Below are 271,173 nucleotides of genomic sequence, written 5' to 3'. Positions count from 1 at the left end.
AATTAACTTGATTTACCAAGTTTATTTCGTCTTCAAACTTTTTTTATTCTAGGTCATGAAATGTGAATATTTTAAAGTTATAAGTCTGGTACCTTTCATGATAATCTCTAGTCACTTTATCATAAGCATTATATTATATTGCTCAGTCTTTTGTTTTCTATAATGTTTTTTGTGTACTATTGTTTGTCTGTTGGTCTTTTTCTTTTTTATCCATGGCGTTGTCAGTTCATTTTCGACTTATGAGTTTGACTGTCATCTGGTATCTTTCGCCTCTCTTTTATAATGTCACAGTACCCAAATTGCACTCATTTAGTAAAAATAGCAGTGGAAATCCTGCATGTTTTCTTAGAGACTAAACAATTTATACTTTCATGATTTGACATTATGCACGTCTTCCGACAGATGTAAATATATTTGAATATACACAAAACGTTTACAGTATGTATCAACAGATGAAGTGTTCACTGAAAAAGTAAAATCCACGGAAACGTCGCCATGCGACGTCTACAAAGTAAATCTAAGCATAGATGTAATTTGGGTACTCCATATTACAGAATCATGGATCGTTTGGAGGTCGGTTCAAACCCATTTTTCGATGATTTAATATGGATTCAAATTAAATTGATGGAACTATATAGTAAATAAGGATACATGTACAAAACAAACACAGAAATGGAAATTTTGTCTGGGTCATAAATAAACGTAGGTAAGAAAACTGTCAAAATAGGTGCAATTTGGGTACCTTCGCGTTAACTGTGTATAATAACTGATGTGTGCCTTCTTATCTGGGTATGACCAATCTTGAATAGATTATGATCTCTCGGCTGTTTATTTAAGTCAAACACATTTTAAACGAAGAATATTTTTAGATTGGTAGTATATTATAAGTTATCTACTTTCATATCCGTCTATATGGATATTTTAACACCCTGAAGTATTCAAGTACACCCTGAGGCGCAGCCAAAGGGTGTACAGGGTACTTAAGGGTGTTAAATTATCCATATCTACGGATATGAACGTAGATAACGAATTTATCCCCGGTCTTAGTCTAAATCTGGCGATATTTAGAGAAATTCGACCACAAAGTTTAACGTGAAAGCAACGTTTTTTTTTCATTTTTTAAATATCTTTTATTGAAATTTGGGAATTTGACATATTTTTAACGGGGTGTAGGGTACTATCTTTGGTAGAACCCTGCAGGTAGACAAATATAAGACGTGTTTAAACTAGAGACAGAGAAACTGAAATGGGTCGAATTTGGCGCGCAATGTTGTGCGAGTTACATCATAAACGGTGTGACGTCAACGTGGGTCATTTGCATAGCTAGGTCAGTAGTACCATTCATTGACAATGTGGCTGCATAGTGATGCATTTACTAAAATGAGTGCAAATAATCGATATAATAAGATAAAATCGTTACTGGATTAAGTATTTAATTATACAGACATCATGGAAAATCTATAGAATTCGATATTTCATAAGGAAAACCATGGAACTAAGGAAAACGCGCGTGAAATTCCCCGATGTAATGGGTAGCAACGTCCGGGGATATGGGTTAGCAACACCCATGGGCTATGGTTTTTGTAACAACGTGCGTTAACCAATCAAACTCCTAGAAATATACTAAACCAAGGATAATAATTTATATACTTCAATGCTTAATTGACAATTTCTCTGTTTTAAAATCTGAATACGATTCTATAAATATGTAATAATCTGCATGTTTGTATACATTTTAGAGTAAACGTATAGAAAGCGTTTTGTGTAAATTTTTTGTTGATGTTAGGGATTCAGTGAGGAACAAAAATACTTTTATCACACCATTCGTCAAGAGACACCATTAAATTTGCAATTTACTGATGATATATGTTTTTGTTTGAGTCAAATGTATAATAACATAAATACCGAACTCCAAGGGAAAATCAAAACGGAAAGTCCATTATGAAATGGCAAAATCAAAAGCTCAAACACATCTAACGAATGGAAAGCAACTGTCATATTCCTGACTTGGTACAGGCATTTCCTTATGTAGAAAATGGTGGATTAAACCATGTTTTGTAGCTAGCAAAACCTCTCACTTGTATGACAGTCGCATTGAATTCCATTATATTGACAACAATGTGTGAGCAAAACAAACAGACATAATATGTAAAAACGTCAAAAATTGGGGTACAACAGTCAACATTGTAATCTTAATCACTTTAAAAACAAATCACTGTTTCAACAAAGAAACCAAAAATGGTATATAGACAAAGTACATAAGCAAAAATGAAAGACAAGAATTATTGTCTCTTAATTTCACAGCAATGGTAAAAGTTCGAATTTAAATGAGGGTGTCACGAAAGTAAAACTATTTTCTTGAGCAAAATAAAATCTATATTTGATACAGTTAAATAACCAAACGAATATAGCACATAATTACTATTTTTTTCTCAGTACTCGCAATAAAAATGAGTAATAGAATAGCAGTTTCATAGTAACTAAATGTATATAAAATCCATACAGACAGAAACCTATTGATGATCGTCATGTTTGCTTTTTTATTCCGTAAGGACATATGTATTATTCGATATCTTTCATTGAAATGAAAAAAGGTCATCTTATCATTTTTACAATTTATAAGACAAAAAGAAAAAAACATACACGAGACTTTTAATGATTATTTTTTTTTCAAATCTGCAGACGGTGTACTAGTTAAAGTTGAAGGCAGTGCTCAGTTGATGAAATCTTTTCTCTATTTTCCCATTCCCATATTTGCTAATGTACGAAATTCTGAAATAAAAATTAATCTGTTTGAAAAAAAGTTTGATTTTAATTCATTTGCCTATTAAAAAACTAAACAAAACAACTAAAAGCTGTACATATATATTTCGAATTAGTAGATTGTAAACTCCTTTGCCATGATGCCGTTCTCTTTTCCCGATTATAATATTCCCGATAAGATTTATCAAGTTTTACTTGCCATGAGCAGCATGAAGAATGCAGGAACAGCTTACCCTTCAAGACTAGAAAGGTTCTTCAATAGTTTTGAATGGGTGTTCATTGTTATTGTTATGTCATGAGTATTTCTTTTGGCCATGATGTTGTCTTTTTTTTACTTTGATTGCCCCCTTGGTATCATTTTCTCTCTTCTTTCAATATGCCAACGCAATATGCCGTTCAGATATATACAAATCTACTGAATGATGGTACAGTACATACTAGATATTTAGTTCACTGCAATACACAAAACAATTATCGTCTTTAATAACACGGTTTTCTTTAAGCTGCATTTTTTTGTCTTCATTTCTTTTTGTTAACAAAGTTTGTTAATTATCCAAGCTATAACTGTAATATTGTAATTTGGCTACACTTTTATCGGATTTGTAGTCATTAGGTATTTGTCAAACTTGGCTTTCAAAGATTTGGGTTTAAGCTTCCTGTGTAAATCCAGAAAAGCGCTTCGGAGTCACGAAAGTTATAAAGTGTAATCCAAACGACAAATATGACCACAAAGACAAGCGAATAGACTTCACAAAAGGCGATTACATTTTTTTTGTATTCGTTTTTATTTTAAAAGAATAATGCTTTCTGAAGTAAAGATTTTGACTCCTGAATCAAGATACCCCCTTTTATAGTCTGAGATAAACAAGGCAATACACATACCTCCAATTTCCAATTGATTATTTCCATTTGTGTCAATGAGAGTCATTGCTTGGTTGAACATAGTTGACCACTCGGATTTGCTGTATATGAGACCAGGAATATTAGCATTAGCATAAAAAGTAGAAAATTCGTTGTTACTGATGTGACCATTGCGGTTAGCGTCTATCCACCGAAAAGCCAGTTGCACGGAATCAGTTCTTTTTTCAGTTGTTCTCTTATTCACCATCTGGAATGCAAAATTTGAATTAAGAAAAACTCCGTATATTTATATATTTTAGTCTGCATAGCATTGTGTTTTGAATAACCATCATCAGTTCAAGAGCAAACGTCCGCAAAACCAAAGAAAAACAAATAAGGCATGAAAAGAAAAACGCGATCAACTATAAGGCATTTTGAAATAGTATTTGTCCATTGATCTCCAATATAGTTTTACCGTAAAAGCTCATATTTAGAATATATGCCGTGGGTGAATTCGACTTATCTTTCAATTTTATTAATATTAATTGATACTTTTGACTAAAACGAAAATGATATCTGCATTACAACAAGATATTTTTAAAAAGCACTTCATGACTGGTTGTTGCGTTTACTAAATTAATTGTTTTTTTGAAATTAAGTAATTTTGACACTATTGCCATAGTTTTCTTAACTGCAATTGTATTTGACTTGTACGTACAGAAGTAGTTTTTTTAATGGCTTCGGCAACACTTGGTGTGGTTTCTCTTCTTTTGACATCTGGAAACATCCCTGGGAAGGCCAAGCTTACACTCACAACGCAGCACAGAACGATCAATGACTTCATTTTTTTTTTAAATATCTTACTTAATTTCTGTAAAAAGATAAGACTAGTTAACCATTTCCATAAATTACAGCATGACAGATATTTAATAGTTAGAACTAATTTTATTTGAATAAAACTGGCAAAATTTAATAAAACAATGAATAAAACCATATTATCGAATGTTGGTAGTTGTTTATAGCGTGTTCAAAGTTTGGAAATAAATTACTTTCATATCATTAGAATACAGTTCAGCCTTGGGGAAACGATAAACAATAAATAACGATAAGGAGGCAATCAAAAAACCTGTTTCGAAGTTTTGACAACGACGAGATATTCCTCTGTTCGCTTCATATCTTTTCTGAAACTCGCCGGTGTAATCATGGAATCGACCCACCTGCCACGTATCATGTGTTCAAGTTACAGATCCATCGTGAGCGATTGAAATGGGATAGAAAGGTTACTTTTGAGTTCGACTTATCGACAGCTTATTTTCTAGATGTATGAATAAATAAGCTAAGCGTCAAGGTAGAAAGTCATTTTACTAGGAAAACTAAAATAAGGTTAATGTTATAAATTTAAAACATTTACTTGTGATACAGAACCGCTTCATTCTCAAGTGTCATCATCTAAAAGAGAGACGAAAGATACCAGACGGACAGTCAAACTCATAGATCGAAAACAAACTAACAACGCCATTGCCAAAAATTAAAAGAGAAACAGACAAATAATAGTACAGATGACACAACATAGAAAACTAAAGACGAAGCAATACGAACCCCACCAAAAACTGGGGCGATCTCAGTAAACAATTGTGTCATGTAAAAACCGATAAGTTAAAATTCCTTCCAACAAGTTCATGAAGTAAAACGTTACTTATATTTAGGAATGTGATAGGGTAAATACATTAAATGTTAATAAGCAAACTTTGAATTAATAGGAATTACACAGTTCTAAAATTGTGCCCCGAATCTTGTGATAACGATAAGCTGTCTATTTCCTTCCCAAGAAGAATAATCTAATCCCTGTTATAATCCCTGTTATAATCCCTGTTCGACTCAGGGGTAATATCATAATGTATATAGAGACAACCACACTTAGGAATATTGCAATATTCACTAGATTAGTGTGAATATATTCTTATAGTTTGACAATAAAACGATTGCTTTATGCTTATCGCTATAACCTAACGACTACAAATGAATTAGTAAAGAATTGCTAAGGTTATCTCATGTTCAAATAAACGGATTCGATTAGGTAATTGTGTTTCTTTCTCCGCTTGCAGAACGCAAAAGTAAAAATACTGTAAACTTCGAAATATCACAAATATAACAGCCGTTCTTGTGAAATGTTACATTGTAACCCATCAGACTAGTTACGAGGCTATAAGTCAGAGGTGTAGCACACATTTCCTACGATTGACGTGAATTACATAAAATGTAGTAGATTTGTTGTGGACATTTGCAAGCCACTAGACCAGACTGAATCATAGACGGATGTTGAACGCACAGTGGAAATTCAGGTTCATTACCTGTCAATGTCAAATGAATTAACCATGTTTGGTATTTCACCCTTTAAGTCGACTGCATTGTCCATGTTGTCATACAATGTTGTTTGCCTAAGGTTATTTATAGCAATGAACAAATGTTACCGAATTATTTGAAAGAATGTCAAAAATAGTGTTTATTTCTCTTTTAAAAAAATAATAATAAAAAGTCAAGCTTGTGTTGAAGCTACAGATAGTTCAATATATTGAAAACATTATGAAGTTAAAACACATGATTATCTTAACTTAATGGGAACTAAATCAATACATTTAAAAATAAAGTCTTAGGAGAATGTAAACATTTAAAATTGAGAATGGAAATGGGGAATGTGTCAAAGAGACAACAACCCGACCATAGAGCAGACAACAGCCGAAGGCCACCAATGGGTCCCCAACGCAGCGAGAAACTCCCGCACCCGGAGGCGTCCCTCAGCCGGCCCCCCAACAAATATGTACACCAGCCCAGCGACAACGGACGCCACACCAAAATCCAAACTATACACAAGAAACTAAAATTAAAAATGACACAAGACCAACAAAGGCCAGAGGCCCCCGACCCGGGACAGGCGCCAAAATGCGGCGGGGCCAAACATGCCTCCTGAGACCCTAACCCTCCCCCCACACCCCCAGCCAATGTAGAAAAAACAAACGCACAACAGTACGCACAGCAAACCTCCGTCTAAGAGAAGTCCGAGTCCGATGCCAGAATAGGAAACAAAAGAAAATAAACAAAATGACAACAACACATAAATAACAACAGACTATCTTTTATGAGTTATCACATTAAAAACTTCAATAAAAGAAAAGAAAAGTTGGAGTACGGAACTTATTTTTCTTGAAAATGGAAATAAATTGCATTTCTGTATTGCAACTTGCGAATTATAGTATGAATTTATACCTATTTGAGATCCTAAACTGTCCCCATGATTTATAATCCTGCAAACTACTGAAATGGCAAATGAGAAGTATGTCATGCATTTGTTCGACGAAACCAAAAAATAAACGGAAAACCATATTCTTAGGAGGGGTAAATATTGACAACCGAAATGAATGGAATTTTGGCCTAGTTTAGGAAAAAGAGAGCACATAAAAAAAAAAAACCCCGATTTCATGTCATGGGATATTTCATTACATTATTTGGTAATTGTGCTTCTTCCCTCACGCACATAATTCAGGAACAAGACATATGACTTGTTGAAAAAGATAGAGTAATGTATTTTGGTAGGGAGTCAAAATTTCCTATGGAGAGTTACCTGCAAAGCTGGTGTGCTTGTCATCTAGGTAGTGGCATAGCGTTGATATGATTTAGCAAACAGTTTCATCTCTTGGCTCGAATAAAATATAATGTTGCAAGACCCGATTGGTTATTCGGCAAATGCTTAGCCTCCATGCGCAATTATGTTCGTGTTAAAGACAGAAGAATATACAAGTGTCATATACACCATATTAAACCAAACCTATTGTATTTATTTAACATCAAATTAAAAACGTAAGAAATATAAAGAGGATTGATCTGGATAAAGGGCAAAAATTATATGAGTGGCGCTGGAAAAAAGAGGATTTAAAATGAAGGGTCAGAATTTTACCTTTCGAAAGACATTTACGGATCCCTAAAAAGTTGTTCCATCAACCAATGGTAACAGTTTAAAACCATTCCAAATTTGATGTGATAGAACTGATATTCTCGGTTAACGATACTACCCAAGTTTGAACAATATGCTTAAATTCTGATCAGTATGAAATAAGCATTTAAGTCAGTAAGAATGTTTGATACATGTTTATTTTTGACTTAATCTTACAGGTAGTTTGGTCTCCCCTTTTATTTTACTTTATCTGACAAGTAGCTAGATCCGTTTTGGTCATATAGCTCTTCACTTGTATGCTCTCATACATTTTGGCTTTCAAATGTTTAGGTTTGAGTATTTTTGGTGAAGGTTATTTCAGAAAATCGCTTCCAACGCACGGAATTAATCAATTTTGTTTGCATTTACTAGCACTGGGTCGTTGTCTATGCTGATGGAGTGCAAGTCCGATAGAGTACCCTTAGCTCACTTTAGTTTTCTATGTTGTGTTTTGTGTACTATTATTTGTCTGTTGGTCTTTTTCTTGTTTAGCCATGGCGTTATCAGTTTATTTTCGACTCATGAGTTTGAATGTCCCTCTGGTATCTTTCGCTTCTCTTTTCTCAATCAAGCAATGTCAAAATTTTTGATAATACTTGGTCATGTATAAATGTTGAAAAAATAATATGATATCATGAAAAAAAGAAACAAAACATAGCATTATAGAAAAACAAAGGATATGGGTATTCATCCATGACACATTTGCTGTGCATTAGTACAGCAAAAAACACACAAACAACGAAGGAACAGCGCTTTTATTGCTGTTCTTACTCTCAAAGTCACAAAGCCTTCAACACGGTGCAAAAATAAATAATAAAAGTCTCTTACCTCACTGCAAGTTTATGACGGCTCCTAACATGCCTAACACCGGCTTGAGCGGAATTCTTTGCAAAATTATTTGGATAGACTTTGTAAGATGTTACACCACCAAATTGGGCCTGGTCCCCTTTCATAAATTAAGTTGATAATATAAATTACTTACACAGAAACTTGTATTTTTCATACACAGTAATAATTCATTTGTGTCTTGTTTCATGCAGTTACAGTTATATTTTTATTGTAACTGGATAATGATTTCTAAAGTTTAAATTTAGATTAATTAGTGAGTTTGTTTATTTTTACTTTATACCTGAACCGTAGGGCGTATTAAAACCTGAACGCATCAGAAAAGAATATCTCACTTTAATGGGGTCGCTAAAGTAGGATGCAAATCCTGAAAATCTTAGCAGAAAATGATATTTTTTGACGGTTTATAAGTCAGATAATGCATATTATTAGGTTTTTTCTAGTCGTATACAGACCTTCTAAAATTCAAACTGACCATTATTCCGTGCGTTCATCGTGTATCGTGCGTGTTGCGTGCGTGTATCGGGCGTGTACCAATCGTGCGCTCATCATTCATCGTTCCGTGTATTTTCCGTGTAACGTGCGTGCATCGTGTATTCTTAATCGTGTATGGTGCGTGTATCGTGCGTGTTTCGTGCGTTCATCAATCATTCATTCTTAACCGTGTATCGTGCGTTCGTCAATCGTGTATAACTGTGTACATCAGATAACGTGCATTTGTCAAACGTTCATCTCTAATCGGGTAACGTTCATTCATTGCGGTTTTTATATGATAGTCGGTTATAGAGCTCATCAAAGCTTATATTTTATCTCACGGTTAAAGTGTATATATATGTTCCGACTTTAGATAAAATTTACATTCATACTTACTTTCTTGTGAACACTTAATTAACTTCATCGTACATAACGTTCATACAGATTCATGAATTTTTGTATAAAATTTATTTATCATCTGTAAACATTTCGTGGTTATTCAGTGAATCTTGGCTGGGACTGACACATTTTAATATAATGATACATGTTCTACGTACAAACAATAACATGATGACATTTCTACGACAGAACAGTTAAAATTGGAATTTCTATTCAACTGAGCGAAATGGGCTTAAACATATACTGTTGGCCAACTGTTATTTGTTAAAAAATATTCCGCCAATTAAAAACAACAGTGCTTTTGCAAAATTTAGATGTGGGGTAGCTCCACTAAAAATAGAAACTGGAAAGTATGAAAGAAAAGAAGTCCACGAGATGACATGTGTTGTAGCTCTACTATTGAAGATGAACTTCTTGTCATTTTAAAATGCCCATTATATGTAGATTAAGACAAATTATGATACATTAAGCTAAACATTTCAATGAACATTTTAACCTTTAATTATCAGATAGCGACAAATTTATATTTTTATTTAATAACGGCAATGTTGCTGCTTTAGTTGCCAAAAACATCAACAATATTTCATTGAAAAGAAACGGCATTTTATTTCCTAGTTCTCAAAGAAAAAATGTTTTATTTTCATATAGTACAGGTGGACACTGTAAATTTAAAATGTAAATGAGTAAATATATTGTGTCTTAAAAGTCTCTCGTTACTCTTTTTAAGATTGGTATATACAATGCAAATGTTTTAATGTTTTATGTTTATTTCTGTGATTCTCATTTTATGTTTGTATGTGGTGAGACTATAATAAAATATTGAATCAGTATTAACATGATTAATGCTCAACTTGAGTCATTAATTTTCTCCAATGTTGAACAATGCAAGATTATAATTCTTCGCTTATTTGGCAAATTCATATTCTACTAAATATTAAAACATTTAAGTTTTGATAAATACCATTACAAATATAATTTTTGTCTTCGTTTCTGATGGTCACGTGCACGTAAGGTTATTCCATTGAGAAAATACAATATACAAGATTGTCGGGTAAATGTGGATTACGGATTAAGATTTTAGATGTCAAACTTGAATTAACAAATTAAACTGAGGCGAATTTAACACGAATATGTATTTTCTCTTCAACAGTGTTTTTATTCTCTGTTCTTTATTTTCATTTAGAATAAGCTAAATATGTTTTGTGGAAAATTGAATACAAATAAACATATGTATTTGAAGGCATTTTTTAATTAAACAAGTATAAGATCACGCAAATATATCCCGTATTCCTTAAGAAGGATTTTAAATTGAGGAACTTTTTAAACTTGAAATTGTGTTTATGAGTTTAAGATATTCTTTTTTATTTAAATTTTTGATAAAATAGTTAAATATATTGTATTATCATAACAAGTCTTTATTTAAATGGAATAAACATGGAACACTTTCACAGATTCACTTTTCATTGTGTTCATGGTTACACCGTTTTTAATGTATGTCTAAAAGATTAATATTCGAAAAAATAATTCACAATAGTACTTTGTATTAAAGAATGACGGATTATTTTACCATAGGTGTATTTTTTGTTCCGTTACTGAGGACATTTTTTTGTCCTTTATGAATCCATATGACAAATTTGACTCCAATAAGGATAAATTTTATCTTATAGAAAAATCGGTAGTTTTTATCCGATAGATTTTGTGTTCATCTTTATCGGAAATAAAAGATTGAAAAATACAAACAATTAATTGAAGTTTCGTATGCATCTATCACGATCCAGCAACTTTTGACTAGTATAAAGGGTTGCCTTGGTTTTATAGCTCAAAACGGTATTATTTGTTTTGCTTTACATTGGGTTAAATAATGAAATGTATGTTTCAGAAATTTACACAAGTTTGATTTCGGCTTTGACTCCCGGGGACACTGTCGTTTACAGTAAAAGACGAAAATCTACACATGTACGTTCTTATAAAAAAGAAGTTGTGGTATGATTGCCAATGTTCATCATTATATCATAATTATTGTACTCCCCCTAATAATGAATCTATAATATATGCCACTGGACGTTAAACGATCAACTATTAATTCATCCATCTTATCCTTTTAGTTTTGTGATTAATGCATATCAAATACATGAAACAACAGGGGCGGATCCAGCCATTTTAAAAAGGGGGGTTCCCAACCCAGGGCAAAAGGAAGGGGGGGGGGGGGTATATGTCCCCATTCAAATGCATTGATCGTCCAAAAAAAGGGGGGTTCCAACCCCCTGAACCCTCCCCCTGGATCCGTCACTGAACAACTGCAGAGTTTCACTAAAGTTAGAAGATTATGATTGTTTAATCAGTTGTTATGTAAGTTCGCTCGTGTCAGTCGGATCACTGATTTTCGGCAATATCAAGGAAAAACCGGCACGTTCCAAATATTGTTCAACTACTCATTTAATGGTGATTCTTTTTCTTTAAAAAATGGAATTTATGTAATAAAAATCTATCTATCTCTACCATAGTATGAAAACAGAGTACAAGTAACACGTCCTTTCTAGTCCTTAGTGGCATATTATAAGTCCTTAGCAGTGTTTAGACGTACAGGCAGAAAACAGTCGAAGGCCACCAATGGGTAGAAAATCCCGCACCGAAGGCGTTTTTCAGCTGGTCCCTAAACAAAAATGAATTTTAGTTCAGTGATAATGGACATCATACTAAACTTCGAAACATACAAATATTTCCTAAATTTCGGAACGTAAACATATGATAATTAATTAGTTAAGGTTACAAATTTAGGCAGATAAAAAGAAAGGGGGGGGGGGGGAGTCAGTGCATTTGAATGGGGACATATGGTTAAAACCACCCCTTTTATCCTGGGTTGAGAACCCTCTTTTTAAAAATGGCTGGAAGCGCGACTCTTTAAAACGTAGCAATTTATAAATTATTTATATTAAGTAGAATTATAAAATCGATGAGTTTTATAATTTGACAACACTCATTGATATTGGAAATACTATACTACAATTAATTTATTTAATACATGGAGTGTTTAGTAAAACTGTCGACCAATCAACACAGAAAGCGAGATATCTAAAATTTGTATACCCTTATAGATTTTCATTATCATACATCAATTTTAAATGCAATTCCAAATAAAATGGCTTTGAGAACCGTGTATTAAGCGCTTATCGTTCATTCGTAAATGAATCATTCACCGTGCGTGTATCGTGCGTGCATCGTGCGTGTATCGTGCGTTCATCATTCATCATTCATCGTGCATCGTTAATCCTCCGTGTAACGCTCATCGCTCATCGTGCGTGTATCGTGTATCGTGCATTCACCGTGCGTGTATCGTGTATCGTGCATTCACCGTGCGTGTATCGTACGTGTGGTCAGTTTGAATTTTAGAAGGTCTGTAACACACCTCGGGGCGTCAATATTTCCCAAAGATTTTTTCATCAATCTTGACACTCCTCGGTGTGTTATACGACAAGAAAAATCTTTAAATATGCATTATCTAAATACAATGTCAAGTATATTAATCGCTAAATTTATGAGACGGTCAATAATATGATTGTCTTTTTGTTTCGTTTCAGAATACTGTAAAATTTTTTATCTTCTGGAACGAAGAAATGAGGAAAGGACATCTTTCTTTTTAGTACTGCCTTGAACGTTTAACATTGGCTATATTTTTATTGTCATTTTTGGTTGTATCAGCGATTTCTGAAAAAGAATTTTAAATATTTAGACTTGGAGCATCACTGAAGAGACATTAGTTGTCGGAATGCGCATTTGGTAACATTGGTACCGTTCATTTGATTAACAAAGACAATTTGCTAACAATGTGTGTAGATATTTATTATTAAATAAATTTCAGGTTTAAATAGTGTAAATGAAAATAACTCTTTAGTGATTTGTGTTTCCGAAGCGCGTTTATTGATTTATCTTCATCGGGAACGCTCAAACCCAAGTGTTTGAAAGCCAAGTATGTATAAGACTTAAACACATAAAGAACTATACCATTAAAAGGGACAAAAAAAATTGCCAAATTTATGTAAAGTCAACTTTGTTTTAATGAGTTGGAACCTTAGTTTCTTAATAATTTCTTAATTTATTAATGGAAATTTGCGAAAAGTTTGTTATAAATCATATCAGTACCTAGGCACTGACTGGTGAGCTAAGGGTACTCTATGGGACTAGCACTCCATCAGCATAGACAACGACCCAGTGCCAGTAAATGAAAACAAAATTGATTAATTCCGTGCGTTGGAAGCGATTTTCTGAAATAACCTTCACCAAAAATACTCAAACCTAAACATTTGAAAGCCAAAATGTATGAGAGCATACACGTGAAGAGCTATATGACCAAAACGGATCTAGCTACTTGTCAGATAAAGTAAAATAAAAGGGGAGACCAAACTACCTGTAAGATTAAGTCAAAAATAAACATGTATCAAACATTCTTACTGACTTAAATGCTTATTTCATACTGATCAGAATTTAAGCATATTGTTCAAACTTGGGTAGTATCGTTAACCGAGAATATCAGTTCTATCACATCAAATTTAGAATGGTTTTAAACTGTTACCATTGGTTGATGGAACAACTTTTTAGGGATCCGTAAATGTCTTTCGAAAGGTAAAATTATGACCCTTCATTTTAAATCCTCTTTTTTCCAGCGCCACTCATATAATTTTTGCCCTTTATCCAGATCAATCCTCTTTATATTTCTTACGTTTTTGATTTGATGTTAAATAAATACAATAGGTTTGGTTTATTATGGTTAATATGACACTTGTATATTCTTCTGTCATTAACACGAACATAATTGCGCATGGAGGCTAAGCATTTGCCGAATAACCAATCGGGTCTTATTACATTATATTTTATTCGAGCCAAGAGATGAAACTGTTTGCTAAATCATATCAACGCTATGCCACTACCTAGGTGACAAGCACACCAGCTTCGCAGGTAACTCTCCATAGGAAATTTTGACTCCCTACCAAAATACATTACTCTAACTCCTTTTCAACAAGTCATATGTCTTGTTCCTGAATTATGTGCGTGAGGGAAGAAGCACAATTACCAAATAATGTAATGAAATATCCCATGACATGAAATCGGGTTTTTTTTAAGGAAAAACCTGATACGCGGGTTGTATCACAGTAACCTTAAACAAAGTTTTGGTGCGACATTGTAAACAAATAGAAACCAATTTCGTCATAAACCACAGATGGTATTATAAGTCATTATCTCGATCTAATTGAAATTACCTGTTTAAATTTGAAAACATAATATAAATTATTATTTATTATTGGAATTTATCTTGTAATTTTGATTATTTCCGCAGTTTAAGAACTATTATTGTCCGTTTTTTACATTCATAATTCTAGTTATTAACATTTAACTAAAAGGTTTAATGAACTTGATAATCATGTCACTTTGTATAAAACCTAGATAGTCTCACCTCTGTCACTCATAACGGATTCAGAAATCAAAGGTAAGCATTACTTAACAAATTATTTGATACACTTTCTTTTTGTTGCTGCTTAGTTTGTATGTTCTTTTGTCACCATGTGAAAAATTAAGATTCTTTACCCTTTTATGTGCTCTCTTTTCCTCAAACTAGGCCGAAATTCCATTCATTTCGGTTGTCAATATTTACCCCTCCTAAGAATATGGTTTTCCGTTTATTTTTTTGTTTCGTCGAACAAATGCATGACATAATTTTCATTTGCCGTTTCAGTAGTTTGCAGGATTATAAATCATGGGGACAGTTTAGGATCTCAAATAGGTATAAATTCATACTATAATTCGCAAGTTGCAATATAGAAATGCAATTCATTTCCGTTTTCAAGAAAAATAAGTTCCGTACTTCAACTTTTCTTTTCTTTTATTGAAGTTTTTAATGTGATAACTCATAAAAGATAGTCTGTTGTTATTTATGTGTTGTTGTCATTTTGTTTATTTTCTTTTGTTTCCTATTCTGGCATCGGACTCGGACTTCTCTTAGATTGAGTTTTGCTGTGCGTACTTTTGTGCGTTTGTTTTTTCTACATTGGCTGGGGTGTGGGGGAGGGTTAGGGTCTCAGGAGGCATGTTTGGCCCCGCCGCATATTTGCGCCTGTCCGGGTCGGGGGCCTCTGGCCTTTGTTGGTCTTGTGTCATTTTTAATTTTAGTTTCTTGTGTATAGTTTGGAGTTTGGTGTGGCGTCCGTTGTCGCTGGGCTGGTGTACATATTTGTTGGGGGCCGGCTGAGGGACGCCTTCGGGTGCGGGTGTTTCTCGCTGCGTTGGGGACCCATTGGTGGCTTTCGGCTGTTGTCTGCTCTATGGTCGGGTTGTTGTCTCTTTGACACATTCCCCATTTCCATTCTCAATTTTAAATGTTTACATTCTCCTAAGACTTTATTTTTAAATTTATTGATTTAGTCCCCATTAAGTTAAGATAATCATGTGTTTTAACTTCATAATGTTTTCAATATATTGTACTATCTCACTACAAACCAGTAAAGTCTGAAATGGCCTATATCTGTACTCGACTGTACTGATTTTTACTCGACCAGTCTGAATTGGTCTGAATTTTACTCGACATTACTCGACCCCAGTCTTAACCATACTCGACCGTACTGATTTGTACTTGACCCTTATCTTTGCCATTGAAAATAGTCTGAACTATTACTCGACCAGTCTGAAACAGTCTTAACCCATTCTCGACCTGTACTCCACCAATTTTTTCAGTCTAAACCATACTCGACCAAAGGTCTGAACAATACTCGACCAGTCTGAACCATACTTGACCAAAAAACCTATATTTTTTTTAAATGTTAGCTGTTAAAATTAATTTCTTTTTTTCTGACAATGAAAACAGCCACAATAAAATAAAGATATATATAAAAATATATTTTTACATCCTTACATGATTCTCAGATTTATCAAATAGAGATAGTTAAATTAAATTATCTTATATAATAATTTAATTATATTAATTTTAAAGTTTTAGAGTTTTGTTAAAAAAAAAATTTTCTTTTAACTAAAAACCACACCTTTACTGAGAGTAATAAAACCTTAATAAGGTGCTTCTTGTTTGGCATGTGTGTTTTTTTTTTTAAACTTAATTTTCCTAAATTCCTTAAGAAAAACTATATAGGTTTCATGGTTATATACAATAGTTATATAATTATCTTTTTAATGAGGTAACAACAGCCAAAAAATCACTGAAATTGTTTAACCTTATATTAGAAATATATCCATTTTTGTTATAATTTGGGATATATTATATATAATATATATCAAAAGGGGATAAAAAAATTAAAGAAATAGATAAATTTTTTCTTCTGATTTATAAAGTAATACCTCCTGCTTGGGGCAAACTCATTAAAAGATCACACCTGGTCAGAGAGTATTAATTTCTAATTAACATTCATTAAAAATTGCAACATCCTGTTAAACTTAAATTGCAAGGCCTTTCACTAGATAAGTAATACACGAGTTTAAGAAAAAAAGGGCTTTCTTTTTACCTGTAAAACACACATGTACTGAGATAAATAAACCTTATTAAAGTGCTTCTTGTATGCCATGTCTTTAATTTTGACAAAAGTTATTTAAATTTAATTGAAATAAATTTTTTCTGCAGCTTTGGAACACATTTCCTTTTTTAAATGGTTATCAAGGATTGCTATGGAAGTTCTATTATCATGATTATCTTAAATTCTTGGTTTTACAAAACAAAGGTGTTATTTTTTAAATTTATTAAGTTGCTTTATATACTATTTTAAATATATTTTAATAAAAAAAATGTTCACTGCATTATTAACTAAACTCAACTGACACCATAAATCTATACAAGGCTTAAGTAAATGGTGAAAATTGTCCAGTAACCATAAAATATATCTGAAACATTCAAAAAAATTTGAATAACATTGAAAATGTTAGTCCCAATTCGGTTTGAGATTATTTGATCAGTTTGTTTTATTTTTATTTTAAAGGTGATATATATATGTAAGTGTTGATAAATATGGTGTTGAATTTATATTATGTTTATTGTGAAATTTTGGTTTCAATATGCCATATGAACATGTTGAATACATTTTGAATTTCAAATTGTTGTTCAAATTTCTAGCCAGGGGAAATAGCTGTTAAAAACAGTTCCTAAATTGATGAAATACAATAGATAGATACAAAAATTAGGTCTAGGTTGGTTAAGACTTAGTCGAGTATGGTTCAGACTAGGTCGAGAATGGTTCAGACTAGGTCGAGTATGGTTCAGACTAGGTCGAGCATGGTTCAGACGAAAATAAAATGGTTAAGTACTGGTCGAGTACAAGTTCAGACTGTTAAGTATGGTTCAGACTACAGTCGAGTTTTATCAAGTAAATTTCAGACCAATTCAGACTGGTCGAGTAAAAATCAGTACAGTCGAGTACAAATATAGGCCATTTCAGACTTTTACTGGTTTGTAGTGTCTGTAGCTTCAACACAAGCTTGACTTTTTATTTTTATTTTTTTAAAAGAGAAATAAACACTTTTTTTGACATTCTTTCACATAATTCGGTAACATTTGTTCATTGCCATAAAAAACCTTAGGCAAACAACATTGTATGACAACATGGACAATGAAGTCGACTTAAAGGGTGAAATACCAAACATGGTTAATTCATTTGACATTGACAGGTAATGAACCTGAATTTCCACTGTGCGTTCAACATCCGTCTATGATTCAGTCTGATCTAATGACTTTCAAATGTCCAGAACAAATCTACTACATTTTATGTAATTCACGTCAATCGTAGGAAATGTGTGCTACACCTCTGACTTATAGCCTCGTAACTAGTCTGATGGGTTACAAGGTAACATTTCACAAGAACGGCTGTCATATTTGTGATATTTCGAAGTTTTACAGTATTTTTACTTTTGCGTTCTGCATGCAGAGAAAGAAACACAATTACCTAATCGAATCCGTTTATTTGAACATGAGATAACCTTAGCAATTCTTTACTAATTCATTTGTAGTCGTTAGGTTATAGCGATAAGCATGAAGCAATCGTTTTATTGTCAAACTATAAAAATATATTCACACTAATCTAGTGAATATTGCGATATTCCTAAGTGTGGTTGTCTCTATATACATTATAATATTACCCCTGAGTCAAACAGGGATTATAACAGGGATTAGATTATTCTTCTTGAGAATGAAATAGACAGCTTATCGTTATCACAAGATTCGGGGCACAATTTTAGAACTATGTAATTCCTATTAATTCAAAATTTGCTTATTTACATTTAATGTATTTACCCTATCACATTCTTAAATATAAGTAACGTTTTACTTCATGAACTTGTTGGAAGGAATTTTAACTTATCGGTCTTTACATGACCCCATTGTTTACTGAGATCGACCCCAGTTTTTGGTGGGGTTCGTGTTGCTTCGTCTTTAGATTTCTATGTTGTGTCATCTGTACTATTATTTGTCTGTTTGTCTTTTAATTTTTGGCCATGGCGTTGTCAGTTTGTTTTCGATCTATGAGTTTGACTGTCCGTCTGGTATCTTTCGTCCCTCTTTTAGATGATGACACTTGAGAATGAAGCGGTTCTGTATCACAAGTAAATGTTTTAAATTTATAACATTAACCTTATTTTAGTTTTCCTAGTAAAATGACTTTCTACCTTGACGCTTAGCTTATTTATACATACATCTAGAAAATAAGCTGTCGATAAGTCGAACTCAAAAGTAACCTTTCTATCCCATTTCAATCGCTGACGATGGATTTGTAACTTGAACACATGGTACGTGGCAGGTGGGTCGATTCCATGATTAAAATATATAAATATACGGAGTTTTTCTTAATTCAAATTTTGCATTCCAGATGGTGAATAAGAGAACAACTGAAAAAAGAACTGATTCCGTGCAACTGGCTTTTCGGTGGATAGACGCAAACCGCAATGGTCACATCAGTAACAACGAATTTTCTACTTTTTATGCTAATGCTAATATTCCTGGTCTCATATACAGCAAATCCGAGTGGTCAACTATGTTCAACCAAGCAATGACTCTCATTGACACAAATGGAAATAATCAATTGGAAATTGGAGGTATGTGTATTGCCTTGTTTATCTCAGGCTATAAAAGGGGGTATCTTGATTCAGGAGTCAAAATCTTTACTTCAGAAAGCATTATTCTTTTAAAATAAAAACGAATACAAAAAAAATGTAATCGCCTTTTCTGCAGTCTATTCGCTTGTCTTTGTGGTCATATTTGTCGTTTGGATTACACTTTATAACTTTCGTGACTCCGAAGCGCTTTTCTGGATTTACACAGGAACGCTTAAACCCAAATCTTTGAAAGCCAAGTTTGACAAATACCTAAAAACTACAAATCCAATAAAAGTGTAGCCAAACTACAATATTACAGTTATAGCTTGGATAAATAACAAACTTTGTTAACAAAAAGAAATGAAGACAAAAAAAATGCAGCTTAAAGAAAACCGTGTTATTAAAGACGATAATTGTTTTGTGTATTGCAGTGAACTAAATATCTAGTATGTACTGTACCATCATTCAGTAGATTTGTATATATCTAAACGGCATATTGCGTTGGCATATTGAAACAAAAGAAATACTCATGACATAACAATTACAATGAACACCCATTCAAAACTATTGAAGAACCGTTCTAGTCTTGAAGGGTAAGCTGTTCCTGCATTCGTCATGCTGCTCATGGCAAGTAAAACTTGATAAATCTTATCGGGAATATTATAATCGGGAAAAGAGAACGGCATCATGTCAAAGGAGTTTACAATCTACTAATTCGAAATATATATGTACACCTTTTAGTTGTTTTGTTTAGTTTTTTAATAGGCAAATGAATTAAAACCAACTTTTTTTCAAACAGATTAATTTTTATTTCAGAATTTCGTACATTAGCAAATATGGGAATGGGAAAATAGAGCAAAGGTTTCATCAACTGAGCACTGCCTTCAACTTTAACTAGTACACCGTCTGCAGATTTGAAAAAAATAAATAATCATTTAAAGTCTCGTGTATGTTTTTTTCTTTTTGTCTTATAAATTGTAAAAATGATAAGATGACCTTTTTTTCATTTCAATGAAAGATATCGAATAATACATATGTCCTTACGGAATAATAAAGCAAACATGACGATCATCAATAGGTTTCTGTCTGTATGGATTTTATATACATTTAGTTACTATGAAACTGCTATTCTATTACTCATTTTTATTGCGAATACTGAGAACAAAATGGTAATTATGTGCTATATTCGTTTGGTTATTTAACTGTATCAAATATAGATTTTATTTTGCTCAAGAAAATAGTTTTACTTTCGTGACACCCTCATTTAAATTCGAACTTTTACCATTGCTGTGAAATTAAGAGACAATAATTCTTGTCTTTCATTTTTGCTTATGTACTTTGTCTATATACCATTTTTGGTTTCTTTGTTGAAAGAGTGATTTGTTTTTAAAGTGATTAAGATTACAATGTTGACTGTTGTATCCCAATTTTTGACGTTTTTACATATTATGTCTGTTTGTTTTGCTCACACATTGTTGTCAATATAATGGAATTCAATGCGACTGTCATACAAGTGAGAGGTTTTGCTAGCTACAAAACATGGTTTAATCCACCATTTTCTACATAAGGAAATGCCTGTACCAAGTCAGGAATATGACAGTTGCTTTCCATTCGTTAGATGTATTTGAGCTTTTGATTTTGCCATTTTATAATGGACTTTCCGTTTTGATTTTCCCTTGGAGTTCGGTATTTATGTTATTATACTTTTGACTCAAACAAAAACATATATCATCAGTAAATTGCAAATTTAATGGTGTCTCTTGACGAATGGTGTGATAAAAGTATTTTTGTTCCTCACTGAATCCCTAACATCAACAAAAAATTACACAAAACGCTTTTCATACGTTTACTCTAAAATGTATACAAACATGCAGATTATTACATATTTATAGAATCGTATTCAGATTTTAAAACAGAGAAATTGTCAATTAAGCATTGAAGTATATAAATTATTATCCTCGGCTTAGTATATTTCTAGGAGTTTGATTGCTTAGCGCACGTTGTTACAAAACCCATAGCCCCTGGGTGTTGCTAACCCATATCCCCGGACGTTGCTACCCATTACATCGGGGAATTTCACGCGCGTTTTCCTTAGTTCCATGGTTGTTCCTTATGAAATATCGAATTCTGTAGATTTTCCATGATGTCTGTATAATTAAATACTTAATCCAGTAACGATTTTATCTTATTATATCGATTATTTGCACTCATTTAAGTAAATGCATCACTATGCAGCCACATTGTCAATGAATGGTACTACTGACCTAGCTATGCAAATGACCCACGTTGACGTCACACCGTTTATGATGTAACTCGCACAACATTGCGCGCCAAATTCGACCAATTTCAGTTTCTCTGTCTCTAGTTTAAACACGTCTTATATTTGTCTACCTGCAGGGTTCTACCAAAGGTAGTACCCTACACCCCGTTAAAAATATGTCATATTCCCAAATTTCAATAAAAGATATTTAAAAAATGAAAAAAAACGTTGCTTTCACGTTAAACTTTGTGGTCGAATTTCTCTAAATATCGCCAGATTTAGACTAAGACCGGGGATAAATTCGTTATCTACGTTCATATCCGTAGATATGGATAATTTAACACCCTTCAGTACCCTGTACACCCTTCGGCTGCGCCTCAGGGTGTACTTGAATACTTCAGGGTGTTAAAACATCCATATAGACGAATATGAAAGTAGATAACTTATAATATACTACCAATCAGGTTTCTAAAAATATTCTTCGTTTAAAATGTGTTTGACTTAAATGAACAGCCGAGCGGTCATAATATATTCAAGATTGATCAGACCCAGATAAGAAGGCACACATCAGTTATTATACACAGTTAACGCGAGGGTACCCAAATTGCACCTATTTTGACAGTTTTCTTACCTACGTTTATTTATGACCCAGACAAAATTTCCCATTCTGTGTTTGTTTTGTACATGTATCCTTATTTACTATATAGTTCCACCAATTTAATTTGAATCCATATTAAATCATCGAAAAATGGGTTTGAACCGACCTCCAAACAATCCATGATTCTGTAATATGGAGTACCCAAATTGCATCTATGCTTAGATTTACTTTGTAGACGTCGCATGGCGACGTTTCCGTGGATTTTACTTTTTCAGTGAACACTTCATCTGTTGATACATACTGTGAACGTTTTGTGTATATTCAAATATATTTACATCTGTCGGAAGACGTGCATAATGTCAAATCATGAAAGTATAAATTGTTTAGTCTCTAAGAAAACATGCAGGATTTCCACTGCTATTTTTACTAAATGAGTGCAATTTGGGTACTGTGACATTATAAAAGAGAGGCGAAAGATACCAGATGACAGTCAAACTCATAAGTCGAAAATAAACTGACAACGCCATGGATAAAAAAGAAAAAGACCAACAGACAAACAATAGTACACAAAAAACATTATAGAAAACAAAAGACTGAGCAATATAATATAATGCTTATGATAAAGTGACTAGAGATTATCATGAAAGGTACCAGACTTATAACTTCAAAATATTCACATTTCAAGACCTAGAATAAAAAAAGTTTGAAGACGAAATAAACTTGGTAAATCAAGTTAATTAAAAAAAAACGATCATTGAATATTCAAAAACCATATGTATCTAAATGATATATATCAACACAGTGGGAGAACAAATAAGAAGGAAAACAAGGACAAAGAACAGAATACACACTTGCTAGCCTGATATAGACTCAGCTTCGAGTTATGGAGTGCAGTGTTGGGGGTGATAATAGTTTATCGCTTACTCCTTGTACCTTGTGATGTTTTAGTCCTTCATTCATATGACCTCTTTGCATTAACTTTTATATCGGATAGTAAAGGCACTAGGTCAACTAAATTTGTGGGGTCTTCATGTCCATCTGATAGGGCCAATCTCACATTGACAACATTTCCATGTTTTATTGGTCAACGTTACGTTCTATGCATTTTGTCTGGGTCATAAATAAACGTAGGTAAGAAAACTGTCAAAATAGGTGCAATTTGGGTACCCTCGCGTTAACTGTGTATAATAACTGATGTGTGCCTTCTTATCTGGGTCTGATCAATCTTGAATAGATTATGACCGCTCGGCTGTTTATTTAAGTCAAACACATTTTAAACGAAGAATATTTTTAGAAACCTGATTGGTAGTATATTATAAGTTATCTACTTTCATATCCGTCTATATGGATGTTTTAACACCCTGAAGTATTCAAGTACACCCTGAGGCGCAGCCGAAGGGTGTACAGGGTACTGAAGGGTGTTAAATTATCCATATCTACGGATATGAACGTAGATAACGAATTTATCCCCGGTCTTAGTCTAAATCTGGCGATATTTAGAGAAATTCGACCACAAAGTTTAACGTGAAAGCAACGTTTTTTTTTCATTTTTTAAATATCTTTTATTGAAATTTGGGAATTTGACATATTTTTAACGGGGTGTAGGGTACTACCTTTGGTAGAACCCTGCAGGTAGACAAATATAAGACGTGTTTAAACTAGAGACAGAGAAACTGAAATGGGTCGAATTTGGCGCGCAATGTTGTGCGAGTTACATCATAAACGGTGTGACGTCAACGTGGGTCATTTGCATAGCTAGGTCAGTAGTACCATTCATTGACAATGTGGCTGCATAGTGATGCATTTACTTAAATGAGTGCAAATAATCGATATAATAAGATAAAATCGTTACTGGATTAAGTATTTAATTATACAGACATCATGGAAAATCTACAGAATTCGATATTTCATAAGGAACAACCATGGAACTAAGGAAAACGCGCGTGAAATTCCCCGATGTAATGGGTAGCAACGTCCGGGGATATGGGTTAGCAACACCCAGGGGCTATGGGTTTTGTAACAACGTGCGCTAAGCAATCAAACTCCTAGAAATATACTAAGCCGAGGATAATAATTTATATACTTCAATGCTTAATTGACAATTTCTCTGTTTTAAAATCTGAATACGATTCTATAAATATGTAATAATCTGCATGTTTGTATACATTTTAGAGTAAACGTATGAAAAGCGTTTTGTGTAATTTTTTGTTGATGTTAGGGATTCAGTGAGGAACAAAAATACTTTTATCACACCATTCGTCAAGAGACACCATTAAATTTGCAATTTACTGATGATATATGTTTTTGTTTGAGTCAAAAGTATAATAACATAAATACCGAACTCCAAGGGAAAATCAAAACGGAAAGTCCATTATAAAATGGCAAAATCAAAAGCTCAAATACATCTAACGAATGGAAAGCAACTGTCATATTCCTGACTTGGTACAGGCATTTCCTTATGTAGAAAATGGTGGATTAAACCATGTTTTGTAGCTAGCAAAACCTCTCACTTGTATGACAGTCGCATTGAATTCCATTATATTGACAACAATGTGTGAGCAAAACAAACAGACATAATATGTAAAAACGTCAAAAATTGGGATACAACAGTCAACATTGTAATCTTAATCACTTTAAAAACAAATCACTCTTTCAACAAAGAAACCAAAAATGGTATATAGACAAAGTACATAAGCAAAAATGAAAGACAAGAATTATTGTCTCTTAATTTCACAGCAATGGTAAAAGTTCGAATTTAAATGAGGGTGTCACGAAAGTAAAACTATTTTCTTGAGCAAAATAAAATCTATATTTGATACAGTTAAATAACCAAACGAATATAGCACATAATTACCATTTTGTTCTCAGTATTCGCAATAAAAATGAGTAACAGAATAGCAGTTTCATAGTAACTAAATGTATATAAAATCCATACAGACAGAAACCTATTGATGATCGTCATGTTTGCTTTATTATTCCGTAAGGACATATGTATTATTCGATATCTTTCATTGAAATGAAAAAAAGGTCATCTTATCATTTTTACAATTTATAAGACAAAAAGAAAAAAACATACACGAGACTTTAAATGATTATTTATTTTTTTCAAATCTGCAGACGGTGTACTAGTTAAAGTTGAAGGCAGTGCTCAGTTGATGAAACCTTTTCTCTATTTTCCCATTCCCATATTTGCTAATGTACGAAATTCTGAAATAAAAATTAATCTGTTTGAAAAGTTTGGTTTTAATTCATTTGCCTATTAAAAAACTAAACAAAACAACTAAAAGCTGTACATATATATTTCGAATTAGTAGATTGTAAACGCCTTTGCCATGATGCCGTTCTCTTTTCCCGATTATAATATTCCCGATAAGATTTATCAAGTTTTACTTGCCATGAGCAGCATGACGAATGCAGGAACAGCTTACCCTTCAAGACTAGAAAGGTTCTTCAATAGTTTTGAATGGGTGTTCATTGTAATTGTTATGTCATGAGTATTTCTTTTGGCCATGATGTTGTCTTTTTTTTACTTTGATTGCCCCCTTGGTATCATTTTCTCTCTTCTTTCAATATGCCAACGCAATATGCCGTTTAGATATATACAAATCTACTGAATGATGGTACAGTACATACTAGATATTTAGTTCACTGCAATACACAAAACAATTATCGTCTTTAATAACACGGTTTTCTTTAAGCTGCATTTTTTTGTCTTCATTTCTTTTTGTTAACAAAGTTTGTTAATTATCCAAGCTATAACTGTAATATTGTAATTTGACTACACTTTTATTGGATTTGTAGTTTTTAGGTATTTGTCAAACTTGGCTTTCAAAGATTTGGGTTTAAGCGTTCCTGTGTAAATCCAGAAAAGCGCTTCGGAGTCACGAAAGTTATAAAGTGTAATCCAAACGACAAATATGACCACAAAGACAAGCGAATAGACTGCAGAAAAGGCGATTACATTTTTTTTGTATTCGTTTTTATTTTAAAAGAATAATGCTTTCTGAAGTAAAGATTTTGACTCCTGAATCAAGATACCCCCTTTTATAGCCTGAGATAAACAAGGCAATACACATACCTCCAATTTCCAATTGATTATTTCCATTTGTGTCAATGAGAGTCATTGCTTGGTTGAACATAGTTGACCACTCGGATTTGCTGTATATGAGACCAGGAATATTAGCATTAGCATAAAAAGTAGAAAATTCGTTGTTACTGATGTGACCATTGCGGTTAGCGTCTATCCACCGAAAAGCCAGTTGCACGGATTCAGTTCTTTTTTCAGTTGTTCTCTTATTCACCATCTGGAATGCAAAATTTGAATTAAGAAAAACTCCGTATATTTATATATTTTAGTCTGCATAGCATTGTGTTTTGAATAACCATCATCGGTTCAAGAGCAAACGTCCGCAAAACCAAAGAAAAACAAATAAGGCATGAAAAGAAAAACGCGATCAACTATATGGCATTTTGAAATAGTATTTGTCCTTTGATCTCCAATATAGTTTTACCGTTAAAGCTCATATTCAGAATAAATGCCGTGGGTGAATTCGACTTATCTTTCAATTTTATTAATATTAATTGATACTTTTGACTAAAACGAAAATGATATCCGCATTACAACAAGATATTGTTAAAAAGCACTTCATGACTGGTTGCTGCGTTTACTAAATTAATTGTTTTTTTTTTTTAAATTAAGTAATTTTGACACTATTGCCATACTTTTCGTAACTGCAAGTACCTACCTACCCCTAGAAAAGAATGTCATTGTATTTGACTTGTACGTACAGAAGTAGTTTTTTTAATGGCTTAAGCAACACTTGGTGTGGTTTCTCTTCTTTTGACATCTGGAAACATCCCTGGGAAGGCCAAGCTTACACTCACAACGCAGCACAGAACGATCAATGACTTCATTTTTTTTTAAATATCTTAGTTAATTTCTGTAAAAAGATAAGACTAGTTAACCATTTCCATAAATTACAGCATGACAGACATTTAATAGTTAAAACTAATTTTATTTGAATAAAACTGGCAAAAGTTAATAAAACAATGAATAAAACCATATTATCGAATGTTGGTAGTTGTTTATAGCTTGTTCAAAGTTTGGAAATAAATTACTTTCATATCATTAGAATACAGTTTAGCCTTGGGGAAACGATAAACAATAAATAACGACAAGGAGGCAATCAAAAAACCTGTTTCGAAGTTTTGACAACGACGAGATATTCCTCTGTTCGCTTCATATCTTTTCTGAAACTCGCCGGTGTAATCATGGAATCGACCCACCTGCCACGTATCATGTGTTCAAGTTACAAATCCATCGTCAGCGATTGAAATGGGATAGAAAGGTTACTTTTGAGTTCGACTTATCGACAGCTTATTTTCTAGATGTATGTATAAATAAGCCAAGCGTCAAGGTAGAAAGTCATTTTACTAGGAAAACTAAAATAAGGTTAATGTTATAAATTTAAAACATTTACTTGTGATACAGAACCGCTTCATTCTCAAGTGTCATCATCTAAAAGAGGGACGAAAGATACCAGACGGACAGTCAAACTCATAGATCGAAAACAAACTGACAACGCCATGGCCAAAAATTAAAAAAACAAACAGACAAATAATAGTACAGATGACACAACATAGAAATCTAAAGACGAAGCAACACGAACCCCACCAAAAACTCGGGGCGATCTCAGTAAACAATGGGGTCATGTAAAGACCGATAAGTTAAAATTCCTTCCACCAAGTTCATGAAGTAAAACGTTACTTATATTTAGGAATGTGATAGGGTAAATACATTAAATGTAAATAAGCAAACTTTGAATTAATAGGAATTACACAGTTCTAAAATTGTGCCCCGAATCTTGTGATAACGATAAGCTGTCTATTTCCTTCTCAAGAAGAATAATCGAATCCCTGTTATAATCCCTGTTTGACTCAGGGGTAATATCATAATGTATATAGAGACAACCACACTTAGGAATATCGCAATATTCACTAGATTAGTGTGAATATATTTTTATAGTTTGACAATAAAACGATTGCTTCATGCTTATCGCTATAACCTAACGACTACAAATGAATTAGTAAAGAATTGCTAAGGTTATCTCATGTTCAAATAAACGGATTCGATTAGGTAATTGTGTTTCTTTCTCTGCATGCAGAACGCAAAAGTAAAAATACTGTAAACTTCGAAATATCACAAATATAACAGCCGTTCTTGTGAAATGTTACCTTGTAACCCATCAGACTAGTTACGAGGCTATAAGTCAGAGGTGTAGCACACATTTCCTACGATTGACGTGAATTACATAAAATGTAGTAGATTTGTTCTGGACATTTGAAAGTCACTAGACCAGACTGAATCATAGACGGATGTTGAACGCACAGGGAAATTCAGGTTCATTACCTGTCAATGTCAAATGAATTAACCATGTTTGGTATTTCACCCTTTAAGTCGACTTCATTGTCCATGTTGTCATACAATGTTGTTTGCCTAAGGTTTTTTATGGCAATGAACAAATGTTACCGAATTATTTGAAAGAATGTCAAAAATAGTGTTTATTTCTCTTTTAAAAAAATAATAATAAAAAGTCAAGCTTGTGTTGAAGCTACAGATAGTACAATATATTGAAAACATTATGAAGTTAAAACACATGATTATCTTAACTTAATGGGAACTAAATCAATAAATTTAAAAATAAAGTCTTAGGAGAATGTAAACATTTAAAATTGAGAATGGAAATGGGGAATGTGTCAAAGAGACAACAACCCGACCATAGAGCAGACAACAGCCGAAAGCCACCAATGGGTCCCCAACGCAGCGAGAAACTCCCGCACCCGGAGGCGTCCCTCAGCCGGCCCCCCAACAAATATGTACACCAGCCCAGCGACAACGGACGCCACACCAAACTCAAAACTATACACAAGAAACTAAAATTAAAAATGACACAAGACCAACAAAGGCCAGAGGCCCCCGACCCGGGACAGGCGCAAAAATGCGGCGGGGCCAAACATGCCTCCTGAGACCCTAACCCTCCCCCCACACCCCCAGCCAATGTAGAAAAAACAAACGCACAACAGTACGCACAGCAAAACTCAGTCTAAGAGAAGTCCGAGTCCGATGCCAGAATAGGAAACAAAAGAAAATAAACAAAATGACAACAACACATAAATAACAACAGACTATCTTTTATGAGTTATCACATTAAAAACTTCAATAAAAGAAAAGAAAAGTTGAAGTACGGAACTTATTTTTCTTGAAAACGGAAATGAATTGCATTTCTGTATTGCAACTTGCGAATTATAGTATGAATTTATACCTATTTGAGATCCTAAACTGTCCCCATGATTTATAATCCTGCAAACTACTGAAACGGCAAATGAAAAATATGTCATGCATTTGTTCGACGAAACAAAAAAATAAACGGAAAACCATATTCTTAGGAGGGATAAATATTGACAACCGAAATGAATGGAATTTTGGACTAGTTTAGGGAAAAGAGAGCACATAAAAGGGTAAAGAATCTTAATTTTTCACATGGTGACAAAAGAACATACAAACTAAGCAGCAACAAAAAGAAAGTGTATCAAATAATTTGTTAAGTAATGCTTACCTTTGGTTTCTGAATCCGTTATGAGTGACAGAGGTGAGACTATCTAGGTTTTATACAAAGTGACATGATTATCAAGTTCATCAAACCTTTTAGTTAAAGGTTAATTACTAGAATTATGAATGTAAAAAATGGACAATAATAGTTCTTAAACTGCGGAAATAATCAAAATTACAAGATAAATTCCAATAATAAATAATAATTTATATTATGTTTTCAAATTTAAACAGGTAATTTCGATTAGATAAAGATAATGACTTATAATACCATCTGTGGTTTATGACGAAATTGGTTTCTATTTGTTTACAATGTCGCACCAAAACTTTGTTTAAGGTTACTGTGATACAACCCGCGTATCAGGTTTTTCCTTAAAAAAAACCCGATTTCATGTCATGGGATATTTCATTACATTATTTGGTAATTGTGCTTCTTCCCTCACGCACATGATTCAGGAACAAGACATATGACTTGTTGAAAAGGAGTTAGAGTAATGTATTTTGAAAGGGAGTCAAAATTTCCTATGGAGAGTTACCTGCGAAGCTGGTGTGCTTGTCACCTATGTAGTGGCATAGCGTTGATATGATTTAGCAAACAGTTTCATCTCTTGGCTCGAATAAAATATAATGTAATAAGACCCGATTGGTTATTCGGCAAATGCTTAGCCTCCATGCGCAATTATGTTCGTGTTAATGACAGAAGAATATACAAGTGTCATATTAACCATAATAAACCAAACCTATTGTATTTATTTAACATCAAATCAAAAACGTAAGAAATATAAAGAGGATAGATCTGGATAAAGGGCAAAAATTATATGAGTGGCGCTGGGAAAAAGAGGATTTAAAATGAAGGGTCAGATTTTACCTTTCGAAAGACATTTACGGATCCCTAAAAAGTTGTTCCATCAACCAATGGTAACAGTTTAAAACCATTCTAAATTTGATGTGATAGAACTGATATTCTCGGTTAATGATACTACCAAGTTTGAACAATATGCTTTAATTCTGATCAGTATGAAATAAGCATTTAAGTCAGTAAGAATGTTTGATACATGTTTATTTTTGACTTAATCTTACAGGTAGTTTGGTCTCCCCTTTTATTTTACTTTATCTGACAAGTAGCTAGATCCGTTTTGGTCATATAGCTCTTCACTTGTATGCTCTCATACATTTTGGCTTTCAAATGTTTAGGTTTGAGTATTTTTGGTGAAGGTTATTTCAGAAAATCGCTTCCGACGCACGGAATTAATCAATTTTGTTTTCATTTACTAGCACTGGGTCGTTGTCTATGCTGATGGAGTGCTAGTCCCATAGAGTACCCTTAGCTCACCAGTCAGTGCCTAGGTACTGATATGATTTATAACAAACTTTTCGCAAATTTCCATTAATAAATTAAGAAATTATTAAGAAACTAAGGTTCCAACTCATTCAGACAAAGTTGACTTTACATAAATTTGGCAATTTTTTTTGTCCCTTTTAATGGTATAGTTCTTTATGTGTTTAAGTTTTATACATACCTGGCTTTCAAATGCTTGGGTTTGAGCGTTCCCGATGAAGATAAATCAATAAACGCGCTTCGGAAACACAAATCACTAAAGAGTTATTTTCATTTACACTATTGAAACCTGAAATTTATTTAATAATAAATATCTACACACATTGTTAGCAAATTGTCTTTGTTAATCAAATGAACGGTACCAATGTTACCAAATGCGCATTCCGACAACTAATGTCTCTTCAGTGATGTTCCAAGTCTAAATATTTAAAATTCTTTTTCAGAAATCGCTGATACAACCAAAAATGACAATAAAAATATAGCCAATGTTAAACGTTCAAGGCAGTACTAAAAAGAAAGATGTCCTTTCCTCATTTCTTCGTTCCAGAAGATAAAAAATTTTACAGTATTCCAAAACGAAACAAAAAGACAATCATATTATTGACCGTCTCATAAATTTAGCGATTAATATACTTGACATTGTATTTAGATAATGCATATTTAAAGATTTTTCTTGTGGTATAACACACCGAGGAGTGTCAAGATTGATCAAAAAATCTTTGGGAAATATTGACGCCCCGAGGTGTGTTACAGACCTTCTAAAATTCAAACTGACGGATCCAGGGGGAGGGTTCCGGGGGTTGGAACCCCCCTTTTTTTGGACGATCAATACATTTGAATGGGGACATATAGTTGGACCCCCCCCCCCCTTCCTTTTGCCCTGGGTTGGGAACCCCCCTTTTTAAAATGGCTGGATCCGCCCCTGTTGTTTCATGTATTTGATATGCATTAATCACAAAACTAAAAGGATAAGATGGATGAATTAATAGTTGATCGTTTAACGTCCAGTGGCATATATTATAGATTCATTATTAGGGGGAGTACAATAATTATGATATAATGATGAACATTGGCAATCATACCACAACTTCCTTTTTATAAGAACGTACATGTGTAGATTTTCGTCTTTTACTGTAAAACGACAGTGTCCCCTGGAGTCAAAGCCGAAATCAAACTTGTGTAAATTTCTGAAACATACATTTCATTATTTAACCCAATGTAAAGCAAAACAAATAATACCGTTTTGAGCTATAAAACCAAGGCAACCCTTTATACTAGTCAAAAGTTTCTGGATCGTGAGAGATGCATACGAAACTTCAATTAATTGTTTGTATTTTTCAATCTTTTATTTCCGATAAAGATGAACACAAAATCTATCGGATAAAAACTACCGATTTTTCTATAAGATAAAATTTATCCTTATTGGAGTCAAATTTGTCATATGGATTCATAAAGGACAAAAAAATGTCCTCAGTAACGGAACAAAAAATACACCTATGGTAAAATAATCCGTCATTCTTTTATACAAAGTACTATTGTGAATTATTTTTTCGGATATTAATCTTTTAGACATACATCAAAAACGGTGTCTTTGATATGTAACCATGAACACAATGAAAAGTGAATCTGTGAAAGTGTTCCATGTTTATTCCATTTAAATAAAGACTTGTTATGATAATACAATATATTTAACTATTTTATCAAAAATTTAAATAAAAAAGAATATCTTAAACTCATAAACACAATTTCAAGTTTAAAAAGTTCTTCAATTTAAAATCCTTCTTAAGGAATACGGGATATATTTGCTTGATCTTATACTTGTTTAATTAAAAAAATGCCTTCAAATACATATGTTTATTTGTATTCAATTTTCAACAAAACATGTTTAGCTTATTTTAAATGAAAATAAAGAACAGAGAATAAAAACACTGTTGAAGAGAAAATACATATTCGTGTTAAATTCGCCTCAGTTTAATTTGTTAATTCAAGTTTGACATCTAAAATCTTAATCCGCAATCCACATTTACCCGACAATCTTGTATATTGTATTTTCTCAATTGAATAACCTTACGTGCACGTGACCATCAGAAACGAAGACAAAAACTATATTTGTAATGGTATTTATCAAAACTTAAATGTTTGAATATTTAGTAGAATATGAATTTGCCAAATAAGCGAAGAATTATAATCTTGCATTGTTCAACATTGGAGAAAATTAATGACTCAAGTTGAGCATTAATCATGTTAATACTGATTCAATATTTTATTATAGTCTCACCACATACAAACATAAAATGAGAATCACAGAAATAAACATAAAACAATAAAACATTTGCATTGTATGTACCAATCTTAAAAAGAATAACGAGAGACTTTTAAGACACAATATATTTACTCATTTACATTTAAAATTTTCAGTGTCCACCTGTACTATATGAAAATAAAACATTTTTTCTTTGAGAACTAGGAAATAAAATGCCGTTTCTTTTCAATGAAATATTGTTGATGCTTTTGGCAACTATAGCAGCAAAATTGCCGTTATTAAATAAAAATATAAATTTTTCGCTATCTGATAATTAAAGGTTAAAATGTTCATTAAAATGTTTAGCTTAATGAATCATAATTTGTCTTAATCTACATATAATGGGCATTTTAAAATGACAAGAAGTTCATCTTCAATAGTAGAGCTACAACACATGTCATCTCGTGGACTTCTTTTCTTTCATACTTTCCAGTTTCTATTTTTAGTGGAGCTACCCCACATCTAAATTTTGCAAAAGCACTGTTGTTTTTAATTGGCGGAATATTTTTTAACAAATAACAGTTGGCCAACAGTATATTTTTAAGCCCATTTCGCTCAGTTGAATAGAAATTCCAATTTTAACTGTTCTGTCGTAGAAATGTCATCATGTTATTGTTTGTACGTAGAACATGTATCATTATATTAAAATGTGTCAGTCCCAGCCAAGATTCACTGAATAACCACGAAATGTTTACAGATGATAAATAAATTTTACACAAAAATTCATGAATCTGTATGAACGTTATGTACAATGAAGTTAATTAAGTGTTCACAAGAAAGTAATTATGAATGTAAATTTTATCTAAAGTCGGAACATATATATACACTTTAACCGTGAGATAAAATATAAGCTTTGATGAGCTCTATAACCGACTATCATATAAAAACCGCAATGAATGAACGTTACCCGATTAGAGATGAACGTTTGACAAATGCACGTTATCTGATGTACACAGTTATACACGATTGACGAACGCACGATACACGGTTAAGAATGAATGATTGATGAACGCACGATACACGCACGATACACGCACCATACACGATTAAGAATACACGATGCACGCACGTTACACGGAAAATACACAGAACGATGAATGATGAGCGCACGATTGGTACACGCACGATACACGCACGATACACGCACGCAACACGCACGATACACGATGAACGCACGGAATAATGGTCAGTTTGAATTTTAGAAGGTCTGTATACGACTAGAAAAAACCTAATAATATGCATTATCTGACTTATAAACCGTCAAAAAATATCATTTTCTGCTAGGATTTTCAGGATTTGCATCCTACTTTAGCGACCCCATTAAAGTGAGATATTCTTTTCTGATGCGTTCAGGTTTTAATACGCCCTACGGCTCAGGTATAAAGTAAAAATAAACAAACTCACTAATTAATCTAAATTTGAACTTTAGAAATCATTATCCAGTTACAATAAAAATATAACTGTAACTGCATGAAACAAGACACAAATGAATTATTACTGTGTATGAAAAATACAAGTTTCTGTGTAAGTAATTTATATTATCAACTTAATTTATGAAAGGGGACCAGGCCCGATTTGGTGGTGTAACATCTTACAAAGTCTATCCAAATAATTTTGCAAAGAATTCCGCTCAAGCCGGTGTTAGGCATGTTAGGGGCCGTTATAAACTTGCAGTGAGGTAAGAGACTTTTATTATTTATTTTTGCACCGTGTTGAAGGCTTTGTGACTTTGAGAGTAAGAACAGTAATAAAAGCGTTGTTCCTTCGTTGTTTATGTGTTTTTCGCTATACTAATGCACAGCAAATGTGTCATGGATGAATACCCATATCCTTTGTTTTTCTATAATGCTGTTTTTTTTTTCTTTTTTTCATGATATCATATTATTTTTTCAACATTTATACATGACCAAGTATTATCAAAAATTTTGACATTGCTTGATTGAGAAAAGAGAAGCGAAAGATACCAGAGGGACATTCAAACTCATGAGTCGAAAATAAACTGATAACGCCATGGCTAAACAAGAAAAAGACCAACAGACAAATAATAGTACACAAAACACAACATAGAAAACTAAAGACTGAGCAACACGAACCCAACCAAAAACAGGGGGTGATCTCAGGTGCTCCGGAAGGGTAAGCAGATCCTTCCCCACATGTGGCACCCGTCGTGTTGCTCATGTTAGTACAAACCCGGTAATAAGTCTAATTCGGTAGGTCACATTCGGGAAAAAGGGGACGGGATTGTAGTAACGACATTAGGAACATATCCGGTATCATCTGTGAAACGGATATTCTATTTTCGTGTGTTTTGTGTCATTATTCGGTCTTTTTTTGTAATGATTCAGGAAACCATGACAAACTAATTAATGTACATGTTTGAACACTTAATTAAATCCAAACTTTACTCAAATTGTAATTCATTTAGTAGTGCCTCTATTGTGGCTTTATCTTAAGGTCAAAGAGACTACTTGTATTACTTGTCGCATCGAATAGTATTTTGTGTCATATCATTGGGCTTTGGTTTCATTTTCTTTTTTTTTTCTTCATATGTTTGTTCGTTGTTATATTGTTATCATAAAAATAAAGAAAAAATCGTAAGATTGCCATTAAAACAACTATCCATAACAATTTAAATTACATGGAAGTAAGGAATTATAGGTCACCGTACGGCCTACAATAATGAGAAAAAAACCCATACCGTATAGTCAGCTATAAAAGACACCGAGAAGAAAATTTGAAAAAAAATAAACCAGAAAACTAACGGCCTAGTTTATAACAATTCAATTTATGGAATACTAATATCACAAACAGAAAGCAACGACAGCCTTACAGGCTACCGACTTGGGACAGACAGATAAAGAATGTGGCGGAGTTAAACATGTTCGTGATCACTCAACCCTCCTCTAACATGGAACAATAGTGTAACAGCACTACATAAGAAAACTGTAAAAATCAGTTGTAAATGGCTCAACTCTTTAGATCTGTACGCAGCACACACAAAAAATATCAAAGGTGAGGGTTGGGTTTTCTTCAATTCAAAAAATATAAAATCACCAATTAACAAGGAGATCAACCAATTGAGATACTTCAGAGAATATTCCTGTTAGTTAAGTTACGAATTGTATCAATTAACCTTACTGTATAAGGTATCATTTAATTAAAAAATTCAGAAGACAGATAAATACTTACAAATTTGTTTTGCAATTTTGCAATAATATCAAAGCTTTTGATTTTCCGCACTCTACACTACTAATTTCCTTGCTCAATTGATAGATCAACTTATCTGTTCATCGAACAGGTCCTTTTTGCTAGGTCTTGGTGAATCTTACTTTTGATTCCAACCGCAAATCATCCAAAAACAATATCATCAAAATGCAAGACCTAGCGATATTTGTTGAGTTTGGTTGATTGGAATTCAACCTACCGTCGGTATTCCAATGGGTGCTAACTGTGCTACCCTGCTGTCCAAATTGTCTCTGCATTTTCTGAAGCAAAATTCATACAAACTTATAACGAACAAAAAAATATGAAGTATATTGCAAAGTTCTACTATTTCACATTCAGATAAATTGATGATGTCCTGTCACCTTATAATCAAATTTCAGTGAGAGCTGGAATCTGAAACTCTGAAACGATTCCTTAATATTGGCACAAATGGACAAATTCAATCTCCCATTTTAGCAGTAATGAAATTAACGGTACCAATTTTACTGCAGCCGATGCGCAGTTATACAATTTATGTCACTTCAGTGATGCTTGATATTTGAAAGTCCAAAATCTTAAACAGTGTTAAACATAAGTCGAATAACTGACCAAACCAAATTTTAGCAAGAGTAAAACCAAACAAGAAATCAAAGCTAAGCACGAGTAACATACCCTTTTCCCCATCGTATTGCTCATTTATGTTCACTCTATACGGAATTTATCAACATCTGTTTGCTTCTTACACCAAAAATGCGCCGACAGATTAATGACACAAGTGTTTGCTTTGTTACATCTTCAAATACTAGAATAGTCGTGTGATCTGCAATTGTACCGATTGTTTCCTATTCCAGACTATGACATATTGACTTATTGTGGATTCGCCTGGGGGGTGATGCATCCATAGAAGGAGACGTTCATCCTGTCAACGAATTAGGTTTCATTGATTTTGGAGTTTATGCTGTTCTCTGAGTTTTTGTTTTATACCTTGATTTTTATCTGTGTAATCGATTTATGATTTTTGAACATCGGTAAATAACTGGTGCCTAAATCTATTTACAAAATATAGTTGACCTATTAGCTATACTATAGGACAAACGGACCTAATAATGTTAACGTAATGATGACCAATAAAAAATGGAAATTTGTCAAAGTGAGATTGATCCTATCAGATGGGCATGTACATCTTAGAATATCAAGAATACCCAATAGACTTGATCCAATACGTATATTATCTGACAAACGGATCGATTCAGGAAAATTTAACGTTGACCAATAAACTATGAAAATGTCAGATGAACCCTTCCAGACGGAATATATACACCTTACAATTGTTCAATACACAAAATATAGTTGACCAATTGCTTATTGTATCTTATAAACGGACGTAATCACGAAAACTTAACATTGACAAGTGATCATAAGAATGAATTAAAGGAAAAAGAACCCTATCAGCACACATTCATACCTAAATATTATTATATATACCTTAGAATAGTTAAGCTATGGCTTATATTATTAAATAAACGGAACTCCTCACGAAAGGGTTGATCAATGAACCACAAAAACGAGGTTAAAGTCAAATCAGATGGACATGAAGAACCTACAAATTTGGTTGACCTAATGCCTATAGTATCCGATAATTCGACATAAAAACGAAAGCAAAGAGGTCAGTTAATCCTGGTATCTATGATGAGTTTATTTGCAACCACTGGGTCGATGCCACTGCTGGTGGAGATTTATTTCCCCGAGGGTATCACCAGCCCAGTAGTCAGCACTTCTGTGTTGACTTGAGTTACCATTGATATGTTCATAATTATAAATTAACTGTTAACAAAATTTTAAATTTTTGAAATACTAAGGCTTTTTTAACTCAAAAAATTGATTACCGTAGCTGTATTTGGCAAAACTTTTAGGACTTTTCGGTCTTCAATGCTCTTCAACTTCGTTCTTTATTTGGCCTTTTTAACATTTTTTTATTCGAGCGTCACTGATGAGTCTTTTGTAGACGAAACGCGCGTCTGGCGTATATATAAAATTTTAATCCTGGTATCTATGATGAGTTTATTTGCAACCACTGGGTCGATGCCACTGCTGGTGGAGATTTATTTCCCCGAGGGTATCACCAGCCCAGTAGTCAGCACTTCTGTGTTGACTTGAGTTACCATTGATATGTTCATAATTATAAATTAACTGTTAACAAAATTTTAAATTTTTGAAATACTAAGGCTTTTTTACCTCAAAAAATTGATTACCTTAGCTGTATTTGGCAAAACTTTTAGGACTTTTCGGTCTTCAATGCTCTTCAACTTCGTTCTTTATTTGGCCTTTTTAACATTTTTTTATTCGAGCGTCACTGATGAGTCTTTTGTAGACGAAACGCGCGTCTGGCGTATATATAAAATTTTAATCCTGGTATCTATGATGAGTTATTTGAATGAAGGATTAATAAATCGCAAGGTACAAGGAGTTAGCGATAAACTATTATCACCCCAACAATGTTCCCCATAACTTGAAGCTGAGTCTATATCAGGCTGAAAAGTGTGTATTTTGTTCTTTGTCTTTGTGTTTCTTCTTCTTTGTTCTTGCACTTGGTTGATATATATTATTTAGATTGTTATCTGATCTTTTCGATATGGTTTTTCAATATTCAATGACCGTTTTTTTTATTATAGATACAAGAAGATGTCGTATGAGTGCCAATGAGACAACTCTCCATCCAAGTCACAATTTGTAAAAGTAAACCATTATAGGTCAAAGTACGGCCTTCAACACGGAGCCTTGGCTCACACCAAACAGCAAGCTTTACCAAGTTCATTAACTTTGATTTACCAAGTTTATTTCGTCTTCAAACTTTTTTAATTCTAGGTCATGAACTGTGAATATTTTGAAGATGCACTAAGTTATAAGTCTGGTACCTTTCATGATTACCTCTAGTCATTTTATCATGACCATTATAATGTCACAGTACCCAAATTGCACCGAGTACCCGAATTGCACCCATTTATCAAAAATAGCAGTGAAAAAATCAATTTATATTTTTATGATTTGACATTATGCACGTCTTTCAACATAGGTAAATATATTTGAGTATACACAAAACGTTCACAGTATGTATCAACAGATGAAGTGTTTACTGAAAAAAGTAACATCCACGGAAACGTCGCCATGCCACGTCTACAAAAAGTAAACTTTTAAATATGAGCAGGTAGAATATGTTACCGGCATTCATTTCTTTGAAAATGAATAGTAGGCATGGACTATTGTCAAATTGTTTTAAATATTTGAAAAAATAAAACAAAACATCAGTTATTCGATTGTTACGGATGTGAGTCTAAGCATGGATGCAATTTGAGTATTTCTTATTACTGAATCATGGATCGTTTGGAGGTCAGTTCAAAGCCATTTTTCGATGATTAAATATGGATTCAAATTAAATTGGTGGAACTATATAGGAAATAAGGATATATCTAAAAAATAAACAAGGAATGGAAAATTTTGTCTGGGTCATAAATAACGTAGGTAAAAAAAAAACTGTCAAAATAGGTGCAATTTGGGTACTCTCACGTTAACTGTGTATAATAACTGATTTATGTCTTCTTATTTGGATGTGTTCAATCTTGAATAGATTATGATCGCTCGGTTGTTTTTTTTTTTTTTTTAAGTCAAACAAATTTGATACGAACAACATTTTTAGAAACCTGACTGGTAGTATACTAATTTGTATACTTAAATGCTTAATTGACAATTTCTCTGTTTCAAAATCTTAATATGATGCTATAAAAATATAATAATCTGCATGTTTGTATACTAAATGCAATGTTACATGGTTTGCGATACATTCAAGAGTAAACGTCTAAAAGGCATTTTGTGTTCATGTGTTTTCTTGTTGATGTTTGGGATTCAATGAGAAAAGAAAATACTTTAATCACACCATTCGCCAAGAGACACTATTAAATTTACAGTTTACTGATGATATATGTTTTTGTTTGAATCAAAAGTATTGTCTCTTAATTTCACTGTAATTGTCAAAGTTCGAACTCAAATGAGGATGTCATAAAAGTAAAACTATTTTCTTGATCGTGAGCAAAAGAAAATCTATATATGATACAGGTAAATAACCAAACGAATAGAGCGCAGACTTGCTGTTTTTCTCAGTATTTGTAATAAAAATGACTGAAGTAAAAGAATAGCAGTTTCATAGTAACTAAGTGTTTATAAATTCATACAGACATAAATCTATTGATGATCGTCATTTTTGCTTTATAATTCTTTAAGGACAAAAGTGTTATTCGATATTTTTCATTGAAATGAAAAATGTCATCTTATCATTTTTACAATCTATAAAGTAAACAGAAAAAATGTACATGAGACTTTTAATGATTATTTATTTTTTTTCAAATCTGAAAATGATGTATTGGTTAAAGTTGAAGGCAGTGCTCAATCGATGAAAACTTTTCTCTATTTTCCCATTCCCATATTTGCTTATCTACGGAATTCTGAAATAAAAACAACTGATGTTAATTATCTGTTTGATTTTCATTTATTTACAATTAAAAAACTAAACAAAACACCTAAACGCTAGAGTTGTCACTTGTTTAGACGTACTTATCAAATAATTATTTCTGTGACTGCATCTAACGATCCTTTACGACAGATAATTCAGTTAATCTGCAATTAATTCCATCTTCATGCCTAATATATCATGTACTGTGTTACAACTCTAGATTCTACTGACGAGGAAAGGTAACACTGGGCCACCGAAAGCTGAATTTTTAGTTCAGTCTAGGTGGCCGAATTGTCTAGAGCGCTGGACACAGTGCAGGCGGTGTTGTCACGATATCCTAATAGCATGAGTTCGAATCCCGGCGAGGGAAGAACAAAAATTTGATTCCGCAAATTTGCAGATTTAACATTGTTGTGCTGATATTTAGAGTAATCATATATATATATATATATATATATATATATATAAAAGTCTAAATTGAAAACAATGTTCAAACCTATGATTGCGTTGGATAAAAACCGCAATTTTTATACGTGTGCATGTAAAACAAATTTCTTGGTAGAGGGGTCTAAATACAGCACAAACAACAATTTCCAAAAGACCGAAAAAAGTGAAAAAGTCTATTTTAACAAAACGCATTTGACTAACAGGTCGAACAACTGATGTTCTTAAACCCTGCTGACTGCCATTGGCGATTGCCAAATAAATTGATCACCAAATCTAACAAAATTGATCTTAATATTAATCTAATACCAAACAGAAAACAATAAACTTGTGGAAAAGATGGTATACCAAAAACATGAGGTGCAAAAATTTGTACACCATATCCGGATTTCGACAATTAATGTCTCTTCAGTGATGTTAGGGATCGAAACGGTATTTGGAAGGCCATATAATTTACCTCAATTTAGGAAAGACTCTTGAATTTTAAAGAGTCGAAATAGGATGAACGGATCATATAAACCCGAAGGAAAATATAATACAAGCCCAAACGAAAAAATATATAAAAGTCTCAATTGAAAACAACGTTCAAACCTATGATTGCGTTGGATAAAAACCGCAATTTTTATACATGTGCATGTAAAACAAATTTCTTGGTAGAGGGGTCTGAATACAGCACAAACAACAATTTCCAAAAGACCGAAAAAAGTGAAAAAGTCTATTTTAACAAAACGCATTTGACTAACAGGTCGAACAACTGATGTTCTTAAACCCTGCAAAAGTACTGTCTCTTAATTTCACTGTAATTGTAAAAGTTCGAACTCAAATGAGGATGTCATAAAAGTAAAACTATTTTCTTGATCGTGAGCAAAAGAAAATCTATATATGATACAGGTAAATAACCAAACGAATAGAGCGCAGACTTGCTGTTTTTCTCAGTATTTGTAATAAAAATGACTGAAGTAAAAGAATAGCAGTTTCATAGTAACTAAGTGTTTATAAATTCATACAGACATAAATCTATTGATGATCGTCATTTTTGCTTTATAATTCTTTAAGGACAAAAGTGTTATTCGATATTTTTCATTGAAATGAAAAATGTCATCTTATCATTTTTACAATCTATAAAGTAAACAGAAAAAATGTACATGAGACTTTTAATGATTATTTATTTTTTTTCAAATCTGAAAATGATGTATTGGTTAAAGTTGAAGGCAGTGCTCAATCGATGAAAACTTTTCTCTATTTTCCCATTCCCATATTTGCTTATCTACGGAATTCTGAAATAAAAACAACTGATGTTAATTATCTGTTTGATTTTCATTTATTTACAATTAAAAAACTAAACAAAACACCTAAACGCTAGAGTTGTCACTTGTTTAGACGTACTTATCAAATAATTATTTCTGTGACTGCATCTAACGATCCTTTACGACAGATAATTCAGTTAATCTGCAATTAATTCCATCTTCATGCCTAATATATCATGTACTGTGTTACAACTCTAGATTCTACTGACGAGGAAAGGTAACACTGGGCCACCGAAAGCTGAATTTTTAGTTCAGTCTAGGTGGCCGAATTGTCTAGAGCGCTGGACACAGTGCAGGCGGTGTTGTCACGATATCCCAATAGCATGAGTTCGAATCCCGGCGAGGGAAGAACAAAAATTTGATTCCGCAAATTTGCAGATTTAACATTGTTGTGCTGATATTTAGAGTAATCATATATATATATATATATATATATATATATAAAAGTCTAAATTGAAAACAATGTTCAAACCTATGATTGCGTTGGATAAAAACCGCAATTTTTATACGTGTGCATGTAAAACAAATTTCTTGGTAGAGGGGTCTAAATACAGCACAAACAACAATTTCCAAAAGACCGAAAAAAGTGAAAAAGTCTATTTGAACAAAACGCATTTGACTAACAGGTCGAACAACTGATGTTCTTAAACCCTGCTGACTGCCATTGGCGATTGCCAAATAAATTGATCACCAAATCTAACAAAATTGATCTTAATATTAATCTAATACCAAACAGAAAACAATAAACTTGTGGAAAAGATGGTATACCAAAAACATGAGGTGCAAAAATTTGTACACCATATCCGGATTTCGACAATTAATGTCTCTTCAGTGATGTTAGGGATCGAAACGGTATTTGGAAGGCCATATAATTTACCTCAATTTAGGAAAGATTCTTGAATTTTAAAGTGTCGAAATAGGATGAACGGATCATATAAACCCGAAGGAAAATATAATACAAGCCCAAACGAAAAAAATATATAAAAGTCTCAATTGAAAACAACGTTCAAACCTATGATTGCGTTGGATAAAAACCGCAATTTTTATACATGTGCATGTAAAACAAATTTCTTGGTAGAGGGGTCTAAATACAGCACAAAAAACAATTTCCAAAAGACCGAAAAAAGTGAAAAAGTCTATTTTAACAAAACGCATTTGACTAACAGGTCGAACAACTGATGTTCTTAAACCCTGCAAAAGTACTGTCTCTTAATTTCACTGTAATTGTAAAAGTTCGAACTCAAATGAGGATGTCATAAAAGTAAAACTATTTTCTTGATCGTGAGCAAAAGAAAATCTATATATGATACAGGTAAATTACCAAACGAATAGAGCGCAGACTTGCTGTTTTTCTCAGTATTTGTAATAAAAATGACTGAAGTAAAAGAATAGCAGTTTCATAGTAACTAAGTGTTTATAAATTCATACAGACATAAATCTATTGATGATCGTCATTTTTGCTTTATAATTCTTTAAGGACAAAAGTGTTATTCGATATTTTTCATTGAAATGAAAAATGTCATCTTATCATTTTTACAATCTATAAAGTAAACAGAAAAAATGTACATGAGACTTTTAATGATTATTTATTTTTTTTCAAATCTGAAAATGATGTATTGGTTAAAGTTGAAGGCAGTGCTCAATCGATGAAAACTTTTCTCTATTTTCCCATTCCCATATTTGCTTATCTACGGAATTCTGAAATAAAAGCAACTGATGTTAATTATCTGTTTGATTTTCATTTATTTACAATTAAAAAACTAAACAAAACACCTAAACGCTAGAGTTGTCACTTGTTTAGACGTACTTATCAAATAATTATTTCTGTGACTGCATCTAACGATCCTTTACGACAGATAATTCAGTTAATCTGCAATTAATTCCATCTTCATGCCTAATATATCATGTACTGTGTTACAACTCTAGATTCTACTGACGAGGAAAGGTAACACTGGGCCACCGAAAGCTGAATTTTTAGTTCAGTCTAGGTGGCCGAATTGTCTAGAGCGCTGGACACAGTGCAGGCGGTGTTGTCACGATATCCCAATAGCATGAGTTCGAATCCCGGCGAGGGAAGAACAAAAATTTGATTCCGCAAATTTGCAGATTTAACATTGTTGTGCTGATATTTAGAGTAATCATATATATATATATATATATATATATATAAAAGTCTAAATTGAAAACAATGTTCAAACCTATGATTGCGTTGGATAAAAACCGCAATTTTTATACGTGTGCATGTAAAACAAATTTCTTGGTAGAGGGGTCTAAATACAGCACGAACAACAATTTCCAAAAGACCGAAAAAAGTGAAAAAGTCTATTTGAACAAAACGCATTTGACTAACAGGTCGAACAACTGATGTTCTTACACCCTGCTGACTGCCATTGGCGATTGCCAAATAAATTGATCACCAAATCTAACAAAATTGATCTTAATATTAATCTAATACCAAACAGAAAACAATAAACTTGTGGAAAAGATGGTATACCAAAAACATGAGGTGCAAAAATTTGTACACCATATCCGGATTTCGACAATTAATGTCTCTTCAGTGATGTTAGGGATCGAAACGGTATTTGGAAGGCCATATAATTTACCTCAATTTAGGAAAGACTCTTGAATTTTAAAGAGTCGAAATAGGATGAACGGATCATATAAACCCGAAGGAAAATATAATACAAGCCCAAACGAAAAAATATATAAAAGTCTCAATTGAAAACAACGTTCAAACCTATGATTGCGTTGGATAAAAACCGCAATTTTTATACATGTGCATGTAAAACAAATTTCTTGGTAGAGGGGTCTAAATACAGCACAAACAACAATTTCCAAAAGACCGAAAAAAGTGAAAAAGTCTATTTTAACAAAACGCATTTGACTAACAGGTCGAACAACTGATGTTCTTAAACCCTGCTGACTGCCATTGGCGATTGCCAAATAAATTGATCACCAAATCTAACAAAATGGATCTTAATATTAATCTAATACCAAACAGAAAACAATAAACTTGTGGAAAAGATGGTATACCACAAACATGAGGTACAAAAATTTGTACACCATATCCGGATTTCGACAATTAATGTCTCTTCAGTGATGTTAGGGATCGAAACGGTATTTGGAAGGCCATATAATTTACCTCAATTTAGGAAAGACTCTTGAATTTTAAAGAGTCGAAATAGGATGAACGGATCATATAAACCCGAAGGAAAATATAATACAAGCCCAAACGAAAAAATATATAAAAGTCTAAATTGAAAACAACGTTCAAACCTATGATTGCGTTGGATGAAAACCGCAATTTTTATACGTGTGCGTGCAAAACTAATTTCTTGGTAGAGGGGTCATAATACAGCACAAACAACATTTTCCAAAAGACCCAAAAAGTGAAAAAGTATATTTTAACAAAACGCATTTGACTAGCAGGTCGAACAACTGATGTTCTTAAACCCTGCTGACTGCCATGGCGATTGCCAAATAAACGGATCACCTGATGTAACAAAATGAATTTTAATTATTAATTTAATACCAAACAGAAAAACAATAAACTTGCGGAAAAGATGGTATACCGCAAACATCTGGTGCAAAAATTTGTACACCATATCCGGATTTCGACAATAAATGTCTCTTCAGTGATGTTAGGAATCGAAACGGTATTTTGAAGGCGATATAATTTACCTCAATTTAGGATAGACTCTTGAATATATATATAAATATATATATATATTTCTCTAATTCTATTGAAATTCATCCCTTTCCGAACCCATTGTATAAAAAAATTTAATCAACGTGTGGTTGCCAGTGATCTCAGAAGATGATTGGATGAGTTTAAGGGTCATAACCTTTCTCAGCTCACTGGATGCATCAAAATATGCTAACAGGTGTTAATGAAATTGACAACTTTATGGAAAGTGGAAGGCACTCGAAGGGGATTTTAGTCCAGCAAAAAAGGAAAATTTATTTTTAATCATTAGAGAAACAGATTCTTACATAGTTACTCGTGGATTATAGGATTTATCCAATCTCGATAGTTAAATTATAAATTTTAAAGTCCTAGCCGAGGCTCGGACTTTAAAATTGATAATTTAACTATCTCGATTGGATAAATCCGATAATCCACTGGTATCAATGTAAGAATCTATATATATTGAATTACTAAACATTTTACTCCTTAGCTATGATCCTGTAATATTTTCCTAATTATAATATACCGGGATACGATATATCAACGAAGTTTTACTTGCCGCGAGCAACATGACAAATGCAGGAACAGCTTACCCTTTAACAGTACAAAGGTTCCCGAATAGTTTTAAATGGGTGTTCATTGTTTATTATGTCAAGAGGATTTTTTTTGTTTTGGTCTTGATGTTGTCTTTTTTTTACTTCGATTGTCCCATAGGTATTATTACCTCTCTACAAAAAATAGAATGATGGTACAGTACATACTAGATGTTTAGTTCACTTCAATACACAAATAAAGGCACCAGTAGTTTACCGCTGTTCAATAGTCATAATTCGATTAAGCAAAAACAAATCCGGGTAACAAACTAAAACCGAGGGAAACACATCAACTATAAGAGGAAAACAACGGAACAACAGAAACACTGAACTACAACAAAAGCAAACCCCAACTTACATAGAAACGGACTGTCATATTCCTGACTTGGTACAGGACATTTTAAGAAAAAATGGTGGGTTGTGCCTGGATTTATGGCACAAAACATTTACCGTGACGTCATCAACGTCATGATTTACTCCTTAAAAAATTGAATTTATAATTTCATTATAAGGAATGACTGTAATATTTTTCTGTCTATTCGAAATAACCTCAAAATGTGATGCAGACTTTTGAATAACATACTCCGCGGGTTTTTTTTATCTTATTTCTTCATAGAAAGAAAAAATAGTACAGTCATTCCATAAATAGTTGTGTTTAACCCGATTGGTACAACATTTAAAATTTTCTCCATTTTGTAACTGATTGTGGTCTCCCAACTGTTTAATCGAGTGTCACTGATTTATCCTATGTCTTACCAAACGCTCATCTGGCGTATTTGGCGAACATTTTATCTACGTTAGACAAACGCTAGATATACGCTAACATACGTTACTTGAACGCCCGATAAACGCTTATGTACTCTTCTCGTACTCCCTAAGCACGCTTAAAGCTCGTTGTGCAAACGATACAATGGACGCATTCAACTTGTCAATCATATCTGTATCGTGTGCACAGCGAGCTTTAAGCGTGTTTAGGGCGTACGAGAAGCGTACATAAGCGTTTATCGGGCGTTCAAGTAACGTATATTGGTGTATGTCTGACGTTTGTCTAACGTAGATGAAATGCACGCCACGAAGGAAAAATGTCCCTTGAACGTATGTGAGACGCGTCCCGGTCGTACCTGGGACGATTATCCGTGCTTTCAGCGTGTCTGGGACGTGTAATTATGGGGTGTATGTACTATTTTCGGATACACATTGTCTTGTGTTCCCGCGTTTTTCATAACAATTCATTTCGAAATGCCACCAAAAAGAAGAGGCAGGGGTAAATCAGTTCGTGGACGTGGTCTGGGACGTGGGATGAAGAGAACGTCGGGAACAAAAAAGAGAGTGCAAGAAGAGAATACTGGGAACCAGATTCAAGAAGTCAGTCTACCAAGTCTTCCAAGTTCAACCTGGACTATCCATATTTCATCCATTTATGCCTTATGTTGCAAGCTTTCTGTCCGTCACATGTGAGATGTCCTTGACCTCAATTTCATGGTTGAATGACTTTGTTTACTCTGCGACCAGAGTTCGTGATTAGGTCAGTTTCTCAGTACATTGTACATAGAATACATAGAGTTATGATAATTGGTTTATAGACTCCTCAGTTGGTGCCCATGCCAGTCTAACATATGTCACTAAAGCTTGACCTTGTTTTCATGTCCAGTAATCAATTAAGAATTTAATATTCCGATATGCCAGTAAGCAGGCGAGACATTTTAGCGTGTCTACTCTTGTGTAGAATTTGCACTGTAGACTTTCTTTTTTTACCAAAAATCGCAATATTGATGTGTATGAAGTCATACTGTTCCTGTGTACATGGGTGAATTAAGAAGCACGAAAGAATGTTTTCAATTATAACCAAGATAAGTGAGTGTAAACATAACTTATTAAACCATTTTACAGATGTGATCAATTTATTTTTCAATTATTATTCATGTCTCATATCATTCTGTCCTGCCAGGCAACTGATCCAGCAGGCGTGTTTATACAGTGCTTGATAAGGTTCCTCTGCATTTTAACTCTTTTACTGTCAACATTAGCGTCTGTAACATTATGGGTATCCTGCAGATTCGGTCCCCGCTTCCAAGCTCCTGGAATTAAATTCCTGTTGATGGGGTGTTCACAATCTAGTTGTTGGTACTGAAGCCCAGGATAGCGAATTCTCATCAGATTGTGTAGAATAACACATGTCTTCACTATCAGACGAACTGTTGATGAGGAATGACCCATAGTTGAGAGGAGAATTCTAAATCTGTTGGCCAAAATACCAAACGCGTACTCCACAACACGCCTTGATCTCGATAGCCTATAACTGAATATACGTTCTTCTCTGTCCATTGTCCTATGAGAGTAGGTTTCATCACCGTCGTTCTTAGGGCAGATGCGTCATCTCCAATGAAATAGTAGGGAACGTCTTCGGTATGATTTGGAAGAAGCTCGGCATCGGGGAAGCCTATGCTTCCATCTTCTGCTGCTTCTCTTAATTCGGAATCATTATACATCTGAGCATCAGAACAGGCACCGTTTCCTATAATATAGGTATAATTTGAAATTATCTCAAAAAGTTTCATATATGAAGAAATATAAAATCTCATGATAACTTTTTACAAATGTATATATGTAAATTCTTGAGTGACTTAGATGTATGCTTAAATAAATGTCATCAAAGATACCGAGGTTGACTGTTTTTGACACGAATGACACATGTTTCGACTCTTGAGGTTTCGTCAGATTCGTTCACAATATATATATATATATATATATATACACGAGGATATGTTGCTTCGTTTGTGCTGCTATTTGATTTCCCTTTGTTTTATGAATTGGACGATTTGCTTATTCACGAAGTTGTTATATTAGAATCGGAAACAGTTTTACAAGCAATAAAATTTGTAATTTTTTTCTAACGTTTTAAAGGACTTTTACATAAAATTATATAAATATCTTACCTCCAACATCTGCCCATATAAACTTGTAATCGCCATCAACCAAAGCTAGCATGACTATGTAGAAGAATCCTTTATACTAGTAGTTGTTGTATAATGAACCTGAACGAGCCGGTTTCTTTACGGCAATATGCTTTTGATCCAATGCTCCACAGCAATGTGGAAATTGCCATCTGCACATAAATTGATCAGCAATTGCTTTCCATTCCTCTGGACCATTTGGAGGAGTCATGACCTCATCTGTTTATTCTTCAATAATTGCACTGCATACTTCCCTGACAACTACAGACAAGGTATTACCAGGAACTCTCCAGGAAAATTTCATATCGGCATATGTCGATCCAGCAGCAAGATGGCTAACAGTTGCAGCTAGTTTTAACCCAGGCTCTAGCGGTTCTCTTTGAATATACAAAACGGAACTGTTAAACTTAGAATTATAATTATTTACAATCAATGTGTAATACCATTTTATTGATTTTACTTTTCTAGATTCAATATTGTGTACTTGGTCACTTACAGATTGCAATTGCTTATTGATAGTTTAAGGACGTGACTCGAATATCAGACAGTCGGACGCTACTATTGCGTACTGATTATTTTACTGTATTCGTAATTACAGAAAACGGAAAGTTTTTAAGCCATAACAAAAAAACCTACCGAAACCATGTATATTGTTTAGAAACCCGTTGCTTGATCTTCTTAAGAATTTCGTACATTTCTGCGGGCATTCTCATAAAATTCATGAAACTGCTCTGATCTTGTTGTCTAAGTTCAATTAATAGTTGGTCATACAATCCGAACTGCTTTATCCTTCATACCCACGGCTGCTGCCATAGACGTCTTCGCTGAAGTCTTCGGCATGTTCTAATGCCTTGTAAGTATTGGTGCATGTTAAGGTGAATTCGGTCTACATGCTGTAGAGCCATGGCTAGAGGATATACCCTCCAGACTCTCTCCAGGCAATCCATTATAGCAAGTGCCATACTGAACACTGCCCAAGCTTTTATACCATTTTATACATGCACTTGAATATGCAAATTCACGGACATATGCCACTATAAATGTCAGAGCAAGTTTCGTTGAATGTCAGAATACGTTTTTGATACGCCACGGGTGCGTTTTGTACGATCACGGAGCGCTGTAACAACGCTACGCGTATGTGACAAACACGCCCCGCATACGTCCAAGTAAAAGTCGAACGATCTTGAGGCGTAAACAACGTGCCCTAAACGTATCTCAAACTTATATGTAGGGTTTTTTCAACGCGCTTGTAACGTGTGTATAACGTGTGTGTAGCGAACAGGTATACGCTTGACAAACGCTAGACCTAGATGAAAATGTTTTATGCTGCATAAAAATTTCCTGGAGTTGTAGCGTTTACCAAGCGTATACCTTTGAATTTCGACGTACTCGAAACTTATGCAACGCGTTTCTAACGATTGCTTAGCGTTCATCTTGCGTGCCCTTGCGTGCACCTAACGTATACGGGCAACTTTCTCTGGTGCACGTCGGTCTATACACCAATGTGTGACGCCGGCAAAGACTTATCAGTGACACTCGATTAAACAGTTGGAAGACCACAATCAGTTACAAAATGGAGGAAAATTTTAAATGTTGTACCAAATCGGACTAAGCACACCTATTTAAGGAATGACTGTAATATTTTTTCTGTCTGAAGAAATAAAATATAATTGTAGTGCACACTGAATAACTCGCGTAGCGGGTTATTCAAAAGTCTGCACCACATTTTGAGGTTATTTCGAATAGACAGAAAAATATTACAGTCATTCCTTATAATTTAATTCTAAATTAAATTTTTAAGGAGTAAATCATGACGTTGATGACGTCACGGTCAAATGATAAAACTATGTCTATGAGTTGATAAATAAAAAACTTTCAGCCAACCAGAAGACGTGTTACATCCAAAATTAAATTATATATAAATATATAAATCTTTTATTCCTAAACGTGTCACTCTAAGGTATAAATATGTTTTGAATTTGCATATCAGGTTCATTATAAAACTTATTTACCCGACTTTGTGTAGGGCTTTACAATGTTCGTGATACATAACCATATTATTACCAAACATCTTTACATTGCTGGTTTACTATTTGTATGTGTTTTGTTTCTTTATTCGCCTTGTCTCTCTTTTGTAAGTGGTTAAGGAATTTATGAAAATCACGCTAATATGCATGTTTCTGAACTTAATTGAATTATTCATTTCTTTACTTAATTTTAAATCCATATAGAGATGCCTTTATTGTAGGTTTACCTGTGTTATTTGTTGCATCGAATAGTATTAATGTGTCATATTTCTACTTTGTATGTTTTTTTATGATGTTATTGTAAAATAAGGAGATGAAGTATCCATCAGAGTTCAAATGACGTGGATGTAAGCAATTATTGGTCAGCACACGGCCTTCAACAATGAGAAAAACCTATACTGAATAGTCAGCTATAAAAGGCCCTGATAAGAAAATGTGAAACAATTCAAACGAGAAAACTAACGGCCTAATCTATAACAATTCAATTTACGAAAAACAAATATGACAGACATGAAACGACATGAAACGACAACCACTGACTCCAGGAATGGCACATACAGATTATTGCAGGGTTAAACATGTCTGTTAGCGCTCAATTCTCCCCTAACTTTGGTGTAATAAGACAACATAAAAAAAGACTGAATGATTGATTGAATGATGTTTACTTAACGTCTAGGGGCAAATATTTCATTCATGTTCAGGACGAGAACAAATTACCAATTAATACAATTGGCAGGTACTGTAATAGGGGTTGACAGGAATAAAGGATTGGAAACTTGTACTGCCACTAGAAAATTAGGGCATATTGGATATGGACAGAAATTTAATCTTGCAACAAGCAACCTACCTATCCCTAAAAGAGTTATTTCAATGGTTTTTAATGTGCAGGGAGGGTGACATTCTATCTACACATCGGATTTAACGTCCCCAATTCTGACCAGATATGGCTGCGTATAAATGCACCTAGCAAAAACAAACGAAAGCCCCACATTAGCAAGGGTTTAACCAGTCTGAAGAAAACCAAAAGTGACCATATTTCTATTCCCCAGTCACCCTTGGGTAGACAGAAAAATTATAAAATCAGTTGCAAATGGCTCAACGCAATAGATCGGAGCAAAAATAAAAGTAATTTTCTGACGCCAAGGAAAAAATTATATTTCATGCAATTCAGTTACCAAAAGAATTTTAGCGCAGGTTTACTTTTTTCAGTTTGTGTAATAACAATTGGTTTAACGATAGCAGTTTCATAGGACTTAAGTGTATATAAAATACATAAAGAACAAACAGAAACCTATTGATAATCGTCATGGTTGCTTAATCATTCCTTAAGCCCATACGTATTTCTCGATCTCTTTCATTGAAATGAAATAGGTCATCTTATCATTATTGTAATGAATAAAAAAGAAAAGATGTAATTGAAACATTTAATGAAGATTTATTTTTTTTCAAATCTGCAAAATTGAAGACAGTGCTCAATCGAGGAAACTTCTTCCTTATTTTCCCATTCCCATAGCTGCTAGTTTTCGAAATTCTGAAATAAAAACAATTGATGTTAATAATCTATTTGAAAAAAATATGTTTGATTTAATTGATTTACCTATTAAATAACTTTGAAAAAAAATGTTGTATATATATTTTGAATTAATATATGTTTTAGGTCCTATTTGGTAATATAGTTCTTCAACATTTTCTATTCTGACACATCCTTGGCTTTCAAACATTGGGCTTTGAGCGTTTCCTAATTGAAGTAAATCCAGAAAAGTCTTCGGACGCATGACATTTATAAAGTGTTGTTTTTATTTTATACTTCTTCGCCACGATCTCGTCCTCTTTTTTCGAATATGATAATCCCGAATACGATTTTATCAACGAATTTATACTTGCCACGAGCAACAAGACAAATGCAGGAACTGTTTACCCTGCCCGAGTACAAAGGTTCCCAAATAGTTTTTTATGAGGGTTCATTGCTTTTTTTATGTCATGAAAAGTTTTCTATCGTTGTATGTCTTTTCGACTAACAGTTTTCGTTTGTCCCCTCGGTATCATGTCCTCTCTTATTTCAATACGCCGTTTTTTTGATAAAGATGTGGACCCTTGAATTCAGATATCCCCTTACATAGCCTCAGGTTTACAGGGCAATAAACATACCTCCCATTTCCAATTGGTTATTTCCGTTTGTGTCAATAAGAGTCATGGCTTGGTTGAACATAGTTGACCACTCGGATTTGCTGTATGTGAGGCCAGGGATATTAGCATTAGCATAAAAAGTAGAAAATTCTTCGCCACTGATGTGACTATTGTCGTCAGTGTCAATCCAACGAAAAGCAAGTTGTACGTCATCAGTTCTCTTTTCAATTGTTCTCTTGTTCACCATCTAAAATAAAAAATTAAAATAAATATGATTGATCAAGATTCATTCAAGTATGTGTCGTTTTGGTATAAGCTGAATTTGAATTCAAAGACATCGATCCTCGTCATGTGTCTGGTAACCGTTGACACTTTTATCTACCAGGAAAAAGCTACATTAACAGCTATTTTTTACCCTTAACATTGCAACAAAGTGATAAAATTATTCAATCATTGATATATTTGACTTAAAATTACCATTTAAAAAATATCGTTTGGTAAGATATGTGGACCAGTGTTAAATGATGTTTTACTTACGAAAACATATTTGTAAAAGCAACTTCATCGCAAAGCTTTTTCAGGAAAGGTAACGCGTTAACTAGATTTAAATATAAATTATAAAAATTCCGCAATTTTGACATTTTTGCCATAGTTCCCTTAACTGCAAGTACCTACCTACCTCCTGGAAAAGAAACAAAATAAAAATCATTGTTTTTAACTTGTACGTACAGAAGTAGTTTTTTGAATAACTTCAGCCACGCTTGGTGTAGATTCTCTTCTGTTGAACATCCCTGAGAAGGCCAGGCTTACACTCACAACGCAACACAGAACGATCAATAATTTCATTCTTATTTAAATAGATATCTTGATTAATTTCTGTAAAAAGAAAAAAAACCATCTTCTTCATATGAATATTGTAAAGGAGTGTAAAAAACTTCAAGTGAAAAAGATCTAAATATCGAGACAGCGACAAAACTTAACAACTCTATTAATTACAGACAGACTAATCAAGAAAGGCATTTAATAGTTGAAACTTATTTTATTTTAATATAACTGGCAAAATTTAATAAATATGACTTCTGTATGAGAGAGAAATTTAATATCGTACCATGAAAAAACAATGTATAAAACCCTTTTATCAAGTTTTGGTATTGGTTTCATAGCTTGTTCAAAATAAATAACGTTGACATCACTAGATTATAAGATCAATACTGGTGAAAGTGCAACTTATAATAGCGAAAAGGAGAGAATGCAAAAGCCTGATTTCACCTCTTGCTTACGTGACGATATTCTTCAGGGCGCGATCAATATCGTAGCTGCTACGTAAGGCTACGTAGATTTTGATTACTGAACGTATAGCTAGCCTAGCCGCCACATAGATTAATAAAGCCCCAAAATTAATGCTAGCTAGAGAATCCATTATGACGTCAAAATGAAATGACGTCATATAAATCTAAATGAATAAAAACATATAATGAAGATAATCATATATGTTATTGAAAGGGCGCACAAGATTTGTACCAAGACTAGCACAATGTTATAGCAGAAATAGGTGTATTTCCATTCAAAAGAAAAAAATACAATCGATGACTTTGTTTTAAATGGAACTAGCTACGTAGCATGTCGCTCATTATAGATAGATATCTAGGGCATAGCGGATATGCTAGCTGCTATCATATGAGCGCAACCATGTTCGCGCTTCCTATCTTTTCTGACACTCACTGTTGGAATCATGGGATCCACCCACCTGCCACGTGTCATTTGTCGTTTAGTTTCCACCTCTCGACAGCTTATTCGCTTAGAAACTAGCATATATTTGATCTGTTAAATCTGAAACAGTTACTTGTGATTCAGAACCGCCTCATTCGAGTGTCATTTGCTAAACAATAATGTCTTATAAAGACTGATATGATTGCGCATGTGAAGTTAAAGTTCCTTCCATCAAATTCCTGACCTAAAAAGTAACTTAATTAAAGACTGTGGTAGGGTAAATGTATCAAATGTATATTATCAAACGTTTAATCAATGGGAAATAAACTCATCATAGATACCAGGCTTAAAATTTAAAAATTACAAAAGAATCATCAGTGACGCTCGAATAAAAAAAAAGATAAAAAGACCAAATAAAGTACGAAGTTGAAGGGCATTGAGGTCCCAACATTTCGAAAGGTTTTTTTAAATACAGATAACTTAAGTTTATCTATTCCTCTAAGTACACTGTTCTAAAATAGTGCCCCCGAATCTAGTGAAAACGATAAAAGAGGGACAAAAGATACCAGAGGGACAGTCAAACTCATAGATTGAAAATAAACTGAAAACGCCATGGCTAAAAATAAAAAGACAAACAGACAAATAATAGTACAGAAGACACAACATAGAAAACTAAAGACTAAGCAACACGAACCCCAGCAAAAACTGGGGATGACCTCAGGTGCTCCGGAAGGGTAAGTAGATCCTGATCCACATGTGGCACCCGTCGTGTTGCTAATGTTATTACAAACCGGTAAATAGTCTAATTCGGTGGGTCACATTCGTGAAAAGGGAAGGGTATTGTAGTTACGACATAAGGAACATATCCGATATCATCTGTGAAACGGTTATTCCATAACGGTCAACCAACTCGTGATGGCGTCCGTAAAATTTACGAAGGGATGATTTCAACTTCACCATTTGGAACTCTTGGTTTAATAGCTTCTTTGTGAGCAGCAATCCTCTATCAAGGAAATCATGATAGGGAATACAAGCCCGGGAATATCGTATCAATTGGGAGATATATACTCCGTATGCAGGCGCTGCTGGAATGTTGTTACATAGAAATGGAAAGTTCACAATTGAGAAGCTGAAATCATCAAGTTTTGTTTTTAACCGACCCTCATTGTCAATTTCTAGATGAAAGTCAAGATATGAGGCAGACTTATCTGTATCTGTAGTATCCTTTATCTCTAGTTCGATGGGATAGATTCGTTCAACATAGTCATCAAATTTTGTATTATTTAGTGAGAGAACATCATCTATATAGCGGAACGTAAAGTTAAAGGATATTGCTAACTTCTTATCTTTTTATGCTGTATATTTCTTTATTATACATTTATAATCCCTATTATACTTAGGGGTGATATCATACTTTTTATAGAGACGTCCACACTTACAAATACCGCTTTACTTAGAAGACTAGCGTGAATACATTCTTATAGTTTGACAATAAAATCATTGATTTATGCTTACCGCTATACTTTAACTACTGAAAATTGAACTAGGAAAGAATTGTTCTAGTTATTTCGTGTTCAAATAAACGACTTGGATTTGGTAATTGGGATTCTTCCTCTGCATGCAAAACGGAGAGGTAAAAATACTGTAGACGTAGAGATATATCGTAATGTGTTGCGGGGTAACAACCGTTCATGTATGAGAATTGTTACCTTGTTACCTTGTAAGTCAGATTGCCTGTCACCTTGCTATTAGTCAGAGGTGTAACACACATAGCACACAATTATTTGAATCGCATATAATGTAGATTTTTCTTGACAAGCTACTAAACCCGAATAAATCATCGATAGATGTTGTATGTACAGCAGAAATTCAGGTTCATAAAAAAAATATCAGAAATTCGATGGCACCAAGCTTGTTTTGAAGCTAAAGGAAGTCCATTTTTCACAAAGATTATGTAGTTGAAACACAATTATTTCAAATGAGATGATAAAAGGTTAAAGCCTGAGGAGAATGTTTACACATGTATCTATAATGAATTATCACACTAAATACTTCCTGAAAAAGAAAAGAGAAATGCTATAACGGAACTTGTTTTCATTCAACATAACAATGGGTGTTTATTCAAAATACAAGACAAAGAGGCCGTGAAATGTCTATCATCTCTTCATGATAAGTATGTTGTTGTTCCTGCGGACAAAGCTTCAAATAATATTGTCTTTGTATGTAAATCGTATTACTATGAATGTCTTGTAAAAGAATTAGGAATAAAAGAGCACTCAGGTAATCCCACATACAAAGACATATCATTTGACAAGGATGAGATTTTGGCAAATCATAAGTCCTTCATGGCTTCAATGAACATTACATTGAACAACAAATCGGAGGACTTACCTTGTTTGTATTGGATACCTTAGCTTCACAAAATTCCGTACAAACAACGGTACATTGCTGGCTCATCTGCATGTTCCACTAAAGAATTGTCCATTAGATTGACTAAAATTCTGTCCACAGTGAAAGAGGGTCTTCAGAAATACTGTGAAACTGTTTACTCGCGTAGTGGTATTAACCATATGTGGATTCTTAAAAATTCTAAAGAACTTCTCGATAATTTTAAATCTCGGTCTTTTTCTGAAATAAGTTCTATCAAAACTTTTGATTTTTCAACTCTGTATACCACCATTCCCCATGTGAAATTGAAAAATCGCCTAAAAGAAATAATCCACAATGCCTTTCAACATAAAAATGGTAACATACGCTATAAGTTTACTACTTTGGGATATCATAAGGCATATTTTGTTAATAGTGAACAAAAGGGTAAAACATGATACACAGAGGAACAAGTGATCAGTATGCTAGAGTTTCTTATCGACAACATATTTGTTGAATTTGGAAGTAGACTTTTTCAACAAATTGTCGGCATTCCTATGGGAACGAACTGTGCGCCTCTCCTTGCCGACCTCTTCTTATTTTCATATGAATCGGAGTTCCTTCAGACATATGTCAAAAACAAGAAGATCAAAGAAGCTAGATTATTTAATTTCACTTTCAGATATATTGATGATGTTCTTTCCATTAACAATCCGAATTTTTCTGATTGGGTTCCATTAATATATCCCCCAGAACTAGAAACTAAAGAAACAACAGACACGGCTTCCTCCGCCTCATTTTTAGACTTATACCTCGAATTTGACATACACAGTCATCTCAGTACCAGAATCTATGACAAACGAGACGATTTTAATTTTGAAATTATCAATTTCCCCCACCTTAGTAGCAATACCAACTTCACCTGCATATGGGATATACATTTCCCAACTTATTCGATATTCAAGAGCTTGCAGCTCCTACTCAGACTTTGTAAAACGTCACCAGTGTTTGAGCAGAAAATTGATGAACCAGGGGTATGTCAAAAAACGTCTCGTCCTTTTTCTAAAAAAAGTTCATCGGAAGGTACCAAGACCTTGTTGATAAATATTCCGTATCAACTTCACAAATAGTACATGATGGTCTTGATGTATAGATTCTGCGTACTGACGTTGTTTATCATCTTAATAACGTGTTATATTGTTCTTTTATTTGTCTTTGTTCTATTATTAATATTACTTTTACTGTTTGGTCTGTTTTCTGTGATATCCATTTGACGTGGCACGGTACTTATACATCCCGTTAATGTGTCTGTATTATCTTTCATTTTTGCTAGTGTGTTTTGTACGTGTGACTTTTTGTGTTTCTTTGGTACATATGACGTGGATCCGTACGTTTAAAGATCCCGCCATTGTGTTATTGTTCTATTATAATACCATTATGTTATTGTTCTATTATGATTTTGAAAATACTTTGAATTACAAAATTAGTTTACTCGCGTAGTGGTATTAACCATATGTGGATTCTTAAAAATTCTAAAGAACTTCTGGATAATTTTAAATCTCGGTCTTTTTCTGAAATAAGTTCTTACAAAAACTTTTGATTTTTCAACCCTGTATAACACCATTCCCCATGTGAAATTATAATTTTGAAAATACTTTGAACGACAAAATTATTTTATATTTCTTCCTGTGTGACGTTTACATTTTCTGGCGTCAAACACGCGACTCTACAATTAGAGTGTTAATGCAGTCACAGGACTTCAAATATTTCAATCCTTTATGGGTTGATTTAAAATACATATATAAGTAAGCAATGAATGTGGTTGTTAAATTTGATAGACGCTTTTTGTGCTTCTTTGTTAAATGTTTGTTTGTTTTGAGATTGTGACACAATGATGACTGTTGTTCCCATATTTTGACAATGTTACCTATTATGTCTGTTTTGTTCACGCATCGTTGTTAATATAATGGAATTTGATGCGACTGTCATACAAGTGAGAGGTTTAGCGCTATAAAACCAGGTTCAATCCACCATTTTCTACATTTGAAAATGCCTGTACCAAGTCAGGAATATGACAGTTGTTGTCCATTCGTTTGATGTGTTTTATCATTTGATTTTGCCATTTGATTAGGGAATTTCCTCGGAGTTCAGAATTATTGTGATTTTACTTTCTATAACTTTTTAGAATCAGGAATAAACAGCCTTTATATATCCATATTATGTTTTATATCTCATCAAATATCTTCCAATTTGATGATAATAATTTTACCATAAAACATGACAATAAATGTCTTCTTTTTTTGTAAATGAAAATAAATTGCATTGCTATATTGCAATTTACGATTGCAGTATAAATTTAGACCTAGTATTGGGGATCCAAAACTGTCCCCATGATTAACATTTCTAGAAACTACTTTAACATCAAATGAAAAGTTTTTCATGCATTTTCTTGAAGAAAAAAAATAAATGAAAAATCAAATTATCATGTGGAGCAAAGATGGGCGCCCCAAGTGAAGGGAATTTAGGAGTACATAGCATTATTGGAAGGGCCAGGAATTTTTACATTATGATAGGAAAATTACGAATTCATCAAAAAAATCTCTACAACCAGGTTGAAATAGTTCACAATAAAAGATGACAAATTCGAAGTGTCAAAAGTCCTAACTTGAATTTAAAACTAATCAAGCTTGAACCATTCTCTTGGTTACTAATCATTATGCCAGAATATTTCAGTAAATATGTAATGCATAAACAAAATTACTTAAATGAACTCTACAATTTACATTTTAATAACATTGGTAAAACATTCTGGTGTTTCTGTTACATATTGGAACGTACAAAACACAAACGAACTAAGCAACAACAAAAAAAGGAAACGAAAAAATAGCAAAGAATATAGAAAGAATTCTATGAAAGTGTAAAATAATAATATGTCAAGCAATGCTTACATTTAATCTCTGAATCCGTGATGAGTGCTACAGATGAGACTTTCCAGGTTTTATACAAAAATAATGATTGTCAAATTAATCAAACCTTGTAGTTAAATGTTTAATGACTAGAATTATTAAAGGTAAAGTATAATAAGTTCTAAAATTGCGGAGATATTCCAAATAATAAAAATAAATTCTCTCAATAGTTAATAATTGTATAATAACTATTGAAGAACTGGTCATTATCGTGATATAAGGACTGCCCACAGGACAGTGGTATTGACTAAGACAGCGATAATGAATGAGCCGTAGGCGAGGTCATTATTGCTGTCGCAGTCAATACCACTGTCCTACGCATGTGCTACGGGCAGTCCATGTATCACGATAATGACCAGTTCTTCAATAAATATTAAGTTTATTTCATTGAGGAACCATGTTTTTAAAAATTTTTATAAATTCAAATTGTTCAAATCACTCGAGTTATTGTACCATTTCTATAGGAAAGAGTGAAGACCAGTCATAGTGATAACTATAAGTCACTGCCATTCATTTAAGTGCAATTTTTCAGTATATGAGTACAAAATAAAGTTTTCTATAATTTTATAATTCTTGTTGCTGAGTAGTTTGTCTCTATCAGCATCGGAAAGTACGGCAAAACGATCATTTGAGTTGTCTGTAGCAGACGTGCCTTCCAGTTCAGACATGTTCCAAACGTCGGAATCACGATTGCGTTTTATTTAAGGGACATCAGTCTAAACAGAGAAACCACGCCCCAATGGTCATTAACATGTAAAAATCCAATAACGACCGGTTTTCTGGTCCGTTTTTTTTTCAGTTAAAGACCGATGGAATTTTTTACTAAAGAGTAAAGAATGTCATGTGGCCACTTGTTATCCAATAAGAGAAGCTAATTCTAAACCGTTATGAAATAATTTATATTTAGTTATCAAATTTTAACAGACAATTCTAACAATAAAAATAATGAATTATAGTGCCATCTGTGGTTTATGAAAAAATTAGTAAACATGGGTTGACTTTTTTCTTTAAGAAAACCTCATTTCATGTCATGGAATATTTCATTAAACTATTTCGTAGTTTTGCCTCCTTCCTCAGGCCACAAAGTTAAATAATAAGAAATAAGACTTGTTGACAAAGAGTTAGAATCATGGGTTTTTGATAGGGATTCAAACTTTCAATAGGACTGTTACCTTATAATTTCTCAAAACGATTCATTGATTTATTCGGCGGATGCTGAACATCCATTAGCAATTTATTTCATGTTAAAGAATATACAAGTTTGAACAATATGTTTTATTACTTATCAACATGCACAAAGCCTTAAGTCAGAAGTTTTAATATATTTTCTTTTTACTTAATCTGACAGGTAGGTAGGTCCCTTTTGGTCATTTCGGACGCACGAAATTAATCCAGTGTTGTTTTCATTTGCTAGCACTTGGTCGATGCCACTGCTTTGGGGACTGGTGGACTGCTAGTCCCCGAGGGTATCCTTAACTCAGTAGTCAGTGCTTAGGTACTGACATGATGTATAACAAACTTTTCGTAAATTCTTCGATGCTAAATCAAGAAATTATTAAGAAACTAAGGTTCCGACTCCTTCAGACAAAGTTGGCCTTAGATGAATTTGGCTACTTTTTTTTTGGTCATATAGTTCCTCATGTGTTAATGTCTTATTCGTACTTGGTTTTCAAATGCATGGGTTTGAGTGTTCCCGTTAAAGATATATCAACACGATTCGGACGTACGAAATAAATATAGTGATGATTTCATTTACACTACTTTAACCTGAAATTCATTTAAAAATAAAAATCTGCAAACATTTTATGCAAATTTGCTTTGTTATAACATTAACGGTACCAATGTTACTGCACCAGAAGCGCATTTCGACAATTAATGTCTCTTCAGTGAAGCTCCAGATCAAAAATTTGAAAATCCAAAACTTATTCAGAAATTGAGGAGGTGGTAAAATAAAAATAAGAACAAAAAATGTAGCCAATGTAAAATGTCCGTTTCTCTTTAACTCGTTCCAGAAGATAAAAATTTACGGTTTTCTTAACCAAAACAAAAAGACAATCATATTGACCATTTTATAAATTTGGTGATTTATACACTTGACATTTTGATTAATTTGATATAATTGTTAGACACTCTTTAAGAAGCTTATTTTTTAGACAATGAACAGGGTCGAAAATACTTTTAGACGAATTCTAAAAAAGTTTATAGAAGAAAGAATTCGCCCTCCCCTTTAAAAATGTTGGGTACCTAATGCTTTCTTTTATTTAAATTAAGGGAAATTCTAGAAAATGATCGAATCCATTGTTGAACTTCACAATGTTGGTCTTATTGTGCTACTAGAAAGATATTATCTAGTAAAATTTCAACCTTTTTTTCAAAATTGGTATTAAATAGCTCTTAACTTTTCGATGTGTCCTTTGTATACACTAAAATAAAAAAAAAAAAATCAAGTGATTAATGTTCGCTGTAATTTGGAACAGAATTGACATTTTCGATAATTGCATGAGAAAACAATTTTGATAAATTTTTATGTATATGAAAGCTTATTCAAAGCTAATTCAGATGCCGACGGTCATTTTACCCATTATTTCAAATAAGTGATATTATACAGAGATTATATCAAGGGCAGTGTAGATTTTCTCAATCACTTTTGTCAATGTTAACCTTGGAGTTCAATAAAATCTTAATGTCTACTTTGGTTACCTCCCTTTCCCCAAACAATAGAAACAAATATGTTCAATAGATAGAATTAAATCTGCATCATCCACAAATCTGACAGTAAAATCACTAACCTATTGCCGTTGTCTTTATGCTTATTGAACACATGCTTTACAACGGTTTCGACACCATTTAGGGCTTGGCATTTTGTAATCTGTCGATTGTTAAAGACTGTAGGTTGAACTCAGATGTCTTTTGTTTATTTGTATCATTGGATTACTGTCTCATTCATATACATGTATATTTCACATCTCTTTTTATAAACATTCAGATGGATGGATGATTGTTGAACGTTCAGATGTCAACCCACAAACCTTTAACACAAAGATTAAAGACGAGAAGTTCATGTTTGTGCGATTTGCATTGGATAGTAAACATACCTTTTTACAATAGGACGTTAGCCCGAAAGATAATAATCAATAAATCAAATCATCGTCGGTAATGTTATCCATTCAATTTTGTAGCTAGTCAGAGAGTTTTTCTTATCCCATTTTCAATATTTTACTCGCTTATTGTTTTTTTCCAAAATTTTACTTGAAAATATTTATTCTTTTTCCCAAATATTACGATTTTTTCAATATTGATGCAATTTCCTTTATATCTAAATTTTATCTATCTTCTTTAAATTACCTTTTTTAAGTTTCATGATTTTAACTTCAAAGGAGTAGCATATTTTTTTATATCAAAATTTGACTTTAATAATTACCAGAAAGAGGCATTGACATGCACTTTTTTCAACAATTAAAGATAAATAACTATTTTTCATTCAGATAGGTGTACACTCATCATGAAGAAAAACATACATTTTCTGTATTCAAATATACATATATTTGATAAATATACCCCATATCCTTTGTTTTTCTATTATGTACAAATAACTTATACTGTTGTTTGCAATATAATAGGGAATAAACAAATACATTTTATTGCAGAAAATGCCCAGGTAAACTTTCTGCTTTTTTTATTGTTTCAAGCAATTAACTGATAATTAATACTTAAATTAACCAAAATTATTGAGTAATATCAGATGATTGTGGCATTGATTTTTCAAGTGAAATATAATCTGCTTCCCATTGTTTTATACATATTTGTTTTTTATCTCATCTTTGAAAAACCACATCTTATTTATAATCATTCATCTTTCACAAATAATTTACAGATAAATTTTTATGTAGTATAGATCAAAAGTAATTATAGCTTTACTACTGAGGTCAACCATTGTATAAGATTAAGTTAACAGTATATTACAGTGTCTATTCAATTAAGTAACACAGGAAATATTAACAATTAAGATTGTATTGCAAGGAGGTAATTCCAATTAATACTTTCACCTTTGAGTGTAATTGTTTGTAAATAATGACAGTTGTCAATTAGACTATTGTATCAGTATACTTACTTTCCTTAGGAAAGAATCGTAAAAATTAGTATCTTAAAAAGGTGTGGGAATCCACTTTGATATCAATACACTTTTTGTATCAAATTTTATTCCATAACTTATAATTACACAAGCGTAAGATACTGATAAAATAATTTCATAATGCTTATCATCTGCTGAAATTTGACATATTGCATTTTCACTGTAGTTCATAAATAGCAAAATATTATAAATGTTGGTTTATAAAGGAACTATTTGCATGTGTATATCTAAAATTAAGCAGCCGTTTGACATGTCTTTTCTTGATTTACGGGCAAATAGCAAACGTCAAAAGTTGGCAGTAGATGATTGAAATGGTGAATAACTTTCTGCAAATCATGCAACACATCAGTAGATTCATGATCTGTATTCAGCTCAGAATTCTGCACCGTTTTCAAATCTGGAGTGATCACATACTAATAGATCCAGCATGGCTGGATTAAAAAGTGTGTTTCCTAACTCACATTATGGGGACAACGAGCTAACGAGGTATTGCGCTTACTATTAAATTGTGCATGTTTGGCGGATGAGCAGCAATTGTCAGTTTTAAAGGTTTTCACCTTGTCAAAGACTGGATTCCCGATCTCCTGCACTTGTGTCAAGCAAGTACCAACAGACAAAGGTTCCTGTTGAAAATATTTTCATATGTAATTGAATGATAAATAATTTCATCTAATATTTAGAATTGATTATTTTGATAGAATCTCCATTATTAAACAAGAATGTTGCTAAATAGGGATTACATATAAACAACGAAAAATTGAACTATTACATCAAACAAAAATGTTGATGATGGTCCATTATATGCTTTCCTCAGTTATACCAGGAAAGTCGTCTGGTCTGTTATTTTACCGAGTGTGTTCTATTCTCGATTGTGCCATTTTGACTGAGTGTGTATTCGCAGGGCGGGTGAGTCATGTATAGAAGAAGATGTTAACCCTGTTGACGCACCCGGTATTGCTCCTTTTGGAGTTCATGAGATACTTTCAATTTTTATTTGTTATTTTGATTTGTCTCTTCTTGATCCTCCAGATTTGAATATCGGTAAACTGCTGTCGCTTTAATATATGACCCTTGTTTTCTTTTTATGTAATGTTGACTAATTGCATTGGTGAATTATTTTGAATTAATTCTATCAGTTTTAGACATTTCCTCCGCCGAGAACAGACATTTTCTCTAAATATCTTGCCCTTAAAAACAAATTTTCATATAAGGATTGGTATATTTTAGCAACAAATGTTGCCTTGTGGGTTGCAATAAGGAGTCTTAAACCATAGTTCTTGTAAGGGATTCAAATCTGTTATCTTCCCAAAATTAATGTGATTTTGCCCGTAATTTGATTTTGTTTTTATTAATTTTTCTTTCGTTTATTTTTAAAACTTGTTGCCAATCATACTAGATGATAGTTAGGGTCATCAGAAATTTATCATTCATAGTATCTGTTTTGGAGTTAATGGTAATGGCAAAGTTTAAAAGTTTAGGGGTCCAATGGAGCTTTCGAAAGCTTGTTAGCTATATGACTTGTACATTAATCTTAAAATTGATTTTATTTTTAATGACGTAAGTTACTAGTATATTGGTGATATTTGTTATACTAGTTAAGCAATTGGAGTATTTAATGTTATTTTGAAACTAGATACTATTAAAAAAAACTGTTGCATACTGCAAGCGACATATACAACATGGGATTCGCAACTCGCCGAATTATAGTTAATTATCGCGGCCCCTAATGAACCCTTGCGACATCTCCTTTGGTCATTGAAAGTACTAAAGTTACTAGAAGAACTGATGAATGTTCTAACAAACACTGTTATGAAAATAGACTCGGCGAGGGAAATGTCTAGTACTGATATACATAGATGAGGACAGAAAGAAAAAGGACTAACATTATCATCATTGTTATTACGAAACTTCCGGCAGAATTAATTCAAAATATTTTGCCAATGCAATTACTGTAAACCAACTAATTTTCGCCGGCGATTTATTTTCGCGACGTTCGCGAGTAGAACAATGTAAATCGTCGCGAATATGTAAAACTTGGATCTTTCCTTGTTCAACTACATCAAGAAAATTAGAGAATCGCGAACTTTAATCGCCGCGAAGTGTGTTAGAAAGGGCGAAACGCGAAATAAAGTATCCGCGAAAATAAGTTGGTTTACAGTAGTCAACATTACGTGTATAAAGGTGTAATACCACCAAATCATAGTACGTCACATCCGGTTGCTTACGAAAATGTTATGTGAAATTTTTTCTATAGTACTGGACAGGATAAAAGTTTACTCATGCCAAGTATTTCTTTATTTGAAACAAAGATAAATTCTGCACAATTTTTTGAAAAGTGCAAATTTAACAAAGACTAATAGGGGAAAATCAATGGTGGTATTACACCTAAAGAAGCACAGGGTAATACATTAAGGCGGCGTTAGTTTACTGATGTTTAAATCTCGAAAATCGATCGAGAAGAGACAAATCAAAGTAACAAATAAAATCTGAGATAATTTTATGAACTCCAAAAGGAGCGAGACCGCGTGCGTCGACAGGGTAAACATCTCCTGCTAAACATAAAACACCCGCCATGCACATACACGCTCAGTCAAACTGAGGAAGACATATAATGGACTATCATCAACATTATTGTTTGACGTTATACTTGTATTTGTTGTTGTCATATATGTGATCACTGTTGAACAACAATCTTATATAATAATGGAGATTCTATCTACATAATGCATTCTAAAAATTAGATAAAAGCATTTATCATTCAATTATATATAAACATGATTAAATATGGAACCTCTGCAACTAGGTTTTTGAAGCGTGCTTTATACTAGTGTGAGAGGTGGAATGTCCATGTGAAACTGGCAGTTACTGTTTATCAACCAAACATGAATAATTGAAGAGTAAGCGCAAAAACTTGTTTGTTCGTAGTGCTTACAATGTGAGTAGGGTAACAAACATTTTTTTATTGATTGTTGTCTTGTGAGCTAACGTCCGATTGTAAATGTAGGTATGCTATCAAAATCACACAAACATGTTCTCGTCCTGAAACTGGTTTGTGGGTTCAATGCTGAACGTTTAACAATCATTCATCTGAATGTTCATGAACAAATATGTGAAATATACATGTGAATGAATGAGAAATCAATTCAACGATACAAATTTGGGGTTCAAACTATAGTGTTTAACATTAGACAAATGTCAAGCCATGCATGATGCAAAGTAGAAACGGCGATAGGTTAGTGATTTCATTGTCAGGTTTGTGGCGTTTGCAGACTTACTTCTATCTATTGAACATTTTTGTGGATTTTTTTCGAGGGAGGTGTTAATCAAAGCAGACATTAAGATTTTATTCAACACCAAGGTTAAAATTGACAAAAAAGATTGAGCAAATCTATATTGCCCTTGATTTAAACTCTGTAATATATTACTTAATTGAAATAATGTGTTCATGACACTCGACATCTGGATTAAATTTGAATAATTTTGATATACAATTTAAATTTTATCAAAATTGTTTTCTCATGCAATTATCGAAAATGTCAATTCTGTTCAAAATGACAGCAAACACTAATCATTAGATATTTTATTTTAGTACATGTATATACAAAGGACACACCGACAAATTGAGAGTTTGAAACATTAATTTAAGTTATTATAAACAAATTTAGAGGAAGGAAAATAACAGTTTAAATTTTACCAGAAAATATCTTTCTCGCAGCATAATAAGGCAACCACTGTGAAGTTCTATAATGGGTTCGATTATTGTATAGAATATGCGTAAATTTAAATCAAAAGGAACATTTGTTATCCAGCTTTTTAAAGGGAAAGGAAAATTTTTTCCTGCTATTATCGTTTTCATAATACGTTTAAGATTATGTTCGGCCCTGTCGATGTGCATTGTCATAAAAAAGCATCTAAAAGAGGTTCTAACAATTATATCAAATTATACACAATGTCAAGTGTATAAATCACCAAATTTATAAAACCGTCAATATGATTGTCTTTTTGTTTTGGTTAAGAAAACCGTTATTTTGTATCATCTGGAACGGGGAAATGAGAAAAGGACATCTTTTGGGTACGGCCTTGAATATTTAACAATGGCTATACTTTTTGTCCTTTTTTGGTTTTATCAGCTCTTTAATTTCTTTAATTTGACCTCGAGCACACTGATAATACATTATTTGTCAAAACGCATCTAGTGCAGTAAAATTGGTTCCGTTACTGATATTAAGAAAGCAAATTTGCTTACAATGCTTGTAGACATTTATTATCAAATGAATTTCAGGTTTAGATGGTGTATATGAAAATATCGCTTTATTTATTTCGTTCGTCCTTACCGCGTTTATTAATTTATTTTCATCGGGAACGCTCAAACCACTGCATTTGAAAACTGAGTATGAATGAGACATTGACACATATAAACAAAATGGACATAAAAAAGTATCCAAACTCATCTAAGGGCAACTTTGTCTGAAGGAGTTGGAACCTTAGTTTCTGAATAATTTCTTTATTTATCAACAAAGAATTAACGAAAAGTTTATTATAAATCATGTTGATGTACCTAAGCACATATTTTGCTGAGTTGAGGATACTCTCGGGGACTGGCACTCCATCAGCATTGACATCGACCCAGTACTGGCAAATGAAAACAACACTCGATTAATTTCGTGCGTCCGAAACGCTTTTCTGGAATTATCTTCATCAGAAACGCTCAAACCCGATATTTTAAAGCCAAAATGTATCAGACCATACACACGAAGAGTATATGACCAAAAGGAACTAACTACCTGTCAGAATAAGTGAAAAAAAGGAGACCGAACTACCTCTCAGATTAAGTAAAAAGTAAACGTGTATCAAAAAATCTTACTGACTTAAATGCTCATTGCATGTTGATCAGTAATTAAAAACATTTTTCATACTTGAGTAGTACCAATAACCACAAAAATCAGTTCTATAACATCAAAATAGAAATGTTTTTTTAACTATTACCAATGGTTGATGGATAGATTTTTAGGAATCCATAATTGTCTTTTGAAATGCAAAATTCTGACCCTTCGCCTAAAGTCCTCTTTTTATCACACGCCAGTCATAATTTCGGCCCCCTATCCTGGTGGATCTTCTTTACATTTCTTGTATTCATGTGTAGGCAAGGTCGTCAACACCCCCCCCCCCCCCCCCCGCCCGTTAGTAGTAGTTTTGTTTTGATTCGTTGCTTCAAATATATATTAGGAGTTATTTATTAGTTATGGTCAGATGCGAATGCTGTACATTCTTCGTGTCATTAACATGAAATGTATTGCCAATGGACGTTCAGCATCCGCAGAACAAATCAATCGCGGCTAAAGGCTCGTTTTGAGAATTTTTTACACTACATTGTATTCGAGCCAAGAGATAGCACTATTTGCTAAACCATATCAATGCGATATCACTCCCCGGGTGATAACAGTCCAATTGAAAGTTTGACTCCCTACCAAAAACCCATTATTATTATAAAGTCTTTGTCAACAAGTCACATTGCTTACTACTGAACTCTGTGGCTTGAGGGAGGAAGCAAATTACCAAATAATATAACGAAATATCCCATGAAATCAGTTTTTTAATGAATAATCGGATACGTGGGCTGTAACACTGCAATCCCAAAAAAAATTTGGTGTGACAATGTAGGCGAATCTCAAAAAAATATGTCATTAAATATAATCCACAAATGGTATTATAAGTCATTATTTTTATTTTGTTAGAATTGCCTGTATAAATTAAACTAAAACTAAATATGAATTATCAACTATTAAGTGAATTTATTTTATTCTTTTCAAAATAACCGCATTTAAGACCATATTATATTTCACCTTTATAATTCTAGTCATTAAACATTTAACTAAAAGGTTTGACCAATTTGACAATCATGCCATTTTGTATAAAACCTGGAAAGCCCAATCTCTGGCACTCATCACGGATTCAGAGATTAAAGGTAAGCATAGCTTGACAAATTATTTTATTTCTGGTACTAATGAAACCAGGACCTTCACTGATATAGATGTGTCAGTGGAGTAATTGTTAATAGCGCGTGCATATTGTTGTTGAATAAAAAGAAGGACAATCTAATTTTTTTTATCATTCTTGATAAATATATGCTGTTTTTTCTTTACGTTTATTTAATATGCTTTTTTGTGCAGCTAGTAATTTATTTGTATGTGTTTTTGCACCATGTCCTTTCCGTTCCAATATGTACCAATATGTACCAGCTATCAGAATCACCAGAGTGTTTAACCAATGATTATGAAATGTTAATTTAAGAGTAAATTTAAGTAATGTTGAAATAATCTTTGCATTGAATATTAATTGAAATATTTTGCATGTTAATTGGTAATCCAAATTGTTCAAACTTGATTAGTTTTGAGTCCAAGATAAGACTTTTGACACTTCAAATTCGTCATCTTTTATTTTGAACTATTTCAATCTGGTTGAAGAGAATTTTTTTATGGATTCGTAATTTTCTTCAAATTGTAAAAAAAAATCCTTGCCCTTCCGAATTTGCTCTTTCTTTTCCTAATGTAGTCCAAAAGGCCCTTCACTTGGGTCGCCCAACATTACCCACCTAAGAATTTGATTTTTGATTTTTTTTTTGTTTCTTCCCGAAAATGCATGAAATACTTCTCCTTTGATATTAAAGTAGTTAAGAGGACTGTAAATCGTGGGGACAGGTTTGGTTCAAAAACAGGTATATTTTTTTACTGCAATTTGTAAGTTGTAATATTGAAATGCAATTTATTATCATTTAAAAAAAACCATTAATTGTCATGTTTTATGGTAAATTATTGTTAACAATTTTAAAGATATTAGATGACAATAAAAAAAATTAGACAGGATATGTAAGGCTGTTTATTCCTGATTTTTAAAATTGATGATGAATTGTAGTTTGCTCAGTCTTTAGATTTCTATGTTGTGTTTTGTGAACTGTTGTTTGTCTTTTTTTTCCTTTATTTTCGACTTATGTGTTTGAATGTCCCTTTGGGATCGTCGTCTCTCTTTTTGAAAATACACCTATTGTTATGTTGCATGAAAACAAGCTCCGTGATCACATTTTTCTTTTCTTTTTCTTTTACGGGGGTATTTAGTGTGATAACTCATCCACACATTCTCCTTAGATTAAAAGAAAAATTATAATAAAGTTTTCAATAATTTCAAATAATTGTGTTTCAACTACATAATTTTTGTGAATATTGCTTTGTGTCATCGACTTTCTATTATTTTTTATGAACCTGAATTTCCGCATTACAATCAACATCTGTCAATGATTCCGTCGTTTCGAGTGGCTTGTTCAGAAAATAATATACTACATTATATATCATTTAAATCATTGTGTGCCATGTGTTTTACACCTCTGGCTCACAGCAAGGTGACTAGCATGCTTGTTAACAAGGTAAAAGGTCTACAGTATTTTGTGTGTTTTACACCTCTAACGCATAGCAAGGTGACTAGCTTGCTTGTTTACAAGGTAAAAATTCTACAGTATTTTGTGTGTTTACACCTCTGACGCATAGCAAGGTGACTAGCATGCTTGTTTACAATGTAAAAAGTCTACAGTATTTTGCTTCTCCGTTCTGCATACAGAAAAAGAAACACAATTACCAAATCCAACCTGTTTATTTGAAAACGAGACAACTAGAACAGTTCTTTCCTATTTCAATTTTAGTAGTTGGATTATAGCGGTAGGCATAAATCAGTGATTTTATTGTCAAACTATTAGAATTTATTCACACTAATCTACTAAGTATAGCGGTATTTGTAAGTGTGGACGTCTCTAAAAAAAAGTATGCTATTAACCTAAGTAGAATAGGAATTATAAATGTTCTTCCTGCGAAAGAAGTATACAGCTTATCGTGTTACAACATTAGGGGCATATTTTTTTTAACTATGTACTAACAGGAATAGATTACATTGTGAACCTTAAGCTGTATATAGAAAAAACTTTCGGAATTTTTGGTCCTCAATGCTCTTCAACTTCGAACATTATTTGGGCTTTTTGATTTTTTTTATTCGAGCGTCACTGATGAGTCTTTTGTAGATGAAACTCACGACTTTGAACAAAAGTTTAAGCCTGTTATATGAAGCGCAAACAAGGTTGCGTTCAACATCACACAAGGTAGCATAGCCGCTATCTCCTAGACATCTATCTATGTCAATGACATGCTACGTAGCTAGCTCGATTTAAAAAAAATTGCATCGATTGTTAAATTATTCTATGGAATAGAATTACTCCTATTTCTGCTATAACACGATGGTAGTCTTTGTACACTACAAGTACGCTTGAAATAACACATAGAAATATCTTAATTATATGTAGATATTTATTTAGATATATATGACGTCAATAAATTTTGAATTCCATGACGTCATAATGGATTTTCTACCTAGCACGATTTTTTGTGATATTTTAATCCATGTAGCGGCTAGGCTAGCTAAACGTCCAGTAGTCTGTCGTTGCAGCTACGATATTGAACGCGCACTGAGGAATATCGTCACGTTTGCAAGAGCTCGAATCAGGTTTTCTAATTGCCTCCTTTTTGTTATTTTAAGTTGCACTGTTACCAGTATTGAACTTTTAATCTAGTGATGTGAACTTTATTTATTTTCAAACTTTGAACAAGCTACAAAACAATCACCAAAACTTTATAAAAGGGTTTTATACATTGTTTTTTCATGGTACGATGATTAATTTCTCTCTCATACAGATGTCATAAACATATTTTTTTACATTGTTGCCAGTTATATCAAAATAAAATCAGTCCTAACAATTGAATGTCTTTCTTGATTACTAAGTCTGTAATCGATGGAATTGTTAATGTTATGATATTTAGATCATTTTCACTAGAATTGCTTTACACTCCTTTAAAATATCCATATGAAGAAGATGGGTTTTTTTTTCTTTTTGCAGAAACTAATCGAAATATTTACTTGAAAAAAATGAAGTCATTGATCGTTCTGTGCTGCGTTGTGAGTGTAAGCTTGGCCTTCCCAGGGATATTTTCAGCACTCAACAGAAGAGAATCTACACCAAGTGTTGCAGAAGCTATTAGAAAAACTACTTCTGTACGTACACGTTAAATGACATGTTGTTTAGTTTGTTTCTTTATCGGGAGGTCGGTATGTACTAGCCGGAAAGCATGACAAAAATGTCAGCATGGTTTTATTTTCGTGATTTCATTTTAACTGAAGTGAGCGTATTTAAACTTACATGAAGAGGCTTTGTGATGAAGTGGCTATCACAAATATTTTTGTACGTGAGGCATCATTCTAAAGTTACTGCACATATTGAGTCTTACGAAACGACATGTGTTAAATGGTAATTTTAAGTCAAATGTATATCAATGTTTACGATTGAATAGCTAGCTATAAAACCAGGTTTAATCCACCATTTCTACATAAGGAAATACCTGTACCAAGTCAGGAATATGGCAGTTGTTTTCCATTCGTTTGATGTGTTTGAATTTTTGATTTTACCATTTGATAAAGGACTTTCTGATGTGAATTTTCCGTGGAGTTCGGTATTTTTGTTATTTTACTTTTATCATTTGGTTGTAATTTTGAGAGGGAAAATGGCTCTTTACATAGCGGTTTCATTGCTTATTCATGATAGATAAAAGTCTCAACGGTTGTTAAACACATGTCTATATCTATTGATGTATTTGAATTCAAATTTAGCTTATACCAAAACGACAATTACTTAGTATGAATCTTGATCAATCACAGATTCATTATATGCTCTATTTACTTTCACAAACGAAAAAGACTTGAACGTCCTTCCCTCCACTGTTATATAGCTGTTTGTTTGGTCTTCTTGAACTGATGATGATAATTCAAATTACTCGTGTTATGCACACTAAAATATTATACACAAAAGTTTTTTTTTCTTATTTTTTTTTGGATTGTGTATTATAGATGGTAAACAAGAGAACAATTGAAAAGAGAATGGATTCCGTACAAATGGCTTTTCAGTGGATTGACACTGACAACAATAATCACATCAGTGGTGAAGAATTTTCTACTTTTTATGCTAATGCTGATATACCTGGTCTTTCATACAGCAAATCCGAGTGGTTAACTATGTTCAACCAAGCCATGACTCTTATTGATACAAACGGAAATAACCAATTGGAAATTGGAGGTAAGTGTACTGTCCTGTAAACTAAAGGCTATTAAAGGGAATGTCTGGTTTCAGAGGTCGACATCTTTTTTTAGAAAGATGAATTCTTTTGAAATAAGCATAAATCCGAAAACGAATTTAATCGCCTTTTCTACGGCCTGTGTGCTTGTCATATTTGTCGTTTGAATGCCGAGATGTTTACATATATCCAAAATGCATTTTTATTCATATCAATCTAGCTTTAACAATTATAAAAAAAAGGACACTTTATGAATGTCGTGCGTGCGAAGCGCTTTTCTGGATTTATCCAGGAACGCTTAAACTCAAATCTTTGAATCCCAAGGATGTCGGATACCTAAAAACATGAGGAACAAAACCGAAAACTTTAAGTCGAAAAAACGACAACATTATGACAAAAAGACATACGACGAAAGGACAACACTACTGCTTATCCTTCCGGAGCACCTGAGATCACAACCAGTTTTTGGTGGGGTTCGTGTTGCTCAGTCTTTGATTTTCTATGTTGTGTTTTGTGTACTGTTGTTTGTCTTTTCGTTGTTTTCTTTTTTAGCCATGGCGTTGTCAGTTTTTTTCGACTTATGAGTTTGAATGTCCTTTTGGTATCCTTCGCCTCTTTTTTCATTACAAAAAAAAAACAAAAAAAAACCACCCATTCGAAACTATTGGGGAACCTTTGGTTAGCAGTTCCTTCATTCGTCGTGTTGCTCATGGTCAAGAAAAACTTCGTTGATAAATCGTAGTCGGTAATATCATAATCGAGAAAAAAGGATGGGATTGTGGCGAATGAGTAAAACATTTATTAATTCGAAATATATATATACAACATTTGTTTGTTTGTTTGTTTTTTTTATTTTTGGAATAGGTTAATAAATAAAATCAAACAGATTATTTTTTAAACAGATCATTAACATCAGTTGTTTTTATTTCAGAATTTCGTACCCTAGCAAGTATGGGAATGGGAAAATAAAGAAAAGGATTCATCGATTGAGCACTCTCTTCAACTTTAACTAATACACCGATTGCAGATTTGAAGAAAATAAATAATCATTAAAAGTTTCATTTACATCTTTTCGGTCTTATTTATTGATTACAATAATAATAAGATGACCTTTATAATTCAAATGAAAGAGATCGAATAGTACGTATGTGCGTATGGTATAATTAAGCAAACTTAAAGATCACCAATAAGTTTCTGTTTGTTCTGTAAGGATTTTATGTACAATTAAGTTACTTTGAAACTGCTATCCTTTGACTTGCTAAATTCATTTTGTTTCAAATATACTAGAAGTTTTTCTTTCGTTCAAGAAAACTATTTGTTTCTGTCATATATATCTTCAAAAAGTGAAATAACAAAAAAAACCGAACTCCAAGGAAAATTCAAAACGGAAAGTTATCTTATCAAATGGCAAAATCAAAAGCTCAAACACATCAAACGAATGGAAAACAACTGTCATATTCCTGACTTGGTACAGGCATTTCCTTATGTAAAAAATGATGGATTAAACCTGGTTTTATAGCTAGCTAAACCTCTCACTTGTATGACAGTCACAAACAATTCGGCCTTGTCCTCACTTATTGTTAAATCACTGCAGGCAACAATAGTGTATCAAAGTTCCAATTTCATAAGATTAAGACACATCAAAGTTACAAACTAAAACTGAGGGAATTGCATGAACTCCAAAAAAAATTTAAAAAAATGGATGCGTCGAAATATATTAATAAAGGCAATAGTAGTATACCTCTTTTCAATAGTCATAAATCGATTTAACTGAAACAAATCCGGGTCACAAACCAAAACTGAGGGAAACACATCAACTATCAGAGGAAACAAAACGGAACAACAGAAACACTGAACTGCTACAAAAACAAACGCCAACATACATAGAAACGGACTATGTGATAACAACTGCCATATTCCTGACTTGGTACAGGACATTTTAAGAAAAAGTAGTGAGTTATATAAACAATTCTCTTATTTTAATTTATATTTAGCTCTCCTGGCACAAAGGGCCAAACGAGATTTTTTCATTACTTGGCGTCCGTCGTCCGTCGTCTGTCGTCGTCGTCATCATCGTTCGTTAACTTTTACAAAAATCTTCTTCTCTAAAAACTACTAGGGCCAAATTTAACCAAACTTGGCCACAATCATCATCGGGGTTTCTGGTTTAAAATGTGTCCGATGACCACGCCAGCCAACCAACATGGCCAATATGGTTATATATATGATATAGAGGTAAAATGTATGTTTTGTCTATTATCTAGAAAACTGTCATCAAAAGAGATAATTTGACGACAGAAATGTTCAGATTGTTGAGATCTACTTACTGTCTTTTTACATCAAAACTGTCAGACCACTTTTTATATGTTTTATTGCCCTTAAATTTCGAATTTAACCCTTTTTTCCATTTTTGCCTACTATCTTGAAAACTACAATTATAGATATATATTGCGATACTGACCATAACTTGAGGGAAAGAATTATTTTTTGGAATAAGGGAAAGGGGGAGGTGAAAAAAATTGGAGAGGGACAATTTTTCTCATTTCAGATTTCAGAAATTAAAAGAAAATTTCTTCAATATTTTTTTTTGGGTGGTTAGTATTCAACAGCATAGGGTATTGCACAAACGCAAAAAAAACAGGGTATTTTTTTTGGGGGGAAAGGGGGGGGGGGGGGATCAATTCGCATAGTGTATTGCACAAAAGCAAAATATTGAATATAAATTCAAATCATATAACCAATTTGAAGTTCTTTGACTACAGTTATTCTGTGTCAGAAACCTATTATGTGTCAAAAATTTAATTACAATCCAAATTCAGACCTGTATCAAGCATGAATAGTGTGTCCATTTTGGCCCCAACTTTTCAGGGTTGGACATCTGCGGTCGTATACAGCTGCGCTCAGCGAAGCAATTTATTCATATTTATATTCACCTGAAATGCCAGCGGAGGCAGTACCTATGTGCTTGTTGTCTACTGTGACAAAAGTTGCATAATGCAAAACATAGGGGATTACTATCCTGCAGCAGCGATGTAAACTATTTGTATAAAGCTTTTTCAGAGGGTAGAAGATCTGGAGGCTTCATACCTTTTATAGAGATGCCTTATTTTTCAAAGTTTCCGTCTGTCATATGTTTGTTGTCCTTGATCTCATTTCATGGTTCAGCGACTAATTAGAATTTAGTTTTTAGCTCACCTGGCCCAAAGGACCAAGTGAACTTTTCTTATCACTTGGTATCCATCGTCGTCCTCATCCTCGTCTGTTTAACTTTTACAAAAATCTTTACCACCGAAACAACGGGTCCAAATTTAATCAAACTTGGCCACCATCATCATTGGGGTATCTAGTTTAAAAAAGGTGTCCGATGACCTTGCCTTCAAACAAGATAAGTCGACATGGCTAAAAATAGAACATAGGGATAAAATTCAAGTTTTATGAAAATAAGGAGATGTGGTATGATTGCCAATGAGTCAATTATCCACCAAAGTTCCAATGAAGTGGATGTAAGCAATTATAGGCAACTGTACAGCCTTCAACAATGAGAAAACCCATACTGTATAGTCGGCGTTACAACTAAGGGCCTAATTTATAACAAAACAATTTACAAAAAGCAAATATGACACACATGAACCAACGACAACCACTTGACTTGGGACAGGCACATAAAGAATGTGGCAGGGTTAAACATGTTTGTGAGCGCTCAATCCTGCTCTAACCTGGGACAGAGGTGTTATAGCACAACATAAGAATCAGTTGAAAATGGCTATTTTTTTGGAAAACCGCTAGGAATAAAGAAAATCTGACAGGGGGCAAAAATGATGTAGATGTTGAGCTCTACATAGTGTCCATTTAGTCAAAACTGTCAGATGACTTCTTATAGGAGCTGTTGCCCTTGAATGATGAATTTTACCCGTTTTTTAATTTTTTGCCTTTCATCTCGAAAATTATAATAGATGGAAACAAACTTTATTTAGCAAAAATGATCAGCAAGACAAGATCTTCCAATAACTCCACATGACCAAAATCAGTAATTGACATTTAATGAGATTTTTATCAATTTTTTGGCGTTATTGCCTAATATCCAAATATGGTAGTATAGCTTAAATCTTCAGTCAAATCCTTATTAGAGTTATTGCCCTTTAATGACGATTTTTTCCAATTCTTTTGCGTTTTTGCCTAATCATGAACATGACCAATATCTTTAATCGACTCCTTATTATAGTTCTTGCCTTTTAATGACGATTTTCCCCCTTTTTCCCATTTATGTCTGTTATCTTGAAAACTGTTATAGATAGATAGAAACTTTAAATAGCACAACTGATCAGCATTTCAAGATCTACAAATAAACTGTATGGCCGAAATCGTCAGTTGATTTTTATGCCCCCACCGCTAGGCGCCGGGGGCATTAAGTGTTACCCTTATCCGTCCGTACGTCCGTCCTGTCCGTCCCGTACGTCCCAAAATTGGTTTCTGTTCTCTAACTTTAGTTTGCCTCAACCAAATGTTATAAAACTTACACACGATGCTTATTACCACAAAATACAGATCAAGTTCGAAATTGGGTAGCGTCACTTTTATCGTGCATGAGTTATGCCCCTTTATAAATGGAAAAATGGCTAAATCTGTCGTTTCCGTTCTCTAACTTTAGTTTGCCTCAACCAAATGTTATAAAACTTATACACAATGCTTATAATCACAAAAAAACGGTCTTAATAACGTGAATCCTGCATCTGTATGTGGAAGTTGACTCATGCATATTTACAAGCGGGGGTATCTGTGGCCCATAGAAACATTCTCCATTTATTTTTGTCAACATGACTGTAATTTTCAGTTAACTCTTAATAGAGATATTCCCCTTTAATGATGATTTTTACTAAAAAGTGGCTATTGTTGAAGATGCAGGTGAGCAACCAAGGCTCATTAGCGCCTCTAGTTTTGTCATGTGAATTTTTCACTCATAATGAGTAATAGGATAACTATATTTGTTATATGGGTTCCTTGCAAGAAAAATTCACATGACAAAATTAGAGGCGCTAATGAGCCTTGGTTGCTCACCTGCATCTTCAACAATAGCCACTTTTTAGTAAAAATCATCATTAATGGGAAATAACTATATTAAGAGTTAACTGAAAATTACAGTCATGTTGACAAAAATAAATGGAGAATGTTTCTATGGGCCACAGATGCCCCCGCTTGTAAATATGCATGAGTCATCTTCCACATACAGATGCAGGATTCACGTTATTGAGACCGTTTTTTGTGATTATAAGCAATGTGTATAAGTTTCATAACATTTGGTTGAGGCAAACTAAAGTTAGAGAACGGAAACGACAGATTTAGCAATTTTTCCATTTATAAAGGGGCATAACTCATGCACGATAGAAGTGACGCCACCCAATTTCGAACTTGATCTGTATTTTGTGATAATAAGCATTGCGTATAAGTTTTATAACATTTGGTTGAGGCAAACTAAAGTTAGAGAACGGAAACCAATTTCGGGACGTACGGAACGAACAGTACGGACGGACGGACGGACGGACGGATAAGGGTAACACTTAATGCCCCGGCGCCGAGCGGTGGGGGCATAAAAATCAACTGACGATTTCGGCCATACAGTTTATTTTGAGATCTTGTATTGCTAATCAGTTGTGCTATTTAAAGTTTCTATCCATCTATTACAGTTTTCAAGATAACAGGCATAAATGGGAAAAAAGGGGAAAATCGTCATTAAAAGGCAAGAACTATAATAAGGAGTCGATTAAAGATATTGGTCATGTTGACTTATCTGTAGAGCTTGTCTTATAAATCATTATTGCTTTTAAAGTTTCTATCAATATATTATAGTTTGCAAGATATTAGGCAATAACGCAAAAAAATTGGTAAAAAATCTCATTAAATGGCAACTACTGATTTTGGTCATGTGGAGTAATTGGTAGATCTTGTCTTGCTGATCAGTTTTGCTAAATAAAGTTTGTTTCCATCTATTATAATTTTCGAGATAAAAGGCAAAAAATTAAAAAACGGGTAAAATTCATCATTCAAGGGCAACAGCTCCTATAAGAAGTCATCTGACAGTTTTGACTAAATGGACAATATGTAGAGCTCAACAATTACATCATGTTTGCCCCCTGTCAGATTTTCTTTATTTATAGCGGTTTTCCAAAAAAAAATAGCCATTTTCAACTGATTCTTATGTTGTGCTATAACACCTCTGTCCCAGGTTAGAGCAGGGTTGGGCGCTCACAAACATGTTTAACCCTGCCACATTCTTTATGTGCCTGTCCCAAGTCAAGTGGTTGTCGTTGGTTCATGTGTGTCATATTTGCTTTTTGTAAATTTTGTTATAAATTAGGCCCTTATTTGTATAGCCGACTATACAGTATGGGTTTTCTTATTGTTGAAGGCTGTACAGTTGCCTATAATTGCTTACATCCACTTCATTGGAACTTTGGTGGATAATTGACTCATTGGCAATCATACCACATCTCCTTATTTTCATAAAACTTGAATTTTATCCCTATGTTCTATTTTTAGCCATGTCGACTTATCTTGTTTGAAGGCAAGGTCATCGGACACCTTTTTTAAACTAGATACCCCAATGATGATGGTGGCCAAGTTTGGTTACATTTGGACCCGTAGTTTCGGTGGTAAAGATTTTTGTAAAAGTTAAACAGACGAGGATGAGGACGACGATGGACACCAAGTGATAAGAAAAGTGCACTTGGTCCTTTGGGCCAGGTGAGCTAAAAACTAAATTCTAATTAGTCGCTGAACCATGAAAATGAGATCAAGGACAACAAACATATGACAGACGGAAACTTTGTAAAATAAGGCATCTCTATGAAAGGTATGAAGCCTCCAGATCTTCTACCCTCTGAAAAAGCTTTATACAAATAGTTTACATCGGTGCTGCAGGATAGTAATCCCCTATGTTTTGCATTATGCAACTTTTGTCACAGTAGACAAAAAGCACATAGGTACTGCATCCGCTGGCATTTCAGGTGAATATAAATATGAATAAATTGCTTCGCTGAGCGCAGCTGTATACGACCGCAGATGTCCAACCCCGAAAAGTTGGGGCCAAAATGGACACACTATTCATGCTTGATACAGGTCTGAATTTGGATTGTAATTAAATTTTTGACACGTAATAGGTTTCTGACACAGAATAACTGTAGTCAAAGAACTTCAAATTGGTTATATGATTTGAATTTATATTCAATATTTTGCTTTTGTGCAATACACTATGCGAATTGACCCGAAATAACATTGTTATTTATATTGATTTGGATTTTGATTTGGATAACCTCCCTTACACTGCTTTTAAATTGTCTCAATTGTCCTTTAACCAGAAAAACCCTTGTCTTTCCCCTTTTTTTGCCCCTAATTCCTAAATGGTTTGAGCCATAAACCCGCAAAGTCAATCCTAACCATCCCTTTGTAGTATGGAAACTTGTGGTATAATTTCAGAGAGATTCATACACTTTAACACAAGTTATTGTCTGGAAACTACAAAAATGCTTATTTGGGCCCCTTTTTTGGCCCCTAATTCCTAAACAGTTGGGACCATAACCCCCAAAATCAATCCCAACCTTCCTTTACTAGTTATAAACCTTGTGTTAAAATTTTATTGATTTCTATTTACTTATACTAAAGTTATTATCCAGAAACCATCTGTCTTCGGACGACGCTGACGGCGACTACAAAGTGATACCAATATACCGCCAAAAAATTTTTGGTCGTATAAAAAACAAGATGAAGTAAAGGTGAAAAATTTATTTCTATACCTATAACATAATTATGTATGGTGGCACAAATCCTGGTACAACAATCAACAAAACAAAGCACTATAAATAATAAAGAAATCTTTCAATTTTAAATTGATTGGCATATACAAAACTGATACAATATCATGAATAATTTCTTAATTATAGACTGATTAAAAACTTAAACCTGACTTTACTGTATAATATTTTATATATCAGGAAGCATGCTATTCACATCAAAGGTTTCTAAAACTGTCAATCATAAAAGTATTGAAACACATTCTTCTTGTGTTCAGTTTCTTAGATGGCAAACCAAAGTTACATATAAAGGTTTAGTGTCAGTAAAACTTACTTAATTCTTTAACTGTAAATGCAAAAAAAAAATTCAATTTGATTAAGGGTGTATTGTGGTAAAATCTAAAATTTAAAAAGCTTTCGTCAAACAGTACTTTCAATAACAAATCTGTTTTTCTACGTTTTATTCTGTTGTGTACCCTTTAATGGGCCTTTAGGCTGACCACATTTGTTTATAGGTAAAATCTGATTTTTCACATGCTTGTTAGACTTTTTCAGCTTTGTTATGTTACAAGTTCATTCAGGCCTTTAAACCCATCACCGGTAGCATGGTTTCCCTTTAATAAAGAAAGTTTCTGGCATGTCTAGCTAAGGCTAATACTACACTTTTTTTCTGTTTTTAGGAGATTTCAATGTTGTTTGGGTAACACATCTTATTATTAAATAGAACTATGTAGACCTGCTCTTTTATTCAGTTATATGAATATGGGCAGGTTTCAAAGAAAATTTTGTCAGACCAATAAAAGTTCAACTTCTTGCAAAAAAAAATAAATTATTGTGAAAAAAACTTTTAAATTGGGGTCAAAACACATATTTTTTGTATTTTATAAACCGAATGTACTATATTCCTGAAAAAAATGTCAACCTATTTTTTGGTGAAAACTGAAGATACTGCTGCTTTAAAGATCACACTGATAGTATTTTACTTTTAACTTTCATTGTTATTTTATGCTATATTAAATTTTTTTTATCGTTTTTAATAACAAGTTAGACTACTTCACAGCAAAATTATCTGTAAGTGATAAACAAAACAGTTTTAATCTTTCATACATTCATGAAGGTTGTTGATATATAGTTTTTGCACAAATACCTTTTAAATTACATTTTGTTTGTTGTAGTTAGTTTGCAGAAATACATGACAATTTATTTAGTTTTTGGGTATAAGGTACATTTAATATATGAAACAGACATAATTCACCATTTGAGATCAAATATCTGAACAAATAACATAAATAGACAACTCATTTACTAAATTATCTAAAAGAATCTGCCCATAACAATAAAAGTAACAATTTGAAAAATAAACGAACAGACGATTTTAATCTTGAACAGTGTCAGGACTGTAAGATATCTGATTCTTTTCAAGGTCTAATAACACCAATAACAATATAAGATTTTTTTGCATATTCTTAATTATTGTGAATTCCAGAACCCTCATCCCCCCCCCCCCCCTCCCCCAAAAAAAAAAAAAGATTTCACAGTGCCAGATTCTGTCAGACTGCCACTTAAAAAAGACAAGCATATAAATAATTGCATAATACATATAATAAATGAGACTAGAAATTAACAAATAACAAAGAAAACAATTATATAAAAAGCAAACAAAAGCAAGCAATGCATAAATGAAAACTATTATGAGCCTCTATAAATGTATACATATAACACTATAAAGTTATGGATTTCTTAATCATATTAGCCTCAACATATAATACAGATGAGTCATTCCAGTTGTAATGCTTTGTTTCTCAGAGCTTTTCGTTTCTAAATGAACCATTTCATTGTACAAGCATTGACAGAACACTGGAAACATAGACACCCTTGTAAATATGGAATATGATTTTTAATAAAAGGTTTGTTCACCATCAAAAATCTCAGCATGAATCCATAATAACTTTAAAACAAGGAATTATTTGAATTTTAAATAATTTTGAATTCTGAAAAATTGATAAAGAATGTATGATAAAAACTAACTCAAATGTAGAATAATCATTTTAATCCTAATAAAACCAATACTGTAAACTTTATATGAAAATGCAGCAAAGTCATGTTAAAAACATCAATATGATGGTACAACATATACTGTAAATTCAGAAATGTTTACTTAAATTTATCATTGCAATTGTTGAAAATTTGACCAAAATGTGAAATCAATAAATGTGACTTCATGAAATGCTACAATCAAATAATGCTATCAAAATTTAAAATGCAAGATTTTATTTTTGCGAAACCTATAATCCCGTAACAATTTTGGCAATAACAAAAACATCATTTCTGAGTTTATAGTATATGAAAATGTAACATACACATGAATAATGGTGAAATGATCATAATATGCTTTAGAGTTCAAATTCAACTACTGTAAATAAAACAAAATTACAGTATGGCTGAGATTTTTCTTTACTGTATTTCAAACATACAATAGAACTGTTGGTGGAATACAGGTAGAAATATCCTGTAGACGAAATTTTGAAACTATATTATGAATAACCAACAAATAAAAAAATTGTTTTTATAAGAGCTTTACATATACAATTGAATAAAGTAAACCTTTTTACAAAAATGGTACAATACCCATTGCAAAACTAAGGACTATTCTTTCAAAAGAAATAAGCACAGCAAACCATCATGCATAAAGCAACCTTGACATTTGTTTTAAATACATGTAATTGTCAATGCCTACACTATAAACAGGTATGCAAATCAAATCAAATATGTCCAGTCAAATCACTTATTTAATAATGATTTGATTACATTTTGTTCAAATAAATGTTTAATTAGATGAACTCTTTCCATGCATGGTTAACAACTATATCTAAAATTATGTGGTACTCTTTATATGAATGAAATAAATGGGGAATGTGACCCATCAGATGATGCCCCTGCCTGCATATCACATTATAAAGGGACATAACTCAAGAACTGTAAAAGTGACGCTACCAAAATTTGAACGATCTGAGTTTTGTGGTAATAAGCATTGTTTATAAGTTTCATAGCATTTGGTTGAGGCAAACTAAAGTTAGAGAACAGAAACCAATATTTCAGCAATTTTTCCATTTGTAAAGGGGCATAACTCTAGAATTGTAAAAGTGACGCCACCAAAATTCAAAATTGATCTGTGTCTTGCGGTAATAAGCATTGTGTATAAGTTTCATAACATTTGGTTGAGGCAAACTAAAGTTAGAGAATGGAAACGAAAAATTCAGCATTTTTTCCATTTGTACAGGGTCATAACTCTAGAACGGTAAAATTGACGCCACCATTCATCTGTGTTTTGTGGTAATAAGCATTGTGTATAAATTTCATAACATTTGGTTGAGGCAAACTACAGTTAGAGAACGGAAACCAATTTTGGAACGTACAGACGGACAGACGTACATACGTATAGACGGACAAGGGTAAAACTGAATGCCTCCTCCGCTACGGATGGGGCATAAAAAACAAGAATTTTACTTCTGCTGTTGCCAAAACCTTTTGCAACTTCCCTGGACACTGATTTTCAAACTGCGACATTGTAAATTAAAAAAAGAACTTCTGTTTTCCTGGCACAAATTTTTTTTAATTGGTGAAAAAGAAATTTCTAAATATCGTCTATAAAAAAATGATCTACATATTTATGAATTTTTATGTACCACTAGTCCTTTGTCTGGAATGTTAAGTATTGAATTGATGTACCTGGTAAATATTTTTCAAACTTCGATGTAATGTGAATTTTGCTAACAACACAATTCTTTTTCCTTCAATATGAATATGCATGATATATTAACTACACACTATTTAGTAAGCAACAATCAATTAATCAATCTATCTAACTCAGACTAGCACTCATTTATAAAACTTATTTCAGCAATCACTAAGCAGCAACAGCTAATTATGAATAACTAAGAAAATTAACAATTAAGATATTTACATCAAATTATAAATTGTTCATAAATTGTTACATCAAACTAACATGTTGGACATGAGAAAAAGTTTTTCAAATTAAATGTACATAGTACATATAACTAATGGAATTGTAATGCTATGAAATATAGAGATCATTTCACAAACCAACAAATTCAGCGAAATAAAAGGGGGATAAAATGGAACTTTCTTACACCTTTAAAATTTCTCAATTTGCGAAGATATCCAACTTATGTTTTGGATGAAAGATCAAAATAACATTGCAAATAGTGTCAAACATTACAATTGATAGGAAAACAAAGGATATGGGGTATCCACCCATGACACAAATTCAGTACATTCAAAGCAAAAAAACACACACAAAAAAAGCAAAGGAACAGTGTGTTTATTGCTGTTCATTTATCATACCTGTAACAATAATAGCTATAAATGATAAATTTAACAAATCACACTTGAACTACCATAATTTCTAAATGAATTTTTTTTAGAAAGATTAAAACAAATGCTTATAAATAGAAGAACTTCCTAGACTTAGAAGATGAATTTTGTACCAAAATCATGTGTATTTAGGATGAACAAGAATGTGTCCATAGTACACGGATGGCCCACTCGCACTATCATTTTCTATGTTCAGTGGTCCGTGAAATTGGGGTCAAAACTCTAATTTGGCATTAAAATTAGAAAGATCATATCATAGGGAACAGGTGTACTGAGTTTCAAGTTGATAGGACTTCAACTTCATCAAAAACTACCTTGACCAAAAACTTTAACCTGAAGCGGGACAGACGGACGAACAAACGAACAGACAGACGAACGAACGGACAAACAGACTGAAAAACATAATGCCCCTAGGTGGGGCATAATAAAAATGATTATTGGTAAAAAGATACATAAATCCATACATAATTATAAAAATATATACTGAGGTTTTGAATTTCTATGGCATATAATTATAAACAAAAACTAACAATAGTTTTCATTTTCATTTGAAATCACAATTCAATAAAAGCAGTGAAAAAGTACTACTTCGTGTTTGCACATTTCTCTTGTTTTCCTGCGAATCTGTAACATCAGAACTTATTACCCATGAGTTTTTTTCCTGACAGCAAGGAAGAGCAAAATAGAATAAGGGTACCCTTTTTCTCCAAATATCTGCATGCAGTATAATATAATGATGCCATTGATCAGTTCAAAATCATTTTATTATCATCATTTTCTTAAACTTTCATTTAATCTTTTTGTATAATAATTTTCCATCACAAGATACTCAGTCAAGTATAGTGAGAATGTGAAGACGTCACAAGCCAAACATCATCGAGGTTGCCTAGGATATAGAGATAAACAGCTTATCTATGGTCTTTCAAACTGAAGGACTACATTTCTTCTGAGTGCTACTGCCCTTCCAAGATATTGTAGAAGAAAAACTCTTTTTCATTTTCAGAATTATAGACAGTCCATAAATCTTTTTAAATCTTTGAATAACTTACTATGGTAAGTTCATCTTGGAAATTATTCACCAATACCAATGCAATTATCCTACAGTGTCACATATAAGCACTGAAGAAAATCATTTGAAATTAGGTGGAAAAGCATTTCCACATTTATAACATACATTATTTTCAAAAGAAAACCCAGCCTAGAAACATGAGAACTTGAACATTAATGCCTTTTGCCTAAAACCAAAATATCACAGATAACATAAATATGAGACCTCTAAATAACTACTAACAAATAATATTTGAGCAGCATATGAGATACTGGTAAGTCCTATTATATTATTTATCATGACAATAGTTATGAAATCTTATAATCCTACATCCTGTTGATACTTGTTTTTTGTATTGCACAAGGTCATACTTTTCTTACACTGTTTATGAATGCTTTACAATTAATCTGTTGGATGTGTACTAATTGATATTTTAGTTGGGGAAAACATATTTTTGCTTTTACGGACCTACTCTTTTTGTATTTACCTTGGAGTTCGTTATTTTTGTTATACTTTTTTCGCTGCTGACAATTAACAGATACTGTGGATTCATTTATTTCCGTGGGTACCAATTTTCGTGGATTGAGGAAAAAATGTATGTTTTGGGATATTTGATTTCCTGGTTTTGCAAAAATCTGCAAACAAGCCTTTGGAAAATATGTATTTCGTTGACCATTTAAATTCAAAGTTCACCATAACCCACGAAATCCACCAAAAATTGGTATCCCATGACTAATAATGAATCTTCAGTATAAATAAACGAAAAGGAAGGAGACCATGAGATCAACAACAATCAAAACTTAAAGGGAGACAGAAAATACAAAAGCTATATGAAAAAAGTCACAAGGTTCCACAGGCAAAAGACAAATAATGATCCACAAACAATCACACAGAAAATAACAGACTAAGCAATATGAACTCCAAAGAGTGGGGGTTGAATGTATGTTCTCTGGTGGAGTAACATTTCCTGATCCACTTCTGGAACTTATTAAGTTGAAAATGGCATGTTAATCCAGTGATAGGTCATATTTTGTAGTAAGTCATGACTATGGGAGGACAATATGATTGTGACTAATCATGATTATGTAAATAGAAAATATTTGCTCTCATTTGTGACTGATGCTCCTTCATGGTCAGGGTATATTGTAAGACTTAAAATATAAAAACTCTTATGTGAAAAAGTGGCATAAGTTATATAAACAGAACATATAGAAAAAAAGTTTCCATCACATACAACCTGATTATAATCAAGTTTTACTGACAGCTGATATGGTTGAAGCATGAAAATCAAATTCAGAAAAGTCCATTCTCCAATTAATGACTTTTGTTTCCAATTTTAGAACTATTTACAACCTGAAACAACTCTTCGGTATGACAAACTGTATTCCTGGATATACAAACCTTAAGGTGGTAAAAAGACTGTTATGAATTTTTCATTTTTTCTTAAGGGGTCCCAACCCATATAGAGCTATACTAATAAACTCTAACCCTAAATGGTTCTAAACCTTACCCTCACACTAGCCCTTACAGGGTGAATGCAATATAGCCCCCCACTATGACTGGGGGTATAACTAACCCTTACCCTAAACATAATACTAACACTAGCCCTGTCCTTAAATCTAACCTTAACTATCAACTTAACCCCAATGGCCAACACTAAAATATATGGACCATCAAAGTAAAAGAAGATCCCTAACGTGAGGATACCCAAATTGCACCTATTTTGATAGTTTTTTCACCTACGTTTATTTATGATCCAGACAAAAGTTTCCATTCAGTTTTTATTTTGTAGATGTATCATTATTTACTATATGGTTCTACCAATTTAATTTTGAATCCATATTGAATCATAGAAAAATGGCTTTGAACATCTCCAAAAGATCCATCATGATTCTGTAATTAGGAGTACCCAAATTGCATCCATGCTTAAATTCACATCCTTAAAAATCGAATAACAGATGTTTTGTTTTATTTCTTCAAATATTTAGAACAATTTGACATAAGTCCATGCTTACTATTCTTTTTTTAAGAAATGGATGCTTGTAATATATCTTATTTGCTCATTTTTAAAAGATGACTTTTTGTGGACATCGTATGGCGACGTTTCCGTACATTTTACTTTTTACAGTGAATACTTCATCTGTTGATATATACTGTGAACCTTTTGTGTATATTTAAATATATTTACCTATGCTGAAAGACGTGCATAATGACAAATCATAAAAATACAAATTGTTTAGTCTCTAAGAAAACTAGTAAGATTTCCGCAGCTATTTTTGCTAAATAGGTGCAATTTGGGTACTGTGACGTTAAATGTGTAATGCATTTACTTAGTCAAAATTATTGTTACACCCAACACAATATGCCACGTTATTCCCATTTAGTTTGTATAGTCAAGTACCGGTATATAGTTCTTATCAAGGCTTTGTTTCCCATTGCATATATCTCTAATATTGGAAACATAATCAGTAATTGCAATAAATTAATAAATGATTACACAGACAACAAAACAAAAATATTGACATTCAGATTGAGATATGATATAAAAAAAAGTGGAAAAATATTTTTGTTCTGAAAGGTTTAGAAATGAGCTGCGTCAGATAGTAATCGACCTTAGGCAAATAAATACAAATACATGCAGTCCGCTATATTTGATGGAGAAATTTCCATGCAAATGCTTCAACCGTTTCTAAATTTGGATATGTTGTAAGAATCTTAAAATTCAGATCAACACTGACCTTAAATGTCAGAATTTTATTTCCCAATCAGTCATAGTGTAATGCATGTATTTCGAACTAAGGTCAACTTCTATCCGATGCAGCTCAAATACTACTTTTTGCAGACCACAACATTTACATATTACATCAATACAGTAATAAAAGATTAACTATGTTTACATATTTTACACAGTCATGTGACAGTTATATATTAAATGTAAAACAAATTGCATATTATTTTTTCGTTTTAAAAACTATGTATATGATGTATGTATTTATCATTTTTATAAAACCTGTGTTTTTCTATGATGAGGGTTTCTGCAAAGATTTAGTTATATAAGTAGCTAAGGTTCCCTCTTAGAATAAAGTTTGGTTGTGGCTATATTTACAATGTAGTGAAAAAAATATCCTGGTCAACAGAACAGATGATTTGACCAAATGCAGTGAACCAAAGTTAATACATTATTTTATTTCCATTATAATTTTGTTTCATTTTTACGCTTGTTAATATTTTTGTGAATAAATAAGTTTTCTAGACAAAAGGTCCCCCTTCCCCAACTCATTCTCTTGCTTTTTTTCTAGATAGAAAGTTTTAAGAAAAGGTTGCTTTTATGGAATTCTGATTGTGGATATTCAATTTTGTGGTTTTATAGATAAGATTTTATACAAGGACTCGTCTCTTCAAGATCATCCATCACATGCCTAATAAAAAGAACTTCGTTAATTGATATACAAATGGTCGAAGTCTTTTTCTCCCTTTATGTGTGTGATTTTCACAAACAAACAAAAATTGAAAAGCAATTTTTGTTGTCACCAATTTTTGTAGGGTTAATTAACTCAAAGTTTTTCATGCTAGAATATTACTATACTGTACAAAAATAAATAATAAATGAAGCTGATATGGATAAATTAGTGAAAAGCCAAATAAATAAAACCAAAAACACAAACTCTCCTTATTGGAATGTAACTGTATTATGCTATGAAGTATTTGACAATGTGCGTTTATGGTGTAATTGTTCTGACTGCATCAACTCATCTTGCATTAATTTTAAAGTAGAGATCAAAGATTCTTTTTCCTGGTTTATATGCTTCACTTCATCTTCTAAAGACAAAACTTTTTCTTGTAATTTTAAATTTTCATTCTCAATAGCACTAATGCCCATTTCAATCTTAGAATTCGTCAGCTGTGACATTTTCGTTAAATGTTCCTCCAAGGATTTGTTCTCTTCTTGAAGAGTGTCACATTTTGTTGATAGTTCCATAGAGATTGTGTTAACTTTTTCTTGCAGTTTCAATTTCTGCAGTGACATTTCTTCCAGTAAAATTTTAAGGTTCCTATTTTCTTCTGAAATCATTTTCAATTTTTGAACAATGCTGTCGTCTGCATGATTATTCATTTCAACGTATGCATCTTCTTTGTGTTCTGCTGCTTCCTCCTCCCCATTGTCTCCTTCTTTTGTCTGACCTGCAAAATTTAATGAAACTTGATTTAAGGATGTATATATTTTTCTGACGTTTCAGTCACGTTGAAATCTCATTCTGGAATTATTTCCAAAACATGTGATACAAGTGGAAAATATCAATGAATTTAAAAAATATTATAATTATCAAACTTAACTCTGTGAAAAAATTGTGTATTTACAATAAGCAGTTTTTGAGAAATAAAATTTTCAAATTTTATTACCAATCAATTCAGTCTCATTAGCCAAAATGTTGAGAAAATGGGTGAGAGGCACAAGAAATGATTTTACCAGAAACATGTACATCCCATATCATTTTTTTCTTTTCAAATTTCTTAGATATGTATATTTTCAATCATTTTTAACAATTAAGTTATAATAATATCCTTTTTGTTCTAAAAAAAGAGAAAAATCCCAAATTTACAAAATTGACAGCATGGTAAATTTGACACGAAAAAGCAACAAAATTTTATAAAACTTTCTTATATTAACACCTACCTATAGTTTTTTAAGTTAAATTTATTCAGATTGGTCCACTTCATCTTTATTGAAAGTATGAGAAAAAGTTTAATTGTGAAACTGATTTTTTTCATGATAATAGCCAAAAAATGGGTAAAAATTGATGAAAAATGTGAAAACCATCAGAATTAGGTACTTTCAAATGGCCTTAGCAAAAAAAGAAGTGCACCACCATATGATTTTTTCTTCGCCAATTAATTTTTTACAGTCATATAAACCCAAAAATCAGCTTAAGAAAAAAAGTTTAATTCTAGAAATTTTTGGTTCCTCAGAGGTGTACATCCTTAATCAAAGGTAGGCAATTTTTTCTGGAAAATGTTAACCACAAAGTAGCACAGCCAACAACGGGTAAATTTGAATTACTAGCCAATCAGTTGTAAAATAAAAATTCTTATGCTATTCGTTAGTAATGGTTGTTTAATTTGATAGCTATATATATAGCTGACTTCATATAATTTGAATGGGTAAAATGATGGAATACTCTGTGCTTGGTGCAGATGATGTATCTGCATTTTCGTCCTGAACATGCATGAAATATTTGCCACTGGACTTTAAGCAACCTACAATCAATCAATGTGTTGGCATTCAAGTACTTTTTTCAGTCAAATTCTTTAAAATCGAAACTATATATATACCGTTTTTTTTATACTTATTATCATTATACCTGCACAGTGCCTACAGTTCTAAAATAACCAAGTCTAGTCTTTGGGAAGGCATCATGTAACATTGACAAAACATAGATTTTATTCATATCTTATAAACATAAAACCTTGTAGGGTCTACAAATTTCACCTGTCCAGATACTTTTGTTGTCTGTGTAGCAAAACATAGATTTTATATTCATAACTTATAAACATAAAACCATGTAGAGTATACAAATTTCACCTGTCCAGATCCTTTTGTTGTCTGTGTAGACATAATTAACAAATTACAGTTGCTTTCTGGTGTAGTTTTGATGTTATTTATAGGACACAGTATCCAGTAATCCAGGTCGTTTCACATGTATACTGTTCGTCAATTATTTCGTCTCACCCCAGTTCGCAGGGTCCATCATATTTGTGCTTACACAGTTTAAGTTTAAAAATTGTCTGCTACCCTCCAGTGTTAGTGACATATTTGATGTACTATACCTATAGTGCTAATATATCTCAGAAACGTTTTCCGTCATCATATAGTACTTTTAACTATGTTGATTATTGAATATGTATCAATTTAGAGAAGAAAGTTGTCTTAAACGATTTGTGTATGTTTCAGTAAAAACAAATACTGGTATCAACAAACAAAAGTATTTTCATATGTTGTATTTTGTGTACTGTTGTTTGTCTGTTGGTCTTTTTCTTTTTTAGCCATGGCGTTGTCAGTTTATTTTCGACTTACAAGTTTGAATGTCCCTTCAGTTATCTTTTGCCTCTCTTCCTCATAGTATTTCAAACAGAGTAGAACATATTTTGAAAAAGTAACATGAAGTATCCTATTTCTTCTTTCTAATTGCTGTGTGAACATTCATATCATTGGTCACATGCATACAAAAGCATTCTACTGTAGTTTCTAAAATATGCAGAAGAAATCCTAAGTTTATTAAAATTGTGTTTTACATTTGTGTTTACACTCTGATCATTAAGGTGACCACACGGTCATTTGTACAGATTCAACAAGTTGTGTGTCATAAGACACATACTTTAATAATGTTAAAAAGAATGGATTACCTTTGAGATGGAGAACTCCGTCCTGACCTCTAGTTATTTTTAGCCTACTAATCATAAGTTCTGTAGCAGGAGGAACCTCAGAATCCTGAATGACTGGCACTGCATCATCCTGCCATAATAAAAATGTTAATAACATTATGAATAAAATATTTTTTACAGTTCATGATGACTTTTTATCAAAATAGATTGGCTAATGTTGGATGAAATTATGGAAAATCCTTGTAGGCAAAATAAAGCATTCCTGTTTTGTCTTATTGTTATCACACTATTATTTAAATGGTTTCCTATATAAAGCGGATGGACCTTTTTTCAAAATCAAGGTCAAGGTCAAAAGACATGCTATTGAGATTCTATGAACCCTTGCCTCTGACCTCGGGTATTTCACATAAATTTTGTGTCATAATTCTGTCATCTGATTTTGAGGAAAAACAACAATATAGCTGTAACAAAAGGTGACAAACAGTGATCTTTATTTGCTTTACATGCACTTAATTTTGACTCGTGTGAACAGTTGTCTCCTTGGCAATTATACCACATCTCCTGATTTTTATATCAAATAAGGATTCTTTGAACTTTTCTTAGAAGTATCCAGTCTTCTTTTCTACTGAATTCTTTTTAATTTTGATTTTTTGGTGCACCAAAAGTAGTGACTTTTGTTTTGCAAATAAAATAAATGAAGAATGTGTCATGGACACAGATGATGCCCCCACACGCATATAACGTTCTAAAGGAGCATAACTCAAGAATGGTAAAAGTTACACAACCCAAATTCGAACATTATCTGTGGTAATAAGCATTGCGTATAAGTTTTATAACATTTGGTTGAGGCTAACTAAAGTTAGAGAACAGAAACTCATTTTGAGATGTACGGACAGACAAGGGTAACACTTAATGCCTCCTCCTCTGCAGTGAGGGCATAAAAATACATGTAACATGGAGTTCAAAACATTGCCTTTTAATGCTAATTGGTAAATCCTACAACATTATATTACCTGTAAGGTCAACAAGAATCTGTCAACATCTACATGCATCGGTGTGGCAACAGAGCTGACAGTGTCCTCAATAAAGGTCATCATGCTAGTGAGGCCAGACATTGTAAACTTCATTCCAAAGTTCTGTGCCCTGACGTCCATTAAACTTGTTTCCACTGTAGGTTTAGGTATTCCATGCTGTAGACAAGCTTCTGGTACAGAGGGTCCAGAAACCAGTTTGAATCTGACAGGAAAGGATTCTTGAGAAGTATCATCTGTATTGTCTGCCAAAGTATGCATGAAACCTGAACAATTTGAAATATAAATTTTCATTTTTCAAGGTCAAGGTCAAGTCAAGTTTGTTGATCATGACATACAAATACACAATTTTCCACTTGCCAAAAAATACATGTAATCATACCGTGAAGTTCAAGTAGATGTGACATGTAATCATACCGTGAAGTTCAAGTAGATGTGACATGTAATCATACCGTGAAGTTCAAGTAGATGTGACAACAACTTGATGGTAAACTAACGTAACTAAAAACTTGAACCTGAGAATGTACTGATGTTACAATATCACATTTCCATGTTCATTGAACTGTGAAATTTGGGTCAAAACTTTAATTTTGAATATATTTTACTACATGTAAGTTCTCATCATTATGAACATGTGTACTAAGTTTCAAACTGATGTGACCACAAGGTTTCTCTGACATACTTTTCCTTGATACAAAAGTAGAAAAGAAGTTTTTGTAACAAATGTTGACAGGCTGTGTAGTTAAGAGTTTCTCTGACATACTTTTCCTTGATACAAAAGTAGAAAAAAAGTTTTTGTAACACATGTTGACAGGCTGTGTAGTTAAAAGAGTTTCTCTGACCTACGTGTACCTTTTCTTGATACAAAAGTAGAAAAGAAGTTTTTGTAACACGTTTCCAGGCTGTGTGGTTAAGAGTTTCTCTGACCTACCTTTCCTTGATACAAAAGTAGAAAAGAAGTTTTCATAACACATGTTGCCAGGCTGAGTAGTTAAGAGTTTCTGTGACTGTATCCTTGCTGTAGTATCCTGTCCATCACTTTGAAGTATTAGTTCAATCTGACACAGTTTATATAGTATCACAGAAATCTGAAAACACATGAAATATTTAGTTACATTCCAACATGTTAGAAAAGAATAGTTTATATTCTAAAATTAATAATATAATCAGAATCAAATAAAATATCCTTGAGCAATGCAGTATGGAATTGATAATGTTTACCTATAGTGAAGTCAGATGAAGGGTGATATTGTAATGTTTGTAGGCCATTATATTGTCATCTCTAAGAGTTTATATAGTTCTTTTCAAGCTATTTCAGTTATAATCATAAACATTCCCTTAGCCTTAGATCATAACTTTCTTTAATGTTACATTTACATAAATGTTTCAAGAGAAAAAAAACTTCCAATTTTCGATTGAATGATGTTAGTGATATCCTGTTTGATAAATTGGGTCTTACATTGTAACAACAACATTAAGTTTCTTTTTTGGGAGCAATTTTCTTTTATTATTGGGATTACTTTAATTAAAAAAAAATATTTACAATATATATAAAATGTAGACTTGGATGAAAGGCAGCAAACCTGGACTACCACTAAAAAAATAAACATGTTTGATGGGGGCAGAAAATTTGCAGTTACATCAGAACAGCTGTGGACTACTCAATGAGTTGTTGCAAGGGGTCATTAACATAGAGAGAACTGACTTCTCCCTACAAGGGTATCAGATTTAATGTTCCCATTCAAGCAGTGGCTACACATTTATTCACCCTGCACAGCCAAATTGAAGCCCTCTTAGCATGGATTTTACTGCTCGACAGAAGAACTCCAGGTGGCTATATTTCTATACCCATTTCAACCATGGGTGTTGAAACTAACAATTCTGAGCCTTAATCTAAAATACTCTTAACATGCCACAATCTTAACAAGAAAGCAGCAAATACAAATTTTAAAGTTTTCAATCTGACTTGGCTGCAAAGTGATTTATTAAAGTATTTGCTAACAGGCTTGCATCAATTCTATATATAGAGAACAGTTAAACTGCCATGACCAGATGAAATATAACATATAATAAGTTTTTGAGTGACAATTAGTATTTATTATTGAAACTGATAATTGTTTCACAAAAACATTTTTGTAGGATTGCTCTTTGTACAGATTTAGTCCTATAATTTGATCAAAATATGAAAGTATTGGGATACTTGAATTATATGTATGAAGTTCGATAGTCCTTTCAGTTGTGGGCAATGCACATAATTAATATATACCTTTTATAGCTGACTATGTGGTATGGTTTTGCTCATTGTTGAAGGTCATACGGTGACCTATAGTTGTTAATTTCTATTTCATTTGGTCTCTTGTTATTTGTGATGCCAATACATCTTTTTATTGTTACCTGTTCTCTCCCTTTAGCAACAGCAGCATCCAGTTCTGCTCCCATAGTTGACATGCCATCTTGAGTGTCTGTTTCTGACCCAGTTTCTGATCTGTTTTTATGATGTGAGAACACTGGAAACTCATTTTCATCAAAAGTTAGCAATTCAAAATCCTGGTCATCATCTGAATTATCAGTTTTTATCGACATTGTATCCTCATCAGCATTTGAGCTGCTGTCGTCTGCAAGATCCATCTTAGTTTTTATTTTGTCTGTCAAGCTAAACATGGCTGTTGCAAAAGACTTCTTCATTTTAGTTGCCTTTCCTGTCGTTGGCCTAAATTTGTTTTCTGAACTGTAACCTGAATCATTTGTTCGTGAAGAACTGTAACTATGACCTTGACTGGTCAAGTTCACTTCTGAGTTTGAATAAATAGCTAGATTCTGTGTAACTTCAATCTCTGGTATTTGACCTTGAATGTTACCCTCCAGCATGTGACATTGGATTGTTGAATCACTGAGAGATTTAGTTATCACAGGATGAACTTGAAGTGCGCCGTCTTCATTTGGATAAAAGTCAATACCTAAACTCTGATTATCTGCAAGTAGAAAAGAATATTCATACAATGCTTGACAGACAAAATCTTAAATGCAGAGTTTTTTTAAACTACAGAATTGTTTACCCTTATTTGGTTTACTTGAATAGCACACTCTAATAAAAATTAAGTTTCATCAATGTATATAACTAGATTTTTCAGAATACTGGATTCCTTTATTTTCGAGGATTGAGGAAAACTTTTCTTTTTGTGGATATTTAATTTCATAGGTTTGTCTGGCCAAAGTCTGTATATAATCATTGTTTATAGTATTTTCTAGACTTGTGTCCCTTATCGTTGCTTACAATAGGTCTACCTCTATTAAACATTTTTCTCATATAACAGTCAAATATTTTCTAAATTTTTGGCATTTAAAGAAATTATATTAGACAACAATCATACCTCTTGAATGGAGCATTAGCATGCATATGACCTTTGATCTTACCTTGAACAGCCTGCTGGGAACTACTTTTTTCTTCTGATAAAGAACTGCTATCATTGGTAGATATATCATCTGTTGATAATTCCACTTGGGTACTAGGCAATGTCTGGACAATTGATGGACAAATCATTGCAAATTCCAATTCATGAACCATGATTGGTACTGCAAACCTAAACACCGGAGCAGCTGAACTTTGATCAAAATAATTCATATCTGCTGCTAACTGGGACTGAAAGACTGTAAAGGAGTCCATGATACGTAGTAAACATAAATACTGGAAATGAGTCATCTGAGCTTTGATTGGTCCACCAACATGAACCAATAGATTGATATCACATAAATATTTCGATTGCACTTGCCCGTCAGCACCCGTACTATTGCTCTGCCCCTCTGAATTGTCACAAGATTGGCTGTTTTTATTACTATCTAGGTCATCATTGCACGACTTCTTATCCTCATTATAGTATTGCTTCAAAAGCATTCTTGCCTTGCGCATTTCACGCTCTGGACTTGTCAAAGTTCTACTGTCTTTTTTTTCATTTGGCACAAGTTTAAAATGACTAGATGTATTAAACCATTGATCTACAGTCAATGGCCGACATATCCACAATTTCAATGGTACAGCTTGCACAAATGGTAGAGGTCGAGACTTAGCAATGCCAATAAAATCTATCCAAACTTGATCTGCAGTAAAACTCCAAAAATCTAGATTAGCATTGCGTTTTAATGTATTAGTGTTCAGCAGTTTAGATAAAGCTTTCTTGCCCATCTCAGTTCCTGGGGATATATCAGAAAGTGTTAGTTTTGGACTGAGCAAGTCTTTTGCATACTGACAAATAAATGCATTGTCTGCCATCTTGGCATGGTTTTCAAAATGTTTTGGAATGGTTACAATACTGTTTTGATCGTTTGGGAATGAATCACTGTTAAATAAATTGGCTCCACTATAAGTGTTTATGAGATCAGACAAGTCCTTTAAAGTATCTCCTTCTTCTACACGTGTATTGGAACCAGTTAGTTTAGATATCTGTATCTGCATCCCTGCTGGACTGTCTGATTCTGTTCCCAGTTTTTCATCAATAGAGACTATCACCTTTAAATGTAAAAAAATTTAAATCAGGGACAAAACTCTCCAAAAATGAAAGCATGGCTGTACATTTTTTGACAAAATGGTATAAATAACATTTTCGATAAAGACTTTACATATCACAAAAATGCTGGATACGACCGCAGAGGTGGAACTCTGAACAGTTGGGGCAAATATGGACACAATATTCAAGCTTGATATAGCTCTGAATTTGGATAGTGATTGAATATTTGACACATTATAGATTTCAGACACAGAATATATGTGGTCAGATAACTTAAAAATTTGAAATGGGACATTTAATCTACTTAATGGTCCAATATCCAAAATCTAATTCCATGGTTAGATTCGGCATATAAAAAAAAAAAACATGAATTCAAACAAAGTTTAATTTTGTACCCTTTGGACCTTAATATGGACTAATTTGAAAACAGGGCCCAAAATTTAAAATCTGAATGCACAGTTAGATTCAGCATATCATAGAACCACAAGAATTCAGTTTTTGATGAAATCAAACAAAGTCTATTATTTTGGAACCTTTGGACCTCAATGTAGACCTATTTAAAAATGTCCAAATATCCAATATAGTAATACATGGTAAAAACCTCAAACAATTCAAGACTTTAAATTAATCTTCATTGAAATTGGTTAAAAGATTTGTATTTATTTTCAATTGAAGATTTCTTGCTGTTGTGTAATACTTTGCTGTTGCGCAATACTTAGTAAATCTGTTTACAAACTAAATATAATAATTTACACACCCTGTTTGGTGTGTATCTCCTCTCATATCAGTATTTGTTGTTTCTTTATATAGATCAGAAATAATTTATGTTAGAACCAGCTTAGCCAGTATTAGAAAAGTCTTGTTTTTTGCCCCTATTTGGCCTCTAGTTTCTTAACGTTTAAAGCCACAACCCACAAAATCGACCCCAACCTTCTGTGTGTGGTATGGAACCTTGTGGTACAATTTCATAGAGATCCATTGACAAATACTTAAGTATTTGTCCAGAAACCAGAAAAACCTAGTTCCTCCCCCCCCCCCCTTATTGCTCCTTATTCCTGAACGGTTTGAGCCATAACCCCCAAAGTCAAACCCAACCTTCCCTTTTTGGTATGGAACCTTGTGTTTCAATTTCATAGAGATCCATACACTAATACTTAAGTAATTGTCTATTAACCAAAATAAACTGTTAACACAGAGATATGTCTCGCCTATTTGTTATTTTGATAATGCAAATGTTGAAATTAAAATAGCAATACTTTAACATGTAAGTTATGCAAATATTCAAAGTCAATGAACATGACTGAAGGTACAGGGCTAAACAATTTCCATGGAAATGAGATGTGCCATAAGTTGTTCTCTTTAAACAAACCTAAACACAAACATTAACTTGTAAACTATGTAAAAGTTTCAAAGTCAATGAACCATAATTAGGGGGTGGGGTTATATAATCTCCATGGAAATGAAACTTGCAAATGCCAATACATTTGCATACCGAATTTCATTGACTTAGCATTAGTGGTTGATCTTAAACTGACCTAATCACAAACTAATACATGTAAACTAAGCAAAAGTTTCAAAGTAAATAGACCATCACTGAAGGGTAAGGACCAAATATTCTCCATGGAAATGAGATGTGCTAATGCTTATACAACTGTATACCAATTATCATTGACCTACCACTAACAGTTCCCCTTAAACTGACCTAATCACAAACTAGTACATGAAAACTAAGCAAAAGTTTCAAAGTCAATAGACCATGAATGAGGGGCAGGGCCAAATAATCTCTATGGAAATGAGATATGCCAATGCTTATACAACTGCATACCAAATATCATTGACCTACCACTAGTGGTTCCCCATAAACTGACCTAATCACAAACTAATACATGTAAACTAAGCAAAGTTTCAAAGTCAATAGACCTTGACTGAAGGGGCAGGGCCAAATAATCTCCATGGTAATGAGATATGCCAATGCTAATACAACTGCATACCAAATATCATTGACCTACCACTAGTGGTTCACTATGAACTAGACCTAATCACAAACTAATACATTGTTGATGCCACCGCCGCAGCCGACGCTGGAAACAGCATACCTATGTCTCGCTTTTTGACTCCTTCAAGGCGAGACAAAAAGGACTTACTCTTGGCATCACAGCTTCCAGTTTGATATCAATATGTTCTGGTGGTTTCTGACTGTCTTGTTCTACACTCTGAAATGAATATATAATACATGTATCAAATACAGTTAGCATTGCTTTTAAAGCCAGTACTACATTGTAATATTTATACCTCATATTTGTATATTTTTTTTTGTCTGATTGTTATGCTACAAGTTTTTGCAAATCCTTTACAACTTTGTTGAACACAAATTAGCTACATTAGAGATGTTTCAAATAAAAACAGGCAGGGGTAATGAAATCCAAGAAATATTGGGAGAACTCCTGCTCATTTTTACTCTTGCATGCCCAAAGACAGAGAAAGCTTTCAGACATATCCCATCCAATTAGTAATTCCTAAAATCTTTAAGTCTGTAGAAATCTCACCTTACCCTGTAATAAAATCTCTAAAATAAGTTTAACTTTTGAAAACCAACAAATATTCACATACAACGGATCATGTAGATTTTTAGATTTTCCATCTACTCTACCAGTTCAACTCCCATATTTATTTTTAAGGATTGCCTAGTGTTTTCTTCCAAAATTCAGAGGATCTCCCCAGGTACTTCCACTTCCTGCTCCAATAAAAACTGTTCTCCATGACAATAGCAAAAGTTACTGAAAGTGGTGTTTTACACAAATTGTAGGCAGCTCCCTTCTGCCTGATTACAAATTTAACATTTGGCTTCTTTAAAAATATAAGCCCAACTTATTTTCAAGGGTATAATACTGTAGTATGATAAAAGAAAGGAATTGGAATATCAAAACTAAAACATGAGTGCAAGTTGAATCCACTGTAAGCCCATATCAACAGTGAACGTTTGTATAGATTGATTGATTTTTGGTGTTTTAATGCCACTTTGAGCACTATTGGCTATTTCCTGGCAGCCAGTTTTTATCGATGAAGGAAGCCAGAGTGCCCAGAGAGAACCACCGACCTTTGGTAGGAAAACTGGCAATCCTAGGTAATTATGATTGAAGTGGAAAGCAACTGCCTCGTGAGGAGCTCAAACTTTGTTTGACAAGACAAAATTCACATAACTGTAGAAAAAATATGCAAATCCCTGAATCGTTTAACATTCAGCACAGACAGACAGTAATAGTTTCACAATTGGAAGTAAATTCATTAGACAACTTACATTCTATATTAAGCTTTTAAAATCACTATAAGCATTGAGATTCTAATTAGCATCATTTACATAAGTTTAAATTTACATAAACACATAATTGAGTTAGCATGTTAAAATTCATCACTGCAAAAAAGTTTAACATTTTCATCTTTTACACACTGGTTGTTGTGCACCTTTGAATGCATTTGATAAAAGATTTCTGAAAGAATTTTCATTTAATGAATATTAAACAGGATTACAGGAGATTAAAGTATGTACTCTCTTGCTGATTAGCTAAATCATCGAAGCTGATTAGGTATTTGCATTAAATTACAAGCATGAATTAATTAATTTTCTATGTCCATAGTAGTAAAGAAAAAGATATAATGCACACTACTCTGTAATTAAAAAAAAAAATTGTCTTTGGGAAAAATTGCATTAAAACTAATCATTAAATGTTTTGCAATTTTATTCATAAAGATCACTCACAATTAAGATAAAATGCTCCACAGGGCGCAGCTTGATACGACCGCAGAGGTCGAACCCTGAACAGTTGGGGCAAGTATGGACACAACACTCAAGCTTGATACAGCTCTGAATTTGGATTGTGATTAAATATTTGACACAGCATAGGTTTCTGACACAGAATGAATGTGGTCTAAGAACTTAAAAATTTTAAATTGGACATTCACCTATTATGGTCCAATATCCAAAATCTAAATACATGGTTAGATTCAGCATATCAAAGAACCCCAAGAATTCAATTTTTGATGAAATCAAACAAAGTTTAATTTTGGACCCTTTTGATCTCAATGTGGACAAAGTTGATAACGGGGCCCAAAAATCAAAAATCTAAATACATGGTTAGATTCAGCATATCAAAGAACCCCATATATTCAATTTTTGTTGAAATCAAACAAGTTTAATTTTGGACCCCGATTTGGACCAACTTGAAAACTGGGCCCATAATCAAAAATCTAAACACATGTTTAGATTCAGCATATCAAAGAACCCTAAAAATTCAATTTTTGTTAAAATCAAACTAAGTTTAATTTTGGACCCTTTGGACCTTTATGTAGACCAATTTGAAAACGGAACCAAAAATTAAGAATCTAAATACACGGTTAGATTCGGCATATCAAAGAACCCCAATAATTCAATTTTTGATGAAATCAAACAAAGTTAAATTTTGGACCCTTTGGACCTCAATGTGGACCAATTGAAAAAAACGGGGCCCAAAATCCAAAAACTTAATACATGGTTATATTCAGCATATGAAAGAACCCCATATATTAAATTTTTGTTGAAATCAAACAAAGTTAAATTTTGGACCCCGATTTAGACCAACTTGAAAACTGGGCCCATTATCAAAAATCTAAATACATGGTTAGATTCAGCATATCAAAGAACCCCATATATTCAATTTTTGTTGAAATCAAATAAAGTTTAATTTTGGACCCCGATTTGGACCAACTTGAAAACTGGGCCCATAATCAAAAATCTAAATACATGGTTAGATTCAGCATATCAAAGAACCCTATATATTCATTTTTTGTTGAAATCAAACTAAGTTTAATTTTGGACCCTTTGGACCTTTATGTAGACCAATTTGAAAACGGAACCAAAAATTAAGAATCTAAATACACGGTTAGATTCGGCATATCACAGAACCCCAATAATTCAATTTTTGATGAAATCAAACAAAGTTAAATTTTGGACCCTTTGGACCTCAATGTGGACCAATTTAAAAACAGGGCCCAAAATCCAAAAACTTAATGCATGGTTAGATTCAGCATATTAAAGAACCCCAAGAATTCAAGAATAAAACCCCATTGAAATTGATCAAGAAATAAGCAATTTATACAAAGTATATTCTTTTGCACAATACTGTGCAATTGAATATTTCTTGCTATTGCGCAATACTGTACAATTGACAATTTCTTGCTATTGCGCAATATTGTGCTATTGGATATTTCTTGCTATTGCCCAATACTGTGCAATTGAAGATTTCTTGCTATTGCGCAATACTGTGCAATTGAAGATTTCTTGCTATTGTGCAATACTGTGCAATTGAAAATTTCTTGCTATTGCACAATACTTATTGTATAATAATTTACACATCCTGTTTGGTGTGTATTTCCTACCATATCATTATTATTTGCTTTTAAATATAAATCAGAAATAACCAACTTAAAATGGAAAATTTTAAAAGAAAAAAAAAAGGAAAAAAAGAAAAAAAAAGAAAACCTCCCCCCCCCCCCAAAATTTTTTTATCCCCTTATGATTCATCACCCCCAAACTCAATCCCAGCCTTCCCTTTGTGGTATGGTATCTTGCAGTACAATTTCAGAGAGATCCATACAATTGAACACAAGTTATTGTCTGGAAACTAGAAAAATGCTTATTTTTGGCCCCTTTTTGGCCCCCAATTCCTAAACGTTTCGGGCTATTACCCCCAAACTCAATTCCAGCCTTCCCTTTGTGATATGGAACCTTGTAGTACAATTTAAGAAATATCCAAACACTTACACACAAGTAATTGTCATGAAACTAGAAAAATGCTTGTTTTTTGCCCCTTTTTTGGCCCCTAATTCCTAAAATTTTGAGGCAATTACCCCCAAAATCAATTACAGCCTTCCCTATGTGATATGGAACCTTGTGGTACAATGTCAGAGAGATCCATACACTTACACACAAGTTATTGTCTGGAAGTTACAAAAATGCTTATTTTTGGCCCCTTTTTGGCCCCTAATTCCTTAACTGTTGGTACCATAACCTCCAAAATCACTCCCAACCTTCCTTTCGTGGTATTGAACCTTATGGTAAAATTTCATGGAGATCCATTAACTTAAACTAAAGTTAGAGTGCGAAAACCAATGTGTCTTCGGACGACGCCGGCGATGACGACGACGACGACGACGACGACGCCAACATCATACCAATATACGACCAAAAAATTTTTAATTTTTGCGGTCGTATAAAAATTAGCATGTTTCAAAGGCGTAAGCACTTTTGATACATCTAAAGAATCTAAATTACAATTTTTGTTGAAAAAAATTTATCATCTGATAATTGTTAGCAAAAGAAACAATCAATACTAGTACTGAAAATTCTAAAAATAAAATTCTCAGATATTTTAAAGTTTAATAAGATTGCATTCTTTAACATCTAATTACCCTGTCCAGTGTGGGCATTAAATTTTGTGCCGAATGTTGGGAGATTTTACAGATCCCAACTCTTTCTTTATGCTCCGTGTCTGTAGTGACGTTTTGGATTTCAATTAAACCAGCGTAATCTATGTATTACTGGTAAATAAATATTAAGTCAGGGATTCCGTTACCACAAATTACTTAAAACCTTTACAAAATTCATCCATAGATACAAAGATTTGGTTTGCAAGTTTGGCTGTACCTGTAGAAAACTTATTTCAAACGGAATAGCACATCCTAAATTTTATGGTGATGTTGCTTACCGAGCCTGGAAATTTGGATACGATCCAGGTAAACTTATCGATCCTTTAAATAAACTTATTCTAAAAGGTTACCAATTCAATACTGTAATTAGATCTTTGAATATTGTTTATATTGGTATAAATATTGATTTATTATCGTTTTACACATATGCACTTTCACGGTACAACAATCTGTCGATACCTATATTTTGGCATTGCACAAGCAAGGTCATGTTTTTCTGTGACTGTTAATGACATCTTTACATTAAATCCATTGGATGTTGGATGTGTACTGATTGATATTTTAGTCTTATTAGAAACATGATTTTATTTTTTAGTTATTATTGGCTTTAAACTAGCTGTCAGTAACTGTGAGTACTCTCAGATCTGTACTTTGGGTCTTTTAAGTTGTTAAGGATGTATAAATACCCTGCCATGTCTGGTCTGTGTTTTTTTTAGATGTTTTTCTGCTTTGTATCGATGTGATGAGTTATTAGCCCTTTTAAACCGACTTTTATAGTTTGTTCTTATGTTGAGCTGTAACACCACTGTCCCAAGTTAGGGGAGGATAGAGCATTTACAAACATGTTTAACCCTGCCACATTCTTTATGTTCCTGTCCAAAGTCATGAACATGTAGTTTAGTGGTTGTCGTTGGTTCATGTCTGTCATATTTGTTTTTCGTAAATTGTTTTGTTGTAAATCAGGCCATTAGTTTTCTCAATTGAATTGTTTCATATTTTTCATGTCTGGGCCTTTTTATAGCCGACTATAAGGTATGGGTTTTTCTCATTGTTGAAGGCCGTACGGCGTACATCCACTTCATTTGTTGTCTCATTGGCAATCATACCACCTTTTTTTAAAAACAATTTCTGAATAAAACTTTGGAAGAGTCAATATGTTGTATTTTTAAGTTAAAGGACAATACCATGAATACCTAAGCTTCTATTCATTCTTATTGAAGTACATGTACTGCATAGAAACAAACAAATGTGCCAGGAGCACAAGATGTGCCTGTTGAATGCAAATTCTAATTGTTGCAATGTTGTAGAAAGCATGTATATATATAATATCAGAAGTCAGTAAAATGATCTTGCAGAGTAACTTTTAGGAGGATCTCCTTATACATATTAAATTTGCCTGAAATTTGACAGTTTAAGTCCCATAAGTCTGGAATTGAAAATCTGAATATTTTAAAAATACTTTTTGGAATCACAATATGTAAACAGGAAGGGAATTTTATTCACTTATGAAGCTATTGTTGAGAGATTTTACAATTAATTTTCTTGGGAGAATGTTGCTTTCATATCACTAGACAATTTCTGTCAAAGTTTTGTGTTTAAAGTTACACATTTAGATCCAAAATCTTAATAACGTTTATATTTAAAGGGGCACTAGCTACGAGATATATAAAAAATCTAAAGTATGATTTTTTTTGTTCAATCATTAATGAAAGTGAAATAGTGAAATAATAATTCGCTTTCAGCAGCCAGTATGGTTCAATTTTGTCAAATTAAGCGAAGAAACATTGATGATGAATTAATCACTTGCAAGTGAATAATTCAACCTCATTGAATCCGTATTCATGTGAATTTCAATTAAACCCCTTAGCTAGAGATGGATAACGCATGCATTGTGTGTGTTTGGTTATTTAAAGGAAAAGAATGTCTACGTTGAAAGTGAAACAAAGGTAAATCATTTGATTGACTGATTCGATCCACAAAAAATCATTCTTATACAGGTAAAAACAATGATTAATATATATTTTTAATCTATAATATGAAATTAAACAGACCTAGAAAAATACAATTGCACGAGTCTGCTTTCTATTTATATCTATATTTATGTTTATATCGCTTATATGACAATCGGAGTACTTCGGAGGTCAACTCGATATTTAATTAGATGGCGTCAAGACCAAAAATACACAGGAAACGAAGCTACATATTATCGAGCCCATGCCCTGTAAATTGTTTATTTTAGACTTTTTATAATTTGGATAAAGTTTTACATGGTAATAAATCAAATATGAGAATTTGAGTCAAATCGGTGAACATGAATTGTACATTAAATGATAAAAGGTTGTAAGAACTTAAAATAAATATATTCTTTAGCAGTCAATTTCATAAATACTATTACTTTCCTTAACCATGATAAAGTACACAGTTCAATCATTAAACTAACAAAGGAAGGAAATGCATAAAAGTCAAATACCTGCTAATAGCAAATGCAGACTTTTTTATAATTATTTCCTTCCAATGCAACTGATTTAACAAAAAAAAAATTCAAAGTACCAACTGAACTTGTAAATTTTTCATTAAGAGTTTCAGCTATAAATTTACAATAGATAAAGGAAACTCAATCAATGTTGGTATTTAAGCTTGTTTACTTTAATGTTAGGGTTTTTTTTTATACAAGAAAGGATTATTTATCCATATTGGACAAAGGACATAAAGAGAATACACTGTATCCCCATTACAGTAGTTCAAACCAGTACGAAGCTCACGGTATATATAAACAAGCATTCTGAGTGTAATGCATGGCAATACATAGTCCCCTACCGGTTAAAAATTTCATTGGACTAGAACAAAATGCTAACTTGATCTATAACTTGTCATGGTGTAAACTATATAACAAATATTAAGCCATTATCTTCAAACATGATGAAAAAAAGTGTGGAAAACTGCTTATTCGAGTAAAGGACCATAACTCTGCATAAAATCATCAGACCGGAACAAAATTTGTACACAATCTGTAACTTGTCATGATAAAACTATATCCCAACTATCAAATCAATATCTTGACCAAAAAAGGGGCTGAAAACTGATTATTTGGGACCATAACTCTGGACAAAATCATCAGACAGGAAAAAAATTCGAACTTGATCTGTAACATATACCAAATATCAAATCAATACCTTCAAGCACAAAGAAAAACAGTGTGGAAAACTGATTTGCACGACTGACGGATGGACAGACAGACAGACAGACAGAGTGCAAACCTAAAGTCCCCTTCGACTTCGGGGACTAATAAGGCTCTTCACAATAATTCTTCAGTTTCTAAAACTTATTCTAAAAATATCTAGATGATGGAAATAGGTATAATTTTTTTTAAAATTTCCATCATTTATTAATTCAATATAAGATATTTATTAAACAAGATCTGATCTTTGGTGAATTTTCAATTACTGTACATGTGCTTATCTCATGCCTAAGGTTCTTTCTCATTTAAGTGTTAAGTAAACTTTGACATGTTTGATTGATAAATTAAAAGCTAATGACATATTCTGTAGATACAAGTGCCAATATAAAATGCACATGTCAGTGTTCAGAGATTCCCTAACAACTCTTTTTTTGTACCTCAAATTTTCTTATTTGCACTCTTGGTAGTGAATTGTGTCTCACATTATATTTGAATTAAAAAAAAAATGGGCAAAAATCTTACCTATCTATCCCAGCATTTTTGATGTTTACATTGTCTCTTTATCTTTTATAGTTTTCAAGACTAATTGCCAAAAATACCAAAAAACCTTAATCAAGGGCTATACACATTGTAAGGAGTTGATCAGCAAGTTCTATCATGTTGACTTATTTGTAGATGTTATCTTACTAATAACTTTCCTGCTTAAATTTATCTCTAATATATCTTTTATAGTTTTCAAGAAAATAAAGATCACAAAATAAAGCCATAATGATTCAAATTGTCATTTTAGGGTAATAACTACTATAAGAGGAGGATAGAAAGTTCAGTTTACTTTTTTTGATAAAAATGATAAAAATCAGCAGTTAAGGGCATTATGACTCTTACTAGAAGTTGATAGTCAATTTTGTTGATTTGACTAACTTATAATTTCAACTTGCTCATCATATTTGCTGTATACAGCTTCTATCTTTATATCAAAGTATTTAAGAAAAAACAAGTGAAACTGCGAGCTACTGCTCACTGATGATACCCCCATCCCAAATACTTGATGGTAAACAGGAAGTTGTTGAGTGATGAATCTGAAAACACATCACACGGTATAGCTGACTTATATAAACACTGAAACCAAATTTCAGAAATCCTTGTAATGTAGTTCCTGAGAAAAATGTGACGAAAATTTTCAACTTGGATGTGTTGTGTAAAATGATGTAAGTGTTCGGTAAACTGGAAAATGTTGAGTGATCAATCTGAAAACACATCACACCGTATAGCTGACTTATATAAACCCTGAAACCAAATTTCAGAAATCCTTGTATTGTAGTTCCTGAGAAAGGTGTGACGAAAAATTTTCATGGAACGGAAGAACGGACGGACGGACTGACAGACTGACGGATGGAGGGATGGATGGATGGATGGACAGACAGAGGTAAAACAGTATACCCCCACTTTTTTAAAGCGGGGGTATAAAAATATCATAAAATAATTGGTTTAACTTGTAACTGACGGGCAAAACTTCTGTAAAAAGTTGATATATTTGTTGATCAATTTTATCATTCATAGCATTTACTATAATAGTTTTTAAGATAATTGAAAATGCAAGAAATGGGTAAAAATGTCATTTAAGGGCAATAAATCCCATGAGGAGACACATACTTTATACTAAATAACTTGAGGATCATTCAGCCCTAGTTTCAAAGAAGATGATATTTGTAAAAGTTTACAACGATTTACGGCGATGACAAGTAAAAGTATCAAGTGAGCTAAAAATAGCATTACTTTGCCAGTAAACCTTAATAAAAAAAAATTTATTTTGTAGTTGAGAAATTTATTAAAACAAATTTGAAATATTGGCAGAAGGATGATTGATTCATTCATTGATTGATTAGTGTTTAACACCACTTTCAGCACTACTGTGCTATTTTGTGGCAGTCAGTTTTGAATGGGGGAGAAAACCGGAGTGCAAGGAGAGAACTACCGACCTTTGAAGGAAAACTGACAATCCTAGTCATTTAAGATTGGAGTTGAACTCACCTACCATCTGCAGGATTCAAACTGCTGACAGGCTAGTGATACAGTATTTCGATTACTTAGACCACTTGGCCATCAGGACCCTGACGGAAGAATGAACAGAGAGAAGTATGAAAATCGGAGTACTAGTACCAGTAGGATAAAAGTTATTATAACTGACTTACCATACTTTGAGCCAAGTTCAACAGGAAGTAGTTTGTCCACAACAAAGTTAGATAATCCACCATCAGTCTGATCGGGTTGATCAAGATATACAGGTTTGCATGAGGCACTGAAAAAAATAATGATAACAGTTCAAAGGTGGGCATGAAGCACAGAAAGTTATAATGTAATACTAAGTTAAACCCACTTGTCGCTATCAAAGTTAACTTGGTCAAAAGCCTGGTCAAAGAAAACTTTGGTCATAAGTTGCAATTGTCACTATCAAAGTTTTCCATCAAAAACTTGGTCAAAGAAAAAACTGCATTGTGATTAGATAATTCTGTCCAAGTCCATCCAAGTTTCAAGAAAAATAGGATGATATTTTATTCCATCCAAGTCCATTGTTTTTTGTCCAAAGTTTTTGATCAAAGTTTTCTTAAATGGTTGTCACTATAAAATAATCCATCAAAAACTTTGACCAAGAAAATTTGTACAAGTAAAATTTGATAGTGACAATAATAACATAGAGACTGTCACATGGCAGCAGGCGCTGAAAAATAGTGTAAAACAAAAGTTATTTTTCATATAATTCATATTAGCATATTATTCAGGTTCATGGTATTACAGCTCTGAAAATAACAGACAGCTTAATTACTTTACCAATCTTCTGTCTGATGTAGAAACTACCTGATTCAGAATCTAATGCATTCTAGGTAACATTCAGTTAATTTAAAGAGAGTACTCCAAAATGTTGTGTCAGATTTACAAAGTCCTACATCAAAATACAAGAATTATCAAAAATATTGGACAATAAAACATATCTCATAAACCACCAACATCAAACTCAAAACAGACAAACAGACAAAAAACTAAAAATTTTGCAATTTTTCCATTTATAAAGGGAAATAACTCTAGAACAGATAAAGTGACGCCACCAAAATTCAAACTTGATCTGTGTTTTGTGGTTATAAGCATTGTGTATAAGTTTCATAACATTTGGTTGAGGAGAACTGAAGTTAGAGAACGGAAACCAATTTTGGGACGTACGTATGTACGTACGTACGTACAGACAGACAAGAGTAAAACTTAATGCCCCCACTGCTACGGCGGGGGCATAATTAAGACAAACAACAAGGAGCAACACAATGGTCAGATAGTCTGACTGTGTACAGAACGGGTTAATCTTAAGTTTAACATGCTTTTTTTGTGATCAGTTTACAATGTCTTACACATTAGATATCTGACCAATAGCGTACCATTATTTTTTGTGGTTGTTAGGAAATGGAATTATCCATAATCCTAAAAAGTATAAAATGCTGAACTCAGATAACTCAGAGATAAGACCTGAGTGTGGCAATGTTCTGACCTTTTCTAACTGACTATATGATGGAATCTAGGTCATTGTTTCCTCCTTATCTAATTAACAGCCATGGGTGAATCTAGAGGAAGAAAACCAAATAACTTTTATTATATCATGAAATGTGGGTCATGGTGGCTCAAATGTTATTTATATCCACATATTTCATACGATGATTGATAATGTCATAACAGATTGGAAAACATCAGGTCTCTTGAATTTGATTTATGATTCAAATTCTGCAAGAATTCACAGGAAACTTCTCAACAGTAATATGTTTTCTTCCGCCTGAATAATAAGATTAATGTAATGTTCTAACTTGTTTACTTATATAAGCATTCTTTATTTTTCATCTTCCTGCTACTACAAACTGGTGTGTATTCAAGCATGACTGATCTTATAATCAGAGAAATACAGAATGCACGCACTTAGCAGTGAAACAAGTGATCTTCTTGCACCTTTTGTTTTTTTGTTGAAACAAAGAAATGTGACCTGTGGCGATAATGAAAATTGCAATGAAAAATACAGCAGGGCTGAATTTTAAGATGTGTCAACAATTATATATACCTAACATTTGCAATATCATGGGATTATCTAAATGAAATCAATACAAAATCTGATTCTAATATTCACAGATTCTCTACTGCTTGAAAAAAATACCACTAATAGACATAGGTTAAAATCTACTTTTACAAAGTTTGCCTCGATTACATAGTAATGTCAGGAAAAACAACTGAAAAGAATAATTATGGATTTGTCTTACATGTCAAGTGTCCGTCATTTGCATACATGCAATATCAGAGTAACAGTCACCTTGACTTTTAATATATAAGGCCCCAAAATCAAAAGGTTCCTTCCCCTTCCCTATATCTTCCCTCTGTATAAATTTCATTCCAATAAAGCAAGAGAAACTCATTAGTTAAACCATTTTTCCAAAAGAAATTTAGTTTTAGTAACAAAGACCTTGACCTTTGACCTATCAACCCAACAATCAATAGGGTTCTTCAACTTCCCTAAATTTTTCACCTGTATAAATGTTATTCCAATCAAGCAAGGGATACTCAATTTAGTATTTGGAAACCATTTGTTTCGGACACATATACGGACGGACGGACAGAAAATTTTTTTCAAGGCTATTAACAATACAATGCCATGGAAAGTTTGTTAGAATCTTTTAAAATACTTTAATATTCACAGTAATAAATGGTGAGAAAGGTCACATAAATAGTTAGAATGATAATTTTAGCTGAAATAACACCTAATACCTTCGTATTTACCCAGATAATGAAATTGTGTTTTTTTGTTCACCCTCTGTATATAAATGTTTGCTGAGATCAAAGACCTTTCTATTCCCAAGAAAGATAATATACAAATACAAAAAAGTTATACAAATATCAATATAATATTAATGCAGTCCCCATATGTCTGATGACAATTAAGATAGGTAAAAATAAAAGTTCTAATCAAGTTTTCTTCATTATCTTTCTAATGAAATCTAAAATTTCATCACGAATCAAAGGCCAAACAATAAAATTTATTTGTTTGATATTGCTGAATGGCAACCTATTAAACTTTTTCATTTGACAATTACTAACCAATACAGTGTTAGAATAACATTAAATGGCATACACTTTACTGCACAAAATGGGCATTTTGACAAATAATATCACTTGATACTAAAATAATCAAAACATAAAACCTACCAAAAAAGTTGTAAGAGCTGATGTAAACAATTTAAAAACCAAAGTACAACCAAACCCGAGGAAGACACATAAATTTCTTTAATCAAAAATGATTTCCCTGAGGGGGGTTGTTGAATGTGATAGGAAAATTAAGTTTTTGTTCTTAAACATCAATACATACAAATATTTTCAAATTAAAGCAAAAAACCTGAAAACTCATTGAAATCTTTGTATGACAGGAAACATCAAAGATGTCTTTTTTTTATTGTTTCATTAAATAGTATGCAGTAGAATCAAGAAATGTTTTTTTGTTCAAATATAGTCTATAAGCAAATCTATATTTTTAAAACATTGATAGGTGTAATTTAATATTACTCTTTTTTTCCTACAAGGATAATTGGGCAAAATCTGAAGCTGGCTTACATATTAGAATAATTTTCCTTTTATTTAATATTTTTCTTTTAATTAATATTTCTTCTAATATGTTATCATTTAATATTCCTTTAACTTGAGTAAAAATATTTTTTAACGGAAAATATTTCATATTTAACTATTATCAAATAAGCATGGCCTTAAATTCATCTGTCAGATGCGTGTCTAACAGTTTTCCATCTACTTCATTACTTCTGATAAAAACATACATTCAGCAGTTATCTTGGATATTTCCCCAACGGTCTGAACAAAAATCCACAAACAAACAAGATTAAGAAACTGTATGCAATCTACTTTAAATATTTTTAGAATAAATCCATGCAAAAATATTTTTAAAATAAATCCATGCAAAAATATTATTATGAATGATGGAAAATTTTTAAATTTATAAAAATTTAATGAAGCATAAGAAACGTATTTCAAACATAATTCCATTTTGAATTCACTTTAAAAATTGCAATACAAAGTGAAAACTTTGATCAATCATATAATGTCATTAATACTTGTACCAAAAAAAAGAAAAATCTAATCAAATCAACTTTCATATTTGGTTAGAGATGTAATATAATATCACATTCCTTTGTGTAAAATTTGTTGCTAAGTTACCTTTTTAAATGTCAACATTGGCAAATTACTTCTGACAAAGAGCTTTCAAAGATATGTAAAAGCAGTTTGAACAAGTTTCCGTTCTATTTAAACTACCATAGTTGTTTTCAAAATGGCAAAAGTGCTTATTCAAACAGCTTGACTGAGAGACTTAAGTGACTTAATTGTATTAAATTTTAATTATTTACCATAACTTTTAATACACCTTGGTTATAAATAACAAAAGCAAGTTTTGTGGTCATTCCTTCAGAATTGGTGCTGCTACTTCAGCTGCCGCAGCTGGAGTCAAGAATCATGTTATTCAAACACTTGTGCGACGGTCCTCAGACTATTATATAAGATACATCAGGACTGATAAGAAGGTTATTTGTAAAGCTCAGGCAAAAATGTGTCTTTTTTGAGTCTTTGTTATAGTTTTCATGTAACCAATTTATATTTTAATGAAGCATTATTTCTAGGGGGCTTTCACTAACTCATTATTATGAATTCATTCAATTTGGCCTTTATAATTCAAGGGGAATCATACTCCCCCAATTCAATAATACATCAGATAGATTAATTCCTGCTGGGATCTTCCAAGGAACAATTATGTATTTTAATATTCAAGGTAATTCCTGCAGGGATCTCCCCAGGAACAATTAGGTATTTTAATTTATTAAGTTAATTCCTGCCTGGATCTCCCAAGGAACAATTATGTATTTTAAGGTATTCAGTTAATACCTGCTGGGATATCCCCAGGAATAGGCCTGCCGGGATCTCCCCAGGTCGGTAATTTTCTTTAGTCAAGTAGCTTACACCTGCCGAGATCTCCCCAGGTGAACATTTCGTACAGTTAAGTTTGCTGCAGGGATCTCCTCAGCATTGTTATATAATTTATGTTAAACTTTTTTGTACAAGTATTCACAGAATTTTACTAATTCTTTATTAAAGGCATTTTCAATTTACACATGTATTTTATTAGGTTTAAAAAATTCAAAATTAAATTTTTCAATGAATGAGTAGCTCCAAGAAAGCCAATAATGTAACATTTTTTAGTCATAGAAATGTATATTGTTATGTAATGGAATCTAATTTGGATAATGATGTTTATATTTAGTATGTTAAATAATAAAAGCTATCTTGGAAATGTGTTGTGTATAAATGACTTAATTATATTAGATTTACCTGACTTTCACCAAAAGAATTATTTATTTTAACGCCTAGCAGATTTTCAAATAGCTCTTGTGACAATCTAAATGTAACTGACCATCTTCTACCATCACTTTTAAACTTGGCTGACCTCTGTTGAAAAGTTTTAGAAGTAATGAAGATATGCACACCAATGAATAATGCATTAGCTTCAAGCCATGGGAAACAATAATGTTTTAAATGATAAAAGCCAATAACCTACATAGTACAATATTTTCACTCTTAGGTTGCTGTCTGCCTTATTTGTTCTTTACATACGACAGTCCATTGGTTTTCTTCTTTGAATTGTTGCACAATTTGGTATGCTGGAGGAGCCTTTTTATAGCGAAAGTTACTTTTATGGTATTGGACTTGCTCATTGTTAAAGGCCGTACCGTGACCTATAGTTGTTTACCTCCTTTCGTCCTTGGTGCTTAGTTGTCTCATTCGCAATCATACCACATCTCCTTATTCTAATATACACATTACGGTCATTATCATGTTCAATTTTGATTACCTTCTTTGACCAATTAAAGGAGTAGCAAACTAAGAGAGTATAAAAAAAAATGGGTATCACAAAAACAACATAGGACTATGTATAGTGATCTGTATGCAACAACTCTGCTATGGAAAACAAAAAAAAAGTTAGCACATGGATGAGTTGTGTTGATAGAAAATACCTTTATACGACTTAATTTGGATTTTAACATACCTATAACATTCTCATAGATTTATTGTTACTCTGGGATTAAGGATGTACACCTCTGCGCAGCCAAAAATTTCTAAAATTAAACTTTTTTTCTTAACCTGATTTCTAGTTGCTACAGCCACGAAAGTACCCCATTTTTAATGATTTTCCCATTTTTTATCAATTTTTATCCATTTTTGGGCTGTTATCATGAAAAAATCACAGTTTCACAATCAAACTTTTATTTATACTTTCACTATCGATGAAGTGGACCAATCTGAATAAATTTAACTTAAAAAAACAATAGGTTGGTGTTAATGTTAGAAAGTTTTATAAAATTTTGTTGATTTTTAATGCCAAATTGACCATGCTGTCAATTTTACAAATTTGGGATTTTTTTCTTTTTTTTTAGAACAAAAAGCATATCATTTCAACTTCTTTGTATTAATGATTGAAAAAATACATATCTAAGAAACTTGAAAAGAAAAAAATGATATGGGATGTACATATTTTTGGTAAAATCATTTCTTTGTACCCCTCACATAATTTCTCAACATTTTGGCTGATGACACTGACCAGATTGGTTATAAAATTTGAAAATTTTATCACTCAATACTACTTATTGTAAGTACACAATGTTTTCACTGAGTTTAGTTTGATTATAATATTTTTTAAATTCATTGATATTTTCCACTTGCATCACATGTTTTGAAAATAATTCTTGAACGAGATTTCAACAAGACTGAAACATCAGAAGAATACATCCTTAAACACATGTAACATATTTTTATTGAAAGGTATTTACAGAATACTTTATTAGAATGTTCATTTCATTCAAATTTGTGAGAAAAAAAAATCAAAAACTTGATTTTTTCAGAGTTTCAGTTAAAAGGATTTTTTATTTGTGTAAAACAGTTGTTAGTTGCCATATGACACTTGAAAGACTGGATGTTAAACTCAATTTCATGATAATAATTTGGAAAATATAGATTGTTCTTTTTAAAGGATATATGAAAAGAAAATAGGAGCAACAACAATATATGTGAATGGAAGCTGTTTGAAATCCTGAAATATTAATAAAAGCTTCATGTATACCTAAATAGTTAATATTGTAAAATATAAAAAAAGAGAGAAAATATTGATTTTATTGTTATAGTTTGATGGAAACCCACACAAAAAGTAATTTAAAAAGTTAATTTTTTGTCTTCTAAAAATAAACATTAAAAGTTGTCATAAGAGAAATAAAGTTAAAAGCTTATAATTAATAATCAGGATAATTTCTCAGAACCAAATGAAGATTTTCAGTTTAATGAACCTCTATGAGGAAGTAATTAAGAGAATTATTGAGAAATAACATGTTAACTAACTAGGGAACTGAGAATTTAGCTTGGAAAATATCGGCAATTAAACTTTAGGATACCTGTACTGTGCCTAGTGTTCCCTTAGCTTATATAGGAATCACGTTAATTACTGAGAAACAAATGAATAATATATATGTAGAATTTTAGCTTAATGAACTACTGGAATTTTGATGGAGACATTTAAGATCACGAAGATAGGCAAAAATTACCAAATCTTTAAAATGATCAAGATTGTTATAGATTTGTGAAATACCTAAGTGGAGGAACAATTAAACTGAGATTAAAAATCATACATGATATTTCTAGATTGATAATAATAGAATTACGACAGAATGATTGCAAAAAGTGATTTCAGTTGAATTGTATTAAATATTATAGGTTTGTGAAATACTTATGTGGAGAAACAATTAAAATGAGATTAAAATACATACATGTTTTTCCTACATTGATAATAATACAATTTCTACAGAATGATTGCAAAAAGTGATTTGACTTGAATTGTATCAAATATAATAGTTTTGTGAAAAACTTATGTGGAGAAACAATCAAAATTTCATTAAAATACATACATGTTTTTCCTACATTGAATGTCGTAAAAGGTGAATTCAGTTAAATTGTATTAAACATTATAGTTTGTCTTAATTAATGACAAAAACTAAATAAGGACAGGTAGTAACTATAAATCGAAGCATGGATCCCTGTTGCATGAGTGATAAGAGCAAAAGGATACAGTTCAAAACCAACTATTCATTGTACCAGACGCTACATACAAATGCAGTTAAAATACCATTCAACATAAGACATTAGTTCAAATATTGTATGTAATTGGACAAGATGATATACAGAACATTTCTCCATGATCAAATCTGCAAATTTACCTGAAAATTATTGGATAGTACAGAAAATGCAAATTGACTCAATACAGATAGAGAAAAACCATCATATTCTAATAACAGGAATTCATTTCTGTGATACTGAGGAAGTTTCAAAACCTGTTACTGAAACTTAAGATTAATTAATTTGGATAATTTATTATTTCGAACTCATCGTTAAGTTATGAGCAATAATTCCTCTTCAGAAATAATACCGAAGGATGTTCGAATGATTCATAATGTTCTTGCCACAATAGTTTCTATTTTAGGTTTTGTTCTAAATTTGATAATTTTACTAACAATTATAAGGTATAGACTTTACAAACAAACAGTAATCGTGTTTATTGTAAATCTTTCCGTGTTATACTGTATTTCTAGTGGATTTTCTGTGGCTTACATAGCTTATAATTCATTTACAATTTATAACAGTGAATCATTGAATCCTATGGTTTGTAGAGCTTTTGGATTCATAACTTACACAACTGCAGGAGCAGAGTTAACTGCCCTTTGTTTAATTTCGTTTAATCGTTACTGTTTAATAGTGTATATGGAAAAGTATAATGCTATTTATGGAAAACAAAGCAATGTTTTAATAATGTTATTTTTATCATGGCTTTTATACTTTCTGCTATTTCTGCTTCCAACTACCGAAGTCTGGGGCAAAATGATTTATGATAAAAACCGATTTATATGTCAGCCATTTTTATACGGAGACAGCTTTTCAAAATTCATTGCTTACTTTGCTGTGGGAAGTACAGTGCCTCCCTTAGTTTTTTGTTATGTAGGAATAATCTGGAAAGTGAATTCCACTCGAAATAAGCTAAACAAGGTTAGTGATACAAATGCTAGCAGACGGCCAAGAAAAATGCCATTCATGATAATCTTTATCCTAACTACGTTTGGAGTTTTGTATTTACCTTTCATGTTTGTCCAAGGAACAGACCCAGATGCCATTAAGTACGACATCAGAATACATGTTGTCACTGTTTATATTGCATGGGTACATTTGTTGTGTAACCCTATAATTTATGCAGTTTTCAATCAACATATACATACAGCATTAAAAAAGCTCTTTTGTCTGAAGGTAAAAAATGATATCTTTGCTCAAACACACCATACCTTAGATGTACAAATCAATGTTGTAGCTTCACAAAGATCATGATTATTATTTTCTCTTGTATTGATAATGTTATAATTTCTAATTAAAGAGAGAAGTTGTTTTACAAAAAATTGTTTTGTTGCTTTAAGTATGATAAAGATAAGAAGATGTGGTATGAAAGCCAACGAGACAACTCTCCGCAAGAGACCAAATGACATAGAAGTTAACAATTATAGGTCACAGAAGGCCTTCAACAATGAGCAAAACCCTTATTCTAAGTTAACTCTTCACACAAAATTAGTGATTCTTAAGCCTTTCATGTGATAAAAGAGCACCATACATGTGTTTTGATCTTTACATCCAAGTAAGTTAGCACCAACAAATTGACTACCAGTATATAAAATTGTGACCATCGGCAAGAATTTTCAGGTTGTCTGTATTGTTCGGTTTGGTTGATTTCTGTTTAAAAGTTTCAAAAGAAATCAAGGATTACTTATAAATAGAAATTTGAAGAGTCAATCATCTCATAAATCTCAGAATTGAGAAAGACAAGACACAGGTCGGAGAAAAAAAATCAAATTTTGATTCAAAATTTGTGATGACGCCATTTTTGTTTTGCATATGGTAGCTCTAAGACGGAAAACATTATTTAAATGCACAAACTGTATCATTTTACTAATCTTGTAGAGTGTATGTAAAAAAATAATTTTTAACTTCTATTGGTCTAGATCGTTAATGCTTAATTTCCATGATAAAATGCATAGTCTCAATTAGCTATGGCCGTTAAAAAACCTGATAAATTCACAGGCATTTTCAACACAAATATGAAATCCATGTTAATCAGTTAATTTTTTCATCCAATTCAAATTTGGGTTACTTATTAATACATTTATTAAAATCTAAATAAATTGTGGTATCCAGTGGTCAATTTGATTTTTTGGGCCCCAATTTTTTATTTCTCAATCCCCTCCTCAGCAAAACGTGAAATTTTCCCAAAATATATGGCCTTCATTCATAAAATCTTAATAACATAAACTATGCTTAAGTCACCTGAATCAAGCTTCTTTGCAAAAAACTATTGATTTCAATATACAGGCTACAAACTAAAATATTTGGCTGAAGCTTTATTTGTGTTAACTTCTTTTTTAAACGGACCCAGCTGTAATATATGATTGCATTTATCTAACCACTGCTTTGTCTGTGTATTAATATATGAGAAGATCTAATTGACATATTCATAACTATTTACATCTTTTTCTTCTCATAGAAATAAGTTAAGTTTACAATGTAATAAAATTTTAATAAAAGAAGAATGTGTCCATGGGATATAGATGCCTCCACTCATAAATATGCAAGAGTCAACATACTAATTCCGTCACGGCAGGGGCATAAAAAGATCTTGGTAAAATTTGCATTGAACTGACAGAATACAAGAAAACACATGAAAAAGATCCATGTATAAATTGTTCTCAGGTGGTTTATTTGGGAAATCTCAGTAATTACAAATATTCAAGATTGATCTGTCAATTGTGTAGGCAAAGTCAATTTGTATATTTCAAAGTGTTTGTGTGTTTATCATAATAACCTGTGCTAATGAATACATCTAATCATGCAGATATCAATATATACTATCTAAATATATTTACTAATCTATAATTAATTATCTTTCATATAACCATAGGACAATCAACCATAAGACAGCATGCTCAGCTTTGAATGAGAAACTCTATATTCATTTATTTTCATGGGTACACATTTTTCTTGGATTGAGGAAATATTGTATTTTCATGAATATTTGATTCCTGGTTTTTCACAAGTCTGCATACAAACTTTAAGAAGATGTGTACTTTGTTGAACATTTTACTTTACCCATGACATCAAAGAAAATTTGGGGACCTCGGTGGCCGAGTGGTCTAAGTAGTTACTACTGTAATCACTAGCCAGTCAACACTGAGGTTGTGAGTTCGAACCCCGCTCGTGCGGGTGCACTCGACTCCAATCTTAATTGACTAGGATTGCCAGTTTTCCTATCGAAGGTCTGTGGTTTTCTGGGGGCACTCCTGCTTCCTCCACCAATAAAAACTGGCCGCCAGGAAATAGCCCAAAAGCGGTGCTTAAAAGTGGCGTTAAAACACCAAAAATCAAATCAAATTAAAGAAAATTGGTATCCTTTAGGAACAATAATGATTCCACAGTAACCAACCATAAGATTGCTCAGCTTCACATAAAAAAAAAAAATCGAAAGGACCGGACGTACAACAAAAAGAATATTCAACAAAAGATTACACAGAAAAGCAAAGATTGAGCAACAAAAAAACGAATAAACTATTGACACAGAGATATTTGTCTTGTCTGTATGTAATTTTTACAGTAAAAAGTAAAATAACAAAAATATCAAACTCCAAGGAAAATTCAAAAGGGAAAGTCCCTTATCAAATGGCAAAATTAAAAGCTCAAACATATCAAACGAATGGAAAACAACTATAATATTCCTGATTTCCTAAAATGCACATGTTGAAATAAAAAATGTAATATTTTAACATGTTAACCAGGCAAAACATTCAAAGTCAATGAACCATGACTGAATAAAAGTCTATAATTCTGGAAAGAATGGTTTATTTTTTCAGGAATTAGGGATTCATCATCTTTTTTTCTGGGAATTTGGAAAACGCCTTCTTCAACCCCCGCAGCACTCAGTTTGAATTCATGATACAAATAATATAAAACATTCACACATTATTAACAGTCTTTGAATGATAAAAAAATTATTTCGACTTTACACTTTTTTTAGATTGTATTCTTTACATTTATTAGCTTGTGAATGAATTGGTCAAGTTATACACATCAATAAACTAAAAAAAAAGTGTTAAATCCTATGTCAATTTATCCAAAATATTAGTACAAACCAACTCAAAAATTGTATACTTCAGCATAAGCAGAAATCAATTCAAACTAATGATAGACGATCTTGTACTATAATTCATTTTGTATTTCAATTAAAGGAAGCATCTATTAATAAATACTCTTAATTGTCAAATCATGGCAGCTTCATGTTTAGTACTTCAATAGTCAAATTAATATTCAATTAATTAATGTAAAAAGATCTTATCAGATGATGTTTTTTCAAACACTTGAACAACATAAAATGATTTTTTTTGTAATGTTAACATAGTAATAACACCTTGTATAAAGTTATCATTAATCTTATCACACAGTGACTAGGCAAAATGTGTGTGTCAGCAAAATAATATATTCAGATAAAAATCTTGTACTGGTGATGTTTGATTTTTTTTTATCGAAAATAACAATACTGAAAAATTTGATGTTAAATGCACCATTAGAAATTTAGCTTAAACAAATCATAATAACAATTTCCAATCCTTATGATGCTTATAGTGGTGAAGGGGTGCTAAATGGGGAAAAAAGTATAACAAAAATACTGAACTCCAAGGCAGATTCAAGAAAAGGGAAGTTAAGTCCATAAAAACAGACAAAATCAAATGCTATCAATCAACAGAACAAGTGAAAAACAACTGCCCTATTCCTCACTTGGTACAGGCTCCATAGAAAATGGTGGGTTGAACCTGGTTTTATAGCTAGCTAAACCTACCACTTGTATGATAGTTGTTTACAATTCAGTTGGAAAATTTGGTGAGCAACCCAAACAGACATAATAGGGTAACGTGACAATAATTGGGATCCACCATCCAAAACTGTGTAAACACACATCACAGACACACAACGCAACTGACCAACAAATTCAAACAACATACAAACCACTTGACAATAAACCTTACTATCCCTGTTAATATATATGTGTAGAAAAGTTTAAATTCTGTCCTATTAACTGCAGGGTGTTCATATTTTATAGGATGAGATTTTTTTGTATTACTTTACACTAAATTTGATATAAATTTAAGAAAGAAAGTAAAATTGGTACTTTTATGTTATTCACATAATGAAAATATGTGCTAAGTTTCATGTTGATATGACTTCATCTTCATGTCAAACTACCTTATTAAAGTAAAAACTTTAATTTGATATGGGACAGCATATACTCGGTCTGATAAATAGAAAAGTCACAGTAAACATGATGCTGATCTATTATCGTAGGCAGGATTTCAGTATCCAACCTCTCTAACCATTCACTGGATGACTGGTCCAGATATTTTATGTTTAAAAGTCCACAACATATAAATAATTTGTATATAGTTTATATCCACGACATTAGAAACAATTTTAATGTCAAATTTTTCTCAATTTCATAAAGAGGTGATGATAATTAGCATAATTGACAAAAATAACTAAATAATATGACATTTGTTCTTAAATCATGTAAATTGTGCTATCATTATGAAACATAATTTCACTTCATATAGTTAAATATATAATGGTTACTTTGACACAATTGAAAATCCAATTTTCAAATGATTTAAATCCAAGCTTCACACACTCCAAAATATGAGAAATTTGAACTTTTAAACTTTAATAAGAATCTTCCATTATCTAAATTATTCTAAATTTGATATTTTGCACTAGGTGGGCAGGAGATTATCGTTCATTAAACACCTCTTAACTTAGATTATATTAATTTACATCCATTTCAAATGAAACTCTAATATGTCTAATTAATATCTGCAATTCTGAAATTTAATTTTTTGCACTACAAGCTAAAAGTTGACTGGTTTTGCTAGAAAGGTTTTCTTTGATACATGCTTTCCTTGGTGGTATAAGAACATGTATTTATTTATCACAGCATACTTTAGTTAAACAGAAATATGTTCTTAAGGATGTTCGCTACTCTGTTTCAAAATAACAAGCTTTTTAAAAGACTGTTATAAATTTATAGTTTATAAATAACAGAACTAAAAAAGCTGAAAAAATGTCCTTTTTTTCGTGATATAAGCCATTGAAAATTTGGCGGGAAATGATTCTCTCTAGATTTTTCATCCATTTATCATTGGTACCTTTTTTCTTTCAAAAACTACGAAACAATATCAAGGATTTTATAGGATTTTCAGAAATGGATTTTTAAACTATCTGTAATTAAATTATAAAAAGAAAAGTAGGGGTTAGCGGACAAAATTTTTAATGGCAATATACAGATAAAACCAGAGAATTCCAAATATCTGACAAAAATTCAAAAAAAAGAGGAAAGGACACCCTTACATACTGTGGATGCATTTATATTTGTAGGTTAGAGAAAAATTTGCTTTTCCTTTTTTCCTATAAATAAGTAAATAGAAATTGTATTACTTGTACATTCCCCACATGTTTAACATATACAATTTACCAATATAATGAATACTTGAAAACTGACATGTCAGCATGGCCCCACTTGCACATTTTTGTGTCAGGGACAGATATGATGCATTAATACTGAATTTATAAATTGATCTGAAAAATTAATACATGTTCCTTGAGTATCAATTTTCATAGATTTTGTTTCACTGGGGAAACAAGAAAATCAGTACCAAACCAAATACATATTTTCCATGAGTATTCATTTTGAAAATGACAGCAAAAATATATTTTGGAAATAATTACAGACTGGTAAAACATGGAATAACCCCTCAAAATATATAGTGACGGCCAATAAATAGTCTTCTATAGACATGAATCACTTAAAAACTAAGATGTTTTTCTTCCGCTTTACAAGAATATATTCCAAACGTGTGTATATCATGGGTTTACCGCATTGGTCTTGTTTTTCTAGATTGATGTGCCGAAAATGAAATCAACCAAAACAACTCAAGTTAAAAAAAAAAATTAGGTGAAAACCATGTAAATTTTGATTACTGACACAAAAACGTGTTGTAGGCTCAAACTAGTGACCATTTACCAATCTTTCTACTCATTTTCCACAACCAGATTCTCAGAAACCTTTCTCTTGGGCCATTTCCTGATCCATATTTAAAGTGCAACTAGTTTAGTTTTACAACATGTTTAAACTGATATCTATGACATTTAAAACAATTTTAAAGTCAAATTTATCTAAATTTCATAAAAAATTGACTCATAATTAGTCATTTTCATACGAAAAAAATAACAATATTATTTGAATAGTTCTATTTGCCAGTTGGACTGGGTTTTTTTACAATATAATCATATGACATTCAAGCTAAAATTGTCATATCATTATGAAACTTATTTAACTATAATTAAATATGTTATGATCGCTTTGACAAGCATTTCAAGCAAATATTAACTTTTAAAATGATTTAAATTCAAACTTCTCACACACAGAAGTATGAAAATCAGAAATGTTTCACCTATTCAAAAAAAAATAAAAATTCTTACACCAGTTACACCATCAAATAAGTTTGCATGGTTATAAATATTCAACCAGTAAAATAAATAGTGCTACTACCAGACTGACAGACATATATTGAAGTTTCAAGGCTTAGTTTGAAATAGTTGTCTCCCTCTCAGCATTAGTTTTATTGTGGTGATTATCTTATCTTTCTCTATTTCAGTCAGACCTTAGGGGGAAATATAACCAAAGCACAAAAAGTAGGTCAAGGTGACTCAAGTTTTGAAATAATAAAAATATTAATGTGGTTAAACAACTATTGATATGCCATTATTGGCTTCTGAGAGATGGGCCTAAATCAAAATATTTACAAAATCCATATGGACCTACAAATCTACAAGAAAGGGTAAATCAATATTTAGCAGAGGAAGAAAAAGGGCAAAAATAAGTTACTGTCGATTCATTATAATTCGTGGAATACTTATTTTCCCTAATTTTGTGGATATAGGTTAACCATGAAGTTAATTTACCATTTCAGAATCTAATGCATTCTGTGTAATATTTTCAAAAGTGTACACCAAAGTGTTGTGATTGGTTAAAAACGTCCTAAACAATTGAAATTCAACCAATGACGTGACGTAATTTTTATTTTGGGGTACGAACAATTAAATTACCCATAGTCCTTTAGATTCTCAAACGGCGGATTGATCAATGAAGTACAAATTTTCTTTAGGCTGGTATGCAGACTTTGGCAAAATACAATTTTTCATCAATCCATGAAAAATTGGTATGCACCAAAACCAACTAATCTAGAGATTGCCAATATCTACAACATATTGTTTGTTGACAGGCATGTATAAAGGCTCAAGGACAGAGTACAAAATTTATAACCTTGGAAGCAAACACAAAATTACCTTCATGTTTGCCTCAATGGTTCCTGGTGTGGTAAAACTTTATTTGAGCCCACATACAACAGCAATTTATGTTTACATTAATATTACTATCTCTTGTATCTATTATATCTATGGATACTTTAAGGATATATATTTTAAGGACTCTATCCTGCATCATAAATGTCTCGATTATCATTTATTAACTGTTACCAACTAATAATACAGTTGTAGTTACTTTACTAGATTTTCCCTTTTAAAATTTCATAGACAATGCATTGTACAATGACAATGTTATAAAAACTTATATACATATATATCTAGAATTTCAAGACTTGACATGCTGTTGCTAATAAAGAACGGAAAGGACAAGTTTCAATTTCTAAGGTAATAATTTTAAGGTAATTGTAATCTTAACTTAATAAACTGCTTCGCTGAGCGCAGCTAGATACGCCCGCAGAGGTCCAACCCTGAACAGTTGGGGCAAAAATGGACACAATATTCAAGCTTGATTCAGGTCTGAATTTGGATTGTAATTAAATATTTGACATATTATAGGTGTCTGAATAAATGTATTCAAAGAACTTGAAATTGGTTATATGAATTGAATTTATGTTCAATTAAAGATTTCTTGCTGTTGTGCAAAATACTTAGTAAATCTGTTGTCAGACTATAAACAAATAAAGTATAATTAATTCTCAATGTCATATTAGAAATTTATGAAAATAAAAAGGGAGCTTACATCAATAGATATAAACAATTCACCAAAGTTTCATGAGAATTGGTGACAGCATTTTTGAGTTATTGTCAGAAAACTGGAAAATCACCCCTTTTTAATGAATAAAACCCCATAACTCAGAAATGTAAAATGTAAAATTTATAAAATTCTAAAGGGAGCTTACATCAATACATACAAACAATTCACCAAAGTTTCATAAGAATTGCTGAAAGCATTTGTGAGTTTTTGTCTGATAACTGGAAAGTCCCCCCTTTTTTTATGAATAAAACCCCGTAACTCGGAAACGTAAAATCTAAAATTTATAAAAATCAAAAGGGAGCTCATGTCAATAGATATAAACAATTCACCACAATTTCTTGCAAGTTGGTGAAAGCATTCTTGACTTATTGTCCGAAAACTGGAAAATCCCCCTTTTTTTAATGAATAAAACCCCATAACTCGGAAACGTAAAATCTAAATTTTATAAAAAACGAAAGGGAGCTCACGTCAATAGATATAAACAATTCACCAAAGTTTTATGCAAATTGGTTTAAGCAATTTTGAGTTAATGTCCGACATGTTGACGACGGACAGACGGACGGACAGACGGACAGACGGACGGACGGACAGACGGACAACGGTATACCATAATACGTCCCGTAAACGGGCGTATAAAAATGAAGGGGAGATAATCAGATTAAGCTCCAAGATTTTGTAAGTATCAAGCATTATATAGGCTTATAGAGAGGTTTTAGAAAATGACAGAAATGTTACCTGGATAATCAATGCCTTCTGGGAAGAAATACTCAGTATATTCTGCATGAAGAATGGATGTATCTGAAGGTAGATGGAGCTGCTTCTTATCAGATGATAGAAACTTCTTTGGTGTATTACGTGTATTGTCAGCAGTCGACACTTGGTAAATTGTAAACTCTTCAATTTTCAAAACAATACAGCTTTCTAAAAGTTTGGTTGTTCTTGGTTTTTGGGTAGATTGAGCTGTTTTCCTGGTTGGTTGAGGAGATGCATTTGGTTTTGGTGGAGTTTGACTAGCAGCAGAAGACATCTTCTCTGGAGTCCTCTGATTGGATAAACTTTTTTCTGGAGTTCGCTGATTGGCTGGTTGATGAGCAGGTGACTGAGTAGGTGAATTAGTAAAACATGTCTCTCTTGCTTTACCAACTTCTTTCTTGAATGCATTAAATAGTTGTTGCACCCAATGATTACGAGATCCTTGATTATCACTATAAGAAAACCAATGTTTTCTTTCACCACCTGAAAAATATGAACAGTAAAAAGGAATTCTCTTTATAAATATGTTTATCAAATATTCAACATTTCTTCACTTAAAATTTGAAATAGGTTATTCCCCATAGGCTGTTTTGGTATTATCACTATAAACCAAAATAATTGGGGTCTGCGGCCTGCCTCACTGTGACTAATTTCTTATCTAAATATAGCTGAGGGATATCCTAAATTTTTGCTCTCCTGCATGCATGCATGGGCTGTCACTGATTTTGATTTGCAATGCCAATCAAATATAAAGATGTGAAGTCAAACATAGGTGAACTCTCTTGACATGGAGGGAATAACCATTTGATTCTCTCGACACAGAGGGAGTTACCATTTGATTCTCATGCACATAGGAAATTACCATTTGATTCTCTCGACACAGAGGGGATTACCATTTGATTCTCTTGACACAGAATGAATTACCATTTGATTCTCTAGATCTTGACACAGAGGGAATTGCCATTTGATTCTCTCGGCACAGGGGGAATTACCATTTGATTTTCTAGATCTTGACACAGGGGGAATTACCATTTGATTTTCTAGATCTTGACACAGGGGGAATTACCATTTGATCTATTTCATATTATTCAGTTGTATCTGTAATCACTACTTGATTTGAATATTCCTATGAACAATATAATTTTTACTAAAACTTCAATTAAAACATTAAGAAGTATTCAACAAGTCTGAACTTACTTGCTTTTATAACAATAATTAAAAAATTCCCTTTCCCAAAACAAAGCATCAGCACTAAAGTACATTGGGATATAGTTCATGCATAAAAATAGTTTTATAAGCTAAATGCTCATGTTCAAAATAGTAAATGTCAGTTGTATTTGAAATATAAAACTGCTTGCTAAAAAGTGAAAATTAGCAAACAAATAAAAGGAGGTTTGGGGTATTGACAATAATAAGACGGCAACACAACAATGATATTTACCCAAATTGGACTTTTTAAGGTCAATATACTTAAAAACTAATAAATGTAAAATATTTATAACTAAACATGCTTAAAAGAAAGTAAACATTACAATTCAATTTTTTTCTTCCGACAAATTAACACAAGAGTGCACACGCTGAAATGTCTTGCCTGCTTAACTGAGCATTGATCTTATGTTAAAAGTCTTAAAGATAAAGGTTTTACTACAAGTATCACATAAACTTAACATTAAATTTTTTTAAAATCCATGGGAATGAGGTCAAGGCCAGATAAATTCTGTCAGACAGACATGTACACCTTACAATTATTCAATATACCAAATATAGTTGACCTACTGCTTATAGTGTTTGAAAAACAGACCAAAACACAAAAAATTAACATTGACCAATGAACCATGAAAATGAGGTCAAGGTCGGATGATACCTGCCATGCAGACATGTACACCTTACAATCAATCAATACACTAAATATAGTTGACCTATTGCTTATAGTATTTGACAAACAGACTAAAACACAAGAAGTTAACATTGACCAATGAACCACTGAAAATGAGGTCAAGGTCAGATGACACCTGCCAGCTGGACATGTACACCTTATAATCGTTCCATACACCAAATATAGTAGACATATTGCTTATAGCATGGAAGTAATATTTAAAAAGGAATAACAACGACTAATTAGCATGTATTAATGGCATGCAGAGCTCTGTACTAACGTCGTATGATTTTATCCAATCATAGTCTCAGCGGCAAGACCCCTTTGGTTACTATCTGTGATACCGTGGTTGTAAAATGGCATCTGAAATTTCTTATCAGTCATGTGATTTTATCGAGTACGGTAATTATAAAGCACCTGTGGGAAATCCTAGTTTATTAATTATGTATCATATAAAACTTCTACCTTCAAAAAGAAATAGAATGATGTAAAAAACTTGAAAAACGGAGAGAAATGTTTACACTACAGCAGTTAAACATGGAAAATTGTATTTATTTTTGCTTTTTACCTTTCGTTTAAAACTGATCTAAAAGTATTTTCCAATTGAAAGCGGATCCCGAGTAAAACAGGTAATAACGATGAAGTGATCAGGTTTCTTAATGTATAACAAAATAATGAAGACAAATGAAGACATAGATTTTTTTACTGTTGAAATGTGCAAAGTTTATCGAGATTTAAAAAAGGATATTTACCTTCAAGTATTTTAAATTTATGTATATGTAATAAACGTCATTGATTACATTATTGAAACTGGACAACTAAAATCAGGATAATAAGTTCGTAAATATCTATTTTAAAAAAGTGTTTTAATACAGTTAATATAACAAGCTACAGCAAAAATAAAAACAAACAGACAAAATGAGCTGGACCCTATCTGCCTAACCGCAAATTCATTTATAAGAATTAGTTTAAAGAATAGAAACGTTTGTGAATATTTTAATTGACTGGTATACGCACATGACTTGGATTATTCATATTGAATAAAAGGGGGTCCAAACATATTTTTTGTACACTCATATTCTTAAATTTTTAAGAAATGGCGTCTTAACTGTCTGTAAATATTAAAATTGAAAACGATCCACCCATGTTCTCCAATTTCATATGTGCTAGCTGTCGGCTTAAACTATTTTAAAAGATCGAAATATACAGAAATAGGAAAATTAGACTAAAGTCAACATCGAACGAATTACTCTATTCGGCAGCATACATCAGCGGAATGTAACGATTGGACTATTCGGGTTACTTCGCACGTATATACGACAACAACTTGTCTGTTCGTAATTTTCAGTGAACACGAAAACGACCGAAAAGTGTCAGTGATTTGATCGATCACATGTGGAGAATCAACTACCATTCCATATCATAAACTGATTAACAAGTAATCAAAAGATAGGCGGTAACGCAGATGAAACCTTTGAACTGGCGTTGTTGTTATTCCTTTCAATATTACTTCCATGCTTATAGTATCTGAGATATGGACTTGACCACGAAAATTCAACCTTGAACCACGAAATGAGGTGGAGGTCAAGTGCAAACCGTCTGACAGGAATGAGGACCTTGCAAAGTATGCACATACCAAATATAGTTATCCTACTACTCATAATAAGAGAGAAATTAACATTACAACACAAAAAATGAGGATAAGGACAATTAGACATATGACAGATGGAAACTGCTTTACATAAGGTATCTATATACAAAGTATGAAGCATCCAGGTCTTCTCCCTTCTGAAATAATAAGCTTTTAAGTAATCAGTTAATGCCTCTGCCACTGCCTGATCACTATCCATATGTCTTGCTTTCTGCGACAGAATTTCGCAGGCGAGACAATAAAAATAAAAACACTTAAAGCTGCAGCTGCCCTGGTACAGAAAATTGTTATTGGATTTTTGTTAAGATCATGAGACAAACATTTAATGGCTATACAAATGTCTTACTGTCAGAAAGATGGATAAGAAAGATTCTAATGCAATTATTTTGTATCAATGGTTCTGATTGGATGACAGTAAGCGTAAAATTCTCTATCTCCTTGTCTGTAAATAAGGAAGCTGACATTTTGAATTCTGGAATGTTTTGACATGTAATTTCTCCAATAATAAGCAAAAAAACTTACATTTTGCACCTACAAATTTTCTTTTTATCAAATTTTATTCCATTCTGAAGCGGACAAGAAGCCAGAAAACGCCCGGTGCTTACGTTTGATGGTAGTTTTACTGTTGCAAAGATCCGTTTACCTGTCTCCGCTACGCATCGCCAGGTAAACTCAATTTGCGACAGTAAAACTACCGATGGACGTCCGCAGATCTTTAAATACAATACAGTTATCTCTAAAATGTTATTTTGTAAAATTTTAACACAAATAAGTCAAACAATAATAACATATGCTTAGCTATATCTTTAAATTTCCTACCAGATTAAGTAAATGTAAATTGTGTAAAAGATACATGATGTAATGATCTAGCAAGCAACATACAAATTCTATAAGAAAATATCCTGAAAAAAGGGGAAAAAAGTACCAACTGTCAACAAGTGTGTAATGTGTTGCCATTGTGGATATGCTTTTTGAAAGACCAGAATGTTATTCACAAACTAAAATCTGCACACAGTGACATTGCAGATGTTTAATGTCAAAATTGGTTTAGTAGATGTGAAGATCTTTGAAACAAAAATGCAAATCATGGCTAAAAGAACAGTCATTTATTAAAGGGTAAAGGCATCCAATAAATTGATTGATTACTGGTTAGCTTAACATCCAGTGGCAAATATTTCATGCATGTTCAGGACGAGTCTCGAGTTAACATACAAAATGCTAAAATTGATATAAAATTGTCCTTAAAGTGGAATAAGGTAGTCATCAGATAATTTTGGTAGAAATGAAAGGTAGATATATATGTTAACATTATGAACGGATTTTCTTTATCTATCATAGGTTTCAAGTCATTGAACAATGACCATTTACCCTTTATATGTTCTATCTTAAGCAATGACAGCCATCTTGATTGCTGGATTGAAATAAAATTACTATGATCTACACACCCTAAAATAGATCATGTCAAGTTTGGGTTGTATTAGTTTTGTAGCTTGGGAGGAGAAGATTGAAGAAAAATGTTTTTAAATGACAGATGCAAGACAGAAAGTGATGGCAATAGCTCATTAGGCAATTTGGACCAGATGAGCTAAAAAAAAAATAAGTGATAAAGGACTTCATCAAACTTTCTTAAATAAGTGTTGTGATATCTAACATGCAGTATTTCAGTTATTTCCAGTTTAAATATTTAAAAGTCACAATACTGAATAGTTATTTAATAATGGACTGCTCTACCATAGTAATTTTGTTGCATGGCCAAAATATATGAATTCTGATATGAAACAGTTCCAAGTGCCCATTTCGAATTGAGGAATGGGTTTATGAAAAGTATAGTTTCCATATAATCTTGAATTGTAAACAATTTTCAAGCAACTGCTAGGTATAGGCAACAGTTCTATATGCTCTTTCAGAAATTGGGGAACCAGTTTATAAAAAGTATGTTTTGCCTAAAATTTATTCAAGTAAATGCAAAATACATTTGCTTCTTTGGGATATTTATGAATGGATTTATCAAAATATGATTTGCATATTCTTCAATTGTGTTAAGTTTTTTTTCTGATCAAATGCTAAGTAAATGCGTATTAATCTGATGGATATCTTCTTTGTAATGTTCAATAGTAATTGTAGACAATGCTTCTGGATAATTGACAAATGTCTTTATTTGAAAAAGGCTGAACATTTAGAAATGAATTTATGATTGTTTGGTTGCCATAGAAACATGCTGTAACTCACCACGGGTAGTTATTAAATCCATGTCTGAAAGATGTTTTGTTTCATTGAAAAGATATGAAAGTCATCCTAAATAATTAATATAAACATGTTGGTTTTCCTTGCTGGATTTTATACTGTATCAAATTTGTATTTATGTGTATAAAAAATAAGTGCACATTTAAATAAGAATGAGAATGCTAATTCAAACAACTAAAAAGATGGACTGGACCAAAGGAGGTATGATAAGAGCCATTGGCACATGAATTGCAATTCTTCCAATCCTTTATTCATTGATGAAATAAACTTGACACTAAAATAGAAAAATGTCAGCTGTGATGTCATAAACATTTTGAAATTGACATTTTTTTTATTCAAATGACCATTCAAAATACTGTTTTTTTTATGGCAAAACTTAATATAAACCATCATTTAGAGCCCAAAAGATGTTTACCCACATCCACATTTGTGTGCAAGACATCATTTAGCAAAATATCTTTTAGGGCAAAACCTTGGCTGACAAAATAAATGACAAAGACTTCACAATTATACTATTTTGGCAGTTTTGTATCAAAAGCAAGAAGTTTAAAGCCCTTAAGCAAATAAGTGAAACACAATTAAAAATATAAATACTGAATTATATATAGAAAAAACTAATGTCTCATGAATGTCTAAAAGGATACTATTTGATTATTTTATTCAAGAGTTAAAAAAGTGGCCCTACCATACCATCTCCTTCTAACTAGTATTTTATAAAAGACTTTCCTCTTTAAAACACAGTAAATATAGTAATTGTTTTATTTCTTTTTTAATACTAAACAGTCAGGAATTTATAACAACATAGAAAGCAAGAAAGAAAATTTGCAACAAAAAATGATTAACTAACTCCACAAATACAGACCACAAAAGGCAGGAAGTAAGCCAAGGGAGACAAATGTGTAGTAATAAACTTACCAGCAGTATTATAGGGGTAGATGTCTACTGACAACTTGTGTATGGTAACCTGCATAGCTCCGCCTTCTATTTGTTTATTGTGGTCAGCACCATGAACTGTAAAACATGCAATAATCCTTATATCAAATATTTCCTTATAAACAAAATGTGTTGCATTGCAAGTATTAGACCATATGTTTAAACTTACTAGTCGAGAATATAAAATAAGTTTTTTTTAAAAATGCTGAAAGAAAGTAATTTTGAACTATTGAACTATAATATAGGTCAAAATCAAAGGTTTTCTATACTCAAATTCATATTTGCATATACTGTTAACTACACTCTTGTGATTTAAAATTATGCTCATAAAAGTTACATCTGCAACCCAACAAGACAAACCATTTACTAATTTGCATTTTCAAGTAACTAATTAAAGGGAAATAACTACACTTTCTAACAAGGGAGATCATTCTAGATCTACACCACCTTTTATACTTTTCTGTAAAATAGGATCCTTTTAAATTTAATTTATATATAACTTAATTGTTGCTGCTCAACAAAATATTGCAATATGAGCAAATGAGTTTGAAATTATTATGCAGACAAACCCAAGATATATGTATTATTTTAACCTGTATCTGGTGAACTGTCATCACATAGGTGAAGGTCGATCCTGCTGGTGATCAGGTGATAAGATGTCGTCTGCACATCAAATCTACTAAAGTGTGCAGACGTCTGCTGAGGTTGGTGCTGTTGTACAACTGGTGTATTCCCAGCATGACCCTGTCTCTGTAAACAAAATAATCAGTTAACTTGGAGATTTCATAGAACTTTATACAGTATTTCCTGATTTTGTATTAAGAATTCACCATTTCATTTTTTTCAGTGCAATTGAAAATTTTTGTTTTAAAATAATTACTGTGTAATGGGCACCATTTACTAAACCATTGGTACAAATTTGTAGAGGAAGTCCAAACGTTTTGAATAAATTACTAACCTTCCATGGAACATTAGAACTATTTAACAGGATTACAGATTGTGTTACATTGTCAATTTGAAGAAAAAAATATGCATACAAAATATAATCTGGGGTACCAAAGATTTTTCTGCAAACTGTATGGACCCACAAATGTAGCTGCACTAATAAAAAAACATCAACAGAATTTTCATTCATATTTAATTTCAGATAGATCAAAAATGTACATGAATCTTCAGATGGTAAAAGAGTTATACCCTAAAATGATTGAGGTTTTTCAGTGAACATACCAGTTTACCTGCTGCATATCAAAGTACATAAAATTGCAGTAATGATTTATCAAAACTAAATTATCTGAGTTATTTCCCTTACTCTTCAAAGTTTTATTGTTTCAAGAATTAGATTTTTCTGTTTTACAACAAATTGATGTCACAAGTGGAGCATGAAATTATGGCCTTTCCTGAATACCTGGGGTAGGTTCAATATCATAGCTGCTTTGTAGGGCTACATAGCTTTTGACTACTGAACATTTAGCTAGCCTAGCAGCTGCATAGATTAAGATAGCATAAACAATACATGCTAGCTAGAGAATTTATTATGACGTCAAAGAATCCAAAATGACTTCATATATATTTAAATAAATAAAAACATGGATAATAAAGATATATGTTATTACAAGCATACGAGATTTGTAAAAAGACTGGCACAATGTTTTAGCAGAAATAGAAGTATTTCCATTCAACAGAATAATCTTACAAACGATGCATTTTTTGAAAGCGAACAAGCTACATATATAGCATGTCATAGATATCTAGGGCATAGCTGCTATGCTAGCTGCTGTGATATTCAACGCAACCCTGACTTCACCCTCGTTCTTTGTTGTGATTCATGTTACTCAATCTTTTGTTTCTGTGTAGTGATTGTTGTTTGTCTTTTTTCGGGTTTTTCTTCAATGTTCAATCTTCAATGTGCAATTAAAGTACAAAATAATGCAACAGAACACATATGCTAATAAACTGTTTCACCTACCTATATTTCATTAAATACAGAAATGTCTGCAGTTTCTTGCAATAACTAGGAAATATATTTATGATTTATATATCTTCAGAAATCACTATTTAAAGACAAATATTAATTTCTGCACAAAAAAATCATATGGCCATATAGGAAAAAATGACTCATAATTTCAATTTTTGTATACAAATAATGATTTCTCAATAATGACATGTCTAAAAAATATTCCATAATAACCATTAAAACTGCACACATTTGTAAGTTTAACATAAAAATTTCATCAAGATTAGACTTAGTTTTTGACAATGTCATTAACAAATGTGTCTATATATGAAATAATAGGGGAATTCTGGATAGGTGAAAAACATTTGACCTAAGACCATATAAATTTTTTTTACTCCCATTCTATGTTCACAGGAAAAGTTTTACTCAGTTTGGTCGAGTGATTTGTGAGTAGAGGCTGTAAACAAATATCAATTGAACCAATGAAATGATAATAAACTAATAAAATAATCTTTTAAGGCAGGTCATTATAGAAAAATTCATGAAATTTTGGTACTCTGTAGAAAATATTTTCAAGTGTTAAAAGTTTTCTTGATGTATCACCTGTAATTTTTCAGCAGCTAAATTTTTACTTTGTCGTCTGGACTTTTCTATTGTTTCCTTTAGTGAATTGGCATACAATACAGCTGCCTTTAACTGTGTGTCAGTTAACACCCATAAAAGATCATCTAAATATAGCATTAGCCTGGTTGAAATAATGGAACAATCTACAAAAAAAAGAAGTAAAGGTGAAATGATCTGCAGTACTTTTTAAAATTTCAACATCAAATAACATTTTTTTTTTACACTAAGTTAATTGGTTAAAGGGAAACAACTCAAATATACTATTCTTATTCATGATCATTTGACCCAAAGACTTTGAAAAGCAGGTTATTTTTATGTTAAGACCTGTACAGTTAGATTTGTGACAAAAGACGTTAAAGCATGGCAGCCTGAAATAAGGGATCTGCAGAAGAATGCTTGTTAAATTAAAGAAACCTTACGTGAGTTTTCATTCAAAGCAAGAATGTTTTAACAGAACAACATAGCGAAATCTTAATGCTTATTTCTACCTACCGCTTAATTTTTTCTTGATAGCAATTCTGATTTTTGATTGGTTGGCTATAAATCTGAGGGGAGTGGTTACAAACTGTTCACTAGATTCTCCTTCAACTGCTGTGGCCTCAATTCGTGTCGTCTGCCATTCAACTTCTTTGAATAAAAGGATTTCTCCTCTATCTGGATCTTTCAACTTTGTGTTGCCAAGGTGACTTGTCTTTTGCCATGTTGGTGTTACACTTCCAACTTGAACTCTGGATAGCTTAAAAAAAAAAATACATCACACCTTTAAAATAAAATTATTTGAAAATAAAAGTGTTTTTGTTGTTGTTTTATTGTTTTATTGTATTATTTTTTAATGATACATTTTATTTTGCTCTGATGACCAATCCATTTTTTCTTATGAAATCTTGCTTAATTCATTTAAACCTTTTTCATTTTATTATCTGAACTTAAAAATTACATCACAATCTAAAATGATCAATTCAACAGTTGAATTATAGATATTCTCCTTACACAGCTACTGTTATAAGATTTATAAAATTAATGGTATGCATTCTGAATAAGACATTACATGTAACAAATTCAATGATTTTTTTATATATGTTTTAAGTTCCACTCTGAAGAAGAACAGGAAAGTGCAAACAAAATTTAGCCAGGAAAAGAACAGAAATCTCAGAAGAGTAATCAAAGAAATACCAACAAAGAAGACGTGTGTAGAGTTCGGTTGTCTTGCACTCTCACCTTCATTAAGTTTCTTTGTGTATATTGATTGGTTTTGTCTCTGTACCGTGCCATCTGACATTCTTATTGTTATTAATAAATAGTAATATGGGTATACATTAACAAGAAGCTACTTATTAACACAAAACACAATAAAACAAAAACAGATCTATTGTCCAGCATGCAATCTTAATAGGAAAGTGCTCATGACATTTGACCATCATAACACAAGCTGTTCAGCATGCAATCTTAATAGGCAAGTGCTTGTCACATGATCATGATGACAAGCTGTAATCAAAGCGTGAAAGCGCTGTAAAGGCAGTTAATTACAGGTTGTGTGTACTTTTAGTCCAGTTATATCATTATCTTGCATAGTACAGTGAACTTATCAGAGGTGGCTTTCAGTATTTAAGATTTAGAGTTCTCTAATGATATTGAACAAGTTATATGAATGTCATATTCTGAGGACTATATGAAGGTGATTGTTCTCACTTGTTTATGAACTAGTGCATTATGTCCAGTTTGTACCTTTTTTTATCCATGTTTATAGTCAAATTAGTTATCAAAGGTACCAGGATTATAATTTAATACGCCAGACGCGCGTTTCGTCTACATAAGACTCATCGGTGACGCTCAGATCAAAATAGTTATAAAGCCAAACAAGTACAAAGTTGAAGAGCATTGAGGACCCAAAATTCCAAAAAGTTGTGCCAAATACGGCTAAGGTAATCTATTCCTTGGATAAGAAAATCCTTAGTTTTGTAACAGGAAGTTTATAAAAATGACCATATAGTTGATATTCAAATACTGTTTAAAATAGTTAGGCATTTTCTTTTTAGTAATAAGTAAATGTTATCAACTGTATTTTATTCAACTCTGCAAATGTGGTTTGTTACTGTTAAGTATGGATGATAGTTGTTTCATTGGCAATCATAACACATCTCCTTATTTATATAATGATCTATATTCAACGACCTCAGGTACAAAAAAATGTATGTAACTTAACTATGATGGGAAACCTTTGACTTCTTTCTTTTATATAAACTTTTGATTTGGTACCATAGAACTATGTAGAATAAATGTACATTGCAACATGTCAACTCTTTCAATGACAATACTTTTTTAAGAAACTATAACTCCAAGCAAAATTATATTTCCAAGTTTAAAGCATTTTATGAATGAAAAAAGGAGTTCTTAATTAAGGAATAAACTGATTCGCTGAGCGCAGCTGGATACACCCACAGAGGTCCAACCCTGAACAGTTGGGGCAAAAATGGACAAAATATTCAAGCTTGATACAGGTCTGAATTTGGATTGTAATTAAATATTTGACATATTATAGTTTCTGAATAAATGTAGTCAAAGAACTTGAAATCGGTTATATGAATTGAATTTATATTCAATTAAAGATTTCTTGCTGTTGTGCAATACACTGTGCTGTTGCGCAATACTTAATAAATCTGTTGCCAGACTATAAACAAATAAAGTTCAAATTCTTCTCAATGTCATATTTGAAATTTATGAAAATCTATAGGGAGATTACATCAATAGCTATAAATAATTCACCAAAGTTTCATGCGAACTGCTTAAAGCATTTTTGAGTTGTTGTCCAACAAGAGTGCACATGCTGAAATGTCTCGCCTTCTTTACTAATCACTGATATTATGTTGATAGTCCTTAAAATAAAGCTTTATTACAACTGTCACATAAACTTAACATTAACCAAGAAAACTAAACATTGACCAATGAACCATGAAAATGAGGTCAAGGTCAGATGAACCATGCCAGGCAGGCATGTACAGCTAACAATTCTTCCATACAACAAATATAGTTGACCTATTGCTTATAGTTTAAGAAAAACAGACCAAAACACAAAAACTTAACACAGAGCAATGAACTGTGAAAATGAGGTCAAGGTCAAATAAAACCTGCGCGACTGACATATAGATCATAAAATATTTCCATACACCAAATATAGTTGACCTATTGCATATAGTATTAGAAAAAAAGACCAAAACTCAAAATCTTAACTTTGACCACTGAACCATGAAAATGAGGTCAAGGTCAAATGAGACCTGCCAGCTAGACATGTACACCTTACAATCATTCCATACACCAAATATAGTAGACCTATTGCATACAGTATAAGAAAAACAGACCAAAACACAAAAACTTAACTATAACCACTGAACCATGAAAATGAGGTCAAGGTCAGATGACACCTGCCAGTTGGACATGTACGCCTTACAGTCCTTCCATACACCAAATATACTTGACCTATTGCTTATAGTATCTGAGATATGGACTTGACCACCAAAACTTAACCTTGTTCACTGATCCATGAAATGAGGTCGAAGTCAAGTGAAAACTGTCTGACGGGCATGAGGACCTTGCAAGGTACGCACATACCAAATATAGTTATCCTACTACTTATAATAAGAGAGAATTTAACATTACAAAAAATGTTAACTTTTTTTTCAAGTAGTCACTGAACCATGAAAATGAGGTCAAGGACATTGGACATGTGGCTGACGGAAACTTTGTAACATTAGGCATCCATATACAAAGTATGAAGCATCCAGGTCTTCCACCTTCAAAAATATAAAGCTTTTAAGAAGTTAGCTAACGCCGCCGCCACATCACTATCCCTGTCGAGCTTTCTGCGACAAAAGTCGCAGGCTCAACAAAAACTGGAAAATCTCCCCTTTTTTAATGAATAAAACCCCATAACTCAGAAATGTAAAATCTAAAATTTATAAAATTCTAAAGGGAGCTTACGGATTGATGATTTGGTCTTAGATGCAAGATTTTTTTATCAGTTGTTAGTGGCTTTAAACTAGCTGTCAGTAACTGTGAGTACTCTCAGATCTGTACTTAGTGTCTTTTTGTTGTTTGGATGTACAACTACCTGACCACGTCCACTTGTATTTGTATTTATCCATCTGATGAGTTAAGCCTCTTTCAACTGATTTTTATAGTTCGTTCTTATATTGTACTGTTACACCACTGTCCCAGGTTAGGGGGAGGGTTGGGATCCCGCTAACATGTTTAACCCCGACACATTCTGTATGTACATGTATGTGCCTGTCCCAAGTCAGCAGCCTGTAATTCAGTGGTTGTTGTTTGTTTATGTGTTGCATATTTGTTATATTCGTTCATTTTTTGTACATAAATTAGGCCATTAGTTTTCTTGTTTAAATTGTTTTACATTGTCATTTCGGGGCCTTTTATAGCTGACTGTGCGGTATGGGCTTTGTTCATTGTTGAAGGCTGTACTGTGACCTATAGCTGTTAATTTCTGTGTCATTTGGTCTCTTGTGGAGAGTTGTCTCATTGGCAATCATACCACATCTTCTTTTTTATATTTACATCAACAGATATAAACAATTCACCAAAGTCAAGGTGAGACAACAAAACTTAGTGGTAAGATCTCTGAAATGTTTTACACGGTACAAGTTTTTCTCATTGTTGGAGATTGTACGGTGACAGTAACACCTGTAACTGCTTAAACCCATTTCTTATGCACTTTAGTTCGATAAACTCACTGAATATCATACCACATCTCCTTATTTTTATATGCATTACAATTTACATGTGCATGTAATTATAAATATATATATATCAGAACAAAATTCATTGCGTCACTTTTATTTATGCATCCTTTGGCACAATACAAGTTCTAAAATTACACAACATAGTACAACTAAATGTTATTATAGATGAAAGTTTTGTTTCAGTTCCATTCATAGGATTTATTAGAATTTCGTATGTTTTGCCAAGTCCAATAATTCGCTCTATGTCAAATGTATGTGCACATGTTAATTGGAGACTTTTCTATCCCGTATAAGAGTTTTGGAACTAATTCTGTTTCTTTTTTTGAAAAAAGTTAGCAAACAAATCTTGCACATTTAAACCTTTGTCTGCCATCACACTGTCACCTGGATCACATAATTGAACTATTCTACATCTTTCAACTATTTTATAGTCACTGGTAGAACCAACATATGCATTAGAGACATAGTTGACTAAACCACCAGGTGTCGAACATACAAGTATTTTCAGTGTTTCTGTTTTTATATGATGAAAAGGTTGCCTGAGCTCTAGGAGCTTTAGGTTTTATCACAGGATATTCTGTGCTGTCAATAATAATCCAAGTCGTAGGAAACTTTAATTTGAAGTTGGATGGTGAAAAATACCTGACTAAACCACTAGATGGCCAAGTGTTAGCCTCACACCAATGTTTAGACATAAAAACAATCCATGTATACACAATATTCTTAACACTAGATTCAATCTAGAATCTAGAAAGTTCAAAGTTGGTTGTATAATGCCTCAATTTCATCAAAGTCATAAAAAAAACTGATTTTCAACTGACACCCTATCAATTTGAAAATATATGTATCTCAAACAATGTGCTGCTGGACCAAGTGTGGTCAAAACAAATAAAAATTTAGTATACAACTCTAAACCGGTATAAAAATGCATGGCTGTGTCACATGTCTTCATTTCAAAATTCTCTGCTGAAAACATAGGCATTGATGGTGTTTGCGTAATTCCATCTGTGAAGCTCAACATTAGCTCGGCAGTTGGTGGTGGACAGTCATAAATCCTTTCTGCAGTATGAATGACTTCTTCAGGAAAACCAACTTTACAATCAAAACTTTCCTCTAGATTTCTACTCCAATATTCATCAAGTTTAGTTCTTTTGTTTTCACAGGAAACTGCCCTGATTTTTCTTTTTGCGGACAATTCAGTCTCTTGCTTGGTCCAGGAAAATAGGCTGGGAATGGCAGTAGACTTAAGTCTCTGTATGGTGGGTTTGCGCCCTGAAAAAGGTTATAAAACATTAGTTTTTTTATAATTAAATGAACTTCCATTAGCAATGTATACTTTGTATTACCTGGCGAAATATTAACTAGATTTATTCATTACAATCTGGATAAAACTATGTTTGCCTGATTCAATGTATGTTATGTAAATCCAAAGGACAAACAATGAGAGACTTATGCACCAAACGAACATTGTTTGTACCTAAATACAAATGTAACTATAATATAGATGAGAGCATGTCATTATTTTGTTCCTGTTAACATTGTCATTGATATTTTTCAAGAAAATCTATGAGGCATAGCTGAATTATAGTTATCTCGTACCATTGTAAACTCGTACCAATGTCAACTCGTACCACTAAAAAAGAACTCGTACCAATGCAAACTCGTACCACTGCTAACTCGTACCACGGTAAATTCATACCATTGTAAACTCGTACCAACTTATTTAAATGTATTAAAATGTTGTTTAATGATAAATATGTACTTTAATTTCACTCGATACCTCTTAAGTCTGTAAAATGTATATAATTTGAAATTACAGTGACCAATTTGTAGCTACCTATATTTCCGCACTTTCTGTGTTGCAATTTAGAACATACATCACACTCTATTGCTTCTTGTCGGGGTCTAACCAGAGAGTGGCACCATATACAATTGTCGTCTTCCATTGTGGTTATGAGAAACCTCACAAACATGCCCCATTTTATGAGGAAAGTGGGCTTTGAGACAACTCATGTCAGCTTATGTTTTGATAATCAGGAATTTCATTTAATAATAAACATTATACATTTAATTCCAAGCTGTTAAATTATATAACAACAATCAAAATTTAATAATATGATCAAACAAGTTGATTTTTGTCTAAGTTTTCATTAAAATCTGGTAAAAAATTCAAAGATATTTTAATTTTTTGTATAAAGCTTAAAAAAAAATAATCATAAAATAAAATCTAGTATAAAATTCAAGTAATTCAACTTTTTTTATTAAGTTTACCCAAAAAAAAATCATAAAACATTCGTATTTTTGAATATATTTTTAATGGTACGAGTTTGCAGTGGTACGAGTTCTGATTGGTACGACTTCCCAGTGGTACGAGTTCATGTTGGTACGAGTTAACTTTTTTGGTACGAGTTTACGTGGTACGAGTTTACAATGGTACAAGTTAACTTGCTTCCGGCATAGCTTATGCATTCCTGTCATTACTACACTAGCATAATTACTGCTAAAATAATTCTCAGTATGATATACCTCTTGTAAGAAATCATTATAATTGTAGCAATCACCAAAAAATCTCAAACAGATCACATTGAATTGTAATCCAAAAAATTATGACGTCTTGAATTAACCACCCCCTTTTATTCTAAAACGATAATTGCGGTTGTAAACAGACTTTGGTTTATTCGCATGGCGATTACATATATAACTATATATTTCAAAAAGAAAATAGAGTTTTACCATGAATAGTTTCCTGCACATAGTCTTTTTCAGTAAAATGTGCCTTGCAAACAACAGCTGATTGAGATGGACTCCACGATTTCATCGTGTTCTCGTCCAATCTGCGTATGGGACATGGCGTTGATCCAACTTTTCCTTCTTTTAAAGTCATTTGGAAATGCATGTCCTCCTCTTAAATGACATCCAGGTACACAACAAGAAGTACTTGGCATCGTTAATTAAAAATGTAACTGAAATGGTTGCACAGTGCAGAAACCGGAAGTTGAGGAACAGGATTGGCTACCACGGCGCCACCTATTCAGGAACGATAATTTGCTACTTTATATAACTGCGAAATAACAATAACGTTAGACGGGTTCACGTGCATAAACAGAAATGCGCTTTAAATTGTATAATATAATTCATGTTCAGTCGAACTTTAATTATTATATCAACGACTGAAATGATTTATAAACATATAGATTGCAGATAACACTCGAAATTAACCCGAGCTCTTTCCACACGGAATTCAAATAATTCTAGTTTGTCAATCGGTTGACTGCTTATAATGCAAAATACAAATATATCAAAAGTTTTTAAAACTAATAAAACACAATGATCGTTTCTCTATTTCCCAGTGTAAATGAAATGAAACAAAAAACATTTTATATCACAATAAGAAGAGGAGAGAATTCAACATTTCCGGATCTACTTGGAGCCTAATGACCCCCCACGTGGATAAGTTGGATATCGCGGAAGGAAGGATTAACCCGGCAACTAGAAAGGCATTAAAGCACTGCCTTTAAAAACTCTCACGAACAATAAAAGTTACCTGTAATGTTGCATTAAACTGACGTGAAATAAACTTGACAGACACAGAGTTGATCTGAACATAGATGCCATCAATAACTCTATCAACAAATCCATATTTTCCTCCAGACCTGAAAAATAATAAAAAAAAAATTTAGTTTTGAGTATACTGTCTTAGATAAGTTTCCAGTTTTTAATAATTGTGTTTACTGGCACAATAATTGGTCAAATGATTAACCCCTGCTAATGTAAGGTGTTGGTGTTTCAATTTGTTCAATTTCTTCCTATTTTGAATAATAAATATTTTGAACTATCACCATTGAAGTTTGACAACCAACCTTTACTAAACAGCCTGAATTATTGTGTAAGTCTTACTTGATAACAGACCTTACCTGTAACATGTAATTGGACAAAATAATCTAATGGTCTTAATTTGACATATCTAGCTAAATGGACTGAAGAATTGGACAGTCTTGATTACCAGATCTAACTAGCTAAATTGACTAGATTATTAAGTGGTTTTTGTCAAAATATATTACCTATAGCTAGCTAAATGGGCTGGATTACTCGGCGGCCTTGGTTCTTCACAAGTTTCAATTTCTAATATCACTTCATCCAGATACTGCAATCAGAAGTATTTATTTATAAAACTTTGAAAATCAAATTCAGAAATGACAACATCCCTTTGAAAGTTTAGATCAACTTTGATTGAAATAAGACTGCAAATCTGACATAAGCAAATTTTAATGAAGGCAATACAGTAATGTTGCCAACAGATAAGTATGATACTGGCTAATAACTTTGTTCATCTAATAACTGTGCATGTTTATCTTATAATCTTCCACGGTTTATCATCATTATTACTGTGGATTCATTCATTTTTGTGGATACCAATTTTCGTGGATTGAGGAAATTTTTTTATTTCTTAGATATTTGATATCGTGGTTTTGTTAAAGTCTGCATACAAGCATATAGAAACTTTGTACATGTACTAAGTTAAGCATTTAAAATAATAAAATCCATGAAAATTCATACTCAAGGTATAATAATTAACCACAGTATCAAGAATTTACATACACCTTATCGCTATTTGTCTGCGATTACTGGACATCACAGAAGTTCCCGTAAAATTTTGATGTCACAAGAGAAAATATCTGACGCCACAAAGGAAAAGTGATTGTTGTACGACATCAATAGTTCAAGTGTCGCAAATTCTTGGTCAAGTGGCGCAGATCCCTAAATAGAGATAAGGTCTATTAATGTGTTACAATTTACTTGATCTTTTGCTTTGTTTTAGGGGCTTTTCACTCTTGTTGAATGTTTATTCTAGAAATTGGTTATTGATGCATGTTTTCACAATTTAAATCATCTAAGTTGAGCATATATGTCTCTGAAACTAAGACACTGAGCTCATTTGGACCAGCCTTTTGTAGAAATTTATGTAATGATGAAAGTCATAGATTTATGTTGTTGGGCTGCTAACTCTTTATCCTTCCTTTGATCTCCTTTTTTATATAATTTCTGGAATTGTATTGCAAATCAATGATAAAAAGAGAAAATGTTTGTTTTTTTAAAGTGATTATTTTGTGCATTGTGTATATTTGTTAGACTATATTTATATTACTGATTTTTGACTTATATATGATTTTTGACATGTTACATACTCTGTTGTAGGGCATTCTTGTACTCGGTAAAGTAAGAGCAGCTAAAAGAAGTAATATCAATCTTACAATCTGTGCAATTCCTTGAGAAAAACAAAACTGTTTCTAATAATTTTGTCCTGTATAGAAAACATTGAACAATTAATTTTTTCCCCAAATTGCTTGATTTTACTTCTTGTAGTTGCTCTTACTTGACCGGAGTCAAAATTCAATAAATTTTCAAACTAATACAAATTACTTTGCTTACCAGACATATTGGTTTGGATTTTAAGTTTGTCCACTGGATCTGAATACATTAAAATAAAATAATATAAACCTATTAAATATGGTCTGTTTATACATTTAGTTTTAAATAAATGACATGTAATATATTTTTTCCAACTGTTTGCTATGTAAATAAAGTATCTTATTTTTTCCAACTGTTTGCTATGTAAATAAAGTATTTTACTGAACCGTAGAAGTTTCTGATAAGACATATAATACTACAGTGAACATTTACAGGTTAAAAGCAAATATGAAAATAAATATTCAATAAAATCAACTTCTATACTTTTTTAAAGTTAGAACCATAAAATTTATTTCATGATCTTTTAATCGTACATTTAGTTTTTATTTGAGCAGTATCAATATATTTGATGTCTGTGAATAACTATAGCTGAGATATTGTCTGATGTACATGTGTCTCTATAACTGAGATATTGTCTCATGTATATATAAATATAAGAAGATGTGGTATGATTGCCAATGAGAAAACTTTCAACCAGAGACCAAATGTTGTAGAAGTTAACAACTATAGGTCACTGTATGACCTTCAACAATGAGCAAAACCCATACTGCATAGTAAGCTATAAAAGTCCCTTACAGCCTAATTTATGTACAAAAACAATAAACTAAAAATAAAATGCTCCGCTGGGTGCAGCTTGATACGACCGCAGAGGTCGAACCCTGAAAAGTTGGGGCAAGTATGGACACAACATTCAAGCTTGATACAGCACTGAATTTTGATTGTGATTGAATATTTGACACAGAATGAATGTGGTCTAAGAACTTAAAAAATGTTAATTTACCTATTCAAACCATATCATTATTAATTGCTTTTATATATAACTCAGAAATAACCAATTTAAAATGGAAAAATTTAAAGAAGAAAAAGGAAAAATAAAAAAACCAAAATTTTTTGAACCCCCTTATGATTCATCACCCCCAAACTCAATCCCAGACTTCCCTTTGTGGTTTGGTACCTTGCAGTACAATTTCAGAGAGATCCATACATTTGAACACAAGTTATTGTCTGAAAACTAGAAAAATGCTTGTTTTTTGGCCCCTTTTTGGCCCCAAATTCCTAAACGTTTTGGGCAATTACCCCCAAACTCAAACCCAACTTTCCCTTTGTGATATGGAACCTTGTAGTACAATTTCATAAAGATCCATACACTTACACACAAGTTATTGTCCTGAAACTAGAAAAATGCTTGTTTTTTTGCCCCCTAATTCCTAAAATTTTGAGGCAATTACCCCCAAAATCAATCCCAGCCTTCCCTTTGTGGTATGGTACCTTGCAGTACAATTTCAGAAAGATTCATACACTTGAACACACGTTATTGTCTGGAAACTAGAAAAATGCTTATTTTTGGCCCCTTATTCCTAAATGTTTTGGGCAATTACCCCCAAACTCAATTCCAGCTTTCCCTTTGTCATATGGAACCTTGTAGTACAATTTCAGAAAGATCCATACACTTACACACAGGTTATTGTCATGAAACTAGAAAAATGCTTGTTTTTTGCCCCTTTTTTGGCCCCAAATTCCTAAAATTTTGAGGCAATTACCCCCAAAATCAATCCCAGCATTCCCTTTGTGATATGGAACCTTGTGGTACAAAGTCAGAGAGATCCATACACTAACACACAAGTTATGTCTGGAAGTTACAAAAATGCTTATTTTTGGCCCCTAATTCCTTAACTGTTGGTACCATAACCCCCAAAATCAATCCCAACCTTCCTTTTGTGGTATTGAACTTTATGGTAAAATTTCATAGAGATCCATTCACTTAAACTAATGTTAGAGTGCGAAAACCAATGTGTCTTCGGACAACGATGACGACGACGACGACAACGTCATACCAATATACGACCGCAAAATTTTTTTGCAGTCGTTTCACAAATATGATATACAGCTTCAAACGACAACCACTAAATTACAGGCTCCTGACTTGGGACAGGCACACACAGAATGTGGCTGGGTTTAACATGTTTGCTCAGGCCAAACCCTCCCCTCATGTATGTTTCTTAAACTGAGATATTGTCTTATGTATGTCTCTTTAACTGATGTATTGTCTTATGTATGTCTCTTAAACTGAGATATTGTCTCATGTATGTCCCTATAACTGAGATATTTTCTGATGTATGTCTATCCCATATGTTTCCATTTTTATATAATATATTCATTGCAGATAAATCATGGTAGAATTGTTGCATGGATAAACCTTATAAATCAGCTATAAAATCCTTACCTTATATCAATTTCACAATTATTGTAAATACACGTTTACATTACCAATATCATATGTTCAGGTAAATACATTGTACTATATTGTTTGATCTTACAAGCAAATCTTACCTTGATTGACACCTTATTACATACTGCTCGTTTTAATCTCATCCATGTTGGAAGATCCAACAATTCCATTAAAATGGCTTCATCTAATTCAAGGTTAGATAACTCTCCCTCACCCTTAAGTGTACTAAGGTTGATCTTGTCAGGAGATAAATTCTTTGTAAATCTGTAAAAATACAACATGCATATAGTCTTATCAAGCTAATCATCTTTGTTTGAAAAATATTATCTTACTAACCCATGTATTTTCTCACTAAAAGGATTGTCTCCCTTGACATTCAGGTGACATTAGTACCTTAAGACTGGCTGGTCATGCTATACAATTGTAAATTCCTAGTATGATTATAAAATGCAAGAAAATTGTTTTCAATTACAAAAATTCATTAAACGGAAACAAATAGCATGCTACTATTACAATACACAGTGTGCACCTTATCACCGCTCTCTCTAGTGGAAAACCCATTTTTCAGGAGTTTTGTAAATATTTTGGATCCTCGATATGAACTTCCCTCTAGAAAACAGATATCAACAAAACATTTGGAAACAGTTTATTTTAAGGTTGATGGAAATTTGAGAGATAAATTGAATTCTATTGAACACTTATGTCTAACTCTTGATATGTGGTCCAATCACCAAATGCGAGACTTTCTCGGAATGACTGGCCACTTTATCTGAAATTGGAAACTAGAATCTGTGATGATTTCTTGTAAGCTAGTTAGGGGGAGACATACAGCAGATAAAATCCGCCAAGAGTATGAAGAAACTCTTGCGATGTATGAGATATCAGAGAAAGTCAGAAATGTTATAACTGATAATGCTGCCAATATGAAAAAGGCTTTCAATTTTTCTCTTCCGGGTTTCCCCGACACATTGATTGATGAAAAATCTGAAAATGAAAGTGGTGATGAATCTGATAGCGAGTCTGAAATTGATGATGTTAATGTTGAATTACCAGATGATAATTTCCCTACACTAGGCCACTGCTTTGTCCATACATTACAATTAGTGGTAAAAGATGGTTTGAAAGACACTAGCAATAGTTTAAAAACAGTTATCTCAAAAGCTGCAAATAAAGTTAAATTTGTAAGAAAATCTGTTAATGCCTTAGATATCCTTGAAAATGAGAGAAGACAATGCAACTCGTTGGAACTCTCAAATAATTATAAGGTCTATTCTAGCAGTACCCGAGGAAAAACTAGCAAAAACTGGGGCGTCAGTTCAGTTGTCTCCTTATGAGAGAAAACTTTTGAAGGAACTTTGTTCTATTCTGAAACAATTTGAAGACGCCACAATTATGGTTCAGAAAGACAAGTCAGTGTCTGCCAGCTTAGTTGTTCCAAAAAGCTTTAAATGATGCTAATGTAAATTTTGTTATTTTCCACTATAAATATGTTGAACACCAATATTGTTGTAACTTTTTCATAGTTATTTCTTTTTATTTTGTAGAATGTAATTGACTGTAATCGAAAAGTAATGTAATTACTTTTGATAAAATAATCGATTGTAATCGATTACAAACAAAAATCAGAGTAATCGATTATTAATCGATTACACCAAAATCCTTCATGTAAGACAGTAATCGTGCCCATCCCTGATACACACAAAGTGATTCAGTGTATGCTACTAGTACAGTACACACAAAAGTGATTCAGGGTATGCTACTATTACAATACACACAAAGTGATTCAGAGTTAAATCCCTCTTGGTGGTATTTATCCCAGTGAATGCTGGGATTGTTGGTTATTCACCGGGCCCTAGAAAATACCGTTGTGTATACTGTAAATTCAGAAATTATTGTGAGGTTTTTATTAATGCTAAAATGTGACTGGGTAAGTATCACAATAATATGAACTCACATTCTGATAAATGATACAACATATACATGATATATATATATATACCAGTATCCGTATGAAGTTTTTCATCACACATTTTTGTTTAGTTAACAAAAATTGCAATAATAACTGCACACAATAATTTCTGAAACTTACATTATTCAATTGTTAGTATAAGACAGGATCTTGAATCAGTGTTATCACTCTAAATCAACAGGATTTACCCTATCTCACTGTCAATCACTTTACACCAGCAAGGATGATGTTCAACTAAACCACCTTGTTCATGTGTATGTTGTGTACTGTACTTCAAAATTGATAGATTTTCAGATCTTAACACTTAGCAGATGTCAGCTACCATGGTTACATCTTTAACATACCACCATACTTTTAAACAAATCGAGACCAAAATGTCAATATGAACAAGGTACAATATAAAAATACACTGAATCGCCAAGCGCAGCTGGATACGACCGCAGAGGTTCAACCCTGAACAGTTGGGGCAAAAATGGACACAATATTCAAGCTTGATACAGGTCTGAATTTGGATTGTAATTAAATATTTGACACATTATAGGTTTCTGACACAGAATAAATGTAGTCAAAGAACTTAAAATTGGTTATATGATTTGAATTTATATTCAATTGAAGATTTCTTGCTTTTGTGCAATACACTGTGCTGTTGCGCAATACTTAGTAAATCTGTTTTCAGACTATATACAAAGAATTCTAAAGCAATTGTGACCCCCAATTTTTCTTTGGAAAATTGACAATTTCTTAAATATTGAAGAAAAAAATTGACACCCTCCAATAAATTTTTTTCAGACGATGATGCAGACGACCACATGATAGCAATATACGACCCCAAAATTTGTTTGCTGTCATATAAAAAAGGAGATGTATGGTGTAATTTCCAAGGAGCTATATGATATGATTTCAAAGTAGACAACTATCAATCAAAGACCAACTTCATTATTCCAGGTAAATTTTATTTACTAGAACAGGTACAATAAAACTATTTTTAGATATACATGATAGAGTTGTCTCCCTTGGTTGTCAATATTTTTTCTACAATAGTACTTATATAAAGAATTTTTAATAGAATGAAGGGTTGGAATCCTGTGGACAGTCTGCTTACATTGTACGGGAATAATCTGAATCCACTGTGTGCTGAAAAATTTAACTAGATTTCCAAACATGCATCTTTTCATTCATTGGCTTGTCTGTTGAACAAATGTTGAATAAAAATTTTCACACTACCAAATTATCTTAAATAACATGATGCGATTTTTATGTGTATGTTTTACAGCAACCAACATCAGCCACTGGCTTATGACTTTGGAATGGAACAATAGACAGTTTGTGGCAGGATTAAACATTTTTGTCAGAGGTCTATCCTCCCCCAAACTTGGAGAATCCAGGTCCATTTGCCCAAAATCATGCGCGCTCTTTTTCACGTTCGCCCCTTTTAAAAGGTTTTGTGTTGAATAATCTTTTTAATTATGGTTCATGTAGTTAGTGTATTGCTATAAATAAAGAAAAGGTTTCTTTTATTGATATAAAATTAATTGACATTCTTAAGCGTAAACTAGTTTCCTTTAGTGTCTTGTGAATTATTTTCACGTAATTTGAAAAATGAATATGCCATGGCAACAAAGGATAACACAATAACCAGGCCACTAAGCACAAGTTTATTAGATGTTGTATTTAAACTATATATCCATTGTAAGTTCCTATAGATCATTTATTTCAATGTGTATAGAAGCTTGAAGGTACCAACATGTATATGTTATCATGATATATTAATGTTGTGTTACAGCTATCAGTTCCTATTGATTAATAATTAATAAAAAATTAATCACAAAAAAAAATCTTTTATCCAAAAAAAATCAAAAATTTTTATTAATGCAAATGTTTATATTTTGTTATATAAATCTAATAATTCAACCAGTATTCAAATAAATACAGTGTTTATGTTTATAGATGTGAAAATATGGAGTGTGAATGTGACCTGATACCAAACTGGGACACTGTCATAATTTGTGCAACAGAACTTCAACAGCACAGCACAAGGACTAGTACCGTGGGCATTCATCTATACATGTTTTATAACATGATTTGTGCATTAATTCCATTCCACACTTAAAATCACGAAAACGAAGCATAAGGATTGACGAAAAAGGTCTTAATAAATCAAAGGACAACTCAGAATGATTACTATTATACTTATAAATATTATATCAATGTACGTAAATTAACCATCTCGTCAGTTTATGTGTACTGATTGTAATTTCATATTCTGTGTCTTATTATGCAGTTTTTTTTTATGTTGTCAATTAAACTTACTTTGAAAGATGCTTAAGAATTTGGTTTTTTAAAATTGAAGCCATTTTCAGGCCTTTTTCAAAGAAAATGTATCATTAGGTCATGGTAACTGGTTGCTGACCGAATGTAGCCGCTTACGCAGTAGAAAATAATAATAAAACAATACGGGACTCGTCGGGAGTTTGATCTGTTCTTTTTACAATTATATCAACAAATTGACGGAAAACATAGCATGAAAGTTCCTTATTTAACATTCTTTCTTAGTATTTGTGCATTCTTCAAATATTTTTGTACGGATATAAGGAGTCTACTTTCATTTTCACTTTATTGCCCCGCCTCCCACAAAAAGAAGTATTTTCTGTCATTAATATGTAATACCTTGACTTTTAATTGGATGCACAAATTATAATTACTTTTTGTTAATTTTAATCAGACATTATTCCGTCATTACCATAATATTTGTATTTGTACTTTGTCGGCATATCAAAGGATGTAGTCATTTAAGGAATAAACCCTAAGGCATTATAGTACGGTATTTGTTTTGACAATCAACAAGTCAATATCTAGGATATTCAGACAACTTCAATATACTGATGTTATGTTTATGTTCCAGACCATATGAGTATTTGGACCGTACGCGCACCAGTGGCGGATCCAGAGGGGGTGGGTGGGGTTAGGGGGGGTTCCGGGGGTTGGAACCCCCTTTTTTTTTGGACGATCAATGCATTTGAATGGGGACATATGGTTGCAACCCCCCCCCCCTTTATCATGGGTTGGGAACCCCCCTTTTTAAAATGGCTGGATCCGCCCCTGCGTACGGTCTGGACCGTATGCGTATACTCATACGGTCCTACCATTCGCGTACACTCATACGGTCTAATATGAGTCGGACCATACATGTATTTGGATGATATTGGGTTAATTTTAAACAAAACATTTATCAAAATCTTTTAATGAGTTTTACAAATCATTATTACTACAATTAGATGAATAAAGTGAATAAGTGAACATTCAATCAATTGAAATTAAATATTTATTTGATTGTCTATCTGAATACTATTTTGGCACTCTCGCCCATGGTGACATTTGCTACCACAAGGAACGTCAGTTTTGTTCATGCATGTTCCTTTGCATGAAATTCCTTCTGTTTTCCTATGTGCATTTTCAATTTTGCATGTCAAAAGTTCTATATCACCCATATCATAAAAAGATGTTTAATATGCCAAATTAACATGATAGTTTGTACAAACTTGCATCTTTACCAATTATATCATCAACCCTATATAATAATCGGGGAAGATCCCCTGATGCCCTATCAACAACTGGTATTCTTACAGTAACAAAGCTACTTTTTCCATCTTTGCATAAGTTATCGACACTTTCTTATTATATAATTCAGTCTCCTGTATTACTGACATGCTAAACACATGATATTAACGTTAACATATTAAATTAACGTGACTTTTTTATATAGTTAAAATATTAAGTTTTTATTTCCATTACAATTAAACTTTTTATATTAATTCAAAATTTCAGTTATGTTGATCTGTAATATACATTTGTATCTGATAAACTTGACCAACTTAATTCTTAAAATTGGGCAGACCGTACGCGTATAGTCCGACCGTATACGTATTTTGAAAAAGTACGCATACGGTCCAAATACTCATATGGAACATTTACACCATCTTTACTAGGGGCGCGTTATGTTTGCGCGCATTTGTGGATTCATTTTTTTTACGTTTGCGCGCAGCTTTTGATTACATTTGCGCGCATTTATTTTACAGGTAAACTCAGGTAGAACTAGATATCATTGAGATGGGAGCAACTCTGTGGGCCCCGCTGTGAATAATGTGTGGTAAAAAATTTGTATCTTTATCATTGGACATGGGGTTGTCAACTGAAACCGAAGTTTATGACCTTGACCTTTGACCTAGGAAGTTGTACATACATTATGACACACCCTCTGGTGTTGGTTTATATACATGTCAAGTATAAACATTGAAATCATAACGGTTCTCAAGATATAGAGCGGAAACGATCTTTACCATAGGACATGGGGTTGTCAACTAAAACAAAAGTTTTTGACCTAGACCTTTGACCTAGGAAGTTGTACATACATTATGACACACTCTCTGGTGTTGGTTTATATACATGTCAAGTGTAAACTTTGAAATCATAATGGTTCTCAAGATATAGAGCGGACACGATCTTTACCATAGGACATGGGGTTGTCAACTAAAACCAAAGTTTTTGACCTTGACCTTTGACCTAGGAAGTTGTACATACATTATGACACACCCTATGGTGTTGGTTAATATACATGTATAAAAGTATAAACTTTGAAATCGTAACGGTTCTCTAGATATAGAGCGGACACAATTTGTTAAGGACGGACGGACGGACGGACGGACGGACGGACGGACGGACGGACAGACAGACGGACGGACAGACGGACAGACGGACGGACGGACAGACTGATCACTATAGGGCGTCCGCCATTCGGCGTGGCCCTAATAAAAGTAATATAAATTAAAATAATATAAAGATATAAATGACTAGTATTTGTTAATTTTCTTAATAAATATGACTATAAATTATTAATTTTGAAAATATTTGTCAATTTAAATTATATATTGTTTATATTGAATTCTAAAATAAATATAAAGTGATCATGATAAATCCCGTTATAGCGTAAGACATACATGTAAATAATTAAAGTTAGTTTGTAAAGTTGCGTCAAGGCACAAGCATGTAGTTTCGTTTTTTCTGAAACAAATAGCAGAAAAAATCAATAGTATACGATGGATTTACATTCCGTACTGATAGAACACTGAATTTAGGGTATATTTCATGGCCTTACACTGTCAAGTATTGCAAAGGCAGTATAAAAACTGACGAACATTCAGCAGCCATTCTAAATGGTTACTGTGAACATAAACACGAGTCCGGTGCTCGAAAACTTGAGAGGCAGATAAAGAAAAAAAAACGACAAAAGACATAACTTCAAGACCTATGAAATTAGTCCGTTGTGAATTAATGAATTATAGAAGAAACACTTATTGATAAAGACCTGAAGAGTTTGACCATGGCTATATACCGAGAAAGGCGCAAGGAATATCCAACTCTACCACAGTCAAGAGATGAGGATCACGTACAACACCATGGATGTCTTAGAATTACAAACCAACAAAAAGGAATCATTTTATCATATTCTATAAATTTTATATAAAATAACATTGTGTCAACTTGTGTCCGCCTGTAGCCCCCTGTTTCTGTAATTTTTATATAGAAATATCACTGTGTCCAGCTGTGTCCGCCTGTAGCCAGTAGATTCTACAAGTTTTATATAGAAAATACGTTGTGTCCACTTGTGCATGTCCGCCTGTAGCCTCTGTTTCTGTAATTTTTATATAGAAATAGTACTGTGTCCAGCTGTGTCCGCCTGTAGCCAGCAGATTAAACAAGTTTTATATAAATATTACGTTGTGTCTACTTGTGTCCGCCTATATCCCCCTATTTCATAAAGTTTTATATAGAAATAGCACTGTGTCCAGCTGTGTCCGCCTGTAGCCAGCAGATTCTATAAGTTTTATATAGAAATTACCTTGTGTTTACGTTGTGTCCACTTGTGTCCGCCTGTAGCCCCCTGTTTCTGTAATTTCTATATATAAATAGCACTGTGTCCAGCTGCGTCCGCCTGTAGCCAGCAGATTCTATTAGTTTATATAGAAATAACGTTGTGTCCACTTGTGTCCGTCTGTAGCCCCCTGTTTCATAAAGTTTTATATAGAAATAGCACTGTGTCCAGCTGTGTCCGCCTGTAGCCAGCAGATTCTATACGTTTTATATAGAAATTACGTTGTGTCCACTTGTGTCCGCCTGTATCCCCCTATTTCATAAAGTTTTATATAGAAATAGCACTGTGTACAGCTGTGTCCGCCTGTAGCCAGCAGATTCTATAAGTTTTATATAGAATTACGTTGTGTCCACTTGTGTCCGCCTGTATTCCCAGTTTTTATAATTTTTATAAAGGAATTGCACTGTGTCCAGCTGTGTCCGCCTGTAGCCAGCATATTATATAAGTTTTATATAGAAATTACGTTGTGTCCACTTGTGTCCGCCTGTATCCCCAGTTTTTATAATTTTTATATAGAAATAGCACTGTGTCCAGCTGTGTCCGCCTGTAGCCAGCAGATTCTATAAGTTTTATATAAAAATTACGTTGTGTCCACTTGTGTCCGTCTGTAGCCCCCTGTTTCATAAAGTTTTATATAGAAATAGCACTGTGTCCAGCTGTGTCCGCTTGTAGCCAGCAGATTCTATAGTTTTATATAGAAATTACGTTGTGTCCACTTGTGTCCGTCTGTAGCCCCTGTTTCTTAAAGTTTTATATAGAAATAGCACTGTGTCCATCTGTGTTCGCCTGTAGCCAGCAGATTCTATAAATTTTATATAGAAATTACGTTGTGTCCACTTGTGTCCGCCTGTATCCCCAGTTTTAATACATTTTATAAAGGAATTGCACTGTGTCCAGCTGTGTCCGCCTGTAGCCAGCATATTAAATAAGTTTTATATAGAAATTACGTTGTGTCCACTTGTGTCCGTCTGTAGCCCCATGTTTCATAAAGTTTTATATAGAAATAGCACTGTGTCCAGCTGTGTCCGCTTGTAGCCAGCCAGGGGTGTTTCTAGGATATTTGAAAGAGGGGGCGTAGAATCAAATCCGAGCGGAGCAAGGCGAAAAAAATTTTGGACCTTTTTTTTGCTAAAAAACATAAAATAATTGTGAAATGCACTAATGTAACGGTTCCTGACTTGGAGCATGTATATTTTATAGTTAAATTGTCAGGGTTTGACATTTTTCATGCCGAATTCTCTCCATTAATTGTCTATTGTATATTGAAATGGTAGGATGAATCTTAACAGCAGTAGACCAATAACGAGAAATTCCAAATTCTAAGGTCACATGATAAGGCGTTACTTAACGTTCCAATAGTCCTAGGCCAGGATTTTATGAACGGGAGGCGTAATTACGGTTGCCCTGGTAAAGGGTCCATGGGGAAGCTCAGAAGCTCCTAGATTTCAACAATTTAGCATCAAATTATGAAGTAGCCAGACTGATAAATATCTCTCTATTTTATATTACGTTCTGGTTTCGTTGAATGACACACATGATACAAGACAAACAAACACTGAAGTATAAAGTTCTTTCGTTCTAAATATTGTAGGCTTTAATGTGGAATACATGATTGAATATGAAAAATTGACGTCATTGTACTACAGTACTAAATTAAAGCAATCATGTCACTGTCTAGTTCCGATAGGAGGTATATGGTACATAAATAAATATGGTGCTTGAACTTCATGGCAAAATGTAGGTCAATGTCACTTAGTTACTCACTAATGGATAGTGAAACAATATGATACTACCAAAGGCTATCCAGATGGGAAGTAAAAATGCTATACGAAATATACATGTTACTAGTATAAATGTACCTTAACGCAAAACCTAAAATGAACACAGAAATACTGACGAACTCTCATTTTCAATGAATGGTTAGACTAGAGTGGATTCATTAGAACCATTTTACGCGGATTTCTCATGGCGTAATCGTCAATTATTTTATCATAATCGAGTTTAATGTCTCTGTGAACATAAAGAAGAAGCAGAGCCCTTTAGACGATCATCCTTCATGGTAAATTTTACGGATCACCCATCGGATGGGGGAATCAGTATAAAAAGAAATCAGAGTATGTGTTTAATTAATGAATATGATAAATTGCTATATTCAATACAATATAAGAAGATTACAATAGTTTTTTTTTTAAAGGGGGGCGTACGCCCATTACGCCCTCACCTGGACCCGCCCCTGCCAGCAGATTCTAGAGTTTTAAATAGAAATTACTTTGTGACAGTGTCCACTTGTGTCCGTCTGTAGCCCCCTGTTTCTTAAAGTTTTATATAGAAATAGCACTGTGTCCATCTGTGTTCGCCTGTAGCCAGCAGATTCTATAAGTTTTATATAGAAATTACGTTGTGTCCACTTGTGTCCGCCTGTATCCCCAGTTTTAATACATTTTATAAAGGAAGTGCACTGTGTCCAGCTGTGTCCGCCTGTAGCAAGCAGATTAAATAAGTTTTATATAGAAATTACGTTGTGTCCACTTGTGTCCGCCTGTATCCCCAGTTTTTATAATTTTTATAAAGGAATTGCACTGTGTCCAGCTGTGTCCGCCTGTAGCCAGCATATTATATAAGTTTTATATAGAAATTACGTTGTGTCCACTTGTGTCCGCCTGTATCCCCAGTTTTTATAATTTTTATATAGAAATAGCACTGTGTCCAGCTGTGTCCGCCTGTAGCCAGCAGATTCTATAAGTTTTTTATAAAAATTACGTTGTGTCCACTTGTGTCCGTCTGTAGCCCCCTGTTTCATAAAGTTTTATATAGAAATAGCACTGTGTCCGCTTGTAGCCAGCAGATTCTATAGTTTTATATAGAAATTACGTTGTGTCCACTTGTGTCCGTCTGTATCCCCCTGTTTCTTGAAGTTTTATATAGAAATAGCACTGTGTCCAGCTGTGTCCGCCTATTCTATAAGTTTTATATAAAAATTACGTTGTGTCCACTTGTGTCCGTCTGTAGCCCCCTGTTTCATAAAGTTTTATATAGAAATAGCACTGTGTCCAGCTGTGTCCGCTTGTAGCCAGCAGATTCTATAGTATTATATAGAAATTACGTTGTGTCCTCCGTCTGTATTCCCTTGTTTCTTGAAGTTTAATATAGAAATAGCACTGTGTCCAGCTGTGTCCGCCTATAGCCAGCAGATTCTACAAGTTTTATATAGAAATTACGTTGTGTCCACTTGTGTCCGTCTGTAGCCCCCTGTTTCTTAAAGTTTTATATACTCGGAAATAGCACTGTGTCCATCTGTGTCCGCCTGTAGCCAGCAGATTCTATAAGTTTTATATAGAAATTACGTTGTGTCCACTTGTGTCCGCCTGTATCCCCAGTTTTTATAATTTTTATAAAGGAATTGCACTGTGTCCAGCTGTGTCCGCCTGTAGCCAGCAGATTAAATAATTTGTATATAGATATTACGTTGTGTCCCCTTATGTCCGCCTATATCCCCTTATTTCATAAAGTTTTATATAGAAATAGGAATGTGTCCAGCTGTGTCCGCCTGTAGCCAGCAGATTCTATAAGTTTTATATAGAAATTACGTTGTGTCCACTTGTGTCCGCCTGTAGTCCCCTGTTTCTGTAATTTTTATATAGAAATAGCACTGTGTCCAGCTGTGTCCGCCTGTAGCCAGCAGATTCTATAAGTTTTATATAGAAATTACGTTGTGTCCACTTGTGTCCGCCTGTAGTCCCCTGTTTCTGTAATTTTTATATAGAAATAGCACTGTGTCCAGCTGTGTCCGCCTGTAGCCAGCAGATTCTATAAGTTTTATATAGAAATTACGTTGTGTCCACTTGTGTCCGTCTGTAGCCACCTGTTTCATAAAGTTTTAAACAGAAATAGCACTGTGTCCAGCTGTGTCCGCCTGTATAGCCAGCAGATTCTATAAGTTTCATATAGAAATAACGTTGTGTCCACTTGTGTCCGCCTGTAGTCACTAGTTTTTATATGTTTTATATAGAAATAGCACTGTGTCCAGCTGTGTCCGCCTGTAGCCAGCAGATTTTATTAGTTTTAAATAGATATTACGTTGTGTCCACTTGTGTCCGTCTGTAGTCAATAGTTTTTATATGTTTTATATAGAAATAACGTTGTGTCCAGCTGTGTCCGCCTGAATCCTAAGTTTTATATAAGAAATAGCACTGGGTAACTGTATCCACTATTATTGATTGTTTATATATAGATATAACGCTGTTTATATTTGTACTCGTTTTGGTGAAGCCATACATACGTGTCCATGTATCTCCGGACACAAAATGCATGCTAACTATATTTTGCACCGAAAATAGGACATATCTTTCTGAAATGTCTGGCCTGCTTTAAAAATACTATTTATAATTTATTTTATGCAGATAGTTTTGGGTCATGTTCAGACAAACCAAGCCAGAAAGACACCTTACAATCATTACAAACACCCGGGGGGGGGGGGGGGGGGGGGAGTGTTACTTCCTATATTTTTAGTGGTACGAGTGTGGATCGAGCAAAACAGGGTCGCTTTTTCATGCCCTGTTGGTTAGAACAGGGTCCCTTTTCATGTCCTGCTGGTTAGAACAGGGTCGCTTTTTCATGCCTTCCTGGTGAGAACAGGCTTTTACAGGGCCTTTTTTTAAACAAAGTATTTGTCTAGAACAGGATCGCTTATTTAACTGTTTAAGATACAGTCTAGAACCCGGGTCTAGAACAGCATCTATTCAACCGGTACATTTTCTTGAGCGTGTCTAGAACAGGGTATGTTTTTCAATATTTCTGTTTAGAACAGGGTATATTTTTCAATGTTTTCTGGTTAGAACAGGGTATGATTTGGCAAGTGCTGTCGGTACAGTTATACCAGAAAGGATAGTCAGTAACCCCACCCGGGCAAACACCAAATATAGTTGACCTATTGCTTATATAGTATACAAGAAACAGACCAATTAATATATATAATGAAATCATGAATACTAGACATCGATAAAAGAACCACGAAAATGAGGAAATCTGCCAGATCTATATGTACACCTTACAATCATTCCATACATAATTTACACCTATGCATAGGAACTATTTTGTTTTAAATATGTACTACTTTCCAGTATGTTCATTTTTTTAACCGGGCCCGATTGGAATGCATCTTGCAATGTATTCCACTCAAACCGCTGCTAGGTGTTATGAGGGGGCGGACAGGGTAAAGGAAGACAGGGAGAGAGGGGGTAGGAGAAAGGAGAAAGGGGGCGGGAGAAAGGAGAGAAGGGACAGGAGAAAGGAGAAAAGGGAGACAAAAATTTATATAAAAATTAATAAAAGTGAGCTGGAAAACAATTATCTCATTAAATTGAAAATAAAAAGCTTCAAGAAAGTGCTAATAAATCTCATAGTAACGAAAGCAACCTCATTAAATACTCTGAGCGTCGTCATTAATTCATTATGATCTCTCATATACGGAGAAAGACTGAAAACTAACAATTTCAAGAATTTTATACTGAGCCCTTGCATGGATCTACAATTTGTCGATACCTGTATTTTGGCATTGCACAAGGTCATGTTTTTCTCTGCTGTTTATAACGTCTCTACACAAATCCATTAGATGTTGGATGTGTACTGATCGATAATTTAGTCTTATATGCATGATTATTTTTATTAGTTGCTAGTGGCTTTGAACTAGCTGTCAGTAACTGCGAGTACTCTCAGATCTGTACTTTAAGTTAGTGTATTTGTGTTGTTGGGATGTACAAGTACCCGGCCACGTCCACTCTCTGTTTTTATACGCCCGTTTACGGGACGTATTATGGTATACCGTTGTCCGTCTGTCCGTCTGTCCGTCCGTCGTCAACATGTCGGACATTTAACTCAAAAACGCTTTAACCAATTTGCATAAAACTTTGGTGAATTGTTTATATCTATTGACGTGAGCTCCCTTTCGTTTTTTATAAATTTTAGATTTTACGTTTCCGAGTTATGGGGTTTTATTCGTTAAAAAAAGGGGGATTTTCCAGTGTTCGTACAAAAACTCAAGAATGCTTTCACCAACTTGCAAGAAATTTAGGTTAATTGTTTATATCTATTGACATGAGCTCCCTTTTGATTTTTATAAATTTTAGATTTTACGTTTCCAAGTTAGGGGGTTTTATTCATAAAAAAGGGGGGATTTTCCAGTTTTCGGACAATAACTCAAAAATGCTTTCAGCAATTCTTATGAAACTTTGGTGAATTGTTTATATCTATTGATGTAAGCTCCCTTTAGAATTTTATAAATTTAATTTGTTTATAGTCTGACAACAGATTTACTAAGTATTGCACAACAGCATAGTGTATTGCACAACAGCAAGAAATCTTTAATTGAATATAAATTCAATTCATATAACCAATTTCAAGTTCTTTGACTACATTTATTCAGGAACCTATAATATGTCAAATATTTAATTACAATCCAAATTCAGACCTGTATCAAGCTTGAATATTGTGTCCATTTTTGCCCCAACAGTTCAGGGTTGGACCTCTGCGGGCGTATCCAGCTGCGCTCAGCGAAGCAGTTTATTGTTATGTGTATTTCTATTTGTTTCCATCTGATGAGTTAAGCCTTTTTCAACTGATTTTGCTTGTTCGTTCTTATGTTGCACTGTTACACCACTGTCCCAGGTTAGGGGAGTGTTGGGGTCCCACTAACATGTTTAAACTCGCCACATTCTGAACGTATGTGCCTGTCCCAAGTCAGGAGCCTGTAATTCAGTGGTTGTCGTTTGTTGCTGTGTTACATATTTGTTTTTCGTTATTTTTTTTAACATAAATTAGGCCGTTAGTTTTCTCGTTTAAACTGTTTTGAATTTGTCATTTTTGGCCGGCTTTTATAGATGACTATGCGGTATGGGCTTTGCTCATTGTTGAAGCCATACGATGACCTATAGTTGTTAATTTCTGTGTCATTTGGTCTCTTGTGAAGATTTGTCTCATTGGAAATCACAGCACATCTTCATTTTTGATATGTATAGAGACACATGTCACTATCCTTTTTTTAAGATTAATTGCTCCAAAACTGACCGATATGCAAAGAATTAAGCAGAAAAGGGATGACGTTACTGAATGTAGAGCAACGTTGTTTTTACTGAGAGGTATTGAAAAAATATGTAACGGGATCTGAATGGCGTTTGTTACTTTGTTTTCATTTCCACTGTCCGGTTTCGTAAATTTCCTATCAATTGTACTGATTTTTATTTGATTTCGACTTAACTGCATGGGTGCACTTTCAGCTTAGAAAAAAAGATATCTTCAACGTTACCCTACCAAACTAGACAAAGGTAATGCTACTGCTACTTCCATGCATGAATAAAGTGCTTCAAAATTTTTATTAAATAAACAGTGATTTTCAAGTACAATTTGAATTTATTAATTTGAGGTTGCAAAATGTCCGATGGCAAATATTTCAGGCATGTTCAGAACGATACAATGCAGTTTGAAAAAGTTCTATCTAAAAGACACATTTAATGGAGCCATCAAAAAAGGTTATTTATAAAAAAAAAAAAAACATTTCGTCAGTTGTAAAAGTGATAGATAAAATAATACATATTTTTTAATATAGTATAATACTATCTATGACGTAAACGTGTTAGTTGTGTGCTTAGTTGCAGACTTTAGGTAAACAAAAATATCTCTTTAAATCTTTTTTTTTGCGTTCGGAGCGCTTTTTTTATTTTACCTTCATCAAAGCACCGATTATTCATTTATTTTTGGCCACTGTTTTTTTAATGAATCGTGTGATTGTAAATTTCAAGAAATAATTTGTTTTGAAATACGGAATTGAAAGAAAAATATGTAACGGGATCTGAATGATCTAATTTTAGTTAGTGCCACTGGGTGCACATTAGGTGTTGACATCCCAAAATGTCAAACCTTTGTTAACTTTTGCCTCATTCTGATGTTGCTGTCCTGTGTAAACTTGCGCTTAATTAGCGCTTATACGATTACAGTGTTGGCAATTTATTGTTTACAAGCTTCCGGAACCATATTTTCTGTACAGTCCAATAATGTTCAGAAACTGGTTACACTCGGAACATAGGGAAAGTTCTGCGGCAAAATATCAAAGTTTAAAGACAATTATTCTTTTTTGTTAATTCCATTCCAACAAACCATTTTCTGCCTGAGTTTCCATGCAAGATGCTTCTACTATGCATTTTGGCTAAATTATGTCCGTATTCTTTTCAAAATGAATTTTATTTTTACATCGCGATGACCGTGAGGGCATTCCGATGTATTGTTGCAGACGAGATTTCTACTTACGTAACTTACGGATCCGTGTTTGACTGGTAACCGTTTATAGATACGCAGACATTATCGAGTGCAAAATAACATTCCTTATCGCTTGTTATACATTCATTTCTTAAATGAATACTCATTGTCACCATCTTATGGTGTTTATATATCTCAACTTGTACGATTCGCTCGTGTATGTCACAACGTATTAGATTTTAGCGAGAGAAATTTATGTATTATTGAAAAATTATTACACTAGGATTTTCGATATCACAAACTAGTCAAAACATTTACTAAATTTTATCATCGGTACAAGGACATCATTCGTAAATATAATTCAACATGCAGACATCTTATACGTTCAGGAATTTCACATCTAATTTTTTATGGTAATATTCTTTACAAAGCACAAAAATGTCAGCTTTCATCTCAAAAGCTAACAAAACCTTTTCAACAGACTTATTAAAAAGGGATATAGTTACGATACTGTTGTCAGGTCATTAAAGATTGCATATTTTGGCTTTAATATTGATTCACTTAGTATATATAGGGTCTTTGCATCGGAAATAAACACATTTATTCTAAAACCAGTTGTTGGCATGATACGGGTTATGTTCTTCTCGTATATTGTATGATGGTATGACTCTAAACCCCTAACGGGAGGGATTGTACTTGATATTCATATGATGAAGACACAGTGGCGGATTTACCGGGGGGGCACAGGGGGCACGTGCCCCCCCAGTCGGGGTCACCAAAACATTTTCTAACATAGTTTTATTGTTTCTGTATCTGCTTATCTAGATCGAAAATCAAGACACAGCTTGATTTGACTTCCAAAACTGGTCGTTAATTGACCCCAGCTTCAACATGTGTGATTTATGACAACTTATCGATGGGTGTGTAAATATTGACACCTTTGTGTAATGTCTATATCCAAAGGCATTTATGTAAACTATATGTACATGTACATGCTGATTGGAATTAATACGAATATTTTTATTGGTTTCTAATACAATATTACAGGATCAAGATCGATTAACAAGTGAAATCTTCTGATCAGAAAAGAAATTACCAACTAAAATCGGTCTTAAAAGAATATGTAAAAATAGATGTTTAGTGTCAAGAATGTTAGTATCGATATAAGATACGTCTTTTTTACCAAACACTCACATTGTATACTGTTTCTGGGGAATGTGCCTTTCTCAGAATAGTCTTTTTTGGACTTTATTAAACAACCAACGATTTTTTTCAATGCATACAGCATTTTTTTTAAACTGAATATCGTGTTTTTTTCACTTATTTTTTTTATGGAAACAAAACCTTCCACAAACATGAATGGTCTGTGCCTTATATATAATCATTAATAAAATGATATTGTAACTTAGAAAACCTACTTATATTTGAGATGAAGAACAGCAATAAAAGCTTATTATGTGTTTTTTTGCTGTGCATGTACTGATTTTGTGTCATGGATGGATACCCCATATCCTTTCTTTTTCTATTATAATTCAGTAATATGTGTATATATTTTTCTTGTTTTAAATACCATGTATGAGGGTATGAATATGTTACCGTAAATGAGGGTATGAAGGGGGTTTACAGATTAGAGAATAATTGTCAAAAAGTTAAGGCTAGAAAAAAATGGGCCCCAAAAATATAGAAAACAGATTAAAGCTGTGATGAACTGTAAAGAATAGAGGACAATTGGCAGCAAATAAAAGAGTAGAAAGAAATTGACCCCAAAATAATGAAAGGATATCAAAATGAAGACCCGACCCCCTACCCCACCCCCAGAACGACCACCATCATCCCCAATACATGACACCAACACCACCCAAACTCGCACATATGCATATATAAAAAAATCTTTTAATTTTGGTTTCGTGGTGCCCCCCCAGACATCGAGGTTCTGGATCCGCCCCTGCCGTCTAATTTTTTATGGTAATATTCTTTACAAAGCACAAAAATGTCAGCTTTCATCTCAAAAGCTAACAAAACCTTTTCAACAGACTTATTAAAAAGGGATATAGTTACGATACTGTTGTCAGGTCATTAAAGATTGCATATTTTGGCTTTAATATTGATTCACTTAGTATATATAGGGTCTTTGCATCGGAAATAAACACATTTATTCTAAAACCAGTTGTTGGCATGATACGGGTTATGTTCTTCTCGTATATTGTATGATGGTATGACTCTAAACCCCTAACGGGAGGGATTGTACTTGATATTCATATGATGAAGAAACAGCCAAAGGCCACCAATGGGTCTTCAATGCAGCGAGAAAATCCCGCACCCGGAGGCGTGCTTCAGTTGGCCCCTAAACAAAAATGTATACTAGTTCAGTGATAATGGACGTCATACTAAACTCCGAAAGATATAAAAGAAACTAAAATTAAAAAGCATACAAGACTAACAAAGGCCAGAGGCTCCTGACTTGGGACATGCGCATAAATGCGGCGGGGTTAAATATGTTTTTTGAGATCTCAACCCTCCTTCTATATCTTTAGCCAATGTAGAATAAACAAACACACAACAATACGCACAGTAAAACTCAGTTTAAAAGAAGTCCGAGTCCCATGTCAGAATAGGTAACAAAAGAAACTAAACAAAATGACAATGATACATAAATTAACAAAGGACTACTAGCAGTTACTGACATGCCAGCTCAAGACTTCAATTAAACTGATTGAAAGATTATGTCTTCATCATATGAATATCAAGTACAATCCCTCCCGTTAGGGGTTTAGAGTCATACCATCATACAATATACGAGAAGAACATAACCCGTATCATGCCAACAACTGGTTTTAGAATAAATGTGTTTATTTCCGATGCAAAGACCCTATATATACTAAGTGAATCAATATTAAAGCCAAAATATGCAATCTTTAATGACCTGACAACAGTATCGTAACTATATCCCTTTTTAATAAGTCTGTTGAAAAGGTTTTGTTAGCTTTTGAGATGAAAGCTGACATTTTTGTGCTTTGTAAAGAATATTACCATAAAAAATTAGATGTGAAATTCCTGAACGTATAAGATGTCTGCATGTTGAATTATATTTACGAATGATGTCCTTGTACCGATGATAAAATTTAGTAAATGTTTTGACTAGTTTGTGATATCGAAAATCCTAGTGTAATAATTTTTCAATAATACATAAATTTCTCTCGCTAAAATCTAATACGTTGTGACATACACGAGCGAATCGTACAAGTTGAGATATATAAACACCATAAGATGGTGACAATGAGTATTCATTTAAGAAATGAATGTATAACAAGCGATAAGGAATGTTATTTTGCACTCGATAATGTCTGCGTATCTATAAACGGTTACCAGTCAAACACGGATCCGTAAGTTACGTAAGTAGAAATCTCGTCTGCAACAATACATCGGAATGCCCTCACGGTCATCGCGATGTAAAAATAAAATTCATTTTGAAAAGAATACGGACATAATTTAGCCAAAATGCATAGTAGAAGCATCTTGCATGGAAACTCAGTTCTGTACAGTCCAATAATGTTCAGAAACTGGTTACACTCGGAACATAGGGAAAGTTCTGCGGCAAAATATCAAAGTTTAAAGACAATTATTCTTTTTTGTTAATTCCATTCCAACAAACCATTTTCTGCCTGAGTTTCCATGCAAGATGCTTCTACTATGCATTTTGGCTAAATTATGTCCGTATTCTTTTCAAAATGAATTTTATTTTTACATCGCGATGACCGTGAGGGCATTCCGATGTATTGTTGCAGACGAGATTTCTACTTACGTAACTTACGGATCCGTGTTTGACTGGTAACCGTTTATAGATACGCAGACATTATCGAGTGCAAAATAACATTCCTTATCGCTTGTTATACATTCATTTCTTAAATGAATACTCATTGTCACCATCTTATGGTGTTTATATATCTCAACTTGTACGATTCGCTCGTGTATGTCACAACGTATTAGATTTTAGCGAGAGAAATTTATGTATTATTGAAAAATTATTACACTAGGATTTTCGATATCACAAACTAGTCAAAACATTTACTAAATTTTATCATCGGTACAAGGACATCATTCGTAAATATAATTCAACATGCAGACATCTTATACGTTCAGGAATTTCACATCTAATTTTTTATGGTAATATTCTTTACAAAGCACAAAAATGTCAGCTTTCATCTCAAAAGCTAACAAAACCTTTTCAACAGACTTATTAAAAAGGGATATAGTTACGATACTGTTGTCAGGTCATTAAAGATTGCATATTTTGGCTTTAATATTGATTCACTTAGTATATATAGGGTCTTTGCATCGGAAATAAACACATTTATTCTAAAACCAGTTGTTGGCATGATACGGGTTATGTTCTTCTCGTATATTGTATGATGGTATGACTCTAAACCCCTAACGGGAGGGATTGTACTTGATATTCATATGATGAAGACATAATCTTTCAATCAGTTTAATTGAAGTCTTGAGCTGGCATGTCAGTAACTGCTAGTAGTCCTTTGTTAATTTATGTATCATTGTCATTTTGTTTAGTTTCTTTTGTTACCTATTCTGACATGGGACTCGGACTTCTTTTAAACTGAGTTTTACTGTGCGTATTGTTGTGTGTTTGTTTATTCTACATTGGCTAAAGATATAGAAGGAGGGTTGAGATCTCAAAAAACATATTTAACCCCGCCGCATTTATGCGCATGTCCCAAGTCAGGAGCCTCTGGCCTTTGTTAGTCTTGTATGCTTTTTAATTTTAGTTTCTTTTATATCTTTCGGAGTTTAGTATGACGTCCATTATCACTGAACTAGTATACATTTTTGTTTAGGGGCCAACTGAAGCACGCCTCCGGGTGCGGGATTTTCTCGCTGCATTGAAGACCCATTGGTGGCCTTTGGCTGTTATCTGCTCTTTGGCCGGGTTGTTGTCTCTTTGACATATTCCCCATTTTTATTCTCAATTTCACTCATAAAAATATTTTTGTTTAGAACATAAATTAATAACATGAAAATGTTTTGTCGTTAGAAATATATATATATAAGTAAAAAATTCGTAAGGGTTCCACGGAACCCAGTGTCTCGCCTACTTTTTCTGTTAATCGCAGGCTCAACAAAAATGAGGAAGTAAATCAATAAAATTATTCCTCTTGATACTATCTTTTGATTGTAAGAAGGTTCTGTCCAAGTTTGGTTAACTGGAAGAAAACAAAATTTCCTTCTAGATACTAGCATTTGATCATAAACAAGCTCCTGTCCAAGTTTGGTACAAATCCAAAATAGTATAAGAAAGTTATTAAAATTTTATAAAACTTTAACCACAGAGTGAATGTGTTGTTTCCTGGCAGAAAATCTAAGTCCATTTAAAAGTAAAATACGGAAAAAATGGCTTTATTTTTTTACAAAATTTCCTTCTGGATACTATATCTTATGATCATAAACAAGCTTCTGTCCAAGTTTGGTAGAAATTCAGGATAGTTTAAGAAAGTTATTAAAATTTCAAAAACTTTAACCACAGAGTGAATATTTGTGGACGCCGCCGCCGGAAAGTAGGATCGCTATGTCTCGCTTTTTCGACTAAAGTCGAAGGCTCGAAAAAAAATCGCTGATAATATCTATGCACACGTACAGAAAAATAGTGTTAAAGAATATCTCAAGAATTTAACGTTTTGCGGGACTTGAAAAATGAATGCCTGCTCAAATCCATTCTATTAGAAAAATCGAATTATTACAGAAAAATGTCCACCATGTACTTGGAAGTTGCACTGCACTATTATTAGAATAGTAGAATAGAATGATATACAAATGGATGAAAATTATATATACATGTAACTGTTAAATACAAACATTAATATAATATACTAATATAACAACAAACCAGAGTATACTGATTTGTATCACTACAATATAATAGTTTTTACGGTGATGTTGAATTCCCTGTCATTTATTCATTTTCCACGCACGAACTTGTCTCAGAAAAAAATCTATCTCCGTACATTAATCTCACTTTCAGGTATCCAGATGTGATTTTTTTTCCGAGACAAGTGCTTGTGACCATCCACAAGAACTTGCGGTCATCCGATGTTCAGTACTTCAGTACTTTGATTCTATTTTGCAAGCAGCGTTATTCAGCAACCATTTTAAAACGAATGGGTTTCTTACCGAAATTGCACTAATAGTGGCACAAACGGCATTCCCTTTATTTTCACACTTTATCCTGCGATTCTATAATTTGGATTCTAGTTTAAAAAAAAAATCATCGGGAAACGGCGTGCATCTGAGACTTACAAATTCAATGCAAACAGACAGCTTAACAGCCAGTAAAGAAGTTATTGAGGTTCTTGAAGCAGAAGAAACAACACTTCTATCCTGTGAAAGGATAAGACGGGGACGAGCCATAGAAAAACAAGACATTTGATCAATTGTTTTAAAATAAGCTTCCTATACACATGATATACATTAGTGTTTCATATTTTAGAGCGGGAGACAAAAGAAAGGGGGTGGGAGAAAGAAGAGGGGCGGGAGAAAGGAGTCCGCCCCCTCTGTTATCTTAAACTTGCAGTGCAAGTGAGGCAATTTGTGTTTGCTCTGTGTTGAAGGCCTCACTGTGACTGAGATAACGAAAAACAATTAAAGTTCTCTTCCTTAGACTTTCCCAGGTAAGGGGAAGGTTGAGCCCATGTTAAACCCTGCCACATTCTTTAAGTGCCTGTGACGAAGTCAGGAACCTGTAGTTCTATGGCTGTTGTTGGTTCATGTCTCATATTTGTTTTTCACAAATAGTTTTGTTATAAATTACGTCGTTTGAATTGTTTCATATTTTTCATGTCATGGCCTTTTAAAGCAGACTACACGGTGTGGGGTTTTCTCACTGCTGAAGGCTTTACTATTGCCTATAATGCTTACACCCACTTCATTTGAACTTTAGTTGATAGTTGTCTCATTGACAATCATACCATCTCTCCTTATTTTCATATTAACCAGGAAAACTTAACATTCAGACAAAGAAAATGAGGTCAAGGTCAGATAAAACCTGCCAGACTGACATGTACACCTTACAATCATTCCATACACCAAATAAAGTTGAACTATACTGCTTACAGTATCTGGGAAGCAGACCAAAACATGTGACTTTCACCTTGATCAATGAGGTTGAGGTCAGGTGAACCCTGTCTGAAGAACATATAGACATTGCAATGACCCATATCAAATCCTATTACTCATCATTGAGAAATTCAAATAAAAAAAAATCTTTTTTTAAGCAGTTGCTGAACCATGAAAATAAAATCAAGGACAACAGACATGTGACAGACGGAAACTTCCAAACATATGGCATATGTCTGTATTAATGGTATGATTAAATCCTCCAAGCCTATCAATTTCTGAAATATAAAGCTTAATACAAATAGTTTCTGCCGCCGCCAGATCTCAATGTCTTGCATTCTGAAGTTTTTGTGGCATGTGAGACAAAAACATTTAATACAAATATCCTTAATAACAGAGAATAATCAGAAAAATTTGTATCACATATTATTTTAATACTGAATGGAATTCAAATGTTAAAAGTTAGAGTTAACAAAGACATTCAAAATTACAATATTGCAGAATTTAAGACACTGTTATACACAGTATAAATATATACCGAGATGATAGGTTTTATCTCAAAACATCTAAAATTGAAAGAATTTTACTTCCATTTAAACATTCAAACTTTAAGGCCATTTAAGATTTCAAAATATACCCACTTTTTACACCACCCTTAATGTTTATTATCTAGAACTCTGTGATTTTGTTTTCATAATATTTTTTTTTTTTTTTTTAACAGAGCTCTAGATAATAAAAATATTGGATGTCTAAGGTTAGAGGTATAAGCAAAGACATTGCAAATCAAAGACACTGTTATGGTGAAATATACAGAGAAGATAGGTTTTGTCTCCAATATCTAATAATAAAAAAATTCAATTAAACATATTTACTTCAAAGCCATTTTCAATACCCAAGAAAAATGTACAGCTTGAAAAAAACATTTTTTAAAATACACTAATGAAAGGAAAAAACTTATCCAACACAAATCATTTACCAATAAATATCTCTTGTATTTAATTTCGTAAATATTTTGGGGAGGGGGTGAATTCAAAATATAAAAAATATAACCACTTTTTACACCACCCTTAATGTTTATTATCTAGAACTCTATTTACAATTTTTTTTTTTTTTACATAGCTCTAGATAATAAAAATATTGGATGTCTAAGGTTAGAGGTATAAGCAAAGACAATCAAAATAAGAATATTGCAAATTAATGACACTTTTAGAGTGTAATAAATGAAGAAGAATAGGTTTTGTCTCCAAATATCTAAAATCAAAACAATTGTACGTCCAATTAAACATTCTGACTTTAAAGTTTTAAATTTCATAAATACATTGGTGAAAAAAAGAAAATTTAAAATATGCCCACTTTTTACACCACCCTTAATGTTTATTATCTAGAACTGTTTAAATTTTGTTTTCATATTATTTTTTACATTTTTTTTTTAAACAGAGCTCTAGATAATAAAAATATCAGATGTCTAAGGTTAGACACATCAACACAAGCCATGAGTTTGGTTGAAGACAAATTTACCGGTTGCAATAATTGTTCTTTATTTCTCCCCACTCATAATCATAAGTGTTCTCCCTCTCTCACTCTGACCATTCTACATCTTTCTCTCTCTCCCACTGACCATATACAATTATGAAATTTCAGTCATATATTTTCATTGCCAAGAATATTTTGTCTCTGAAGTGTTCATTGATCAACTATGCTGATAATCTGTTAAGCTTATAAGTTCATCAGTTGAGTCAGTTAGAGACCTAACCTCTGAGATGGTGATGAAGCAGCTGTTCAATGTTGATTATTGCTCTTGTTAATTTCAAAGTGTTGATAGTTTCGTCTACCCTTTACTCTATGAGTTGATCTTTCTCTTTCCTTATTCTATGTGGTCTGTTTTTACACTTTACTCTGTGAGTTAATCTTTCTCTTTTCTTATTCTAGGTGGTCTGTTTCTCTTAGGTATATACCTTTCAGATGTTTCCAAGTTCATCAGTTCAAAGTTCATCAGTTCAATTGTTCCTCCTCACTACAAACAACAATTTAATTAGTTAATTCAATAGGATAACAAAAATTTCAAAAGAATATGGGAACAGCACTTGAATTTTGAACAAAAAGGTTTTACAGCAATAATGGAGAGCAGTTTAGTACTATTCTGAAAACTTAATGTCACTACCATAGAAATATTTTCCCCGATTTAGGTCCCTAAAGCAGGCTTAGATTAAAAATTCTGAAAACAGCGTCGTTTTGTTTTAATTTCAGATGTGAATACAAAAAAGTGAGGTATACAGACAAAAACTAAAAATAATCAAAATACATTGACAATTATTTCATTCTTTTGACGTCTGATAATCTTTTCATAAAATTTTCCTATTTGGTCTCTTTATTAAATAATACAGCTGATACCTCCAGTTGGAGTCATGTTACCATTATTGCACATATAATGTTCAAGTTGACCATAGGGGTCATCTTGACATTGTTATTAAGTATAAACATTTCAGTTCATAGGTGAATACTCTACAGCAACTGTTATGATGAAGAACAACAATAAAAGTAGTTACTTTAATTAACTGGTTATTTCCAGTACATCATGTTCATAAGTTGACTGAGTGAAACAGTTTTTAAGCAGCTCTGTCACATTGCCAACCGAGAAAGATATATTTGTAAACTTCCACATCATTTGGTCTCTGGTGGAGAGTTGTCTCATCGGCAATCAAACCACATCTTCTTTTTATTAGAACATTGTGACATCAGATGGACAGATAATTAATTCGCTAAGGAAGTAAGAATACCAACCTTGTATGAGGTGAGATCCTGCTCCTATGATTTACTCCCATCAAATAATTCTGTTGGTATGATACTTGTAGCACGATTTGTCGTACATCTGAAACACAGAAAGTATGTCTTTAAGTATTTTGGATCATCTGCATGAACAATATTTATTTATACTTTATACCTTTAAGAATTTTACAGTATTCTGAAAACATTGAGAATACCCTTACAATATTAGAAACAACTTGAGCTTATTATTTGGTCTAATACATCTCACATTTACCCCAGTAGTACTTTTTTATCAATCCGATCAAATTTGCAAAACAGAATGACAGAATAACAAGAAACTCCTAGGTATTTTGAAAATTGACTTTTTTTTGTTTTGAATATTATTATTAATCCGATCAAATTTGTAAAACAGATTGACACAATTTCAAGAAATTACTAGGTATTTTGAAAATATTTTTTTTATGTTTTGAATATTAAAAGCATATGCTGGCTTCTATTAGTGTGTTGTACAATGGTTCCAATTCCATATTAATTCAGGTGATTGTATGCATCACAATCAACCCACCAGATTCCTTAAGGTAAACACTTACCATTAATTTATCAGAATATTCTTCATAAGTCTAATATCAATATTGTGATGGATCCTTGATATGAGATGTCCAGCATAAATTTTAAGAATTTCTCCTTTCAGGTTGAACATTGAAATCTGGAATAAAAATAATTCATTTTTATGAATTGGCAGTCACATACTTCACATGAAATAATCATTTAAATCAAAACTATTTAATTAAGACTTTTGTATGTTTTTTTTTTTATTTTATAATAAGAAGATAATCAAACTAATTGATTTCATTTGGTCACTGCTATATAGATTTCTCCATTGTCAATCCTACCACATCATCTTAATGTCATAGCTAATATGACATTATTGTTAAATACATTTTTTTCCCTTTTCTATCAATATTATCTATGGCTGTTATTACCCTCCATCAGTGTTATTCAATAAATGATTGTAAGAAGATTCTCATTTTGCAAAGAATTCCCTCAGTTTTAACTTGCAGTAAGATGTACGTTTGGTACAGCTGTTACTTTTAAGCTTTTTTCAAGTGCTCACTTGTATTTTTCTTTCACAATTTGATAAACTATTTCCCCTTGTTAGCATTCAATTATTATTTTTTCACTTTGTAAAAAGTTCTGGCTGATTTTACAAATAACCAACATATCAAAATAACATGCTGCCTTACAATAGATTCTAATGAAATATTAAGCTATTATTTTCATAGGCATTTTCAATGTTTTCAACTGAGGAAATATCAATGTCTTCATCTAAGGAAATGAATTGTCAAAAAGTATTTATTGGCAGTTTTGATATAACTTTTCTTTTCGATACTAAGTATCTTATCAAGTCATACAAATTTCATAATTCTTCATGTTCAACAATAAAAAAGAAAACCAGAAAAAATTACAAAACATTATCAAAAATATATTAGCCACGAAAAATTTATCTTCCATAAATTTAAATATTCAAGAAGCATCATAAATCAGGAACAAGAAAATCATAAAATAAATCCACACTAACAGGTTTGGCCATTAAAATTCAAAATTTAAATTCTGTGCAAATAATACACTTTTTACAGACTTAAACTATATCAATACCTTGTGTTTTTCTTGAGAAAACGTCAGAATATGTAATGAACTGGAAATCTAATCAACTATGTGTTCTGGATAATTTCATTGCAAAAGGAAACACTGTCTGTCTTCTGAACACTTCATTGCAACTTAGGAACATCTGTTTGTGCTATAGAACATCTGTCTTCACTATAGAACATTATGTAGGAACATGTCTTCTCTATAGAACATTATGTAGGAACGTGTCTTCACTATAAGACATTAAGTAGGAACATGTCTTCACTATAGAACATTATGTAGGAATACGTCTTCACTATAAGACATTATGTAGGAATATGTCTTCACTATAGAACATTATGTAGGAACGTGTCTTCACTATAAGACATTATGTATGAACATGTCTTCACTATAGAACATTATGTATGAACATGTCTTCACTATAGAACATTATGTAGGAACATGTCTTCACTATAAGACATTATGTATGAACATGTCTTCACTATAGAACATTATGTAGGAACATGTCTTCACTATAAGACATTATGTATGAACATGTCTTCACTATAGAACATTATGTAGGAATATGTCTTCACTATACAGCATTATGTATGAATATGTCTTCACTATACAACATTATGTATGAACATGTCTTCACTATAGAACAATATGTAGGAACAAGTCTTCACTATACAACATTATGTAGGAACATGTCTTCACTATAAAACATCTGTCTTCATTAATGTTATTATACAAGTCCATAATTTTATTTCAATAGCTATTCAACTTTTAGCTTGAGTGTGCCAGTTGTCTGACTGTACATAATCCACCAATCTCATAGAAAACCTTTTAGTATTTCTGTCTTTCATCTCTTTAGATATCATTGAAAACTTTTGTTGGATCTTTCTTGATATAAAAAAAGTCAGTTTCTACACAGAGCTATATTCTATTGTCCTCAATTGCCATGACAATCATTGAAGACTGAATATAGACATCTCAAATAAACACAGTTCTAAAGTTTCACAATTTTACAAGACTTCACAATAAACATTTTTACAAATTATACAGTGCACTAATCATAATAATAAACAAAATTTTAAATATGCCTACTTTATACAACATCCTCAATGTTTATTATCTAGAACTCTTGTTTACAAACGATTTTGTTTTCATATTATTTTTTGTTTTTTTTATATTTTTTTACAGAGCTCTAAATAATAAAAATATCAGATTTTAAAGGTTAGAGGCAAAGTCATTCTAAATCAGAATATTGCAAAATTTTAATGTTAGTTGATTTTCTCAATTTGTTGGTCCATACAGTAATCTATTTTACATCAACATCATTTGGTCTTTGCCAACTGAGAGGAGGATATGTGATATCTTTAGAAGACTTTAAGGTGGGGGTCATAAAAAATAATACAATAATCCCACCTTTTACACCACCCTCAATGTTTATTATCTAGAACTCTGTTTACAAACAGTTTTGTTTTCATATCATTTTTTGGTATTTTCATTTTTTATATTTTTTTTTTATATTTTTTTACAGAGCTCTAGATAATAAAAATATCAGATGTTTAAGGTTACAGGTATTAACAAAGTCATTCTAATTCAGAATATTGCAAAATTTTAATGTTAGTTGATTTTCTCATTGTTGAAGTCCATACAGTAACATGCAACTTCATTTGGTCTCTGTAGGATAGTTGTCTCGCATCTCTTCTTTTCATAACAAATCAATTTGTAGGTTCTATAAAGTGGGCCGATGACGAAGGTAAGGGAAATTTTGACTGCCAACTGAGAGGAGGATATGTTGGCCAGAAATTAAGCCTTGCAACAGGCCACCTACTGACCCCTCAAAGACTTGTGGCAAGGGTTCTTTAACATGCAGAGTGGCACTGTCCCTACACATAGGAACTATATACTTTTTAAATTGCCATTCCAATTTTTTGTTTGTTTTAAAAATGATAACTTTAGAAGACTTTAAGGCGTGGGTCATAAAAACTATTACAATAATCCCACCTTTTACACCACCCTCAATGTTTATTATCTAGAACTCTGTTTACAAACAGTTTTGTTTTCATATCATTTTTTGGTATTTTCATTTTTTATATTTTTTTTTTATATTTTTTTACAGAGCTCTAGATAATAAAAATATCAGATGTTTAAGGTTACAGGTATTAACAAAGTCATTCTAATTCAGAATATTGCAAAATTTTAATGTTGGTTGATTTTCTCAATTTGTTGAAGTCCATACAGTAACCTATTTTACATCAACATCATTTGGTCTCTGTAGGATAGTTGTCTCGCATCTCTTCATTTCATAACAAATCAATTTGTAGGTTCTATAAAGTGGGCCGATGACGAAGGTAAGGGAAATTTTGACTGCCAACTGAGAGGAGGATATGTTGGCCAGAAATTAAGCCTTGCAACAGGCCACCTACTGACCCCTCAAAGACTTGTGGCAAGTGTTCTTTAATATGCAGAGTGGCACTGTCCCTACACATAGGAACTATATACTTTTTAAATTGCCATTCCAATTTTTTGTTTGTTTTAAACATGATAACTTTAGAAGACTTTAAAGTGGGGGTCATAAAAAATATTACAATAATCCCACCTTTTACACCACCCTCAATGTTTATTATCTAGAACTCTGTTTACAAATGATTTTGTTTTCATATCATTTTTTGGTATTTTCATTTTTTATATTTTTTTTTTATATTTTTTTACAGAGCTCTAGATAATAAAAATATCAGATGTTTAAGGTTACAGGTATTAACAAAGTCATTCTAATTCAGAATATTGCAAAATTTTAATGTTGGTTGATTTTCTCATTGTTGAAGTCCATACAGTAACCTATTTTACATCAACATCATTTGGTCTCTGTAGGATAGTTGTCTCGCATCTCTTCATTTCATAACAAATCAATTTGTAGGTTCTATAAAGTGGGCCGATGACGAAGGTAAGGGAAATTTTGACTGCCAACTGAGAGGAGGATATGTTGGACAGAAATTAAGCCTTGCAACAGGCCACCTACTGACCCCTCAAAGGCTTATGGAAAGGGTTCTTTAACGTGCAGAGTGGCACTGTCCCTACACATATAGGAACTATACTTTTTAAATTGCCATTCCAATTTTTGTTTGTTTTAAACATGATAACATAAGAAGACTTTAAGGTGGGGGTCATAAAAAAATATTGCAATAATCCCACCTTTTACACCACCCTCAATGTTTATTATCTAGAACTCTGTTTACAAACGATTTTGTTTTCATATATTATTTTTTGGTATTTTCTTTTTTTATATTTTTTTTAATATTTTTTTTACAGAGCTCTAGATAATAAAAATATCAGATGTTAAAGGTTAGAGGTATTAACAAAGTCATTCTTATTCAGAATATTGCAAAATTTTAATGTTGGTTGATTTTCTCATTGTTGAAGTCCATACAGTAACCTATTTTACATCAACATCATTTGGTCTCTGTAGGATAGTTGTCTCGCATCTCTTCATTTCATAACAAATCAATTTGTAGGTTCTATAAAGTGGGCCGATGACGAAGGTAAGGGAAATTTTGACTGCCAACTGAGAGGAGGATATGTTGGACAGAAATTAAGCCTTGCAACAGGCCACCTACTGACCCCTCAAAGACTTATGGAAAGGGTTCTTTAACGTGCAGAGTGGCACTGTCCCTACATATATAGGAACTATACTTTTTAAATTGCCATTCCAATTTTTGTTTGTTTTAAACATGATAACATAAGAAGACTTTAAGGTGGGGGTCATAAAAAATATTGCAATAATCCCACCTTTTACACCACCCTCAATGTTTATTATCTAGAACTCTGTTTACAAACGATTTTGTTTTCATATATTATTTTTTGGTATTTTCTTTTTTTATATTTTTTTTTATATTTTTTTTACAGAGCTCTAGATAATAAAAATATCAGATGTTAAAGGTTAGAGGTATTAACAAAGTCATTCTTATTCAGAATATTGCAAAATTTTAATGTTGGTTGATTTTCTCATTGTTGAAGTCCATACAGTAACCTATTTTACATCAACATCATTTGGTCTCTGTAGGATAGTAATGTCTCACATCTCTTCTTTTCATAACAAATCAATTTGTAGGTTCTATAAAGTGGGCCGATGATGAAGGTAAGGGAAATTTTGACTGCCAACTGAGAGGAGGATATGTTGGACAGAAATAAAGCCTTGCAACAGGCCACCTACTGACCCCTCAAAGAGTTGTGGCAAGGGTTCTTTAACGTGCAGAGTGGCACTGTCCCTACACATATAGGAACTATACTTTTTAAATTGCCATTCCAATTTTTGTTTGTTTTAAACATGATAACTTTAGAAGACTTTAAAGTGGGGGTCATATTAAATATTACAATAATCCCACCTTTTACACCACCCTCAATGTTTATTATCTAGAACTCTGTTTACAAATGATTTTGTTTTCATATTATTTTATAGTATTTTCATTTTTTATATTTTTTTTTTATTTTTTTTTACAGAGCTCTAAATACTAAAAATATCAGATGTTAAAGGTTAGAGGTATTAACAAAGTCATTCTAATTCAGAATATTGCAAAATTTTAATGTTAGTTGATTTTCTCATTGTTGAAGTCCATACAGTAACATGCAACTTCATTTGGTCTCTGTAGGATAGTTGTCTCGCATCTCTTCTTTCCATAACAAATCAATTTGTAGGTTCTATAAAGTGGGCCCATGACGAAGGTAAGGGAAATTTTGACTGCCAACTGAGAGGAGGATATGTTGGACAGAAATTAAGCCTTGCAACAGGCCACCTACTGACCCCTCAAAGACTTATGGCAAGGGTTCTTTACGTGCAGAGTGGCACTGTCCCTACACATATAGGAACTATACTTTTTAAATTGCCATTCCAATTTTTGTTTGTTTTAAACATGAAAACATAAGAAGACTTTAAGGTGGGGGTCATAAAAAATATTGCAATAATCTCACCTTTTACACCACCCTCAATGTTTATTATCTAGAACTCTGTTTAAAAACGATTTTGTTTTCATATATTATTTTTTGGTATTTTCTTTTTTTATATTTTTTTTTACAGAGCTCTAGATAATAAAAATATCAGATGTTAAAGGTTAGAAGTATTAACAAAGTCATTCTTATTCAGAATATTGCAAAATTTTAATGTCAGTTGATTTTCTCATTGTTGAAGTCCATACAGTAACATGCAACTTCATTTGGTCTCTGTAGGATAGTTGTCTTGCATCTCTTCTTTTCATAACAAATCAATTTGTAGGTTCTATAAAGTGGGCCGATGATGAAGGTAAGGGAAATTTTGACTGCCAACTGAGAGGAGGATATGTTGGACAGGAATAAAGCCTTGCAACAGGCCACCTACTGACCCCTCAAAGAGTTGTGGCAAGGGTTCTTTAACGTGCAGAGTGGCACTGTCCCTACACATATAGGAACTATACTTTTTAAATTGCAATTCCAATTTTTGTTTGTTTTAAACATGATAACTTTAGAAGACTTTAAAGTGGGGGTCATAAAAAATATTACAATAATCCCACCTTTTACACCACCCTCAATGTTTATTATCTAGAACTCTGTTTACAAATGATTTTGTTTTCATATTATTTTATAGTATTTTCATTTTTTATATTTTTTAAAATTTTTTTTTACAGAGCTCTAGATACTAAAAATATCAGATGTTAAAGGTTAGAGGTATTAACAAAGTCATTCTAATTCAGAATATTGCAAAATTTTAATGTTAGTTGATTTTCTCATTGTTGAAGTCCATACAGTAACATGCAACTTCATTTGGTCTCTGTAGGATAGTTGTCTCGCATCTCTTCTTTCCATAACAAATCAATTTGTAGGTTCTATAAAGTGGGCCCATGACGAAGGTAAGGGAAATTTTGACTGCCAACTGAGAGGAGGATATGTTGGACAGAAATTAAGCCTTGCAACAGGCCACCTACTGACCCCTCAAAGACTTATGGAAAGGGTTCTTTACGTGCAGAGTGGCACTGTCCCTACACATATAGGAACTATACTTTTTAAATTGCCATTCCAATTTTTGTTTGTTTTAAACATGAAAACATAAGAAGACTTTAAGGTGGGGGTCATAAAAAATATTGCAATAATCCCACCTTTTACACCACCCTCAATGTTTATTATCTAGAACTCTGTTTAAAAACGATTTTGTTTTCATATATTATTTTTTGGTATTTTCTTTTTTTATATTTTTTTTACAGAGCTCTAAATAATAAAAATATCAGATGTTAAAGGTTAGAGGTATTAACAAAGTCATTCTTATTCAGAATATTGCAAAATTTTAATGTTAGTTGATTTTCTCATTGTTGAAGTCCATACAGTAACATGCAACTTCATTTGGTCTCTGTAGGATAGTTGTCTTGCATCTCTTCTTTTCATAACAAATCAATTTGTAGGTTCTATAAAGTGGGCCTATGATGAAGGTAAGGGAAATTTTGACTGCCAACTGAGAGGAGGATATGTTGGACAGAAATAAAGCCTTGCAACAGGCCACCTACTGACCCCTCAAAGAGTTGTGGCAAGGGTTCTTTAACGTGCAGAGTGGCACTGTCCCTACACATATAGGAACTATACTTTTTAAATTGCCATTCCAATTTTTGTTTGTTTTAAACATGATAACTTTAGAAGACTTTAAAGTGGGGGTCATAAAAAATATTACAATAATCCCACCTTTTACACCACCCTCAATGTTTATTATCTAGAACTCTGTTTACAAATGATTTTGTTTTCATATTATTTTATAGTATTTTCATTTTTTATATTTTTTTTTATTTTTTTTTACAGAGCTCTAGATACTAAAAATATCAGATGTTAAAGGTTAGAGGTATTAACAAAGTCATTCTAATTCAGAATATTGCAAAATTTTAATGTTAGTTGATTTTCTCATTGTTGAAGTCCATACAGTAACATGCAACTTGATTTGGTCTCTGTAGGATAGTTGTCTCGCATCTCTTCTTTTCATAACAAATCAATTTGTAGGTTCTATAAAGTGGGCCCATGACGAAGGTAAGGGAAATTTTGACCGCCAACTGAGAGGAGGATATGTTGGACAGAAATTAAGCCTTGCAACAGGCCACCTACTGACCCCTCAAAGACTTATGGCAAGGGTTCTTTAACGTGCAGAGTGGCACTGTCCCTACACATATAGGAACTATACTTTTTAAATTGCCATTCCAATTTTTGTTTGTTTTAAACATGATAACATAAGAAGACTTTAAGGTGGGGGTCATAAAAAATATTGCAATAATCCCACCTTTTACACCACCCTCAATGTTAATTATCTAGAACTCTTGTTTAAAACAATTTTGTTTTCATATATTATTTTTTGGTATTTTCTTTTTTTATATTTTTTTTAATATTTTTTTTACAGAGCTCTAGATACTAAAAATATCAGATGTTAAAGGTTAGAGGTATTAACAAAGTCATTCTAATTCAGAATCTGGCAAAATTTTAATGTTAGTTGATTTTCTCATTGTTTTTGACTGCCAACTGAGAGGAGGATATGTTGGACAGAAATTAAGCCTTGCAACAGGCCACCTACTGACCCCTCAAAGAGTTGTGGCAAGGGTTCTTTAACGTGCAGAGTGGCACTGTCCCTACACATAGGATTGATTGATTGTTGGTTGCTTAACGTCCAGTGGCAAATATTTCATGCATATTCAGGACCAGAACAAGTTCACAATAAATACAATAGGTAGGTTCTGTAATAGATTAAGGGATTAAGGTCGGAGAAATTTAGACTGCCACGGGAAATGAGGGTATATTGGATAGGGACAGAAATTTAGCCTTGCAACAGGTCACCTACGGACCCCTCAAAGAGTTGTTGCAAGGGTTCTTAACGTGCAAAGAGCGTGGCACTCTCTTTACACGAGGCATTGGATTTAACGTCCCCATTCTGACCGGACGTGGCTGCAAATTTGTACATCCCGCACAGCCAAACGGACGCCCCACTTTAGCACGGGTTTTACTGCCGGTCGGAGGAAGACCAATGGTGACCATACTTCTATTCCCCAGTCACCCTTGGGGGCCTACACATAGGAACTCTACTTTTTAAATTGCCATTCCAATTTTTGTTTGTTTTAAACATAACTTTAGAAGACTTTAAAGTGGGGGTCATAAAAAATATTACAATAATCCCACCTTTTACACCACCCTCAATGTTTATTATCTAGAACTCTGTTTACAAACGATTTTGTTTTCATATTATTTTATAGTATTTTCATTTTTTATATTTTTTTTTATTTTTTTTTTTACAGAGCTCTAGATACTAAAAGTATCAGATGTTAAAGGTTAGAGGTATTAACAAAGTCATTCTAATTCAGAATATTGCAAAATTTTAATGTTAGTTGATTTTCTCAATTTGTTGTTAGTCCATACAGTAACCTATTTTACATCAACATCATTTGGTCTCTGTAGGATAGTTGTCTTGCATCACTTCATTTCATAACAAATCAATTTGTAGGTTCTATAAAGTGGGCCGATGATGAAGGTAGGGGAAATTTTGACTGCCAACTGAGAGGAGGATATGTTGGGCAGAAATTAAGCCTTGCAACAGGCCACCTACTGACCCCTCAAAGACTTATGGAAAGGGTTCTTTAACGTGCAGAGTGGCACTGTCCCTACATATATAGGAACTATACTTTTTAAATTGCCATTCCAATTTTTGTTTGTTTTAAACATGATAACATAAGAAGACTTTAAGGTGGGGGTCATAAAAAATATTGCAATAATCCCACCTTTTACACCACCCTCAATGTTTATTATCTAGAACTCTGTTTACAAACGATTTTGTTTTCATATATTATTTTTTGGTATTTTCTTTTTTTATATTTTTTTTTATATTTTTTTTACAGAGCTCTAGATAATAAAAATATCAGATGTTAAAGGTTAGAGGTATTAACAAAGTCATTCTTATTCAGAATATTGCAAAATTTTAATGTTGGTTGATTTTCTCATTGTTGAAGTCCATACAGTAACCTATTTTACATCAACATCATTTGGTCTCTGTAGGATAGTAATGTCTCACATCTCTTCTTTTCATAACAAATCAATTTGTAGGTTCTATAAAGTGGGCCGATGATGAAGGTAAGGGAAATTTTGACTGCCAACTGAGAGGAGGATATGTTGGACAGAAATAAAGCCTTGCAACAGGCCACCTACTGACCCCTCAAAGAGTTGTGGCAAGGGTTCTTTAACGTGCAGAGTGGCACTGTCCCTACACATATAGGAACTATACTTTTTAAATTGCCATTCCAATTTTTGTTTGTTTTAAACATGATAACTTTAGAAGACTTTAAAGTGGGGGTCATATTAAATATTACAATAATCCCACCTTTTACACCACCCTCAATGTTTATTATCTAGAACTCTGTTTACAAATGATTTTGTTTTCATATTATTTTATAGTATTTTCATTTTTTATATTTTTTTTTTATTTTTTTTTACAGAGCTCTAAATACTAAAAATATCAGATGTTAAAGGTTAGAGGTATTAACAAAGTCATTCTAATTCAGAATATTGCAAAATTTTAATGTTAGTTGATTTTCTCATTGTTGAAGTCCATACAGTAACATGCAACTTCATTTGGTCTCTGTAGGATAGTTGTCTCGCATCTCTTCTTTCCATAACAAATCAATTTGTAGGTTCTATAAAGTGGGCCCATGACGAAGGTAAGGGAAATTTTGACTGCCAACTGAGAGGAGGATATGTTGGACAGAAATTAAGCCTTGCAACAGGCCACCTACTGACCCCTCAAAGACTTATGGCAAGGGTTCTTTACGTGCAGAGTGGCACTGTCCCTACACATATAGGAACTATACTTTTTAAATTGCCATTCCAATTTTTGTTTGTTTTAAACATGAAAACATAAGAAGACTTTAAGGTGGGGGTCATAAAAAATATTGCAATAATCCCACCTTTTACACCACCCTCAATGTTTATTATCTAGAACTCTGTTTAAAAACGATTTTGTTTTCATATATTATTTTTTGGTATTTTCTTTTTTTATATTTTTTTTACAGAGCTCTAGATAATAAAAATATCAGATGTTAAAGGTTAGAGGTATTAACAAAGTCATTCTTATTCAGAATATTGCAAAATTTTAATGTTAGTTGATTTTCTCATTGTTGAAGTCCATACAGTAACATGCAACTTCATTTGGTCTCTGTAGGATAGTTGTCTTGCATCTCTTCTTTTCATAACAAATCAATTTGTAGGTTCTATAAAGTGGGCCGATGATGAAGGTAAGGGAAATTTTGACTGCCAACTGAGAGGAGGATATGTTGGACAGGAATAAAGCCTTGCAACAGGCCACCTACTGACCCCTCAAAGAGTTGTGGCAAGGGTTCTTTAACGTGCAGAGTGGCACTGTCCCTACACATATAGGAACTATACTTTTTAAATTGCAATTCCAATTTTTGTTTGTTTTAAACATGATAACTTTAGAAGACTTTAAAGTGGGGGTCATAAAAAATATTACAATAATCCCACCTTTTACACCACCCTCAATGTTTATTATCTAGAACTCTGTTTACAAATGATTTTGTTTTCATATTATTTTATAGTATTTTCATTTTTTATATTTTTTAAAATTTTTTTTTACAGAGCTCTAGATACTAAAAATATCAGATGTTAAAGGTTAGAGGTATTAACAAAGTCATTCTAATTCAGAATATTGCAAAATTTTAATGTTAGTTGATTTTCTCATTGTTGAAGTCCATACAGTAACATGCAACTTCATTTGGTCTCTGTAGGATAGTTGTCTCGCATCTCTTCTTTCCATAACAAATCAATTTGTAGGTTCTATAAAGTGGGCCCATGACGAAGGTAAGGGAAATTTTGACTGCCAACTGAGAGGAGGATATGTTGGACAGAAATTAAGCCTTGCAACAGGCCACCTACTGACCCCTCAAAAACTTGTGGCAAGGGTTCTTTAACGTGCAGAGTGGCACTGTCCCTACACATAGGAACTATACTTTTTAAATTGCCATTCCAATTTTTGTTTGTTTTAAACATGATAACTTTAGAAGACTTTAAAGTGGGGGTCATAAAAAATATTACAATAATCCCACCTTTTACACCACCCTCAATGTTTATTATCTAGAACTCTGTTTACAAACGATTTTGTTTTCATATTATTTTATAGTATTTTCATTTTTTATATATTTTTTTTATTTTTTTTTACAGAGCTCTATATACTAAAATTATCAGATGTTAAAGGTTAGAGGTATTAACAAAGTCATTCTAATTCAGAATATTGCAAAATTTTAATGTTAGTTGATTTTCTCATTGTTGAAGTCCATACAGTAACATGCAACTTCATTTGGTCTCTGTAGGATAGTTGTCTCACATCTCTTCTTTTCATAACAAATCAATTTGTAGGTTCTATAAAGTGGGCCCATGACGAAGGTAAGGGAAATTTTGACTGCCAACTGAGAGGAGGATATGTTGGACAGAAATTAAGCCTTGCAACAGGCCACCTACTGACCCCTCAAAGACTTGTGGCAAGGGTTCTTTAACGTGCAGAGTGGCACTGTCCCTACACATATAGGAACTATACTTTTTAAATTGCCATTCCAATTTTTGTTTGTTTTAAACATGATAACATAAGAAGACTTTAAGGTGGGGGTCATCAAAAATATTGCAATAATCCCACCTTTTACACCACCCTCAATGTTTATTATCTAGAACTCTGTTTACAAACGATTTTGTTTTCATATATTATTTTTTGGTATTTTCTTTTTTTATATTTTTTTTTATATTTTTTTTACAGAGCTCTAGATAATAAAAATATCAGATGTTAAAGGTTAGAGGTATTAACAAAGTCATTCTAATTCAGAATATTGCAAAATTTTAATGTTAGTTGATTTTCTCATTGTTTTTGACTGCCAACTGAGAGGAGGATATGTTGGACAGAAATTAAGCCTTGCAACAGGCCACCTACTGACCCCTCAAAAACTTGTGGCAAGGGTTCTTTAACGTGCAGAGTGGCACTGTCCCTACACATAGGAACTATACTTTTTAAATTGCCATTCCAATTTTTGTTTGTTTTAAACATGATAACTTTAGAACACTTTAAAGTGGGGGTCATAAAAAATATTACAATAATCCCACCTTTTACACCACCCTCAATGTTTATTTTCTAGAACTCTGTTTACAAACGATTTTGTTTTCATATTATTTTATAGTATTTTCATTTTTTATATATTTTTTTTATTTTTTTTTACAGAGCTCTATATACTAAAATTATCAGATGTTAAAGGTTAGAGGTATTAACAAAGTCATTCTAATTCAGAATATTGCAAAATTTTAATGTTAGTTGATTTTCTCATTGTTGAAGTCCATACAGTAACATGCAACTTCATTTGGTCTCTGTAGGATAGTTGTCTCGCATCTCTTCTTTTCATAACAAATCAATTTGTAGGTTCTATAAAGTGGGCCCATGACGAAGGTAAGGGAAATTTTGACTGCCAACTGAGAGGAGGATATGTTGGACAGAAATTAAGCCTTGCAACAGGCCACCTACTGACCCCTCAAAGACTTGTGGCAAGGGTTCTTTAACGTGAAGAGTGGCACTGTCCCTACACATATAGGAACTATACTTTTTAAATTGCCATTCCAATTTTTGTTTGTTTTAAACATGATAACATAAGAAGACTTTAAGGTGGGGGTCATAAAAAATATTGCAATAATCCCACCTTTTACACCACCCTCAATGTTTATTATCTAGAACTCTGTTTACAAACGATTTTGTTTTCATATATTATTTTTTGGTATTTTCTTTTTTTATATTTTTTTTTATATTTTTTTTACAGAGCTCTAGATAATAAAAATATCAGATGTTAAAGGTTAGAGGTATTAACAAAGTCATTCTAATTCAGAATATTGCAAAATTTTAATGTTAGTTGATTTTCTCATTGTTTTTGACTGCCAACTGAGAGGAGGATATGTTGGACAGAAATTAAGCCTTGCAACAGGCCACCTACTGACCCCTCAAAGAGTTGTGGCAAGGGTTCTTTAACGTGCAGAGTGGCACTGTCCCTACACATAGGATTGATTGATTGTTGGTTGCTTAACGTCCAGTGGCAAATATTTCATGCATATTCAGGACCAGAACAAGTTCACAATAAATACAATAGGTAGGTTCTGTAATAGATTAAGGGATTAAGGTCGGAGAAATTTAGACTGCCACGGGAAATGAGGGTATATTGGATAGGGACAGAAATTTAGCCTTGCAACAGGTCACCTACGGACCCCTCAAAGAGTTGTTGCAAGGGTTTAACGTGCAAAGAGCGTGGCACTCTCTTTACACGAGGCATCGGATTTAACGTCCCCATTCTGACCGGACGTGGCTGCAAATTTGTACATCCCGCACAGCCAAACGGACGCCCCACTTTAGCACGGGTTTTACTGCCGGTCGGAGGAAGACCAATGGTGACCATACTTCTATTCCCCAGTCACCCTTGGGGGCCTACACATAGGAACTCTACTTTTTAAATTGCCATTCCAATTTTTGTTTGTTTTAAACATAACTTTAGAAGACTTTAAAGTGGGGGTCATAAAAAATATTACAATAATCCCACCTTTTACACCACCCTCAATGTTTATTATCTAGAACTCTGTTTACAAACGATTTTGTTTTCATATTATTTTATAGTATTTTCATCTTTTATATTTTTTTTTATTTTTTTTTTTACAGAGCTCTAGATACTAAAAGTATCAGATGTTAAAGGTTAGAGGTATTAACAAAGTCATTCTAATTCAGAATATTGCAAAATTTTAATGTTAGTTGATTTTCTCAATTTGTTGTTAGTCCATGCAGTAACCTATTTTACATCAACATCATTTGGTCTCTGTAGGATAGTTGTCTTGCATCACTTCATTTCATAACAAATCAATTTGTAGGTTCTATAAAGTGCGCCAATGATGAAGGTAGGGGAAATTTTGACTGCCAACTGAGAGGAGGATATGTTGGGCAGAAATTAAGCCTTGCAACAGGCCACCTACTGACCCCTCAAAGACTTGTGGCAAGGGTTCTTTAACGTACATAGTGGCACTGTCCCTACACATATAGGAACTATACTTTTTAAATTGCCATTCCAATTTTTTGTTTGTTTTAAACATGATAACATAAGAAGACTTTAAGGTGGGGGTCATAAAAAATATTACAATAATCCCACCTTTTACACCACCCTCAATGTTTATTATCTAGAACTCTGTTTACAAACGATTTTGTTTTCATATTATTTTATAGTATTTTCATTTTTTATATTTTTTTTTATTATTTTTTTTACAGAGCTCTAGATACTAAAAATATCAGATGTTAAAGGTTAGAGGTATTAACAAAGTCATTCTAATTCAGAATATTGCAAAATTTTAATGTTAGTTGATTTTCTCATTGTTGAAGTCCATACAGTAACATGCAATTTCATTTTGTCTCTGTAGGATAGTTGTCTCCATCTCTTCTTTTCATAACAAATCAATTTGTAGGTTCTATAAAGTGGGCCCATGACGAAGGTAAGGGAAATTTTGACTGCCAACTGAGAGGAGGATATGTTGGACAGAAATAAAGCCTTGCAACAGGCCACCTACTGACCCCTCAAAAACTTGTGGCAAGGGTTCTTTAACGTGCAGAGTGGCACTGTCCCTACACATAGGAACTATACTTTTTAAATTGCCATTCCAATTTTTGTTTGTTTTAAACATGATAACTTTAGAAGACTTTAAAGTGGGGGTCATAAAAAATATTACAATAATCCCACCTTTTACACCACCCTCAATGTTTATTATCTAGAACTCTGTTTACAAACGATTTTGTTTTCATATTATTTTATAGTATTTTCATTTTTTATATTTTTTTTTATTTTTTTTTACAGAGCTCTAGATACTAAAAATATCAGATGTTAAAGGTTAGAGGTATTAACAAAGTCATTCCAATTCAGAATATTGCAAAATTTTAATGTTAGTTGATTTTCTCATTGTTGAAGTCCATACAGTAACATGCAACTTCATTTGGTCTCTGTAGGATAGTTGTCTCGCATCTCTTCTTTTCATAACAAATCAATTTGTAGGTTCTATAAAGTGGGCCCATGACGAAGGTAAGGGAAATTTTGACTGCCAACTGAGAGGAGGATATGTTGGACAGAAATTAAGCCTTGCAACAGGCCACCTACTGACCCCTCAAAGACTTGTGGCAAGGGTTCTTTAACGTGCAGAGTGGCACTGTCCCTACACATATAGGAACTATACTTTTTAAATTGCCATTCCAATTTTTGTTTGTTTTAAACATGATAACATAAGAAGACTTTAAGGTGGGGGTCATCAAAAATATTGCAATAATCCCACCTTTTACACCACCCTCAATGTTTATTATCTAGAACTCTGTTTACAAACGATTTTGTTTTCATATATTATTTTTTGGTATTTTCTTTTTTTATATTTTTTTTTATATTTTTTTTACAGAGCTCTAGATAATAAAAATATCAGATGTTAATGGTTAGAGGTATTAACAAAGTCATTCTAATTCAGAATATTGCAAAATTTTAATGTTAGTTGATTTTCTCATTGTTTTTGACTGCCAACTGAGAGGAGGATATGTTGGACAGAAATTAAGCCTTGCAACAGGCCACCTACTGACCCCTCAAAGAGTTGTGGCAAGGGTTCTTTAACGTGCAGAGTGGCACTGTCCCTACACATAGGAACTATACTTTTTAAATTGCCATTCCAATTTTTGTTTGTTTTAAACATGATAACTTTAGAAGACTTTAAAGTGGGGGTCATAAAAAATATTACAATAATCCCACCTTTTACACCACCCTCAATGTTTATTATCTAGAACTCTGTTTACAAACGATTTTGTTTTCATATTATTTTATAGTATTTTCATTTTTTATATTTTTTTTAATTTTTTTTTACAGAGCTCTAGATACTAAAAATATCAGATGTTAAAGGTTAGAGGTATTAACAAAGTCATTCCAATTCAGAATATTGCAAAATTTTAATGTTAGTTGATTTTCTCATTGTTGAAGTCCATACAGTAACATGCAACTTCATTTGGTCTCTGTAGGATAGTTGTCTCGCATCTCTTCTTTTCATAACAAATCAATTTGTAGGTTCTATAAAGTGGGCCCATGACGAAGGTAAGGGAAATTTTGACTGCCAACTGAGAGGAGGATATGTTGGACAGAAATTAAGCCTTGCAACAGGCCACCTACTGACCCCTCAAAGACTTGTGGCAAGGGTTCTTTAACGTGCAGAGTGGCACTGTCCCTACACATATAGGAACTATACTTTTTAAATTGCCATTCCAATTTTTGTTTGTTTTAAACATGATAACATAAGAAGACTTTAAGGTGGGGGTCATAAAAAATATTGCAATAATCCCACCTTTTACACCACCCTCAATGTTTATTATCTAGAACTCTGTTTACAAACGATTTTGTTTTCATATATTATTTTTTGGTATTTTCTTTTTTTATATTTTTTTTTATATTTTTTTTACAGAGCTCTAGATAATAAAAATATCAGATGTTAATGGTTAGAGGTATTAACAAAGTCATTCTAATTCAGAATATTGCAAAATTTTAATGTTAGTTGATTTTCTCATTGTTTTTGACTGCCAACTGAGAGGAGGATATGTTGGACAGAAATTAAGCCTTGCAACAGGCCACCTACTGACCCCTCAAAGAGTTGTGGCAAGGGTTCTTTAACGTGCAGAGTGGCACTGTCCCTACACATAGGAACTATACTTTTTAAATTGCCATTCCAATTTTTGTTTGTTTTAAACATGATAACTTTAGAAGACTTTAAAGTGGGGGTCATAAAAAATATTACAATAATCCCACCTTTTACACCACCCTCAATGTTTATTATCTAGAACTCTGTTTACAAACGATTTTGTTTTCATATTATTTTATAGTATTTTCATTTTTTATATTTTTTTTTATTTTTTTTTTTACAGAGCTCTAGATACTAAAAATATCAGATGTTAAAGGTTAGAGGTATTAACAAAGTCATTCTAATTCAGAATATTGCAAAATTTTAATGTTAGTTGATTTTCTCATTGTTGAAGTCCATACAGTAACCTATTTTACATCAACATCATTTGGTCTCTGTAGGATAGTTGTCTTGCATCACTTCATTTCATAACAAATCAATTTGTAGGTTCTATAAAGTGGGCCGATGATGAAGGTAGGGGAAATTTTGACTGCCAACTGAGAGGAGGATATGTTGGGCAGAAATTACCTACACATAGGAACTTTACTTTTTAAATTGCCATTCCAATTTTTGTTTGTTTAAAACATGATAACTTTAGAAGACTTTAAAGCAGGGGTCATAAAAAATATTACAATAATCCCACCTTTTACACCACCCTCAATGTCTATTATCTAGAACTCTGTTTACAAATAATTTTGTTTTCATATTATTTTTTGGTATTTTCATTTTTTATATTTTTTTTTTATATTTTTTTACAGAGCTCTAGATACTAAAAATATCAGATGTTAAAGGTTAGAGGTATTAACAAAGTCATTCTAATTCAGAATATTGCAAAATTTTAATGTTAGTTGATTTTCTCATTGTTGAAGTCCATACAGTAACATGCAACTTCATTTGGTCTCTGTAGGATAGTTGTCTCGCATCTCTTCTTTTCATAACAAATCAATTTGTAGGTTCTATAAAGTAGGCCGATGACGAAGGTAAGGGAAATTTTGACTGCCAACTGAGAGAAGGATATGTTAGACAGAAATTAAGCCTTGCAACAGGCCACCTACTGACCCCTCAAAGACTTGTGGCAAGGGTTCTTTAACGTGCAGAGTGGCACTGTCCCTACACATTGGAACTATACCGTAGTGCATAGTTCTGAATCTCTGTCAAGGTTTTACTATATTTTTGGTTTAAAGTTCTTAAATGATTGTATTGAGTTTTTGACTTTCCAATACTTTAGCCTCAAATATCACTGTCTGGAGAGATTTTGTTGAAATAATTTCAAAATGATTTCTCAAACGTTTTCTGATCATTTTTGGTTAAAAAATATTCATATTTCCTTAAATAACAGTTTTGTTGACTGAGTGCTCACGTCAATAGATATAAACAATTCACCAAAGTTTCATGCAAATTGGTGAAAGTGTTTTTGAATTAATGTCGACGAGGGACGGACAGACAGACAGACGGACGGACGGACAGATGGTCAACCATATATACGTCCCGTAAATGGGCATATAAAAAGTCAAAAAGAAACAATGAACAATGCCTTGATTCCCCAAAAAAGTAAAACATTTGTATAAATTTTAGACTAGACACCATCAAATTAAATCTTGAGAATATGGCCTCTGAAGTCTGCAGATTGTTCATATCAAATGATGTACACATAAATATAAAAAAAAAGTCTGCAGATGATCATATCACATGATGTACACATAAATACAGACAAAAACATGCAATGGTATAGTACCATTTGAAGTAGTCAGTTTGATTTCATGTCAAAGATTAAAAATTTCATAAGGGGTTGTGTGGAACCTAATGTATTGCCTGCTATAGCTGCTGTCAGTGTAATATAGAATTTAAAAAAAGAGAGAGTCTATTTATCAGTAAAATACAGAAATTAAATAAAGATCAAACTTTTGTCTTAGATGCTGTTTAATTTCTAAATAATTTACAAACTTATATTTGTATCTATCATACACCATTATAAGGATTTAATATTTGAATAATTTTTTATTTCTAGAATTTTGGTTAATCATGAATAAATCATACAAAGAAATGAACATGCACAAGAAGGTATGGTTTTCTCCAACTGTTAATGATGTCTTTACAATAAATCCATTGGTGTGGATGTGTACTGATTGATATTTTAGTCATAGATGCATAATTTTTTTATTAGTTGTTATTGTCTTTGAACTAACTGTCAGCAACTACTTAAAGCTTGTACTCTTATCAGATCTGTACACGGTAGTGTTTTTTTGTTGTTGCGAGAATGTATAAGTACCCTTCTCCTTCCGGTCAGTTTTGTGTATTTGTTAGATGTATTTCTGCTTTGTATCAATCTGATGAGTTATTAGCCATCTTCAACTTATTTTAATAGTTTGTTATGTTGTACTGTTTCACAACTGTCTCAGGTAAGGGGAGGGAGGGTACTGGAACCTTCAAACTAGTTTAACCCCAAACCCCTTGTTCTGTATATGGCTGTCCCACGTCAGGAGCCTGCAATTCAGCGATTGTCATTTGTTCATGCTATATATCATGTTTGTTTTTCGTTCATTATTTTGCTTTCTCGTTTTGTTTTATAGCTGTAATTTCAGGGCCTTTCATAGCCGACTGTGCTCATTGTTGAAAAATTTCACATTTACAAAGGTAAAAGTGACGACAACCAAATTTAAACTTGATCTACGTTTTGTAGTAAATTAATCGTTGTGTACACATTTTATAACATAAGGTCCAGTCAAGCTAAAGTTAGGAGAATGGAGACCAATTTTGGAATGAATGTACAGCGGGTGAATAAATAATATCTAAAATAATCCCACTTTTTTCACCACCCTCCATGTTTATTAGCTAAAAATCTGTTAACAATTTTGTTTTCATTTAATTTTTGGTATTTATTTTTTAAAATTTTTTTTCATATTTTTTTTTTAACAGAGCTCTAGATAATAAAAAGATCAAATGTCAAAAGTAAAGGGAGGGTTGGTGCTTTTGCTCATTATTGAAGGTCGTACGGTAACTTATAGTTGTTAATTGCTATGTCATTTTTGTCTTTTCTATGCATGTTCCATTAGTGTTTATTTTTGTTGCACTTCAGTGTTTCTGTTGTTTTCCTCTTGTAGTTGATATGTTTCCCTCAGTATTAGTTTTGTTACCCAGATTTGTTAATTTTTCTCTCAATCGATTTATGACTTCTGAACAGCAGTATACTGTTGTTATCTTTATTCATTTTGGTCTCTTGTGGAGAGTTGTCTCATTGGCAATCATACCACATGTTCTTGTAATTATGTTTACAACTTTTATCATTAAGAACCCTTGGTTCAGTGATATCCTTTAAAAACAGCAAACATTTTATTAAGGAAAAATGTCCTACAGCACATGCAAAGAGTGGAATAATCAACATGGTGATACAAAATCCATATATACAAGTATACCTGGATTCATGCTACATAGTAATAGACGGTTCACAATCAGAAAAAAGAAGTCTCCTTTGTTGTAATTTTTTATAGTTCCCAACTGACCTCACCAACAACCCCCAGGCTAAGGTCAAGCTATGAGCCAGTTCCTGTATCGGATGCTCCTTACAACTAGCTATGTAGGAATTACAGAAGGATCGAATCAATAATGTCAACAAACTTGGAAAAAAGAAATGCCTAAATTGGGAAATAAAAGTGAAGTAAAAGTACAATGCAAGTTCCTCTGTCTTCCCCAAGAAGCCCCTGAATCAAGTCTACTTCATATGTAAAAATGAACGATAGGGTGGATATCTAAAACCAGCAGCATACTTGTCCCAATGGCAATCATACCACATCTGATGTTTATATGTAAATGTGATTTGAATATGAAATATTAGGTCATTGCTCCATTGTTAAAGACCCTGTATCAATCTCTGTCATTTGGTCTTGATGAAGAGTTTGTCTATTGGCAATCATATCACATCTCCATATTTGTATTCTAGAACAGCATTTTATTGTTGAAGACAGTATGTTAACCTAGTTATCATGTGTCTTGGCCATATTTTGTTGTTAGTAAGTAAATGCTGTCTCATTGACGTTAATTATCCCACATATCCTTTTATACATATGCTGAGTCATTTTTAGAACAATTACTAGATAAGATAAAGACTCCTTAAGAAAAAGATCTAGTTTTTCTTCAAAGCCAACTTGTCTTTGCTCTTTCTCTTTAGGTTTTTTTGGGTAGTGAAGGAATATAGCAATACCAGTTTTGAAGTCTCTACCTTTGACTCAGCTGGGGCGGGGAATAAAGGATTATTGAGACTGCTACAGGGGGATGACCAAGACTAGAAGAGGAGCATACTGTGAACCAACTCATTTTTTGGACAATTTATTTAATAGACTTCAAAGAAAAGATGTAAGCCGAATATAAATCACGAGAATTTAAAAATAGAATTGTCTGTTGTATGAAAAACCCGCAAAATTAGATAATCACGAAACATATCCATGTGAAATATGCTAAAAAAAGGTCGATAAGTCTTTTCGTTTGAATTGTTTTACATTTGTGATTTCTGGGCCTTTTATAGCTGACTATGTGGTTTGGGCTTAGCTCATCGTTGAGGGCCGTACAGTTATCTATAGCTGTTAATTTCTGTGTCATTTAGTCTCTTGTGGAGAGTTGTCTCTTTGGCAATCATACCACATCTTCTTTTTTTATATATACATGTAAGCAGAAAAAATCCTATGTGAAATATGAGAGAAATGGCGATACGCGAAAAAAAGTATCAGCTTCAAATTATGATAGAAATGTCTATATGGTCGTTAGTTTTTTCGTTTGAATTGTTTTACATATGTGATTTCTGGGCATTTTAAAACTGACTATGTGGTTGGGGCTTTGCTCATCGTTGAGGGCCGTACAGTTACCTACAATGTATAAGCTGTTAATTTCTGTGTCATTTAGTCTCTTGTGGAGAGTTGTCTCATTGGCAATCATACCAAATCTTCTTTTTTATATATACGTGGAAAAATTCCTATGTGAAATATGATAGAAATGGCGATACGCGAAAAAAAATATCAGCTGCGAAATATGAAAAAATGTTGCTACGCCAAAAAAAATATCAGCTGTGAAATATAATAGGAATGGCGCAACACAAATAAAATGTCCATAAAATAAGTTGGTTTACAGTAGTTGGTTCCTATAGAAATGTCAACTGCGTTACAAAAATAGGACATTAAATTGGTGATAAACTGAGTTTAAAAGGAAGGTGGTCATTAACTGTTCCCCATGAAATTGAAATTTGAAAATTATAATAATGGTCAATCGAAATGCAAAGAATGTAAAAAAAAATTCTAAACGTGAAATTCAGTCTGAATTTTACATTTCATCACCCCAAAGAGATTCCTTATTTAACTGTCCCATTCTGAATTTTAGGTATTAGGTACATATTCATCTGAAGTTATAATCATGTTAGACTAAATTTATGGCACTTTTTCTTTTTTTGAAAGTTATTTACTAACGACAGAAAGTCTCAGCCCAATAAATTCTATTGTGCACACATACTTAATAAATATAAAGCATGCAACCATATCCCTCCATCTGGTTAGTACCCTAAACCCTTATTAGAATGTCATACATCAATCTCTCTCTCCCTTGCGCCATCTATCACGCCACTAATACCTAACAACCTATTTAGGAAGTATCATGTTAGTAAACCCCCCAGGTTAGTGTTGATACTTCAAAAAATAAAAAGATTTTTAAATGAAGTACTTAAGACATGGAGGGACAAGTATAATTTTTTAAAGAAATTAAAATATTTCATAAACTTAAATGAATGGATGTTACAATTTTCAGTGTAGCCAACTGGTTAGTGGAATAACCTTCATTAAGATTGCCAGAGACCACAACTTTGTGGAGCCAAAAACAAAGTTTTTCATGATCGTTAAAAAGCCAACCAAAAGAGATAAACTGTCCAGAAATTTAGAGGAATAAAAATAATAATTTAAATTTCTAAAAGCATTACTGCAGACCTTAATACTGATTCAGAATGAGAAAAAGGTTATAATTAATTAAATAATGAAATAATGTTGAAGAGGGAGAATTTTTTTTCATCTGAAAAAGGAAAAAATGGCATAAGAAAACTATAAAAAAATTTAAAAAAAGAACTAAAACAAACTAGAGGCTCTCAAGAGCCTGTGTCGCTCACCTGATTCTACTTTGGTTTTGGAAATCATAACGGATACCCTAATGATGATTGAGGCCAAATTTGGTTTAATATTGGCCCCGTAATTAAATAAAAAATCTTGGGGTATGACTATATCCCATAGGGTCTTATGTTAAACTAAGTCCCCTGCTGGCAGCCATCTTGAAGGATGGTTCAGCTACAAAGTAACAACACTTAGTCAGCACCTCATTAGAAACATTTATGCCATGTTTGGTTTCATTCTATTCAGTTGTTCTCTAGAAGAAAACACTTGTATGTATTTCCCATAGGGTCCTATGTTAAACTTACTCCCCCTGCTGGCAGCCATCTTGGATGACAAATCAGCTACAAAGTAACAACACTTGGTCAGCACCTCTTAAGAAACTTTCATACCATGTTTGGTTTCAATCCATTAGGCGGTTTTCTAGAAGAAGACATTTGTATATATTTCCCATAGGGTCCTTTGTTAAACTAAGTCCCCCTGCTAGCATCCATCTTGGTTGATGGATTTGCTACAAAGTAACAACACTTGGTCAGCACCTCATAAGGAACATTCATGCCATGTTTAGTTTCATTCCATTCAGTGGTTCTTCAAAAGAAGACTTTTGTATGTATTTCACATAGCTAGGGTCCTTAAACTAAGTTACCCTCTGGTAGCCATCTTGGATGATTGCTTGGCTACAAAGTAACAACACTTGGTCAGCACCTCATAAGGAAAATTCATGCCATGTTTGGTTTCATTCCATTCAGTGGTTCTCTAAAAGAAGACATTTGTATGTATTGTCCTTGGGGTCCTATGTTAAACTAAGTCCCTCTCTGGCGGCCATCTTGGATGACTGATCGGCTTCAAAGTAACAACAATTGGTCAACACCTCATAAGAAACATTCATGCCATGGTTTGTTTTATTCCATTTAGTGGTTCTCTAAAAGAAGACATTTGTATGTATTATCCATTATGGTCCAATGTTAAACGAAGTCCCCTGCTGGCAGCCATCTTGGAAGATGGATCGGCTTCCTTCAAAGTAACAACACTTGGTCAGCACCTCATAAGGAACATTCATGCCATGTTTAGTTTCATTTCATTCAGTTGTTCTCTAAAAGAAGACATTTGTATGTATTGTCCATAGGGTCCTATGTTAAACTAAGTCTCATGCTGGCAGCCATCTTGGATGATGGATCGGCTACAAAGTAACAACTCTTGGTCAGCACCTCATAAGGAACAATCATGCCATGTTTGGTTTCATTCCATTCAGTGGTTCTCTAAAAGAAGACATTTGTATGTACATGTATTGTCCATAGGGTCCTATGTTAAACTAAGTCCCCCACTGTTGGCCATCTTGGATGATTGATCACCTACAAAGTAACAACACTTGGTCAACACCTCATAAGGAACATTCATGCCATGTTTAATTTCATTCCATTCAGTGGTTCTCTAAAAGAACACATTTGTATGTATTGTCCATAGGGTCCTTTGTTGAACTTAAGTCCCACGCTGGCGGGCATCTTGGAAGATGGATCAGCTTCAAAGTAACAACATTTAGTCAGCACCTCATAAGGAAAATTCATGCCATGTTTAGTTTCATTCCATTCAGTGGTTCTCTAAAAGAAGACATTTGTATGTACATGTATTGTCCATAGGGTCCTATGTTAAACTAAGTCCCACGCTGGCGGCCATCTTGGATGATGGATCGGCTACAAAGTAACAACACTTGGTCAGCATCTCATAAGAAACAATCATGCCATGTTTGGTTTCTTTCCATTCACTAGTTCAAAATGTATTTATATTTAAAAGTTAACGACGACGACGGACGACAACAGACGACAGACGCCAAGTGATGAGAAAAGCTCACTTGGCCCAAAGGGCCAGGTGAGCTAAAAATGTTGACATTGCTATGGGAACCCTGCCCCTTTTAAGACAGACTTCATACAGGCACTTATCAAGGATAAAAAGATCAAGCATTATCCCTTAATTTCACATTTCACATTATGAAGGCGATCTCTTTTAATATAGATAACTCAAAAGTTGATCACACCTAACCCACTGAACCAGAAGAAGGATACAACAGATACGGATACTGTGCTTCAAAACTTGCCGTCGCCCAGAAACTATCAGCAAGGACCAGCTGAGAGCTAATAATTTGACAAAAGAGACTTCAATTTCCTGATTGTGAACTTTTCTTATGTAGCAGCAATCCAATTATACCTGAAAATGAATTTCATGTCTCCTTGCTGATTATTCCACTCTTTGCATCTCATGCATGTAGGTATTTCCTTTAAAAAAAACAGTTGCTGCTTATGCTTAAAAAGAAACTTCTAAAACAATGGTTGTTAATGATCAAGTTGATTGAAAGTCACTCTTTACATGATTTATTGATTACAAAAATTCTAGATGTGAAAAAAATAATCATATACAGTCAAACCTGCCTTAAGGTCACCACCTTGTTTAAGAGGTCAACTATCTCTAACGGTCTCTTGGTGACCCTCTCAAGCATTTTCTCTATATATTTAACTCATTTCAGAGATCACCTGTCCGATGCGGTCACCTTATTTTATGCACGAAATCATCATTTTACTGTTTTTAATTATAATTATAATCATGATGAAAAATATATGTGTTCAGTATCAAAATCAAAATGAGAATCGGAACCCGTTTCACGGTTTGCAACAGATCTTGCAATAGGTGAATCCTTGTATTCCACTCCCTTCAATTAATACCATTGAAAAGCATTTCACAGACTTGTTTATCCAATTATATCAACATCTTTAAATCAATAAATGTCTTCTTCAAATTGACAGTGCAAGAGTCCACCCTTTAATATTTGTCTGCTCACAGGAACGAAACAAACGAACGAACGATAAATCTTCCAACTAAAACACTAAACCAAGTTGCATTCCCAGCCACAGAAACTCTTTTTAAAGGTCACTTTTCTCAAACCGTCCCTTTTGATACTTCCCATGAGTGACATGCTTAAAACAGGTTTGACTGTACAAGATCCTTAATACTTATATCTCTATATTCAAATTTTATAAAAACTCAAATCCCACAAATTTTCAGCAGTATCATATTTTTTTCTTCAGTTCTCCACATTTTTTTTTTACTTTTTTCATTTTTCTTATACTACTGCGCCAACAAAAGATGTGTAATATAAAGGCTAGAGTTTTTTTGGGAAATTCTAATATTTTGATATTTCAGCATAATTTCACCTAAATTTTGGTGGCTACTTAAAAAGAATCTACTGAATAATTAGGGTTTTTAAAGATAAAGTTGAAAGTCAATTTTTCCCATGATTCATAAACTAAAATTCAGCATGTAGTTAAACTGCAATAAGTCATCTGCAGACTTTATTTCTGGGAGCATGTGTATTAAAAAATAAATGAAATAGATTTCACCCTTATAAAACATACTTTAAAAAATTAATTAAAGGTCTAATATAACAAATCTTATAACCAAATTCTTTTAACTCATATTTAGAGAAACTCAAACCTCTATATCACACAGGTTTTCAGCAGTATCATATTTTTTTCTTCAGTTCTCCACATTTTTTTTTTTTACTTTTTTCATTTTTCTTAAAAATACTGCCGCGCCAACAAAAGATGTGTGATATAAAGGCTAGAGTTTTTTGGGGAAATTCCAATATTTTGATATTTCAGCATAATTTTTTTTTTTACTATTTTCATTTTTCTTAAATATACAGCAGTGCCAACAAAAGATGTGTAATATAAAGGCTATTTATTCATTGGAAATTCTAAAATTTCAAATTTTATCAAAATGTTTACCTTAAATTCAATGGCTGTTTAAAAAGAATCTACTGAATAATTATGGTTTTAAAAGATAAAGTTGAAAGTCAATTTTTCCCATGATTCATAAACTAAAATTCAGCATGTAGTTAAACTGCAATAAGTCATCTGCAGACTTTATTTCTGGGAGCATGTGTATTAAAAAATAAATGAAATAGATTTCACCCTTATTAAACATACTTTAAAAAATTAATTAAAGGTCTAATATAACAAATCTTATAACCAAATTCTTTTAACTCATATTTAGAGAAACTCAAACCTCTATATCACACAGGTTTTCAGCAGTATCATATTTTTTTCTTCAGTTCTCCACATTTTTTTTTTTTACTTTTTTCATTTTTCTTAAAAATACTGCCGCGCCAACAAAAGATGTGTGATATAAAGGCTAGAGTTTTTTGGGGAAATTCCAATATTTTCATATTTCAGCATAATTTTTTTTTTTACTATTTTCATTTTTCTTAAATATACAGCAGTGCCAACAAAAGATGTGTAATATAAAGGCTATTTATTCATTGGAAATTCTAAAATTTCAAATTTTATCAAAATGTTTACCTTAAATTCAATGGCTGTTTAAAAAGAATCTACTGAATAATTATGGTTTTAAAAGATAAAGTTGAAAGTCAATTTTTCCCATGATTCATAAACTAAAATTCAGCATGTAGTTAAACTGCAATAAGTCATCTGCAGACTTTATTTCTGGGAGCATGTGTATTAAAAAATAAATGAAATAGATTTCACCCTTATTAAACATACTTTAAAAAATTAATTAAAGGTCTAATATAACAAATCTTATAACCAAATTCTTTTAACTCATATTTAGAGAAACTCAAACCTCTATATCACACAGGTTTTCAGCAGTATCATTATTTTTTTCTTCAGTTCTCCACATTTTTTTTTTTACTTTTTTCATTTTTCTTAAATATACTGCCGCGCCAACAAAAGATGTGTGATATAAAGGCTAAAGATTTTTGGGGAAATTCTAATATTTTGATATTTCAGCATAATTTCACCTTAATTTTGGTGGCCACTTAAAAAGAAAAATAACTCAATAATTAGTGACTTTTTAACGGTAAAGTAGAAAGTTGATTCTTCACACGATTCTGGATGTAGTTAAACTGCAATAAGTCATCTGCAGACTTCATTTCTGGGAACATGTATATTTAGAAAATAAAGGAAATGGATCATCGGCCCTTAAAAACATCTTTTTTTTTAAATGTGTAATTTAACCAATCTCATTACCAATATCTTTAAGTCAAATTTAGAGAATCTCAAACCTCTACATCACAAAACTCCCAGCAGAACTGTCTTCTCAGTACAACATTAGATCTTCTATCTCAAAAGTTTCATCTACGGCTGTCCCCTCCATTATAGTTCCGCTCTATACCAAAAACATCATCTACAATATAAAAATAATTCAATTATTGAAAACTTTAGATTTGTAAACTACTGATATAATTGTAATAGGTGCCATATCCAACTTAGAATAAGCATCCGATTATAAATATCACTAGAACACACCCGCGAAATAGCGGTTAATTAGAGCTTGGTTGAAAGTATGTAAACTGTTATAGGATGAATTTTTGTAAAAGATTTTATGTCTGGAGAATTTCAGAAAAGGTATCAATCTGAGTCATAGGCACTTGGAGACAGGACAATTATTTTATAAAGTCCTCTTCCTTTTTTTCAAAGTCCGTTATTTTTTTGCTCTCTGATAAATTCCATGATTTTCGCGTTTCTGTATACTATGAACATACATATAATACAAGAAATGATTGTAACAGGATGTTGATACGAAGTCTCCCAAACGAAGCTCCCATAATTCGTAATTCCCAGGGTCGTCTGACATTGGGCAAAGTCCCGTGAAAATTGATTTGGTAAAGTTATATGCATTAGTGATGCCTGGGGACTAACCCTGTATATCATTCAAATCATCTTGGCATGACAAACCAGAATATATATGGTTTAGGGGTGGGGATCTCGACCACTTACAAGATACTAGAACATTGGGGGTGGGGGGAACCCCTGGGGACTGACCTTATACCTCATTCAAATGTTCGAGACATGACTAACAGGAATATATATGGTTTAGGGGAGGGGATCTCGATCATTTACAAGATATTAGAACATTGGGGGTGGGGGGAACCCCTGGAGACTGACCCTATACATCATTCAAATGTTCGAGACATGACGAACAAGAATATATATGGTTTAGGGGTGGGGATCTCAACCATTTACAAGATATTAGAACATTGGGGGTGGGGGAACCCCTGGGGACTGACCCTATATGTCATTCAAATGTTCGAGACATGACGAACAGGAATATATATGGTTTAGGGGTGGGGATCTCAACCATTTACAAGATATTAGAACTTTCTCAAATGGCAAGGGGTGGGGGATGACCCCTGGGGACTAAAAAAACATCTTTGCATGACAAACCAGAATATATATGGTTTAGGGGTGCGGATCTTGACCACTTACATAATATTAGAACTTTTTAAAATGGCAGGGGGTGGGGGTGACCCCTGGGGACTTGCCCTGTATAACATTCAAACCATCTTTGCATGACAAACCAGAATATATATGGTTTAGGGGTGGGGATCTTGACCACTTACAAGATATAAGAACTTTCTTAAATGGCAGGGGGTTGGGGTGACCCCTGGAGACTAACCCTGTATTTCATTTGATTTGCTTTATAATGACAAACCAGAAAATATAGGGGTTAGGGGTGGGGATCTCGACCATTTACAAGATATTAGAACTTTCTCAAATGGCAGGGGGTCGGGATGACCCCTTGGGACTAACCCTGTATATCATTCAAACCATCTTAGCATGACACACCAGAATATATATGGTTTAGGGGTGGGGATCTTGACCACTTACAAGGTATTAGAACTTTCTTAAATGGCATGGGGTGGGGTGACCCCTGGGGACTAACCCTGTATTTCATTTAATGTGCTTTATCATTTAGAACATTTTCAATTAAAAAGATTGTGTCTATCACAATTCATGAACTATCAATTCCAAGACAAGTTCTTCTCCACGGCGTTCACTGCTATATTATATAGAGTCTCTCTATATATTATAGGATTATAAAGAGAGTCTCTATATATTATAGGATTATAATCATAGTATACATGCAGAATAACGCGAAAATAATTATCCTGTCCAGTGATCGGGAAGGACGTGCGCCTTGCGCCAATTGCGCTTATTGATCAGAAATGGCGCATAAAGTGACAAATGTAAGCGCCCGCGTGGCGCATGATATTTTTCACTTCGTTTTGAAACGTTGAGATATCGTCAAATGGATTTCCGATCGTATTTCATGCCGCCATGTGTGAGTACACAACTGTGTAGTGTTTACTCAAATGATAGGAGCACCTATATATTTTTGGGACGTCTCTGGTGTTTTCCTATGGTAATAATAGCAACATGCGGTATGACTGATTAACCAAAAAACGTAATTAACCATCATTCATGATATAATTTTTTATAAACAACTTTAAATTTGTGAAAATTGGCTAGTACAGGCGAGAATTCTTCTCTAATTATAATCTTTTAAGTAAGCTTGCTATTATTTTGATTGAAAAACCCAAAAGCCTTTTTATGAATAGTATAGTATTTGTCTCCATAAAAGGGGCTTAACTGTCCTTGCCAATTATTTTGTCTTTGGCTTGTTTGGACATTTTGTAAACATGCCTTCAGCGAATTGTTGTTGTGTCTTGTCAATAAACGTTGCTCTATACTGTTATTCTTGTCATCGTGATGAAGTAATAATAATACAAGTGCAGAGGAAATGCCAGAAACGTCCTCTAATACGGAACGTCTGAAATAAGTATGGTATCGACAAAGACCCAAATTTAATGTAAAAAAAAACATGAACATGAACAAGGGAACAGTACCAGTTTTAATATTGTAAATAAAGGTTATCGTAAATATTGCCTGGTTTGGAAGAAGTTATTGTATATTCATTGAAATTGAAATTACAAAATCACAGGAACAATATCCATGATATTAATTAGAATCATACTTGTTAGTACAGTGAAATATACACTTTTTTTTATTTATTTTTTATTGTAAACGAATGGCCCACTCATTTGACAACATGGCCCATTAATTCTTAAAATGGCCCATTGAATTTATTTTTGGGGGGCCCTGGGCCCATAGAGAAAAAATCCTTCCAGATCACTGCCTGTCCCAGAGTAATTATGAAAATTATGTTTAAAGAGGGAGTAAGGGGGGGTAGGGGTATCTGCACAGAAGAATGCAAAATAAAAATGCCATTTCACAATGAGCGAACAATTAAAATATTGATTTCAAGAAACATGGTGAAAAACGAACCTTTTTCACGGCTGCACGTGAAATAAAAAGTGGCAAAACATGTTGCACGAAAATAACCCTTTACCCCCTCTTTTTAAGTTTAAAATCGGAAGTCTTGGGTATGACTTAAAAGTCGGTCTGATGACGGAAACAATATTCGGACGCCTTTTTCTTCGTTTTTCTCCCAAATAACCCAAACTGAATAATCATAAGAATGGATGACAAATGCGACTATGCATGGTACCTATAGGACACATACAGAGGCATGAAGATTAATTTATTGGGGAAGGAAGAGAAGCGACACACAAAATGAGGTCTTCTCGTTTAAAAGTATAGATATAAAGTAAACAATATGTTTAAGCCTATCCATGTTAATAATGACTACACATTTTATAAAAACTTAATTGACCAATTTAAACAGAGTTAAAAGTATATATGTCAAGTTTGAAATGATCTCAACACTTACAGATATTTAAACTGTGCTATGATATGAAGAGCCTTCGATATACCAAAGTCAATAAGGGAAATAACACAGGTAATTTTTTTATTTTTTTAAGGTACGTTAATATGCTGGTTTCTGCAGTTGGGCCAAGTTTTGCTAAAAAATTTGAGAAACTCATGTGCAATGCTCAGAACCAAAACTTGTAAAAAGTGTTTTGATTTTGAGCTGTGAGTCACTTATTGTTTTAGAATTATGTCCCTTTATAACTTGGAAAATTGCACACTAATAGTGACATCAAATGCTCTCAAAAAGTATATTTGCTTAATCATAAACACGAAATATGTGAAAGTTTTGATTGATAAATACTCTTCATTAGCCACAGACAAGAATAAGTCAGTTTTAGACAAGCGTAATAAGAATAAATATGAAAATCAGAAGAAGTGGTATATTGCCAATGAGACCATTCTCCACTAGAGACCAAAAGACGTAGAAGTTAACAATAATAGCTATTGGTCACCAAATAGCCTTCAACATTATGACAAATGTAAAACAAAAAAATTCAGATGAGAAAACTTACAGCCTGATTTATATGTACAAATTTAACAATAGATGATAAAACAAATATGATATACAGCAAAAAACAACCACCCCTATATTACAGGCTCCTGAATTGGGACAAGCACATTAAAATGTAGTGGGGTTAAACATGTTTGCTGGCATCCAATCCTCCCACTTACTTAATTGGGACAGTGGTTTAACAGCATAACATTATTATATTAAGAACAAGCTATAAGTGGTTTAACAGCATAACAAGAACAAACTATAACTAGAGGCTCTTTGTCGCTCACCTTGGGTCTATATGCATATTCAACAAAGGATACTCTCCAACATTGTAGATGAGAATAGAATTAATGACAAAAATCTTGGGTTTTTTTTATCTTATATTGCTGATCATTGAAGTCTGTTTAATTTCTCTCTATCTAATTTAGCTTTTGCTCCAAACAAATAAGAGAGTAAAAAATAATTTCCAAATTTAAGGGCAACAACTCCTGTAAAAATTTATAAACTACTAATTATATCAGCAAAATTTGACTTTTTAGTAGGTCTTGTCTTGCTAATCATTTTTGATTATTTAAGTTTCTATCTATCTATTATAATTTTTATCATATAATGCAAAATGGTAAAATTCGTCATTAAAGGGCAATCACTCCAATAAGGAGTATTTTGACAACTTCCGCCATTCGTCTTAATTGTAGATCTTGTCTTGCTGATCATTTTTTGTTTATATAAGTTTCTTTTTATCTATTATAAGTTATAAGATATAAAACAAAAACGCAAAAAAAATTGTACAAATCGTCATGAAAGGGCGTTAACTCTAATCAGAAGTCAAATGACTATTTCATACTACCCTTCTGATCATTTTTGCAGTTTAAAGTTTCTCTCTGTCTATATAGTTTTCAATATAATAGGCAAATATGAAAAAAATCAAAACAAGAGGCTCTCAATAGCCTGAATCGCTCATCTGTAATTTTTTGTTTAAATCTTTCATCAATGATTATTTTTGCTTTTCAATATATATTAATGAATGGCTTAAAACTTCCATTGAAATGTTCTAAGTATCTGTCATATTTTCTTCAAAATCAAAGAAATACATTTTACACAGATGTTTCATTTTAGCCACAGTGGCAATGTTTCTTGATGTACAAGAAAATAAAATACAAAATTTATACTGGATACTCTGAAACTCATTCATCCCAAGTTTGGTTTCAAAGGAGATTTTTTAAAGTAAGCAAACATTATCACTGAACTAGTATACATATTTGTTTAGGTGCCAGCTGAAGCACGCCTCCAGGTGCGGGAGTTTCTTGCTGCATTGAAGACCTATTGGTGGCCTTCAGCTGTTGTCTGCTCTATGGTCGGGTTGTTGTCCCTTTGACACATTCCCCATTTCCATTTTCAATTTTAAACTAAATAAATAAATTGGGTTGTTAGATTCATCTGAAAATTTCAGGGCTGACAGAGCTTGGCCTAATAAACATTTTTACCTCTCGTCAGATTAGCTCTAAATGCTTTGGTTTTTGAGATATAAGCCAAAAATTGCATGTTACCCCTACGTTCTATTTTAGCCATGGCGGCCATGTTTTTTTTATGAAACAGAAAATAAAACACAAACTTTCTTCTAGACACCCTTAGTATCATTCAGCTTAAGTTTGGTTGGAATTGGTTTGGTAGTTTCAAAGAAGAAGATTTTTTAAAATAAGAAAACATGATAAACAAATTGTGTAAAATTGTCCTTAAAGGGCAATAACTCCTTAAGGAGTCAATTGACAATTTTGATCATATAAACTTATTTGTAGATCTTATCTTGCTGAACATTTTTGCTGTTCACAGTTTATCTTTATCATTAATAATATTCAAGATAATAACCAAAAACTAAAATTTCCTTAAAATTACCCATTTAGTGGCAGCAACCCAACAATGAACAACTGAAAATTTCAGGGTTGATAGAACTTCACCTAATGAACACTTTAACCTATGTAAGATTTGATCTAAATGCTTTGGTTTTTGAGATATAAGCCAAAAGCTGCAGTTTACCCCTATGTTCTATTTTTAGCCATGGCGGCCATGTTATTTGACGAAACAGTAAATAAAACACAATCTTTATTCTAGATACCCTAAGCATCATTCAGCTTAAGTTTGGTTGGAATTGGTTCAGTATTTTAAGAGGAGAAGCTAGATGTTTGAAATAGTTTACACCAGAAGGACGACGACAGATGACGACGGATGCCAAGTGATGACAAAAGCTCACCGTTCCAAGCTAAAAACTGCAAAATTTCCTTAAAATTACCAATTCAGAGGCAGCAACCCAACAACGGGTTGTTGAATTTGTCTGAAAATTACAGGGCAAATAGATATTGACCTATTGAACAATTTTACCCTGTCAGATTTGCTCTTATATGCTTTGGTTCAGTGATATAAGCCAAAATCTTCATTTTACCACGATGTTCTAGTTTTAGCATGGCGGCCATCTTGGTTGGGGGGCTGGGTCGTTAGACACATTTTTAAAACTAGATATCCCAATGATGATTGTGGCCAAGTTTGGGTTACTTTGGCCCAGTAGTTTCAGAGGAGAAGATTTTTGTAAAAGTAAATGACGGACGACAGACAACCAACGCATGTTGATTAAAGGGCTGAACTCATCAGATGGATACAAAGCATGAAAACACTAGTACTAAAGACACAAACTACAGATCTGAGATTTATCCTAATTACTGAAAGCTAGTTCATAGCCAATAACTTTATAAATAAACTGCATGTTGACACAGATATGTCACCCTTTTTGTAATTTTGATAGTTAAATGCAAATGTTAAAATTAAAATGGTTACTGTTAAAAGGCTTGTATAGTCCGCGGTTTTCTTCTCCAAAATTGAACCTGCCAGACAGGGGTGCGGACTATAGAGTACAATAAGCAAGAAATAAAAAAATATTTGATTTCGCGAGGTGGCTCATGTACCGCCATGTTTGTTTTTGATATTGTAGAGGGCACTCATCATTTTTAAAACTAGTAATTTTACCTTATCTATATTAATAAGTTATTTTTATTCAGTATCAAATTACTACTGATAAATTTAAAAATTAAATGCTTCATTACGAATTTCTCATTTCTTTTCACTGCATTGCTTAATTATATAAACTGGAATCTGCTTGAATGAAAGGGAACGAAAAGAGCAAAAAAAGTCAACCGTAAACCAGCTTACAATATGTGTAAACTACAAAACGTAATTGGTTATTATAATCCGTTTACTTATAATAAATCTTCAGAAAATAATTCTTAAAAATTCATTTTTGCAAATATACAATTTTTTTCTTGATGTATGTTAATGTATGATATATACCAACTCTGACTATGAATATTATAATTTTGGGCCAATAATCAAAAAAGTTACCCATTAGGTCTCTATGTTACTTCTATTTTTGTCTAATACTTGATGGAGTATAAGTATGAATAGTGTAACAGCCTTTCATGACATGTATAATGTCCTTTGATATTTAAATGAGTTAAGTCACATGGTACAATGAAACAGGTTTAAAGCACATGTCTTATGTTTTTGTTTTGAATGGAAAGCTGTTACACTATTCATACCCCCTTACTCCATCAAGTATTTTATATGAAGAAAATAGGAGTAACATAGAGACTTTTTTGATTATTGGCCTAAAATTATGATATTCATGAGTCAGAGTTTGTATATATCATACATTAACATACATCAAGAAAACAAGAGTGCACACACTGAAATGTCTCGCCTTCTTTACTAACCATTGATTTTATGTTGATAGTCCTAAATATAAAGCTTTACTACAAGTAACACATAAACTTAACATGATCCAAGAAAATGAGGTCAAGGTCAGATAAACCAAACGAGAAATACATGTACACCTTACAATCATTCAATAAACCAAACATAGTTGACCTATTGCTTATAGTTTCTAAGAAACAGTCTTAACCAAGAAAACTAAATATTGACCAATGAACCATGAAAATGAGGTCAAGGTCAGATGATACCTGCCAGACAGACATATACACCTTACAATCCTTCCATACAACAAATATAGTTGATCTATTGCTTATAGTTGAAGAAAAACAGACCAAAACACAAAAACTAAACACTGAGAAATGAACCGTGAAAATGAGGTCAAGGTCAAATAAAACCTGCGAGACTGACATGTACATCATAAAATATTTCCATACACCAAATATAGTTGACCTATTGCATATAGTATTAGAAAAAAAGACCAAAACTCAAAAACTTAACTTTGACCACTGAACCATGAAAATGAGGTCAAGGTCAGATGACACCTACCAGTTGGACATGTACACCTTACAATCATTCCATATACCAAATATAGTAGCCCTACTGCTTATAGTATCTGATATATGGACTTGACCACGAAAACTTAACCTTGTTCACTGATCCATGAAATGAGGTCGAGGACAAATGAAAATTGTCTGACGGGCATGAGGACCTTGCAAGGTACGCACATACTAAATATAGTTATCCTATTACTCATAATAAGAAAGAAATTAACATTACAAAAAATGTTGACTTTTTTTTCAAGTAGTCACTGAACCATGAAAATGAGGTCAAGGGGGGGGACAATGGACACATGAGACGGAAACTTCGTAACATAAGGCATCTATATACAAAGTATGAAGCATCAAGGTCTTCTAGCTTCTAAAATATAAAGCTTTTAAGAAGTTAGCTAACGCCGCCGCCATCGTAGGATCACTATCCCTATGTCGAGCTTTCTGCGACAAAAATTGTTTATTTACAAAATTTAATTTTTAAGAATTATTTTCTGAAGATTTATAGAAGTCAAACGGACTATATTCGTTCCATTTTGGTGTTTCATACAGAGGAATATGTTTTGTATTAGCTTAAGACCCTTCAAACATTAATGTGATAGATATATTAAACATTGTTTTACACATTTAGGATATGCATGCATGGAACTGTTTTACTTTCAAAGTTGTATTATAGTGATATCTGTTAAGTACGGATTTCGACTCTCACCGTTTTTATTTTCTTTTACATGTGCTATTCAAACTTCCGGTTTAAACATACACAGGTTTCTAAATTTTTTGTGTGATTTTGACTTACTTTAACAATCGTGAAGTGTACTAGAATGAATCATTTACAAGCAGTTTCAACTTCTGTTTGCATGATGGAAAATGGGTTTACCATGAAAATACTGCAAACGACCACACACAATTTGTGAAACTACCGCAGTTTCATTAGACATTTTCCAACAGTTTTTTTTACCTGAAATTTAGTGGGGAGATTAGGGGGTGCCGACAATGTACTAGTGCAAACATGACTGAAGGTGCAGGGCCAAATATAAACCACCATGGAAAAGAGAAATGCTAATGCTTATATTAATTGTTGACACAGAGACATGTCTTGCCTTTTAGCATAAAATTCAGAAAAAGACAATTTGATGGACAGCAAGATTGCTTATTAAATCAGTCACTAGACCAAGATCAAGTGGGCAGGGCCTAGAAATCATGGTCCACAAACACAGAGATGGACAGACTGTTATGTAACTTTATAGAAAATATCGTTGTTTATTGTAACTTTGAATTATTTAGCAATTTTCAATGTTACGTTTTCTGCTTAAGTTACATATATATATATATATATATATATTGATAGGAACTGATAGAAATGCGACTTCATACAAAATATCATTGGATCTATCACAAATAGATTCTATCATTTAACTGACTTAAGCAGATTTTACAACTTAATTAACATTGAAAATTGCTAATTAATTCAAAGCCCCTAGGACCTAGGGGCAGGGCCTCAAAATAGTCGTCAAACTGATATATGTACTGATAGTAAAGCGACTTCATACAAAAAATTATTAATCTAGCACAGTTAGTTCCTTTCAAACTAACTTAGCAGAAAACTTAACAATTGTTGATGCCTTAGAGCCGAAACTGTCATTGTCGCCAGAAAAACAATCCCTATGTTTTACTTTCCATGACTTTCGTCACAAGAGAGGCTTTAATTAATGCACATTTACAGATAAGACAAATCAACTGTGCAAAATTTTGTTTGGTTTGTGCGTTCACAGAAAATTGTGGACAAATTGAAAAATAAAGGGAAACCTGACATTCTATTGGAAGGCCCTAATAATAGTTTACACATCTCTGTATTGCATGCTCAATTGAAGCTTGATACTGTCTAAATTTCAGAATTAAATTTGGTATTCCAAAGAGTGATGAAAACGAGGACAGATGAACTGACATATTTATAACCAACAAACCCTCCTTCCTTCCATATTGGATGTGGAAATAAATTCATATTTAACACTTTGATAATATACATTATTGAGTAAATAGAGAGATTGTTACTCATTTAAAGTATATATATATATATATACCCTATTTGGCAGATTGTCCCTATTACTGACCAACCTGGAAGACTTTGCATTTAAAGTTAGGAGACAATGAGTGAATTAATTACAAAAGATGCTTACCATGAAACAACCTGCCATTTCCATCATCTTAAATTGTCTAGTGTTGCCTGCCACAGTGTTTTGTCTAGTGTGGCTCATTACAAACACTGAACTGGAAGCCTGAAAACAATGATTCAAAGTCAGTAAATATTGACACAAATAATGAAATTATTCAAAAAATTGTGCAGAATTTTAATATCTTTATTTCAAATAAAAAAATACTTGGCATGAGTAAAGTTTTATCCTGTCCAGTACTATATAAAAAATTTCAAATAACATTTCAATGCGTTTAAGAAATAACCATCACTGGAAGTTAAACAATCAAATTTTCACCTCTTTTTAGCTCACCGGAGCCTGAAGGGCCCCACGTGAGCTTCTGCCATCACTTGGCCTCCGTCGTAAACTATTTCAAAAATCTTCTCCTCTGAAACTACTGGGCCAAATACATTCAAACTTTAAATAAATGTTCCTTAGGGTATCTAGTTTATAAATTGTATCCGAAGTTTTGATCCATCGACAAACATGGCCGCCATGGCTAAAAATAGAACTTAAGGGTCAAATGCAGTTTTTGGCTTATATCTCAAAAACTAAATCTTTTAGAGCAAATGTGACTGGGTTAAAATTGTTTAATTGGTCAAGATCTATTGGCCCTGAAATTATCAGACCAATCACACAACCCATTGTTGGGTTGCTGCCACCTAATTGGTAGTTTTAACAAAATTTTGCAGTTTTTTGTTATTATTTTGAATATTATTATAGATATATATAAACTGTAAGCAGCAATAATGTTCAGCAAAGTAAGATCTACAAAAAAGTTAATATGACCATAATTGTCAATTGACCCCTCAAGGAGTTATTGCCCTTTAAAGACAATTTTACACAATTTGTTCATCAAGCTTGCTAACATTTAAAAATCTTCCACTCTGAAATAAGGTGAGCGATTCAGGCTCTTGAGAGCCTCTTGTTTTCCTGTGTACAAGCTTTAGTAACCATGTAACAGCCAGTTTCTAAAATATTCAATAGAAACACCAAATAAAAAAAAATAATGGTGCTTTGAAACAGCCAAGATATATGTTTATGACTCAAGACATTTTTTTATTGCAATGAGATGTAGGATTAATTTCCTTCAACTGTCAAATTCAAGGGATTATTTCCCTTTTTGTCGAGCCTTCGACTTTTGTTGAAAAAGCGAGACATAGCGATCCTACATTCCGTCGGCGTCGTCGGCGGCGGCGGCGTCCACAAATATTCACTCTGTGGTTAAAGTTTTTGAAATTTTAATAACTTTCTTAAACTATCCTGGATTTCTACCAAACTTGGACAGAAGCTTGTTTATGGTCATAAGATTATATTCAAAAGTAAATTTTGTAAAAAAAAAATTCCATTTTTTCCGTATTTTACTTATAAGTGGACTTAGTTTTTCTGCCAGTTAACATTACATTCACTCTGTGGTTAAAGTTTTTAAAATTTCAATAACTTTCTTAAACTATCCTAGATTTCTACCAAACTTGGAAAGAAGCTTGTTTATGATCATAAGATAGTATCCAGAAGTAAATTTTGTAAAAAAAAAAATCCATTTTTCCGTATTTTACTTATAAATGGACTTAAGTTTTTCTGCCAGGAAACATTACATTCACTCTGTGGTTAAAGTTTTTGAAATTTTAATAACTTTCTTAAACTATCCTGGATTTATACCAAACTTGGAAAGAAGCTTGTTTATGATCATAAGATAGTATCCAGAAGTAAATTTTGTAAAAAAAAAATTCCATTTTTCCGTATTTTACTTATATAGGGACTTAGTTTTTCTGCCAGTTAACATTACATTCACTCTGTGGTTAAAGTTTTTAAAATTTTAACAACTTTCTTAAACTATCCTGGATTTGTACCACACTTGGACAGAAGCTTGTTTATGATCAAAAGCTAGTATCTAGAAGGAAATTTTGATAAAATTTTGTTCCATTTTTTCTGTATTTTACTTATAAATGGACTTAGTTTTTCTTCCAGTCAACATTACATACATTCTGCAGTTTAAGTTTTTAAAACATTTATTAGATTCATAAATTATCCTGGATTTTTACCAAACTTGGACAGAAGCTACTTACAATCAAAACATAGTGTAGAGGGGAATATTTTTATTAATTTTTTTCCTCATTTTTGTTGAGCCTGCGATTAACACCAAAAGTAGGCGAGACACTGGGTTCCGCGGAACCCTTACGAATTTTTCATATATGCAACCAGATGATGTACCATGATTTGATGGTTTTAAACCTTTATACCTCCAGCCCTCTAAAGAAGGATAATTTTATTCACTTATGCAAGTATTATCACCATATAAGTTGTTTGGTCCCAACATGTGCAAGACAAAAAGAAGCTAAGTGTTTATTTCCCTTAGGGAAGATAGATACTAGACGAACTGATGACTATATATATTATAACACTTTTCATTGTGAAAATCAAATAATCCTGGAGTAACATTCTTTACTCACAAAAGATTTAGTAAAGTTTTAAGCAATAATCATAAATTGTTAATGAGATACGGCACGACACCTGTTTTAGTTATTAAGTCCTGTAACTCAAAAAGTTTTAATCTTATTTTCACCAAAAAGTAAACAGATTGTTTGACCATCATAAGAAACAACTACAATGTATGTTAATTAAGTTTCATGAAATTTGGATAAGTCGTTCTCAAGTTACGGTGCGACATGTTTACGCTGGACAGACAGACGACATTTGTATACCATAATACGTCCCGTCAAAGTTTTGACGGGGGCGTATAAAAAAGAATCAAATGCTCTGCCATAAAAATCCAATTTTCCAAATTGAGAAACATTAAGATAGGACAATAGAACAGGAGGCTCCCGTCTTGGGACAAGCACATTAAAATAATATAAGAGTTACCACACTTTTATCATAGCACACTGTGGACAGTAAGCTAGCAAATACCCTTAAAGTGCTATGAGATGCACCAACATTGTACTTGAAGAATGAAAATATGATGAATACAGTACACAAAACAAAATGTACATAAAAGGAGAAGGGGCATTAAGACCCGGTTTTGCCCCAAAAAAACTATTCAAATTTGCACACGTTTGGGAATGCATAAAATCAAGAAATATAAATGAATTATATACACAAGATTTTTGATGTTATGACGTCACATTTTATGAAAACAAAGAATACTGCTAACTTTGTGCAGTTTCCCGTCAATATTTCCTTTAAAGAAACATCATGCGCAGGCAAGAAACAACAAAATAATTTGAGAGAAGCTTTATCATAACCATTGACATATATTCTAACCAAATATAAAGTTGTTTCTTGGATAGATATGAGATATGTGGTACGAGTTCAAATGAGATGCACACATATCATGCATAAACTTTCCCCATCTTTAATATATTGACTTAATAGTTGATGTAAAACAATGACTTAAAAGTTGATGTAAAACAAGGAAAATCAAGAAATTGTACAAAATATATACATTTGGTCTGAGACTACTATAACACATGTGTTACGGTAGGTCTTTTCACCTCCGAACACCACTGCACACCGCCGAACACATTAAAATATCATCTAACACACATAAATATATTGTTTTCATCTTTATTTAATTTGACAAATTCTGAACGAGAATATCGAAATATGTTTATACATATTATACACAAATTAATAAGAAATGATAAACAAGAGAACCAAAAAGAACAGTACACTTTCAAGTCTAACAGTTTTTTAAATATAATTATTGGGATAATTTCACATTAAATAAAATGTTTTAACTTATTTGAACAATTTATTTCTAATTATTGAAAAGTAAAGACCATAAGCATAAGATAATATACAAGGAAATACAGACAATGTAAATCCGGAAAAATATATTGCTGGATCCAGAAGCGTCTTTTTTTTTTTTTTTTATTTTAATTCTCAACTTAAAACATTAATTATCACTATTGCACATAAAAATGTAAAAAAACATGACCATAGGATTAAATTTTACGCAATTTAATTGATTTCATTGTGTAACATTACTATTTTTCTTAAGGGTAAGTGGTCTTTTTGGGTGTTCGGTGGTGTTTGGTGGTGAAAAGACCGACCCCATGTGTTATAGTATTCTCAGATGTAGTTTGTTTGCATGGTACAACATGTAACTCGTTAAATGTTGAATTTGTTAATATTATTTTCACTTTTGAATTTGTACACCTTAACAAATGATTAAGTTTCCTGCATTTTGAGTTGCAGAATAGCTGAAATTTTTATCTCCTCTTGTGCAAGATTATTGACTTTCAGCTTTAACCAGGCCAGGATTTCCATTTTCAAAATCCTTCTGCCCCTGCTGCACCCCCTTTCCCACCCCAATTTATCTGGGCCATGCAATCAAACTTTTCCAGATGCAAATGTTTGTCTGTAATCAAAGAATAAAACTCAGCCATTTCAGCCTTTAGGGAGCTACCATTTGATTTTTTATGGGGGGGGGGGGGGGGGGGGGGGGGGGCTAGGATGATATTTGAAAAAAAAGGCAGGACAGGAGTTTTGAGTTAAAAAAAAAAAAAGGCAGGATGAGACACTTTGCAAAAAGAAAGGCAGGATGACAATTTATGAAAAAAAAGCCAGGATAAACTAAAAAAAAAAAGGCAGGACCAAATAGTGAAAAGTAAAAAGGCAGGACAGAGATTACAACTAAAAAAAAAATGCAGGACAAAATTTTTCATCCTAGCCACCACCCCCCCCCCCCCCCCCCCCCCTATAAAAATCAAATGGCAGCTCCCTTAGAACTTTAAGCTGATCTATAAACTTTTAAGATGAACATTAAAAATAAACAAAGTTGTCAAAACATTGGATGTTGCAATGGTAAAATGTTCCCTTTCATTTAATAAACTCACTGTAACTATGTATTTGTCACTGAATCTTCGTCATAAGCCTTTTTATCTAGGAGCAAAAGGTATAACATCTTTCTCGTATGTCATGAAATACAATATGGACGACGTTTGAAGCGCGCGAAACAGGACAGCCCGGGGCTAGATTTGACCAAAAATTTTATTAATTATCTATCTTTGATTTTTACCAATAATAATAAATACAAAATCAATCATTTTTGCTTACCCAATTTTTTTTTATATTTTTAAATCGTTTCTTTCTTCTATTCAGTTTTTCATCGTAAAAAAAATATAATTTAGATTTGACCTTGAACTGTGCACACAGCTCACCAGTTTCTTGTATATTCCTCCATTAATTGTGGAGCACTACCCATAGGGTATAATTGTAGCAACTATATACACCTTAGAACATAAGGAAACATTTAATTATGTACAGATGACTGAATTTGGGCAATAATAATTAATATTATAACTAATTCATAGGATTGTCATCATAAAATTTTAAAAATAATATTCATAATGTGCTGAGGTGTAAGAATAAGTTAAGCCAGTAAGAACTGGATATATTTACGAATAAGAATTTAGAATTTAAGTGGTCTTAAATTAAACTTTCTTATAATTGTTAGTTAAAGGTGCTATATGTACATCAGAATTTATAATGAGAAGGTTATTTTATAAGACTTATGTAAAAGGGTTGGGGTTTCGAATAATTCATCATATATACATAAGTTTTCCTTCACAGTTTAAAGTTACCTTATTTCGGATCTTATCATTATTCTTTAAAGGTAACTGGATATCTTAAAACTTTGCAAAAATTTTTATTTAATTTAGGTCCTAATAAGTCATAAAATAGTAAGATGGTAAAGTAGCTAGGGAACTATTTTATTTTAAAAAGTTTACTTATACTTATACTGTACTTGTGTTCAAGTTTTTTATCCTTTTTGTGCGCAGCATGTCGTCTCGTAGCACATATTTCTAGCCAGAGTTTCAATGTTTTCATACACAGTTGAGTAACAGTTTATGTCCTTGCTAGTACAGTCCATTATGAGCTGCAGTAAATTCCCTTCTTGTATGATGGAGGGGGGGGGGGGGGGGGCAAGGGGTTTAACTGTTATGCTGTTTTGGGGCAATTTAATTCTTTGTTATCTGTTATTCTGAAAATATATTTGCTGTTAGCTGTTATTGTCTTATTCCTTGTTAGCTGTTATAGGACTATTATTTTTTTTTTTTTGTTATCTGTTATTGTGAGAATGTATTTGCTGTTAACTGTTATTGAAAATTGGAATGTTAGCATTTTGACATCCAATCTTCAGTACTAAATTGAAGATAATTGAACATTGTGACTTGGATGGAGAGTTGTCTCATTGGCACTCATACCACTTCTTCTTATATCTATTAGGGTCTTTCCACTGGCACTGTTAATATGGTGATCCCTTATTTGCAGAAGGATTCCAGTAGCATACATCACATAAAAAAAAAAACAAGAATTGGATCCATTCCAGTATATATTATTATTACTATACTATATATAAAAATATTATTTTCGCGAACCATTTAGGTCATGGAAATTCCATTTTTTTCCAATCAGTAAGGAGAGTTGTACAAATAATGTGAATACACAGAACCCGATCCAATTCATCTTTTGCTAAAAGTATTTATCATTTTCTGTTTTGTATCTCCTAACATCATTCCATTTTTTCACTAATTTCGATTAAAATATACCAAAATATACCAAAAACTGCAGTAAAAATAGATGTATGCCCCAAATAAACATTCCCCGATTGGTTGAACTACTATGGCGTCGATGTAAAGCAACGCAAGCCTCGATGTAAAGCAACGCAAGCCTCGATGCAAAGCACACGCTTCCCAAGAGTAAGGAGAGTTGTACAAATAATGTGAATACACAGACCCCCGATCCAATTTATCTTTTGCTAAAAGTGTTTATCATTTTCTGTTTTGTATCTACCAACAGCATTTCATTTTTCTATAATTCCGATTTAAACACGTCAAAACCTGCAGTAAAAATAGATGTATGCCCCAAGTAAACAATTCCCGATTGGTTGAAAAGCTGTGGCCTCGATGTATAGCAACGCAAGCACACGCAAAAATTTCCGTTGATATGTTGAACTTCGATCCCAGGATTCAGCCGATTCACAAGGAGATTTTTTTGCGCTCAAATGTAGTTCTAAGTGAAGTATACTGGTAAAGTAAAATTATATTCTTTTACAGAAATATTTTTATCATTTGTAATAAATTCCATTGTCTTTGAACATGTATTTAGATTATCATTTTGTACAAATTATAAATTGTATTTTGACTTTGTACACATTTTTTGTACAAATACTTTTTTTGTAACAATTTGTACAAAATTTGACTAAAATTCACTTATAACTTGTACAATAACTTATAGTATAAATTTTGTTATAAAAAAAAACATCGGTACACCTTATAGAATTTTTATTCAATGACCACATAATAAACCTTATGTTGTACTGTTACACCACTGTCCCAGGTTAGGGGAGGGTTGGGGAATGTTTAACCCTGCCACATTCTCTATGTGGCTGTCCCAAGTCAGGAGCCTGTAATTCAGTGGTTGTCGTTTGTTGCTGTGTTACTAAGTTTTTCGTTCATTATTTTGTAGATAAATTAGGCTGTTAGTTTTCTCGTTTGAATTGTTTTACATTTGTCATTATAGGCCTTTTATAGCTGACTATGCGGTATTAGCTTGCTCATTGTTGAAGGCCGTTTGATGGGCTATAGTTGTTAATTTCTGTGTCATTTGGTCTCTTTTGGAGAGTTGTCTCGTTGGCAATCATACCACATCTCCTTTTATACTTATTTACAAAATACAAAAATAGTTCTGTATCATTTGTTTGAGCATGTGAGTGAATTATGGCTTTAGGAATTACACAACATCTTTTGCATTTAGCATTTACATTTAGAAGCGCTACTCCCCCTCTTTGCATTTAAATCAAAGAGAACCCTGACCACCAGTTTTTTGAAAGCTTTTTACCTGCTTCACATAGCGAAAGTTGAAGCTCAGAAACTGTTGATGCAAACAAAGATGTGTCTTTAACAGCTTCATTTTAATTTCTCGACAAATATCCCTTTAAATATCCTACAGCTGTTCCAATGCGGTATTCAAATTCTCCATGTTCAATAATATCACAAAAGACGCATGATTGGTGTTTTATTTGGTGTCATCCAAATTGTCACTCGGGCCAATTTCTATTATATTATCAGAATTGTCACTTGGGCCAATTTCTATTATACTATCAGAATAGTCCTCATCATCATACTTTATTTCCTCCTATAGGAGATTGACATAAGACAAAATGCATATATTATGTACAATTATAAAGTTTTGAAATCACAAAATTAGAAATGTCACTTAATGTTTTGAATGGAAAAGTATTTACAGTTTACAGTATTTTAGGAAGGAAAATCCTTCGTTAAAGACTTCCAAACGATGCCCTAGTGTTAAAATGTCACAGAGATCTTCCTGATTGCCAAGCAGAAAATCCGAGTAGCTCTCGTCCGATTTTAAAATCCATTATGTACACGAAATTGTCACTATTCAATTGTGTTAATCTGTTTTATAGTGAAAGTCTCTGTGATTGAAGTTCTGTGCACATACATATTTGGTGGTTCAGTGTATCTTGAACAAAGTGTTCACACAATTTGCAATTTCCGCTAGTCGGGGAGGTAGTCCAGAGTTTAGCTATATGTTTCGCGGTTAAAAGTCTGCCATTAACTTTTGCATATTGTCACAGGAAATCATAGTTATTTTTGTCAGACCAATTTCTATTATATTATCACAAATAACTGTAACTGGCATGCATGTATCAATTACATTTCCTGTCTACATCCGGGTATTTTTGTATTTTATAACTAAGGTTTTTTGTGGTTATTGAATAAAAATTCTATAGTGTGCATCATTTTTTTTTATAACAAAACCCATACTATAAATTGCTTTTCAGAAAAAAATGTTCTAAAAATCAAATCAATATATGGGGTCACTGGCTTCATTTTCTTGAAAAAATAAAAAAAAACACCAAAAATTGATCTAACAAATGCCCTTGATTTTAAAATATTCCTTTAACAAAAACAGAAACTAGTAATTTTGTTCAGAAAATTCCAACATCCGTACTATAAATTATTGTACAAGTTTTAAGTGAATTTAAATCGAAATTTGTACTAATTACAATTTGTATAAAGTCAAAATACAAATTATAATTTGTACATTTTTTTTTTGTATAAATCATAATTTGAACAAAATCATAACTTGTACACAAAATATATAAAAGACGTTTATGTCGTATGGACCTAGGCCTATCCTCATCAGGTATCCCTATTATAGCCATATGATTTCCTTTTTCTTGATATTAAGAATTGTCTGAATTTGAATTTTACGTATATATGGGGATAATGTTCCTTGTATCCCCATGCGTACATATTAAATTCAAATCAATTATTAATATAACAAAAAGGAAAACATATGGCCAGGGATACCTGATGAGGATCATAATTAAAATGCATATATATACATGTCTCTGTTAAGGCCTAGCTAGGTCCATATAACCAGTTACATGTATATAATAAGATCTACTGGATTGGTCGTGGACCATACTGATTTTAATATTTTATTTACTGTTATCTGTTTGTATCCCTTTTCAATTCCTTGTTATCTGTTTTAAGCCAAATCAATTCACTGTTTTGCTGTTATTGGAACCCCCCTTGCCCCCCCCCCCCCCCCTTTATGATCTTCTTGTATGTTGAGGTATCAATTTCATCCATTGTCTGTTCGATTTTTGAGCAATATTTAGATCTTATTTGCTCCAATTCTTTGCAGCGTAGAATAAAATGTTCTAGATCTTCATTTTCCTGTTCACAGATTGTACATATCGGGTTAACTTTCGGATCGAACTTAGCTCTTTTGGCTTGTAATATGTACGTTTGAGTACTTATTCTTGCTTTTATTTCTCCTGCCTTTACATCTTTACTATTGTTTTTTACGCTTTTCCATATATTGTGTGCTTCATTTAATGGATTGTTCTGTATCTCTATGTATTTAAGTGATGTTTTTTCCATTTTTTCATAATGACATTCATTTTTCCAGTATTCCTTGATCTTTATTCCTACTAGTCTTTTCCATTCGATTTTCTTAAGTGGTTTTTCTATGTAGTAACTACTAGATTTCAAATTGTATTTTGATAGAGTTTTTTCCACTCTGTTGATAAAGTCTTTTCCTCTTTTGTCTGAGAATGCTATTTGTCGACGCAGAACTTCACATTCTATGATATGGTTCCTGAATTTCGAACAATATTCATGAAGAAGGTAAGTAGATTTTTGTCTAATGTGATGGCAATAGGTTCTGCTCCTACCAAGGTATAGACAGCCATATTTGCTATATTATTTGGAAGCCCTTGTATTTGTCGGAGGATTTTTCTCTCTGCCAGTTCTAGCATATCCTTTTCTTTTGCAAGTAAGTTCATCACCTCAAGTCCGTAGATGCTTCTTGGTACTGCATATGTTCTCCATAGCTTGTATGCGACCATGGGTGAGAATCCCCTTCTGACATGTAAACCGGCTCCGAGAAGGCTGTATATTGTTGCCCTGCCGGTTCTTATTCTTTCAGAGATATTTGCCCGGTTTTGCTCGTTTCTTTTGATACCTAGATGTTTGGTTTCATTGGTTATATTGATGTCATCGTCTTCGAATTGCAGTGTTGTTATGTTTGAGCCTTTTGCATTATATAAAACAGCTTCAGATTTAGTTGGATTGATTTTAACTAGATCTCTGCTTGTATGGTGCTGTACTATGTCTAATATTCCTTGTGCGTCTGCAGTACTATTTGCCAGGACGGCAATGTCATCGGCACATGTGGGTGCTGGGACTTGTATATCACCAATACATGCTCCAAGTCCACTTTTTAAAATGCTATCCAGTATGACGTTGTTGTAGCATTTATATAGCGTGGTAGATAGTTTTGCACCTTGTTGAATTCCTTGTAACACCATTACATCTTCTGTACATTGACCTTCCCATTTAACCTTAATGCTCATGCCTTTATACAAGTTTCTCAGTAGTATCCAGAGTTTTCCTTTTATTCCATAATGGTACAACTTGTTGAATAGTATTTCATGGTTTAGTTTGTCAAATGCATTTTCTGCATCGAGAGTTATTAAAATCATCAGTATCTTTAATTTCTTACTTTCTTCGATTGCTTCTAATGTGAGGAAAGCTGCGCATAGTGATGACACTCCTTCTGTAAAGCCTCTTTGCAAGGAGTTTTGTATGTTATTAAATACAGAGTCAACTCTATCCTTCAGTATACTTTGTAATATTTTTGCAAAGGTTTTAGTCACAGTTATTCCTCTATAACTAGATGGTAATGTTTTGTCTTTTTCTTTCTTTAGGATTGGTGTAAGAATCCCTGTCTTTAGGAAGATTGGTACATCCAGATATGTTAAAATCAAATTTAGCAAATGTACTATAAAGGGAGTTAACTCATCCATCCCATATTTGTAGTGTTCTGCCGAAATTCCATCCTCATCCGGTGCTTCTCCTGCTTTAAGTTTTTCTATAGCTTTATTAACCTCCTTTACATTGACATGATCAATGCCTTGACCTTTTTCCCTTTCTATGGATTCTATTATATTGTTTTGTATTTCTACAAGCTCTAGCTTTTCAGTGTCAAAATTTTCTTCTGATGTTGGCGTAGCTAGTTGTTGGAAATGTTCTTGACAAATGTTCATTATGCTTGGTCCATCTTCTGCAGTCTTTTCATTCAGTTTCAGTATCTTGGTGTTAGTAAGTGGTGTTTTTCTTTGCATGTTAATAAGCTTGTAAAAATGTTTTGTGTCTGCATTTGAAGCTTTCATAATTTATCCCGCTGTTGATTCTCTCTGAGAGGCATAAGCTTGTCTTTGTGCTTTTCGAAGTATTCTTTTTGCAGCTGTCATTTTGATTTTGAGCTCGTTACTTCTTTCTTTAGGTGCTCCATGTTGCCTCCATACTTTATACGCATTTTTGATTGCTTTGATGCCTTTTCTATTTGTTCATTTTTATATCGCCTTTCCCTTTGATTTGATTTGGATTTTTCTTTTATACTTTGGGATTGCCGCTTCTCCGGCTTTATGTAGCAATGTTTCTAGATTTCTTATATCTTGCTCAATGATTCCTTTTGATTTTTGCATGAGGTTTGGTAGATCTTTATTGATGATTTCCTTATAAATTTGATGGTCACAGTCAGTCCATTTAGGTTTTGCTATGATAGTTGTTGCTTTTTCCTTTACGTTTTTCAGTTGGCTACTCAGTGTCAGAATAACAAGTACATGGTCCGAGGTATTCTCTGGGTCAGTATCAAGGACATCAATTTGTTTGATTTTATTTATTATTTCCGAGTTACTTTTGAAGAGGAAGTAATCAATTTGTCCTTTCGATTTACCATTCTGGTGATAAAATGTTTCTTTTAATGGGCATTTCTCAGTATTTCCTATACATGTTTCCTTGCAGAAAGTTTGTAGAATTTTATCATGAGGTGTAGAGCTTCTATGGAGTGACCCGTTCATGTCTCCACATACTATAATTTCGTGTGTATCTTTATATTTCTCTATCATTTCATCAAAAGTGAATTTGAGCCAAAGTGTCTTTGTATTCGATATCTGCATTTTTGTTATCTGATGGCATATATACATTTATAAGACATATTGGTTTGTCTCCTTGTTGAATATGTATGGCTTGTATTCTATTTCCACCGTCTATCAGTTCCTTTATATTTTCATTAATTTCTTTTTTCCAGATTATGGCTACTCCACCATATCCTCTTTTCATTGATACGTTGAAATCAGGGTCGTCATTATCATCAACGCTTTAACTATGTATCCGCTATTTTCAGCAACTTCAGCTATGATTTTTTTTTCCGCATTGAAGAGCCAGTGTTCTTGAATGCATAACACCTGTACATCCCTTAACAAGTTTTTGATATAGAGAGCGTTTGACTTCACATTTTTACATTGAGTGTACCTATAATGACATCCTCCCTTTTATCTTGTTTGATCGGCCGCTGCCTAAAAAATGATTTGGTTTCTTTCTATTCCCATCTTCTTTTGTTTCTAGATTGTCAGCCTGAACTAGTCCCTTTAGATGCTTAGGACCACGAACATTAGCCCCCTTTGAGAGGGAAACTTATGATGGCAGTCCGCTTCCAGCGGGGCGTCACCACTAGAAGCCGTTGTTATAAGACCAGTTCTGGAAATGACTTCTACTTGATGGTTTACTTCTGTATGGGTTTTATCTTCATCATTTTTCGCGGTAGTCAAAGCAGCTGAATTTGTTAGATTGATGTTCATTCTAGCTTCTTCTGTTGGTTCTTTATCTACTTGGTTGATATTATCAGCCTGATTTGTTTGTTGTTGTAGTTGATTTTGTCTTTCAATTTCTTCTGCCTGACTTTGTTTAGCTATTACTGGCATGTTTGTTCTTTGGTCATAGAATCTTTTATTGATGTTTCTTTGACTTTGTTCCTTTCTGTTTGTCTGTTGTTGACTATATCCTTGGTGGTAATTTATATTTTGTGGTATAGGTTGTGGAGCTATCCTATATTGCTGTCTGTATAAATGTGCATTTTGTATCATGTTAGTGTTGATACTGCCAGTTGGTATACCTCTATAGCCAGTGTAATAGTGGCTGCTTTGGCCATTTGCAGGTATAGCCTGTATTCTGCTATTGTGGTACATTGGCGCTTGTATATGGCCATGATTTATTCTGCTCTGCTCTGTTGGTATCTGGCTATAGTGTGGAGGTGCCAAATGATTCATGAATAGTGGATTGGCTTGATTAGGAATCCTGGATTGCTGATTTGTTAGCTGTACGCCAGTATGCTGATCACTCATTTGATGTTGCAGTTTATTTCTTAATTCATTCATTTCCATTTGATGTTTAATTCTTAGGTCTCTATTTTCCATTTCTAGCCTGAAGTTGTTCAGCATCATATCTACTTTGTTTACAGTCTGCTCCTGCGAGTTGTTGCTACAGTTACAATTTGGTTGATAGGATTTTAAATTACCTTTGTCAATGGTGCTGTCTTCTGTTTGCATCCTAAGTAGATTGATTGTATTTCTATAGTCTCTATTGGTATCATCCATTATGACTAGTCTTGCTCTGCACTGTGCTGATTGATCTTCCAGCTGTTGAGTAGTTTCATTTATATTTTTGCACTTATATTGCCTTTTCGGTTTTGCTTTCATGTTTTTTGGCTCATCTACATTTTCTATTTGTTCATTTCTGCCATTCTGTAATATTTGTTTAGGCTGTTTGTATGTAGCCATTTTGTTCATTTCCAATTCTTCTGTGTTTGCATTTCCTGCTTCTTCCTTCGTAACGTCATTTCTAGTTGGACAGTCTTTAGATGTATTGTCTGGCACGTTTTTAACTATATGGGCCATTTCACTATATTCCTCTGTTGAGCCTTGTTCTTCTAGACTTACTTTTGGTATTGTTTCTTCTGTATCTATAATTGAGTTATTGCTTCTCATTGACATATTAACCATGTCCATGTCCATAATAGAGCAGCTCCTTACAGGATCAATGTTTTCACATGTATAATGAAACAGTTGGCCGCATACAATACAGTCTATGGATATTTCTGGTTGTGCTGTCTGATTGCATATGGCACAGTAGTTATGTAAAGTAGACATGCTGACTGCACTTGTATCCAGACTTGGTGTTGGTTCATCTTCTGACCATTCGATGGCTCTATTCCAGTTACTTAGAAGTTCTTCGTCAGTATTTTGTATACATTCTGCCCCTTTGGATACTAGTATTCTATTACTGTGGTTGGTTTTAGGCTGATGAGCTGTTGTTTTTACAAGTGACTCATTCTGTTTTGCTCTTATTTCTGTATCGGCTTCATTTCTCTTGATTATGTTTTTCTGTTCCTCTATCTGTTTGGTATATATCTTATAGTTCCCTCTTGATTTCATTCTTTCTTTTATATCTTCAATGTGTGTCAGGAAGTGTTCCATACCTGGCCTGTAGAAAGGGTTGTAAGAATAAGAAGTCGCATACCATACAATTAACAATTCAACTTTAAACAAATACCTTTTGAATTTCTGCTACCAAACTTTGTTGTCTCAGTTGATAATTTTGAAGTCTTTCTTCTTCATCTTTTTTATCTTGTTCCTATAAAAATGAAGTTAAAAAAAAGAAAAGAGTTTAAATTAAAAGATGAATAAAAAAACAAGGCTATACATATATAACTGAATTATAGACAGGTTTCTCAATCAAAAGGAAATCCTTTTTTTTAAGGAAAACAAGAATGTGTCCATAGTATACTGATGCCTTACTCGCACTTACATCATTTTCTATGTTCAGTGGACCAAGAAATTGGGGTAAAAAATCTAATTTGGCATTATAATTAGAAAGATCTTAATAAGTTTTCTGTTTACTTAATTATTTTTGCAAAAAAATGAAGAGTATGGAATGTAAGTTTATACTAGTACTGTTAACCATTTCTACCTTTTTCTGATCTGCAATTAAACTTTGCAGATACTCTTCATCCTGCTGAGACCGTAATTCTGTTACTGACAGTCCTTGGTTATCAATATTACTACCCTAAGAAAAACATTAAAACAGTTACTTTACATAATAAGCAAACAATAGCTGGCTGTAAACAAATAATAAAGCCACTCATCTATTTTTAAAGTTTGTGTGCTCTCTATCTAATTCAATGTCAATATACAAAAAACGTAAGTTTCATAAAAGAAAATTTGTAAGGGTACGTACCACAGATATCCCTGTTTAGAAATTAAAGTAATAGCATCATTCATGTACAGAATAGATTTAAATGTAATGTCTATTCTATATGTATGTGTAGAGGTATTAATGAAAATGTATCATATTATCATTTTTCTTTAGAGTTTGCTATACTTTAGCTATATTTACAGGTAACATCATAATAAAGCAAGATTCATGTATCGGTATATACATGTAAAAAAACACCCTCTTCTCAATAATCATTTTGAATGTTTACTCTTGCATAATTATCAGACAAATAATTTTCATTTTATTGTTTAAGTTTGAAAAAAATCTAACAACACAAGTGTAAACATCCATCAGAAAATTGAAAAAAAACCAACAGAATTGTTCTTTGTATGTTATACATCATAAAAAAAGAGCTTCTGTTTCATGAAAATTTTTACATGTTTGAAGACTTTATTTCAATTTGAGAAATCCAACCTGAAAGTTTCCCTTAACATACATATACTATATATTTGAAGAATTTTGAGTTAACCAAAATTTTGATGTAATGTGTAACCACTGTGTCTAGACAACAGCAACATTCATATATATGATTGCAGCATTAAATGAAAGATGAACAATTCAAATAAATTAATGTGATGTAAAGTCTCTTTACCTTGATTCTTTATATCAGACAGGGCAAATTTAAACAAAATACTTCTGATCATACACTGTCCTAAAATACATCTAACATATGTACCAGGATGACATATGTTCCAAATTTACCAGTAGTTTATTTAAAAGGAAAAGATTTTTTTTTAAAATACTTCGACATAGATTGTAACCAATTGATGTTAAAAGCTCGCATGGACCTTAGATCCAGGTGACTTAATAAATGTATGTTGCATTAATTTAGTTATGCATACTACACAAATTGCTTATTATGTACAGCTGAAATCAGTATGATTTACTTCATTTCCGTTACTGACGAGGTCGAAGGGGACTTTATGTTTGCACTCCGTCCGTCTGTCTGTCTGTCTGTCTGTTCATCCGTCAGTCCGGCAAATCAGTTTTCCACACTTTTTTTTCTTTATGCTTGAAGATATTGATTTAATAATTGATATATAGTTTTATCATGACAAGTTACAGATCAAGTTTGAATTTTGTTCCGGTCTGATGATTTTGTGCAGAGTTATGGTCCTTGGACATAGAAAATTCACTTAAATAATAAGTATTCCGCACTTTTTTTATCATGCTTGAAGATATTGATTTAAATATTGGTATATAGTTTTATCATGACAAGTTACAGATCAAGTTCTAATTTTTTTCCAGTCTGATGATTTTGTGCAGAGTTATGGTCCATGGACTTAGAAAATTCACTTAAATAATCAGTATTCCGCACTTTTTTTTATAATGCTTGAAGATATTGATTTAATAATTGATATATAGTTTTATCATGACAAGTTACAGATCAAGTTTGAATTTTGTTCCGGTCTGATGATTTTGTGCAGAGTTATGGTCCTTGGACTTAGAAAATTCACTTAAATAATCAGTTTTCCACACTTTTTTTTGTCATGCTCATGATGCTTGAAGATATTGATTTAATAATTGGTATATAGTTTTATCATGACAAGTTACAGATCAATTTTGAATTTTGTCCTGGTCTGATGATTTTGTGCAGAGTTATGGTCCTTGGACTTCACTCAAATAATCAGTTTTCCACACTTTTTTTTCGTCATGCTTGAATGTATTGACTTGATATTTGTTAATAAAGTTTACACCATGACAAGTTATAGATCAAGTTAGCATTTTGTTCCAATAAAAGGAATTCTTAACCGGTAGGGGACTATGTATTGCCATGCAATACTCTCAGAATGCTTGTTTTTTCTGAGACAGTGTTTTTGACCATCCACAAGAACTTGCAGTCATCCATTGTTCAGTTCTTCAGTACTTTGATTATATATACTCAAGCAGACTTACAAACTTTTTGTGAGATTTTTTTTTATTTCAATCTTTTTTCCCCTATGGTGAACAAGATCTCATTATTAACTGTCTCAGATAAAAAAAAATCACATCTTTACACCTGAAAGTGAGGTTACTAAACAGACTGAATTACTGTGAAAGGATTTAAATTCGTGAAAATCGATTTTTGTAGTTTGATGAAAACAGACATATTCATGGGATCTTAAATTTGTGGGCTTCAAAACTCTAGAAAAAAGTATAAAATTAACATCAGAAATAGCTTAGTAAGAATTGAACTCGGTGGCTAAAACCATGTGTTCACTTATGAAAACATTTTTGAATCTACAGTACTTAGAAGAAATATTATTTTGATCTTACTTTGTATCTCCATTGTGTCCATGCCCATCAGTCAATTCACTGTACTATAATCCAGATTTGCTCTACTTGCAATCTGGCCAAACAGTGTATGGGAGTTATGATTTTTACTGTAAACTTGACCTATTAAGTCAACCAAGACAATGCAGTAAATTGTAGTATTGTTCTGTGGTGATTTGATCATTTCTTACATAAAACTTTCCACTCACTCTATTTCTGCACCATCCTCTTATATTATTTCTTGCTATTTGTGCTGCCTACCGTCTCCTCCTTTCTTCTGGCCTGATTAATATTGCCATGCCATCCTGCTTGGAATAAATATGGTAATGTATTACTAACTCAAGGATTGTATTTATTCACTATAAATTGTATAAAAGGTCTCAAAATGATGAAGATCAAGGTTTCTCTTGGATTGAGTTATATCTGAAAATTTCAGTAAATGTAAAAAAAACACAACTCTTTTGTCAAATATCAGTGATTGTCAAATCACACTATATAAACTTTAAATCTAGAAAACAATGTCTAAATCTCTTATGTCCTTTAGACAGTAAATGGTTAAAGGGTCAATTCCAATTAATCTGTTTTTTGTTTGTTTTATCTTAAACCTGAACTCCCAGTAATAACAGTTTATTCATATCAGTCATGATCAGTATACATAATACCCATGATTACACTATAAACATATAACAGTTTTTACCTCATCACTTTCTGGCTGGTTTCTCCCAGAAGTTGGAATAAAACATGATATCCCTGATGTTGATGGTAGTGTGGAATTGTCACTTCTCTGCAAGAAACAAAACACATATTTGTATTACTTTAAACACACTTACTGGCCGTGGTATTGCCAATGAATCAGAATTGTTCAAGCTCTGTTATATTAAATTCATAGGTCATACATGTTACAGGTTGTTTTTGTTTATTTTACTCATTTGTTTCAGAATCTATTTTGTAAATCATTCATAAGTTTTACTAAAATTTGTCACTATTAAGCACTGATTTTCAAATATGAAGCTTTTTCACAAACATTTTGATATGATATATACTAATGATTTACAGTGGCGTATCAAAAATTCTCATAAAAGGGGGGGGGGGGGCACTGACTGTCTTAAGAAGGGGCCCGCTCGAGTCCTGCTTCATCGATTACCTATATAACCAACCAATTTTTTTCCACAAAAGGGGGGGGGGGCATATATTATATATAAAATATCTTATATAGTATACAAGATATCGTATACATTATACTTTATAAGATATCTCCTAAAGTTTATAAGAAACCTTATGAACATGTTTTATATAAGATATCTTATATGCTTTATAAGACATCTCATATAGTTTATAAGATATCTTATATAGTTTATTATATATCTCATATAATGTATAAGATATCAAGAACAAGTAAGTTATAAGTATAAAGAAAATTATAAATATTATTAACTATATAAGATATCTTATAAAGTTTATGAGATATCTTGAAGTTAAGATAAATAGTAAAATGGCTTGCGATATGCATGGGCTATTAAAGAACTCGTGGGGATTAAGAGTACTCCTTCAACTATTACACATTTTACTCCGTGAGTAGATCACATTGGGGATATAAAGTATTCATTCTTCCAACATTCCTCCAGAGGGCATTCAGTTGACTTATAGCTATTTCAATTACATCCATCGAAGTATCATCGCTGTTTAAAGCCCGCACATTGTCATTAACAATGGTTTGAGCGACACGGAGAAAACCTTCAAAGTTCGCATCATATGCCATTCTAATAATTTAATGAAATCTGTAACAAACGGTTATATCAATATTACATGTCAGGTATTGTAATATTCTCCAATAATTTGAGGTATAGAGCATGACAGTACTGTTGTTTCTTATCTTCAAATTTAGGGATGGTCAAGTTTTAACACATCTTGACAGGATACTTAACGCATGTTAAAACTGATTAGATTGCATTAATTCGAGAGAAGAATGGACTTCTCAGCATGAAGACCATCACTCTAAGACATAAGCTTTCTTTCTTTCTTTCTTTCTTTCCAAATCTTCACATCCTTTGTAGGACAACCACACCGTCACAATATCTGTTCGGCATGTAGAACAAAACCCACCACCATGAAAGAAGGAATATATGTACACTATATTTTGAATAACACTATCCTCCACCAATATATACAGGTTCATTTTTGTAGTTGCTCGCATAACTTGTTGTATGTACTCTGAGTTGCATTTAAAATTCATAGGCTAGTTACCGGACATATATACAGGGGGATTATATATGTTTACGTGGTAAAATAGTCCATATATAAAAAGAAAACGTTGTAAAATAATTACATCAGTCAGGTTCGCACTCTAAAATCTAAGATAGTTCGTCTTTCATATCGGTCTTATTACCATCCAGTATATGGGTAGTCCTTTCGTATTGGACTAAGAATCTAAGAACTCGGCGCATTAAGCTTATTGTCTTTGTATTCACATCGTAAAATCTAATAAAATGTTCATATTGTCTAAAAACTTAAATCACTTGTACTCCGCGCATTGAGCTTGTTGTTTCGCATCATAAAAACTAATAAACTTTAAATATTCGCCTTATTAATATAAGCACTTCATGCAGTTTCATCACGACTAACGCCGTTTACGACTTTAAAGGGTAAAAGATATCATCTCGCGTCTGCATTGGCACCGGCACGACCATATTACGTTTTAATTGCTGCGATATGCATAATGTTCTTTGCACGCATGGACATAATACTCTCAGTAAGCGTTTGACATTTATGATGTTAAACTATGTGTTCGACCTATTTGGAATTGACTGCCCTACACCCCAGACCCCTCCCTCCCATAGACCATGACCAAGACATCTTCCATTCATCTATGGTTGAAGTAAGAGTTTACATCTGGCACTGTGTATAAGGAATATGAGACTTCTTGCTTGGTGTTCTATCTTTGAGACTTCTTCACTGTTTAGTCGAAGTTGTCGTTGTACCATAGTTATGTCCATCAATATCTGTATTTTGAGCCCTTCGATTGGGGACTCCCATTCTATATTGCTGTGGTTTGTCAGTAGACTCTCTATATCATTAATTACAGGCCTTCTGATGTGATCCCAAGTTTTACATTCAATCAAAAGATTTTCAACAGTTTCCTCTTTCTGGCTGCAGGCGTTACATATCTCTTGATTTCCTCCTTGTAGATTTTATAACTCAGGGGCTGCAATGCGTAGGTTCCTGTCAGGAGTTTTAGTTTTGTTGGAATTCTTAAACGGTCTTTGTGTGGATTCTACCAGAATTTTAAGCCTGGATTTACAATATATTTCTACAAATTTATCTCAGCATGTTATCAGTTAAATGTTAAAGTTCAATTATGTGGTCACACTTTCTCAACTTGGTACAGGCATTTTCAAAATTTTTTTAGAAAAAAGTAGACCACTAAATGTTCAACTGTCTTTATCAGAAAATGTTTTGTATAAATTAATAATTGTCGCTGTCATGTCTGCAGACTTCAAAGTATTTTCAGCTCTTTCTGAAAAAATATCATGAAAAATTTCATAATTTTTTACCATGAGAAAAAATATAAGATTTATAATAACAATATGATTGAATATATCTATTTAGTTTATTACAATATTATGGACAAATTTATATGAAATAATTTTGTTCCTCAACATTAGTTTTCTATTCCCTGTATTTCTTAAACTCAAAAATACATATGATTTAAAATGTTTAAAATTTATGGTACATTTATTCTAAATAAACTTTTTTTTACATGACTGGTTATTTTTTAAAACATTGCATTTTTAAAAACTGTTGTTGAAGGGAATTTCAGGGAAAACAATAAACAATTATTCAAACCTTGACAAAGAATCTGATCTATGCACAGATATTTGCAAACAGGACAACTTTTTTTAGCCCTCCCCCTTTTTAAACTGGTATTTTGGTTTGTTTTCTATCAATTTCAATTATTTTCGTGTTTTGCTGTATCATATATAAATAGAAATGCTAAAATTAACTTTTACTATCAATTCCAAGTTTATTTTACACATCGTGAAATTAAAAGAAAACAAACACTAACAGATTTGGAAAAAGGGGGAGGACTAAAAACAATCTTGTCCTTGAGTACTATGATCTATGGTGCCATATTCCTAAATTTAAAATGATTTCCAAAATTCTAGATAATGATTGAATTTAAACTCACTTTGGAGTAGATAGTTGAGGTTTTAGCCTCTATTTATTTGACTTAAATCGCAGTGTCCTTGGGACTTTTCTCTTTGGCAATTTCTTTTTTGGCAAAATTCATCTTCTGGAGTAACTTGTTTCCAGGGAACAAAAGTTCTCCATTTATGTCTTGAGCAATGGATTTTAACTATGCGATAATGGCTTTGCTCATTGTTGAAGGGCGTAGGGTGACCTATAGTTGTTAAAAGTTTAAAAGAGTCGTGGTGTAGTTGTTAGTGCATCAGACTACTAACACAAAGATTCTTGGTTCGATCACCGCTCCGGGGAGAACATTTCGCGGTCATAATTTTCGGCTCTCACTTGAAACCATTTGCGTTTATGGCCTTGAGGAAACGATGATAGTCCGTCGGAAGGGGACGATGAATAGATGACCCTTGTTAAGAGAGAGCCATATCTCTTGCACGTAAAAGACACCCTTGTAGATTTCGAAAAAGAGCAGGATAATGCCGCTACAAGGCAGCACTCGCACCCGCAAAGTGCAAAAGGATTTATATAGGTTGAAATAACTTGTTTCTCAATCCACTATAAATAAATATGTTTAAACTTAACTATAGTTGTTAATTTCTGTGTCATTTGGTCTCTTGTGGAGAGTTGTCTCATTGGCAATCATACCACATCTTCTTTTTTTATATTGAACACCAAGAGAATACAGAATTTGTAATAAAATAGAACACGAAGAACACTTTCTATTGAATTGTTAGCTTAATCATTAATCAAGACTCGATTTGTTCAATTTACTTTCCACTGAAAATTCCAATTGTATATAAATTTCAAATGAACACAAAATTCTTTATTTACTAATATGAACCCTACAACTACGGAACGTGTTAGTTTTAAAACAGTCATTAGAATTGAGAACAGAAGTATCTTAGTGTGTACATGTGTTATACGGTATTCTTTGTTATATGTAAATGTAACTAGCTGTTATATTTGTTTATGTCACAAACTTTTGATTAATGCCAAAAAAAAAAAGATTATTATTATTATTATAATTAATTGATTGATTAGTGTTAAACGTCCAGTGATCAATATTTCAGCTACTAGTATATTCAGGACGAGAACTTGTTAACAAGCAATGAACCAAAACGAGGAAAGGAATGGAGGTTACAATGGATATGGTCGGAAAATTTAGATTTGCACCGGGCCACTCGTGAATAGCTTCATTTAAAGGGTTCCTTAAATTTATAGAGAATCTTATAATGTGGATGTGGTAAATGCAATATCTAATTTGTACTTGTCGAGTTTTGTCCCTTTAGTTATTTTTTTCCAGTCCTTTAAAGTCATATGAAACTTCAAATTAAAAAAAAATTATGCATATATTTTTTATAACTAAATGGCTAGTTTTTATTATAAAACTTATGTACATATAATTTTTTCTCAAGAAAATTCTATAATTTGTCCAAATTTAGAAGAAGTTTACTTTTTTTAATTGCTTGCTTCCAGCAAACAATTCGCCGACTTGTTCAGTTCCGTATGCAGCGTGACCTTTCTCGTAAAAATCCGGTATTCGCAATACGCAAGTGCGAATGGTAAACCAAACGTAAACATCGCTCCGTCATCAAGATAAACTATATCTTATTGTACCTGTTATACACGTGCTTACCTGAATATCCATGCTTCTTTGTTGATTGTTTACAAACGGGTGATAATCGTTAAACTTCGGCTGCAAAACACGACCATTAATTAGCTGCCATATCTTCACAACAACACTGACCGATTGAAATATTTTTTGACGATTATACGAAATTTTTGCGAAAAAAATGATAAAACCGTGCACAGAAGACTGATATATGTATGCATTGGTTCAAGAATTGGATTGACATTATTTTTCACCGATCACTCGTTTCATATGACTTTAATTACATCACTTTTCTTGTAATTAGAATCGTTTTCATAACAGCGTGGACAACCGCAATACTTATGTTGGTAATAATACAAAATCATTTACCTTTAACTTGTTTGTCATCGGCTATCGATAACAATGATTTTACGTTCACTCAGTCTGTCGGAAACCTTCCAAAGGGGATTTAAATAGAATAAAAGATTTAAGTTTATGCATGTGCACCAAAAAAAAAAAGTTCAAGATTTCCAATATTTAAATCAACACATAAGGTTTAGTCATATGCTAGTTATTCGTATTATTTGAGTTAGGCGTCTAGAATCTTTGGCTACCCCATAGTTTAAATGTCTATAACACGTACGATATGACAACTGAGTGTTACAGACTAACTTTCACCTAATCTGGCCCAGTCAATTGATAACCTGGGCGCCCCAAGAGATGGTCTTGTCCACGCTGTTATGAAAATGAATCTATGTAGCTTCTATATAGTTAACGGGCTTATACGGTCCAGATGGAAGCACTTTTAAATCAAATCAAAAGCACAAATGTTCAATTTCCTAGCGAACTAAGCACTAAATTATATTTGATATGTGAAATTTGAGCGACAGCCATTATGAGGATATCATTTTTGACGTTGTGTTGTTCATTAAGCTATAGGGGCTCTTCACACGTATAAAACTTAACAATGATTGACAATGATTGGCATATTTTTTACTACGAAAGTCGTGCGGGTCACATTGGCGAATTGATATGTTAATCTTTATTGTCATATAAACAAATAAAAACACTGTAAGAAAAAAAACCCATCATATATATATAAATTAATTATGTATAAATCAATAGTTGTAAAGTATATAATATAATGACAAATCAAAATACAAATTACAACATATTATACCACAAAACTTTTAACAATCGGGAAATCAAGAGTCCCACGTCCTCAGTTTAATTCAATTCACTGTTTTGAATAGGAACCTAAACTTTGTACCTGATGAAAATTTAATGGATTGAGTATATACTGTAGTTTTTTGTCGAGCCTTCGACTTTTGTCGCAGAAAGCTCGATATAGGGATAGTGATCCGGTGGCGGCGGCGTTAACAAACTTCTTAAAAGCTTAATATTTCAGAAGGTATAGAAGACCTGGATCCTTAATACTTTGTATATAGATGCCTTATGCTATGAAGTTTCCGTCTGCCATATCCATTGTCCTTGACCTCATTTTCATGGTTCAGTGACTACTGTACTTGAAAAAAAATAACGATTTTTTTGTAATGTTAATTTCCCTCTTAATATGAGTAATAGGATAACTATATTTGGTATAGGTCCTCATGTCCGTCAGACAGTTTTCACTTGACCTCGACCTCATTTCATGGATCTGTGAACAAGGTTTAATTTTGCGTGGTCAAGTCCATATCTTAGATACTATAAGCAATAGGTCTACTGTATTTGGTGTATGGATTGATTGTAAGGTGTACATGCCCAACTGGCAGGTGTCATCTGACCTCGACCTCATTTTCATGGTCCAGTGGTTAGAGTAAAATTTTTTTGTGTTTCGGTCTGTTTTTCTAATACTATATGCAATAGGTCAAACTATATTTGGTGTATGAAAGTATTTTACGATGTTCATGTCAGTCTTGTATGTTTTAATTTACCTTGACCTCATTCTTACGGTTCATTGCTCAATTTTAACTTTTTGTATTTTGGTCTGTTTTTCTAATAATTTAAGCAATAGGTCAACTATATTTGGTGTGTAGAATGATTGTAAGGTGTATATGTCTGTCTGGAAACTATCATCTGACCATGAATCATGGTTTACTGGTCAACCTTAAGTTTTCCTGGTTAAGTTTGTTACTGAAATACTATATGCAATAGGTCAACTTTATTTAAAGCATGTAATGATTGTAAGGTGTACATGACTGTCTGGCAGGGTTCATCTGACCTTGACTTCATTTTCATGGTCCATTGATCAATGTTAAGTTTTTTCTGGTTTAGTTTGTTTCTTCTGTACTATGTTCAATAGGTCAACTATATATTTAAATCATATTTGGTGTATGGAATGATTGTAAGGTGTACATGTATTTCCAATTTGGTTTATCTGACCTTGACCTCATTTTCTTGGATCATGGTAAGTTTATATGATAGTTGTAGTAAAGCATTATATTTAGGACTATCAATATAAAATCAATGGCTAGTAATAGTACGGTGACCAGACTCAATATTTTCAAAATTTAATCGTCAAACATACTATATGGCTATATTATATATCATTGGACTCGTCAAAATAAGTACTTTCAAAATATCAATGTCGTCAAAAAGAAATGTAAAACAATTAAACGAAAAAACTAACGGCCTAATTTATGTACACAAAAAAAATGAAAGAAAAACAAATATGTAACACTTCAACAAACAACAACCACTGAATTACAGGATCCTCAATTGGGACAGACATACATACATACAGAATTTGGCGAGTTAAACATGTTAGCGGGATCCCAACCCTCCACCTAACCCGGGACAGTGGTGTAACAGTATACAACATAAGAACGAACTATAAAAATCAGTTGAAAAATGCTTAACTAATCCGATGGATAAAAATACAAATACTACAAATACAAGTGGACGTGGCCGGGTACTTATACATCCCACAACAAAAAGACACTAAGTACAGATCTGAGAGTACATGCAGTTACTGACAGCTAGAGCTTGTTTGTTTTCATTATCAGACAGGAATTATTTCCAGTCAAGAATACTTCTGCCTTTTATAACATGTCTTTGCGTACCCTTTCAGTAGACTTTAAAGACGTTTTTTTTTATGTCGTAGTGGTCAAAAACGTCTGCTGCTGTGTTCCCTAGAGCTAAGCATTGAGACATATTTTTATAATGGTCAGCTGTAAGGTAACCGAATGTTTAACTTTTCTTGAGTCGATACATTGAACCAATAGAAGTGCAGTAGAGACTTTATTTTCGAGTTGATTCACCACCAAATCAGACTTGCATGCTTTTCTCGTGTACCTTAATCGTGAAAAGGAGAAACTTGAAGAGGACACACAGGTTTAGACAGCACATTTTCTACTGTAGCGCCATGTCTGCAGTTTGCAAAAACCAATGCACGTCTGAATACGAATTCTAGATTTTTGCAGATTATTTCGCCCCGATTTACATTTTAATAAGGCTTGTTTTTTTAAGTCGTATTTCCAAACGTCTTCACTTTTGACTTTAATATTGGAATTTAAAATTCCTTGATTGGCCTTCATGAAGAGTACTAGTTATGAAATGTTAAGACATATTAAAGCCTTCCTGGACTGCATGAACATGCATTCCGGATGAGATATTGATAAGACGTGGAGGAGGGAATTCGACATCAAACATGTCAAAGGGATAAGTCATGATTTCATTCAGATGGTTCACAATGGCAATAAAATGTTTTTTGCCTCTTGTCATTTATGTTGGTCGGTTGTCATCATGTTAACTTGCATTATTAGCAGCAATACTACCTCTTAGCATAGCACCACTAAGGGATGCTAGGACATATCTGGTAAGTGTAAATCTAGTTAGTGCTGACTCTTGATTTTTTTATTCACACAATGCCACCTGATACCTTTTAATCTTTTAAAATGCTTTTTTTTTGCTGTTGCCATGTCGGTCCACATACCGTTAAAATGTCCCAGAGTCTGTATAAAAGCAAAATCGCCACCTGTAAATGCTGATTGAATTGTCTCTGGAAGTTAAAGCATTTCGAGTATGCAAATGGCATCCACCTGGAGTTGGTTACAAAACAATAATGTAACACTTGACATGACGATCTCAAATGAAGTGACCAATTACCATTTCGTTCTGCTCTTACATTTGACAGCAAAATTTCTACAGCTTCAGGAAACATATATCAGTATTTGAATGTCATTTTTGCAGCACATCCCATTTACAATGTACTTATATGTTTCTATTAGAGGAAGTATATGAACTTTGATTAACGCCATCAGATTAGGCGTTAGGCCTTGTATCTGGCTTGAATTGTTGGCAATGTCAATGTGAAACTCCAAAAAAACATTCCAAGTCGAAATTATGTTTTTGGGATAATGAATTTGATATTGTTTAAATAACGTATAAAATAGTATATTAATGTCGAATTTTTACATTTAGCGTAAAAAACAATTATGAAATTGAATTGAAACGTACTCGATTAAATGCAAAATATTCGTAGTGTCAAAATTTTACCATAAAAAAGCTTCAAAAACGGATAGATTTTGTCAAATCTGACTTGAAATCGTGAAAATAAGGTGGAACATCAATGTATATGATAACAGAAAGCATATAACGATTGTTATTTAGGAATGCTTACTTAAAACGTGTCTATTTCAATTTTTCTTTAAAGTTAGCTAACGTACTTTAAAGCCAATTTTACAAAAATTGCACCATACGATTTTTTGACGACAAGTCAAAATGTAAAGTTTAGTCTTATTACTACCAACATTATGATTTATAACCATATAGTCCGAATGACAATTAAACTGTGTAAATATGCGACTTTTCCTCACTTGTTCACCGTACTATAAAGAAGGTGAGACATTTCAGCGTGTGCACTCTTGTTTTTAGTGCAACTCATGTGTGTGGCTCTGATCTGGCTGTGGTTTAACATCTTAGAATTGAGATGATTATATTCATATTTATATATGACTTATATCAACATTATTGTGTCAATTACCAAAATCATTGTAATAAATTACATTGCTCTTCATGAGCCCTTTAATTGGAATAAAAGAATATCTTATCTTATCTTATATCTTATGTCTAAAGTCAATATTTTGAGAAATAATTTAAGAGAAGTTATTATTTCTTTAATTTTTATTTATTGCGCAATGAAAGAAGAAATGAAATTCATCATCTTTATCTTTAATAGAGCAAAAATTAAATAATCTTAAGATTTCGGGGTCCTTTTTTTTTTATATCTACCCATTTCAAGTTCCAGATTATAATCACATATTCCAAATTTAGTAATAAGTTAACGAAATTCAAAGTTTGAATGTGTCAGACAAGTTAAATTCTGTCTCAATATCTGTTTTGAGATCTTTGTACAGGAAAAATGTTTATTTTGTTTACATAGGTTTCAATATTAGTTTTATAGATGTTTTTATATTTATCAGAAATTTCTACTTTGATAACATGTTTTAGAGATATGACTCCCTTTATAGTTTTACACGAAGACAACTTTTTGGGATCATCTATCTCTTTAAGGGTAATATCTTTGGCATATGTGTACCAGGAATATACATTATGAGCATCTAACATCTTCGAGACTTCAAATGATTCCTTTTATTGAGGATTTATATCTTAAAAGTATGTGGCCTATAGCCAAATATAATAACGGCTGCACTTTAATAACTATTGATAACCTTCCAACTTCAAGACCAGTTGCCAAATTTGATGAGCATTTTCTAACATACAATATGTATATACAGTATGATAAATGAACCTTTTTAAAAAGGTGATCTATCTTTAAAACAAAATGGATCAGCAATTTTGTTACTATAGTTTGCACGAGCTTTGCTCTTATGGATGGCAGGTATGAGTCCATCATGCATACTTTAACGTTATTAGTTAATACAGGTCTGGAATTATTTTACACTAGTCATTTTTGGGGTCCTTTAAGCCCCGATCACACTAGACCACGATCGCACCTCGCTCACCGCGATCTAAAATAAATTCAGATCGTGGTGATGTCGCGGTATGAGCGGCAGAAAAATGTAAATTTTCGTTGTTTTCACGATGCTAAGTAGACGTCCTCATTACGCTTCTACAACGATTCCTATACGAGTATACCACGTTTTCACCACGCGTATTCTGCGATTTCACTGCGATAATCAAGATCTTACTACGCTCATTGCGTTCTCAATACGTCCATACCAAGATTTATCCGATTGCAACACGATCTTACCACGTTTGCCTCATCTAGATTTATCGGCACCCGGCTGTCTATACGCCTTCGTATACCGCAGTCACACTATGCCACGATCGCACTACGATCTCTGAAAAAAATGCAAATTTTGATGATCGTTGCGCGATCGTGTAAATCGCAGTAAAGTCGTGGTGAGGTCTTCATGATCGTGATGAGCGTAGCCAACTTTGAACATGTTCAAAACAATCGTGGTGCGGTCGTGGCAAAATCAGGTCGCAGCAGAAGCGTAGCGAGAGCGCAGTAAGGTCGTGGGAAGATCGCAAAGGTCGCTGTACCATCGTAGCGAAGATTGCGCTACGATCTCACAGCGACGCTACTACGACCTCACTCTGACCATCACGTTCTCCACGCGACCCAACAACGCTTCCATTACGACTATACCACGTTTATACTACGCTGTGCAAGACCATAGTACGATTCTAACACGCTCATGCCGTCCTCACCACGCTCGTCTTACGACCTGACTATACGTTCATACTACGACCATTTCGAGTTCTAGCCATGCTCGTTGTCATTGTCACATAAAATATACAAAAGCGCTCCAGGTTTTGTTTGTCTGTATGTAATTTGGACTCTATGTCCAAACAACTTAACCATGCTTGACACATCTGTATCATTCCCACTATTGTTCAATAAAATATCGTCATTTGATCTTGATGGATCAGCAATACGTTGTGATTCAGTTTGAATTGGTTGAACCGACGTCTCTACTGGATCAGGATTCGTATCAGAGGCCCCTCTAACTTTACCTCCACCCCTACCACCACGCCCACAAGTTCTGGTAGATTTTGGTGGATTCTTCGTATTAATGACAATTAGAAGGAATGGAACCGTATTTAAAACTATTTATATAGAACATGATGTTGACGTTATTGCTGAGAGCGTAGTTAAATCACGATATGAAAATGGTAAGATTGTAGAATGATCGTGGTAAGAGCGTGCTATAATGATCGCAGAAAAAGCGTGGTAAGATCGTGTTGCAATCGGATAAATCGTGGTATGGTCGTAGTGAGAACGTGATGAGCGTATAGTAAGATCGTGATAATCTTAGTGAGGTCACAGAATAAGCATGGTGAGAACGTGGTATAATCGTAGCAGAATCGTTGTGGAAGCGTAATGAGGACGTAGCAGCATCGTGAAAACAACGAAAATCTTCATGTTCATGCCGCGACGCACGAGGATAAAAGCTTATGTGAAGGGTTACTGCCAGTCACCCAACGTCAAAACCGTTGCACTACGAAAAGTGTATACGCAAGTTAATGTAGTCCCAACAAAAAAGATAAATCTAAATATCTAGAAGGAAAACTATTTGAGCATGTATGTGCGGTAAAATAAAAAAGTGCTATGTTTTTTTTATTATCCTCTTTGTAATACGTTGAAAATTACTGTTTCTTGGAAATATTTAAATACCATTTTCAGTCGTAGCAGGCAAAATGATAGGTGACTGTAGGTCACATTTACATAGCACCAACTTTTAAAATGTTGTAGATCTGTTCACGTAGGGTATCATGAATTTGCAATTATCTATATGAGGGACACGGAGGAAATTGAAAAACAAGACATGAAGCATGGTTTTCAAAAGTATCTTATGATTAAGACATGTCTTACAATGGTTTAAGGACATGTCATAAGATATGTATTTGAAGGCGTCTCAAGTCATGATATTTATAACTTTGATCGCACACTTAAGACACTTCGGGACATTACTTATGATGGTCTTACGATTGTCATAAATGTGACATTTTCTTATTTGCTCATGCAACATGCAGAATGAGATCTAGGATTGTGAAAAAAGGGGGCCCAAACTAGGCATTGTTTGGAGTGATATATGCTAAAAGTCTATACATAAACTATATGTGTAGCTTCATAGGGGGCGAGGCCCTGACCTCTCTTTTAACATCCGTTTCTGCAAGTGTTCCACTGTTTATTCTGTCGCTTAATTTACTAAATAGTAAAGATTTATTTTTTCTTCACTTCGTCATTTAAAATTTGAATCTCCTGCGACGTACAATTTGGAATCCTTTTCTTTGTAATGATTATTTGTAATAAATATTTATGATATTTCTTTCTTTGTATAGTAGTTCATTGACGTATTTGCACAGGCATTCTATGTATACCAAATATTAAAAGCATTCCTAATTAGATAACACTTCATTATAATAATACATGAACGCGAAGTTCTAACCTTTAAATTTAAACAAATTTACAACGCAGATTTTAACTCCTATTCATATATAATTTTTATGTTCATCGCGTTCAATATACTGGAAAAAATATGAAATATTCGTATAAGATAAGAATAGTATCAGTTATAATTTTCATAGTTACATATTTTCGCTGTTGACTTTCATTAAAGCATCATATGTATGACTATCTTTTGACAGCTATGATTTACATTCTATGACATATCATATGATAGTCATAAGATGGTCATAAAATTTACCTCAAGACAAATCGAAATCAAGCTCGTGGACTGTTAAAAAAATCAACAAAATCAAATGTGTGTACTTATTTATATCGGGAAAATAGGTATTTGTTTACTGTACAGCAACCGAATTTGGAATCCAGAAAAAATCTACAGAGGCATATTTTTAAGTTAACTAAATCAACAGGTGAACTGAGTTCAAAGGTTTTTTTTAGTTTCCTTTTCCTTCCTTGAAAGTTGCAGTGTTTTTCCCCTCTTTTTAGGGTAATCCATGATGTCAAAGAGTGGCGTCGTGTAAACGGACTTTAAATTGAATTCGATGTAACTTCTGACCGTTTTACTCCACATTACAGATCTATTTCTAACCCGTAGTAGTTTCATTGAAAAGGGGGACACGTATGTTTTCAGGTGTGAAATCATTGGTGGCGTCATTATTCTTTCACATGTTTCAGGTAGATAATTATTCATGACAAGAAATTTCTTTCGTTGCAATTTTGAAAACATCCCATGGAGCAAATTACACAGATGCTACTCAGACTTTGTTAAAAGTCACCAGTGTCTGAGCAGAAAGTTGATGAACGCACTGGGGTATGTCAAAGAACGTCTCGCCCTTTTTCTAAAAATGTGCATCGGAAGATACCAAGACATTGTTAATAAATATTCCGTATCAACTTCACAAATAATACACGATGGTTTTGAAATATAGATTCTAGGTACTGGCGTTGTTTATCATCTTATTAATAATAACGTGTAATAGTATTCTTTTATTTGTCTTTGTAAATTAGTACTTTTACATTTTAATCTATTTTTGGTAATATCCATTTGACGTGACTCGGTACTTATACATCCCGTCATTGTGTTATTGTGCTATGGTAACTTTTTGTATTCTTGTCTTCCGTTTTTGCTTATGTGCTTTGTCAATATGCCTTTTTGTTTTTCTTTGTTGACATATAAATTATGTTTGAAATTTGATTAAGGTTATAACACAATGTTGACTGCTGTACTCCTATTTGTGACTTTTGTAACTATTTTGTCTGTTTGTTTTGTTCATACATCGTTTTCAATATAATACAATTTTATGCGACTGTCATACACGTGAGAGGTTTAGCTAGCTATAGAACCAGGTTAAATCCACCGTTTTCTATATAAGAAATGCCTGTATCAAGTCTGACAGGAATATGATAGTTGTTTTTTGTTCGTTTGATGTGTTCGAACTTTTGATTTTGACATCTGCTTAGGGCCTTCCGTTTAGAATTTTCCCCGGACTTTTGCTATTTTACTTTTTCGTACATGGTAGGGGTCTTAGCGACACGCACATGCAAGTCATACATTAATTTGTTGAATATCCAACTACTAATGGGTGTCATAGGAGGTCCACGAAGGTTTTGATTGAACTGATGATGATGATGATGATGATGGAAGTTTTAAACGACATTGACTGGCTATACAGCTATCACACGGTCGGAAGATTGAACTGTTCGTGTCATGACTAGTATGGTTAGGTGTCAGATCTTTTATTTTTTTTATTAATAATTATAATTAGGTTTTGTTTTTCTGCCAATCTAATTTTCTATAATTTTACATCAATATGTTTTTAACTACATTTGCATTTGTATAATTACATTATATCAAGGCTCTTGTATAGCCCGATTCAAACAACTGTTCTGTTCTGAGCTGTATAAAAATGGTAAACATGTCGGGTTAACATGTACCACCGGAGTTACTTCCAGGCACATTGATGAAGCAACCAAATAACAGCATCACAGTACCAACATCTTCATAAATGTGGAACATGTTTACTTTTGTAACATCGGTCCAGGTATAATGCAGTTGACACTAAATACTATAAAACTTTCTTCATTGCATAAAATGCAGATGTCTTTCTGCTCGTCAAATGACAGTTTACTGATTATCGTTCTGTACCATTTCTGAAGGGCCTGTAGGTCACCTTGCTTTTGATATGTACCATAATTCTGAGGTGCATGTAGGTAGCCCTGTTATAGATCTGTACCATGATTATCTGCGGTGCCTGTAGGTCACCCTGTTATTGATCTGTAACATAATTATCTGCGGTGAATGTAGGTCACCCTGCTATTAATCTGTACCATTATAATCTGCGGTGCCAGCTGTAGGTCACCCTGCTATTGATCTGTACCATTATAACCTGCGGTGCCTGTATGTCACCCTGCTATTGATCTGTACCATTATAATCTGCGGTGCCTGTAGGTCACCCTGCTATTGATATGTACCATTATAATCTGCGGTGCCTGTAGGTCATCCTGCTATTGATCTGTCCCATAATCATCTGCGGTGCCTGTAGGACACTCTGCTATTGATCAGTATTATAATTATCTGAGTTTTCTGTAGGTCACCCTGCTATTGATTTGTACTATAATTATATGAGGTGCATGTAATTCACCCTGTTGTTGATCTGTACCATAATCATCTGCGGTGCCTGTAGGCCATCCTAATATTGATCTGTACCATATCATTTCAAATGTGCCCATAGGTGGCCCTTGTATTGATCTGTACTATATCATATGAAAAGTGCAAGAGGTCACATTGATATTGATCTGTATCATACCCTTTCAAAAGTGCATATAGGTTTCCTTATTTTTGATCGATACCATTTCCTATCAAAAGTGTTGTCTTTTGTAACATCGGTCTAGGTATAATGCAGTTGGCACTAAAAACTATATAAAAGAGGAGCGAAAGATACCAGAGGGACAGTCAAACTCATAAATCGAAAATAAACTGACAACGCCATGGCTATAAAATAAAAAGACAAACAGACAAATAATAGTACAGAAAACACAACATAGAAAACTAAAGACTAAGCAACACGAACCCAACCAAAAACTGGGGATGATCTCATGTGCTTCGGAAGGGTAAGCAGATCCTGCTCCACATGTGGCACCCCTCGTGTTGCTCATTTTATTACAAACTCGGTTTATAGTCTTATTCGGTAGGTCACAATCGTGATAAGGGAACGGGATTGTAGTTACGACATAAGGAACATATCCGATATCATCTGTGAAACGGATATTCCATAAATGTCAAGCAACTAGTAATGGCGTCCGTAAAATTTACGAAGGGATGACTTCAACTTCACCATTTGGAACTCTTGGTTTAATAGGTTCCTTTAATAGCTTCCTTTGTTCATTGCATAAAATACATTAAAATGCAGATGTCTTTCAGCTCGTCAAATGACAGTCTACTGATTATCGTTATGTACCACAATTTTCTGAAGGGCCTGTAGGTCACCTTGCTATTATTGATCTGAGTACCATAATTTTCTGAAGTGCATGTAGGTCACCCTGTAACTGATATGTACCATAATTATTCGAGGTGCGTTTAGGGCACGCTGCTTACAGCTATTGATCTGTACCATAGTTATCTGCAGTACCTGTAGGTTTCCCTGTTATTGATATGAACTATAATCATCTGCGGTGCCTGTGAGTCACCCTGCTATTGATCTGTCCCATAATCATCTGAGGTGCCTGTAGGTCGCCCTGCTATTGATCTGTACCATTATAATCTGCGGTGCCTGTAGGTCACCCTGCTATTGATCTGTACCATAATCAATTGCGGTGCCTGTAGTTCACCCTGCTATTGATCTGTACTATAATTATATGAGGTGCATGTAGTTCACCCTGTTGTTGATCTGTACCAAAATCATCTGCGGTGCCTGTAGGTCACCCTGATATTGATATGTACCATATTATTTCAAATGTGCCCATAGGTGGCCCTTGTATTGATCTGTACCATATCATATGAAAAGTGCAAGAGGTCACATTGCTATTGATCTGTATCATACCCTTTCAAAAGCGCATGTAGGTCACCTTGTTTTTGATCTGTACCATTTCCAAAGAAAAGTGCTTGTATGTAATCTTATTTTAGTCCCATATCATATCAAAGTTACTGAAGATTATATGTCTGTTCATTTTTACCATATCCTATTTAATTATCAAAATTGCATGTAGGTCACCCTGTAATTGATATGTACCATAATTATTCGAGGTGCGTGTAGGGCACGCTGCTATTGATCTGTACCATAGTTATCTTAGGTGCCTGTAGGTCACCCTGCTATTGATCTGTACCATAATCATCTGCGGTGCCTGTAGGTCACCCTGATATTGATCTGTACCATATTATTTCAAATGTGCCTATTTGTCAGCTTGCTATTGATCTGTACCATATCATATCAAAGGTGCAAGAGGTCACATTGCTATTGGTCTGTATCATACTCTTTCAAAAGCGCATGTAGGTCACCTTGTTTTTGATCTGTACCATTTCCAAAGAAAAGTGCTTGTATGTAATCTTATTTTAGTCACATATCATATCAAAGTTACTGAAGATTATATGTCTGTTCATTTTTACCATATCCTATTTAATTATCAAAATTGCATGTAGGTCACCCTGTAATTGATATGTACCATAATTATTCGAGGTGCGTGTAGGGCACGCTGCTATTGATCTGTACCATAGTTATCTTAGGTGCCTGTAGGTCACCCTGCTATTGATCTGTACCATAATCATCTGCGGTGCCTGTAGGTCACCCTGATATTGATCTGTACCATATTATTTCAAATGTGCCTATTTGTCAGCTTGCTATTGATCTGTACCATATCATATCAAAGGTGCAAGAGGTCACATTGCTATTGGTCTGTATCATACTCTTTCAAAAGCGCATGTAGGTCACCTTGTTTTTGACCTGTACCATTTCCAATGAAAAGTGCTTGTAGATAATCTTATTTTAGTCTCTCTCATATCCTATCAAAGTTGCTGAAGATTATATGTCTGTTAATTTTTACCATATTCTATTTAATTATCAAAATTGCCTGTAGGCCACCCTGTTATTGATCTGTACCATATTATATCCTAGGTGCCTGTATATCACACTGCTTTTGATCTTTGCCAATAATTTCAACGGTACTTGTACCTCACCCTGTTGTTTACCATGTCATATTATAAATGCATGTATTTCCCCTCGTTATTTTCCATATCACATTATATGTGCCTGTAGGTCACCCTGTTAATTACAAAATCTTATCACAGGTGCCTGTAGGTCACCATGTTATTTACAAAATCATATTTTAGTTCTGTTATTTTCTTTTTCCTATCATAGGTGCATGTAAGACACAATGGTATTTATCCATATTGTATTATAGGATTCAACCTTCATGCACCTATGATACAGATCTATATTGGGATTGGATCTGAAGGCTCCTGTAATATGCAAAAGTGTAGATAAATATCAGTGTAACCTGCAGTCACATATGATAGGCTATGTTAGAGATAAAAGTTGTGTGACCTGCAGACACCGAGTATAGGCTATGTAACATTCACATAGCAATCATGTGACCTGCAGGCTCCTATGATGGGCTCTGGTAAGGATCTATGAGAATAAGAATGCATGCACCTATGATACAGATCTATGTGACGTGACCTGCAGTCTCATATGATGTGCTCTGATACAGATACATATCAGTGTGACCTGCAGGTAGTTACAAAAGGCTAATGTTACATAGGAATAAAAGTATGACCTGAAGGCAATGATGGTACAGATAATTTTTGGTTTAAACTGCAGGCACCTATGCTAGGATATAGAACATAAAAAAGCGGTGAAACCTACATGCACCTATAATAAACCTGCAAGCACTATAAAAGGATACAGTACACAAATCAGTGGTGTGACTTACATGCACCCATGATTGGATATAGTACATACAAAAGACTGTGTGACCTACAGGCACTTATGATAACTGGCAGTCATCTATGATGGAATATGATAAAAAATGCTGTATGACCTACAGGGACCTATGATAGGCTATAGTGCAGATAAAAAGTCATGTGACCTACAGGAACCTATGATAGGCTATAGTGCAGATAAAAGTCGTGTGACCTACAGGAACCTATGATAACGGGCAGTCATCTATGATGGAATATGATAGAAAAAGCTGTGTGACCTACATGCACCTATGATAGGTTATGGTATAAATAAATAGCAGTGTGACCTGCAGGCTACTATGAAAGGCTTAGGTACACATATATGGTGATGTAACCTGTAGGCACTTATGATTGGCTATGCATGGTGCAGATCTATAGTGAAATGACCGACAAGCACCTATTATAGACCCATGATTGGCTATGGTGCAGATCTGCGGTTATGTGACCTGAAGGCACATATGTTAGGCTACCGTATAGCGGGTTATTTTCGCGGGTGTAAAATTTCGCGATTTTCATTGAATAAGGTATATGAAATATTTTTTCGGGTATTATTTTGGCGGATTCAAAACTTTTATCAATACAATTGCATGTACACTTTTAAATAGGCGGAATTTATTTTGGCGATTTTGTTCTATCCGCGAAAATAAGTGAAAATTTACACCCCGCGAAAATAACCCGCTAAACGGTATGGTACAGATAAAATGTTGTATGGCCTGCAGGCACCTATGGATGGCTATATGCAGTCTATGGTGGTTTGACCTGCATGCAACTATAATAGACTATGGTACAGATCTAAAAAAATGTGACTTGCAGGCACCTAAGAAAGACTATAAACAGATAGATATCAGTATGAACTGCAGGCATCTATGATAGTCTATGGTACACATAAAAAGTTGTATGACCTGCAGTCACCTATAGACTATGGTACAGATGAAACGCTATGGGATCTGCCAACACCTATGATAGATATATGTGATGTGACCAGCAGGCACCTATGATAGGATAAGATACAGTTAAATAGCAGTGTGACCTACAGGAACCTATGATAGGCTATAGTGCAGATAAAAAGTCGTGTGACCTACAGGAACCTATGATAGACTATAGGGCAGATAAAAAGTCGTGTGACCTACAGGAACCTATGATAGGCTATAGTGCAGATAAAAAGTCGTGTGACCTACAGAAACCTATGATAGGTTATAGTGCAGATAAAAAGTCGTGTGACCTACAGGAACCTATGATAGGCTTTAGTGCAAATAAAAAGTCGTGTGACCTACAGGAACCTTTGATAGGCTATGGTGCAACTAAAAAGTCTTATGACCTACTGGAAACTATGATAGGCAATAGTGCAGATAAAAAGTCGTGTGACTTACAGGAACCTATGATAGGCTATAGTGCAGATAAAAAGTTGTATGACCCACAGGAACCTATGATAGTCTATAGTGCAGATAAAAAGACGTATGACCTACAGGATCCTATGATAGGCTATAGTTCAGATGAACAGTCGTATGACCTACAGGAACCTATGATAGGCTAAAGTGCAGATAAAATGTCGTGTGACCTACAGGAACCTATGATAGGCTATAGTGCAGATGAACAATCGTATGACCTACAGGAACCTATGATAGGCTATAGTGCAGATAAAAAGTCGTGTGACCTACAGGAGCTTATGATAGCCTATAGTGCAGATAAAAAGTCGTGTGACCTATAGGAACCTATGATAGGCAATAGGGCAAATAAAAAGTCGTGTGACATACAGGAACCTATGATAGGCTTTAGTGCAAATAAAAAGTCGTATGACCTACAGGAACCTATGATCGGCTATAGTGCAGATGAACAGTCGTATGACCTCAGGAACCTATGATAGGCTATAGTGCAGATCTGTAGTGAAGAGACCGACAGGCACCTATTATAGAATATGGTGCAGATCTATGGTGATGTGACCTGCATGTACCTATTATAGTATTTGGTACAGATAAATAAGCAATGTGACATGCAGTCACCCATGCAAGACTATAGTGAAGATTTATGGTGATGTGACCTTCAGGCACCTCTGATGGGCTAAGGTACAGTTAAAAAGCTGTAAAACCTGCAGACACCCATTATAGGCTTTGATCTATGGTGATGTGACCTGCATGCATTTATGGTACTAATGCATAGCAGTTTGACCCTCAGGCTCCTGTGATAGGCGAGTACTCTCAGATCTGTACTTAGTGTTTTTTTGTTATTCGCATGAACAAGTAACCATCAACGTCCACTTTGTGTTTTGTAAGATGTTTTTCTATTTCTATTTATTTGATGTGACCTGCCTTTTTCAACTGTTTTTATAGTTTGTTATTATGTTCTACTGTTACACCAAGATACCATGTTATGAGAGGGTTGGCGCCTTCAAGTAGTTTAACCCCGCCACATTCTGTAAGTGCCTGTCCCAATTCAGGAACCGGTAATTTAGTGGTTGTCATTTGTCAGTTGCAAGAAGGAAAGGTAACTTTTAATTTACATTCTGCAGAGGATATGCCTAAAGAAGTATAGACTATATTATTTTCATACTTTGAACGACAATATTATTTTATATCTCTACCTGTGTGACGTTAACATTCTGACGTCAAACACGCGATTCTACGTTAGAGTCAGTGTTAATCTGGCCATTCGCTCCTAGTACTTAACATCTTTCAATCGTTAATTGGTGGATTTGACATACTTAAATAAAATTCAAATATAAGGGAGCAATGAATGAGGTTGTTAAATTTGATGTGTGCCTTTTTGTGCTTCTTTGTTAAATGTTTGTTTGTTTTTATTGTGATTAAGATACTTGTGGTACTTGTACATTCTGTCATTATTGTTTATGATACAATTATTCTCGTATTATTGTCTTTCATTTTTGCTAATGTGCTTTGTCTACATATGCCTTTTTATGTTTCTTTGTTACATGTATGACGTAGCTCTGTACTTATAGATCCCGTCATCGTGTTATTGTACTATGGTAAATTGTGTATTCTTGTCTTTAATTTATGCTAATGTGATCGGTCTATATGCCATTTTGTGCTTCTTTGTTACATATTTGTTTGTTTCTTTTAATGATTAAGATTTTAACACAATGTTGACTGCTGTATTTTTGACATTTTTACCTATTATGTCTGTTTGTTTTGTTTACGCATCGTTGGCAACATAATGGAATTATATGCGACTGTCATACAAGTGAGAGGTTTAGCTAGCTATAAAACCAGGTTCAATCCACCATTTTCTACGTAAGAAAATGTCTGTACCAAGTCAGGAATATGACAGTTGTTATCCATTCGTTTGATATGTTTGAGCATTTGATTTTGCAATTTAATTAGGGACTTTCCGTTTTTGGAATTTTCCTCGGAGTTCAGTATTTTTGTGATTTTACTTTTTGTTGCTGTGTTTCATATTTGTTTTTCGTTTATTATTTTGTACTTAAATTAGGCCGTCTATTGTGGAGAGTTGTCTCATTGGCAATCATACCACATCTTCCTTTTATATATATGGTGCAAATCTAAAGTGATGTGCCCTGCAGGCACCTACCATACAGATATATAAATCAAAGTGTGACATGCAGGCATATATAATAGGCTATGGTACAGATAATAAGCAGTCTGACCTGCAGACTCAAATGATAAGCTATGTTACAGATCTTAAGTGATGTGATCTGCAGGCACCTATTGTCCAGATACATTTTTTGTGAGACCTGCAGGCACATTTGATACAGATAAATATGGTGTGACCTGCAGGCACCTATAAAATTGTATATGATCATACGCGTAGATATATGCAGCACTACTTTTTTTATAAGTGGTGACAGGCAGTAACCGTTCACATAAGCTTTTATCCTCGTGCGATTCCTTACCGCGATCTTAATTCATTTTAGATCGCGGTGAGAGTAGTACGATCGTGGTCTACGGTAGTGTGACTGGGGCATTATTCGTCTTCCACACTCTCTTCAAGCTCCTTCACAATTAATAACCTGTCTCTCTGGAGCTCTAATGCACCTTGCCCACAAATTCAATTGAAATAATCCATGTAGATATCTTTAATGTATGATTTTACTCAGACCTGTGAACTACTGAATTAACAAAATAAATGAAGAATGTGACCATAGGACACAGATTATGGACACAGATACAGCCCCGGCTTGCATATATAACGTTATAAAGGGTCATTACTCAAGAACGGTAAAATACTTTTAGTATACACCACTCGAACTCGGACTTGATCTATTTTGTGTGGTACATTTTGGTTGAGGCAAAAATAAGTTAGAGAACGGAAACTAATTATTGGAACAAACGTACGTACGAATGGACAAGGGTAACACTTAATGCTGCCTCCGTTGCCGCGGGGCATAAAAAATGAGACGTTTTCTTATACTGAAATAGTACATACCCGACCAATTCCCGGCTATCCCTACGACCCCTATACAATCTGTTCAATCTGGTCTGGTCGAGATCGGGCTAACATCGAGTATACTTGATTTGGTCTAGCTAGTCGAGTAAATATCGTGTAGAGATCATAGATTGGTCGGAATAATCGTATATGTATTCAATGAGTGGTCACGTTGGAGTCGTGATGGCCTGAGTTATTAAGGAGTAGTGAAATGGTCGAGTTAAAGTCGTGTACAATCGGATAGCGGTCGGGTATAAGTCGTAAACAGGCCCGATCAAGAATTTGGTTACGCTTGGTCGTGGAAATTTGGACAATCGGATCATCGAGTTGATCTGATCGGCAGTGTGAACCTAGCTTTACAAATATCTGATTGTTGTCGTGATTAAATAAATGTTTTTACAAATTTTGAATTTCCAGCACACGATTCACAAGATCTTATTAGACTTTTAACAAATTATTATCGGGAATGCTCCTAACAAGGACGGCAGTAAAAATCGTTAATTTGTGACCCCAGCTTTATAGTTTGCTGTTCGGTGTGAGCTCTGTGTTGAAGACTGTACCTTGACCTATAATGGTTTTGGTTAACAAATTGTGACTTGGATGGAGAGTTGTCTCATTGGCACTCATACCACATCTTCTTATATCTATCTACTGACTAATGAATCAAACAAGTTGCTTTTAAAAAAAAAGACAATACGTGAACCATAGAACTTTTTTTTAACTAATTATCAAAATTTGTGTTTTCTGTGTAAAAAGGATTGTTTCAAAGACAAATTAATGAAGTACATAACACTACAATTATATGTCATATTATAAATATATTTGACTTTGAATGGTTTCAGAGGAGTTGTTGCTCAATGAAATCTGTCTCTTCTATTAGTAGAACAGATATCTAAATGGAGTTGTCTCTCAATTTTTACAAGTGTGAAAGGTCAAACTACGACTACTAGCAACGGAAGGCACTTCTCCGGTTTTATATTGTTTCATGGAATGTGGAAGGCTTATTCCTACCAAAAAAGACAAATTAAAACGAGGCAGATTTTAGTAAGCGAAAGAGGATGCTACCTTTGCTGAAAATGAAACGTAGAAGAAAATCTACTCGCTAATCATTTTATTTGTGCAGTAAAATCCTGTTACACATTATAAATGGGTTTTGATTCTGCTAATACAATCAATTTGCTGGGTATACATGTACACTTAATATACCTGTCCAAAATCAGGAGACTGCAATTATTTTGCTATTGTGTCTGTTACTTTTGTTTTGTATATATATATGTAGGACTCTGAAGTGCGATGGGGACGCTAAAACGCGATGGTCACGCTTAAGTGCGATGGCCTACGCTAAAGTGCGATGGTCTGTGCTAATCATTTGAACACGCTAAAGTGCGTTTTTCCGCAAAAGTATCGACGTTAGCAACGTTCGACAGCATTATGACGAGATTGTTTGTCCAGATTAAGGATTTTTATTACACAAGAAAAGAAAGAAGAGAGAAACAAATGATCACAATCTGGAACTATTTTGGACGTTGCTGGAAGAGGTTAACTTAATTTGTAAAATTGTAAAAAGAGCTTTAATCAAAACAGTTACTTTCTAATTGAATAATTCTATAAAATAAAATTACAATATGGTTTGTTATTTCTGTTAAAATATGAATATACTTCAACTAGGCAGCAACCTGACGAACAGATGTGTAGTATCATTATAAAATATGATTGCCAATACGACAACTCTCTATCAACGACCTAATGTCATTGATGTATGCAACTTTAGGTATGACCTTTAACGCGGAGCATTGTCTTACACAACATATTATTTCTATTAAAAAACGACTTCTACTAAATTCCGGATATACTAACTATACTGCAGTTAAACCATTACACTTTTTGGACAACTATCGTACTTTAAATAAAAATAAGAAGATGTAGTATAAACTATCAATCCAACCCCAAATGTCGTTCATGTATGCAACTAATAATCAGACGGCCATTTAATTTCCAGCGCCATATTTGAATTTTGACAAATAAAATTTTATTTTTTCAGACAGTAAGTCTAAGTCTTTTTGTGACTTATAAATAATTAAAATAAATAATTCAGACATCTTTATAATCATTTCGAACAGTTAAATGATTTTTTCCATTCTAGTTAATTTTAAATTTTTGACCACATAGTCTGTAGTCTAGACCCCCCTTCTCTTATTCTATTTTATTTTCTTGTTAAATTTAGTTATCGCATATATATATATAGTTTAATCAAACCTTTAAACACACTGTACTTGTGTTTCAACCAATATTCTGTGTTTGAAAGATAAAAGAAAATTTAGTACTCTGTTCCCACAAAGATTTATATATGTCTGAGACTAAAGTTGTAAAGTCAAGCAGATACTTCAGAGTAGATAAGAGAGATATTCAGGATAAAACAGCCCAAAGCCAACCCATAATTATATCTGATAGTAAAAGCAACTACATAAAGATAGCTATTACAACTGAAGACTTCCTAAATATAAAATTTATCACAAAAAAAGGACAATAAGTACAGCAAACTATTGATTGGGCCGAAAAAGAATTACCATCTATCTGTCATCAACACAAAAACATCACATTTTATATTTGGCTAGGAACCTGTAATTTAACCACACTTAACAAAACTACCAGATACATCTCTCTTGTGAACCAAAACGATTCAAACGTCCGATATCTAAGAAGAAAATTTATTGAACTTCAGGCTGTCATCACCAAAATAAAACCAAAATCAGAAATCATCTTCTTAGAAGTACCGCCATACTCCATTCAGTGCTTGAACAGATCACAAGGCCACAAAAACCCGGACATTTTCAGTGAAGACGATCAAACACTTCAAAACCAGTTATATCAATTAAACACCTTCATCAAAGAAATAAACCAATCTGCAGAAAAATCACCAAAATTTGATCTAGACATTCGAAAAACATCTAAAAGAAAAGGCGGTACTGACAAGTACTACAACTTTAATCTATACAAAACTGACGGTGTACATCCAAACTCTTTATTAGCAAAGCTCTGGATGAGAAGAATAGCGACCAAAATTCAGTATAATACAATACAGTAGAATAGAATACTATATACATATATATACAAACTTTATAACAACCATATTTAATTGCATTCATATATAGAAATATAACAGCTTTTATATAACCCTAGTCTATAGTATATAACTAACAAATATAGAGATATATATCTACATACTCATTAAACCCTGACATCAGAAGATATAATAGTTAACATGAAAATTCTTATTTGAGCAAGCTTTTAGTGGGGACGCCCCTCTGAAGGCACATTAATCTACATAGAACTTCCTCGTTAAAAAATAAATAAATATCTAAAGTGAAAAATGAGTATCCAGACTAGAACATCAGCAAGAACCAAGAGCAAACCTCAGCCCTATACACCAGCTAAATATGAAAACTTTAGTATCAATAAAACCAGGACCTTGGACAAAAAGCTAGAAGCATGTAATAGAACAATGGACATACAAATTGAGCAGAAACATCAAAACTACATCCTAGAGCTATCAGCAGCTGCTTATGAAATTATAAAGGGGGAAATAGACAACACTCTACATACAAGCTCTTGCCAAAACACCAGCATGATAATCAAGGGCTATGCATCAGAACATCACATTCGGTCAGAAATAGAAGTAGTAACAGACAACTCTATCGTATCAATTTATTCCATACTACATCAAAGATAGAGGTTAATGGCCAAGGTACCACTTTTATATTGATATGGGTTAAACTTTATAAGATGAAAACATTTTGTGTCAAATTAAATGGCAAAAAACTGTCATTTTGCCATACTTATTTATTTCCCCAGGGTATATAAAAAGTATAAGTAATCAGAAGGATTGAACTTTAAGAAACATCCACTTTTACAAAATAAGTATGAAAAGAATAGAGAATAAAAATTATGTAAATGTTTATGATTCAAAAGTCAGTTGGCAAACATACAAGATATGGAAATGCGATATTATTATTTGGGCCCCACCGAATGGCGGCGCCCTATAGTGATCAGTCTGTCTGTCCGTCCGTCCGTCCTAAACAAATTGTGTCCACTCTATATCTAGAGAACCGTTATGATTTCAAAGTTTATACTTGACATGTATATTAACCAACACCAGAGGGTGTGTCATAATGTATGTTCAACATCCTAGGTCAAAGGTCAAGGTCAAAAACTTAGGTTTTAGTTGACAACCCCAAGTCCTATGGTAAAAATTGTGTCCGCTCTATATCTTGAGAACCATTATCATTTCAAAGTTTATACTTGACATGTATATAAACCAACACCAAAGGGTGTGTCATAATTTATGTACGACTTCATAGGTCAAAGGTCAAGGTCAAAAACTTTGGTTTCAGCTGACAAACCCATGTCCTATGGTAAAGATACAAATTTTTTTAATGCACATTATTCATAGCGGCGCCCACAGAGATGGCTCCCATCTCAATGATATCTAGTTGATGGAACAATGGTTGTGAACAGTTTAACCTCCACCCCAGTTTAAGTATAGGCCATTCACCTTTGTCAATAGAAAATAAAATAAATTGTAATGTGTCGATGGGACACAGATGATATCCCCGCTTGCATATCATATGAAGCTATAAAGGGACATAACTGGAGAATGGTCAAAGTGACGCTACATCTGTGTTTTATGTTAAAAAGTATTGTGTGTTAGTTTCATAACATTTGGTTGAGGCAAACTAAAGCAATTTTTCCATTTGTAAAGGGGCATAGCTCGAGAATAGTACAAGTGACACCACCAAAATTCAGAATTGATCTGTATTTTGTGGTAATAAGCATTGTGAATAAGTTTCATAACATTTGTAGAGGAACAATACTATAGAACGGTTAAAGTGACACAACCAAAATTCAAACTTGATCTGTATTTTATGGTAATAAGCATTGTGTATAAGTTTCATATCATTTGATTGAGGCAAACTAAATACAGAGAAAGGAAACAAAAAAAATCATACTTTTTCCCATTTGAAAAGGGGCATAACTCTAGAACGGTTAAAGTGTCACAACTAGAATTCATACTTATCTGTATTTTGTGGTAATAAGCATGTTGTACAAGTTTTATAACATTTGGTTGAGGCAAACTAAAGTTGGTGAACGGAAACGAAAAATTCAGCAATTTTTCCATTTCTAAAGGGGCATTACTCAAGAACGCTTAAAGTGACCCCACCAAAAATCAAACTTGATCTTTGATTTGTGGTAATAAGCATTTTTAATAAGTTTCATAAAATTTTGTTGAGGCAAACTAAAATTGGAGAACAGAAAACCAACTTTGGGATGTACGGGATGTACCTACTTACGTATGAACGAACAAGGGTAAAACATAATGCCCCATCTGCTATAGTGGGGGCACAAAAAACTCAGAAACAGCTTAATTTAACCGGCCAAAAGTAATCTTAAATGCTTTTAATTTTGATAATTTCTACTCATTGCCTTATCCATCTGTTTTCAAATCTACTAAAATTGATAATACATGCATTAGTGCCTATTTTAGTATAAGTATAACAATGTTAAAACTTAATAAACAAGTGTATTTTATTTTAATTTAGTTAAGAAAAATGAGGAAAGAAAGCGTCCCATCAGAACAAGATGAAGGATTTGTACTTAAACTAAGAAGTGGAGAAAAAAGGAGATTTAGACAGTCAGACTTTGTTTAGGTTCCTATATCAACAATTATATAATTTTGTAGTTTTAGGCTACTTTACCTAATTAATTTATTTTTAACTCACCAACTTCAAAGAAGCATATAATCTATTTTTTTTATTAAATGTCTTATGCGTTGTTGGTTATCTCCCCTTGACACGTAAGGGTACTTCTGTACAGAACAGGTGGTACTGAGTAACTGCTATACCAAAATCATTGGTCCATGGAAAAAATATATTTTTTTGTACATTTTGAAGGGATAGGTTTTTTTAAATCATCCTGTATTAAGTCAGATGTTCTCTAAAGGATGTTCAAAATGGACTGATATGTTTATTTAAAAGGATGGAAGAAGGCAATAGGTTAGTTTATTTTCAAAATGATTCCAAAATGTGAAGGCGTTTGCAATAAAATAACTATCAGGTAACAGCCTGAAAAGGCAATTCCTGACATATTTCTATTTCGTCTGTGGATGCATATTATTTTGAAAATTATTTTGTGGGTATTTCAGTTACACCAAAATAGGTACATGTATATATAGCCAATACGTGAAAAAGAATAACAGTTATTAAGAGAAAAAATCTTGCTTATTTTTACTTATACAAAACAATTTGTATTTAAACATGATTTTTTTTGTCTTGGTGCTTAGTAATTTTGTTGGTTGCCAGCAAAATGCAACTAAGGATTTTGAAATTTCAATTGCTGGCATAAGCAGAAAAATAAACTCTTGGAGTAGTAATGGTATGCTGGAAGATTTTGGAATTCAACATTCAGCCGTTTTAGAAGTAGAATATGATATTGAAAGGCCATGTATACCAGCATCAATTCTCTTGTTAACAGGTGATTTTTGCTCATATTATTTCTTTATAACATCATTTGATACTCTTACAAAAATGAAAGGCTTTAGGAACACAGTTGTGGCAAGCTTACACCAAGCATTTTTTTATCGTTTGCAAATAAGTTTTCCGGCACACTGTTTGCGACAAACAGTGCTGACATTCAGTTCTGGCACACTTTTGGCCCAGTGTGTACCATAAGTTTGCCAGAAATACACCTATTAATACGCATGAATTGTTGAATTAGTTTTAAGATCATATTTTATGTTGTGTTAAAAGTTTATCCTGCATGTCCATTCTTTACTGCAAAAACAAAAAAGGCACATTTTTAATTGTCAAAACTGTTCATATATATATATTGACTCCTTAGTCATTAACAGGCAATAATGAAGACAAAGACAAGTCAATATGTGTGGAACACTTATGGCACATACTTCTTGTTCTGGTAAACTTCTGATACACTTTGAATATTTGAATATTTGAAAACCAATGAAAGTTGATTGTTATTTAATCAATGAGTGATAGATTTCTCTTAGAAGAAATTTAAAGGTCCCAGTAAAAAAACTACACAGCTGAACAATAGCTATTGTATTTATTCAATAGGACAGGTGAACTTACAAAAGTTTAAATACCTTCGTCAGATAGAGATGGCACTGTGGAAAACTTTCATTGGGTTCGCAATAATGATGTGTGTCAGAAGTGAATCACTAGCAGAACACAGCTGCACACTTCAAGCACAGTATTGCTGCTAGACAACAAATAGTTTGCCACATCTTTTCTTTTTGTAAGGGTAAGGTTTAAGAAATTATCAAGACAAAAAACAAGTATAAAGATACATTTACATACTTATACTGTGAATGGTATATACACCATTTTCACATGATTATCATCACTCCAGTCCCCATATGAAATTTACCTACAGCTAGTGTATATTTATAGATTATCGTTGATCATCTCAACGAGATTGGTTTTCTCGCTTGAGACGGTGATAATCTGTTTATCGCTATTTTACCTATGACGACGTTGTCAATTTCATTAGCAACGCCACGTGCCCCCTTAGTATCTTACGATAATTTTCCTATCACTCGACTCCGTTTCATATCACTCGACTCCGTTGAGGAAGGCAATTATCAGTCAGGAAGATCAAAGGAAAATTTCGTAAAATAGCGATAAACCATATTATAGGTCACTTCTTGGCTGTGTAATGAATATATCTTACCAACAACATTTTGGTTCATTGTAATTTCTTATAACTTTAAATACTTCATATGCATTATAGTTCAAATACATCTATGCAGCATGATGTAAACACTATAAGTTAATGTAATGCATTCTAGTTCAAATAACATTGCTGTAGAACTTAGTTATAGACTCAATACAATACTAATTTAAATTAATAATACTGACAAAGCCAACAGTATAGGTTTTTCATTAATTCATGTCCTGTAAAAGCTGTTAATGGAATATACACCGTCTTTATATGACCACTTTGCTTGGCTTGAAACTATATTACAGAAGCTATAATGAGTTGATGTCATCACTAGAATCGCCAGATGAGAGAGAAAGTTCTGAAGAAGAACCAATGGAAACTGATTTGTAAGACACCAGTACATTGTATAATGACATTACAGATATGTGAAAGTTTTAATTTTCCGTCAATATTTATTAAGCTCATTTCACGTGTTTTTTTTTTGTTTTTTTTTTTTATAAAAACAGATAAAGCTAGAGGATACCAATAAAGTATTTTAACAAATTGCATATTTTCCTATACACAACATATTTTGGCAAAAATATTTTTTGTTAAACACTCTGGATCATTTTTTATTTGCATGATAGATTTTTTTTTAATTGACTTTTTTGAAACCACAAGGTCAATTGGAACCAAACTTGTTATAAAATTGAGAATGGAAATGGGGAATGTGTCAAAGAGACAACAACCCGACCATAGAACAGACAACAACAGAAGGTCACCAACAGGTCTTCAATGCAGCGAGAAATTCCCGCACCCGGAGGCGTCCTTCAGCTGGCCCCTAAACAAATATATATACTAGTTCAGTGATAATGAACGCCATACTAAACTCCAAATTGTACACAAGAAACTAAAAATAAAAATAATACAAGACTAACAAAGGCTAGAGGCTCCTGACTTGGGACAGGCGCAAAAATGCGGCGGGGTTAAACATGTTTATGAGATCTCAACCCTCCCCCTATACCTATAGCCAATGTAGAAAAGTAAACGCATAACAATACGCACATTAAAATTCAGTTCAAGAGAAGTCCGAGTCTGATGTCAGAAGATGTAACCAAAGAAAATAAACAAAATGACAATAATACATAAATAACAACAGACTACTAGCAGTTAACTGACATGCCAGCTCCAGATTTCAATTAAACTGATTGAAAGATTATGTCTTCATCATATGAATATCAGGCACAATCCTTCCCGTTAGGGGTTTAGTATCATACCATCATAACATATATGAGAAGAACATAACCCGTGTCATGCCAACAACTGGTTTTTAAATAAATGTGTTTAGTGCCGATGCAAAGACCCTATAAATGAATCAATATTAACGCCAAAATATGCAATCTTTAATGACCTGATAACAGTATCGTAACTATATCCCTTCTTAATAAGTCTATTTAAAGGTTTTGTTAGCTTCAGAGGTGAATACTGACATTTTTGTGCTTTATAAAGAATATTTCCATAAAAAATTGGATGTGAAATACCTGAACGTATAAGAAGTCTGCATGTTGAGCTATATTTACGAATGATGTCCTTATATCGATGATAAAATTTAGTAAATGTTTTGACTAGTTTGTGATATCGAAAACCCTGGTGTAATAATTTTTCAGTAATACATAAATTTCTCTCGTTAAAATCTAAAACATTGTTACATACACGAGCGAATCGTACAAGTTGAGATATATAAACACCGTAAGATGGTGACAAGGGAACGTCACCATCTAAAAATGGATAATTATCGATAAAAAATGAAAAATCATCTCTTTTATCATATATTTTAATATAAAGCTTTCCGTTAATGATATAGATATCAAGATCGAGGAAAGGGCAGTGGTCATTGTTAGCATTAGCTTTATTTAAAGTAAGTTCAACAGGATAAATTTCTTTAGTATACATACTGAAGTCGTCATTATTGAGAGCCAAAATATCATCCAAATATCTAAAAGTATTATTAAATTTGTGTATCAGATGTTGTTTCGATGGGTCTTTGCTGATTTTTGTCATAAATTGTAACTCATAGCAATACAAAAAAAAGGTCCGCAATAATAGGTGCACAGTTAGTCCCCATTGGAATTCCGATAACCTGACGATATACGGAATCTCCAAAGCGAACAAAAATGTTATCTAGTAAAAATTCAAGGGCATATATAGTATCAAAGCATGTCCAATTGACATGGTTTTTTTGTTTATTGCTACTAAAAAATGACCTAAAAGAGTTTGAACATATATATTCACATTCTGACTTTTTAAATGCCCATTTAATTAGGTGTGTGAATTTTTTCTTAATGAGAATGTGAGGCAATGTGGTATATAGGGTAGAAAAATCAAAACTTTGAACAGATTCAAAATCACCAATATATGCATGTAATTTATCAAGTACTTCCAACGAGTTCTTGACACTCCAAAAGTAATTAATTCCACTATATGAATGGTTCTTTGGTGGTCAAAGATGGCAGCTGCTAAGTAACTAAAAAAAGAAATTTCCT

The 271,173-nt window shown here is 33.0% G+C and overlaps 2 protein-coding genes and 6 long non-coding RNA genes across 31 annotated transcripts; 3 read left to right on the top strand and 5 right to left on the bottom strand.

The window, feature by feature from the left end:
• Window positions 1–2,670: 2,670 nt before the first annotated feature.
• LOC127704407 (uncharacterized) lies at window positions 2,671–4,473 on the bottom strand. The gene is made up of 3 exons (XR_007983266.1): window positions 4,322–4,473; window positions 3,646–3,871; window positions 2,671–2,772 (listed from the first exon to the last, which is right to left on the bottom strand). It is a non-coding gene; the product is annotated as an uncharacterized LOC127704407 (long non-coding RNA).
• A 14,768-nt stretch (window positions 4,474–19,241) lies between these two features.
• On the top strand, window positions 19,242–20,327 carry LOC127704409 (uncharacterized). The gene is made up of 2 exons (XR_007983268.1): window positions 19,242–19,384; window positions 20,201–20,327. It is a non-coding gene; the product is annotated as an uncharacterized LOC127704409 (long non-coding RNA).
• Window positions 20,328–71,416: 51,089 nt separating this feature from the next.
• LOC127704405 (uncharacterized) lies at window positions 71,417–76,745 on the top strand. Its single transcript, XR_007983261.1, has 4 exons — window positions 71,417–71,480; window positions 74,448–74,602; window positions 75,452–75,677; window positions 76,607–76,745. It is a non-coding gene; the product is annotated as an uncharacterized LOC127704405 (long non-coding RNA).
• Window positions 76,746–83,436: 6,691 nt separating this feature from the next.
• LOC127706496 (UHRF1-binding protein 1-like) lies at window positions 83,437–156,656 on the bottom strand. The gene is made up of 18 exons (XM_052211147.1): window positions 156,554–156,656; window positions 152,376–152,538; window positions 150,006–150,044; window positions 148,637–148,719; window positions 148,120–148,228; window positions 140,317–140,560; window positions 139,804–139,967; window positions 137,840–137,996; window positions 137,229–137,324; window positions 130,525–131,025; window positions 112,649–112,755; window positions 102,961–103,029; window positions 99,729–100,818; window positions 98,709–99,286; window positions 97,246–97,402; window positions 96,297–96,580; window positions 95,305–95,413; window positions 83,437–93,084 (listed from the first exon to the last, which is right to left on the bottom strand). The coding sequence occupies exons 1-18, from the start codon at window positions 156,595–156,597 to the stop codon at window positions 92,597–92,599; spliced, it is 4,482 nt and encodes a 1,493-aa protein (XP_052067107.1). The 5' UTR covers window positions 156,598–156,656; the 3' UTR covers window positions 83,437–92,596.
• On the bottom strand, window positions 144,827–147,544 carry LOC127706497 (uncharacterized). Its single transcript, XM_052211148.1, has 2 exons — window positions 147,309–147,544; window positions 144,827–145,847 (listed from the first exon to the last, which is right to left on the bottom strand). The coding sequence occupies exons 1-2, from the start codon at window positions 147,469–147,471 to the stop codon at window positions 145,369–145,371; spliced, it is 642 nt and encodes a 213-aa protein (XP_052067108.1). The 5' UTR covers window positions 147,472–147,544; the 3' UTR covers window positions 144,827–145,368.
• Window positions 156,657–175,956: 19,300 nt separating the features above from the next.
• Window positions 175,957–196,506, bottom strand: LOC127706045 (uncharacterized). 16 transcript variants are annotated; one of them, XR_007984172.1, is made up of 11 exons: window positions 195,599–196,506; window positions 193,973–194,557; window positions 192,668–192,951; window positions 191,910–192,083; window positions 190,285–191,449; window positions 189,304–189,711; window positions 187,049–188,707; window positions 179,964–182,960; window positions 178,898–179,013; window positions 178,323–178,410; window positions 175,959–177,555 (listed from the first exon to the last, which is right to left on the bottom strand). It is a non-coding gene; the product is annotated as an uncharacterized LOC127706045 (long non-coding RNA). The 16 variants fall into 16 exon arrangements; XR_007984174.1 differs by lacking the exons at window positions 189,304–189,711; window positions 190,285–191,449; window positions 191,910–192,083 and adding an exon at window positions 185,310–185,485 and having other exon boundaries at window positions 175,958–177,555; window positions 188,112–189,127; window positions 192,492–192,951; XR_007984176.1 differs by lacking the exon at window positions 191,910–192,083 and having other exon boundaries at window positions 175,958–177,555; window positions 189,304–190,460.
• LOC127706046 (uncharacterized) lies at window positions 181,564–197,097 on the top strand. 8 transcript variants are annotated; one of them, XR_007984183.1, is made up of 6 exons: window positions 181,564–181,674; window positions 184,638–184,876; window positions 186,034–186,367; window positions 189,030–189,269; window positions 189,853–190,031; window positions 196,970–197,097. It is a non-coding gene; the product is annotated as an uncharacterized LOC127706046 (long non-coding RNA). The 8 variants fall into 8 exon arrangements; XR_007984181.1 differs by lacking the exon at window positions 196,970–197,097 and adding an exon at window positions 196,513–196,661; XR_007984179.1 differs by lacking the exons at window positions 189,853–190,031; window positions 196,970–197,097 and adding exons at window positions 194,116–194,305; window positions 196,513–196,655.
• A 5,495-nt stretch (window positions 197,098–202,592) lies between these two features.
• On the bottom strand, window positions 202,593–223,431 carry LOC127704700 (uncharacterized). 2 transcript variants are annotated; one of them, XR_007983467.1, is made up of 4 exons: window positions 223,271–223,431; window positions 218,418–218,516; window positions 204,172–208,012; window positions 203,316–203,330 (listed from the first exon to the last, which is right to left on the bottom strand). It is a non-coding gene; the product is annotated as an uncharacterized LOC127704700 (long non-coding RNA). The 2 variants fall into 2 exon arrangements; XR_007983466.1 differs by having other exon boundaries at window positions 202,593–208,012.
• Between the last annotated feature and the right edge of the window lie 47,742 nt (window positions 223,432–271,173).

The sequence above is a fragment of the Mytilus californianus genome, unplaced genomic scaffold (genome assembly GCF_021869535.1).
Source record: "Mytilus californianus isolate M0D057914Y unplaced genomic scaffold, xbMytCali1.0.p SCAF_6, whole genome shotgun sequence".
NCBI classification, from domain to species: domain Eukaryota; kingdom Metazoa; phylum Mollusca; class Bivalvia; order Mytilida; family Mytilidae; genus Mytilus; species Mytilus californianus.
This window is presented reverse-complemented; position numbering and strand designations above follow the sequence as displayed.

What these genes read in the sequence shown, in the direction of transcription:
- LOC127706497 (XM_052211148.1), bottom strand. Translation starts at nt 147,471, where the DNA reads ATGCATTTCCAAATGACTTTAAAAGAAGGAAAAGTTGGATCAACGCCA. An exon ending in TGTGCAGGAAACTATTCATG is followed by an intron (nt 145,848 to 147,308) that starts GTAAAACTCTAT and finishes AACCTTTTTCAG; the next exon opens with GGCGCAAACCCACCATACAG.
- LOC127706496 (XM_052211147.1), bottom strand. Translation starts at nt 156,597, where the DNA reads ATGGCTTCAATTTTAAAAAACCAAATTCTTAAGCATCTTTCAAA. An exon ending in CTACCCCTATAATACTGCTG is followed by an intron (nt 131,026 to 137,228) that starts GTAAGTTTATTA and finishes CATATTTTTCAG; the next exon opens with GTGGTGAAAGAAAACATTGG. An exon ending in TGGAAGCTGTGATGCCAAGA is followed by an intron (nt 100,819 to 102,960) that starts GTAAGTCCTTTT and finishes TTACATTTAAAG; the next exon opens with GTGATAGTCTCTATTGATGA.